Source organism: Spodoptera frugiperda, chromosome 8 (genome assembly GCF_023101765.2).
Source record: "Spodoptera frugiperda isolate SF20-4 chromosome 8, AGI-APGP_CSIRO_Sfru_2.0, whole genome shotgun sequence".
Classification (NCBI taxonomy): Eukaryota; Metazoa; Arthropoda; class Insecta; order Lepidoptera; family Noctuidae; genus Spodoptera; species Spodoptera frugiperda.
Window position 1 is genome coordinate 8428593 of NC_064219.1, and position 226181 is coordinate 8654773.

Below are 226181 nucleotides of genomic sequence, written 5' to 3' on the forward strand. Positions count from 1 at the left end.
AATATTATTGCTATGCTTACTGGCTTTCTGTATTAACAATAATTGTGTTACAAGCTCTACCACTGTTAATAGATATGTTAACAAATAATGTCATCTTTAAAATAAAATAAGAAAACAATATGTCTGAAATAGTACTAGTAAAATAGAAAGAAAAAGTATTTATTCGAAAAGACCTTTCAATGGCTAGAAAAAATTATGAACTATAAAATTGAAACATATTTTAAGAAATATAGAGGTAAAACTTAATGGCATCTAATGTTCTTTTTTTGCTCTAATGACCAGTGCTAAATTTCTTTTTGTTACTTAAAAATAAGCTTTACTTGTATTTAGGTACTGATTAAAAGTTTTAATCTTTGTCTAGTTAAGTAAATAATAATGTTGTATCAAATACACATTATTTTTTAAATATTTTCACTCACATTAAAACCTGTCCATTTTTTGTCCAAGAAAATATTGTGAGATGACATATAATTTTATTTAATTTTTTAAGAATAAACAGTGTTTATGTCATTGTCATTTTATATAGGCCAGAGGTTTATGATTTTATAAAATATAACCTTCTTTTTAATCCTAAAAACTTATAATTATTTGTATACCAATATTTTTAGGTTTTTTTTTATTCGGTGCCTTACTATATCACGTCTTAAACTTATAAAATATTACATTACATAAATTGTTTTCTTACCTATTATGAATATCAAAACAATCAATGTACCCTTTTTAGGTTAGTTCCTAAAAACGTAGGTACCTACTTACCTAAAAAGAGTACATTATCCCCTAAAAACCCTTTACCCTAATAGTAACGTACTAATACAAAAACTGACTGCTTCCAAGCATAAAACATTTATTTTATGAAAGTAATTACTTTACCAGTTCTCAACTAGTATATTACTGTCGTTTCAGCATATTACATTATATTTCATACTTAAATTCAAGTGTGGTGAAGTAAATAGAGGTCGTGGATGAAAGGATTGCATAATAAAGTCCAAGTTACATGAGAAACTGTATTGAAATGAATAGTCAACTGGTTTAAGTAGAACAGCTTTGTAGATATAATGTTCTATTATTTTTATTTCTAACATTTATGTACTTACTGACTACAGTACTGAGTATGAGTTTGCTTTACGTTGAATGAAAACGAAATGACACCGCGTTCGACGCTTTAATTGGTCGACGCGAATGAACCAACCAATCAAAGCGCCGAACGCTTACACCCACTTTTCACCATTTTTATAAGTCCCATGTAATGTGTGCTGAGCCTATAACCAAATACTGAGCACAATTCTAGACTCCATGCTACTACTGAGATATTTTTCGAAAAAAGCCCAGTAATACTTCGCCCGACCCGGAAATCGAACCCGAGACCCCTTGTCCGGCACTCGCACTTGCGACCACTCGACCAACGAGGCAGTCATTATACCATAATATTCATCAGCATATCTTAACGCTTTCACAAAATGAGGTCATTCAAATCCGCATAGTTTTGTATAGTAACAACATCAAAAGAAGACTTGAATACATAGGAACTGAACTACTTACGTAAGTAACTTTTAACAAGGAAAGTTTCCTCCGTGGATGTAGAAATAACATACTATATTTAATAATGATATGAAGATAAAGTTACGGCATTATATATAACTTTATATAGCATTAACTTCTAGAAGGAAGAATCCGAATTAGCTACCTTTAATAAGGTTAGGTTGTCGTGTGAACACAATTGTAGTTTTTTTAAGGGAAAATCATCTAATGACTTCTTTCGCTTTGGGCGAGGCGAAAGGGAGTGACAGACTTTGACTGACTAAAAACCACCCCGTTCCTACTCCTGCTTTTCGAGCCGGAGCCCCGGTAAACCCGCTAGGTAGTCCGCAGCTCCGGATTAGTCATTTCGACCCTTGGCCTACAAAAGGTGCTAGAATTGTACAAAAAAAAAAGATATTTTCTTTGGACACACAATTTTGTAATTGTATTTAGTTCGTACAAGATGATTTCGAAGTAAAGAGGTTTTAGTTTACAACAATAAAATTGCAACCTCTTTTTGGTACAGATAAAATGCTGGCTATTTCATTTTAAAAAATATCAAGATGCCATTAAGTTTTCTTTTTTATTTACTTTGTTTCTTTTTTGTGTATATGGCTATTGTGTTATTTTTCGCTGAAATGTGCCAGTTTTTAGTATTATTAAACTTCATGAAGGTTTTATAAGTTGTATAGTATAGATAAATATTTTTTTTTATGAATTACTTTTAAGCATTGTAGTAAACGTTTTAAGTTAAACGTATTTACGTACTGGCCACCATTTATTAAACATCAGCAAGATGCCATTAAAGTTTACTTTTTCTTTGTAATTTTTACTTCATTGTAATGGCTTTATCGTAATTCTTCCATTACATTTTGTCACTGTTTATCGTGTATTAGAAATACCTACGATTAGGTTATTACGATTCAAAAAAACATGAAATAATTACGCTTCGATTATAGTTATAAAATATATATTCTTTGCTTCTTTACCTGACATAAATCTTAAATTTCGAAAAAATGGCTAAATAAATCGTCAGCTAAGCAAGCAAGTAATGAATTCAGAATTCCGGACTAATGCCTCCATACTGCAAGAACTTGGCATAAAACAGCGTCTGTCAGCTTTAGTGCAAAGTCGCATTCTCAAACTGTTTGGGCACATTTCAAGGCGAGACAACGACTCCTTGGATCGCCTTGTTGTCCAAGGCAAAGTGGAGGGCTCTAGACCGCGTGGACGATCTCCAATGCGATGGACCGATCAAGTCAAGGCAATGGTTGGTAACCCCGTGCACGAGTGCACCAGATTGACCACCAACAGGGAGCGATGGCGGGACATCGTGAGGCGAGCAATATCTGCCACACAACCCACAGACACTACATGTTGACCACGACCACTCTGTCAAGAGTGATACGAATGAGAAGAAGAAGCAAGCTAGTGAATGATTGAGTACATCTACATGTCTGTCACGAGGCATCGCGAGTGCTAGAGCTGATTGTATAAAACTGTAGTTTGGCTAGACGCCAGCCGAGTGCACTGTCGTCGGCGGAAAATAATAAAAAATAAATCAACCAAATCTCCCTTCGTAGTTTATTAGGGCAAATAAAGTTGCAGTTTTGTAAATGAGGAATAAAAAGAATTAAAGCATTGTCATGCTTTTATCAAAAGTTTGGTAATGAATTAATATAAACTAATAACATCTTCAGAATGATCTTACCTATCTGAGATGTTTAATTAATTAATCATGTTTAATTATTAAGACGTTTTATTAATTTAATTTCACCAAAAAATGTCATTGACAAAAATTACCTTTTTCTACATAAATTACAAATAAATATTTAGCCAGCACTCAACACAAGTAATATTCAGTCTTACTAGAAAAGTAGACTAACTACTACAGAGCTGCGGACTGCCTAGCACCAACTAGTTCTACAGGGGCTCCGGCTCGAAAAGCTGGAGTAAGAACGAGGTGGTTTTTAGTCAGTAAGTGTTATAAAAAGTTATTAAGGTGCTATGTAATATGGTCTAGGTGTGAATGAGACAGACATATAGCTCTCTCTCTCTCTCTCTCTCTCTCTCTCTCTCTAACTGTCATCGCATTTTTCTGTATTAGGTTACGAGTTGCTCAAAGTTAATAAATATGTTCTTGAAGTATAAGTCCATTTTTCATTTATATTTTATCTGTAAGATTCTGACACTCTCTCTCACCTCGCCCAAGGTGGGTCAAGTCATTGAATGATTTTCGCCCCTCAAAAAAAAAGACTAGTAATAAAAAATAGTTTTCTATTCAGCAAAGAGATAAAAAATATCATTCACACAGTTCTTAGTAATAAACAAAAACCGATTAAAACATTGATACAGACGTTATTCTTAGAATACACGTCGGTTTAATTCCAAAAATAGGTCTAATTACTTGTTCAGTTACAGATCTAGGTTTCTCGTAAAAGAAAAGGCCTTAGTCTTACCTTTTTCTTGTAATTCTAATCCCAGACTATGTTTTCTTTGGAAAACATTTGGAGCAAAGGTCGCAATGAAATAAAGGCCAGAACTATTCGTTTGTAAATAATAGGTAAGCTCACAGCTTCGAGAGATTTGCTGATACTAAATACTAGGTCATGTATGTATATAGATAGGTGCCTACTTGTACGTCATATGTGTGTAGAGATGTTAGACGTATTAGTGTGCTTTTCCACCAGAGATGTGCTATGCTACGTTGCTGTTGATACGTTTGGCTTCCACCAATCATATTCATTGGTACACATAGCTTAGCACTGGTGGAAACAGACTCAGCTAAGCTATATTTTTTTATATGGAAAGATGCGTGCTATGGTATGTGTGTTTTGATGCTGTGATGGTTAGCTTTCCTACATAGCTTAGATATCAGTGAAAATGGTTTCATAGTTTCATAGCTTAGCTATTATATCTTCGTAGTAAAGTTACATAGTACATTTCTGATGGAGAAAGCACCCTTAAGCTACCGAACCTTACTATTTACTTGACGTTGCTAGTAGCTAATTAAATACCAAACAGTTATTTCTTAATATATTGTATGTTACCTATTTTTATAATAATGTACTTACACTGTGTTTTTATTGGCACTTTCTTAATTATTGTCATGTTTTAGTTCCTTTCAGATTGCTATCTAACTGTTACGGTTGTTCATGGGAATTGTGAGGCACTAATCGCTTACTATCAGGCAATACACGTGCTCCTTCGCTCATAAAAAAGTCTTTACAACTTATACTCAAGTGTCTTCAACTAAATTGAAATTAAATTAATTCAACTATGGATGCACTAAAGTGATCTGTTTTGATTTAAAATGTTCAGTACATATATTATTATCATTAGTTACGAAGGACCGCCTACCACAAGCTTACTTTTGACTTGTTCTTATTATTAACTATAATTGTTTTTTTTTTATGTAGATAGTAGGTAACTAGCAGTAGCTAGTATCTACCAAGGAGCCACATGCACGAAAATTCAAGAAAATTTTCAAAATACAATGATTATTTATTGCTTTTAAAAACGTTACCGAGCATTATATTTATATTTCTGGTCTCATATATTTCCATTCGTGATAGCGTTCGCTCTGGGGGCGCTAGAACGGTATACAATAACGTACGCGGCACAGCGGCTGACTGCGCGATTTGAATATTATATGAATCTACGAAATATCGCCTTGTACGAAACGTTGGAATAGCAGTAATGTATTTCTATAAATATTTTAAATGTACTGTGTGGAGACGAACCTTTATAAAATAAGTTTTCAGTCTAGTGGTCCATTTTCGCGCGTCTGCTGATGACAATGTCCGTCTGGGTCCAATTTAATTAATTCCTGCTGATGTAAGGGTTTCGGAGATTTAATTCTTATTACTTAACAATAATTATTATATTATTATGCTTTAGTCACGTAACTATTCAAATAGGAACTCGACTAGTTTCAAGCCATGCTAGAGGCTCATATTCATGACCAGCATGTTCAAACAGTAACGTGAGTAACATTATCTAAATTTCTAGTTTTTATCGAATCAGTTCGAATAGGCTGGTAAAATAACATTAGCGAAGTTTTTAGTTTCTATTAACCATTGTACGGGTAGGCAGACGCGCAGTAATGTCAATGGCGACCAGTAGTGTATGTTATGTAAATTGTAGAGAACGTGCCTAATAACGTACACTGGAACCATCCGCGATTCGACCCAAAAATGAGAATCAATATTGGGAATATACCAAGATCCTTTGCTGAGCACTCGACTGGCGAGACAGGTTGCCTAAAATCATAAAAGAAATTTGCAAAAACTGAGCTCTCTCTCTCTTCCCTTGGCAGAAGCACAGATGATGGTAATTTATGATGTAGCCGCGGTATCTTAAGATCTCCGGCCAGTATTAACATTTTGCGCGCAAGCAACGTTTGAGGTCACGTTGCGGCAACCTCGAGAATTCTAGACGCTGACTCAGTCAACTGACGGTATTTAAACAATATGCAAATTAGACCTTTAAGTTGAACACGATAGTGCTTTTAGTCGCTACATCTTACGGCAGAGGTAACCGGCTGTGATATTATGCTAATACGCGTAGACGCAACGCCTTCTTTCAATGTTCGCATGAACAGTTTGTCGGAGTGAATTTTCGTCTTTATAATATGTAAAATTCTATATTATTCTTGTCTAGACTTTTGGAGACTTCTATCTATACATATACGTATTTTATTTTTTATTTTTTTGTTCTCGCTCTAATAATATCTTCTGATTTATTTCGTTGCGAGATCCAAGACAGACGGAGAAGTTGCTCGTGTCCTTGAAACGCGGTCTTCAGTATTTCAGTATTTTCATGGTTGTATCTATTGTAGATCCTGGCTAACAAAAGTTACAGCGGATTTAGGAGTTGTGACGGGCTTGTCGCAATTATTATCAGATACAAATTATTTCTTCTAACCTGTACTGATGATGAAGTAGACCAATCTTTGAAATCGCCCTGCTCCCCGATGCTCCTGTGGACACAAAGATTTTGACATTCACAAACCCATATTCATCATCCAAAAAAACTTCGTCTTGAGGATGTTTTGCTCAGCATGAAATAATATGAACAAATTGAGCAGCAAACAAATTTACTTGGAAATCACTTTTACTTTATGCTGAGTTTGTGGAAAGTTGTAGATGCTATTTAGATTATGTCAGATTTCATATAAATGGATGTGGATGTTCGTAAGTTTTCTTCGAAATTGTACTATGTTTTACATGCCACAGTGATGAACGTCGCAACGTCACGCCTTTTATCCTAGAAGGGGTAGGCAGAGGTGCACTGTACAATGTACACCCACTTTTCACCATTTATGTTACGTCTCACGTATTAGGGAGTGATTATTATTGCCATATACTAGGCACAATTCTAAACTCCGTGCTACTACTGAGAAATTTTTGAAAAACTGAAACAAGCCCAAGACTACTTTGCCCAATCCGGGAATCGAACCCGAGACCACTAGCCCGGCAGTCGCACTTGCGAACAAACTCATATTTTATAGTCTCTACATATCCACAAAATTAGGTTTTATAACTTCAAAATGTTTTTGTCTCGTGTAGGTACACAAAATGTCACTTTAACACTAACATATAATGTTATATATCAGAAATGCCTAAGATAAGATAAGATAAGATAGGAAAGCTAACCTGAAAATGACTGAGCATGACCAAGGAGAGTTTATGAGTCTCGGAACCAAAAGGTACAGTGACGGTGCTAATCTCAGACCCTCGAGAGGGCCAGAGTAATAAAATGTGAGGGCCTGTGGAGGGTCTGAAGTTACTTTATGAGGGAAAATAGACCTTCAAGTGTTACGAGAACGCTTTTGGAATTGCTGACTTGAGGCTAGATGCTTTTGGTTTATATATAAATATTTTTAAACTAAAATTATCATTTCGGACTTCATTTAAAGAGATGCATAATAAATAACAATTTAAACAGGATTTATATGTGTAGCAATTAGACAAACAGGTAGCGCTAACATTATCTTATTGAATATGTTCCATCTCTAAAAAGAATTAAGTACTTATAACCATACAGATTACCTCATTCATTCAACTAACACACAAATCAATATTCTTTTACAAAGCAATCAAAGTTCCAATTTGTATGACAGACTTTCAGTAAACCTTTTTCAATTTTGAAAGAGAAGAGTGTACCTGTAAACTGGCAATACAGATTATTCAAAGTACTCGGGCAAACAATATATCGGATCTAGAGCTCTCTGCAGGGATGTCCACAGGAAAGGCATTTTAGTCCACAGAAAATACTCGATGCATTTTGTATTCTATCTGTAGTGAAACCTTCTGGTTTTAGCTCATATTGAGTGGATAGACTTTTTGTTTTGTTATTCATGAGACAGCTTTGAAAGCCTAAAAGCGGAATAGGATTGGCTTTTTTAGTTTAAGTCTTTTTAAAGGCAAATTTTTTTGTAAAGGCTTACAAAGCTTGCTTAGTTTACAATTGAATAACTGAACAAGCTTATTTTTAGTGATACGTGTAGATATGTATTTGTCTACTTTTCAATATTATTCTTTGAGAAAGACAAACATAATAGAACATAATAATCAACATTAAAAAAACTTCAATTTATTTTCAAATTATTTAAAAACGCCCTATTACTTTGATGGCCTTGAAAATCTTCATGAAATAACAAAAAAGAAATTATTATGAACTCTAAATGCTAGCGACATTTAAAGCCTGTGTATAATCATAATGGACTCGCCCACATAATGGACTCGCCAACGTCGAGGCCTTAATGACTCACGATGGTACAGCAGATTAGATACAGCGACAAACCTCTCGTCTGTAATTAAGATAAGCTGAGTGCTATTGCCGAGTGCACATGACTACACAGATTTTTTTTTTTTGAAAAAGATACTCTGTAGCTATATCTCGTAGAGTTTGGTTTTGAGTGAATTATTTTATAATGAATGTTTCAGGCCCCTAGATGAACTTGAAGTCTTGAATAAAGTAGTATTAGGTACTCAATAACCGACTAGAGAAGTAAATGCCTACTGGCAAGAGTAGGCTAGTAGGTATCCCCAGTAGGGTTGATGCCCGATCCGGAGCTGCGGACTGCGTAACGGGTTACTGGGGCTCCGGCTCAAAAGCAAGGGTAAGAAAGGGCCATTTTTAAACAGTAAGAGTCTTAGGCAAGGAAGGCTTTATCCGTTGAAAATAGGTATAGAATATCATAAATAAAATTGTTTTTAATATCATTAAGCTTTTGTAATAATGAAAACAAAAACCCTGTTTAATATCAGATTTCAAACTACTGCATTTCAAAATTAAGAAATCTTAAATAATATTTTTATCTAACTTCGAGACAGGATCCGCCTCGTGCTCGGAAGTCTCATTAGCAAATCGATCAATGTACCTTCAAACAATATTCTCATTTGAATTTTTCATTATAATATCTTTCAACAAAGACTATAATTTCCATTAGCATTCCACCTCGCGATCCTATTTCCTTTGCAACAAGTACCAAATTACATTACAGATAGATAATCACAGCTTTTAAGGGTATTTAATTACGTTAAAGGTGACCCGAATCTTATTGAATTAATTCCGAGGTTGTTCGGGAAGAGAATTTCCATTTACTCGTCTTCTGTTTATTACTGAAGCGTCGACTGTCATGGCCGACGATCAATGAGTATTCATTTACAAATACCGATGTGTTTTGGCTACAGAGATAAATTAAATACTGTGTCTTGTAAAAACCATGTACTAAGTTCGATTTTTGGATAAGTTAAGTGAATAAATATCGTTCTCAAGTTAACTCGAAAGAACGAGAAAAAATTACACAAGGATTTAAACTCTATTATAACTTTCTGAAATTCATTATTATGTTATCGGCATCAGTTGCGTGAGTAAGCCGATAACATAATAATTAATTTAGGATTTAAATTCGTTTAAAGAATGTTTTTCTTTTTGTAATTGTACACAGTAGTACAATAAAATCTGTAATTTCTTAATAATATGCTTAAACTACTATCATTATTATTTGTCGTACTTATACGCATAAATACTTTTATTAATTGCAACCTATTTCGAAAGACAAGTAGCATATCTAACAGAAAATAACACCAAAATGTAAGAAACTTCTCGTTCCGTAGCAAAGTGACATTCAATTTTAAACACACGCAGTGCAGTATTCTAAAGTGGATATAAACCGTTGTCTTCTTAGATTACACACACGAACGTAAGGACAGAAGACAGAAGATATCAAAGTATGATATTTATATCGATGTCACAAGTTGGAGCCAAGCCAGACACATCGGGTTATCGCTGGGATCGAACCGAAAAGTTGACCACAATAAGATTTAGTTTTTAGTGACGACATTTCAAACAGAAATGGAGTGGGATATGAAACGGGAAATTTATAGCGAGGGTCATTGAACTGGACGCTTCGTAGAGCTCTCGTATTGTAATGTCAACTTGTCTATACTAATATTATAAAGTTGAACGGTTTATTTGTTTGTATCCCTGGAACTATTGGTTCGAATTGAATATCTATTTTTTTTAAATGGATGTGTGCGATGTATGGCTTTCCTACTATCGATACATCGCATATTCGAGCTACGCATTCTCGTAGCACAGCTACATAGCTTAGTATCGGTGAAAACGGTCACATAGTTTCACAGCTTAGCTACTACATCTTCATAGCATAGTACATATCTGGTGGAAAAGCACCATAAGTGGTTATTAATTTCATAGTACTACACATTTGTAACTTTTACATAACAACATTTTTGCGAACTTAATTCCGAGAAAAATCGTTGGTTTCTACGTGTGTTGTGTTACTTTTATATGTAGTATGGTACTTGTAAACATACCAGTGACATTGAAAAACATCTTAATGATTCAATTTCTTTACATAATGTGTGTTAACGATTTTCTTTCTATTTGCTAATTTATTTCCAATTAAATACATGCCCTAATGAAAAACTTACGAGATAATTGTGCTATCAAAAAATCCATTACGCTTAATTACAACAATCATTTCTAGAAGTTACTTTCAGATTTACGTTATTGCAAGTCATCTTATATCAATATGAGGTCTTATTTTCTCTTATAAATCGAAATAACAATTTTCTGACATAATTACGACTGATCTGAGAAAATATTATACGTTGAATATATTTCATTCTTTATCATAAACGCTACGTGATGAAATAATTTCTGAAACGTTTTTTTTTTTTTTTATATCGTTACGCCTTTTATAGGTATGATAGACAGAAGTGTACATTATGGCACGTAATACAATGTACACCGACTTTTCACAATTTACGTTGTAAGTCCCATATAATTATATACGAGTATTTTGGTGATAGAATATATAGGGTGACTGACAATTAGTATCGCATATTTAAGCCTCTGATTCACCCATGATTACAAACTTAACTTTCCCAAGGGTCCAATTATTTTTTTTATTTACTAATTAAATTTAATTTTTATCGTGGTGGCGGGCGTGGTGATGGAATTTTGTATATACTAAAACCCTGGTTTCTGAACCAGTGGATTCACCGTGCGTTCCCGTGACATAAAGTAGCCTATGTTTCATCCTAGACCATAATCCAACCCCTGTTTCAAGTTTCATCTCGATCCGTTCAGCCGTATTTGCGTGAAAGAGTAACAAATAAACAAACATACAACCTTTCACATTTATAATATTAGTATGATATCAGCAAAAATGATCACGCACCCGGTAATTACATGCAAAAATTGTTCGTGTTGGGCCATTCATTATATGTTTAATGACACTTTCTAAACTTTTTATTGCCATGCTACGGTAATAATAAAGTAAAACAAGTTTTGAAATAAATATTTTAAATTTATGGCAAATACATTTACGTATTACTTATTAATTACTTATCAATTATTTATTAATGATATAATATCTCAGAGTATTTTTATTCCTCTCCTAAATCAGTAAGTATCAAATATAGTCGTATTTATTTATTACTATTTTAGATTGCCATTTTATTTTAGTACTAGCTTCTGCCAGCGGCTTCCCTCGTTCCCTAGATTCCTCTTACTCGAGTCAGCTCATACCTATATATTGTTTGTATACCTAATTTTATGAAAATCCGTTTAGTAGTTTCAGCGTGATAGACTAACAAACATCCAAACAACAAGTGTTCACGTTAAAATATGAGTTCTATTTATGTGCTATTTGTACGTGGAAAACTCGAAAACATGCTCTTTTCATTCCCCTAAACCCCCACCTGCAATCTTAATACACACATATTATTTTAAAATGCTGAACCAATTTCATACATTACCATATTCCTTTTTCTTTCTTATGAAGCAAACAAACGCGATCAGTTTGCTATCAACACCTCAAAGAAAGAATATTTATTCAGTAAAGTATGTATGAGGGATAGTCGTCGCTTTTATACCAAATACGTGTGTAGTGAGAAAGCAATTCTTATGTATGAGTACGTACGAATTGTGATTGGTTGATATTGTGCCTTAAGAGGATTGATGATTTATGTAGATGATATGATATCTCAGTTACATGTGGGTTGAGTAGTTGAAAGTGTGGCTTTCAAGGAGCAAGGAGTCTGTTTTCAAGTTTGGGTTAGGTTAGATTATCAAAGAATCTAAATAATGTTAGTAAAATACAAAATCTTATTATCTAGTGTTAGTACCTATCATCCATTGTCTCAATTGTTTGAAAATAGGAGAGCTGCAAATCTCTCGTCATAAATTACTCAGTAAACGAAGCCCGAGTTTCATCAACAGCCTATAAGTGGCCAATGTTGACCAAAAGCCTCACACGAAGAAGGTTAGAGTATGAATCACCACGCTTGCTCAATACGGGTTGGCGATTTCAAATTTATAATTATAAATTGGAAATCCAGATACCTTCACGATGTTCCCTTACCGTTTGTCAGAAGCGTCTAAATAATCTTAAAGCTTAAGCCTGAATTTACACTCGATATTTTAATAAGCCAATAGTTACACCCCCAATTACACGGAAATTGTAACATACATAGGTTATTGGTGAAACGGAGAGGTTATTATACTAATACTACATACACCTATTTATACCTTGCGGGAATACATATAGGGCATAACGTCATGTTATTTGAAAAATGATGTCCAAAAAATCTAAACAAAGGTATTCACATAATCCTTACAAAGATAAAATAAGACATTGTGACGTAAAAATGTAATAAAAGAAACAAAAGGAATAGAAGAATACGAGTCAGTGTGTCAAGTTATAAAGACATTATTCATATGAACGCCTTGCTATGATTTCATTTAAATAAAGGTACAATAAAGGAGACATGTTATTGTTAATTTAAACATGAAACCAGAATGTATAACGTCACGCCTTTAATCCCTGAAGAGGTAGACAGAGAGTGTGTATTTTCAACCACTTTTGGAGTCGTTGCAAAAGCACTTTTAACTTTTACGATTAAATAATTTCTCAAAACCTACATATTTTGTATTTTCGATTATCATAAATTCGGTAATGTATTGCATCTGTCATCGAACCCTATATTATTTATACATAATTTATTAGGCGTGCTGCTTACTAATGGACAAAAGTAAAGTCAAAGTCAAAGCATTTATTTCAATTAATCCTAAATTAGAAACTTTTGAAACGTCAAATTGAATCGTCCGACTGTCAGTCAGTGAAGCTAGGTGCTCGTTTCAAAGTTAAGGTTCGAATAAAAAAAAACGAGAAAGAAACTCCATCGTTACTCTTTTCAAAAATAAATATTTAATAAATTTTTATCCAAAATTGGTTTGTTCTTAACAGAAATTCCTTACAACTTATTAGTGTTATAAATCAATACTTTAGTTTGAAATCAGTTACTAATTTCAGCGATGTACGGATATCTTTTGGAAGAAACAACAAAGTTACGTAGTCTCGAAAATTTTATAGAAGTTTTAATATAAATATGCTTTAGGTACCAATGACCGAAACTTTCCGTATATTCGAACCGGGTGCGTTAGCTTTCTTGCTTTCAACTTTGTTCAAATTGTGTTGTAACTTGTTACATGTAATGTGACAGATATTATTTTACTAGAAATAAATATGGCGTTTTACAACGAAAGGCACTAACTTGTAGAATGTTTTGACCATTTGATTTTAAAGATTGGACTTTTTTTGTTTAGCTAAATGATGTTATTACGTAACTTTTGTATTTTTTGGGCCAAATGTGTTAATTTTTGTCAATAATATTTTCTGTTTTGTATTTTGTATATAGTGCGGACGTACGTACGAATCACCTATGGAAAATAATTTAAAAATTTAGATACTTCTTTACTTTATTGTTATTCAGCGAAGCTACATAATCCTAAATTGTATATAGAGATGTTGATCTTTCCACATTTTGCACGGTGGCTGGGCAGCAACCGGCTGTCGCGTAGCTTGTAGTGGGTTGAATTCCCGCACGGAGTACTCTAACTCTTTGTGTGATCCACAAATTGTTGTTTCGGGTCTGGATGGTACGACATAGAAGAAAAACATAGAAGGGTAAAATATACTTAAAAAAAAATCCACGATTTTGTATAATTTTAAAGTATAACTGAACTTAAAGTTACACAAACACACGCCAAGATTTACATAATCCCATTCAATCTAAACTCATAGCAAACACTTACTTTTGAAATGAATTCAAATTTTTTACGTCTCGTTCTAATGCACCTATTTTTGTAATATTAGAAAGGGACAACGAATCCCAATTTTCAGCATGCGTGCCCGAATAACATACTTATGTAAATAAAAGGTACAATGCTGATGCATATTACAATAATTTAAGATATTGTATGTTTTTTCCTTAAAGGGGCTGGTAGATGCTTTATTTTTGACAATTGTGATACTGCTGATCCTATGGATAAAGAAGTGAACCTCGTCTACTTAATCTTAAATCCAATTCCGATCGATCGACATTGATATTGCAAAATCGGAACACTGGGCGCTAGTGTTGCATCAAACTCTTGTGATGCAACACTAGCGCCGAGTGACTTCTCCCGCTTTAGGCGAGGTGAGAGGGAGCTTGAGACTCTTACTGACTAAGAACCACCCCGTTCCTACTCCTGCTTTCTCCGACTGCCTAGCGGTAGCCCGCTACGCAGGCTGCAGTCTGCTCGTTGCATTCGTATTTCGTGGATATTGAATGAAATAGCATTGACGTTAAGATTGATCTGGTGAACTGAACCGCTATATCTAAACCGTCTGCTGATCGTGGAGACTGACCAGTTCCTATGTAAAAACCCATAGTCCAACAGTGGACAGTCATGGCATGGAGCTCGTTAGAAAAAAACCCATGTAACATTATTAGTATTATCTTACTGGTGAAAAGTGGATCTCACAATAACATAAAGTAAATTTCGACCTACTTCTTTAAGACATAAAGGCGATAATAGTATGTTATACCAGTAATATATTCAAAAATATTTCCTGTTCCAAATATTGTTCAGTGATCCATACTATGTTAGTTTACATTTTCACGGTATTGGGTGTTGCGTGGGAGATGAAATATCATAGCAATTGAAATGTAAGAAACAGCAACGTCGTATAATTTCGCGGTTCGTTTGGTGTGTAAAAGAAGAAGGGACGTTGATCTTTAAAATGAAACGTCACGATATTTAGTTTTAAATTTATGTAGTAGAAAAGTGAATATAAAAATGATAAATACCTACAAACCTACCAACAGTTTTAAAACTTAAAACAAGTTGTTCGTACTGTAGTATTTAGCTAGTACTAAATAAATTACTGCAGGGTCTGGGTGTCATGTGTATGTATGTTTTAAACGCACCCACGACACTTGAAAATAGTGTGGGGCAATTTTAAAAAAATACTTATTTACTAAATAGTTGATCTTGATAATGACATGTATTTTGGATTCTTCTTCTCAATCGATACAATTGTTATTCGATTGTGCATACAAAAATGAAAACAATATATCTAAAGTTAGTGTCAAGTTCTTTTTTATCGCATTAAAAATATTGTCTGCATTAAAAACTCGAGTTAAAATTTTTTGATCAAAATTCTACCCTACAAATTATAGCTACGTAAATCAAATATTTGGAACTTATCCAAAAACTTATCTATGTAAATTTCACGATAATATCGACGTAAAATTCCAGCGCTGATATCGTTTGGTTTTCGACAAACTGTCCCTACCATAGTATACAATTCTGTTTGTTAAAATTGCATAAATGTATTAGCAGTTGTATTTGTAATTGATAAATAAATTGCTGATGACATACATGGAACAAGAAGTCCAAAAACACTGAATAACATGTAAAACTAAAATACTAGTCTTACCTTATTTAATAGGTATAATGACAGGGTATCAAAAATTAAAAATCTATTTAGTTTATCAGTTTGGTAATGAAAATATACGTACGTACACGTATTTTTTATTTTGCCATATAAGAAAACAATACTTAGATAAAACGAATCAAATCGTTGCATGATATTTCAAACCAATTTATCTTCGAAAATAGTTGTATCCGTAGGAAAATAAAAAAATACATGTCTAATGTTTTAAAGTAATCTACAAGCATTCCAAAGTCATCTACCCTATTGATATTATTTTAGAATCTGTGGTAGGTATTACAAACAATACCATTCTTTTCTCTCAATTCGTACATACAACCAGCACAATGTTCGCAAGACCGTGTGTTATCTAATTAGCATTACACAAGCGATTTAAGCAAATGCTTTGAGCATTAAGCGCGGAAATTATGCTCGTGCATAATGCTCATCAAACGTACTAATTATTCATTGCGCTAGTGATCCGGGGTTTGTGGTTACTTTACTTATACAGTGCGGGAAATGGAAGTGTTTAAAGTTAGACTTCGTTTACTGAAGTGAATTTAATTACGGTAGTCAGGAAGCTACTTAAATTAACGATGAATCACACTAATATTATAAACTAGCTTTTGCCCGCGACTTCGTTCGCGTGGAATAGTGACTTCCGGCAAATTTTTGGTTTTAACCACATAGTTCCCGATCTCGCGGGATCTCTTCAAAAATGAGATGTGGAAGATATTCCAGGGAACTCTTCAAAAATCAACATAATGAGCTCTGCGTTTGAATTTAATAGATGTATACTCACTTAGGGCATTGAAAAAATAGTTTAAAAACGGACTTAAACTAAAGAAATATTATAATCTTTCCGAACTTAAGATGAAAACTAACTTAAAACTAAAGAAAGCTACGAATTACGAATTTATAACAATTAAAGAAATTATATTACAACCTATCCTCTATGCTATAATAACCAAGCTTAAACTAAATAATTTAAAAGAAACGACGAAATCTAATCTAATTAATTTATAAATTAGACTTACAATTTTATTAAACAAACTAACTACCGTACAGTAACTACTAATAATCGATATCAAACTAAACCTACGTTAAATAGTTTAACCAGAAAACCAGGAAAACCCAACTAATAAAATTATTAATTGACAAATACAACGAAACCAATTTAGAATATACGAAACAGCAGGACCACTATTGTTCAATTTCGTATAGTACGGAATTGAACATGCGCTGTATGTCCGGAATAAATTTATTTTTTATTTTTTGATTTTTGAAATACAAATCCTATGTCTTTTCTAAGGTTCTAAACTATATCTGTACCAAATTTCAACCAAATCCGTCAAATAGTTGCGGAGATTATTGGTATAAGCATAGAATAGTGTTCGACGTGATTCTTTAATTTGACATAACTTTTTTATTTATGAACCGATTGACATGAAACAAACACTAAATGAAAATTAAAGCATACCACAATATATTCGTGAAAACCGCATCCAACTCGGATCAGCCGTTTCTGAGATTAGCGCGCATAGACAAACAGACAAACAGACAAACAGACAAACAGACAAACAGACAAACAGACAAACAGACAAACAGACAAACAGACAAACAGACAAACAGACAAACAGACAAACAGACAAACAGACAAACAGACAAACAGACAAACAGACAAACAGACAAACAGACAAACAGACAAACAGACAAACAGACAAACAGACAAACAGACAAACAGACAAACAGACAAACAGACAAACAGACAAACAGACAAACAGACAAACAGACAAACAGACAAACAGACAAACAGACAAACAGACAAACAGACAAACAGACAAACAGACAAACAGACAAACAGACAAACAGACAAACAGACAAACAGACAAACAGACAAACAGACAAACAGACAAACAGACAAACAGACAAACAGACAAACAGACAAACAGACAAACAGACAAACAGACAAACAGACAAACAGACAAACAGACAAACAGACAAACAGACAAACAGATAAACAGACAAAAAAAAGTTAATTACATTTTTGGGTTCGACATCGACATAACAATAACCCCGGCTATTTTTTTTATTTTTATTTTCAATGTACAGACAGCACTTTTCTACGATTTTATTATATGTATAGATGTGAAAGTTTTTTTGTTTGGTGTGTGGATGTTTGTCCGACAATCACGCTAAACTAGTGTACGGGTTTTGATAAAATTTGGTTTAGCAACTGTTTTCGATACAAAATCGTTACTAAGGATTAGTTTAAGTAAACATTAAATGTCTGATTGCGGCAGTTAGTGTTTGTAGTCCTGAAATTTTACTTCTACTAATACGAGGAGCCAGACTATGTTATGACGATCCCAGTCTTAGTTCCACATAGTAGAAGTTTTCTCTTCATGTCTTGTCTACAAACTTTTAATAAAATTGCTTCACTTTACAAGCCATACAAATACTAAAGTTTAGTATTGTGTTGGAACTTAATAGATTAGATGGAAGTAAAGAACTAACAAACAAAGTTATTTTATATACCTACTAGCGGACCCGACAGACGTTGTCCTGTCTACACGTTAATTTGAAAATTTTATTCTTTTTTTAATAAGCTAAAACATTCTGGACCTTTTTGATGAAAATTATTATTCAAATGTTATGACAATATCTAACGTCATTCATATTTGACACTGCGATGGTAGCGCCGTCCGTCGGATCCAATGTAAAACATTCCAAAATCAACAACTACTAATAAATTAAAAATTAATAAAAAAAACATTGTCCAGCGGACAAAATTGTGAATCTAAACCATTCTCAGATCCTCTTGAACACACACAAAAAGTTTCATCAAAATCCGTCTAGTCGTTTAAGAGGAGTTCAGTGACATACACACGTACAGAAGAATTATATATATAAAGATGTGGTGACACCTGACAGCTGACAGATGACAGAAGTCGCACATATACTATCGACGAGCAAATCAACGGATGACTTGCACATGCGAATAAACAAGGATAGAAAATCCCAACGAACAACAGTTGAGCAGAAAACCCGCTAGTTATGATCACCTCGCCTGGTCGGAGGATCCTCCTTTTCTTAGGGGACGTTATACATATGTCACTGTTAAGAACTAAAAATACGCATCTAATGTTTTAAAATAATCTACCAGACGTATATTATAAATGACGTAGAGTACTTTTACGCGTATAGGTAAATACAGGACACAACTTGGCGTAATTAATTTTTGTAGATAAACATATCCAAGTCAAACATTTTAATATGACATCCTGTACCTGACATGAAATCTAAATTTAGTATTTACTCTCGACCTCATATTAAAATTCATATCCAAAACTAGATTAGCTAAATACGAAATTACATCATTTGACGAATTTAGATCCTAACAAAGTATAAATAAAGTTTAAAATAGCTCATTGTTCAACTGGCTTTCAACCAAATACATTTTCTGTTACTAAATAGTCTAAAATGAACTGAATCGGAATGGTTGCTATAAATTTAAGTTGTCATAGAACAGTTATATTCGAGTATAGAAACTTTTGGACCGTGTTTGTAGAAACTGAATAATGTTGGAAGTACCTAGTGATTGTATAATTTATGTGTTTAAACATGTCTAATAATATGAATGCCATAACATTTATTTTTACAGTAATTATAGAAAATATTTTTATAATAACTATCATGAGTCATACTAAAAATCGCGGTTTACTCACATACATTCATGGAGAAAAGTTCTACTAGTTTGAGCCTACTCAAGTAGGCTGTGCGACATTTCTACGTCCGCGCACACTGCTTATGATGCAGAGTCGCTCTGTGACTGTGAAACTAGTAAAGCTTTTCTCTATAAATGTACTCGCAGCTACAAACATACAAATTCACTTACACATAACACCCAGAAACAACAGTTTGTCAGAATCGAAACCTGCTACACGTTGTATGGCAGCCAGTTGCCCAGCCACCACACCAACTGACTGATTACTTAATTAATATGCTTTACTTGTCCTGAACTCATTTAAAATACTAGAATTGGAACTTAAAACGGGATGTTTACCATATTTTTCTAGATTCTTTTATGAGTTAGAAAAAAAAACTTACATCATTTAAAATACTACAACATAATAAAAATTTATACACAAATAAACCATTATATTGAATTATTCGTTGCTACAATTCACAGTCTACTGAATTATTCGTCAGACCTCAGGATACCTCGACGAATAACAATATTGTGTGGCTGCATTATGCTCCCTACACTTTGAATCACATATCCTGCAGGGTTGCAGAGAATTCATCCGAAATACGGATGAATGAGCCCACAAAAGCCGTCTGATGCTATGTCCGAACAAATTTGCAAGAGGAAGCAGGATATTGGTTTTATCAAAGGGCTGAAGTACATAGATTCAAATGTTCAATAGCTATACAAATACATTAGTAGAGTTTTATCGTGGATTTTATGGATAATGATGTATCTCGTGGTTTGAGTGAGTTGAGTTTTTTAGGCAATGACCACACTACATAGTATAAAATTAATCAGCGGTCGATACACCCAAAGGTTACCTGGTAAATATTTACTTAGCGGTAAAGCCACCTTAGTAAATTCCTATACTTTTTTTTCTGATATTATAAAGGTTTATTACATTTGTTATAATATAAAATTAAATTAAACATAATACTTACTTAAATAATAAATATGTACATCCTAAACTAAACTTTAAAACAGAAAAAAATGCCATCCATTAGGCGTCTCGTCTTCATCCGCATCACTGTCACTGGGGAACGTTCCAAGAAAACAGGCCGCATTGCCACGTTGAATGGCAATGCTTATTTTCTAACCTAAGAAATAGCCAACCTTTTGGTCACGTGTAGAGTCGATAGGCCTTCCAGGAATTTCTTTAAAAACAGAATGCGCAATGGGATTTCATGGCCCAAGTGTTTCGACCCCAAAAGGTACCAAACAGTAGGTAGTTACCAACTAGAATGGAATATTTACGCCGTCTGAGGGTCTCTGCTAGTGAAGCGGCCGCACCAGCGAGTAAAAGATGAGATGGCACAAGGGTCTATACACGTTGCATTCCAGAAGAGAAGCCCGCCCGTCTTCAAAAGCAGCAACGAGACCAAATGATATGCCATTTGGTCTCTTACCGTCATCACCTACCAAACCATTCGGTTCTAATACGACTGGTAAACCGACTGAAAAATAACAAAAATAATAAGCATTTATCGAACCCCAAGGAAGCATCAAATTGGTTACCGCAATTTTTCTGTCAATATGTCTGTCCATCCCTCGTTCCCAATAAAGAGATGATAAATTATGTTTATTGCCGTTACACAAAAAGGGAAAAACAGGAAAATTGTTATTTAAACTGTTTACTTCGTTGGTCGAGTGGCCGCTAGTACAACTATTAAGTATATGATCCCGAGTACAATTATCTAGCCTGACAATGTATTAGTGTTTCAATTTTGCAGTTATCAAATAGCTCTAGTTTTGAGATTCAAGAATTTGCGACTGAATTCGAATTCTATAAGTTTTTTATAAGAAAAGCATTAGGTATAGTTTCACTTTTCTTCTAAGAGTAGTCCGATAGGAAATGCCGGACTCATCTAGTTATTTGAAAGATTGACGTGTAAAAGAGTTACATTGTAACCTATTTGCAAAAAATAAATGTCTTTTATCATTTATCACTATTTGTAAATGGGAGTTCGTAGTCAAATACCGAGATTTTAAATGTGTATATGGTACAACCATACATATTGCGGCACGTAACGGTTACTGACACTACCGTTTACCGGCCGAAAAGCAGGAATAGAAACAGGGTGATTTTTAGTCAGTAACTAAAAGTCTGACACTCTCTCGCCTCGCCCAAGGTGGAAGAAGTCGTTGAATAACTTTCCTTCCTCAAATAAAAACTAGATGTATAATATATGAAGATTGAACAAATTTTCAATCTCTACATTAGTAACAAATTTTAACCAAGTAAATAAATCCACACTCCTACACACGTATTTAAGCAATAAATAATAGAAGTAAGTTCCAGCGCAGCGGTGTTTGTGAATAAATATCACATTTGTTGTGACGCGACCTCGAGCCGACACTCGCGCCCGCAAACTGCGACTCACGGTTTGATTCATTGTCGAGACCTCACAGTGGAGTAGTGCTGACGTGATGATGACTTGCTACAGTTAAGAACATCGTTTGGTCAGAATAAATCTGAAAATTCGCCTCCTATTGTGTGATCTACAAATTGTTGTTCCGGGTCTGGGTGTTATGTATGTGTATTGAACTTGTATGTTTAAAAAAATATACCAACTCACAAGTTTTCATTTATTAAAAAAATCATCCGGATTATCAGCAACATCCTATAAATGGCAACTGCTAACCAAAAGCCTCTTCTCACACAGAAAAGGTTTGAGCATTAAGCACCAAGCTTGCTCAATGCAAAGTGACGATTTCAAACTTATAATTAGAAATTATAAGCTTGGATTTCCTCACGACGTCTTCCTTCACCGTTCTGATCAGAAAAATAAAAAAATCCTCATTATATATTTCTCACTTCTCGATATGTTACAGAAATCAAGACCTTATTACCTACATCAGATGATCAAATCTCTAGCATTACTCCAACTATCATTAGCATGAATCTTTACCCCCTATCTCCCTAGTACATACCTCTAGGCATATCAACGTCATTGCACCATAAAGTAGGTACAGGTTACACGTGGCACCCAAAGCATGTTAGTTTAGGCCCATCAACTACGTACGTAAACATGCACGCTATAATTAACTACATCACAAAGGCTCCTTATAAGGCTCTCCATCAAAGTACGTAACATCTAGGACACCTCTTGACCTGAATACAGGTGAAATATGAAATTGTTATATGTATTTCGAAGCTGTAAATGTTAAGAACTTAGTATATCACATACAAAATGTTAGGAACTTAGTAAAAACTTATGATATTGTGGTGGCCTACAGATTTAAGACGCTTCTCATGCATGAGGGTTCGAAACCTACCAACTGCAAGTACCAATGTGACTTTTTCCAAGTTATATGTACTTTCTAAGATTATTTAGACACCACTGACAAACGGTGAAGGAATACAACAGCCTATTAGTGACTGGTTATGTTAGGAATTCCTTACAATGCACGCACACAAGCAGATGATCATACGGGCTGGTACTGAAAATCAGCGTCGCGGAATCGAGACTTCATGGCCGGGCATTGACATTAAGCTGAGCACCGGTCCTTGCGCTGCAACGCATCTCTCATTTAATTTTATTGTGTACCTGTGTGTTGTGGCATAATAAGCAGTTTTTCTTTCCTTCTTTCTTTCTATAACGTCAGCCAAATTGAAGCCTTCGTGTGTATTATAAATACACAGATTTCGGAAATACTCTTAACCTAATCTCAACTCTTCAGTCACCCTAGAGGACAAGACTTAGTTAACAAAATCTCTTTTTGAACTCACTTGATAACCAAAACTAGCTGTATAATGGACAACAAACCATAATGAACCCTAACCACAGCAGAATTAAGTCCACATTAAGTATTTATACATCTATCTTTATTGCCGGCCAGCAAAGCTAATTACATTTATCAAGTGTGGAAACTCCAATTTATTTCCACTATTGAATCTGTTAGTCACACAATGGCGGGCTGTCTGCTCAATTATACCATAAATAAAGCGGCTGTAGCTTCCATGACGAGGGTACATGTTGTGTGGTATATGCTGTATGTATATATGTGCCAGTTTTATCTCATTGCATTGCACAAATAGATTAAAAAAAGATGTCGCCCTCACTAGGATTGTCTCCTGTGTCGAGGGTGTGTTTACAAACATGTAAGTTCACCCAAAACTGGTGGCTGGGCAAGAGGCTGCCATGCAACGTGTAGCAGATTCGATTCCCGCACGGAGCAACTCTTTGTGTGATCCACAAATTTATGTTTCGGGTCTGGGTGACATGTGTATAGATGCAACATACATGCACACTTTTACTAGTATAAAATTGTATTTGATTTGTTTGTTTAAGTCTAAGCAATAGGCACTCAAAGTATTTCACTCGAAACTTGACTATTTCCGACATCCATCAATACTAGGAAATCGTTTGAAACGTTTTACCAATTCACCAATTCGAGTGGGGGATAAATATTCAAGGGCCGGGGCGAGCTCTCGGCACAGTCAACTGTTTGAATAAAACACTTTGACGGCAAACACTAAAAATCACTACAATACAAACTGATCTTTAATAAACTAACTTTAGAATTTGAATTCAAAATTGAACTACTTCATGGTGTTCTATTCAACTTTGTTCAATGTTTTTTTTTATTTGAGTTTCCATTTATGAATCAGAGCACTTTAGAATTAGTCACCTATTTGTTTTTGGCTCGGCATAGAAATATTAACATTCAATTTCCATAATATCATCCATGTTTTAAAGTTCATTTGTAATTAAATTCTCAGAACAGACATATTATTTAATATTTTATCCAAAAAAAATAGTAATATTCAAATCGACCTGTCAACTTCATCGAGGAAACAATGTTTTAAGATTTATCTTATGAATACCTATAATACAAAATTAAATACCATCATCAGATTTGTACATAAACAGTAAATACATACATAGGTACATAGCCTCAGACCTGTCACCAATGGGGGTAGGCAGAAGAAATGGAACGTCAATTGCTACGATTCTTTCACACCTCTTTCACTTCATCAATAAACATATAATATCTTATGAATGCATCTCAATACCACAATAATGAGAACTATCAAATATTCTAGAACTGTAGTGGCGTCGCGTCGCTAGACTTATTGATCAGCAAGGTGGAAATACTGACCTGGATATGAGATGACACGATCCAATTTTAGATCGGGATCCTCCATCAGCTTATATAATAACTATTTCTAGTTTTAGAAATAAATATCTAGTAGTTGTTTGTATTAAGATCTTGAGGCTACTTAACAAAACTGTAAGGTCTAAATAATTAGGCTTTTGTGAGCGGATTTAGTATCCCCCTATATATCTGTTTCGTTGATTTCCGAAAGGCTTTCGATACAGTTAAATGGAACAAACTATGGCTGGTGCTAAGAGTTATGGGAGTACCTCAACATCTAATATACCTTGTACAGAGACTATACGTAGATGGTACAGCGGCTATTCGGATAGATGAAGTCGACTCAGAAAATTTTCAGACTGAAGCTGGCGTCCGACAGGGGTGTATTTTGTCGCCACTGTTATTCAATATATACACTGAATACATAATGCGAATTGTTCTGGAAGACTGGGAAAAAGGCGTGTCTATTGGAGGTCGGCTGATAAATAACTTGCGATATGCTGATGACACTACTCTTCTTGCACAGTCAAAAGAAGATATTGAGGACTTGTTGTCGCGGTTGGAAGTCAAAAGTCTTGAATTTGGCTTAGCCATCAACAGGGACAAGACCAAAATGATGATTGTGGATCGAGCTGGACAAAATCAAATGGACATTTCCAGTATTGCCAACTGTGATGTTGTACAAAACTATATATACCTCGGATCCAACATATCCAACTTAGGCGGCTGCGAACAAGAAATCAAGCGAAGATGCGCTATTACTCGATCTGCGGTTGAGAAGCTCAACAAAATTTGGAAAGATAGGAGGATAACCAAAAATACAAAGGTTCGACTTATGAAATGTCTTGTCTTTCCAATTTTTCTATATGGAGCTGAAACTTGGTCCCTGCGTATACAGGACCGCCGGAAAATCGACGCTTTGGAGATGTGGTGCTGGAGGCGTATGCTGAATATCCCTTGGACCGCTTTCCGCACAAACAACTCCATCCTCAAGGAGCTCAAGGTCAAGGAACGGCTTTCGTCAACTGTCCAACTGCGAATACTGAAGTTCTTTGGCCACATCACTAGAAACGAGCGCTCGATCGAGAGGCTGGTGGTTCAGGGCCGCGTGGAAGGCAGGAGACCCAGAGGTCGATCACCAACCCGATGGACGGACAGTATAAAGAAAATCACGCAAAACTCAATGGCTGAATGTTCTCGCAACGCAATGAACCGCCAGAAATGGAAAACCATTGCCAGGAAGGCAATTGATGCTGAGAAGACCGACGACGTAACCTCCTAATATCATCAATGCAACCACGACCACTCTGCCAAGAGTGTACGATTGAGAAGAAGAAGAGCGGATTTAAGCGGAACAAACAGCTCATACAGTTATTTTTTTATAATTTTAATAGTTTTTGTTTTCGTGTTATTCATGCAACATCAGCCTATACGAGTACAAAGGAAATATAACAAAAACATCCTCAAACAGCGCTGATTTAAAAAAACAAATAATCAGAAGCACCCGTATTAAAATATTGTTAGAAAGCATCTTGTAAATGCTCAGTTTTCTGCTATCTACATTATAAAAGAATATTCGTTTTCGTGGAAAAGTTCAGACCATGAAAAAAGATACATAATTAAAATTAACTTATAATTTATTAAAGGAAATGAAAGCTACAGTCTAGAGAGCGAAGAAACCACGCTTCAGGAATGAATTAGGTAGCTGAAGTCTTCATTTTACTTTAAAAATACAAATTACTTTTCCACTAAAAGCAATTCTATGAATTTTTAATGAGAAACCTGACCAACAGCAAAAAATCTGGAACAGTTGGATGAATGTGAGTGAAATTATTTCGACGTAAAGTAGCGTTGCTTTTGTTATTACCCTGACGTAGGGAAATTAGTACATCGCATCGCGTCGTTGTCATAAATTGCGAGCATATACATACATATATTCGGACGGAGCAACTCTTTGTGTGATTCACAAATTGTTGTTCCGGGTCTGGGTGTCATGTATATGTGGAAACGCACCCACGACGCAGAAGTAAACCCTAGTGTAGGGTTACATTTATTTTTCTTTTAATAAAAAAATTATAACATATTCCGGTATGCATTAATTGATCTGAGGTACGAAATTTCTTCACTTTTGTAATCTTCAGACACAACACTACCACCATAATATTTATAAAGCCGTGGCATATACTTTTAAAGCTCCTTATATATCATTCTGCTAATAAACATTTTCTCATATAGATTAAAGTCATAACAGCTTACAGTAAATTAGAAAGCACTATCACATAATTCGTTTCTCACTGAATTAATGGCACAATTGCAGCTCGTTTTTCTGTCTCACTAATTAAAATTCTGCTTTCGTGTTCACTAGATAATCGCTTGTGACTCGATCCCTGTTTTCAACTACTCTAGTCTAGTTTTCTCGATTATACCGAATTTGATATTCAGATTAAATAATCTGTTTAACTGAGCACTTGAGATAAAATGTTTTTTGTTCGTAACTAGAGCTCAGTTTACTAAACGTACTTATTTACCTTATTTGATTTCTAGTTATCTTGTAATTGATTCTGGTAAAGGAAAAGGGTAAGAAAACTCAATTGGACCAGTGAACTCACCGTTTTATTAATAAATATCAGTTTGATGTTTTTGAAATGACTGAATTATATAGCTAACTTCATGTTGCCTGGAGACTTAAGACGCCTTCTTCTCATGCATGAGCGGGTTTGAAACTCGCCAACGACAAGTACCAATATGACTTTTTCCGAGATATATGTACTTTCTAAGATTATTTAAACGTACTGACAAACGATGAAAGTAAACATCGTGAGGAAATCGGGGCTTATAATTTCTAATTATATACGTTAGTCTGAAATCACCAACCTGCATGTAGCGAGTGCGGTGATTATTGTGCAAATCTTCTATGAGCGAGAAGAGGTGCTTTAGTCAGCAGTCATACACGAAATAACATTCTACTTCTTTGAAGAAAATATATCATTGAACATATAATTTGTAAACATTTTGTACACATGAATGAATTCGTAGCCACCGTAGCCGTCGTAGCCATTACGTAGCAAATCACGGCGTAGTAGTTCGTAGCACGTAGTACTAAGCTCTATCGTATTAGGTGGTCTAAGACGTATGTAAGCGTCGACGCTGTTATGTTCTGTTGCGTAACTCTAGTAAAGTCAGCTTAAGGCTTAAGGTAAAATACCTTACAATTCTCAGAGAACAATTTGGTGCCTCTATTCCAGATGTATTTCAGGAATAGAGGTACAATTTTAGAAGGTAGATTCTACGTAGTGACTGTTTTATGGTCCAATATAAATTATTACGTTTTTATGACCGGCTGGCTGACTAACCTGACAGACAGACCGACGCCGAGCTGAGAATTGTCTAATTCGGATGGTTTAAGGTGTATTTGTAATTATTGTTCTCTAATAATAATATTTTTAGACACAATAATCTCACATAATATTTGTGTTATTTTTATTATAACTTATTTGATTATGTTATCGGCTTATCACGTAACTGTTTGAGGAGGAACTCGTCTAATTTCAAACCATGCTAGAGACTCATATTAATGAGCAGCATTCTGCGACACGCGATGCGGCGATTGCCAGTATCAGTGCAATAATCGCCGTGTAGTGTGCCGCCAACGTGAGTAAGCCGATAATATAATAATGAACATTTGTATTTATAAACAACTCCATATATGCATATAAGCCAAAAAGTATTTTGATATTAGAGCGGATTTTTACTAAATTCTATTCACTACCTATTTCCTTCTCAATCCAACATCAGTATAGGCAAAGACGGTCATTGACCCGCGTCACACCCACGCAACATCACTAAAAAGACGGTTCTATTACAAATCATCTCATTCAGAACAAAAAAATCTGAAAGAAAATTTCTCCTTGTATTTCAGGTCAATTCAATTTGTAAGTGATTGTAACCGTCTGTTCTCAAGGGCCCTTGTTTGAGACAAGAGAAATAAATCGCTTCAGGGAATGTATAATAGGTTTCGTGAATTGAAATATTTTTTTTTTGTTTTCACATCTGCTAATAAAATTGTTCTATTTAGATATCGTATATTTTTTATGCTAAGTAAATAGTATAAAGCTATATTGATGTCTTAACTAAAAATTACGGTTTACTCACATGTATATTTAATGGAGAAAACGTGATGTCCGCGTCTGCGCACGCTGCTCATGATGAAGAGTCCCTCTGTGACTCAAAACTAGTAGAGCTATTCTCTATTAATGTAAGTGAGTAAACCGTGATTTTTAGTTAATTTAGTATGTGTCACGACAGTTATTATAAAAAATTTGACGGGGAAACGTTGGGAATGAGGCTTTAAATATCTGAGATAGATATACTGTAACTTTAGCTCTTAATAGCTCTTTTACGATTTATTTGTATTTATATGATTTAACTGTTTGTTACACTTAGATCGAACATCGATTGTTACAAGAAATCATATAATAATGAGTTTGCTTTACGTTGAATGAAAGCTCTGATTGGCCGGCACGAATGAACCAACCAATCAGAAAACCGAACGTTATCTTGTTTCGATCTCGTCAAACGTAAAACAAACTCGTACTAAAACTCCTTTAAAATCTGGAAAAAATATAGAAACATTGAAAGGATATCTACTAGTTAATGAATCGAATTCACCATTGTATAAACGTAAATAACTTTTCTTACATCCGGAAAAAAACAAAAGAATTCTTAAGAAGAAAATACAAAGCTACGAGTACTATTTCATTCAAATGGTTGACAAAAGAATACAATTCCAAAAAAAAAACAAATACAGCTGAGGAGGACCTTTTTGTTATCAGGTCACTTGACTATATCATCAAACTTCAATATGGACTCAGGGTAAGCATATGGGTATGGGATGAGGGATCAAAACGCGATTATATAACTGAAACAAATACTATGGTGATCCAAAAGAGATATGGTACTTCCAAGCGGGTAAATGAACCCGTGCGTGTGGCGTGTCGCGTTCCGCGCACGCCTCAAAGAGCCATCAGACCACCATAGATGGAGCCCAGTAGGGCAGATGCCTGATCCGGAGCTGCGGACTACCTAGCGGGTTTACCGGGGCTCCGGCTCGAACAGCAGGAGTAGAAACGGGGTGGTTTTTGGTCATTCAGAGTCTGACACTCCCTCCCGTCTCGCCCAAGGGAGAAACCATTGGATGATTTTCACCCCTCAAAAAAAAAGAACAGGTAAATGAAACAAAAAAACATATTATAATGTGTTCAAAAAATTATTATCCTATATCTACGTACGTATAGGCAAACAAACAATATTATTATGTTAAGTACAGATAATCTGGCGTAGCGTACTGTACACGTGACAAACATACCGATGACGTCATAATACAGTCGGTACACACAACGTCAATGTGTGGAAACAATACTAAACAACATGTTTCAGTAAGCAAAGGAAAGACGGAAAAAATGTTGGCTCTTAAGATTTTTCTTAAAGATTTGTTTTATCTTTGAAACTTCATGTACAAAACGTAGTAATGTACCTAGTCGATCCAATTCAGAGGGACAAAAAATAAATAAATAGTATTATACTTAAATATTTTTTTTATAGGGCGGTAAATGAAGAGACTAATCACCTGATGGTAAGCAATAGGCATCCCTCATGGACACTTGCAACAACTAAAAAGGTTACCAGTATTTTAGTGATTAGGGGGTTTGAGGATTGATAATGGAGAGAGGAGGATTCGGCCTCCGGTAACCGAATCACTGCGAAACACAACGCAAGCGTTTATTCAAGCCGCTTTTCTGTAAGGCTGTGGTAGATAAGGAAAATGCAAGACCATCAAACCTCCGAAGTGAGAGGCAAGCCGCCGTATCTCACAGCTTCACACGTCTCCGTACATATCTCCACCGGTAAGAATGTGAGTGAATATGTAAATGTCTCGCGACGCCCACGGAACGCGACGAGCGACACTTAACTGTGACGTCATAGCTTATATATTACAGTTAAATTATATGTGACAGAACCATTTATTGTTCTGAAGGCGTAGTGTAGGTTTGTTTTACGTTAACGCGATGGACACGATGATATTCCGCGCTCCGATTGGCTAGCTCCAATTAACTAACTAAGCGTTGTTTCACGTCGGTTTTCGGTGAGGCCGTGGTATCACTCCGGTCGAGCCGGCCCATTCGTGCCAAAACATGGCTCTCCCACACTTAAATTAATGTACCTACCATAAGACGAATTAATGATAATTTACTCTTAATGCCCAATTTCTTGCTTACTTGTTGATATGTAATCTATTTATATTGTGTATCTTAAGTAAGAAATTCAGATCTGAAAATAAATAAAATGTTGAAAAACATTTTCAAAATGTTTTTCTAGTAAATACCTAAACATAATTTACGTTTTCAGTAAGTAAATAACTATTCAAAATTGGTATTTACTCTACGAACAAAAATAACTAATGAGACCTTATACTCAGCAACCATAATCGGTATACATATTATGATACACAAACTATCAAACATATTGTCTACAGTACCAGGATTACCCAAAGTTAGGAAAACAAAAGACTATTCTGTCTTTCAATAAAGGAGACATGGAAAGGCCAATCTCTAGGGACGCACAGGATCTGTTACCTCGGACGGTCGAGTTTACGAAGGTAAACATTTGTTAGCGAACACATACAAACGTATTGATGGATATAGAGGCTTTTCATGCTAATAGTAGCTTTACATGTCTTCTGATGAATTTGTTTAACATTATCTTAAAATAACTGCACATTTCTTTTTACGCCATTAACCACAAGATACAGCGAAATATAGCAAAAAATTTTCGCTTTTTTGAGGGGTAAATCATCCAATGACTTCTCCCGGCTTAGGCGAGGCGAGAGGAAGTGTCAGATAACAGACACTGACTAAAAACTGCACCGTTCCTACTCCTGCTTTTCGAGCCGGAGCCCCAATAGACCCACCATTTGTCATTAGGATATTAAAATAAACACATTGCAAATTCACCTTGGACATTAAATAAATCTGGAGATCTGTTACAATTGTGCCTTTAATTAATTCACAACACGTGTTTGCTTCAATACATTTCTTTACAGGTCGAAAATTTCAAGGTCAATAAAAATATCCTTTAGTTCAATGGCCAGTACAGTAAGTATTTACTACTAAGTTTTACTGTATCTGTCATCCATTCAACCTAGTTTACTGTCGAAACTTTACCAGACACAATACATTTGTTTTGTTTTGAAGTTTATGGGCAATTCTTCACTGTATTATAGGATTTACTGAACTGTTTGAGTAAAGTTTGATACTATGCGATAATATTGAGTTAGGATATTTTCACAACCGACCTTTCGTAGTGGTTTCTAGTGATTCTAAAATGTATATGAGTTGTAAAACATAATTTGTGTAAACAATAATGTTAAGGTAAGAACGATTAAGTGTGGGTGAGCCATGCTTCGGCACGAATGGGCCAGCTCAGATGGAGTTACACCAAGGTCTCACAGGAAACCGACGTGAAACAACGCTTGCGTTGTATTTTCCCCGATTCCCCAACAACCCTTAAATTCCTAACCCCCAATAGGCCAGTAACGCACTAGTAAAGCCTCTGCGATTGCTTACCATCAAGCCCGCCACAACCTCCGCTATACCGCTGCAACTCCTGTAAGCCAGGATCTACAGTAGATACAAACATGAAAACACCGGAACACTGAAGTCCGGCGCGTCCCAGGGAAATGAATGACTGTCTTGGATCCCGCAACGAAACAAATCAGAAGATGTTATTAGAGGAGAAGAAAAGAAAACGATAGTTTCCACTTCCCTCGGTGAATTTTATGCAGGAGACAGGATGACTTAAGCCTTAAGGCACAAAAGAGACTGCACAACTGGGAGAAGCCCAGTCGCCAAGCACCACGGAATTTTTACTTAAAACTAAAATATTAAATGCTAATACTAAATGGGTCCTATGCGTGAGCTGTTATACTTGCTTCCAATAATAGGTATGGCAAAAACGCCTAAACGTTGCCTTGCTTACCATCAGGTGATCGTAAAAACCAAAAACGTTGGTCTAATGTTTGATCGACATTCAAGGTCAGCATTTATTAAATCAATCAACTTACAAAAGCCATATGTTGAAAATTTCATTATTAAGTTATTTAAGAGATTGACGTGTAAAAGAGTTACATTGTAACTTATTCGCAAAATAAATATAAAAAAGAAGGTTGTGCAGTTTGTTTAGATACAAACTTTCACATTATTACTCCCAATTGTTTGGTATCTTGGAGTACGAGTATGTGTAGATGACTTCGTTGCACGGGATGTGCCACAATGAGCATCCGCAAGGTTAGGTCGCAAGGATTTTCACGACACAAAAGAAAAAAAATGTTTCACTACGAACGAGCAGCGATGCGGTGAAAAGAGACCGGTTTCATTCAGTTTTTCTTTTTCCAACATTTAAAGTTTTCATATTTTTAACCGAGTTAAAAAGGATCTCATTGGACCTGTATATGTATGTGTATATGTGTGTATATCACGTGTTTGCCTTATACGATTTTGATGCGGTTTTCAGCATAGTATTTTTTGACTGTTTTTCTTATTTGAGAGGGGTAATCAACTCTTCTCCCGCCATAATGACTTCTCTCGCCAGTATTTTTCAGCCTTAAGAGAAGGTTTTTGGTATATTACCTGACTTAATTTTTTCCGATTTATTTCGTTGCGGGATCCAAGATGTCTCAGCCAAGTCACTTAGGATATAATGAACATTTTTTTAATTCATTGCTTTTTTATTCTCTTATTTTAGACTTCACCGAAGCCCGAAGAAGATATTTAAAAACGTGCATGTATATGAACCTATATTTTCTGAATATTGTTTTCTATTTATTTGTGTCTTTTTTCCTATTCAATACATGTCCCATGATAAAAAGCTCGAGTGATCCTCTCTAATTAGATAAGAGGACTGGCTAGCTAGTGGTGATGACGTGCAATGATTTATGTGAACTTAATGTTTGTTGGTTTGATTCCGGCGTTTTCAACGTCCGACAAAAAATGGGACGGTTTGTTTTGACTACTTGTATAAGTTCAGTAGTATTCGATCCTGATTTTCATATAAAAGATATAATAACATTCACACATGAGCTACTCTTTATCCGAATACGGGTACTTTTCCTATGCTACGTTAGATATTAGATTCCAACAATCAAATTCATTGGCACATAGCTTGGCACTGGTGGAAACGAATTCAACTAAGATATGTTTCGATATGGAAAGATACGTGCTATGGATGCGTGCTATGGATGGTTTACCCCTCGCATGCTCGAGCTGCGCATCTTCATCACACAGCTACTTGGCGGCAGCACATCTTCATAGCACAATTTTTCTTTGAAACTTTTTAACCTCTATAGATACATTTAAGCACTTAATAACAAACGTTTTAACCTGAGACCACTTGACTAGCAGCCCATGTTAAAACCACTGAACCAAATGCCACTACAACTACCTACTCGTTAAAACTATCTACATAACATAAAAGTTAGCATACATTTGCTCAACTTAGTGAATAAACTAACGATTTTAATGGAGTTTACTAAGTTTTAATGCATTGTCAAGTTGCTGGGTTTGGATAAATATTCCTGTTGCCGAGTAAAATGCATTTCAGTGTTAAATATAAGTTTATGAAAACTAGGTTAGCTGCAGTGGAGTATACAGTAACAAGTTGGGTACAATATAAGATCTACATAATTAAAATTATAACGTGTACACGGCTAAAATAGACCAGCAACTGCAATATGAATTGTGGTAAGCCCAATAGAATTACTCCCCGAAATTATGGCAAAATCCACAGAATTAGGCCTTTTATCGGTATCGAGGAGAATATCTCCGCTAAATTCATCAAAAAATATAGTATGTAGTAGGATAATAGTGAAACAATAACTGGAGAGTAAAATCCGGCCTATTTTAAAAATGCATTCAATCGAAATGGATGTCAAATGAAAATTAAGCGTCTATGAAGATTTTAAGTTTTTAAAATTCAATCTAAAAGTATTAATATTTATTTTTAGCTTAAGCGGACTCTCGAGATTAAACCTTATATCTAGTTGATTTAAAAAATAATTTTGCATAATCCCTTTTTTGTATGAAATTATTCTATTCTAACTTCAAATGTTCACTAAAATTTAATTATTCATCTATCCTTGGTTTCGTTGAGATTACATTTTAAGCCAGATTTTAAGCCGAAATATTGAATTGAGAAACTTAAATTCTATGCAGATAAGGATTTTTAAATATTTCGATTAAAACCTGATTCTTTGAACCACATACAAGATACTAGGTATAAGTATAAATCTTGCGACGTCGCGTCGTAGAAAATTAAATTACCTAATTTAATAAGTAATTTAGTTTTCCATGCAAAAATGTTGTTATCAAATAGAGAGGATCAAAGAAAGAACAAGATGAAATTACACATCTTACTTCTAACTTAAAAGTTTGTGTTTGGGTGTATGTTTGTTACTCAATCACGTCAAAATGGCTGAAAGGATCGGAATGAAATTTGGAACAGGGTTAGATTATCGTCAGGACACTGTTTATTGAGACCGCATGTGAAGCCGCTACCAATAGCTTAGATATGAAAAATTTCATAGATGAAGAGTAACAAAAGCATAAAATGAATTGTTAAGAAATATTCTAGAACGCATAACTCTTAAACCGAGCAAATACAAAAAGTGAGACCATACGTACTCGTACAGTACAAATGGAAATACCATTAAGGAATCCACATATTCTGCGGAATAAGGATATAAATCAGAGTGGGAACACCACAAGTTATGCACGAGCTCAGGCCGAAACTCTTTTATTTTCTTTTTCTGCCCCATGAAATATATTTTACGACCTCTTCACAATACCACATAATGACGTCTACCGTTTTTCTTTTAAAATACATTGCGTTGCGTGGTTCGATATATTACAATTTCTTGTTCAAGTTTTTATTTTAAATTAATGTTTTATGTTATTGTGCTATATGAATTTTCAATATAAACTACATAGATCTCAGTATATATATATTGGAGTTTCTTGCTCGTTCTTCTCCATTTGGAACGAGCTCCTAGCTTCACTGACGAACAGGGCGGACAATTAAATTTGACGTTTCAAAAGTCCCTAATTAAGGATTAATTGAAATAAATGCTTTGACTTGGACTTTACAGCTGCAGATTAAATAGACATTTTTCAGAAAAAGAAACGAGTGGAGTTACTGCCATTAAATTTTCTAGTTTTTCAATTTTCTAATCTTACTAATGTTTAACCGCATAGCAACTAATCTGTCAAAACCCGCGATTCAGTCAAAACATAGTTCCAAATTTAGCTAATAGATGGAGCTTTTTATTTGAGTCCGTTTTCTGAATCGCGGTGTTAAGATTCTCAGGCTATAGTATAAGTATCCTGAGAATCTATTGGAAGGTTGGTATCAGGTATCACATCAACTGTCAGTACTATATCATTAGGTTGGTATAGTAATTCGGAATTAAAAAGAGTTTGGTAATCACTATCTACCTCCTTTTATTTCAAATCAAACCCCAGCTTAACCCTCAAGATACCCAGGGTTAAACATGGTCCTTCGAGCCGGATGCTCTTAGAGTTTTTGGGGTATCTGCAGCACGGACAACAGTGGTGGGTTGCCACTGAAGTGCTCCCAGTGTCGCCGACAGAGGGCGCCACTGCAGTACAAGCAAGTACTGCAGCCGGAGCTGAACATCATCGGAAGAGGTATCCCAGGAGCTGAGCTGAGCATCGAAGCGGCGCTACTACTCATCAGCAGCAGCAAGCAAGCTGCAGACGACGGACGACGTCGTAAGGAAAGGAAGTGAGTGATAGTGCGCGAAAAACGTGAGTACTCTGTGAATTTATTCAAGCGAAAGTGAACTTTAAAACCTAGAAGAGTTTCACTTTGAAAAAATCTTGGACTTGTAGAATTTCAAGAAATCTTGGACTTAGAATAATTTAGGTAATTTTAGATGTAGACTTAGTTAGTTTTAAGCAAAATTCTGTTCAGACGGGGAACCTATGCCCGATTTTTAGTAGATTCCCCAAAATTCCAAAACACTTGTAAAAATTCTTCAAATTCTCAAACACTTAGAAAATATTTGTTACATTGACTTATTAAATACTTTTTCGGAAATATTTCAACCTCTTTAGTTACAGAATTTTTCTTAAAAAATGTCTTTGCAATCGCATGTCAAACTTCAAGATGACATTCATGTCAGATTGTCAAGAGCGAAAATTAATTTTAAAAAATCGCCCAAAGATAGGATTACTATACAATATTTAGAAACTAGATTAGAAATGATTGAAGAATTATGGGCACAATTCACTGTAACACATACACAGATTATTAGAGATATTGAGTATGAGCAGTTAACATCTTCACCATACATTGTAAATGAGGTCTATTTCAACACGGAAGAATTATACTTAGATTTAAAATGCGAGTTAAAAACCGCATTATGTAGATTACAGAAAAGCGATGTTTCTCCAGCTATAGGGTCTTCAGATAATAGTTCACCGGGTAAAAGCATGACTATTAAGTTACCCAGAATAACAATTCCAACTTTTTCCGGGAAATACACTGAATGGCCCACGTTTCGCGATTTGTTTGTGTCAGCAATCCACAATAATAACACTATTGATAATGTGCAAAAATTGCATTACTTAAAAAGTTATTTAACTGGGGAAGCCGAACAGCTCCTTCGTCATATACCAACTTCGGAATCTAACTATGAAAGGTGCTGGGCTCAGTTGGAGACCAGGTATAACAATAGGAAATATTTATCTCATTGCATTTTAGTAAGATTGCTTAGTCAGAAAAACATTGTACAAGAGTCAGCTAGTGCTTTAAAGGAATTAATGGATACAACATCTGATTGTTTAAATGCTTTAACTAATTTGGATATTGATGTAACTTCATGGGATATCATAATAGTTCACATTGTAACATCAAAACTAGATCCTGATAGCAGAAAGGATTGGGAACTGAAGGTGACTAGCAATGTAGATTCAGATGAGCTGCCTACATTTGAACAGCTTAAAGAATTTTTAACAGCAAGGTACAGGGCACTTGAATTCTTAGGTACTAAGTCAAGTAAAAACATTGTTTGTAAGGAAAGGGTATTTCACACAGCGACCAATACAACCAAGGTATGTCCGGTGTGTAACAGTAGCGAGCACAAAATAAGAAATTGCAAACAATTTGTTGATAAGGATGTGGATGTACGACGTAAGTTTGTTCAGGATCACAATTTATGTTTTAATTGTTTGGGATACAACCACTCTGCTAGGTTGTGTAAATGTACAGCATCGTGTCAAATATGTAAGCGTAGACACCACTCTTTGCTGCACCCTAAATGTGAGCAGGAGTCGGCTAGTGTTAAGGGAAATTTATCAACGCAAGCATATTCAACTACAGTCGGAGTGGAATCTCAGAACAATGTCGTAGCTTGTTTCTCTAAAGGTGGAGTGAGTAGTCAAGTCTTGCTACCCACAGCGCAAGTGAGGGCTGTATCCAAAAACGGAGGTTTGTATACGATCAGAGCACTGTTAGATCAAGGCTCACAAGCGTCTTTTATTACGGAGCGTACTGTGCAGAGTTTAGGGTTACGTAAACAAGCAGTTAAGGGTTCAGCTACTGGCATAAATGGTCATAACAAATTAGGCTTAAATTCGGTTGTTGAGGTTAAAATCCAATCTAGGATAGATCCGTCAGTTGAACTTGTAGTCAAAGCATACGTTCTCAAATCTATAACATCTTATTTACCGGGTAGAGAAACGTCATATTTAGATTGGGCTCAAGTCAGTGACATCGAACTAGCGGATCCTAGATATCACAAACCAGATAAGATAGATATGTTGTTAGGGGCAGAAATATATAGCCAGAATTTGCAGAACGGGTTCAAAAAAGGGCTTGATGGCAGCACAGTAGCTCAAGCTACCACGTTAGGATGGATTATATCGGGTACAGTAGCATCTGCTTCTCAGAATATATCAAATATTACGGTGATGCATACTCACCTCAGTGAGAACGAAATCCTGAAGAAGAAACTAGGAAAAGAACCTGTGCGGGAAAAACTTAAAACTAAAAGAAAAGAGGAGCTTACCTTACCTTAATTCCGTTTATATCGTCAGGGTGGGCGGTAGACAGCAGCATTCTAATCTTGTAATTAAAGAAAATAATTTACCTACCTGTCGGTGGCTTCTTGGCAGGGTGGTTGCAAAGCATTCGGGGTTAGACAATCTTACATGAGTAATTACAATTCTTCTTACATCCAAGCTGTGTGTATTGCCTATTACCTAGGGATATTCATAAGTTAGGATAGTTTTAAGTACTGTTGTAGAATTGTAATTTTGGTTTTTTAGCATTGTAAGTATTGTTATGTTAAGTTCGGGTTTTTTATCATTTTAAGCATTCTTATGTTAAGTTCGGGTTTTTATCATTATAAGTTAGTTATGTAAGTCACATTGTAAGGGTTTTTTATCTATATATTTTGGTGTTTAACTTAAGAAGGACATAATGTTGCACATAATGTCCTTGGTGGGCGGAATGTTTAACCGCATAGCAACTAATCTGTCAAAACCCGCGATTCAGTCAAAACATAGTTCCAAATTTAGCTAATAGATGGAGCTTTTTATTTGAGTCCGTTTTCTGAATCGCGGTGTTAAGATTCTCAGGCTATAGTATAAGTATCCTGAGAATCTATTGGAAGGTTGGTATCAGGTATCACATCAACTGTCAGTACTATATCATTAGGTTGGTATAGTAATTCGGAATTAAAAAGAGTTTGGTAATCACTATCTACCTCCTTTTATTTCAAATCAAACCCCAGCTTAACCCTCAAGATACCCAGGGTTAAACAACTAATATTATTAATGCGAAAGTTTGTAAGTTAAGACGTTTCTCCGTCAACTACGCTGAAACTAGTAAACGGATTTTGATGAAATTTTATATACAGAGATAAGAAGATATGAGCTGACTTAGGTCATAAGATACTTTTTATCTCACAGAAAACCGACGTGAAACAACGCTTGCATTGTGTTTCGTTGTGTGACTGAGGTTACCGGAGGCCCAATATCACCTCCCTCCCACTCCCCGATTCTTAAACAAACTTAAATTCCTATTCTCCAAAAGGCCGGCAACACAAACAAACAACACACAAAACACTTGTACCAAATAAACAGAAATGGATAAACGAAAGAAAATCTAATTTTAGTAGGTATCGATTTTCCGATGAAACGTACGGTAACAGAATACATGAAATATATTGTCAGTAGCACTTGTGATCCCGTCTGATTAGCTGCGCTATATTTAGATGACAGCCTTCGATCGAGAGCTATTTCTGTAACTGTAGATTTTATGCCGTAACTTGCTGATGCGCGTGGCTTCGCTCGCGTGGATTTAGTGGCTTTGTAACTAAACTATGAAGTAAAATATAATTTCTGAAATAAAAGCATAAGTAAGTTCTTAGTACATCAGCTACATGCCATTAAAAGTCCTGTCAAAATTGGTCCAGCCGTTTCAGAGATTAGCAGGAACAAACAGACAAAATAAAAAAAAATAATAATGAAGTAGAAATCAGTGTTTTGTGTGTAATTTCAATATTACAAACAGACACTCCAATTTTATTTATTTGTATGTATAGATCCTTGATATTGGTAATATTTCTGAAATCATTTGTTCATTTACTATTGTGAGTATTATTGACAATAATACCGTTGACCGAGTAATAGAGTGTTGAGCAAGGATCTAAAGTTTGACATGTGGAGTCAAGCAGTTACATTAATTATAGGTTTTACGAAAATTTCCCTGCAATACCACTCAGTTCAAAATTGTGTAGTAGGCTCGCCACACAACCAAAACCAGACCAGATCGTACGGTGCGTCACATTCCGCGCGCGCTTTAAAGAGCCATCACACCACCACAGATAGTGCCCAAAAGGGTTGATCGGATCGGGCGACCCGGAGCTGCGGACTTCTTAGCGGGTTTACCGGGGCTCCGGCTCAAAGAGCAAAATTTGGAATGGGGTGGTGTTTAGTCAGTAAGAGACTGACACTTTCTTTCTCAAGGCGGGAGAAATAATTGGATGATTCTCTCCCATAAAAAAAATGCTATAGGCAGTGTAAAGTATTCAGTTTACCTCTTTTTTATTTAACGTTACAAAGAACATATTACTGGTGAAAAGTAGATGTTACGTTATACACTCTATCTACGCCTCTGGGGATTAAAAGACGATACAAAATGTTATCTCACGATTTCGTAAATTGAATAACAAAGAACACTGTCTAAAAATAGCTCCACTCAGAATATTCCCGAATTGCAGATGTCAGTTTAAAATCAATTAACCGTTGTTGAAGCGCTGCTCTTTAAACGTTTACTGACAAACTTTACTTTACACCCGAAGGTTTCAATTGACTTGGAGTTTGTAATGAGTTTAATTAATGATGGCTCCCACCCGTTACGTTACGATGTTGCTTAGTTATTGGGAAACGGAATAGAAAATGTCTCGCTTCTTTGCAGGTTGGAATTTAAATTTGAATTCAAAGAAGTTAAAGTATTGTGAATTTAAATTATTTTTGTATGATAAGTGTCGTGACACTTTTTTAAATTAATTATGTTATTCAGCTTACTCTCAAAACTATTCGTTGAACACCTAATTGAAAGGCCGGCCACACACTTGTAACGCTTCTGTTGTTTCGGATATCTATTGCGGGTGGGCGGCGCCGATTGCTTACCATCAGATGATCCATCTGCTCGTTTACTGGCTTATACCATAAAAAACATGACTGTATTGCAAGATGGTATAGCAAATTATTATTATGTAGAAACTTAAAGATTCAACGACGCCACAGTCAAACCATTACAACGGTTTTGTGGGGCTTAGTCTATAATAATGTTACCTGTGTGGAAATGAAATAAATAAGTGAAATAACTGGTGCATGTTCTTACCCCTGACTACAGTATTATAAAAAAAAATTATTACCAATAGAAGATTACAATTCTTTTAAAAAACAATGGATACATTATCCATTGTCTTTAAAAACAAAAGGATTAAAAACCTGATCCCACTCGACAAATAGGAGAGAACAACGCTTCTTTTATCTTATTTAGTATTCTTCTACAACTGTTTACGAATTGTCAACACCATTGGGACAAGAAAGTATTTCCCTTACTTTGTTTTCGCGTAAACAAACAAACGAACGTTTGGAAACGATGCAATAAGAACTGTTTGAAATTCATTAAGTTTTGTTCGAACTTACATTTCTAGAAGTTTCTCTACGTCTTGTAAAATTGTTATTGTTTGCGAAGGCAACCATTTTTAAGTTAAACTAGCTTGAAATGGAATTAAAATATTTTTTAAATTATGGAATTTGAAAGTTACTTGACTATTTCTATAATCAGGTGACTATCAAGGGCCCGGTTTGATCATACTGATAACACGTACGCTTGCATTGCCAGTGTGACTTCAGTTTGTTTTATATAGGATGGATTAGCAAATAAACAGAAAGATCAACTGAAGATTTTTTAAGGAAATTAAAAAAAAAAGGAATTCTCTTTATATTCTTTACATTTAAATGCTGCGGCCCACAAATATCGCATAAATATAAACCTTTTAAACTAAACACAGAGATATTTTACAAAACGATACATCTAAAACGGTTGTGGAGGAGTTTATGACCAAAATAAACACTGAAAAGGTTTAAATTGGGGTAGCCATTGTGTAAATTAAGGTTCCAAAGAAAAATCTTTTGAAAGTGGACCTTTTTTTGTCATAACCTCATTACCATCATTGGTCTCAAGTGTGTGGGCTGTAAGAATATTTGTAAAGATTATTCCTTGGGGTAGATCAAATAAACAATGATAATATTATTCTTAAACATAGTGTGTCTAGCTAGTTTCTATGCTTACGTAGTAACACCACCATTGGCTGGCGTGCAGAGGTATAATGGGACCTATTTCCATAAGCACATAAACCTAGTGCTTTATGTGATCTGGGCGAGTAGAAATCAGAGCGAAACCAACTATTATGACCTAGGGATATACTCTTGAATACAATTCCGATCGATAGACATTGATATTGTGTAATTTCGTACTCTTGAGTTGCAACACTAGCGCCCATTGCAACCCTATTGCGTGGATATTGAATGAAGTAAATAGTATTGAGTTTGGCTTTATATTCCGTACTCTGAATGCTATTTTAACAGCTACGATTGGGATTGTATAGTTTTGACATTGAATGATTATTGAGATTTTATTGGATTGAAATTGCATTGACATTGAGATTAGTTTCAAGAGTAAGCGTTATTTTGCTTATCTTGGTACGTTTAACTTGTCACATACACCTCAGTCAATCACATGTTCAGTCAAATATTTCCGAAGCAAACAAAAATTTTCAAAAATAAAAATCTTACACAAATCTATAAAACTATCAGTGAATTATACAATCATAGATAGACATTTAAAATTTAAAGGAAGTATCAAAAAAGTTCTTAGTGAAAGACAATTAGGGTCTCAATTACCATAACTTTGTGTTGGACCCCCATAATGCGTACTACTAATTGGACCCCAGACGAAAACAATCCTTTTTTTCAGCAAACTTGATTTATGAAACGACAGAACTTCGAAACAAAGATAAAACTGTTTTTGTAACATAATTTTTCAGGAACATTTTTTCAGGAAGAGATTAAACGGCTCTTAAAGGACTTGGCCAAATGAAAGTTGGTGTACACTCATTTTCAGTAAATGGAGTTTCTGTATAAAAGTTACAAAAAGAGATAAAAGTATAATATTGCGATAAACATATCAAGTTGACATTTTCTGGACGTTATCTTTCTACTTTTTTTTATAATGAAATAGCATCTAAGAAGTTTGTTACTTAATCACACCAAAATTATGACAAGGATCAAGAAAACACTCAAATACCTAGTTTAGTGAATCAAGTTACTTCCAAACGAACGAAATCGCGAGCTTAACCTAGTAAATAAGTTATTTGGATACTCTAGTCGTTTACAAACCTAAACCTAAAGTATCAAGTCATGTATAATATTACTAGTAGACCAGCCCAAAAACGTAATAATGAAATTGTATAATACATTTTTTTTTTTCGTTTCCACTCTGTTTCTCCTTAAAAATGATATTTATAGAACACACAATTACGCAGACATCGACAAAAGATATCACAATAGAAATAGTACCTTCATACTGTAGCTAAACAATTTATAAAAGTCTATTTATTGGAACTGAAGAAAACAGGGGCTCTCTTATTTTATGTGCTTATTCTATGGCACCTTTGGGTAACATTCTGGGATAAGGAAACCCCTAACAGGCCGCTTATCTAAATACAGTTTATGATACGTTACGAACATTGAACAACGAAGAGATAGGAAAACCTCGTCATAATTTCTCTTAAATATCTTTTGAGACGCTTTTTTCTAAGTGAAGTATTTTTATGGAACTTATTATATTATAACTCTCACGTTTACTCATCTGAAGGACAGATAGAAGTAAATCTAAAGAATATTATGTTATTTTCCATGTGTCAAATGAGAATGAAATAATTATTAGTAGTTATCAAAACTGCGGCTAAATAAGTGCATATAATTATCAGTAACTGCAGTCACACTGCTACCTGTCAGTTATGAAGAACCAATAAAAAGAACAATTAATTTAAATCATGTCATTTTAGCTGTAAACCATAAAATTACCACATTCAAGGTAAACTTCGCAACATTTACGATATTACGATCTACATACTGTCCATAAACAGCTCACTTCACAGTATATTCCTTTTTATGAAGACGCATAAAGCGCCCTCTGTACGCACGCTCCGGCGACACTTGACAAATGCGCGCGGCACTATATCACACGCACTCGTTTACAACTACTGAACATTATTTATGGGCAACTGTTACGGTGTGAGGAAGAGAATAGATTCAATGTGTCCTTGAAACCTTTTTGATGAATAGTGACTGATAGAGATATATTTGGTTTTCATACTTCCTGGTCTTTTGGTAAGAATTCATCAGGATACGAACACATTTTTAGTCTGATGTGTAGTACAAAGTATAAGTAATTTAGTTTTGTTAGACATGTTACCCCACATCTCAGTCGTCGACAAATATTCTCTTCGCCTTTTTGATGTGCTTGTCTTCAAGGCTTCATTTCCAAGTTTCATTAACGTAAAAATTCAAAATTATCCTGATGTTTCAGAAAGACTCTATCAAATTAGAAAGCATTACACTATTATTCAGTTTTGTTGTTTTGGTCCCAATGTACTATCTCCGTGCATCCCAGCTCTAGTCATCATTACTTTTGGAAGATGTAGTCAAATTTTTAAAACATATACTTTCAGTAATTCTGAAAGTGTCTCTCGCTTCTAAGCTTTTGATGTCCATCTAAATTAAGGAACAAAGCTGTTAACAACTAAGTAGTTCTTTTAGCCATACTAAGAAAATATTTAATAAATTAGTAAGATGATCTTTAAATCCACTCAAGTGAATTGCTTTTGATAATAATACTGGTAGCTGGTAACAGTTTCCACGACTTTGGATCTCTGCCAATAGTTAAAGTCGGTCACTAGGAGTACCATTTCAATTTTTATTGTCTAGTCGACACCAATCGCCTGAAAGGTTCTTTGAGAGACAAAAATCTTGAAAGAAATGATTGTTATCTTTCACTATGAAAGCAGCGATTTGTTGAGAATCTCCTTCTATCTTGAGTTTTCTTGGAATCTTTTGGAATGAGCGCTCGTGGAATTTTCCATTATCCTCATTGGATTTTTTTTTACATCTTCGATTTCTGATCGTATCTAATTAACAAGGGTTTTTATGTAGCATTTTTCCTTCCTTTGTTTTTTTTTATAAGTCTGTAAACAAGCCGACGGATCTCCTGATGGTAAGCATACGCCGCCGCCCATGGACACCCGAAACACCAGAGGCGTGAGAAGTGCGTCCGGCTTTTGGGCGTTTCTAATTTAAGAGAAACAGGTATTAGAAAGATCCGGAACCTCACTCAAACAACGAAATAAATCGCAAGCGTTGTTTTCTGTAAGCTCGTGGTATAATTTCAGTAATAAATAATAAATAAAATAAATAATAATTAATTCTACACTACATTTCAAAATTAGTTACTTACTCCACGTTACTTACTTACTCCACGTTTGTTTTGTCAAAAATATATATTTTATTTTAATATACATATAATTTAATAATACACTTATAATTTTATTTTAATTGTTAAAAACTTTATCAATGTCTAAAAATTATTTATGCGTTAAAATCAAAACTCAGAAAGAAACTGAATAATCAGCTCAACACATGTTTGTTCACCACCTCAATAGCTCGAGAAACACTGGGACTATAATACTCATATAATATGATCAAGTCTACGCTATATACTCGAAAAATCACAGAACTACAATTCAAATCCTGCCGGTACATAGATATATATTCTTTGTATAATCCGTACTGTTTATGTGGGTCAGATGGACCCTCACAGAACACATAAAGTTTACGATTCTTGGAGTGGGTCCAGATGACTTGCTTGCCAAAGTCCACATGTTTCGGTCTTCATAAAATTGTCGGATCAAAGCAAAAATGTTTGAATACGAGAGTAATTTAGAGTGCCATTAAGTGGGTAAGCAGAGATGCTGTATTCAAGTGCTAATGACGTGCAAAAACAATTGAAGAAAACTAATAAGTAACAAAGCATTTTGTGAGAGACTTTTAAATTGTTGGTTTTGTCACATCTTAATGTTTCCTTTTCAAACTTGACTTGAAAAAGGTTTTTACTACAGGGATAGCTTATTTTGGTACTTTTTTATTATTATTGCCAATTTCATCGTCAAGAAAATCATGTAAAAAAGGTCTACATATTTACATCTAGTTTAGTCTAGGCTAATAAATAAAAATGGAGGGTCTGGTATTATATTGAAATAGTCGCTTTTACTACATAATGCCTATTTTTTTTTTCATTTTTTGTCTATCTGTCTGGTTATTGGTTTGGCTGTCTACCTGTCTGTTTGTTCCAGCTAATTTCTGAAATGGCTGAACTGATTTGATACTGATACTAAAGAGTAACTAATAGATAAGGTATCATCTTTAAAAAAAAATAAGACACGATCTAAACTTACTTATTCAGTTGTTCCATATGGATAAAAAACACTATAAAAATATAAAATTCTACATACCTACAATTTTAAAATGGTCAATAATTTAATGTCTTCTCTAGAATTCAATTTCTATTCGCAGAATACACAATACTTCTCCTCGTATATAAAAGGAATACAACAAATCACAACTCGTACACAGCCCTCACGTACCGGCCATTGTAGGAACAAATGAATTGCCCACCGGGTACTATCGTATATCGGTATATTTCTAACCACCAATGCGTTCCACTGGGTTTTATACCTGATTTCGTATTTATAAGAAACTAGCTGAAACTTACGGTTTCGTCCACGTGGTGAAAGAAAGAAAAGTAGCCCGTGTCAGTCTCCAACCTTTTAACTACACATGAATATGAATATAATGACTGCACGGTTGGCGCTGTGGCTGGGCAACTGGCTGCCGTGCAACGTGTCGCGGGTTCGACAGCCTGCACGGAGCAACTCTTTGTGTGACACACAAATCGTTGTTTTGGGTCGGGGCGTGATGTGTATTTGAACTTGTTTCTTTGTAAACGCACCCACGACACAAGCGAACATTTTAATGTGGGGTAACGTTTATTTAACAAAAATGAAAAAAATATCCCGATACAAAAATCATACAGACTAACAACTACCACCACTATTCTAGTTACTAACAACACTTTTCTATAACAATATTAAGTGTAGATTAAGTAGGTATTTTCAATAACACAAGTTATAATACGGTACCTATTTCAACATCGTAGCACTCGTAGCAATGACGTCATCTCGTTGGCTACGCCGTAGCACCGTAGCCCCGTAGTCGTCAATCCTTCATACTTTACGGACGACAGGGTCATATTTATTCTCGTAAAGGGGCATTAACTTTCAGTTCAAGTGAAGGGTCGTAACAATATTGTATCAATTTATCCAAACAAAGGGTATTTCAGGAGCCTCAAGCCAGAAATTAAACTGTCATAGTTCGCTACTTCAGTCAGTTTTCATGACAAACGAGATTTGTACAAGAGTCCCTTTGATTTATTCAACAGATTAATAAATCTCTTATAACTATTTTCAGTTTGAAAAGGTTTTATTTTTGCACGATTACATTTGATAAAATAAAAAACTATTTCAACAAATGTATTTAACGATAATTTTCGATTTCAAACTTGTTGCAAAAGTTTTATAATTGCTTTAATTCATTCAGAAATTAATATCAGAGGATAATCGTCTGACCTAATATCGATGTAATAAATCAAAAGACGATCATATTTTACTAACGATTAGCCATTTTCTCTATAGTGATGAAATGACACATTTTGAAGAAAGAACTATCAATCAAACGAAGCTTCTAATATCTGCTCATCATATAATTTTGTCTATCGTTGTCATACTCTGTTCTCCGTTGCTTGTTTTTCATCAACAGTTTACTAGTGAACTACACCACTGCTATACCTCTTCTACACATGAGGCTTTGTCATAAACACACTAAAACATTGTGAGCAAAACCTGGGCTTATAATGTCTAATTATACGTTTGAAATCGCGATCTCGCATGAGCAAGCGTGGTGATTAATGCTCAAACCTTTGCCGTGTGAGAAGAGGCTTTTGGTCAGCAGTGGCCACTTATAGGCTGTTGATGATGATGAATGAAAAATATCCTTGTTAATTGATTTGATCAAAATGAGTCACTGTACTGGTTTATTTATTAGCAAAAATATTCTACATTGCTTTATAATTTAACTGAAAATCAACAGTTCAGTTACAATGGAATGCTAAACCTCACATAATCCGATAAAGTCCTGTGTTACAGAATTATGGTGCAACATATATGGGATTAACCAGATTATGGTTTGGAATAAATATTATCCAGGTAATAATATTTATAAATCAAAATACAGGCAATATCACAATGAAAGAAATAACTACATATCATAACTAGTATTATATAGAAATCACTAATTATACACTATTTTATCATCGTCGTGGTGGCCCAGAAAAAATAAGATATACATGATATATAAGATAACATATGTATAAAATAAACATATTGACATATAAAAAAAATCAATACTGTATATTAAACTTAACAAAATTTTGTCTATTGCCACTTTTTGTTTTATTTGTAGTCTTTTGTTTTGTGTATGGTCTGTTTTCTGTACGCATACCATCAGGCTAGATAGTAGCCAGAGATCGACCAAACAAATAAAAAAACCGTATAAACTTATTGTTAAATTTTATTCTCTTAATAATTATTTTACATAGCAACATACATGGTATATACAATTGTACCAATTATATACAGTAAACAAAAAAAAACAAGAATGCTTCTCCGAATGTTAAATTAACCCATTCCTTCCTATTGTACAATTTGCCAATTATTTCTGTCTCGGTGTCGACATGGAATGACAACTGAAACATACAATTATAATATGTTAACAATTCGGTTCGTTACACCAATCAGTGTACAATACAATGATACAAATATGCAGTCAATACAATGTTTTAATTGATTAACAAATTCGCAGTAAAAAAGCCGAGCAATGGTTGATAAATTATATAAGTACAAAAGTAACTGACGACTCTGTCGTTTCATCTAAACCACTGTGCTGATTTGAATAACAATTTTTGTGTTGGATAGTGAATTTATCGAAGAAATCTATAAGGTATATGACATCACGCTATGGCCAATAGGAGCAGAGCAGTGAATGAAAAACATATATAAATGCGAAAGGAACCCACGTTTCAGTCTTTTCTTTACACCTTAACCACTGAACCAATTTGAATGATATTTTTTTTTGTATATATAGTCCATTTATTAAAAAAGGGAATAGACATATATAACATCATCGATATTTTTAAAAGGAGCCGAGCAGAGTAGAGGAAACCGCGTGGAAGTAGCTAGTTTGTTATTGAATACAGAATATTATTATAATACATTTATTTGCGACAACACCAACAGCTTTGCTTTACATTTGCACAAATTGCACAATGACTGACATATTCCCGCGTATTCCAGTAATAATATATGTCAACCGCTTCATACCTTTTTGAGCTCGTTGACGTAAATAGAAGGTTTCATTACCTGCTGTTATTTGTATGTTCCGCTTTTCAGTAGTGCGACCTGAATAAAACGAGGCTCCGTGGTATGTAGCGAAAGTGCAAATGACTAATAAATGGATAGTCTGGTTTTAGTAGTGGCTAGATTAGCTTTATTTGTCGGTGAAGTAATTTTGAGTCGATTTTTTTATGGAATAAGCCGGTAAACGAGTAGACGGATCACTTGATGATAAGAAATCACCGTCGGCGTTACAAGTGCGTTGCCGGCTTTTTGGGGCTAGAGATTTAAGGGTTGTTGAGGAATCGGGGATTGAGAATATTAGGAAGGGAAGCCTTCCTTTGAGCCTTCGGTAACCTCACTCACACAACGCAAGCGTTGTTTCACGTCGGTTTTCTGTGAGGTCGTGGTAACACTCCGGTCGAGCCGGCCCATTCGTGCCGAAGCATGGCTCTCCCACCCTTAAAATTCGATCATTATAAAATATATTCGGTCTCGTTCTTTGGGTCGGTTAAAGTAGAATTACCGTTTTAAAATACAAAGTAATATTTTGAAATGAAGGCCACCATTAAGGCTCAATTTAGCAAAGCAAAAAGGACAATACTCAGGATATAAATATGTAAATGGTCATGACCCGTAAACCCTGTAGACCTAAAATACAGAATTCTTTTTATTTTTTGCAAGAAGCTGTGACCTTTCGCTTCATTTGACAAGTTTTACAGAAACCTTTGGCTTGTAACTAGCCTATCCCTTGAGAAATAAACACTGAAAGTACAAATACTAAAGCGTAGCAGTTTTCAACACCGTTACGTTTAACAAAAGTTTTGTTTTTTCTTGCTGAAATAAGTTTTTAAGGCCTACATACCGAGGCTCGACTCAAAAAGCAGGAGTAGGAACGGGGTGGTTTTTAGTCAATAAAAATTACCCGGAGCTACGGACTGCCTAGCGAGTTACCGGCCTGAAAAGCAGGAGTAGGAACAGGGGAAATCTTTAGTCAGTAAGAGTCTGGCACTCCCTCTCGCCTCACCCAAAGCGATAGAAGCCATTGGATGATTTCTATTTTGCCATTCCATTTTTTTAATGTGCCAAAATTGATTGAAATAGTTTTTGCATCCAAACTTTTTGTTACTACGACAACTCGAAAGGCAAAGAGTACAACATTTTGGATCAGGGAAATTGGCAATTCAGCCACACAAGGTAGGCTATCCATTTGGATTTTCTATGGATTTGTGCCTTGTTCCCGAACTAGATAAACTGCCCAATATTCAAGGGGTCTTTTTTCAAAGTCCCTGTGATCAATAAAAGAGGTACAGGCCATTCTTTTCTATTTCGAGTTTTGTTACGAGTTATGTATGGCCTTCACGATTTATTATGGTTCTTGTTGCGTTTGGTTTACAAAAATTGATGTGAGACTGAAATTTTCAATTGAATCAATATTCAATTGAATTTTAGAAAAATTAACACTTTTTATAATAGCATATTAAATTCTACATAACGAACTGAATTCTATAAAGACAATGAAATATATGTGTATTGAATTATCACTAACATAAAACCACTTTTGGATGTCTCTTCTAGCAGATATATGACACAACCATTCAACACTGCACTACAACTCAAGAACTGCAACACGTTTGCACCTACACAGCTTTTATACATATTCCACACCATTTAAAAAATAAATCCTTTTTTAAAAAGAAATGACAGAGCAATTTCAATAGGTACATTCACTTAATTATCACCTCGTTCCCACTCCACATTCTTACCGCCAGTATTTTAATTAGTGAAGCGTTCCTTCAGTAAAACCTCTTCCGTGGTACCGCATATTTTATGATACTCATGAGAGACTGGCTGAATAGAACGAGCGAGCGATGGTAGAAAAGATCATACAATTTTGTCAGATTCAAACTTGGAACGTAAATTAATTTATAAGTTGTTGCGGTTGCCTCGTTGTCTGTCTTGTGGGTTACGTTGCTTGGTGCAAATGTAACTGGTGAGAACAAAGGTTTGACTTTAATATTTTTTATTATTAAGAAATAAATAAATAGAGATACATGTATAGTAAATTATTAACAAGTGCTTGCTTCGGCACGAATAGGCCTGCTCGACCAGAGTAATAGTGTCTTTGCAGAAAATCGACGTAAAACAACGCTTTCGTTGTGTTTCGTCGTGTGAGTGCCATTATTCCTTACAACAAACCTTAAATTCCTTACCCTTAAGAGGCCGGCAACGCAATAGTAACACCTCTGGTGTTTCGGGTGTCCATGGGTGAGGGTGATGACTTACCATCAGGTGATCCGTATGCTCGTTTACCGTCTTATACCCCAAAAATGTCTTCTAATCTTTTCACTCCTATTACACTCTTCTTTTATTTTATATACGACTTATGGCCAAACACATTCGATGTAGATATCACAGGCTAGCTTTCAAGAAAATCAGGCGCAAACTCACACATCCGTATTTCATTATTAATTTTCAGGATATGAATGTGTGGAATTTATGAGATGACAACCGCTGTGAGTGCAATGAAGACAAATTACTACGTCCCATACTCTTATCAAGTATAACGAGTTAGAACCTTCTCACATTACGTTTATGAAAAACAAGAAAGAATACAAAACGAAAATTTCTTCGAAATAATGTGCTCTATGTACTTGTAAATAAGGGTGTCGGTGTTAAAATTCTTTGTACAAAGATCAATGTGGTTTTTCTAGGAATTTTTAAATTGAGATAGCTCTGTACATCAAACGCTTTAACTGTGTTGGTACTGAGAATAATGATACTCATACTAAAGTAAATACTGTGACTGACTTTGATATTACTTTATTCGTCGTCGATCGACTAGCTTCTGCCAGCGGCTTCGCCCGCGGTTCCTTGGAATAAAACGTGTCCTATGTGTTTTTTTTTATTCCAGACTATAATATAGCCCTGTTCCAAATTTTACAATGATTTCTTTAGAAATTTTGACGTGATTGAGTAACAAACATACAAACATTCGCATTTATTAACTAAGGTGACTCTACAATTTTTGTCAGTATGTCTGAAGATATGTTTGTTCTAGCTAATCTCTGAAATAGCTGAACCGATTTTAACAAGGCTTTAATTGGTAGGTAACTAATATACTAAGGAGTAACTTTGACTACTTTTACTTAGTCCATAATCCAAGCAAGCGAAGCCGCGGGCATCAGCTAGTTGTATACTAATGATGTCATTCTAGACTATAGAATTTCTAAAATCAAATTAATTGCTGAACAGTTTTACCTTAATTTGTATTAGTTAGAAATTAATAGAAATATACCAACCAATTGGATTTGGGTCGTAATAAATTGGATTCATATTCAATTTAGTTATAATTTCTATTTCAGTATTTTGAGGCAAATCTGAAATTCAAGTCTTTGGTAAAAGTAGTAATTCTAGTATCGATTTGCACGTATTAACTAAGACTTACCTACGCAATATTCTGTTTTTATGTAATTGCTTTACCGTGCTGCCCTGTACACCACCCTTAACTGTGTGATTAGGTCTGTACTGTAAATTGTGACCAAGATTTGTTACTTTATCAATTTCGTTCTTTTTCATTGTGCTAGAGGAGTGTTATACTTTTTTAATCGGTTAAAAACGAACAATATGTAGTCAATCATTCTTAAAGTAGAGTCAATAGTAGTGTCGAGTGTTGTAAATTATCACACGTGGGGATACCTTGCTTTTAATTTCTGATTATAAGTTTGAAATTGCTAACCCGCATTAAGCAAGCGTGGTGATTAATGCTCATATCTGATTAGTGTAAGAAAAGGCCTTTGGATAGCTGTAGCCACTTATAGGCTTTTGATTTATTTATTCATTTATTCATAATTTAACAACAATATAGACTTACAGTTACAGTACCAAATCGTCTACATGTTTTTTTATTTCCTTAAATTAAAATAAAATCTCATATAATCAAAACAAAATACAATCTTATCTTAAATAATGATTGATGTTAATTCTTAAAATTAATTAATAATTTACTTTAAAACTAAAATCTTCATGCATTTATACCTACAACGTATCCAAAATCCACCATAACTCGGTAATATAATACTTTATTAGAAACTCAATTATCACTCGACCTAATTTATTCAGTTAGCAGTTACCAGCGGGAACCGAGTCGCACTTTACAATTTAATTCAGAGCAGAGCGTAATCCGTCCTTTAGATAATAATGACGGGGTGGGAGCAAAAAAAGATATTCGTCCGAAAGAACCTTCATTTATTAAATTCAATCACATTCCAGTCGTGACATTTTTGAATTCTTTTACATTGTTAAGACGATTAACCCGTTTTGTAATGGCAGAATTAAATGTAACATATCACTTTTTTGTTCAAGTAAGTTTATTCGACTGTGTTGCAATCGTTTTTGAAGAGCTGACACATAAGTGCCAAAACGAATTTTAGATGATAAGCGACATTAGTCATCATGCGAAGAATATAATAAGTATAGGGGAAGTCATGATAAGGAATAGGACGGTCGTCGAGTCAAGAATCAGCAAAACCATTTAGTTCTACGTTGCTACTTTTTAATTATCTTTGTAATTAAATGGGAAATCATCCAATGACTTCTCCTGCCTTGGGCGAGGCGAGAGGGAGTGTCAGACTCTTACTTACTAAAAACTACCCCGTTCCTACTCCTGCTTTTTAAGCCGGAGCCCCGGTAAACCCACTAGGCAGTCCGCAGCTCCGGATCAATTCAATAAACGCTACAGTGTATTTTTAGTGATGCTCCGAACGTCCATATGAATTGCCTATTTTATAAAAAATATTAGTCATTAGCTGAATAAAATACACACGCCATTCAGCCTCGCCGATATACTAGCTACCTACTCTTCCCGCGTGTATAGTAAAAGCTTGGTAAGAGCCGATTATCGACTATGAGCCTGCGCAGTTACCAGAAACCAGTCAATACTCTTTAATAAAGCTTTAACCAGGACAAAATAGACTTTAAGCAATTTATTATTCACAAACACTTCCAAAGCATTAACTTACCACATTATGTATTATGTAGGTACGTGAAGGAGCTCTAAACTACACGCTGCAATGGAGGTGAAGAACAAATATCCCCCTTTGTGTACGTTGAGTAATGTTGTGGGAACTCGTCGCAGTTCACACCTCTCGAAGTGTAAATGCATTTAAAGTGACACGAGCATTCTCGCTGAAGCTGCAAGGAACATTCTAATGGGTTAGTTTATTGATTGCTAATGTCTATAAGTAGTTTCTTGTGTTCAAACTGGTGCATGACTTGCGTAACGAGCGAATAGCTTCACTAGAAGACTAACCGACAGACAGACATTTTTTTATGTATTTCCTTTGTCGTTCAAAAGTGCCAAGGCTCATAGTCGAGAGCAGCATGGCGCAACAAACGATCGAAACTAGTTATTTGAGTGAGCCGTAACATAATAACAATACAATTTTGTATCAAAAAATAAACAAGTTGTTCTCAATTTTATATGTTTCACACTTTCAACACGTCACTACTTACCCGGTAACAATGAGTTAAGAGATATCTTATGCATAGGATGCGTGTAAGCATCAATAGGGTTAAAAAAGTTTTCACAATATCCTTAGTAAAATCCATAATACTTATAATCAAACACTCCCAAACAAACACAGAGGATAATTTCTAAAAATCCTATAAATATGAATACCAACATTTACAAAAAAACGTATTAACCAAATCGAATATCCATTTTAATACCTGCTTGCTACTGCTATTCCCATATCTAAATGGATCTGGATTGCTTAAGCTCAGCACTAAACTTGTAGATAGACCAACGAATGCGAGATCAGCAGTAATGTCCGTGAGCGATTAACGTTCTTCTCACAGAAAGTTGCCAAACGATCTCCATTCGTGTTAACTTCAAGTAAGCAGTTTCAACTAATATGATCAATGAAAATTAAATATTCAATGGGTTATTTGCTCATTGAGTGGTTATTTTTAATTGCCTTCTAGTAATGACAAATGATTTTATTTATATTGATGGTAAACTATGAAGCAAATAAAAAAGAGATGTCATAACTGGATTCGCCTTTAACATACTGCGTGACACTTTACAGGGAGTGTGAGTAAGATATGATATGAAGATGCACCGCCGAAAAGTAGCTGTGCGAAGAAGATGCGCTGCTCGAGTATGGATAATAGGGAAGCCATCAACCATCAACACGCATCTTCCCATATAAAAAACGTAGCTTAGCTGAGTCCATTTCCACGAGTGCTAAGCTAGCAGTAGACGCCAAATGCATCCACATCAACATAGCATAGCACACTAGTATTTTCCATGGAATATACACTAAAAATAGCCCTCTTCATTAAATATTAAGCTAAGTTAAAACTATAATACTTAAAACAATAATAAAGTAGGAAACAAGTGGCTTTAACAGAGTACCAAGAAATTAATATTTCATTTACAACGTGTCAAAGAATTATGCAAATGCCCACGCTTGTTGTCGCATAGTACGAACCGAGTTTGCACAAACTAATTATGTTAAATAGCTTGAATGTTCCAAGAACATTATGCAATAATGTGCCTTGAGTTAAGCATGAAGTTCCCAATAATGCCTGGCAAGTTTGACTACCAATACTAATTTAAGAAGCCTAGTGCCTCCCCGTGGTTTTAACTATGTGTTCGAGTTTTAAGTATCTTATGAATTGTGCTGCCATATAAGCGCATTCGACAATATGTAGTTACATTGAAGTACATAGCTATGTATGTATTTCTTTATAAAAGGCCGGCAACGAGCCTATTTCTCCTCTGGTGTTGCGGGTATCCATGGGCAGCGCTGATCGCTTACTATCAGGTAACCGTCTATCCGTTTGCCATCTATAAAAAAAAGCTTATCTAAGTCAAATTCATCTCAATTTCCATTTACCTCAGCTATAGTAACAACAAAACTATCCTAAAAACATCACAACCTTACACAAAACGTCGACCAATAAAACGAAATTACAGTCGAACACTTAGCCCACCATTAAACCTTAACCCTTCTCCTAACTCTAGGTACGTACATAGGCACATACTTACCTGAAGGGGTGTCACCTAACTAAAGTGCTCCTTTTGATGTCCCATTACTACAAGGGCTTTCACCTGATGTGGACACGTGAGACGCGTTTGAAATGCACGTTATAACTTATAGGTCTCAAGTGGGTAGGTAATAATGTTGGACATTGGTTCACGCGCGTGTCCCCGGGGCAGACGTGATCGGCTTGCGTGACGATACTCGCTGTCTCACTGTTATAGTAACGACAATTTGTTGAATCAAATTGTTGACTGTCAATAGATGTAGATCTATGTATTAATATGCTGTGTTTTGTTTAGTTACCTATGTTATATAACATTACGACACTCCTACTTGGAAAAGAAGCACAGTACTATCCCCCTACCCAGTTAAATAAATAGCTTTTTAAAAAGTGTCTGCTAACTTTCCAGTCATAATTTTGCGAAGGGGAACAATAGACTGAGTGAGCTTTTCTGTAAATACCCATTTGAATATAAAAAGATGAAAATAATTATAGGTAAACCAAAGAGTCCTCTTTTAAACTCTGAAGAAAATTACTTTACCAAATTAAAATTAGAAACATTCAAAGACTGAAAATAAGGCTACTTTTCCACCAAAAATGTGCTACGTTGCTGTAGATGTGTTTGACTTCCACCAATCATATTCATCGGTACACATAGCTTAGCTCTGCTGAAAATGGACTCAACTAAGCTTTGTTTTATATATGAAAAGATGCGTGGTATGGATGTGTGCTATGGATGGTTTCCCTACTATCGATACATAGCAGACTTGAGCTGCGCTTCTTCCTCGCACAGCTACATAGCTTAATATCAGTGGAAACGATCACATAACTTCACAGCTTAGCTATTACATCTTCACAACAAAGCTACATAGCACAACTCTATGGAAAAGCCCCCTTAAAAGAACAAACACGTTGTAGTTTAAAATCCAATGAAGCGACCCCTCAAAACATATTCCATTTACACCCCACATCTCCAAATCTAATCTGCTACCATTGTTCTACCATAATAATCTGAATGGCTGGCTATCCCAACAAACCCGTGTACGTACTGTACAACGATATTTACGTGTATCACACGCGTCTAGGGAGCTCCCTAACTGCCGGACATTGTCCCGCCGAACCCCGCAAATATAGGCCTTAGATTGACATTGTTTTCTATTGTTTGTTTGGTCAACAAATAGCTTTACTCGTACATGACGTTGATGGTGTTATATTTAGGTAGTACTGGTTGCTTGTTTGTTTTTGTTTATTTTAGTGCATAGCTAATACCTTTTTTGAGGGAGGAAAATCATCTAATGACTTCTCCCGCCTTGGGCGAGGCGAGAGGGAGTGTCAGACTTATAATTACCTGACTAAAAACCAGCCCGTTCCTACTTCTGCTATTTCGACACCAGCAATTTATACTACGCTAACTCGAAATTTGGAAAAAACTTTTTTATGCCAAGTCGCTTAAAATGTGTGTTTACATACGTCATAAAAAAATTAAGAAGAAATATGCAAAAATAAGAAAGTTACAAATCTTATAAAACGCTAAGTAAAGGTACTTTTTAAAATCACTCGATTTATATTACGCCAACTATTGTTAGCGGAGTGTGCGCGCGGATCACTTTGGTCAAAGTCCGTGCAACACTGCACTAACTCATAGTTAGCGTAGTTTAGTGCGTTCGTGTGTATACTAGTTCGTTTGTAAAATGAACGACTTAGCGACTTTTACATAGTAAATACTTATGTGTTAACGTATTAATTAGTTTATTAATGGTACGTTGACTATTCTTTTTGTAAGTAAGTACATGTTCTTTATAAAATATTGAAATATGCATCAGATGATTGATCATGCACTACGACGTCTCGTACTACACTACGCTAACATAAGTTAGACGTGTATAAGATGTAATTTTTTTTTTGATGAATTACGTTTATACAGGGTGTCCCTGAAGTCGACGTCCAACGGGCACTAGATGATCAGCAAGGTTCCAACTGTTATCAGAAAAATATAAAAAAAATTCTAAGTCCTGCAGTTTTTAAATTACAGTGATTTATGTGTTATTCACGAAAAAGTACACCCTGTGCCAGTCTTTTGACTCTTGTTGCTACAAATCTTTATTTTTTCGTCTGCAGTCTTCCTTACATTATCCTGAATAGTGCTCCAGTAATATGGAATCATAAATTCTTAGCCAACTGCTTTAGATTGGAAAACATTGTTAGTTTTAGAGGAACCAAATACTCTGAATAAAATTTTCACCTTACTTTAAGTGACTGTACTGAATAAATTATGTATGGCACTAGTAGTGGCAAATTTCACCAAAGTTGGCGCATTTAGTAAGGATTATAAAATGGTATAGCACTTTGCAAATTATTTCTTAAATTCGACACAAAAAAAGATTTTTCAACGAAACTCCGTTTCGATGAATTTATTTAAACTTACTAATATTTCTTCTAGTGTACTCAAATCATACGTTACAACTTCGTATGCGCTAGACAACACTTTGCACGTGATTTGTTATCATCATGTTGAAAATCAGCGAGGATCTCCTGTCAAACAACATTGTCTGTCTACTCATGATTTCGCTTGCAGCTTTCGTCGGCAATATTACTAGACTTACTAGAAGAACTCATGTTGTGTATCATCTTTCACTAAATAATATTGAATGATTGCAATATGATGTTCATAGTGCATCAAACACATTATCAAATGTGTAGTAAAATAAAAAGGAACGGACGCAGCAGATTCATGTACACAGCATATCGACGCGGTAGTAGTATGGTGTACATGAGCCCTTACGCACAATTACTCGTCATATCCAAATAAAAAAAAAAAAGGAAATGGGTGAATCCTCCGAGTAAGTTACGTGTTCATGCCTTGTGATCAAATGCGGGTTGAAGCATCAAATATTCTTTAGTTTGTCGAGAAAGAGTTATTTGCACCGTTACAAGGAATTGCAGAGCAAAAAATTATTTAAAATAAATAATCAACACGGCGCAAAAAAGCCAGTGCTCAGCTAAAATGCCGAAGCCCGGGTACGATGGTTCGAGATGCACAACACCAGTTCGTCTAGCGATAATACTCGTATTGCCGACGAATGCTGCAAGCGAATCACGGGTAAACAGACAATGTTGTTTGACAAGACATCCTCGCTGATTTTCAACATGATGATAACAAATCACGTGCAAAGTGTTGTCTAGTGCATACGAGTTTGTAACGTATGATTTGAGTACACTAGAAGAAATATTAGTAAGTTCAAATAAATTCATCGAAACGGAGTTTCGTTGAAAAATATTTTTTTGTGTCGAATTTAAGAAATAATTTGCAAAGTGCTATACCATTTTATAATCCTTACTAAATGCGCCAACTTTGGTGAAATTTGCCACTACTAGTGCCATACATAATTTATTCAGTACAGTCACTTAAAGTAAGGTGAAAATTTTATTTAGAGTATTTGGTTCCTCTAAATCTAACAATGTTTTCCAATCTAAAGCAGTTGCCTAAGAATTTATGATTCCATATTACTGGAGCACTATTCAGGATAATGTAAGGAAGACTGCAGACGAAAAAATAAAGATTTGTAGCAACAAGAGTCAAAAGACTGGCACAGGGTGTACTTTTTCGTGGATAACACATAAGTCACTGTAATTTAAAAACTGTAGGACTTTTTTTTTTATATTTTTCTGATAACATTTGGAACCTTGCCGATCATCTGGTGCCTGTTGGACGTCGATTTCAGGGACACCCTGTATACGGCTAACTTGCGCTAAATCAAAAAATAGAAATAATTAAGGAAATATAAATATGAGATATTACAATGAATAAATTAAATATTAAGCATACCAAATTTCAAAAAAGTATCTTAATTAATGTAAAAGTTATCACATTTTTCCCTTTAAACGCCTCTACTGTAAAGTACGCTTTTTGAGTTAGCGCAGTATAAATTGCTGGTGTCGATTTGATCCGGAGCCTCAGGAGCCTACTAGGCAATCCGCAGCTCCGAGTTGGCATCAGCCCTGAATGAGTCTTTTCTTTTTTTATGGTATTTGGAATGTTTTCGTTTCCTACATGAAATCAGCGGTGACGAGCAAAAAAATTTAAATGCATTATTATGTAGTATAATTAACTCAACTATGTAAGTAGGCAAAATTATGCATTAAGTTATACGTTAGGAGATAATGAGAGTCGCCAATTAGGAGTTCAAATTCAAATTCATATACTTATTCCACTTTCTAAACTATTTAATCCAAAAAGACACATTATAAATCTAAAGCCTTGACTAAACACACCACAACACAATACAAGTACACAGATTACATTTTGTACAATGGTAACATTTATTTGTCAAACCGTAATTACTTGGGATTATTTCATAGCGCCGTCTGACCGTCTCTCTACGAACGTGATGTGAAATTGAATTATATCTAGTTTCACCGCCCTGGGCTAGTTTCAGCCATTTTATTCGTTTGTTAGTACTTTCATTTCATAGTGATATTTTCAAACAACTATTTTGGTAGATATGTTTTGTTTTGTTCAGTTGTTTTGTAGTGGTGATTTATGAATGATACACTTTATTTCAGACATAACACATAAAATAGGAAGACCATAGAAATAGTATACCGCTTGTTTTAGTATCAGACCCAGCGTGGCAAGCACAGAGACATAAAATAAAAATAATGAGTTGTTAGTGTCATCGCACACATAAATAGCACGGACACAGCACGGCTGTGGTATTTACTTTGGAAATAATCTGGAAATGCTGTAAGCGCGCTGTCAACGCGCGGCCTGCACACTTATATCCTTTTTGTATTTGTTCAAAATTAAATGACATAAGTTTATGTCTTGAGTTGTAGCGTGGCGTTAAAGAGTAGATTACGTTTACAGTTCATTTAGTAATTGATCAGACCACGTACAGTTCAATTGGCAAATTGTATTGGATTGTTTTTGTATGTGGCAATAGACCCCTATTACATAAAAGTAATAAAATAACTAATAAAAGTAAATGTAACATTGTACAAATACATCTCTGCTTACCCGTTCAGATTAAACGTGATATTACGTAACAGAGGAAAGTTTAAGATCTATGTTAGCTCACGAATAGTTCGATCTTCAGCTTCGACTTCCTTACATAACATGAATCAACAAGATACAAAGCCGGGGCAATGGAAACTAGTTTATTATATAAACATCAATAGCTGGTTCATTGTTACGAGCTGGTAGTAATAGGAAATCTACCAGAGGGCTTAGTACGAATTTCTTTTACATTGAACAGGATCGAAAAGAGACCACGTTCGGCGCTGTAGTTGGCCGGCTACAATGAATCCACCAATCAGAGAGCTTGGTACGAGTTTGTATGACGTTTAACGAGATCGAAACAAGAGTGCGTTCAACGCTCCATTTTTTTAAGCCCGGTAATATGCCTAAAACCTTCTCCTAAGTCTGAAAAATACTATGCTGAAAACCGCATCAAAATTCAGCCAAACGCAAGATAAACATACATACATACAAGTCAAACTGAGGACCTCTTTTATTGAAGTCGGTTAATAAATAAGCGATTATACCAAAAATAAAGTAATATTCTGGAAACAGAAGATTTTCGTGGAAGAGAAAGGTTTTTCAATTAAGACTTAGTTTCTGAAAACGACATTTTAATAAAAAAATATTCCTGAAAAACATAACAAAATATTCTAGTAAAAAGTAGCCAAGAAAGTAAGTAGTTACTGTTCTGGAAAAATCTGTTTCCTAGAAAAGCGAAAAATACATTAATAATGAAATATTTTCAAGGAAAAAAAATAATTTCCAGAAAATAGGTCTAAACAAAGTAGCTTTCATGTACACAATAATGATTTCTTGAATTCTTCCAGTGAAGTGAGCTCTTCTACAATATGGCTGACAGAAGTTGAATGAAAAACAGTGAAGATCAAACTCCAAAGTCTGTTATTGGAATAGCCTATTTTTACGTCAATAACAAAACTATAAGTTCACAATATAATGCGCCACGTTTTTCCTATATTATGAGAAAATTTACAAACACTAAAGCCTCATAAATGAAACCCAATGATGAAAGCCTTGACGCCTTGGATGAGGGAGAAAGTATCAGACTCTTACTGACTAAAAACCACCCCGTTCCTACTCCTGCTCTTCGAGCCGGAGCTACGGTAACCCGCTAGATAGCCCGCAGCTCCGGGTCGACATAAAACAACCCTACATTGGATCATATAGAAATTGTGGCGACACATGACACGTGACAGAAGACAGAAGTCACACATAGACGATCAACGAACAAATCAACGGATGACGTCATAAGTCCTACATCGCACATAATATGAAGTTTATATGCGAATAAACATGGACAGAAAATCTCAACGAACAACAGTTGGATAGAAAGCCCGCCAGGCACGATCACCTCGCCTGTTCGGTGGATCCTCCTTTTATTAGGGAACTTAAATTAATGTTTCCAAAAAAATATAGAAAGTAAAAACTATCAAGACTATAAAATCTCTCCACATTTAGTTAACCAGACTATATTATAACAGTAGTACTCAATTGTATTACATATTGCACCGTATGTACTATATATACTAAGTACAATATACAACAACATGGTTCCCCGTTTAGCAAGGCAAATGATGTCCAGTATAAGCAAACTGTTTGCCCAGTTCATGGTCGATGAGCGCACGTGCGTTGTAAGGACACAATATACAGTGCTGTTTGACTATGTGTAGTGTAAATATGAAAACTTTGTATGTGTGAATGTGTAACTGTAATTACACTATTGGGTAATTAACTGAAATTACAGATTGAAATCTGTTCAATTTATGGATAGATAAAATTGAAAAAAAGCTCTAATTATCTATTAAATCTTTTGAGTATGAATAGAAAATTGTCATCGACATTAATTTCCTAACCGATTCGACCTTTAAACCACCAAGAAAAGAGCGTACATATTCTTTTTAAAAGGCCGGTATCGCACTTTACACTCCTTTAGTATAGCGAGTTTCCATGGGCGGCACTCATCTCTTACCATCAGGTGACCCATCTGCTCTCATCTCTTACCATCAGGTGACCCGTTTGCCCTCGAATCCATAAAAAACATACACTTAATAAGATTTATTTCTGCTGTATATGCTAATAGATAACATCTCAACTATACATTCTCATCTAGATTCCTATGCTAAAAGAGCAACAACTGACCCCTCCTTCCTAACTAGGTCGTAGACGACACTAAATCTTCTCCAGATTGTCTCAGCTCTCCAAAATTTAGATCTAGACTAAGGCTAGATGTTGTCAAAGTTCCTAACTGCCGGCCCTCAACGAGTTGTAGATGTATCTACGACAACTGAAGACTTTATCTATGTTCTGGACCTCGATTAAGATTTCAAATGTCTATGTATCTATTTTCAATAGAACTTTTGTATTAAGTACATATTAAGTTTATTTGTTGAAGACTTAGGTAAGTATAGAAAGCCCTAGAGCCCCAACATACCTACTTTCTACTTACTAATGTAGGTAATGACTGCATGGTTGGAGCGGTGGCTGAGCAACCGGCTGCCGCGTAACGTGTAGCGGGTTCGATTCCCGCACGAAGCAATTCTTTGTGTGATCCACAAATTGTTGTTTTGGGTCTCGGTGTCATGTGTATGTGAACTTGTATGTTTTTAAACTCACCCACGACACACGAGAAAATCCTAGAATGGGGAAACGTTTTTATAAAAAAAAGAGTGTATTAGTATTAAAAAAATATTACCAACAACTCTTGCCCTGCAGGAGTATTATTGCTCAAAATTCTGAATAACCAAACATTTTATTTGATTTGATTGAAATCTGAAACAACGCAGTAAACGAATATACCGAATATGTTAAAACAATGTCGTCATTATTTATTTTATTCAGTTAAAAGCTTCTACTTTAATTTTCACAACCAACCCGTAATAATGTTAAGTCTTCTCGTCCAGTATTGTGTTACATTTACATTTTGTAAAATAGTTTCATGTTCAATAAAATAAAATGTGTGTGTATATAATTATTTTTCCACTATAATAATTATGTAATGTAAAATAATACAATTTATGATATGTCTGCTACTTCCACTTTAATAATTTTATTATGAATTTTTTTTTAAATGTCTGCAACGTTACGCCGTCCACCCCAAAGGGGTAGGCAGAGGTGCACCTGCACATCACGCCACGTAATCCCACTGTTCAATTTACAACCACTTTTCAAGTATTTATTATTGCAAGTACCTGTACTTAGGTGTTGGAAAATCCAGTATTTACTTTTCACCATGTATGTTATAAGTCCCATGTAATAGGGGGTGAGCCTATTGCCATATAATGGGCACAATTCTAGACTACTGAGAAATTTTCGAAGAACCGAAAAAGCCCAGTAATAAATTACGACCACTCTACCATTGAAGTAGTTTAAAAAAAGTATTAGGCATATTATAAACTAAAAATATTTTTTCTTTAAACTTAGGTAAAGTCAAACATATTTTTACAAAGGTAAACAGATTTTTCATTCAATTACATCAGACGTCACAAAAATCCATTTTTCTAGTCCTCAGAAAAGGTCGTTTGTATGTCACAATTTTTAATATAAAATTTTCTCGACCTTTGCCCACTTGTCTACGTAATATTTAAATGCACATATTGTACAATACGATACGATACGATATAATAAATTAGATTTGAATTGAAAGTCATGGTGACTTTCTTCACCTCGAGACTTTTAAGACTACTTCAATATATCTAATATTATACTAATATTATTATATTTTTCTTTTCACTTTTAACTTATTTCGATAATGTACTTGTAGATAATTCTTTCAGTCGTTGATCTTGTAAGTACTTAATAATATTAGTTTTTTTTATAATATTCGTTTTGTTTCGTAAATAGAGTCTATAGATAGATTAATATATATAGAAGAGGTCAACGATCCGAGACCTTTGTCGTCGAGTGATCGAAAATATGACAAATTGACAAATTATAGGGCTTGGATTCTGTGGGTCGAACAAATTCTACTAGGTATTGCTTATAATAATAAAAAAGCCTTTGGAGTGTAATTTTGTTTTATTTTCTTTTTAAACCACAGGAATGAAAAACTTACATAGTATTGAATGGAAATTGGTATTCATTAGATTAACATGTAACGCCTAATTAACCAAAAATGGGTGTCACATTTCTTAACCCCACATCTTTTTCTTCTCCTCTAATAATATCTTCTGATTAATTTCGTTGCGGGATCCAAGACAGTTATTCATGTCCCTGAAACACGACTTCAGTAATCCAGTTGTTTTCATAGTTGTATCTACTGTAGATCCTTTTTTTTTTTTTTTTTTGAGGGGCGAAATCATCCTATGTATCTACTGTAGATCCTGACTTACAGGAGCTGCAGTGGCTCCGGATCAGGGCCCTACTAGGCTGTGGCGAGCTTGTCCCAATAAAAAAAGGAACTTCACATGTACCTATATAGGTACTTAGTACGGTAAAGGAAAGGAAATTTTCCCCTACGTTGTATACAAGTTATACATTTCAAAACCAAGAGCACATACATATACATAACCCGAAATCTTCACGGTCAAGTTTACATTTCTAAGCACAAAATAGGTAACAGATACAGCGATTGTTAAGCGCAAGAGATAAAAAGGACATAAACCGCTTCAGCTGTCAGCGCGTTAAGCTGCGACCGAATGTACACACCACATCGAACTATACAAAACCAGTATAAACTGACCTTTAAATGTGTGGAAAGATCATACAAAGCGAGGCCATGATAAACTGGTTTTGTATAGCTTGATGTGCAGTCTTAGTACGCATGGGGTGGGAAATTCGCCCTGATTTCCACTTCCTAGCATCAAAAGCCTCAGTACTCCGGCGATCGCCGAGGCGTAAAGACGTGTCCTCTGTGTCGATTGTTCTCAGAATCGCGAACGTAAATACGATGTCGTGTGTAATGTGGTTGTGAAAGTGTGTGTAATGGTGTGTTGTGGTGCTCTGGAATGGTGTTTGTTGATCAGGAGACCCCACCATAGTTGCTGGTGACAAAATGTGAGTTATTTTAGTTTTTTTTATTATTACATAGAAATCTTCAGACTTGATGTTCGATGAATCGATCAGTTTCTTGATTATAATAAGAATTTCGGAATAACCTATGTATATTCTGAGAAAAATAATCAAGATGAAATATTGCTGTTATTTTTTTACAACAGCTTCCAAAATCAAATTTGGATGATTGATTTGAATGACAAAAATAGAATGGAGCGATTGATTAATAAAATTTTATGATAATACTATTTAAGCGTAAGTATTCACAAAATAACATAATAACCTTGCCCTTGGACGGAATAGGCATTACATATGTACAACTCGAGTCACAAGAGACTTACATTTTTCACACTATATTTAGATTCCCACTCGTTATCAGAAATACTGAAAACGATTCCAAAATTGATAATATTTTCTAAATTAATTAATATTAAAAAGATCTCGTGTTTAGCATGAGCATCTTCATGCGACCATTTGACCAACGATCCCATCTGCAAGCTAATAATCATCTACACTTCATCGACTTTATTACAAAAACAATTAAGTCAAAAATCCATTACAGAAATACAATTAGGAGTATTTTGACGTATTAGTTATAATGTATTTATGTATGCAACCTTTATCAAGGTGAGCCATGTGGTTCACACAAACAGAATTATTGTGAACTGTTTACATCTACATGTATTACATTTACATAAGTACTTATATATACGTTCATTTATGATATACCTACCTAAGTGTAAGTATTAACATAGGACGTCGCGGACCTAGGTATAATATATATTAATATAGCTATATACCTATAGCTAGGTACCACAGACGGAAGCTACACTATCCATCTAATTTTATAAATGCAAAAGTTTGTATGTTTGTTTGTTACTCCTTCACTTCAAAACGGCTGAAGAGATCGAGATGAAATTTGGAACAAGGGTAGATTATAGTCTGGAATAATACTATAAATTGTGATAATCTAAATACAGATACAAGACGTCGATCTTCAATTGTTTCTGCTATCATCAACACAAAATTCCGTTTCTTTTGATCCTAATCGATAATAAGGTGCCACAATACAATCAAAAACCCATAACCTATTTCTGACTTCATTTAAGACTACTTGACCAACACATCTAACGAATATTACAAGCTCCAATTACCCTTATCACATTCTCACAGCCTACACGATACATCAACCAGCCGTCCTCATAGACCTAATACATAACAGCACTAGATACAATTTGAACGGCTGTGTCAATATTTTTGGAAAGCAAACAACGACTGGGCCCTCGGGATGCTTAGTAGAAACCAGTAAACAACCAACAAGTTGGCAACTCCCTGAGGTGTGCTCCATTATTGGGAAAAGGGTGTTAGATTAACGGCTTAGCCTTGTCGTGAATATTAATCCCTCTGAAACAATTTTGTCTCAGTATGTCTAAGGTCTAGGTTAGAGATAACTTTTGGTCTCCGATGATGTCACTTTTACTGACCTTGTTTAAAGTTACTGTTACAATATGGTAGGTGAGTAATTTATCGGAATTAGGGTGCTTTTACCCCAGATATGTTTTAGGTATGCTACGTTGCTGTGGATGCGTTATAGCTTAGCACTGGTGGAAACGGACTCAGCTAAGCTATGTTTTATATATGAAAAGATGCGTGCTTTGGATATGTGCTAAGAATGGCTTCGATAGTAGGGAAACTATCGATATGCGCATCTTCCTCACATAAGTAGATACTTTTTTTTAAACGTGACATTTTCTGCAGCATCGTAAAGGTTTTTTTTGTAAAGTCTAATGTAATGAAATCAATAATCTATTTACCTTTTAGACACAAATCTAGTCTTTGTAAATAATATTCTACTCATTTCCAGTGATTCACTGCAATATCGGGGTTAATTAATCTGATACCTAACATTACATGTTGTCAATCAAGTTTGTCAAAATTATGTAACACATATATGATACCATACAGTTCCGTTAAATACAAGTAAATTATTATGTACTGGTATAATGAGACAAGACATTACGTTGGAGGAGTTATTATGATAGTAGGTAAATCTATTATTGGCCAATCAATTATATATAATACATATATTTTGTTTTATCAGTATATTTATTTTATGCGGACCATCGTTTTAAAATGACTTAACAGATTTGAATGTAATTTTCTCAATGAAACTTAAAATCATTAAACACTAGCGGACCCCGTGAACTTTGGAAAAAAAAATCTGTGGTATTTCCTAAATGAAAAAAAGTTAAAAATGTGTATCTGGTTATAAATATTTCATAAGTATTTAATTATTTATATGGCTATACTATTTAGTAAAATGTTGACTTAAAATACCATGTTAATGTTCTGATTCTAATAGGTATTTTGACTTTGGTATTATTTATCATTGCTATTAAATATATACCCGGGAGTAGCATGAAACAACAAAAATGTAATGTATTATTCATGTCAAAACAATTACAGTGTAAACGAAATTAATTGAAGTAATATACTATTAGGAGTCATAAACATAACTAAGTACCAATTTGAATTATTATTCTCGTAATTATTCAAATAGTAAATATTTTATATGTGTGTAATTTTAATGATACAACTTTACTTTTCGCAAATAGCTAATGGTTATGTAAAACATTTTTGAATTTACCTATGTATGTATTTTTTTAACAACTTTATTTTTTTTGTTTTGAAAAAAAATATGTTGACGAACGGGTGCTTTCACCAACATATAAGTTCACATACATATGACACCCAGACCCGAAACAACAATTTATGGTTCACACAAAGAGTTGCTCCATACGGGAATCGAACCCGCTACACGTTGCACGTCAGCCAGTTGCCCTGCCACTGCGTCAACCGTGCAGTCAAAAATCATGAAATCAATTCAAAAGTCAAACCGTGCAGTCAATTTATTTTTGAAACCGCGAACCCGCACTCTCGTGCATGAGAAGAGGACGTCTTCCATTAAACCTTCGGGCCAACACGACATTCATAATTGCTATGGAACAATTACTAGACTTCCACTGCACATCCCTAATTTCCACCAACCGTCATCAGTATAAAAACACATATTACCATCTGTGTAATTGTCTAGAATATCACCCCTGGTAATATAGCGAGCTCAGGGAGGAAGCGCTAACGTAGGCAAGTCGGCAGCAAACTTTCCTACTACAAACTGCCTAATGAGGTAGACGGCACTGCAAAGATAATGTAATTGTTGTAGTTCGCACAAACACTGAGTTTTAGAGTTTTTGGTGCAGAGAACAAAGGCAGTTTGTGATCTTGTATTATACATCTGCTACTAATTTTGGGTATTAAGGCATCTGCCTTTAGCCAGATAATTTGGACTATGTACTAAGTAAATGCTTTAAATGAATCATACTATAAAAGTATGATAGTCAAAACTTGTTTGTTTGGATATTTGGATGTTTGTCCGTTAATCACGCTGAAACTGTTCAACGGACTTTGATGAAATTTGGTACACAAACTATTTTGTATTATCTTCCTTTTTAAAAGGCTGACAATACACCTGCGTCTTGTCTGGTGTATATGGGCGGCACTGATTACTAACCATCAGGTGATCGGTCTTGCTCATTTGCCTCCAATTCAGTATAAATAATATCTTCAACCTGAAAGATACACCAACAATAAATTACCAGCAAACATTATGAACATAATATGAACAAGCCGAACCCCTCTAACTCATTACTGGTCTCCTTAGCATAACTAATAACTGCTTCCACAGTTCACAAGTCTTAGTACTAATTCAAATTAATTTCCCAGGTGTAATGAACATCGTTGCAGTTAGGTAGTGCCTAGACCCAAACTAGAACGGTAGCGGGGCAAATATCAACGCAATTTCCTTTACCTCTGCAGCTTCATCGGCTCATTGCACTTTATATAATTAGAATGTGGGTGTAAGATGAGCCTGCTGGGTGCAATTCCTGACTCCATCTATACTTATCTAGAGTAATAAATCAAATTGGAGTGTCTGTCTGTATAAATGGCGTGACGATATAAAAAATGTTTTAATTGCTATTGCAATTACCAGTAAGGGGTATCGCATCGGTATCCATACTTAGGAAAAAAATGTTTTATTTTGTCAAATCCGCATTTGATAATTTATTAGTTACTACATGGAGTCTAGAATTGTACACCTGTGGCAACAGCCTCGTCTCTTGTTATATGGGATTTATAACACAACTAGTGTAAAATGCGTGTGTCATATCAAGGTATAGTATATAGAAAATTCTTTGTAACTCATTCTGAAAATAATAATCATGATGTCGCATTATGTATGTAGTGAGAAGTATAATTTTATATCTATCTTAATTTTCCCACCATATCCTTTACGTCACTGTCTTCACTGAGGCAAACTCACACAACATTAGCTAAGAAACTTGTATGACCGCTAACTACTGAACTTGTGTCGTTACCAGAACACAATTGACAAACAAAAACATGTAGGGAAAACATTACTAGACTACGAAACTTGTTAGAATACTTTTGTAATTTTTATAGCACTTACTAGAAGGTTAATGTCTTTGGAATGAAGATTTATTAGCTTACTGTCACTTCGTATCACAAAAACAATGCTTTATGATGTAGTTGTATGTTGAGAATTTCTACATTTCAAACGTATTTACTTCCAAAAAAGTAGGACTTTTTGTGTCATTGTCAAAATGTCCTCTCGATATTTGCCACTGAAAGAGTTTATTTAAAAACCATTCCGTTCCTACTCTTGCTTTTCGAACCGGAGCCCCGGTAACCCGTTAAGCAGTCAGCAGCTCCGTTTCGTCATTAGCCCTATTAGACCCCATCTTTAGTGGTACTATACGTCACGGAACGCGACGCGCCCTGGTCCGGGTTTGGTTCTGGTCGGACAGCGAGCTACCATTGCTCCAAATCCGCAGACTCGCAACTGAAAGAGGGTAAACCTTTTAGTTAAATAACTGGGATGAGGGAGGCATTTGTTTAGTAGTAGATAATTTCTATCTGATGATGTTCAATATTCCATTTACGATATCTAAGACACACGACGAGTACTCAAAACCGTACAAACAAACTAATTGTTTCAAAACGAAGCTTAATTACCATTTTGCTTCCCTAATTATGTAAACACGGAAATAGGGGTAAGTCCTGAGAGAAATTCGGTGGAAACACTTCCATCATTTTTGATGAAAGGGGCGAAAGATAATGTCGTTAAACAAGAGTTTTTCTGGACTGAGCAGGTTAGGGAAATAGTCGCATTTTCCTTGTCGCGAAATTTATTAAGGAGCTGTGCAAAAAGTTGCGGCGGCTCGGATATAATGTAGGACCTTGTTGTATTACCTTGCTTGTTTATCTTTCTTTTGGAAAATAAATGTTTCTTAAGACTGTGGGGTTTTGGTGACTACAATTTGGTGAGCCCTAGAACATAATGCGGTAGTGGCAGGTTGTTCATTTCCGTGAAAAAATAAAAAAAGATCACTGTACCTCTACGTTTTATGATTTCGATCAACTCCTATGGTACAAATGCATGACTATTTATGTAAGAATTATATTCAAAGTATGTTTAACATCATCCGGGGCATCAACTCCATCTAATACAGTAGTTTGCAACTAGTCAAATTCAATACTTAGTTTCAACACTTACTTAATTTATCGAAATAGTATAATAGAATGCTATGAATAATTTTGTAGGAGATCGCAACTTATGATGTCTTAAAATTTTAGCGTCAAAAAGCATACTTAAGTATTTCTTAAAAAAATAGCTAGAAAAAAAAGTATTTCGTGTTTATTAATGAACGTACGATTAGTTTGGAACATTTTATTCTATTGAAAAGTAAAAATAATTAATTTTTGACTTAGGAAACCACTCAATCGCCGATTACCGTACGTCCCATTGAATCAAAAGACGAAAAACATATTTTTATATTATCATAATGTTATTTATCTTCTGACCAATCACCCAACCAACTACCCCGATGCCTAGACGTTTCACCATCCTATATTAAGATGTCCAATCCACTTTATTAGCATGTATGTAATGTAAATAGCTGGAAGGAGCTCCTTCCTTAGTGCGGAGGCACTCGGACCAAAGCCTTCAGGCGGCGAGTAAATTATGCATTGAACATTAAGTGGTGCTTCGTAGTTGTAAACATTATTTAGGTCGCTACTGTGCTTACATTGAGACTGGTTCAAGTTTATAATAACAAATATTATCGTGGAAATTTTGCTCCTTAATATGTATTGTGGATAGGAACAAAAGTTTTCGATTTATTTATTTGTTATCACAAAATGTTACCTAACTTTTATAAAAGGAACACTTATAACTGTAAATATAGATAAGCCTAAGGTATTTTTATTACTGTTTTCATTGTGCAATATTACTGTATGTTACTAAAACAACAAAAAATAAACTAATGCAACCAGAGTATTGTCAATTTTTATGGTTAGACCTAATTACACTAAAATAAATTGGACTAAGTCAGTTAAAAATATTCGTATCTTTTCTAATAAGTAAATATTACAATATAATACATGTAGCGCCATATAGTGTCAAGTCAGCCGGCTCTCTTGTTTATACCCATCAATGCACTCCATGCGTAATTTTACTAAAAACTTTATTTTTGTATTTATTTAACAAATACAAAAATAAAGTAATATCAGTCCCCATATATTTCTTTTATCATTAAATTTATTTTAACATTATCAAAATAAGATCAAAATCAATAGTTTTGCGACTGGTAATTATGTATGATTCTGTATCACGTATCAATATTGAATATCCTTATTCATACATATTATCACAATCATAATAAATGTTACCAGATCCAAAATTTCATCAATCCAGTATTGGGTTATACTATAATGGGTTTTGTTTGTGCTCTCGTAAGAGTAAACAAACTACTTGAGTGATCGAAATTCTAGAAAATATTTTTGTTTAGCCGTGGGCTGCTATGTGTTTTCAATATACTTTAGGTACCTGTAGATTGTATACATATATAATAAATATTTTATGTTTCTTATAAACTAAAATAATAGTAAGACACCCACTTTGTTCTTTAGAATTTGAGACGGGATATTTACCATATTTATGTCTATGAGTTTCCGATATTTCGGCACTATTGCAAGCGCCATGATCACGGATGAACTGAAGTTCTAATGATAGTGTTAGTGACCATGTCAGTTTAAAAACTTATATCAGTTTGTTCTTGTTGTTTTAAGCAAGTTAGTTTAATGGGTCTATGTTCTATTGAGTATTGTGATTCTTAGGCATAAGATACTGCGTATTATTTATTACAAACACGAAATTATCTATGCTATTATAAACGTGAAAGTTTGTTTGTCCGTCAATCACGCTGAAACTTTTGATGAAATTTAGTATACAGGCCGGGTATGAGCTGACTTGGGTGATAGGATACTTTTTATCCCACGGAAACGCGGGTGTAGCTGCTGGCAGAAATTAGTTATAAATATTTTAATTTTAATGTAAGCTTTTATCCTCGTTCACTATTCACTCATAAAAATTATCTCAATTCTATATAAACATCTAAAAATATAAAAAAGGTTTAAATCTAAATCAAATGAAATACCTAAATATAGAAACTTAACGAACATTATCAAAGAACAATACTTAACCCCGAAATCGAACCAGAGACGCAATATTATACGCAAACATGAGCTTCAAAAGGCAGCCTCCCAAATCACGTGTCATTACCATATCTACCCGCAGTCGGACATCGAGATAACAGCGGCTACGGCCCCAGCAGAATTTGCAATTTTCGTCCCATGCTTACAAATGAAATAACACTCAATTGCTTTCGGAAAATGGTTGAAATTGCTTTGTGTATTTGAGACGATAGTTGTTATAAAAAATGAGTTTGCCGTCCCTTTACGATACAATTTGAGTTTAGCTGGACAATTACATTTGTGTTTTTTGTTTAGAAGCACTTTTCTCTCTTTGACTGTATTGTTACACATTAAATAGTCGCATGTTTTTATTCGCCAATCTTTTGGCACAGGATTTTGCTTATTCGTTTTATTTTTACTTTTTGTTAGTCGAGTGTCCTTAAAAAGGCACGTAGGTACATACTTGCTACCAGGTACAATTCTAAGGTGAGAAACTTTCACGAATCATCAAAAATAGGTACAAATCCAAACTTCATAGAAAATATCAATCAACCTTTGACCAACCTAGGAACTGAATCCAAGACTGTACCTAAAAAGGCGAATACATATACAATTATACACTACTAGGTACAATTATAAGGTTTGAAAGTTTCCAACGTCATCATAAAAGGTACAATTCCAAACTCCTTAGACAAAATCAATCAATCTATGGCCGTCCCAGGAACCCGAGACCCTTTGCCAAGCAGACACACTTGTAACACCAGAGGCACGACCCGGTTATTTTTATAGAACTCAGTTCACAGAATAGTTCCCAAAACTTTCATTTCATACATTTCTTCCTCTTTCGAGAATTTAATTCAAAACTACGAGGTGTCAGCCATTTTGGAATTCGAACAAAGTTTTCGCGGCAAAAGTTTTTGTAATATTAAACTTTTAATGATTGATATTCGAAAATGTTTTGTGCCAGTTTCAATAACTAGGTTTTTGAGACACTGTGAAATTATAGTTTGTAGTTTATTTTGTATTAAATTTAATTTTCTTGTTTGGCATAGTTTCGCTCTGTTGAAACTTTGTTCGATGTGTTGTTTCATGATTGAAAAACTTGTTCGCAATTTTTCATTACTATAATTTGATTTTTGTAAACTGTAAGCATAAATACAGAGTTTGAAAGTTCAATGATGTGTGTTATAGAAATGCAGATTTTTAAGATAAGTACTTAAAAGACACAGTTATATTTTTACCAACAAACTAGTAGCCACGGTGTATATTCATGTTTTTTTTTATGGAATAAGCCGGTAAACGAGTAGACGGATCACCTGATGGTAAGCAATCGCCGCCGCCCATGGACACTAGAAACACCAAAAGCGTTACAAGTGCGTTGCCGGCCTTCTGGGATTTAGGAATATACGGGTTGTTGGACAATCGAGAGTAGTGAAGATTACGAAGGGGGTTAATTGGGCCTCCGGTAACCTCACTCACACTACGAAACACAACACAAGCGTTTCACGTCGGTTTCCTGTGAGGCCGTGGTATCACTCCAGTCGAGCCGGTCCATTCGTGCCAAAGCATGGTTCTCCACTTCCAATTCCGATTCTTTTGTATTTCCTTTATTCCATATTTAGGTCCATCCATTTTTAATTCTCACACTTTTACAGCACCTCAATTGACGTAATCCAAATCATACCTCCCATTAAATCCTCTTTACACTGTAATGCATTCGCTTCTCATTGAATGCTGTTCCGTGAACAATAGTAAGCCAAAATGGCGACCACTGTCATCACAGTGGTGCATCTCATCGTGGTCACTGGGCCGTGGTGACGTCACATTGCAGATTGGACACACGCCAAGCCCCTAATATTTATAGGCTAGTAGATGTTACTGATGAACTCGATTTCTATTGTTTGTATATATTGTTAAGCTTTTTGCAAACTTGATTTAATTAGCTAAAAATGGGAAATTGGATTTAAAAAAGCGTTGTTTTGCGTTTACAAACATACAAGTTCACATGCACATGACACCCAGACCCGAAAACAACTATTTGTGGATCACACAGGAGTTGCTTCGTGCGGGAATCGAACCCGCTAAACGTTGCGAGGCAACCAGTTGCCCAGCCATCGCGATGTGCAGTAAATTTTTATAAAAATAAATAGTTAAAATTATAAGAGTAAAACGGACTAGTGATATTTGAGTGGCTAACATCCCTGTCATAATTTTTGTAAAGTAGCAATATTTTACACTAGGTTAAGTGTTAATCCATTCGTCAATTGTTATGAATAGTATCTGTACTTATCAGTACATTGCAGCGGCAATATTTAATATTTTTTTCACACAAACAAGCGAGTTAGGCTACAAATTTGTTTAAAGCAATTACTATTCAGCTCCCGAAACCCCGCAAAAAATTTAGAGGTGGATAAATATGGAAAAATAAATCCGACATTGTCTACCGCGGTGATGGGACACGGTACACACACGGCTACTCATGAAGCTAGACAAAACCAGTATAAACTGACCGTGGAATGTGCGAGTAGGTCGTTGAAAGCGAGACCAGAATAAACTGGTTCTGTATAACTTGATGTTTGTAGACCATTACACGCTATCAATAAAATTCAAATTGTCCTGCTTTTGAACGATATGCAAATTGTTAGTCGTTCGCGTGACCATTACGCCGGCCACCGGCTGGGGGTAAGCTGGACAGTCGCTGTTTATTACACGTTACTGGCAAGTGTCGCCCATAAATAGAACCTGTACAATGTCAACTTTGACTTTTTAAATCCATGTGTAAAAGCAACCCTATATAGATATGTATAGGGTTGCTTTTTTTGTTTTTTAAATGTAAATATTGTGTGGTTGAATTGTTTACATGTGAATGCTAATTACGTAATGTAACATATTGTATAAGGTCACGCTTTTTAATGTCTAAAAGGGTAGACTGCACACATCAGTGTGTGTACAATAAAAAATCCATGTTAAACCAGTTATGTCATTAATCTAATGTAATTTTGATATGATATTAAACTATTTCTAAAAACCCTTCCTCTTCTACTAATTTTATAATTAACTGTCCAAATGGTTGAAAGGATCCGGATGAAATTTGCAACAGGGGTAGTTTATGGTCTTATATAACACATAGAAAATTTTATCATTTTATCCCAAAAGGCGCGAGCGAACCCGCTGACAAGAGCTAGTATATCGATACTTTTTTAATATAATCGATATAATATTCGATTCGATTATTAAAAAAGTTTAGTTGCCTTTCATAGAACTTTGAAAGATGTAGACGAATATTCAAGTTCAAGAAATAATATAACTTTGAGTTATTATAAGTTTTGTGGCTCATTAGAAGCTGGGTCGTCTTATGTAGCAGATTATTACTTAATTGTCTAATAACTACCACGTCTGCTCAATGCGGGTTGACGATTTCAAACTTATAAATTATTTGTCGTTGGTAGGCGCTGATCGAACAAATGTCAATGTCGAGTGAAGTGAAAAAATAAATTATGTCATTTTTGTGTCAATGTCAGTCACATATTTTACAACAGTCGACAACCATTTAACGTATAATTTAGCCAAACATTAGAACACTACTTCGAAAATTACTTCATCCTACCAGTAACGAGTGATCTAATAAAACAAATAAAAGAGCGATTTCCAGCTTCAAAAACCTTCCAGAAACTTTTCTTTTACCAAGAAAATCTTTTGATTAGGTGCCAAATGGTTGGTTGTATAACAGCGGTGCTAATCAGAGCACCCAAAGGTGATTCCAGGCAGGCTACTGCCTATGCTGACCTCTTTTTTGCCGACTTTTCGTTTCACGGCCCAGAAAATTGGCCAGTCCTTATTTTCGTTCCTAACCGCTTAGGTAAATGGGAGTAAAACTTATTTCTTTTCGTGGTTCTGCTAAATCAACTGTGTCGGAAACTGGGTCATGAAATTAGTTACATTCCCAGAAGATAATAATACAAGACCTTGCTGAATTTGACTGTCTAGCCTAAGCATTTATTATTGGGCCACCAAGATACAGGCTTACTTCGATCGCATTTTATACTTATATTAACATTCCTTAATTCCATGTAACTTGGGTGTCAAATTAATAAAGTCCATATTTAATATTTAAAATTTATTCTTAACAGTAAGGTGGGTAATGAAATAGAAAACGAAGATAGAGCTATTCTTTTAACAGCTCACTGAATTGGTGGCACCTTACCTTATCTGATACTCCTGATAGTTATTGATGTTCATCATTTAATCAGCAGCATGATAGCTAAATATTTATAATTTAGTAAGTGCTATTATAGTGCGTGTAGTATGAGGCTGGTTAATGGGATGGGGAATAGCCTGTTATATTTCTTTCCTAAAAGTAATATAGCCTACACATTTAATTGACAAAAAATACCACATCTCTCAACTTGCAATTGCACACAATTCTATAGGATCACATACATATACGACTCGCCCGTTCCATTCAGTGCAACTCTTATGAGTTTTATAGAATAAAATATGCGGTACCACGGAAGAGGTTTTACTGAAGGAACGCTTCACTAATTAAAATGCTGGCGGTAAGAATGTGAACGTCCTTTCTGTCGTGAGCTCGGGTAATGAAGCGGATGTACGCACTGCGTTATTGTTGCTCAGATATCTTTGTTTCTCCTTTTCAAACGTAGAAAATAAAATGTATCTATAGAGAAAATTGTGAGGTATTTTCTTTTTATTTGTTTAAAGAGAACTTGAATTGCAGGGTATATCTGTTGTTCTTTGAAAGTATTGTAGTGGTAGGGAATGCTTTAACCAACTTTATATTGAACAAGAAAAATCGACGCGTCGTGTGTCGCGGAATGCTGATCATGAATATGAGCCTCTAGCATGGCTTGAAACTAGTTGAGTTCCTCCTCAAACAGTTACGTGAGTAAGCCGATAACATAATAATCTCTTTACCTTTAGAATGCTCACTTTTGTATCAAAGATTATCTTTTGTGACTTTGAAGACTAGATGTTATGAAGCCATTCAAATTGAACTGTAAGATAACTAAGGAATTTCAGCAACAATAAAATATGCAATCCGGGTCCCAAATAGCATGTTCTGGAAACAACAAGAATCCAATTTCAATGTCAGTAGGAAATTGTAGAAATTCAATGTTCATCGAAATTAAAGCTGAGGTTGTCGCAGGTTTCCAATTTCCCGCCATTTCCTTGCAAGATGGCGGCGGTGCTCAGTGCTGCCACCTCACGGTGTGAACTCTACACGAGAAATGGTTTCATTTGCATTTTATTTTTTCTTAAAGGCACTTTTGAACATACTATTAAATTTTGAACTGTTGCACCAACATTTATTTTTTTCATAAAACGTAAACTAATGCTACTCATATTATGTACCATGAATCATTCAGCTATTTAATTTTATTATTTTAAATATATTTTAATACCTTTCTCCTTTTCATCATCTACACTTTTCTAAATAATATTTTAGCAAAACATAAATAAAACAAACTAGACCTTTGGGTAAGAATTTAAAACCTGAACGAAAACATTCGTAAGCACAAGAAGCCTCAGTGCAAAAATAAACTTTATGTTAAAGGGATTAAGTTTTTATTTACTCTAATTTAAAATTAGTTATTTTACAAGATAGGCCGCGATCTGTCCCAGTATTCATTTGGCATCGTTCCAATTCGCTACCCTAATTGAAAATGTCTAACTTTAAGCCTGGCTAAGTTGGCCCAATATTTAATTAGGTTAAATATGTTTTCTTTAATATTTTGGATGCTTCTCATAATATATTTTTTTTATACACCATTCTATAAGGTAGATGACTAATTTTTATTTTAATGTCCGTGTTGTAAATTATTTTAAAATATTAGACACGTATTTTACTTTCTTACCGAAACAAATATTTTCGAAGATAATATATTAATTTGAAATATCGCATGACGTCACTTCTAGGTACGTTTTATACGTAGATATGACGTATTTGTGGAATATCTTATATGACAAAATAAAAAATACGTGTCTAATATTTTTTCATTACATTGACGGATTAAATAAATTTTCATACCCAGTCATCATCCCTATTTCTAAAACATGTGGTCTTGTACTTTCAAAGGTTCTACACGACTGCACGGTTAGCGCGGTGGCTGGGCAACTGGCTGCCGTGTAACGTGTAGCGGATTCGATTCCCGCACGGAGCAACTTTGTGTGATCCACAAATTGTTGTTTCGGGTCTGGGTGTCATGTGCATGTGAACTTGTATGTTTGTAAACTCACCCACGACACAGGAGAAAATCCTAATGTGGGGCAACATTTAAAAAAAAAAGAAAAAAAGACTGAGACATTAAAATCATTGACTCATTAACTCATAAAAAAAGACTCGTCCCCTACATATGAAATTGTACACTTCTACCTATATTAATGTGAAATAAAATGTGAGATAAACAATATTGACACGCACTTCGCTTGATGACAGCTACCCGACCTAGTAAATGTTAATTGCATTCATATACCAGCAATATATTCCGCCACTTAGCCAAAAGTAATTGGATCTGTGGTAACACTGGAATGAAATAATCCAATATTTTATATGTGGCAATACTTTGAGGCTTTTGACAGTTTCGATAGCGTGAACAGTGAAGAGTTAAGCTATAAAATGTAGAAATAATTTTTGTTTTTTATAAGATTTTTTGACTCTTAGTTTTATACCAATGCAGTTATTAAAATCGGGTTTCATGATGAAACAAATGTTTTAATTATGTAATATCTACGTGTACACATGAATGCAATAAATAATATGAATTTCTTTTCAAGTGTCTTTCCTTAAATCACACATTTGTTACTCGTAAATTCCATGCGAACCAATTTATCTACAATATTTGTTAAGATCAATCCAATTCAAACTCCTGGCAAAGAATACCTAAAACTTAAAAACTTTGACTCATAAACGGGACAATTCCTGCTAAACTAAACTTCACTTTTTAGACTGACAGGGAAGGCAACACGCCAAATGGAGCAAAAGCGACATCTGGTGTCAACGACAGATACAAACCATTCATTTTTAGCGGGAGAACTGAAAGGAACGTTGACATTGTGCTTTTTATTATCTGTGGTATTCTCCAGAGACCATTAAAAACAGACAGAGTGGCCAATATTTGATCCTTTGTGCATGTCTGTCAAAGCTTCGTGTAGTATCTGGAAAGATTCAGGACGTTGCTAGATGTAATAATGCGTTTTGTCTCTTCTATTATCGGACAAAGCAAGAAAGTTATGTACTAGCAAAAGATACATTCTTAATAGACATTAAGTTATTTTATGTTAATGTTAATGTGTGATTAAACCCTCTAATTAATTTAATTAACATTAAAAAAGAAAGATTCAGGACTTGTTTCACAATGTCTGGATAACCGCTATGTATCAGAATATTTTGAATTGAGAATGTAGTTTGTATGAACTACAGCTGTCACATATTTATAGAGAACTTAATTAACTTGGTGGTGAAACAGATGCTCAATATGTAGTTTAACGAATGAATTATGCTAATATTAAGCAAGACAGTACTCTATGTAGATTAAAGCCTACGTTAACTATAAAATCGATTTAGGGTCTTAAAAGTGTTTCCAATAACCAAGATTTTTATTATTCGGGTCTTAATATGGGCCTCTGCTAACCCATTTGACTTCAACAACTTTCAATTAAAATAAAATTTAGTTATTAGATACCTGTACCCTTAGAACGGGTTAGTTTAACGTTTAAAATAATCGAAACGAGATCGCGTTCACTCTAATTGACCGGCTCGAATAAACCAACCAAGCAGAGCGCCCACCGCGGTCTCCTTTCGATTACTTTTAACGTAACATAAAGCAAACTCATACTAAGAGTACTCGAGAAAGGTACAAACACCGACCCACTACCAATAAAAAAACAAGGAATTTTAGTTCTCCTACGAGAAAAACTATATAAATCCTTCTAAAAATATACCAAAGTACTAAAACACAGTGGAAAGTTATTTTCGTAACAAGTTTTTGGGCCAAGAATGGGCGGTACGTGAGGGTTACTCTTTACTGTTTGTGATTCCTTTCTGTTCACAAATTTCTTTTCCTTTGAACTATTTTTAGACTTTTTGTATAGAACATTCTATTAGTGAATAACTTGGTAGTAGTGCCTTTGATCGTTAGCAATTATTAGTTGTATTTGGACGTGAAACCGATTAAAATATGTAATGATATTTTTAATGATGAATAATGATATTTTAATCGGTGATTTTTTAAATAATATGCACACACGAGGAAAAGAAAATTAGGACGTTTTCTCCAGAATTCTTGGTTATAAAGATGTAATAGCGAACCTCTGATACTATGTGACCGTTTCCACTGGTACTAAGCTATGCAGCTGGGTGAGGAAAATACGCAGCTCAAGTATGCGATGTATCGATAGTAGGGACGCATTCTTAGCACACATTTTTCCTTATAAAAAATATACCTTAGCTGAGTCCGTTTCCACAATTGCTGCTATGCTATGTTATGTGTACCAATGAATATGATTAGTGGAAGCGAAACACAAATTCACGGTAACGCAGCATATCACATCTCTAGTAGCAAAACACCCTAATGGCTATCATAGATGATAAATATATATAATGTATGACTGAACAATCAATAAAGAACAACAATTTGAATGTCATAGATGATATACATAATGTATAACTGGACAATCAATAATAGGGAACAAGATATATTTCGAATTCGAAATAGTAAAATACTCAGCATAATTTCTTTTCTTTCCTATCAATTGATGATTTAGAACATTAAATATCGAAGAACTCAATAACAATTCCAGAAAAAACACATTACATACCAATTTCTGTCCACTCAATATAACCTTCCTTAACAAAAAGCAAACTCATCCTATTTTAGAAAGCAAAATGTCTTCCATAAATCGGACGTTATGTCCCTTTGATGTAAGTGGAGCTATTAGGTCTACTTCAACACGAAACGATATAAAAACAATGTACATTTTATACAGATCCGATGTCCCTACATTTGTACAGTTTCCCCTTATTCGATACTTGACTTTTACTTGAGTGTATTGTTCGATAAAACGTAAGCCGTTGTAATGCTACTTAAATAGAATTATGGTTATTTTTTTTACGAAGACTTACTTATGTAGAGAGGAACATTCGTAAAGGGGCACGGTATTTACTTCTAAGATTATTTAAGACATCACTGACAAACGGTGAATTGATATTGGAGCAAAATTTTCTGAAGTTAGTTAGTTATCACGTTTTGCAACAGAATATCTCAGGTCAATTATTTATATTTTTTTAAATTATTTACAATACACTGATAATCATTTGTATTTTTGTTTCAGGTAAGAGCATCATCATATCAAATAAAGTGTTCACAAAACGACTAACGGCTATCACGGTAACATAAATTATCTACCTACTCAAAATAAAAAAGTTTACAAATAATTATCCAAATATTCACTCAGACTCTAACACAAACATTTTAGAACCTTATCACCTCTGTACATAAAATTGTTTTTACAATAACAACCAGTTTGACGTATAAATTAGTCTCACACTTAGCAATTTTTGCTTCTTTTGGCAGTTTTATGAAGACCGAAACATGTAAGCTTTGGCAGCGAGGCTTCTGGACTCACTCCAAGAATCGTAAACTTTATGTATTTTGTGAGGAGTCCATCTGACCCATATACAAGGGAATGGGAAGTATTATATCTATTTATTTGTATTATGAAACCCATTAAACTACTGCGTTGATTTAGAAAAAAATTGAAGAAAATACTTATTCATGATGTTCGTTTATGGTTTACGGAAATCTCGGAAAAATAGTGAAAAACATACTTCCAAATATCGGGCGATTTCCCGGTGCGGACTGCTTAGCGGGTTATCGGGGCTCCGGCTTAAAAGCAGGGGTTGGAAATGGGTGATTTTTCGTCAGTACGAGTCTGACACTCCCTCTAGCTTCGCCCAAGGCGAAAGAAGCGGGGCTCCTAAAAAATATATCGAACTTCTCAACAAACAAACAGTCTTTTGTAACAGACAAAGCAGGAAAAACAATTTAAAACTATAAAAAATAACGGATACAATAATTTATTATATATATCATTCATTAAAATATTCATTCATTTTTCCAGCCCCATAAAAATAACCTCAAAATAAGTACACCTACAAAATAAACTTTATTCCAAACGTAGAAAGTATTCATCATTCCTTTTCGAAACGACGAACCAAGCCAGGCACAAAAAAAGTATAACTATAACACTTTCTATTAATGAGGGTCTTTTAAATTCAGAAAGCGTTCGTTTTACTTGTAAAAAATAAAATAAGAGTAAAGTTTTTTTCCTGCCCTTGAAGAATACGGAAGATTTAAGGTTGGCACATGGTTTAAAAACTCTTTGGTGTTTATGAAATCAGACCAGGAGAAAGAGGTCATATTAGTTGAAGAGCTATGACAATAATACGGTGATTATATGCATATGAAGCTATTAATTATGTAAAACATTTTTTTTATTAATTTAACTTAAGATTATTTTATATATTATTTTCTTTTATTGACTTTTATTTATTTTTTTTAATTATCCCACATTATGATTTTCTCCAGTGTCGTAGGTGCGTTTACCAACATACAATTTCACATATACATGACATCCAGACCCGCAACAACAATCTGTGGATCACACAGAGTCGCTCGAATCGAACCCGCTACCCGTTGCACGGCAGTCAGTTGTCCAGCTACCGCACCAACCGTACAACCGAGATGACAATATATATTTTGTTTAATTGCATTTCTTTTTTGACTATATTAATATGTAAATGTAACCCACGTACACACAAACACAAAAAAAGAAATTGATTTCCCTTTGTGACCAAATCATTAAAAATAATAAGACTGGTTGAATAATTTACACGGCTTCCTGATTCCAACAATGATGCAATCAAATCTGGTGTTTATCTTAGACAATACACGGTCGTTATTTGAATGAACCTTCTGGTACGCGATCAGGGTGACAAAATGCGAAATTAGAGGTTGATTCATTTTTATTCTGACACTCGAGCGTTTGGATTGTAGACACGCTGATTTGGATGGGAAAAGAAATGGAAATGAACTGAACGAAGCCTATTTTTTAAGAGAAAATTGGACGCTGTCAATTCCGTGTTTGATGTTCATTAATAAAGTGCGAAGAACTTTTGTTGATATTAATTTTTTGCTATGCGAATTTGGTCTGTATTTACCTTGATTTTGACGTAATTTTTGGTTGATGAATGATTGTAGCATACATACATACATAAGCTCACGCCAGTCTCCCACGAGTGTACGTAGACAATGGAACGCCAATTGCTACGAATCTTAGATACTTCTTTCGCTTCATCTAAAGTTATCAGTTTTTTCATGCATGTTCGTCGGTTAAGGGTACTTTTAATTTGGCCCTTCTTTAATTGGACCCTTGTTAAATTTGGCCCTTTTTTAATAAACTGCACGGTTGGAGCGGTGGCTGTGCAACTGGCTACCACGCAACGTGTAGCGGGTTTAATTCCCGCATGGAGTAACTCTTTTTGTGATCCACAAATTGTTGTCTCGGGTCTGGGTGTGATGTGTACCTACTGTAAAGAAACAAGAGAAATTATGACCCATTTTCGATAAACCTTGTCTGGTTTTAATTATCACTGTAACGAAATAATGATTCTTTACAACTTAAAATTATATTTATACAATTAAATATCATTATTAATTACGTAAAATTTTGCTTTCGAAATTTGCTGTTTCTCTATTAAATTGACTGAATAAAAACGTTTTTCCCACGAAACGTTTTTGTATGACGTCCGCTTATTGTGACTATACTATATTTTAATTATTAAGATTTATAAGCCGGTAAACAAGCAGACGGATCACCTGATGACAAGCAATCGCCGCCGCACATGGACACCCAAAACACCAAAGGCGTTACAAGTGCGTTGTCGGCCTTTTGGGGTTAGGAATTAAAGTATTGGGAAGATTGGGGATATTGGTAATTAGCCCTCCGGTAACCTCACCCACACAATGAAACACAACGCAAGCGTTGTTTCACGTCGTTTTTCTGTGAGGCCGTGTTATCACTCCGGCCCATTCGTGCCGAAGCATGGCTCTCTCAAACTTACTTATAAAGCCATAAAGCCGTAAAAATACTTTAAATAATGTCAATCAATATCGAAATTAAATTCAGTCATAAACTTTACACATGGTACTTGACACCCAATCAGTTGAAGGTTGAAGTCCATTTTTCATTGACACATTTGTAATTAAACGTTGTTCCTGTGAAGCTGGTGAAGCTATAAATCCTGATACGTGACAATTTTCTTTAAACTTATATTAGTGTCGTGTGCAGCAGCACATATTGATGCGGTAAGGGTTGTCACCAGTCTTTCTTTTTACTTTTATTTTATTTTTTCTTTCTCCAAAATCAAATCGCTTCTTCGCCTAAGGCGAGAGAAGTCATTGGTTGATTTTCCTTCCTTAAGAAAAGGTTGTCTCCACTTAAATATTTAAGCATATGTAGAAAATACAGCCTAAGAAAGCATCACATCACATGAACAGCCTATAGGTGGTCACTGCTGACCGAAGGCCTCTTTTCACACGGAGAAGGTTTACCACCACGCTTACTCAATGCGGGTTGGCGGTTACAAATTAGAAAAGGTTGCTCCTCACAATGTTTTCTTTCACTTTTTTTCAATGGTGTCTAAATAAAATAAGAAAGTACATACATATAACTCTGAAAAAGTCAGCTGATGGCAGGTTTCTTACTCGCACCGTCATACATGAGAAGCATTTTAGACCTCTGGGCCACCACCATGACTGGGAAAGCGTAAACCTAGACATATACCTATATAGATATTTATTCCACACTGCCGGCTTAGAACATTAATATAGTCGTTACCAACTCCGTTACTTTGATCTAGATCGTCTTATATACAAACATACCGAATGGTTTCAGGTTCCTGGAACGACCACCATAATATTGGAATTCTCGAAAACCTATTATCCGATATTCGTCTAGTATTATATGGATGTTGTAGTAGAACAGGCATAAATGGACGTAGATACCTTATATACAGCTACATAATGATTGTTTGCATACACTGTACTGAGTACTTCAGGTAAAATATATTACAAAATGGAGTTTCTTGCTCGTTCTTCTCCATTCGAAGCTACACTTTGGAATGAGCATCTTGCTTCTCTGACAGACAGATTGACGGAAAATTCAACTTGACGTTTCAAAAGTGCCTAATTTAGGATTAATTGAAATAAATTCTTTGACTTTGAAAAAAGTTGCTTGTACGATTTTCTATTTGCTTGCATGGCAACCCTAGTAGGTGTGCTCACGGTCGACTGATCTAAAATCTTTAGTTATATGTATTGCGGCGCTCGCTTTTCGCCGCCAGTGATCCGTGAAACTCGTCTAAATGGATTTTACAGTAATACTCGCCATGTGCCGATTCAATTCATTAAGTAGAAGCATAATTAATTGGCTTGTAATTGTAATTGAGGTTCATTTACTAATTGATTACATTACCAATATTCATGTTAAAAGGTTTTGTTTAATTTTCAATGAGTATTATTACTTTTTAATGTAAGCGGCCACAGGCCCGCATCGTACGCATCGGACGTATCGCACGCAACGGATTTTAGTTTGTACTCATACAACTGCGTTCGCATCGTACGGACCACTCATCGGCAATGTCTACATGCAATGCATACCGATGACGTTATACGGAATGCCGATGCCAAAAATCCAAGGAATAGTGGACGCAGTCTGAAAAATTTATCCGTGCGATGCGTACGATGCAGGCCTGTGAACGCTTCCCTTAAATGAGGAATTGTTCATTTCGCACTTACCTCTCACACGAGGTATTTGACACAAAAAAGGGTATTTTGTAGAGAAAAACCTTTTCAAAACATACCGTATTAGACACGTAACATTCATTTATTTGCTGGGTTTTCGAGTAACGATCAATTTACAAAGTCGATTCTCTAAGCATTCTTACGATGGGTGTTAAAAACTCGTAACACGGTAATATCTCGCGGCAGGCGACGCGACGCGAATACTTTACGAGATTTATGCATATTATACGGGATTTATGCGTATTGGCCGCTCCTTAGAAAATTGGAAATTTGGAGGTAGCATTAAGAGATGAAGGTATGACGCTTTTGATAACTTTTGTCGTATTTAACAGATTTTTAATTCGTATTTACGGGTTTGGTAGCTGAGCCTGAGAACTTATAGAGTTTTTGCATGGGGCAGGATTCAAAACAGTTGCGTTATTTGTCCTATTGCAATATCTGGGATCTTGTTGCTACTATATAATTTCAACCACCAAAATATTTAATCACTTTTTCTCAATTTCAAAATTGAGATCTTGAGGACTTCAAATTATATATAATTATAATATATAATTGAGATTAAGTATATTATATTATACTTAATGTCTTATAGGCTTATCAAAAAGACTCATAAAATAAATCTTTTCTAAAAAAATCTTGTAAGTACTGTTTTCACAGCAATTAATATTACGATTTCATGATAATGGGTCATCAAGCGATGTGTTTTTTCGGAAAGACCTTCTCCCGTGGGTCCTATAGACACGGTTAATTGCTCAGATTATGGCAATTGTATGTTAATATTTAACTAAATGGTCAATGTTATTATTTTTTATGAATACCTTGGCATTTTGTTCAATATCGATAAAATTGTTATATATAAGATACGTAGTCAACCAATGAATTTTCTGGAACTGAATTCTGAGGATCCTTGACTAGGACGGTAGATTCAGTTGAAAATTACATTTAAGGAATCAGAGACTAAAGTTTCGGAAAAGGAGGATCCACCAACCAGGCGAGGTGATGATGGCTGACGATGACGGCTTCCTACCCAACAACTGTTCGTTGGGATTCTATCCTATCCATGTTCATTCACATGTGCAATAATTCGAGATAATCGCGCACAAACATACATATACAGGTCAAACTGAAAATCTTCTGTTTTTTTTAAGTCGGTTAAAAAGACACCTTTATAAGAAAAATAAGTGTGATATCACATTACCCAGCTTTCCCAACTTATTATCAAAATGTAATATTATCTTTCTGTTGTAACAACGGGTAGCATTTCCTTGTAATATATTCAAATAGGCAAACAAATGAAGGTATTCTTCATGCCAAATCTTTCCCGGAAGCGTCATACAGTTTCACATAAAATTCCTAAAGCCTCTGTTTTGTTTTTCTCTATTACCATAATAGAACGTTGCTATACTAGGCCAGTGCAGATAGGTTTTGAAACAAAAGAAATTTATAGTAGAATGAAACCTATTGGAAATGGAAGAGAATATGCTAAAAATGGAAAAAAATAAAAATTTCACTCCATCCGAGTTCGGGAAGTGGGGAGAGGGAGGTTTTAAGAGGAAAAATCGGTTTATCGCAATTTTCGGCAAACCTACAAGTCCTATAAAAAAAAGTTCAACGGCAAAGTTGTAGGTAATAAAAAGATCTACAACTTTTGTATTTACACTTTTTTTGTATTACCTCAAAATTTTGTGAAAAATTCAAAAAACTACGATTTCGGTTTTTTATTGTTATCTTCGACAAAAATATTTATTTTTTAACGAAATTTTGTGAAAACGTGCCTTTATATATACCAAATACATTGTATTTTTTTGGAATTGAAAAATTAATTTTTTTACCAATTATTGATTAAATACCGAAAAATTATCCTAATTTTCAATCGAAAATTCACGCGTCAAAATATCAGATTTTTTATAAAGTTCGGTGGGCTTTTTATTCGTTGAAATCTCTACTTTTCGATAGTGTAAAAAAATAAACGTTACTATGGAAAATGTTCTGAAAAAACAGGTGATAGTTAACGGTGGCTGGAGATCGTCGCGTAATTCCCGACGCCCGGAGTGTCTCTGGAGGAGCGAGCGAGACTGGGATGACGTCTCCTCCTTCTGCGAAGCAGTCATGCTAGCAAAGAAGGAGGCGGAGCACGTGAGGGAACGAACCTCCTCACCCCCCAGCCTTCGCGAGAGATACTCCGGGCGTCGGGGATCGCGCAAAGTACTCTGGCCTCCGTAAGTACGGGTCTGTAGACGGCGAGCAAGGGTAGCTTCCGCCCGAACAGAACTAGACCCGTGCATGCCGCGCGTCGCGTTCCGCGCGCGCTTCAAAGAGCCATCAGAATACCTCAGATGGTGTCTAGTATGGCTGATGCCTGATCCGGATCTGCGGACTACCTAGCGGGTTTACCGGGGCTCCAGCTCGAAAAGCAGGACTAGGAACAGGGTAGTTTTTAGTCAGTAAGAGTCTGACACTCCCTCTCGCCTCACCTAAGGCGAGAGAGGTCATTGGATTGGATTGGATGATTTTGCCACCTTAAAAAATAAAAAAGGTTTATAAATTATCTTCAAATAAGAATATATAAGTATCTACGTATTTAATTAAAACAAAATTCTACATTTTTCTTATAACATTGTAGATGTCTTATCAAATATATACATTATTAACTTATTTGATTGTTAATCATAGTAGAATGTTTTACTTTATATATTTTTTTTTTAATTTTCAATGTACCATTAAATCTTACGCTACATGAGTTAATTGTAATAAATAGCTAAAAATTGTGCATTATGATGAAAAAAATTTTTTTCGATTCGAGTTTTTTTAGGATATTGCGTTTTTTCAGAACATTTTCCATAGTAACGTTTATTTTTTTTACACTATCGAAAAGTAGAGATATCAACGAACAAAAAGCCCACCGAACTTTATAAAAAATCTGATATTTTGACGCGTGAATTTTCGATTGAAAATTAGGATAATTTTTCGGTATTTAATCAATTATTGGTAAAAAAATTAATAATTCAATTCCAAAAAAATACAATGTATTTGGTACATATAAAGACACGTTTTCACAAAATTTCGTTAAAAAATAAATATTTTTGTCGAAGATAACAATAAAAAACCGAAATCGTAGTTTTTTTAATTTTTCACAAAATTTTTGAGGTAATACATAAAAAGTGTAAATACAAAAGTTGTAGATCTTTTTATTACCTACAACTTTGCCGTTGAACTTTTTTTTATAGGACTTGTAGTTTCGCCGAAAATTGCGATAAACCGATTTTTCCTCTTAAAACCTCCCTCCCCCCCACTTCCCGAACTCGGATGGAGTGGAATTTTATTTTTTTTCCATTTTTAGCATATTCTCTTCCATTTCCAATAGGTTTCATTCTACTATAAATTTCTTTTACTTTTTACCTTTATTAGAGGTATCTGCACTGGCCTATACATAGATATTTTCGAAGCTCTGACCTTGAATGTGAAGTGTAGGCATATTACTGATATTTTTAGGCCTGGAAATAAAACTTCTTTTTTTATATTTTCTAAAACTATAAACTAATAGGTACACGAACTTTCATCCACTAATCATCATTTAAATTGTGTTTCTTCTCAAAAAAAAAACAACACGACAGCTTCGGCATTTTAATTTAAAAAATTCCAATAACCTCGATTCCAGTAAGATCGGACCCAAATTCCTTCATCAGCTGTCGACCAATAACTTGTATAAGTCTCTTATGATGTCCTCTAATTTCTAAATTTAACGAATACGAATTTTCCATTTTCGACATAAACGCCATCTACTGATAGCAAAAATCACATTGCAATAACAGAATTGAAATTATGATAGCAAATCATCATAAGAGTTCTCAATTTATGGCGTTCCCATCGATATGTGAGAAATACGTGCAATATCAGCTTAGCTCGTGATAAATTGAACGTGTTAATGCTTAACGCGCATGTGCTGCCATCTATCACAATATTTCCGCGTTTTATAGTTGAGAATATATTACGATGGAAATTTATATTGATGTTGTGTATGTGTGAGTTTGGAAAAATGCTAGTGGTTATCAATTTTAATGGTGTTTTTTCTCCGTAAAAATCTACCAGGAATTGACAATTTTGAAGAACTAATTTATTTAGGGATTGTGATTTTTACTTTTCAAAAACATGCTTTATAATTTTAAATTACTGCTTGATTTGTGTACCTGCTGAAAACTATACTTATAAAAAATTTTAACCCAAAAATATAAAGGACATTAATTATTAGAATTTACACCTACTTTTACTTCATTCCGCGTACGTTTTGCTACTGACCATTCTCTAAAATTATGAATCCTAAAACATAGTATTTTCCACTTAGAGCGACTAGAAAGTGTGCTATTTATTCATGCCAGAAGGCCATCCGAATTAGTCTAACAGCGAGGAAAACAAAGAAAAATGTTAGTGTACGGTACTAACAATAATATGTTTTGCAAACAGGGAAAGCCATTATAGTGAAGGGTGAAAAAGTGAAACGCGTTCTTACCCCACTTGATTTACGACTCACAATAAATCCGAGACCATGTTACTACCTACTGCCTAGGCAACATGTTCTAACACTAGAAAATATTGGTGTATTGTAAATAATGAATTGGGGCTAGAAATGTGAGGTTTCTATCGTCGGTGTTTTGGGAACAGTGAGAAAAGTTCCCTAAGAATGGGAGAGCCATGTAACCTAATTCACTTATGATGTTTTATTGTATGTTTTGTGAAATGCCTGAGACAAATAAAATTTTCAATATTGACACTAAAACACTATAATCTTGATGCTGAATTAAAAGGTGAGGAGTCCAAATGAAAAGGTGATGCGGTGTTATAAACCGTAGCACATAAATGCATAACATATACTTTTATGAGCTATGATGATGAAGTCACATCTTCCATGCTATCACTTATACGAAGAAACCTATTTCCTTAGAACTGAAATATTCTACCAAATTAGTTAAATTTATAACGAAAACAACAAAAACCTTAGTTTCAGTCTTAAGAACCTAAAAATAGCGTCTAAATTCAAACAAAATAAAGTAAACCTCATAATTTGAGACAACACAGAGGAGAATTTACAGCTTTCCTTGAAGCAGATATCCACGCAGCACCTCTAAACATTTCTTTATTATCTTCCCGCTTTATTCTAGTAAATATTATTCCTCTGAAGAAGCCATAAAACCTCATTATCTGCTAACTCAAAAAGGAATCTTATGTCTATCATAATAACTCGAGTATTTGCTTGTCTTGTTTAAGAGCCTCTTGATTTTGTTTAAGCTAACACGACCTTGGTAATGGAAAATGTACTTTATGATAATAATAATTTCACGACTTGTTTTACTCAAATAGTAAAAATGACCAAATTTGCTTGTTACATATTGTAGAAAGAAAAAGTCTACTACTTAATGTTAAAAACAATCAAAATACAACATTAAGATCAAGTAATCTGAAAGTTATATACTGCAATTTAGATTTGTTTGCGTAGTTTCATTTGCATTTACAAACATACAAGTTCACATACACATGACGCTCAGACCCAAAACCCAAAGCAACAATTTGTGAATCACACAAAGAATTGCTCCGAGCGGGAATCGAACCCGCTACCCGTTACACGGCAGCTAGTTGCTCAGCCATCGTATCAACTGTGCAGTCGAAATACATTATGTATGAAAAATTCCGTAAATAAAATAAAAAAAAGTCAAGTTATACCGTTATCTTGCATAACGGCACATTTTAATAGCATCTACTGAACTATCATACCAGTCTGGAAAAACAGTAGGAGTTTAGGGCACTTGGAAGAGGGTCATACATCAAATGACGCGTCCACCAGACTAGACACGACCTTCAGGAATGAAGAGAACTACTGAGAAGACGCAAGAGTTTGGTATCATTGGAATTCCAATAATTATTAATTAACAGTAGGTCTGTACTTTTAGGATTACTATATTTAAACAGCTTTGAACTCATCCAATTCCTGCAAATGGTTTTTGTGACAAAAAGTTTGTTCATTATAATATGATGTTATAGATGCTTATCTCTTGAAACAATGCTTTAAAACTGAGCCCTTTTCTACGTAATTTGAATAAAGTGAATAGTCCCAAAGTCGGGGAACCCTTACAAAATACTGCTGAAATATACCTAATTAAATTTTCTAAACAATTTCGTTTTATATTTTGGTTCATTTCGGGCCGCTACGCTTTCGTAGCGCCGATTTTAATATGATATTTTTGGGAACCCATTTATACTTTTTGTGTATAATTATTTTGTGTTGTGAAAACTTAAAAATTTAAAAAAAGAAGTTTTAAATATTTATTGACAATATTATTTTACAAATAAACACTTTTATCTGAGGGAGCTTTTTCACCACAGATGTGCTATGTGACTATGTTACGAAGATGTAATAGCTAAGCTGTGAAACTATGTCACCATTTATGCGAAGAATAAAAGCTCGAGTATGCGAGGTATCGATAGTAGGAAGACATCAGAAGACTCTTATAAAAATATCATAGCTGAGTCCGTTTCCACCAGTGCTAAGCTATGTGTAGCAATGAATATAACATTAACTGGCTAGACAAGGGCGATCACGCTGACCCATGCTTAAATTCTACTTTATTCAATTCAACCAACAGGCTCTTGCTTAATTTTTTATCCGTATGTAATGGCACTCAATATAACACACTTAAAAATACCTTAGGTCGCACACTTGACTTGTTTATTTCGAATGTCGAGTCCGAGCTAGTAGCGGAGTGTGCGTTATTAAACTCGGACCCTCACCATCCTCCTTTTTCTGTTGTAACTACCCTCAACACACAATTTATACCCATGAAACGTCATTCAAAAGTCGGTTTCAATTACCGTAAAGCCAACTATGACGACATTAATAACGAACTTGGCAAAATCGACTGGTGTGAGGCAATCTCTCACCTACCTTCTGAACTGGCCGTTAATGTTTTCTATGATATATTATACGGCGTCATAAAATCGCATGCTCCCTTAACTTGTCAGAGAAGTACACGATTTCCCTTATGGTTCTCACCTAATTTAATACGCATTTTTAAAAATAAAGAGCGTGCTTGGCACAAGTGGCGTACCTACAGAAATTACTCTGATTACGAACACTTTTCTAGGTACCGCAAGTTGTTACATAGGGAGATGGCCGCATGCTTCCGCAGTTACATTAACTTAGTGGAGGATAGTATTCCTAAAAATATTAAATACTTTTGGTCTTACGTGTCGAGCCGTAAAACCTCTTCTAATTACCCAAGCCAAATGTATTATAAAGATAGTTCATCTGAAAACCCCACGGTGATAAGTAACTTATTCTCTGATTTTTTCTGCTCTGTGTTTGAACCTTCTAGTCATAATCCACAATCGTGGCAACCCACAAATAAGTACTCGGATCATCCGAACTGCATATCCGATCTTTACCTTTCGGATGATTCTATTTATAAAGCTCTTAAATCATTAGATACCTCGAAGGGAGCGGGTCCGGACGGCATACCACCTTACTTTTTTGTAAATACAGCCAAGTCGTTACATACTGCATTATATATTTTGTTTAACAAGTGTCTGCAGGAGTGTGTTTTTCCATCGGAATGGAAAAAAGCTTTTATTACACCCATTTATAAGCATGGAGATAAAAACAATATCGAAAACTACCGTCCCATCTCGATCCTATCTACCTTGTCGAAGTTATTTGAACGACTTGTGCACGGCACACTTTACAGTCACTTCCATCAGATTATTATACCCGAACAACATGGCTTTGTAAAAAAACGGTCCACCAACACCAATCTTATGATTTTCGTTGACCATTTGTTCAAGAACATGGATCAAAGGGTGCAAGTGGATACAGTGTACACCGATTTTCAGAAGGCCTTTGACAAGGTTGACCACGCGCTTTTATTGGACAAAATTGCCTTCAATGGTATACGCGGTAACTTGCTTCGGTGGTTTGCATCCTATATTTTCAATAGGACTCAACGAGTGGTTATTAATGGTTTTTAGTCGAGCTCTATAGTGGTCAGCTCAGGGGTGCCACAAGGATCTATACTGGGGCCACTTCTGTTTATCATATACATCAATGACATAAAACTTTGCTTCAAACAAACTTTTTACTATATGCAGATGATTTAAAAATTTACAAAACTTGCAGAAATATTCATGACTGCCATCTCTTACAGGAAGATCTCGACAGGTTCCACGCTTACTGCATACAAAATAAATTGTTTATAAGCTTCCCCAAATGTCACACAGTATCATTCACAAAAAACAGATACAAAGTTAGCTTCAATTACGCAATTAATGGGACTACACTTAAAAAAGTTAGCGTAACTCGTGATCTAGGTGTGATATTGGACTCCTGTTTACACTTTGACCAACACGTAGACAGTATAGTTAACAAGGCCTACAAAATGTATGGTTTTGTACTCAGAGCGTCACGTGACTTTGTGCGACCTACCACTTACCTGCTTTTATATAAGACTTTAGTACGGTCACAATTGGAATATGCTGTCCCGGTTTGGAATCCTATTTATGCCAAATATGTTTACATGCTAGAGATTGTTCAAAAGAAATTTCTGCGATCAGTAAATTATAAATGCAACAAGCCGCGTGCCACCTACGAGCAGTTGTTGAAACAATTCAACATGATTAGTTTAGAGTCACGCCGTTTGTTGCTTGAAGTCATGACACTTCACGGTTTGTGTAACAACAAGTTTGATTGCACAAGTCTAACGAATCAACTATGTTATGTTGTACCTAGAACTGTCTGTAGGCGAGAGGTGCGGTTACCCCGTCTGTTTCACACTGGAACCTCCAGAACCAACGCTGGGATACGTGCACCTCTTCGGCGTCTCGTGGATACTTATAATTCCCATTTCATGGACATTGACATATTTGCTCTTTCTAATATGCAATTTAAAAGGCAAGTTGTTAAGTCACTAACTGTAACTGAAACTGTGTAATCTACGTATTAACAACAATTGGACAAATCTTACATCCATGTCCTACATCTGACCGAATTTTAATTTCAATTTTTAATAGTTAATCCGCGAACAATGGTGTGGATCATATGTTTGTTAAGTGTTATTTATTACTTTTACTGTACTAATGTAACATATGATTGTTAATTGTTCCTAAATAAATAAATAAATAAAATATAAAACTCCCCAATAGATCTAGATAGACTGTCAACACTAAGGGTCTATTAAGCGTTGACACCCATGTTTTAAGCTTTACTTGGTATTCGGGATTCCCTTACTCCGTCCAACTGTTACAATGCTCTCTTCAATATGTTGGACCCACAATTCGGGTTTTAATGGGAACCCGCGGTCAACCTTTAGAAGTTAATGGATTAATCATGCCCCTTCATGCAGAATAGTTACACGATAAAATTGTTTAACTGTAATTAATTTAAACATAGTTTTAAACGGAACTTGGGTTACGGTAAGCGCTTTTGTTTTAATATGTATTTTTGGTTAATTGCATGCTGTTAGAGTTTTGTAGTTAAATTGCATGGTACGAACGACCTTGCGAATTACCGGAGTTTCGACTCGAAGTAGTTAGTAGGAACATGGCGGATTTTAATCTGACGATTAGATAGAATACATCAAATTACTGTTAAAATCTAGGTATTTTATTTTATTTAACTTATACCTACCTACATTAGGTTACTTCTTCAAAAGGTCATCTTGTGTTAGTATGTGGTCATCCAGAACTGCGGACTAACCAGCGGGTTACCAGGGCCCCGGTTCGAAGAGCAGGAGTAGGAACGGTTTGGTTTTTAGTCTGAAAGGATCCGACTCTCTCTCGCCTCGCCCAAGACGGGGGAAGTAAAAAAAAAGTATGTGGCCATCGTAAGAACAACATTCCTTTTATACATGTACAATGTTCCTAAAACATTCATATAGGTGATTGTCAATACCTAATATCTTCTGAATGTCTCCCAGAATGTAAGATATAGCACTAATGACGTACTTTGCCGTATTATTTTCACGTTTCTTGAGCGATTTTGCCGTAATGTTCACGATTGTTACAATGCACATACATAAAGGAAAATTTATTAGAAACGACGAATATATTTTTTTCTTTGGTTGATAAACACTTACATACATACATACGTACATAACCTCACGCCTGTCTCCCATGGAGGGGGGGGGGGGGGTAGGCAGAGACAATGGAACGCCAATTGCTACGATTCTTACACTTCTATCTAAACAATTCTACCGATATTTAGTGTCATATTCGAGATAATCCATATATGTATTATAAGAAAATTCATGTACAAAAAAAACTACGTACACCAAATTTTATCAAAATCAGTCATTCGATCATAATAATACTGTGTATGTGAACTTGTATGTTTGTAAACGCACCCACGACACAGGAGAAAATCAATCTATCACAGGTGTAAAAACAAACACTAGAACTTACTACACCGACTCAACCTTCCCTAAGCAAGTAGCTTTTTAGTGAAGTGAAAATATTTCTAAACAAATTCTCCACTAATATCATCACAGCGGTCGGTCGCTCCCTGATAGTGTTACCAGCCCATTATTTACTGGATAATTGGATTCTTACACGTCACACGCTGTCATCGGCGTCCTGTGTTGCCAGTAATTAACTGCACAGCTTTATAGTGAGTCAACAGGGTCTTTTTATGATGAACAAATAAAACATACGGAAGTAAGTTGTCTTTTTAATCAGTCTTTTATTACATTAAGCTGATAATACAATGTATGGGCTAAATTTTTAATTTAAAGCTACAAAATGTATGCCAGAAATCCACATTTGGCTGTATAATTTAGAATTTTGTGGTAACATTACAAAATTCAGCTACAACAGCTCAGCGCCTGCCAACTGGGACGAGACCACTAACTAGCTGTACAAGCTATAAATTACTAAACGCAAACATCGCTTGCAGCTTCACTTTCCGGAATGTTCCATAAAACAGTCGGCGGTCGTCACACGGAACGTTTTCCTCTCAAGTGACGAGGGGCTTGAAGCTTGATAAATATTGCTTTGCTTAAAATGTTACTCCCGACCTCAGCACCCGGCGCGGCGCCGTGAGCAAGAGTTTTACAAAAATTCGTCCGCAATTTGTCCTAGCGACGTAATTTCTGAATTTTTCACAAGATTTCCTTGGCTTTTGGGAGTAAATAAAGATGTTTATTTACTTCGGGCCGGCTACGATGGAGCTGCTTAGAATGTTTTACGAATTTATAGTCACTGAAGGCATTTTCGATTAGGTGCCCATTTTATTTATTCATTGTATAAATTTTACATTACACCAACTCAATCCGACTGAGTTTTTGATAATGTTCTATCAATATTAAACATTTCTAACCTATTTAAATACGACCACGCTTTTCACTGAATAAAATGTTGACTCTTAATTTTCGTCAGTACTTGCCGCTCGTCAAATACTAACTCAATTTGATTTATAAATCACTGAGCAAAAATTATGAAAGCAAAACAAGTACTCTTTACTTAATATTTCGACCCAGAAACCCATCGTGATTAATACCACTTCATTAGATCAATAGAACGTTCGTGTGAGAGAACCATGCTTCGGTACGAATGGGTCGGCTCTAGCGGAGTAATAAACCAACGTGAAACAACACTTGCGTTATGTGAATGAGGTTACCAGAGGGACAATTGTCCCCTTTCCCAACCTTCCCAATCCCATTTCCCAACAACTCTTAAATTGCTAACCCCCAATAGGCGGGCAACACACTTGTAACGCCTCTGGTGTTTCGGGTGTCCACTGGTGGCGGCGATTGCTTACCATCAGGTGATACGTCTGCTCGTTTACCGACTTATAGTTTAAAAAAGTTACAAAAGCAATTTTTTACTCGAAAAATACTAGAATATATCCTTATTTTGTCTACTATCATATCATAGATATCTTTTTATAGTTTTCCAATGGTGTTTATATCACCTGTACTCGTTTATTGTGTTTATCCTTTCAACTCTTCTGTGCCATTTAACAGCAAACGTGCAATAGTTGCATTTACATTCAATTTGGACTCTATAGCGTTATAAATAGATAGACTTTTCGTTGGGAAATAAATGGAACTGTTATGACCAGTGCAGATATATTTATTGTGTTATGTTCGCAGCTTAACATATTTATCGCAGCTATGTATGTCGTGGTGGCCTGGATGTTTAAGACGCCCGCCACTCATGCATGAGGGTGCATTAGCTTCAAGTACCAATGTGACTTCTTCCGCCTTCATTGTACTTTCCAAGATTATTTCTACGCCACTGACAAACGGTGAAGGAAACATTTTAAGAAAATCTGGGTTTGTAATATCTGAGTACATATAAGTTTGAAATGGGCGATTTCAAACTTATACTCAGATATTATACTCAGATTTTCAGACCCGCATTGAGTAAGCGTGGTGATTAATGTTTAAACCTTATCCGTGAGAGAAGAGGCTTTGGTCAGCAGTGGCCACTTACAAGCTGTTGGTGTGATGTGATACGTTTTGACGAGAGAAGCAGCTATACTTAGGTAATTACTACCTTTCTGGCTCTAGAAGATTTCATTCAAGTAGCTAGTAACTGATCCTTTACAAACATGAGGATAAAAAGTAAACTATATTATTTTCAGATAAATAAGCTTTCCAATAGTAAAACATTTTATTTAATCTTCTTTACAATACGTAAAATCCCCACCCAACTCTTTGAGATACGAATCACAAACACAATATTATATCCCTTTTACCATACCCAATACAAAAGAAAAAAACTTTAATGTATTTAATGCCATTACATGAATTTTCAGTAATAATTCCATTAACAGATAATGAGTCTGCATAAACTTTTCATTGTTTCAGACTTTTAATGCTCTTTAATCTGTTCCTGAAAAATTTCGCCTGAAAACAGTTTTATCTTTGTTTCGAAGTTGTGTCGTTTTCATAAATCTGCTTTGCTGAAAAGGTATTATGTTTTCCTTTCAGCCTCAATTAGTGATGAATATTTTAAGGATATATTATGAAAATGAGAATCGTTACTGTTTTTGGTATAGCAAGCTGTTATATTATTAGCACATTATAATTTCAAACGAAGCTCTAGACGGACATATAGCGACCAAGTTGACGATATATTAAAGAAGGGATAAATTGAAAACACCCTAAACCAACGAGCATGGATGAAAATACTGATGACTGTTGATTAAGCGAAAGAGCTATGTAAGATTCGTAGTAATTGGCGTTCCATTGTTTCTGCCTGCATGGAAGACAGGCGTGATGTCATATATGAATACATGGAAACAGTCAAACCATTACAACGGTTTTGTGGGGTTTAGTCTATAAAAATGTAATCTGTGTGGAAATGGAATAAATAAATAAAAATAATGTCTACGTACTAAAGTTAGTTAATAAATCGCAATTTCTTTTTATTATTTAACTCATTTCAATGAACAACCATATTTATGTATGTCGATACCTATATCGTTTTACTAACTTACTAATATGAGAGGTCAGTTTCAATTCATATCGCTATCAACACGTATTCTAATGATCAAAGACAGAATCTAAATACAAATATAATAAAACTATGAACTAACTAGAAGATTGAACAAAACACCCCATAAGCTTTGAACACCAATAACCTCACCACATTGAAACAAACACACGATTAAACTCGAAACACATATTCGACACCACTGCCACGCCATTTAACTAACCAAACAGTTATATCGTTATAATAACTGTTGTATATAACTGTTATTGCTATATCTCTATAACCAAGCTCTAGTGTTGTCGTGAAGACAGTGGAGCGTGCGAGCAGATAGTGACATGTTGCCAGTGTATGTCTTATTCGATCGGAAACAGTGTGTGTTGCCATGTGTAAAAATATTGCTATTTTGCTCTTAAGTTGTATGAATCTGAGACTACGGACACGGCAGACCTGAAACAACTATTTGTAGATCACACAAAATATTGCTCTGTGCGGGCAACGAACCCGCTACACGTAGCACGGCAACCACCGCGCCAATAGGCAGTCAATTTTAAACAAATAAACTTTAGTCTTACAAGATTTATCTCAATTATCGTGATAAGTCTACAAAAGGAAAAATTGCTCATTAAAAAGGGATCTTTGGAATCTAGAAACTATATAGTTTGATTCTAGGAATTCTTTATTTATAAAACTTTAACAATTTACTTTTCTTATTTACTTATTGTAAAACTAAAATCCTGTCTCGACCTAAATTCAGTTTTGTATGTTTTTATATCAATATTTTGTTATTACAATTTAATACTGACCGATTTTATACAAGTCAGTGTTTTCCATCCATACTATCATGTCATCAAATAACTCAAACTCAAATTCTTTATTTGTATTACAGGTCTTAATTTAAATATTATGTACAGCTTAACGGCCTTTTTCAGACGTTGCAAATTTGAGGTCCAGGAAATATTAGAATACCTAACATCTGGAGAGAGATCTGCGTTCTGGCAACCAGCACTCTGATAATTCTTTACCTCTTCTACCAGCCTGCCAGATGAGGAATCTATGGCAAACCCTGCTTAAAAGAGAAAGCTCATTAATTATTATGTTATCGGTTTACGCACGTAATGTTTTGACGAGGAACTCGACTAGTTTCAAGCCATGCTAGAGGCTCATTTCATGAGCAGCATTACGCGACACACGACGCGGCGATTGTCGCACTGCTACTGGTGACTCTATTTTTGCGCCCATCGCGCCCTCTGCCTGGAATCACGCGCACTTTCCAACGCGCGCTTCGATGTTGGCACGTTAGACTCGTTCGGCGGCGGCTGCGTAAGTGTTGGGTTCGAATCCCGGGTCGACGCAAAAACGGTGTTACATGAGAAATCTCATTATATATAATCTAGCAGTGGACTAATAACTACTATTGATGTTGACACTAATAAATTCAATACTGAGAGCTTAGTACGAATTTGCTTTAGATTTAACAAGATCAAAATGAGACCGCGTTCGGCGCTCCGATTGGTTGATTCATTGGAGCTGGCCAATCAGAGCACCGAACGCGGTCTCGTTAAACGTAAAACAAACCCGCACTAAGCGCTCTGATTCAGGTATCCACGAAACGTCCATCAGCACCTTAACCCAATTTTAGATGAAAACCAATCAAATCGAAACCTATTACTGAATATAATTAGTTCTGGTATTCGATCCAATCCTGGTAGATTAGGTTGTATAATTACGTTAGTAAACAGCAATCAGAACCTAGAACATATAGGCTAATTTAAAGGTTCACACAACATTAAACATTAATGCAGACCGCTTGACCATCATTAAAAAAAATCTAATACCTCCAGAGCCAAATAGCAAATACAGCCAAGGTTGAAATCTGCAGTTTATTAAAAATATAAATTCATACATATTATATAAAATTTGAGACTGATATTCATTTCTAGTGAGATTAAAAATGGCGTATGGATAACAAGGAATTCACCAGTAAGCTATCCAAATTTTTCCCAAAATTTTTCCTAAAAATACGAGTAGGGAGGTTTCCCTCACGAGCCTCAGTGGGCCACAGAAACCGCAGAGTCCCCAAAATATCCGCCTTTAAACAAAATTGTTTGAGTGACTTCCAACCTAAAATGTTTTGGTTTCCTTTATAAAATGGAATGTCGTGGCTAAGTGTGAGTTCATGTATTTTATAGAGTTCTAGCTAAGACAAATTCTTATGAGAAACTCACGCTAAAGTATAGACTGAAGAAGAAAACAACTAGACTAAGAGTGTTCTGAAATATTTGTAAACAAACCATAATAAGGTATAAAATAAACATAGTAACACTTCTGGTTTTTCAGATATATCTTTACAATCTTTTTTTAAGCGTTGCCTCACACTAGGATTTTCTCCTGTGTCATAGGTGCGTTTACAAACATACACATGACACCCAGACCCGAAACAACAGTTTGTGTTCACACAAAGAGTTTCTCCGTACGGGAATCGAACCCTGCATCTAATATGACAGACAGTCCCAGCCCAGACACCGCGCCAATAGTGCAGTCATGAAATGAATTGAAATTATCCCATAAATAATGCTTAGTCCAGGATACAGAGCTTGATGTAATTTGGATGTTAGTATAGAAATAAAGAATTACTTCTTAGTTATGACAAAAAGATCTCTCTCTCTCTCTCTCTCTCTCTCTCTCTCTCTCTCTCTCTCTCTCTCTCATCCTATGCATAGCCATGTACCCAGTACTAAACATCGACCGCTGAACCATTATTTTAATTATGTTTTTGGGCTTATTCACTCACGTAGATATTTGACGAGGAACTCGACTAGTTTCAAGCCATGCTAGCGGCGCAAATTCATGAGCAGCATTCCGCAACACAAAACTGTCGCGCTGCTACATGCCCTGTCTGCTCCTCGTCAAATACTTACGTGAGTAAGCTGAAAAACATAATATATTTAGTATGTCTCGCATAACAATATAAATAGAACTATTTTTGTCAAATACAAAATAAATACACTACATGTATTATAAATATTAAAACTGAGAATTCGACCATTCGACTGCCGCGTTGGTCGAGTGATCGCAAGTGCGAACTACCGGGCAAGTGGTCTCGTTTTTCTTTAGAATAGATCAAAGCACTACTGGGTTTTTTTGGCTTTATGAAAATTTCTAGTAGTAGCACGGTGTCTGGAATTATGCCCAGTATATGGCAATAGGCTCACACCCTACTACATGGGACTTATAACACAAATGGTGAAAAGTGGGTGTACATTGTACAGTGGCATTACGTGCCATTATGTGCACCTCTGCCTACCTCTTTGGGGATAAAAGGCGAGACGATATGACGAGAATTCGACAATTAAAATGATATTACCCAGAAATGTAGGTAAATAAGTAACTCGTAGGAAATAAGTCAATATTCACATGTGTGGTGTTCCACATTTTCCTATATTCAGCTTCGACCGTATTTGACTGCCCTAATGGAGTAGGGGTGACCCTTATTTGAATAATTTCCATTAACCAACAGTTTAGTTTTACATCTTTCTGATTTACTTCGAATTTTGTGTGTATAGGATGGATTGGGGAGAGCGGGACTCTATTTTTTTTATTATTTTCCACTCTATTTTTGATTACTTTAAAATATTTCGCTATAACTAGAAACATAGTTTCAAATAAAATACTTTTGTTACGGGATTATAATAATATACGTATAGAGGTCAATAGATTGGGTATCATGTTCTACTAGATGGATTCAGAGGTGTAATTACTTAGGAGTTAATGGACCTCGACAACTACAAACAAAAAAGTTTGTAATAATTTTAAGTTAAGGCTCAATTACCAGTTGTCGCGTAGCTTATAGTGATCCACAAATTGTGGTTTCCCATTTGAGTTCGTTTGTATGTAAACTTGGACGTTTGCAAATGAACTCACGACACAAGAAAAATACTAGTGTTGAACGTTTCATTTTAAAATTAAATAAAAAGACATATACAACCCATAACATGGTCACTAGTAATATCATTAGAACTTAAAACAGGATATTTACCATGTTTATTAATCTATGTGAGTTTCCGATATTTCGGCACTGTTGCAAGCGCCATGATCACGGATGACCTTGTTCTAAGTTCTAATGATATTACATATTCGATTTCTTCGTGGAAAACGATCCCTTTTCCGATCTGAGGATTAAACCTAGAACGTGCTCCAATAAAATTAAGTACTTCGAAGAAAATTGTATTCGCACCCTCTTCGGTATTTATAAAGGTGAGCAGCTTAATGATGGTGGCTCTTAATAAACAATTAAGCTTCCCCGTAATTGTAGCCATTTATTATAATTTATACTTAAGACCCCAAGACTCAAATTGATAATTTTAATTGAGTGATAATTATTCCATTGAATTTTACATTATGGTTTTATCGCTAATATATTTTGATTGTAATTTTAATACAAATAGTAGCTTCTGTCTGCTGTTTCGCCTGCTTTACTAGTACGGCTACTTTAGTCTTACATATGTGTGTAAATATAAATTTCCTTATCGTTTTCGATCACGATGGCTAGTCTATCTAACTAGACTAGCCTACCATGCAGGAGATATTACTTCCTGATAATGGTGATTTTACTTTTTTGGCTGGCGCGGGAATGAATCCGCGACACGTTGCACAGTAGCTGGTCACCTAACCACTGCGCCAACCGTGCAGTCAGTTCATATGTATGAATGTATTGTATAAGTAATTTGTCACCCTACCAATTAATCGAATTGTTTTGACGCCATTCTTCAAAACGGCTGGACCGATCTGAAAAACTGAAGGAACAAAGATTCTACCAAACTTTCACTATTAAACTAGGACCCCTCCTATTAGTTTTTTGCAATCAAGAAAAGCAATAAGGTTTTCCATTTCCGACAGAACTGACAATTACATTACAAAACACACACCCCGTCTACCTGCCTTGTTAGCTTTACATATCAATACCATAATATAGCTTCAATAATATCGGAAATGTACCACCATTAGCCTCGATGTGGCCTGGCTTCGCAATCACAGGCGTGGAGCCACGTGATACGATATCTATTACCAATTGAAGTCTTATCGTTTGTGGTTCCGTACACAGAAGCACCGCATTTCACCGGAATTTCGGTCCAAAATTACCTGGCGGAATTGTGGAGTTAAATTAAATGTTTGTTTAATGATAAACTCTAATTACACATAAGTATATGTAATTGCCGTTTGTTGGGTGAAATGTAATTGACATTTTCTAGAATATATTCTGTTATTAATAATAATCATACCGATAGTTGGTTAAAAATAATTAAACGACAGACAATGCCATCTGCTAGGAAAAAATAAATTAGCTGCTAATTGATTATGTTTTTCCTAAAAAAATCATTAATACTATAATTGAGATAGATCGATTTGAGGAATAGAAATTTTGGGAGGACTATATAAGCCTACGGTGATCTCACGTACACGATGAAACACAACGCAAACGGTATTTTACATCGGTTAGTAGTGTCACGCTAATTTTGCCTCCTGTAGGCTTTACGTTTAATGTAATCAAAACGAGAGCGCATTCGGCGCTCTGATTAGTTGATTTATTCGAGCCGGCTTAGCTATACTACTGTTCATGCCAAAGAATGTCTCTACCACTGACTCCTCTACTCATCACTTTAAAGAAAAACCTAGTGTGATGATATTATATATTATATTAGGTACGTTCTCAGTCACATACCTTTTCCTCTTTATAACACAGGCATTCTTGTATATCGTTATTATGAAAACTGAAAGGAAAGGAAAATGAAGACTATAAACATTTTCAGGGTATAAACCTGTCATAAGGGTCCGTATGAAAAACGCTGTAAAACTACGTTTTCAGTGTAGCGTGGAGTTTTTCTCGTGAATTTTTTTGTCAGACAGATGACAAGTATTGATGGGAAGAAGTTGTGGAGAGTTTTCACTTCGAAACAAATTATTGCTATTATTTTACATACACGATGCAAAATGTATGTTAACTTAATATGTGTTCGCTTTAATTTAATTAATTTTTTTTCATGTTTAAAGTTGGGTTTAAATTAATAACTTAAAGTTTTTATGACTTCAACCACTTATTATGTCAGTTTAATTCTGGAATACTTTAAAAAATACCTTGCCCCACTCTAGGATTTTCTCTTGTGCCGTAGACGGTGAGTTTACAAACACACAATTCCACATACATATGACTCCAAACAACAATTTGCGCATCACACAAAGAGTAAAGTTGCTCCGAGCGGAAATCGAATCCGCTACAGCTTGCTTTAACCACCGCTCCAGCCATGCAGTCATACTTAACCTTTCAAGTTGATTTACATCTAAAAACTATAAAGGTTTAATCAAAGCTATTAACGATCTGAGGCAGTTAAAGTAAAACAAATTACCTAATCCACCACATTACCTCCGTGCATTACCAATCCTCACTACTGCAAGGAAACTTAGCACCAATAAAGAGATTCCAGCGCTTGCTAGATTACCATATCAAAAGCCGCATTGCTCTCTAACACAAAGTCAAAGTCAAAGTCAAAGTCAAAGCATTTATTTCAATTAATCCTAAATTAGGCACTTTTGAAACGTCAAATTGAATTGTCCGTCAGTCTGTCTGTCAGTGAAGCTAGGCGCTCGTTCCAAAGTGTTGCTTCGAATGGAGAAGAACGAGCAAGAAACTCCATCGTTACTCTTTTCAAAAAATGTTTTTTACAATATCTCTGATACATTATTTGATCATTTACCTATTGTATATATATGTAGGAACAATGTAACGACAATACGACGTCAAAACTATGGGACAATAAAACCAATTTGTAAAGAATATAAATTAAAAAAGCGGGTTGTTTCAAACATAGTGCCCACATATGTACACTTACAATTTTGAAATAATGCTTCTATACAAATAAAAAATAATCTTTAATTTAATTTTTCAAATAAAAAATAAATAAATAACTGCTTGATGCCACAGGATCCCTAGACTACATTGGAATAAATTAGTACTTTAATTTAACGTGTAACTAGTGATCGTATTAGAGCATTGTCTAGTGTGAGCGAGTGTCCAGTGGAGCCGGACCAACATGCTGCCACACATTTTTATCTTCAATATAATCTGACAGTTTATAATATGCCTGTTTACACAGTTCACGCTTTATACAAGATTTAAATTTTTTCTCGTTCAGATTCAGTATGGTGGTTGGTAGTTTATTGTAACACTTAACACAAAATCCCATGAAGGATTTCTGCACTTTGGACAATCGGAATTGCGGTATAGCTAACTTATTTTTACCTCTCGTATTAAAATTGTGTCTGTCGCTTCTTTTTTCAAACAATTGTTGATTTTTTCTCACGTACATAATATTTTCGTAAATGAATTGAGAAGGCACTGTAAGAATATTTATAGTTTTAAATAGTTCTCTCAAAGATTCGCGACGGGGCAAGTTATATATTGCTCGAATAGCTCGCTTTTGCAAAATAAAAATTGATTCTACATCCGCAGCTCGCCCCCACAGCAAAATGCCGTAAGACATTATGCTGTGAAAATAACTAAAATAAACAAGCCTTGCCGTACCTACGTCCGTTAGCTGCCTAATCTGTCTAACTGCATAAGCAGCTGAGCTTAGTCTCCCCGAAAGTGCTTTTATATGGGGCCCCCATTGTAATCTGTCATCTAATGTGATACCCAAAAATACAGTCTCCTTAACAAATTCCAACTTTTGTCCGTTCAAAGCAACATAACATTCGTTATTTTGTACGTTTGGCAAGCAAAATTTAATACATTTGGTTTTTTTCTCATTAAGCGCCAAGTTATTAATAGTAAACCACTCATAGACTCGAAGAATGGAGCTGTTCACGTCGTCAAAATTATTCGTACGTCGACCTATTTTAAAAATCAGTGATGTATCATCTGCAAACAGAACCATTTTTGGTTCATTTTCGAATATGAGTGGCAAATCGTTTATGTACACTAAAAAGAGGAAAGGACCCAATATTGAACCTTGAGGAACGCCCATTTTTATCTCAGACCCTTGTGAATTAACACCGTTAATATGAACTTTTAGCTGCCTATCTCCTAGATATGATTTCAATAGACGGAGCGCAGTGTTTCTAATCCCGTAATGATTTAATTTCAGCAAAAGTGTCTCGTGGTCAACGCAATCAAATGCTTTTGAGAGGTCACAAAAAACACCTATGGCATCCTGTGCTTCCTCCCAGGCACCAAATATTTCTTTCATTAAAGTAACACCGGCGTCAGTTGTACAACGACCTTTAGTGAAACCATACTGCTGATGGTGGAAGATGGAGTTTTTATTAAAATGATGAAGCATCTGAGACAGTATCAACTTTTCAAACACTTTGCTAAGGACCGGCAAAATAGATACAGGCCTATAATTATTAGGTTCTGTGGTTTCGCCGCTTTTAAATAGTGGGATAACCTTGCTATATTTCATAAGGTCAGGAAAAACACCGTCATCTATACTTTTATTAAAAATCATAGCCAGACAGGGCGCTATAGTTTGAATAATTGTTTTGCAGACTTTCACTGATAGTCCCCAAAGATCTTCAGTTGATTTTATTTTAATTTCTTTAAAGACCTTTACGATCTCTAGAGGATTCGTATATTGAAAAATAAAGTCATGTTGACATGATTTTACATTTTTTTTAAGCAAACTAGCTGAGAGTGTAGCTGAAGAATTTAAATCTCTAGTTATTTTAATAGGAATATTAGTAAAAAAATTTTCAAACTCCTGTGCTACATCACATTTTGAAGAAATTTGTCCAATTTCAGATTTTAATTTAATTTCTGAATTATGTATTTTTTTCCTACCAGTCTCGTTTTGTATAATTTTCCAAGTTGTCTTTATTTTGTCATCAGCTGATTTTATTTTATTGCTGATATAAAGACGTTTTGCGGCTTTGCACACTAATCTAAAAGTCTTTGAGTACGATGTTACATATTGTTGAAAATGGGGGTCGTTATTATATGGTTTCATGCCATAAAGATCAAAAAGTTTATTTCTACTCTTTCGAATACCTACAGTAGCCCAATCGCTAAATACAAATTTGGTATGAATATCTTTATTTTTGAGTGGCAAAATATTGTTAAATTCCTTGTTTAATAATTCAAAGAAATCGTTGTACAACTTATTCACATTACTAATATCAAATGTTTTTATACTTAATTTACTAGCTAAAGAATTGTTTAATTTCTCCAAATTTCTAAGTGTAGTTTGTCTAAATCTTATTTGAGTTTTTAGCAGAGGTAAATAAGAGCTATACGCAACCATCAGTCCACAGTGGTCGGATGGCAAGCTATTTATAATATGTTTTTCTTTGTAATCACAATTACAAAAAACATTATCAATGCAGGTGGCAGTCGAGGATGTTATTCTAGTTGGTTCTAAAAAAACATTTTTTAAATTAAATGATCCAAACAAATTTAACAATTCCATACTGCTTGTACTATTTTCTAATAAATTAATATTGAAATCGCCACAAACAATTATTGACTTGTGACTAGTAGAAACCTTTCTTAAAACATCCTCCATGACAGAATCAAATAAAGGAAGATTCTGATAATTAGGTGGTCTATAAACACAAACTACAACATGTCTATCCAGCTCAACACAGGACAACTCAATGGTGTGTTCAACTGACAGTGCTACAATGTCTTTCCTTTCTTTAGATTTAATACTATTTTTAACTAATATTAGGGACCCACCATGTAATATTTGTTTTCTACTGAAATTACTAATTACATTGTAGTTTTCTAGATTTAAAGATGTTAGTTGGTCCTCCTTTAACCAATGCTCTGATAGACAAATTAAATCAAACTTAGTTTTTTCTAAAAACAGCTCTAATTCTAAGATTTTTGAGGAACAGCCTTGAATGTTAATATAAAATAATTTAAGGTTGTGCTGCTCCTGTGTATAATTATTTTGAAATAGTTTTATACTGCCAGAATTTACCTTATCATTCATATGATTTATAAAGGTACCTTCTGTTGTCTTATAATCTAGTTTAAACCTAGTGTCTCTGTGCTGTTAGACACTCTAGACAGCACAGATTTGTCACTACAACTACTATCTGTTATATTACTTATAACAGTGTTAATATTATTTGCTATAAGTATAGCAATTTTCTGTCTACATTTTTTTGAAAGGTGTATACCTTTCTTGTGAAATATAAGATTACTAATAAATTTATTAGTATCAAAAAATAAAAGTCTGTCATTTTGACATGTCATTTTGTGTAGTATGTTATTGAGTACACCTATGTACTTATTCTTTGAAGAAGAAAGTGTATTTGAATATGGGAAAGCACACACAATTATTTTCCCACTATTTGATTTTAATAAGGTGTCCACACCATTCACAACATCCCCCTTGTTAAACCTAAACTGTTGCCTACCATTAAAACTAAAACTGATTTTTCATCCAAGTCAGTATGAGTTATTTGTTTTATAATTTTGTTATAACTCATATTGTGGTAACTATTGTTTATATAACTATGATCAAGATGATCATACATCATTTGGCCAAGTCCGGAACCTAGCTCATCACTATAAACATATGTTTTATAGTTATGTTTACTATTTAACTGACTTTTAATTGATTTTATTAGAGTTGGTCCCGGTGTAATTGAAGTCTCAGGAGGCTGAGGTTGGTTCACACAACTGCATTGTAGGTCATTTGCCAATGACTCATACCTCTCTGCGTTGTACTTCACCATATCCATCAGCTCCGAGGCCTCCAGTAAGCGTTCACTTAACTGTTGTTGGGATTGCTTATATTTATCAAAGATGTCTTGCAACATACCTTCCTTATTATATAAATCTTTGTGCAGGCTCTGAATGTCAGTATCGTACATCCTTCTACAGTGATCCAGTTCACTGTTGCAAGATTGAAGATCTTTTATTAAATTACTTCTATCTTTTCTTAAACTCAGAATCACTTTTTTTAATTTTTGTTTTTTCAGTGAATTCTGAGTACGTTTAATTAATTTATTAATTTTAATATACTTTTTTAACTTGTTGTGACTTCTAAAAGGGGAGATGTGTACGGTATCCTCACCAGTCAAGTCTATAGTAACTGGCTCCCTACACTGGAGTCCACTACCAATTAACTCGTCATACAGTGTGTTCGTGTCAATGTGTTGTGTATCGACTTGAGTTGACTGTGAGCAAGATATGATCCTATGGGCATCGCACAATTCAGACTCTAGTTCTGTAATTCTTTGAAGAGCAGCTTCATGTGTGTTACTGCAATCTTGAAATGTCGAGATTGTGTACTGCAGCTGGCTGTGTTGGTCGAGCACGTCCATATACTGGACATGCAATTCAGCCAGTTCGTTCTTCAGTGAAGCATTCTTGTCCACAATGGTCTTGACCTCCACTTCACTGTCCTCTCGCTCCTGCAGTAGTTGGCTGCATAGATGTTTTGACCCCTCCAGTTCCTTGAGAGTAAGCCGCAACTTCTCTTCTAGGTCTCTTACTGTGGTAGCCCTGCGAGCCATATAAAGAACGAGGAGAAATGGTGACGCAGCACTGTGACGTCACACTTTTGCTCAAGTACTCCTTTGAAGGGAGAAGTCGGTGGGACACGACATTTAAACGTCTTAACACAAATTAGATTGTAAAGATTTAACGCTTTCCCAAGAACTATTGTCGCTTTTGTTTTCTCAGTCCGTTGTTTAATAGTTTCTTTGAGTTCGTTTAAGAAAAACGTTTGGTTTGTTTTATAAAGAAACGATTGGGTAAGTGCGGCCTGTTTCAATGTTGAAGTAAGTTTTCTTTTATGTAACCCATATAACTGTTTTGAATAATATCGGTAATTAAAAAAGCTAAGACATAATATTTATAGTAAGTTATAACCGGTATACGAGCAGACAGATCAGCAATCGTCGCCACCTATAGACACCCGAAAGACCAGAGGCGTTACAAGTGCGTTGCTGGCCTTTTGGTGATTAGGGATTTAAGGGTTTTTGGGGAATTGGAATGATTGGGAAGTGGGGTACTTGAGCTTCCAGTAACCTTACTCACACAACGCAAGCGTTGTTTAACTGCTGTTTTCTGTGAGGCAGTGGTATCATGCCGGTCGAACCGGACAATTGGTGCCGAAGCATGGCTCTCCCACACTTAAAAATCTTCACGCCTTTTGATCTCCATCGAGAGAGACAAACAAATTGAATTGAAATCCTTTTATAATAAGATTAGCAACTGTTTATCGTTTTATCCCCAAGATCTTGTTTGTAAAATTGTTCACCACTTATCACTTCGGCTAAATCGTTTCAAAACTTTTAATTCCTTCGAAACTTTTATCGTGATGAATTTTCCAAGAATTGTTTATCAAACCCATTGTATTAAATAAATAATTTATGGTCGGTACATTAAATTAAAGAAGGATTTTTATCTGTTTGACTTCACAAACCTCCAATAATACCTACATTCTGTACGATGCGACTTTTTTAAACCACGACTGTGGCAAGAAATCACACAGATGGTAAGTGGTTTCCGTGGCCTATGAACGCTTGTATTACATGGGGCATGCGCTTTGCCGACACTTAAAAATCAAGAGAAGGGAGTAAATAGATAACAATCAATCTACTCCCTTCTTGAAATACCCGACTATCGACTCGACTTCAACTATTTCAGATATAGCTGCAACTACATCAAAGCATATAAAATCAATCATAGAAGGTTTTCAAGTGATTGCTTGTTTACAGGTGAAGAAAAATAAAATCACCTTTCGAAAATATTGAGCTCTGGGGAAATAAAAATGTATTTTTTCGTCGGCTGCCGTTGGCGCGGGCGTAGCTTTGTGCATAGCAAAATAGTTGAAACGCGCCCGATTGATTGACTCTTGGAATATTTATCACGCCGTGTTTGAATTGCCGGCGTTTTTATTTTCTGTCTACGAGTAGTGAGTCTACTCTACTGATTGGTGCAGCCTCTTATCAGCAGACATATATTTGCATCTTGAAATACATATGTTTCAAAACCGATTAATTCCATAACAATTGGCTGTTAAGTGTGGAAGAGATTACTTGCCATGCATCGGCACCAATGGGCCGGCTCGACCGGAGTGATACCACGGCTTCATAGAAAATCGACGTGAAATAACGCTTGCGTTGTGTTTCGTTGTGTGAGTGAGGTTACCGGAGGCCCAATTACCCCCTTCCTAATCTTCCCAATCCTCGATTCCCCAACAATCCTTGAAATTCTAACCCCCAAAAGACTGGCAACGCACTTCTAAAGCCTGTGGTGTTTCATGTATCCGTGATTGCTTACCATCAAATGACCTATCTACTCGTTTACCGGCTTATTCCATAAAAAAGCTAAGGTTAAGAGTTTTAAAATCGAAATACCAAAATAGGACGCCTAGAATCTGACCCTACTCAAAGACCTTAGTCAACAACCACTAGTACAATTACGTCCTCACTACTTCTGGAAAAAGTAACAATATCAAGTAATTCGAAGTGCGAGCTTCCCAGCAAATTAATAAAAATATAATGCTGAAAATATCTAAGGAAACTGTCTCAAGAAAACTTAATTAAATCAGAATGAAAGCACTAGTACTGCTTCAGTGTCTAAACAAAAAGGTTACTTTAGATGATTGGGGAGCTGAGGTTTCTAAGTAAATTATTAATACATTTTCTATACCTATTCATAAATAGGTTACATAGAATGTTTTGAAATTACATTTATAAATCATGTACAAAGAAGGAATCTTTAAGGTAATTGTTATGTTAAGACCTGCCTTCAACAGAATTTTGTGGGCAGTCAAAGTCAACAAAAATCCTACGCTAGTGCCGGTCACTTTTGCCCCCATGGCGTTTACTATGTCGGAGAAAGTAAACTAAAAATATTAATGAAGTGATATCACTATACTATATAGCACATAATAAATACGTATTTTTTCTACGACGGGAATAAATAAAATTATCTTTAAGAACATATGAACTTATTAATACAGATCTATTATTACGACGCGTCGTCTTGAGAATATCAGAAAAGCCAATCAAACGAAACGGTCACGAAGAGGTTTGAATAAAATGAATAAACGAAGCAACTAGACGAAGTAATCATGTAGAAGAACTATAAATTTATCTCACAGCTCCACCTAATATTCACCACCACGTGTCTTCGTGATTAATTGGACCCTGTTTTCCTCGACATTCATATATTTTCCTCAATTATATGGTCCTCTGCTGACCTCAGTGCACGTCCGTGTCTCAGTCACGTCAGGAGCTAATCAAATTGTCGGCGGCGGAGTAATCAGGAGCCGGTAAAGATAACCGGGACTGCGACGCAAACATTACGTGCTGTTAAGGCCGTACATTATATTATCGCGAGGGTAACACACAAATACGATGATACCATAATTTAGTAGATTATGTCACAAACTCAGCTATTAATCTAGATATTTTTCGTATAATAATTTTGGTACGGTTTTATTACCAAAACTAATGGGATTCTCTAGTTCGGTTTATGAAGTAAGGATTTATTTTCATTCCATTATTTTTATCTGGTAGTAAAATTAGACTAATCATAGAAAACTGACTTGCTCATATATTATGTTTATTAAAGTACAAACTCGGACTTATCCACCTGATCAGTTTAAATTATTGCTTAAACCTGACAAGGCCGTCAAGCCACGCCCCCTTAAACATTTATTTACAAAACACCATATCGTAAATCTTATTATAACTTTCGTGAGACATACTAAATTAATTATTATGTTATCGGCTTACTCACGTAACTGTTTGACGAGGAACTCGACTAGTTTCAAACCATTTCAAGCCTCTAGCATGGCATGAAATAGCCGATAACATAATAATTTATCGTAAATCTTTTCCTACTTTATTGAAGATTGTGTCTACATCAATAATTTTCGATGTTAAAGGCCTTTCAACCCTCTGTTCTCAGCTTCGAATAGAACGTAATATCTACGAATATTTGTATTTCGCTTCGACCTTGAACGTTGCAAGGGTCAATACCTTCAAAGATTCATGAAGCCTTTGTATCGCAATCTAGATGAGGGTTTGTCTTCTATATTTTATGTGGGACTTCCATTTTATCTGATTTTATATCTTTCGGTTGGCACTCGATGAAAATAGTGTTGTGGCTAGTTTTATCTTTGAATGTGTGAAATGCGTGACTGTAAATAAACGTTTTATATTCGGTTAGATTAAGTACTTATTATAATAATATTTGATAGAATCAAAATAAGGTTGTGTATTCAGAATATGATTATGTCTATAAGAATACGACCTTCTAAGAAATGAGCCTATTCTTGTATACGCTCTGGTGTTGTGGGTGTCCAAGGGCAGCGTTGATCGCTTACCATCAGATGACCCGTCTGCTCGTTTGCCCCTATTCCATAAAAAAAGAATATTGAGTTTTCGTTCAGATTGCGTATGTAAGTGAGTATGTATATGAGTCTCTACATTAGTTTTGTTGAGTAAAATAAAAATCTATCTCCCTTCGTATTTAATCTATAATATGAATATACAAATAAGGAAACAACTGCAATTTGGTGTATATTTTAAGAATATTAAACTCAAACCTAAGATGCAACAATAAGGGTCACGTTGCACACCTATTTACAAATGCCGCCAGCATCTGCCGGTCAGTCGGTCACGTAGCGACGCTCCGGACTTGCATTCCCACTGCATTCACAGTTTCTTGGACCGAGATAGATTATAAGGTGTTAAGTTATTCCATAAGTCAGGATTGTAACTAAATTAAAAATTACAACTACAAATAACAAACCGATAGTTTTATTGTAACTTTCGTGAGACATACTAAATTAATTATTATGTTATCGGCTTACTCACGTAATGTTTTGACGAGGAACTCGACTAGTTTCATAGAGTAGCAGCGCGACAATCGCCACGTCGTGTGTCGCGAAATGCTGCTCATGAATATGAGCCTCTAGCATGGCTTGAAACTAGTCGAGTTCCTCATCAAAACGTCACGTGAGTAAGCCGATAACATAATAATAAACCGATAGTTTATAGTCCAAACTTTCTCCTGGAATTTAGTTAATTCGTTTTTGTAGTTGCTGCTGTGTCCAAAGTCGATTTGATTGATTGGTAGTATTTTACGTATAAGCGACTGCGAGGTAAAAGGGGCAATTGGGCCTCCGGTAACTTCACTCACACAACGCAACACAACGCCAGCGTTATTTCACGTCGGTTTTATGTGAGGCCGTGGTATCACTCCGTTGCTGGAGTTTCTTGCTCGTTCTTCTCCATTCGAAGCAACACTTTGGAACGAGCACCTAGCTTCACTGACGGACAGACTGACTGACAATTCAATTTGACGTTTCAAAAGTGCCTAATTTAGGATTAATTGAAATAAATGCTTTAACTTTGACTTTGACTTTGTTGAGCCGGTCCATTCGTGCCGAAGCATGGCTCTCCCACACTTAAGCAGTCAACAATCGAAGCAACAAGAATATTAAATAAAATAATCCAATAAAGCCCGATATTAACCAAGTTTCGTCGACATGCGACTCAAATTGCCTCCGAAACATCTGTCACATATGATACAAAATTTAATCTTCACATGATTTATGAAATAATTTTTCATATTTTCAGTGTATTTTAAACTTTATACTGGGGTTTTAAGACCTTATATTGCATGTCGCAATTCTCATTAATTATAACGGGGGAAAATTTGAGTGACTAATTGTAATTAAGGTAAATCAGTGCTTTTCACTTTGGATACTGAATTATGGTCTCTGAGCTATAAATAATATAATACGAAAGTTTAAATTAAAATATTGACGGACAAATAGAAATAAGTATACTTTTTCACCAGAGATGTGTTTTGCGTTTGGTATCCATTCTACCAATCATATTCATTGGTACACATAGCTTAGCACTGGTGGGAACGACTCAGCTAAGCTATGTTTTTATATGGAAAGATGCGTGCTATGGATGTATTACTTAATAAAATGTTCTTAAAAATTATTGACCAAGTCGTAAACTCAACGTGATTCAAAAACCATCTCAGCATCTCAAGATTCGTCTGCAATGTACTAGACCAAAATTTCAGACAGATACGTGTAGAACACCTTCATATTGTATTTACCAGTAAACCGCAGTACTCAGCGCCCTCTCTCAGTACATTCTCATTGTCGGCGCAGATACCGAGTCCCAGTAAGGGGCTGAGCTCACAAGGTTACCGACCACAGTGTAAATTATTCCACAGCGCTCGTTATCCGCCGAGGATTACGGAGATCAGGGGAACTGCTGTTATGTGGCCAAATGCTCAAATTACACTACAATGGTAAGAAACTTTCGTAATTATAAGTTTGGATAATATATTTAGTGATTAGGATATTAAGGCTGAATTTTGTTTAGGTTTTATACTGGAGGTAGCTTCTTTAACATCCCTATTGTATGTGGTGTCAAATAAATTGCTTGCTGGTGAGCAACTCCATGGACATCCATTCTTTCAACATGACTCGCATTTTGTATTCAACGAATTCTGCATTTCTGAGTGATTAAAATGGGCTATCACCCAAGCCAGCTCATACCTTGTCTGTATACCAATTTTCATCAAAATCCGTTCAGTAGTTCAGCGTGATTGACGGACAAACATGAAAACAAACAAACTTTCACATTTATAATAGGAGTATAAGTGTGATCATGCCATTGCCTTATATCAAACACGTTTAAGACCCTATTTCATTTGTGAATTAAATTAAAGTAAAACAGTACTGCATCCACCGCTAAAAATCTTTACTGTGTCAAGTAACAAAGGAAGCTTAAATTACTATTGGCACTAATATAAAAAAAAAACTGCGTAACCTGATTAAACACCCTACGCTCAATATTGTAATAATATCTCCGAACATTACGAAAGACAGGAACATGACGCTTCATTAATTAGTCTCAATCAGATTTTCTTAATTAACAATTATAATGAACATATTGGCAACTGACGGATTTCATGAATACAGAAATATTAATAATAATACTACAGAGATAATCTTGTAGTCAGGATTATTCATCAACAACTTGCTTTGAAGTACAAACTTGTTGAATCTGAAGTGCCGTATTAAGGTAAGTGTCTGCCAGGCCCAGTTCTTAAAATGGAGATGTCACACTAGTGTGACATCTCCACCGCTTGCTTTTACTTGGGATCGACATACCATCATAGACAGGACAATTGTTACTAAACAAACCTAATATTGTGGTGTAGATCGATCAAGCTGTCGCACAATGACAATTGATATAAATAAGACGACATATCACAAGTGAATATCACAAAACAAGAATTGCTCCAAACCCATGACACATGATTAGCTTTATTCAAAATTCGAATAGTGTTTACCAGATTACATCAACTGACAAAGTTTTAACTATGTAGGGCCAACAGATTCGGTAATAAATGGCTGTGACATACGGACGGACGGACAGACAGACATGACGAATCTACGTTCCGTTTTTTACCATTTGGATACGGAACCCTAAAAAGCCTTACTACAAACGACAAATTATCATAGTCAAGTGACTATGTAAAAAGTCTAATAATATTATCGACGGTCTATTTAATATTAATGAGAAGAAAATGCTTTGAAAAAATATGTTTACGTCTTCTAGACAAAGTGAATACATAACTATTACATTTTTTTAACATTACATTATTTACATTCAAAATCACTAATATGCCTCATTATTTTTTGCTATGCGTTAATAAGTCTGCGTTTGGTTCACCTGAATCACCTGATGGTAAGCAATCGCTGCCGCCCATAGATAACCGAAAGACCAGAGACGTTACAAGTGCGTTGCCGAACTTTTGGGTGTTAGGAATTTAAGAATTGTTGGAGAATCCGGGGTTGAGAAGTTTGGGAAAGGGAGTACGTCGGTTTTCTGTGAAACCGTGGTATAACTTCGATCGAGCCGGCCCATTCGTGCCGAAGCATGGTTCTCCTAAATTACCCTTGTGTATGTTGATCAGAAACACTTAAAGACAATATGGTTCTACGTGCATATCCACAAAAAATCTATTATCCCTAAAACCTCTTCCAAGGGTACCGTAATTAGTAAGACTTATTCATCATTATTTTTCATTATCATGAAGTTACATTGTCTCTTAAATGTGTTAGATATTTTGAAGTACGACCTATACCTAAAAATATACAATCCGGCCTATCCTAACATCCCGGCCTATTTTTGTTTTCAATTTGGCCGGGTTGTTTCAACAAACACTTCAGCTTTATTCCTTTTATATGATAAATAAGCACACCCTAAAAAATTATACTGATGCAGCACTTTTTGCGAAAAATAAAAAACATTTTTTCCACATGTCGCAGCATATTTTTTTCTTTTATGCGATATAAAAACGTTGTATAAATGCAGCGTACGGTTGGTACGGGGTGACGTCATCAACCCCGCCCACATTACATATAACAATAGCCATATTTCTGTCCGTGTATGCTTTATCGTAAAAAAACGTTAAATATGCGGATTTTATTCACAAAAAATATAATAAAAATGCTGAACAACGGGATTTTTTGACACTGAATTTCCAATAAAACATGATTTTTGAGCTGTGCTCCGGTAAGGCTCGAAAAGCGGTACTGGGAACGGGGTGGTTTTTAGTCAGTAAGAGTCTGACACTCCTTCTCACCTCGCCCAAGGCGGGAGAACTCACAGGGTGATTTTCCCCCATTATGAAAAACAGCTCATATTTTATTTACACTCTGAACACTAGTTCTTAGAAAAAGTCATGGAAAAATCTATTAAAACTAATTCTTTCTATCTTTTGTTTATTATGAAAAAGAAGAAATCTCTATATTCTTATATAAAGGGTTAGATTTTGAAAAAAAAACTCGCTACAATCTCAAGAGACACCTTTGTATGGTAGAGGAATGAATCACTTTATATCTCAAGGGAGGCTGCGAGACGTGAGCACAGAAGCAGGTGATCGGGTTAAGTGTGATATACGAACAACAAAACAAACTTTAAGAGAAAAAACAAATACATAAGGCTTCAAGGTCATCGCAATATTTCAAATTTGTTTTTTTATTACTTTGTCTCACTTGGATTTTCTTCTGTGTCTTGGAAGCGCGTGTGAACCTATAAATTCACATATATGTACATCTCAGCTGGACACAGATCAACAATCTGTGACCACACAAAAAGTTGTATTATGCGGTGATGGAATCCGTAACACGTTACGCCGACAACAGTTCTGTTGTCCAACCACTACATCAAACGTTCATTAAAAACAGATACTGAAGTGGCTAGGGATAGACTTTTTGTACTACAATTCATATAGCAACATACCATTGTTCCCAAATATCGTAGACAAAATGTACATTACTGGTCCTCATTGTAATTGGGGCAAGCTAATGTTAAAATATCATAGGTTAGTATGAGTTTGTTTTACGTTTAATGAGATCGAAATGGGAGCGCGTTCGGCGCTCTGATTGGTTAGTTAATTCGCGCTGGCCAATCAGAACGCCGTGCGCGCTCTCGTTTCGTTTTCGTTCAACGTAAAGCAAACTCATACTAAGGGTACTGGTATTTAGGTAAAATTTTAGATTCAATACAAAAACGATGCTTTGCTTATGGTATCTTAATTAACCAATGTCTGATCGGATCTCTACAAATATACTCAATACACGTATTCGTTTAAAAAAAAAACGTCGCGTCGCTCTAAATAAGAAGGTATTTGTTTTCGTTCTCCTTGTATTTACCAAAAGATGTCAAATGAATCCTCAAATCAATCAACTTCTGTTATAACTTATTGATTCTTTGATTCAATTTGCTGATCATCACGTTTTATGTCCAATAAACAATTCGAGGGGATGCGTATATTTTTATTGGTTAAGGAAAATCGTTGCCGCCATCACTTGACTTGAGTTTGGACGAAGAAGAACGTTGATGTTGTATTTTAGTTTATTACCCAAAAAATTTTTGCAACGTTTAATAAGGTTACAAAAAGGTCTCGATATATCGAGAGGTTATATTGGGTAGGCAGAAGTCCAACTGCCTGACAAAGGATGTTTAGAGAAGGAACATTAAGACCAGTTCCAGTTATTTGGATTGGATACTTGCCAAAAGATCGACACACGGACAAGAAGTGGGTACACCTGTAATAAAGACAATTTTCTTGTCAATTTCAGGCGTCTATTTCTATACTTTGGCTACCACTTCAGCATACATACACATATACATATATTAAGAGTTGTAAGATAAGCAAGTGCGACTGCCGGACAAGTGCTCACGGTTCGATTTCCGAGTCGGCTAAAGTATTACTGGGCTTTTTCGAAAATTTCTGTAATAGGTATATGGCAATCGACTCACCTCTATTACATGGGAAGACTTATAACACAAATGGTGAAAAGTAGGATTACCTTGTATAGCGGCATCACGCGCAAAGTTGTGCGTGTGCGTGCGTTTAAAAATACTAGAATATTTTTGGTAAACCTTATCTCAATCACAGAGAGCAATAGTAACAGAGAGCAGCCTTTGGTACATAAGTAAGTAAAAAACAAAACTATACCTAACAATTCCCACCGAACATTACCTACAAAACGATATTATTACTTCTAACAGCATTAGAGTCTAACGGAATTAATTCGACACCAAATAAGAGGTATCTAATGTATAATTTGAGGGATGACGTCACTGTTAAGTGGTTCGCCTCGCCTCACTTGGCGTACGTCGCGAGACATTTACATATTCACTCACATTCTTACCGGCGGAGATATGTACGGAGACGTGTGAAGCTGTGAGATATGGACGTCTCACGTTAGAGCTTTGACGATCGCTTAGGTATAACTATCATTTTATTTACTATTATTATTTATTTATTTTATTTATTTATTATTTATCATATACTATTTTTGTTTCTTTGAAGTTTTACAGTAAATGAATAGTTTTGCTCTTTCGATTCACCTATAACTTAGAGGAAAAATAAATAGGAAGACGGATATGAAAATTAAAAATCTATTTAGTCCGTCAGTTAGCTAATGAAAAAATATGAGACACGTATTTTTTTTTATTTTGTTATATGTATAAGAAAACAATACGTAGATAAAACGAATCAAACTTTAGGAACGAGAGCAAATACGTCATATGTACGTATAAAATGTACCTGATATATCAAATCGATATATCTTCGAAAGTATTAGTTTCGGTAATAAAATAAAAAATATGTGTCTAATATTGTAAAATAATCTACGTCTGAATACAAATTAGTCATCCACCTTATTCCTTTTAATCTCTCAGCAAACAAAAAGAACGAATTGAAGCCAACAAGATATTAAACATCAAAGTTGTACAATAAAAACGAAATCGTTTGGATTATTTCTTAAAGGTCACGTTCTTAGTACAGAAATGGTAATAACATAAACTTTAGTAACATTTTCAAGTTATACAAAGAAATATGTTCAGTACTTTTTTTCTTTTTATTTTATATTACGTTTTATACTTTATAAAAGTATGACATATTAGTCTCGATATACGTTATTGGGAAGAATAATTTTAAAGTTGACCTTTGAAATAATTTTTCGACCGTTTTTTTTTTTTTTGTATTCTAAGATTTTTTTATCAAAGAGTAGTAGGTGTATTTAAATATTTCGTGTACAGGTTTATCGTTTACATTCGAACTAGACTATTTAAGAAATTGAAGCATATTAAATCAACCTGACTATTTTTTTAAAATACATATATTGAACTAACCACCTAAAGGCTTCGCACTTCTAACGCCTCTGGTGTTTCGGATGTCCATGGGCGGCGAAGATTATTTACCATCAGGTGATCTGCTAGCTCGTTTACCGGCTTATACCATAAAAATAAATACATTTTATACATCAACCTACACAAAAATATACGCCCAAGTTAGTTGCTATAACATTTGCAAACATAGTGTGATGGTCTGTCAGGTACCCCTAAAATATAAACAAAGGCATCCCAATACTTTGAAGTGTCAACTTTCTAATGAGCCACATGTTAGGCCATTTATCTTATATTTTATGAGAACCAGACTTGGGATAACTGATGGGCAATTGAGTTGTAACTTGTTAAATGATCTTAAGTGTAAAGTGGGACCATTGGGCGCACAACACAATACGAAACGCCACATCTGGTTGCAATAATGCTGACCTACGAAAGGTCCCTGGAAACAATTAGGATATTGCACAAAAAGTGTCATAAAACAAGGGTTGCATTGGCCTGGGAAAGGGGCTCTGGCGAGGAGATGTAACAAATGTGATGAACACGATAGGGCACTTACTCTTGAACTGCGGAGACGGACGGTTGTCTAGGATAGACTAGAATTGGGTCCTTAGAACCCAGTTGTACGAAGTAAATTCAGTGTGTAGTGTGGAAGTTTGGTGAGTAGCAGTGTGAAAGCAGCGAACGGGTATGTGAATGTGGTTCTATTATAGGCTAGGGTTTTATCCCATCTCTGCCTCTACTCCTTTTAACTGAGTCGGAACAATACTTTCCACTGTACCTACTTGTTGTACGTGCACTTCTGGGGTTTGCTTGAAATAAGCAATGCTTAGGCCAGTCCGAGAAGGACGGTAGGATGGATTCACGTGCCTCGTCTCGACCTATCGACGCCATTGCGGCCATACCTATCTATACTCTTCGACGACATATACTATGGTGAGCGACGCACACGTTTTAGACATGGGGTTCGGGTTGAGGAGGTACTTACGCAAGACCAACAGTTGTTTGTATTATTCCTTTGCATATCCGGAGTGTACTCCTGCGAGTGCACTGCCTTCCCTTTCCCTTTGCTGTCATCTTTATTGTATAAGTAAATATAAATAATTTAGAATACATCCTTTAGAATATATCCTTTTCCTCATGAATTCCCATTTTATCCTTTGTGCTTGCTTTTGATAAAATCATATTTAAATAACATAATGAACAAGTTAATAAAATAAGTTATGTTATTTAATCCTTTGTATTTACTTTTGATGAAATATATATAAATAACATGATGAACAAGACAATAAAATAAGTTATGTTATTTATTGGGAATTCATTAAATATCCCGTGAAATATCGGAAACGGTGGGAGAGTGACCAGTATCTGGACGAACTCTACAGAACAGAGCGGATGGCGGGGCTCTGTTCCTTGCCCATTTCCCACGAAGGGGTAAGCCGAATAACATCCCTCCTTGATTTAGGAAAAACGGAAAATTTATCCACCCTAGGACAGACTAGAAACAGTCACATGTGGTGCCGTGACCAGGATCCTCGTCATTAAATGTACTGATTCACTTCAGTGCAACGAGGAAGAATTATTTTTAGGTTACTACGATAAAACACAACGTAATTACGACTAGACGGCTTTATTAAAACCTGTGGGTTCAATTCCCACTTACATATTATTTTATCATGAGTAATGTTTAATTTGTAGTTTGTCTCCGCAGATTATGGGTTCAATTCCCAATCCTTTATTTAGTTAAAAATGAGAGTAAGTCATGGGTTCGATTCCCACATTCATTAATTATTAGAAGTAACTACTGTTAAACATCATTTCGATCTGTCTATGTGTACGGTGTGGGTTCAATCCCCACGTATGTATCTTTTGTATCCAGTAGCTTTCGCTAATTACTACGTACGGCGTGTGTTAAGAAGAAAAACACACAAGTCTGTCTCCGCAGATTGTGTTGGGTTCAATTCCCGCATAATTATTATTCATTATTTCTTGCGTGTCATACGGACACAAATGGATTATCTCTGCAAATAGTGGGTTCAATTCCCGCATGGTTATTTTGATGATAAGTTTAAATTTTATTTCTACATTTGTCGACTAATAAGTAGCGGATTTATTATTACATAGATGGTGACTTTTGTATTAGTTGGACCGGTCTAATTCCTATTCTACGGCCATATTAAAGAAAGAAGTTAATTAATTATTTGCAAGTGTGCCTGATTGCAGGAAGAGTTGTGTGTGTGGATTATATACGAGTGAAGGGCGTTTGAGATGTGGACATTTTGGGACAAACTGTTCAAAAGGATTTATACATTGTACAATATATTTTTTAATTAAGTGAACTTAACATGTTGCACTTCATTTGTCACTATGGTTATCTTCTTGCATCAGATACTCGTGTGCTCTTGTTTAAAATTCCAGGATAGATATTCAATATGTTTTATGACTCATACTCGGCTACATATTCGGCTGAGGAAGGTGGCAGCAGACGTGGCGATAGTATCCTGAACGAAGCTAAGTGTTCTTTTATTAATCAAGATTATAAAGACTGGCCCATTATATTAATGTGATGTTGCCAGCTTCTAAAATTGATAATAATTTTGAATATTTAACACGTTTCTAGCTTGGTTCCAACAATTACTATTGACAAGCACATGTCTCTATATGAATTTGACATTGTGTGATATTTACGATTGATTCTATGTTGCCAGAGTCTGAGGGGGCATTCATATTTGAGACTAACCCCTGACAAAATATTTAATAACAGGGGCTATTGCTATATACCCAATGTATTGCCCTGATAAATCACAGTTTAGAAAGGTGGCTTGAAGTTAATCAAACCTAAACTGAAATATTTTGAATTTGCCCTAGCCTCTTATACTCGGAGGGGGGCTCATGTATTGGGATGTATGACTTATATGTTTATGTGCGGACCATTTCAGCTATTACTCTTCGTGCCGATCGTGCTTCGATGCCGGAGGCAGTAGACGCAGTAGGAGGCTTCTGTCCAGCGGTAACGAGTACGGTGGCGTATTAGAGAGAGCTCAGGTAGCGTGACTAGCGTCACCTAACAGAAAAGTCCTGGTATGTACAAATTATTTTATAAGCATGCACAGGATTGCTGTACTCGACCAATGGACAGAGACAGCCAAAGCAGAAGCATTCAGTTTAATTAGGATTTTACGACTATGAAATGTACCTAACGCGAATTAAAAACTATAAGACGCTGAATGAGTACATCTACGCGATCGGGCATCTATTAAGCTATGGACCACATTTCACTCTTTTACAAGTTTTTCGATATTAACAGAAGCTACTCGCTTCTGTTGGTAAAACAAGAATGACGTGGCACTGTTACTATGTATCCTGGTGTGGTGATGATGGTAGGCAGTTGCGCTACATTCCGTAGGGATAGTAATTATTCATCTAGAGTTAGATTATTGACCGAGAAAGTGGTTTGCATCTACTAATTTGTAGGGATATTATAGAAATAACGGAAATTGAAGAGTGTTATGAAAGAAACCACAATTGTAACATAAACTTTTCAAATGAAAGGAATCAATATTTGTTTCCGTAAATTCTAGGCACATATGATGTTCAGTGATATGACTTAAATGAGGGAGACATTCTCTGTCTGAACGCCCTGAGAAGAAAAACAACGACAAACTCAGAGGCCACGGTATCTTTAAACATCTAGGTAAAGGCATCGGCAGTCGTGTGTAACAGATGGATGTCAAATGAGTGCAGGTAGAATGACACATGTCGTATGTGTATTGTACACGGATTCGACTCCCGATAGAGCCAGTTAGTGGAAGTAGAATGACAGATGTACGTACATGGTAGAAGTGTGAGGAGAGATTATTGTACACGGGTTCGATTCCCAATAGTATCAGGCATTATTTGTGAGACCTACGAGTTGTTGTGATCAAGTTTAAAATAATTTACATATGTAATAGAAACTCTAACAAGCATTACCAAACTTGACAATAAGTTACCGATATGCAAGTTCAAGTGGAATAAAGCACAAACATAATTAAACTCCAGTGCTTCAAATAGTACTCAGTTGTGACCTGATCGAAAATAGCACAAACATAAATAAACTCCAGTGCTTCAAATAGTACTCAGTTGTGACCTGATCGAAAATAGCACAAACATAAATAAACTCCAGTGCTTCAAATAGTACTCAGTTGTGACCTGATCGTAAAATAATTCGGATTACTATTTAATGTAGCAGCTGCTTATCAGAGCTAGATTTTCCCGTGCACATCTAAAGATGAGAATGTGCTAGGTTGTACTGTTACTTGATAAACAACAAAAAGTGTTAGGACGCGGATGGAATAGCAGAAGGAGCTATAGAAGCGAATTATTAAACGTATTCGTCAAACGCAGGTCAATGTCAGTCCCGTTATAGTATCGAGCCTTATATCCTTCGTAAGGGTGAAGGAGAAGACAGTTATGTTATGGGGTTTCCCATGCCTATTATTATGTAGAAAGGGCAGTCGAAGTATATAGTGCTGGTTGTTGAGAGTTTCGAAAGTCGAAATTAAAATTGATTAAATCCCTCATGCTCTACAGCGAGAGCCATATGGAGTTAGTGCCGAGCGATATGCAACAACTAAACTGTTGTTTGAATGGAAGAGACACTGTTAAGTTTCGACTGTACGAATCATCATTAAATATCATTAAGGCTTAAGCGTTAAATGTTCTGGATAGCTTATGTGGCTAACTTTAGGGACGTTACGTTATTATAACTACTTTGCGTGAGAGAAATGACCAATTATGACTTATGCCAGCAGTCATTCACTAATTTATAGTTGAAAACCAAATTACCATATGCACGAGACTTAAATTTATATTAGTGCAACTTGTACTTTATGGTATAGACGCGTAACTGCAAGGATTCTTATACGTATAAGCGAGTAAATACTTGGTCTCAACCGCGTGTTTTAACATGGCGAGACGCCTTCATGTCCACTAGGAGATCGGGCTAGTTTGCCAGTTTTGTTATTATACCCTGGGACAGGTCGGCTGCAGCCACGCAGAATTGTTAAATTTATCCATTATCCTCCAACAAAAATAACTAGCCCACAAATCAGATGTTTGTTGCTGTCTGCTCCTAATGAAGCAGGAGGTGCTGTTTTGCACTCTGAACTACAAGTTCATAGCTTAGTAATTCGGAAGCTTATGAATTGGAACATGACTGGTTCCATAATGACGATAAGTAATCTGCATGCAATAAATATGAATAAAATATGCACACACTTTAATTCAATAACAGAAGCAGGGGAAACATGCTTAGGCACAATACCTAAGTCGATACTTATTGGGCTCAAATACCGATTGGATTGTAGGGGACATGGTCTTGTGAACCACTACGAATATTTGATGTTGCCCTATATTATGAAAACTCATACGCTGAAATGCGTAGATACGTAATTTCAAGCACCTATACCTAAACTAGTGAATGTCGTGTTTGGTTACAACCGAGAGTTTTAACGTATCGAGTCGCTTTATCATTCACTGGAGGCCAGGCTAGTTTGCCAGTTGTGCTACTGCATCCCGGAACACGTAGGCTGCCTATGCAGTGGACATACTATACTAGGTTTACTCATCATTGACCAAAGGATACACTAGCTTACAAACTAGATGTTTGTATAATCAAGCGGTAGAACGCTGTTTTGGACTTCCAACTCTGTTACATACAGTTACAACAATTGTTTGAAAAATGTCAAGATTTATGTTTTGGAATATGACTAGTTCCGTGATAAATTAATCGGCGTGCGATGAATCTGAATATATATTCACATTATTTAACTGAATCGCTGAAGCAGGAAAGATGATGCTTGTATAATGTGCCTAGGTTAAATCCTAATGGATTCTAATTGGACACAAATACCTATGTGGATGTATATGGTGGAGGACATGATTTTGTAAACCACTATGGTTATTTGCTATTGCCCTATTATGAAAGCTCATACGCTGAACTGCGTCACGCGTCTGATTTTCAGAGGGGGAATGTGATGGTCTGTCAGGTACCCCTAAAATATAAACAAAGGCATCCCAATACTTTGAAGTGTCAACTTTCTAATGAGCCACATGTTAGGCCATTTATCTTATATTTTATGAGAACCAGACTTGGGATAACTGATGGGCAATTGAGTTGTAACTTGTTAAATGATCTTAAGGGTAAAGTGGGACCATTGGGCGCACAACACAATACGAAACGCCACATCTGGTTGCAATAATGCTGACCTACGAAAGGTCCCTGGAAACAATTAGGATATTGCACAAAAAGTGTCATAAAACAAGGGTTGCATTGGCCTGGGAAAGGGGCTCTGGCGAGGAGATGTAACAAATGTGATGAACACGATAGGGCACTTACTCTTGGACTGCGGAGACGGACGGTTGTCTAGGATAGACTAGAATTGGTTCCTTAGAACCCAGTTGTACTAAGTAAATTCAGTGTGTAGTGTGGAAGTTTGGTGAGTAGCAGTGTGAAAGCAGCGAACGGGTATGTGAATGTGGTTCTATTATAGGCTAGGGTTTTATCCCATCTCTGCCTCTACTCCTTTTAACTGAGTCGGAACAATACTTTCCACTGTACCTACTTGTTGTACGTGCACTTCTGGGGTTTGCTTGAAATAAGCAATGCTTAGGCCAGTCCGAGAAGGACGGTAGGATGGATTCACGTGCCTCGTCTCGACCTATCGACGCCATTGCGGCCATACCTATCTATACTCTTCGACGACATATACTATGGTGAGCGACGCACACGTTTTAGACATGGGGTTTGGGTTGAGGAGGTACTTACGCAAGACCAACAGTTGTTTGTATTATTCCTTTGCATATCCGGAGTGTACTCCTGCGAGTGCACTGCCTTCCCTTTCCCTTTGCTGTCATCTTTATTGTATAAGTAAATATAAATAATTTAGAATACATCCTTTAGAATATATCCTTTTCCTCATGAATTCCCATTTTATCCTTTGTGCTTGCTTTTGATAAAATCATATTTAAATAACATAATGAACAAGTTAATAAAATAAGTTATGTTATTTAATCCTTTGTATTTACTTTTGAAGAAATATATAAATAACATGATGAACAATCTAATAAAATAAGTTATGTTATTTGTTGGGAATTCATTAAATATCCCGTGAAACATCGGAAACGGTGGGAGAGTGACCAGTATCTGGACGAACTCTACAGAACAGGGCGGATGGCGGAGCTCTGTTCCTTGCCCATTTCCCACGAAAGGGTAAGCCGAATAACATCCCTCCTTGATTTAGGAAAAACGGAAAATTTATCCACCCTAGGATAGGCTAGAAACAGTCACAATAGGATTGTAAAATTAGTAACTACTTTCACAACTTCTCCGTATAAAATCGTTATCGTTAAAACTTTTATAAAATAAAACGGTTTAACTTCTAGTGCTCGCTAAAATTATATTCTATCTCCCAAGCAGATTTCCTGAACCAATTTAAGTCTGAATTTATTTGTTCAACGTCCCTGGAAAAGGAATAAAATTGTGAAGTTTTCACTACAAGCTCCCGTATAACAAACATAATTTACATTGGCATTGTGTTTTTACGATTCTTAAGAATATTGACACAATTTTCTTTCTGTGTTGTTAAAAGGGTTTGCAATTTACGGACAAGGACGTGTAATGCGTTTATCTTAGCTTATTTACAAATAAATAAAATTGGAGTGTCTGTTTGTAGTATTGAAACAATCGCTTTTCACTATACGCATATAAATATACATACGATATAACGGTACATACAACCAAAACAATATTTATTACAAATTTTGTCAATCTGTCTATTTGTTCAGGCTATAATGAAATGCTATAATATCGACGCTGGAAAGGCAAAATGTATTAACCGCCATTATGTGAATTGTTCAGTAGAGCGATTTGAAGTTTCAAATTTTGCAAAAAAAATCATAACTAATTAATTACTGGAGCTTTTTCATTGAAACTCAAAATAGTTATTACGAATAACGTTTACTATGAAATGTAATAATAGAAAATAATGTAAGTGTCTTCGTGTCCAAGATTTTGGAGTTAATACAATGCAGGCCATAATCTTGGTTAGGTAAAATTGACTTAAGTCAGTTGACCGTACTCACCGTGTCCAGGTAAAACATGTTTTAACGAACAAAAAGCTGCATAAATGAGCTAGATAAAATGTGTTATATTCTGTACAGCATACTAACACGTCTAAGTAAAATGTTTTATCAGGCCCGGTCAAGTCAGACCATGAAAACTAAAATGTCTTATCTTGCATTAAGCTAAAGTTTTCGCTGGGCTTTAAGTATTATCTCACAATATTAATGAATAATGGAAGTTACGGGTAAAACTAAATAACGCAAAAAAAATTTTTAAAAGGACTTTTCATCGCAAAATGAAGAAAAAATATAAAGCACTTACTTCTGAGATCAATCAGTCTTAAAAAAACCGGCCAAGTGCGAGTCAGACTCGCCCATGAGGGGTTCCGTAGCAGCAAGTAGATGGCATAATATAAAAGTCATAAAATAGCTTCGTTATACATAGTGTTTGTATGAACGACAAAGTTATATTTGCGTTTTTTGAAAATGCACTTTTTTATTACGTTTGATGGGTCGACGTTTAGCCGCTATCTTGCCTGGTGGTAAGTGATGACGCGGCCTACGATGGAGCACGTCTGCCCATAACCAACCTATTCACTCGGGCCTTGAAAACACCCAGGTTATACCCATCAGGAAACAGACTCCGGCAAAGAATCCCACTCTCTAACAGTTCGCACATGGAAGCTTGGAGTGAAGCGCTTCGTGCGAGTGGGTGGGATATCTACCATGAAACGGTGACGCCTCGCCGATTGTCTTGTGGTTCGATGATGAAAAGGACTCGGGGGAATCAAGTTGTGCAATTCCCCCACACACTCTCCGAAATGTATCCGGTAAAAAACGGAAAGGCTTGCAACCTTGCGCCTGTGTTCAAGGCTTTGAAGCCGGGCCTCTACAAGCGCATCATCATTGATGAGCTTCTTGGCACGCTTTTCGATGTTTTCTAGCGCTTTGATCTGGCATTTAGCCGAGCCGTCCCAAAGGTGAGAACAGTAATCCATACAAGACCAAACCTGCGCTTGGTACAGGCTCAGCAGTTGTTTCGGTGTGAAGTACCGTCTCACCCACCAGAGAATACCCAACTTTCTACCAGCCAGATGCGCCTTCGACTCTATATAAGAGCCGAAGTTTAGTGTAAGCGATAAAGTTACGCCCAGAAGCTCAAGATGATCCGATCCGCACGCACGGGTCTGGTTCTGGTCGAGCGGCGAGCTACCCTTGCTCGCCACCCGCAGACCCGCACTTACGGTGGTCGGACATCGTCCCGCGATCTCCGACGCTCGGAGTATCTCTCGCGTTGGCTGGAGCGTGAGGAGGTTCGTTCCCTCACGCGACCCGCCTCCTCCTTAGCTAGCATGACTGCTTCGCAGAAGGGGGAGACGGCATCCCAGTCCCCTTCGCTCCGCACCATGGCCTGAACCAGTGCCGGGCGCGAGAGGTCACCGTCGCCGACCACATCCCTGAGGACTTGGCGGTGCTCAGCCCATACAGGACACACCGCCACCGTTCACGGACGAGTTCTATTAGTATTATTTCTGAAAAAGTAATAATGATATCTCGTTCAAACCAATTTTCTTTGAAAGTTTCAAATGAAATTTACAGCATATATTTTTTTTTTTTTAGTTTTGTCCCTCCCATATTTTAAATGTTAGAGAGGGGGACACTCATTTTTCCACTTTGGAAACGTCTATCTTTCAAACAATTGATTTTAACGAAAAATGGTTTTAGGAACCTTAATGTCTTTTTTAAAGTATTATCGATAGACACCCATCACGAATAGGTTAAAACTTTTTGAATCAGTTCCATGTATGGGGTGCCCCTTTTAATTTATTAATTGTTATTCGAAATCCAAATAGCGGTTACCAGAATACATCAACCTACAAAGTTTCAACTATGTAGGCCCAACAGTTTTGCCATTTTGGTACGGAACATGGAAAGGCAATACTTTTAAGTATACCTAGTAGAGATCAGATATCACAAGTTAATAGGTACACTTGTACTTAGACTTATACTAATCAAATACAAAATGAAAAACAATCAGACTTTGGAAACATATTCAAGACATAGATAACATGAAACTTCATCAACATCTTTTGTATCAGTATTAATCTTATAAGTGTAAAATATAATCTCACTTAATCTTATATTGAAATAATGACTGGCTCCTTAGCCGAGTGGTTGCAAGTGCGATTACTGGGCAAGGGCAATACCCGGGTTGGGCGAATTATTGCTGGGCTTTTTCCGGTTTTTCGAAAATTTCTCAACAATAGCATGAAATGAAATGTGTCCGATGTATGGCAATAGGCTCACCTATTACATGGAACTTAAAACATAAATTGTGAAAAGTGGGTGTACAGTGGCGTTACGTGTCATAATGTGCCTACCCCTTCGGGGATAAAGGGCGTGACGATATAATATTAAAAAATAATCACATTTTGGAAAATTAAAAATCTTCTTCTATATCAACATCTTCTATATCAGTATCTGGTAAATTCTTTTTGGCATTACACGTTTGCAAACTAAGGTACTCCTCATATTTACGAACAGTGTATTGCGACAGCGAGCGTGAACTCCCTCGTCGACAGCGCATGGGTGACTGAAGCGCCCGCGCAACGCTCTCGGCCCTGATTAACAGCCGCGGTCTCGGTGAATGACAGTATTGAACTACCGTCTAACCACCATAGTTTGGTATTTATCAATCTTTTTTGGGAGGGTTAACTCACAAATGCAATTAATTTTACATTAGGTAAATTAATTTAAGTGCTACAAACACATTAGAATAGCTTCAGGTAAAATTGTATTATCAACCATTTTAGTAATAAAATGTTTTGGATAAAATTGTTTTAACGTCCAAATAATTGTAACATGCAGAAAAGTAAAATGTTTTAAACGCAAAAAACATATATTTTATTTACAAGTAAATTGACTTATGTTTAGATTTTATAATAATTGCCAATCTGTAAAATGTTTTATTGCGTTACTTTTTAGAAAAATGGAAAGGTAAAGAGATTTAAAACCAATCTATTGTAAACTTAAGCAGGTATAAATGACTTATCAATAGTTTGTTACTATCATGTACGCTTTATGAGCCAAAGTAAAAAAATGAATGGATTTAAAACAAAAAAATATACGAAAAAGTCTAAAATCACCGATGTATTAACCGCCATCAAAGTGCTCAAATTAAGGCGAGACATAGACCATTCGAAAGAGAAAAATCAGGCGATTCCAACGGTATATATAACTCATTTTCGACCAAAGTGGCGCTTAATACATTTTGCCTTTCCAGCGTCGATATGCTGAAATGGCTGGACCGATGTGTATTGGTAGGTAGCTGATATACTAACTAGGATTAACTGACTTTTATTAGTCACAAAATTTGTATCCACGCTAGCGAAGTTGCGGGTATCAACTAGTATTAAATAGTTCAAAGAGATTCTCCCTTTCTTTCGAGTTGTTCGTTTTTTTTTGGATCAGGGTTTGAATTTGAGGTTTGAGTCGCAACCGCTACACGTTGCGCACCAGCTGGTTGCCCAGCCACCGCGCCAACCGTGCAGTCAAATTTTGAGATTTCAAAAACCGGCATAGAACTCATGGACCTACATAAGTAAAGAAAATTCACCAAATTCTTCGTTAGTAACGAAAGCCACTCACTGCTCACAAAACTCCAAAAACATCAGTTCATAACATCTGCATCACCGGCATCGTCGATTCAGAGACCTGCAATCAAATTGTGAAGCTGTCAGGTTGTACAGTTGAAAATATTTCACAGACACACACTTACATATCGTTGCACATCAAGCTATATATAATAACCAGTGTATCATGGACTCGCTTTGTACGATCTTTGTGCACACTCGACGGTCAGTTTATATTGGATTTGTATAACTTGATGTGAACTGGTGTGTACACCGCAGTGACGGTCTCTGCAACATATATCAGAGACGTGCTTCAGAAACTCACTCGTTTTTATACATTAGGTAGTCTGTTGAAATTATTTCTATTGTTCAGAAATGGGACGTCGCTTTAATACCGCTTTGGAGTAATATTTTATTGTTTTTTGGAATAGAAATGTGGCAAATAATGTGTTTATTCAATGAAACAATACATGAATAAACCCTTATTTATAATTATGTAGTTTGTACCTACCTTAATAATGCAATAGATTTACCTCATTACAATCTTAATGATTCGTATTGTTCAGCTATGCTATTGACCGCTCTTTTAACAAAAGATGAAATAAAGATCGAAAGCAAAAATACACAATAAAATAATAAAAAGAAAGTAAATATTGGCACAACATTGTACAAAAAATAATAAAGTTATAAAGGTAAAGAAAAACTCCCGTAAAAAACTTTTAATATTTTGACTCCCAGCCAATCTAATATCGCTCCGCGGACCTCCAAACTTCGTCACGCCACTGCCAAATTAATTTTATACAAAAAGCCGCTTTGTAATCTAATCTTATACCGTTGAGCTTAAAAAGTTTCAAATATTAAGTAATTGAGTACGATAAAATCTACAAATTAGAGCTAGAGTAGACAAAAAACTTAATGGTTCTTACTCACACATTTTTACGATAAATATTCATCATTAACAAATTGGCGAACCAAAAAAGGTGTTCCCAAAAAGTCTCTCAACCAAATTCTAGCAAATTGTTCGCGCAGTACTTAACCGGAATCATCTTTTAAAATTCTCAAGGAGCACTGACGAGGGTCAATGAGATGGATCGGAGGATTTTAAAAAGACAAACGACTCTGACATTAATCACCGAGTGGACAGCCAAAGTAACGCTAGGGACGTTTTATAAATGACTTAATTTTACTCCCTTAACTTTTTCCACAAAAGTAATCATTGCCTTTTTATTGGAACCGTTCAACTTACAATTTCAAATACAGACAGAACCATTCTCCCGAATAAAAAAGGGTACAGTCGCGGTCAACTGGAAAAAGGCCCGATAGGAATTCACTTAAAATAAATATTCTGATTTAGCTTTGTCAGATTCGTTTTGTAACAACAATGTTATTCTTCGGGTACATTCTAGTTTATTCTGTAGGGTAAAATAAATTACGCAAAAATGTATGTGACCTATAGAAGAATTTTCTATCATTTAAGTCAAAAAAGCTGTTTCGAAAATAAATTAACCACGATTACTCTTTGTTGCAGGCCCACGATGCTCAGTCTCCTCAGCATCACACTCTTGACCATCGCAGCTGAACAAGTGTACGCACACGACACCACCAAGGAGCACCAGGGGCTTCAACCCTGCGGCGGACACTTGAAGGGTCCCGTGGGCACGATCACCACCCCAAACTTCCCCAACCCTTTCCCCGTCCCGATAAAGTGTAAATGGATAATAGAGCATGACATAGTGAATGGGACCATCTCGGTATACTTCACGCAGCAGTACACCACCACTGGACTCACCTTCACCGAGTACTTGTACTACGATGAGTCGTACAAGCTCGGGGAGCGAAGGGCACTCACCCTCACTGACGAGAATATTACAAAAATCAAATGGCTTCAGGTAAGCGTCTTTCAAAGACACTAACGTTTTTATTACGTTTTCTTGATTTCCCGGTTCCCAGAATTCTTGTCACTTTATGAAACGTTTCTTGTCTTTTATTACATAAAGATAAGTGTAATTATATTTTAGTCTAAGAAATTTTCAGAAATAGGGATTCTTTTATAAGTTAAAAAACATACATATTATATCACTTTATTTACATAAAACATATTGAATACCAAGAATAAATACCTAAGAATAAACATTTTCATATTAGATATAATAATAGGGCACTAGTTCACGTCCCATACTAATATAACTCAGCATCATAAAATGCATAGCGTATCACATTTATTTCTTTAAAATTTCATACGACGACGGTGTAGGTAAGTTGAAATAAATGCTGGCAGATTTTTATTATGACGGGTGAAATTGTGTGTGTACCTTGTTCAGCCTCATTCCTCGTTCCGTAGAAAAGGTTAATAATGTACCGCATTAAAGTAATTATTCAACGTAACAAGGTTGTCGGCGACTGTACCGCGTTTGAGAAAATAATTCTGTTGACTTTTTAAGCGAGTAAACACGCTAACACAAGTGTTTATTTATTTTATCAAGTGTTGCATTTTGAAATGAATTTTTAATTCGTTGCTTTTTTAAAGTGATGTTTTTTTTCGTGTGTTGGTCTTGGTATATGGCGTAATGGCGTAGTTATATGTTTAGTATAGTTGACTATGTAACTTTTTGTATGTTCTATTGTTTGTTTAGCCTAACTGGGAGACAAGCGGGACGACACGTGTCGTTTTCGTAATTATTTTTTGATGGATAGATGATGTTCTCATTTTGATACTAGTATCATGTCGAGACATGGATAAAATAAAATCAGTCAAAGTCCTTCTTGAAAACTAGATCATATATAAGCACATTTTGAGTCTTATAAATATGTAAGAACTCATACTACGCATATCTATCTAATATATTAGGGGAATATACAGACAATAGCAATTTCCTGTAGAAAAGCGCTGGACAAGGAGAGAGGGGGACAGAAAGAGCCGGACAGAGGGAGAGGTCATAGGGAGGAATGTCGGACGCGAGCCCTCGGACGACGGAGGACGATAACAATTTAATTCCGCTTTATCTTTCAAATTCCTTACATGCAAAGGGAATTATTTTTCTTTGACGTCGTATGCAAGGGATTTTTTCTCAGCAAATATATCGACACGTGTTTTCATAACTATATGGACGTGTCTTTTCATTCCCGAAGGCAGATATGCACGTATACATTGTACTTAATACCTACTTTTTGCCAGTTAGATTTTTTTACATTTGATGGGTCGACGTTTGGCCGCTATCTCGCCTGATAGTAAGTGATGATGCGGCCTACGATAGAGCACGTCTGTCCATAAGCAACCTATTCACTCGGGCTTTGAAGATACCCAGGTTATACCCATCAGGAAACACAGACTTATGTACTAGATACTTATGTTATGAGTCATAAACCGGGCACAATACCGAACTCATTTACCCTGTGTATGTGAACTTGTATGTTTGTAAATGCACCCACGACTGAAGTGAAAATGATAGGGCGACGTTTAAAAAAAATATAAGTCCATTAAAATTTTACATGGGCTTGGCATTTTTAAGAGGATTTAATTTTATTTTTGGTACTTGACCATGTACGAATATAAGAAGAATAATAGAACCTTAAGGGTCGCCACCCTTGTCCCCCGGACGCTATCAGTGACCAGCATATCATAGCCTCCCTTAGTATGATATTTTCGTAGATTTATAAAATTCATCTGCGAAAGTTTGTGAGTTTATGTATTTTTGTGTACCTTTGTTACTGAATCAAAACGGCTGAAAGGATCTGGATGAAATGAAAACATATAGGATACTTTTTATCCCACAAGAACACGAGTGAAGCCATTGGCAGAAACTAGTATTAAAATAAGAAGTATAATTTACGTTCGTGGTTGTTCGCGTGGTTGCAAGGACTACCGGGCAAGGGGTTTCGAGTTCGATTCCCGGGTTGGGCAAACTATTTCAGGGCTTTTTTCGGTTTTTCCAAAATTTCTCAGTAGTAGCACCGAGTCTAGAATTGTGCCCAGTATATGGCAATAGGCTCACCCCATTTTACACGGGACTTATAACAAAACCTGTAAAAATTAGGTGTACATTGTACAGTGGCATTACGTGCCATAATGTGCACCTCTGCCTACCCGTTCAGGAATAAAAGGCGTGACGAAACAACGAAGTATCATTTACCACGGCATCAACGTGTTAACAACACTCAGAGTAATTTTGTCTGTAAAACAATTTGTTAGAAAATTCACCTGTACGCAATTTTCTCTGTTACCAATAAGTATTCCAATGTACCTGTACTTCACTGTACCTACATGAGCAACAGAATGTGTAAAGTTATTAACTCTGCGGACCGGCTTGCTCTCACAAAGTAAATACGTTGAAACTAAACTAGCACACGGGAAATATTTGTACAAACATTGTTCTTTAGTAACTGCCAAACATTGGGCTCGAATTTGTTTCGAAAACTTTAAGTTGGAAAAACTAATCGTGTTTTGTTTAAAATCTGACCGCTTCAGGGGAATATTGTAATTGTTATGTTATTTTGGGAGCATTATGTCTGTATCGCATCGTTGATCATCGTTGGTAGTTATTATGTTACTAACTGACCTGGCAAATTTCATACAGTCTCAAATAGTTTGTTCTCACCTTTTAAACCTTCCCTGGACTTCTACAAATAATTCAAGACCAAAATTAGCCAAATCGGTCCAGTCGTTCTCGAGTTTTATGGCGCATTTACATTAGTCGGTTAGACCGTATTCGGCTGCAGGCCGTATTCGGTCACCAACTAATATAAACAGGTATTCGTTTGGCCGTATTCGGTTTGGCCGTATTAATTCGGTTTCTATTAAACCGAATGCGGCCGCCGCCTTCGGTGACCGACCTACGACCGACCTAATGTAAACGCGCCATTAGGGAGACCAAGTTTAGGGTTTTGTTCAGGCATCAGTTTGCGTATTTGATCGCTTGATATAAGAATTCTGGTATTCGATATACTTAATTATTTATATGGAACTCATCATACTAGAGCTTTCTGATTCTTTCTAGTATCCACACATTTATTTATTTAGTAAGAAACAGTTTGACGTCAAACGTAGTTCCCGTACTCAATTGATTCCTAAAAAAACTTCATACCACGAGTAGTATCGATTGATGTTATTATTAACTTTGTTTGTCGTAAACTGAACATACATAGCTGTAATCTGGACGCCATTTGTAACTAATAAAGGAAAACGGTAAGCTATAACCTAAACACCCACAAAATATATGTATGTCTATTATATAATTATGTACATTTCTTTAGTACTAATAGAAATTGACTGCACGATTGGCGTGGTGGTTTCGATTCCCGCGCGGAATAACTCTTTGTGTGATCCACAGATTGTTTTTCCGGGTCTGGGTGTCATGTGTATGTGAAATTGTATGTTTGCAAACGCGCTCACAGCTAAGGAGATAATCCTTGTGTGGGGCAACGTTTTGGAAATAATAAAAAGTTTACCAAGAGGTCAGTTTACGATCACTTGTAACAAGAGAGGTAAAAATACGTTGCGGACCATGCTGGCAACTGATAAAATAAACATCTCTACTTACCCCTCCTCCTACCAACAAAAGTGTCATTCTACCGAGAACAATAAAAGCAAACTTTCAAATTATCTCAAAAACAATCCAAATCCTGATTCAATTTCTATATTAAACAATCGACAATAGAAAACGATATTATAATTTCAAAGACCTAATAACTAGAGATTATATGGATCGCTTTATTTCTCTTGTCTCAAACAAGGGCCCTTGAGAACAGACGGCTACAATCACTTACAAATTGAATTGACCTGAAATACAAGGAGAAATTTTCCTTTACTTTTTCTTCCTTCCAAATGTTCTATTACTTAGATTTTTTTTGTCTTGTCGTGTGTGCGACAGGGGTTCGGCTGCAATGTCGGGACATTGGGACCTTTTGTCAGTATGCTGAGGTAAGCGTACCAAACGGGGGATAAAAGTGGATCCAAGGTAGATAATATGTTTAAAAAAATAACAATTCTATTTTAACATGATAAATGCTAATATTTGTATACTTGCTGGTTACACTTTGACACTTAAGAATATGTGTCCACTCTCCCATATAAGTTGTATATTGATTAATCTATGCTAAATATATTAACTACTTCATAAGCCCCCTGATAAAAGGTGGCTGATAAAAGTGTAGCAAGAAGAGTATCTCGCTACACATCTTTAATACTTTGGCTGCCTACAAAATTCTGTTGAAGACAAATCCTCTGCTAGCGCCGGTCATTTTTGCCCCCCATGGCGTTAAATGTGTTGGGTTAAAAGTCAAGTAAAATATATATTTTTTAAAACGTTGCCTCACACTGGGATATTCTCCTGTGTCGTAAGTGCGTTTAGAAACATACAATTTGACATGCACAAGACACTACACACACACACATAAATGCTTTGGCTTTGACACCCAGACCGGAATCCACAATTTTGGCACGGCAGCCAGTTGCCCAGCTACACTGTCAAGCATGCGCGACAGTTGGTAAGCCGGCCAATCACCGGGCCGGGAGCAGAATCTGCTCCCCTCCTGCCAAAACCAGGGGTAAGGCTAGGCCCTCCGCCACCGCCGTCGTTCCCGCCGCCGCCACTGCAGTAGCAACCGCTTCCCCTACTGCTGCTGTCGCCGCGGCCGCTGCCGGCTGTAATGCCGCCGAGGAGGTCGTGATGGATTGTCAATAGTGACTCCATTACGCCTCCTCCAGGCGAACATCAACCACTGCGCTGCCGCTCAGGACCTACTACTCCAGAGCATGGCGCAGTGGTCGATTAATATCGCCGTGGTCTCCGAGCCCTATTTCGTCCCGCCCAGGGATCACTGGGTGGCGGACTTGGATGGCTCGGTGACCATCATCTCGTCGGCCGCCGCCGGTACCCCGACTCTTGAGGGTGCTCAAAGAGGCCGGGGTTGTGTCGCAGCACGGTTTGGAGAGATCGCTGTGGTGGGCGTGTATTTCTCTCCGAACCGAACTCTCGCCGAGTTCCACAACTCCCTGAGGGAGTTGGTTGCCGTCGTCGTCGGATTCCGTTCCCTCCCCGTGCTTGTCCTCGGGGACTTCAATGCCAAGAATCTGGCTTGGGGTTCCCGGATCACTGACACGCGGGGTAGGATGGTGGAAGACTGGGCTCTGGAGACAGGCCTAGTCGTCCTGAACCGGGGTTCTGTCCCCACGTGTGTGCGGATGCAGGGTGTATCGGTTGTGGATATTTCGTTCGCGAGCCCCGCTCTGTCACCGCGTGTCGTCGACTGGTGTGTCATGGAGGAGGTGGAGACATATTCCGATCACCGGTACATCCGGTTCGATGTTTCCGCTGAGTCCGCGGACCCACCGGTCAGACAGGCCCCATGTGGCCCGCGTTGGGCGCTGAGGCAACTGGACCGGGAGCTATTCCTGGAAGCCGCCATCGTGCAGGCCTGGGTGATACCACCGGACAGGCCTGCCGACATTAACGAGGAGGCACGGTGGCTCCAGGACGCCATGTACAGGATTTGTGACGTGGCGATGCCCCGGGTCCGTCCAGGAAAGCAGCCCCAATCACAGAGGGGCTACATCCCTCCGTGCATGACTCCGCTCCCTGCGGTGCCCGATGCGGGCCACAGCGACGACGACGATGACACAGCACCAGAAGTGACCGAGGCAGAGCTGAGAGTGGCGGTGCGCCGGATGGGCGCCAAGAACACCGCCCCGGGACCCGACGGATTGCCTGGCAAGGCGTGGGTCCTGGCTTCGGAGACTCTCAGGCCTCGACTAATTGGTCTCTTCAGCGCATGTTTGAAGAGGGGCCAGTTCCCGCTATCATGGAAGGCGGGTAAACTGGTCCTTGTGAAGAAGCCGGGGCGCCCTGTGGACTCTCCGTCCGCGTACTGGCCCATCGTGCTACTCGACGAGGTGGGAAAACTGTTTGAAAGAATAATTTCAAACCGCCTCGTCGCGCACCTGACGGGAACAGGGCCGGACCTCGCGGACGGCCAGTTCGGCTTCCGCAGAGGGCGCTCCACGGTGGACGCCATCATGCGCGTGAGGGACCTTACGACGGGGTCTGCAGTGTCCAGGGGTAAGGTCGTCGTGGCGGTGTCTTTGGACATCGCCAACGCCTTCAACTCTCTGCCCTGGAGCTGCATTTTGGAGGCACTACGGTATCATCGGGTGCCTACCTATCTCCGTCGTATAGTCGAGGCTTATCTGACGGACAGATCCGTCATCTACCCCGGTCACCGAGGTGAGTGGAACCGGCGAGAGATGTCGCGCGGTGTTCCACAGGGATCGGTCCTGGGACCGCTCCTGTGGAACATAGGCTACGACTGGGTGCTGCGCACCGACCTCCCGAGCGGCGTCAGCGTGGTTTGCTACGCTGACGATACGCTAGTACTAGCACACGGGAGGTCGCACCAGGTGGCGGCCGACTTGATGACGAGAGCGGTTGCGATAGTCGTTGCAAGGATCCGGCAGCTGGGACTCGAGGTGGCACTTCATAAGTCCGAGGCCATGTGTTTTTATGGCCGCGGGAATGCGCCACCTCCGGGTGGGTTCCAGATCATGGCAGGAGGGGTTTCCAGCGGCATCGAGGTGACGATGAAGTACCTGGGACTCGTCCTCGACAGTCGGTGGAAATTCGAGGAACATTTCCGACGTTTGGCTCCCAAGTTGGAACGAACGGGGGCTGCTCTAAAGCGGCTCCTACCCAACCTCGGGGGACCAAACGCCTCCTGCCGGAGGTTGTACGCGGGGATTGTGCGGTCCATGGCCCTCTATGGGGCCCCGGTGTGGGCACCAAATTTAAGGCGACGACCAGCTCGCGCGCTGGTTTCATCCCAGAGGGTCATGGCCATTCGGATGATCCGTGGGTACCGCACGATCTCCGGGGAGGCGGCTAACCTCCTTGCCGGATTACCGCCGTGGGATCTGGAGGCGAAAGTTCTCGCGGACGTATATAGGTTACGTGCGGAGGCGCATCGCCGGGGCGAAACTCCGCTGCCGCGTCAGATCAGTGCGTGGCGGGATGAGCTCCGGCGGGATCTCATGGCGGAATGGAAGCAACGACTGTCGCAACCGAGGGCTGGGCTCGCTGTTATAGCAGCGGTAAGTCCCCTCTTTGAGGAGTGGCTAGAGAGGCGTCACGGCGTCCTCACCTACCGCCTGACGCAGGTGCTTACCGGACACGGAAGTTTCGGTAGGTACCTGTTTCGGATTCGGCGGGAGGAAACGCCCGGGTGTCGGCATTGCGTGGATCACCCGGAGGACACGGTGGAGCATACAGTAGCGGTGTGCCCTGCATGGGCTGAGCACCGCCGTGTCCTCAGGGATGTGATCAGCGACGGTGACCTCTCGCGTCCGGCTTTGGTTCAGGCCATGGTGCGGAGCGAGAGGGAATGGGACGCCGTCTCCTCCTTCTGCAAAGCAGTCATGCTAGCTAAGGAGGAGGCGGAGCGCGTGAGGGAACGATCCTCCTCACGCCCCAGCCGCCGCAGAAGACACTCCGGGCGTCGGGGATCGCGTGACGATCTCCGGCCACCGTAAGTGCGGGTCTGCGGACGGCGAGTAAGGGTAGCTCGCCGCCCGACCACAACCAGACCCGTGCGTACGGCGCGTCGCGTTCCGCGCGCGCCTCAAAGAGCCAGACCACCACAGATGGGGCCCAGTTGGGCTGATGCCTGATCCGGAGCTGCGGACAACGTAAAAGGTTACCGGGGCTCCGGCTCAAAGCAAGAGAAGGAACGGGGTGGTTTTTAGTCAGTAAGAGTCTGACACTCCCTCCCGCCTCACCCAAGGCGGGAGAAGTCATTGGATGATTTTCCCCCCTCAAAAAAAAAAAAAAAAAAGCCAGTTGCCCAGCTTTCATGCAGTCAATGTAGTACCAAACCATCCCAGTTTAAAAGCCCAAAAATCACAAATCACGTTATGAAAAAATGAAAAATAGAACTGCTAAAAATCATACGGTTTACTTTGAAAACTCACGCTCCATTAATTGTGAGCGGAATAGTAGATAAATCGTCATTTGTTCTTTATTCAATCGTCCCATTTAGCTGTGTGGAGATCGAAATGGACAATTTGTGCGCACATAACATTTTACAACCGCTCTCGTCGACAATTCTCGAACATTCTATGGTGGAATATCCGAATAGAAACGGGATTTTTATTTCAAAATTGATATATTAAAAGTATTCGGTTTAAAGTATTGATTTATTGAAATCGGATACAGATGTGCTGTTTCGGTGTATTTTTCGTTCTGTTTGGATTTTTCCACTTGTTTTTGTAACTTATAAAATATTTATTATTTTTGTTATTTCTGACGTTTTGAACTTTTAGGTTTCATACTCGGGGATTAGCAAAGTCATATAAAATAACATTTAACCTGCAAATACCTAATGAAAGCATTATTTACATATATGATAGGCTTTATGTGCTCAATTGTTTGCTCAATTTAATAACAGCTACGCCTTTTTTGAGCGGGGAAAATCATCCAATGACTTCTCCCGCCTTGGGTGAGGCAAGTGGGAGTGTCATACTCTTACTGACTAAAAAGCACCGGTCCGTTCCCTACTGAGCCCTAAATGTGGTGGCCCATTGGAACGTGCCGTACGCATGGGTCTGATTCAGTTCGAGCGGCGAGCTACCCTTGCTATTCGCGCACCCGGTGGGTAACCAGAAATCATCGTGCGATCCCTAATGCCTAGAATATCTCTCGCGACAGCTGGGGCGTGAGGAGGTTCATTCCCTCACGCGCCCCGCCTTAGTTCCCGTCGCGTTCTTAGTTAGTAAGATTGCTTCACAGAATCACAGAAGGAAGATACGGCATCCTAGTCCCCCTCGCTCCACACCATCGCCTGGACCAATACCGGTCGCAAGAGGTCACAGTACCCCTTTTTAACCCAATTCACATTGTTTCACCCGTCCAGTAACACTTTTTGCTGTCATTTATGAAGCGTGATATATCATTCCAAAGTACATATATATATTTGTCAGTATACCAGCGTCAGTATTTTTGACTGACAGCAGAAATTATACTTCATAACGGTGCTCCCTCGTACGAGAGAAAAATGTAAATATTCATATATATTTTATTAAATGTTTCTGTTTATTCATCAAAAATTAAATTCCGCCCACTTTTTTGATACGAAAATGTATAATTTAGTCCGTCTGTCAGTTTGTTGAACTGACAATTGAATATCCAATGAAATACGTCGCGGATTCACGACTGTGCCTCAACTGTTTTTTATTATTTTATGAAAGAGTTTTGTTACAAAAATGATTAATTTCATTTTTATTTGGCATCGTAAATCATACCATCATGCCTTGTATCCGCGAAAGGATTGGCAGAGGCTTTTCGGATTTTAGAAAATTTATCAGTAATAAGACGGAGTCTGGAATTGTACCCGGCTAGGGTATTATATCGTAATAGGCTTGTCCCCTATTACAAAGGACGTATAACACAATTGGTGGAAAGTGGGTGTACTATATTCCACAAATTATTATCATGTTTATTATTTTCACTGACACAGTTTAAGATTAGTTGTTTATGGTTGAGGAATGTAAATAAAATAAAAGAAATATGTTAGGGTTGGAGTAATCATTCGTGTACTGTATAAGCCTCCTTAGTGTACGTGTTAGTATATTTCGTCACCTAACCTATATCAAGTAAACAGTGGTAGGACGCAATTCATATTACAACAATAAGTGACGTCTTTAACTGAACCATTAAGCTTTTAAAATCCTCTTATGGCCACACGTTCATGGCTATACCCGAAACAAATTTCAATTATTGGAACATGGTTACAAAATAACACAACAGGAAAAAGAACACCGAATTTCCACAAGTAAATCCGCGTGCAAAGCGCTTCACAGCAATAAAGATTTATCATCAAACATCTAAAACACTTAATTAGAACATTTAAACCACGTGGAACATTTGGACCTTCCATATTTCCACGTAAAAAGGGGTCCTAATTATGTTATCATTTCATTGAAAAATTAAATGAGCTAAAATGGTCCTTAATAAATTGTAATAAAGGTGGGAGTTCATAAACCGGCGTAATCTTTAGCCGACTCATGCTGATATTGTTTTTAATAAAATTGAAGCGGGTTTGTGTTTAATTGGCTGCCTTTTCTCTTGTATGTAATCGATTTCAGGGAATTTATTGGTTTTATTCCTTTTATCTATTTTGGCCGGTCGTAACTGTTTTGTTTGTCGGTTTGTTTTTAAATCGGTTTTGTTATTGATACAAAATTAAGGTCATTTATTATAGCAGTTAGAGCAGAAGTAATGGGACCTACTTCTTTCTATGAAGCTTGGACTTCTCTATGTGTTATTTAATTCTTTGTCACTTTAAGCTTAAGACTTAAAATTAAATGGCAAGATAATAGTTGTTGTATATAAAGAGCTTTAAAAGTATCTGCCACAGCTTTAATGCGAGGTAGTGTTGTGTTTAAAGATTACAATAGTAAAATAAATATAATTTTTTGTACAAAAATATCTACGTATGAGTTTGGTATGAAAGAGCTATGTGTAAATTTACGAAAATGTGGACGTAAAATATTACAATTTATCTCCCGTTTAGAATCCTACGAAAGTTTTATATACTTCCTAGTAAATTGATAAACTTATGGATCTTGTTATTTTCCGGTGACATATATACGATGCGATGCATCGTGCGTATGTGAACGAATTTATGCAGAATAGAGTCAATAACAAAATTTCTTCACTATTGTATACTTCGACCACAACACTATCTCCCATTAAAGCCATGGCAGATCATTTTGAAACACCTTATATATGAAAAACATTCAGTGCAAGGAGCTAACACTTTCAAGAACCTTCCCAAGTTCTATATAGACTATTTGGAATAAAAAATTTATACATTCAATCTCTGAAAGGGTGTGAAAAAGCCTGTCAATATGAGAACCCTTTTTACCTTACGAAAGATCAGGTTAAGTGCGGTGCCTTTGAACGAAACTAAATATTTTACTATGGAAAAACGTAATCCAACTTCCTATATTAAAAAGTGATGTTTGCTCACACGGAAACGTAACTTTTCATGAATTTTATTACAGGGGTGATAGAGAAAGTCGATTCCTAGTTTAAATCTCAATACTTATTGCAAAAAAAAACTTTAAAACAAAGAGAACTGCCTCCAAAAACAAAAGTGCGATACTCTATTTTTTAAAATCGAGTACTTTATCTAAATCTCTCTCCTAAGTCTGAAAACACATCTAAAAAACACATTTTTGTATTTATTTTTTACAATTTTATGCAAAAATCGGACTGTAATATTTTACATCAACACCTTCCACGTTATGTCATTTCATCGTCAAGGGACATACATGTCGCATGATAAGGGTATGCTTATACAAATATGTTTGTTATTGTTTGACACTTGGAAATAAAACGTATTGCTGTTTCCTACTACGCTGCTCACTTATACCTACTTCAGTAGGATTTTGTTTGTGCTCAGGAAATAGAAAGTTATTTAAAGCACACCTATATGAAGAACTGTATTTTTAATATAATGTTAAAAAAAATTATCATACAATATAGCCAAATTGATGAGGGAGTAGTTTTTAGACAGATAAAGTGCCTACCTCACCCAAGGCGGGAGAAGTCAAAAATTTTCCCTCTCAAAAAACAAATACATTTTTTTAAGACTGCTTTGTTAGTTTAATTGCTGTGCATACAAATACTGTGTATAAGTTACCTTCATTTACAACAAGATTAACAACATAACTAACCAAGAATTAGTATCCAGTAACAGATGCACATCTGCGCGTACCCTCTAACAAATAGGCCTTCGACTCAATAAAGGATTTCCCAACCATCAAACAAAACAACTCGAAAGATTTATTAACATAATTGGACTAAGTTTGTCTTGAAAGCAATTAACTAAAACTGTAAACTTAGAAAATTACATTTGACAAATTTATATGTGTGTGTGGGGGGAACTCATTGAAGTTTACTTCACAAATGTCATTGGGTCCCACATTCCCGCCATTACATTACGAGCCTAAACTATTGTAATGTTAAAACTTAGTGATATTTCGACTCGAAGTAATTGTGTTTCAAAACTTTTGTTATTATACTAACGAATTGTTCTTACTATTTAAAGCGGGCTTCCTTCTAGTAAAGTTGTAGAGTTGAATGGATTTGGTGATATGATGTCAAATTGTGAATAGATGTGAATGATGATTGAGATGATTGATGGTTTGAAACACGATACATGTCGTAGCTTTGTCGGTTATAAAGTAAAACAAAACAGAGGACTACAATTAAATACTATATTCCTCAAACCACAATCAAGATCGATATTAAATATTGCTTATTCAAAGAATTGCCTTAAGCCTAGCGCGTTGGTAGGCGCCGCGGTGGCGCGTGCGTACTCAAACTAATTTAATGCTTACTTAACCCAATCCTTAGCAATTGTTTTCAAAACAAAATCGTTAATAAGGAATACTTCAGTAATCATTAAATGTCTCTGAGTATGACAGTTAGTTATTAATTTCAGGAAGGGACGAAATGATGATTAAATACTTGATAGATCTATTGTAGTCGTTTCCATCTACTTGTCTTATCTTACCTCTGTTTTGATAACAAGAGTTTGAGTGTCGGTTAAGATTTCAACAATACTAGTTTACTAACATCAATTTAATCTAATTCCAGTAATATGTACTGCAAAGAGTGATTTGTCTAGCTGAAGTAAGTCGTCAAACTATAACGTCAGACTTAATTGCAGATCTGTTGGTGACTATGCTATGGTTTCGGTCGTATGAACTGTTCTGGATAAATGAAGAAATGAATTTTGGATAAGTTCTTATCAATACGAATAGCAAGGAGTCCGATATTGCTATGTTCACATAGTCAAATGTTATTCGCAAATTGGTTTAAAATGGTAGATTTACAATATTTTAAAAATGTCATAACTATCATTAGGTCATTAGACGAACTTTTTTAATAGGACATACCCGCCAAAGCCTTCCTAAACTACTACAACTCCTATAAGCCGGGATCACCAGTAAATACAATCATGAAAACACCAGAACACATGAACGACTGTCTTGGATCCCGCAACGAAATAAATCAGAACATATTATTAGAGGAGAAGAAAAAGAGATATCATTAGACGAACTATGTTCTACCATTACATCAGCGTCGACTACATATTTCCGTTGGTAATTTGACTGGAACACTTGAATTTCCAATCGACAATCCGACTGATTGATTGCACGGACACTCTGTCAATAACTGGCGTACACCATTCATCTCTTCACTCCATGCGGGACCGATACACATCCGTAGTGTATTTGTGTGCTGTCACAATCACAACACTTAAATTCACCTACATACATCGATACGCTTTATAATTGTCTAACTCATTAAAGGATTGGAAACAGAAAGTTCTACGAAGAGACCTATAGAAGGTAGGTAGGGAGGCTTTTGTTCTGCACTAAGACGATCATGGCTGAAAAAAAAACTCAAACTAAGGAAATAATAGTACTACAATACTTACAGTAGGTACTACCTCAATTATGTATTACTTCAGAGTAAGCCTAATAAATAAAACATATTTACTTACGTACTTATGTAAGTACGTTTGAAATGCTAATGTTAGAATTTCAAGAGTATTTCTCTGATTCCTATACATAAGGTGTTCTAAAATTCTCTACCACGGCTTTAATGGGAGGTAGTGTTGTGTTTGAAGATTACAATAGTGAAGAAAATTTGTACCCAGGATGGTTTAATTCAGTTTGAGAACATAAAGAAGTTAAATAAACATTGGTCCACAAATACGCATTATGCGTCACAGAGGCAGTGAAAGAGATAGCTCTTTCATAACAAACTCATACGTAGATATTTTGTATGAAAAAAATAATTACTCATAATCAATAATTTATATTTACTATTGTAATCTTCAAACACAACACTACCTCCAATTAAAGCTGTAGCAGATAATTTCAGAACACCTTATACAATACATAGCTACATAATATAGACACTGAATACACATCAAGACATACCATCAATACTATATCAGCCTGAGACACGCGTCATTGTATCACAAACGCTTCAATATGCATTACACTATTCAAGACTGAATGGAATTAATACACGAATGTGATTCACACGACGGGACCTCCTGACAACCATGCAATCAGAGCTCAGATCAATCTGACGATATTGCCATTCCATCGACATAAGGTGACATAAATAGCTTGTGTGTGGATAGTGATTGGCTTATTATTGAGCTGTGTAGTGATAGCACGGTACATTTGTCACAACTGACAAGAGACGACATGTTTGGCAGAGATATACAGGATAGAAGGGGTATATGATAAACCTGAACCGTAAACTACGATCTTTAACCAACTTACTAATCCTAGAAATATAGCCTTTATATAATGTGTTTAGAAAAAAATATGATACTGGCTAAATAACGCTGTGAAAACCTCTAAACATTTTGAAATTCAGCCAAACAAAACAGAACGTTATAATAAGTGGTACAAAATAAAAATTCCAACAATAACAGTAAATAAACTGTTCCACCATCTCCCAGTACTATATTATTATGAGATACGTTACTCTACACACTAAGTAAGATTTGATGTGAAAATATAAAACCTCACACAGCGTGAGGCGGTGGCGTGGCGAGTGTGATAGCAGGTTTTATTCAGCTCATAACTTCATACAGCTAATCATACAATAATCAACTTTATTTCCAAGTGCACAGAGTTATATAACGGTTAAACAACAATAAGAAACTGTAAACTGAGTTGTTTATATGAGAATATGGTGGGTATAATAACTTTACTACATGTGCTACGAAATGCTACGCCGTTGTGCTACTAACTACTACGATTTGCTACGCGCTACGTGTGAATGTTTTTAGTTTAACATTGTACCTTGGTTTTAATACATACTTACTTATGATATTATCTCATGAATTCATTTTTATTTAGTAAACCACGAAAACAATAGTCACATAGTAGGCAAAATCATCCAATAACTTCTCCCGCATAGGGCGAGGCGAGAGGGAGTGTCAGACACTTACTGACTAAAATCCACCCCTTTCCTACACTTGGTTCGATCCGGAACCCCTAGAGAATACTGAACATTTAAAAATACATTAATTTACCAAAAAAAATCTATTACATACAATATATTAAAACCTAATTTCTAATAACAACTTTTCTATAAATATTACTTCTAATAATTTAATCATCGCAATCCCCAAACGGCAGTTGGTTTCCTTCAGCACAAACAAATTTGTGTCAAATAAACACAACTTTATTGGAGGCCATATTGGTTTAGCGGTCATTCGACGATCATCTTCTAGTCGACTTGACCCTTTAATAGCCAAAGGCTCTTTACTTATTACCTCAATATTATAAATGGCACAAATTCCGGGAACATTTCTCCTGAACCCATGTTTCATGTTTCATCAAATAGATAAGGAAAAATAAATCGGTTTCCGTTTGTATTTCCTGTGTGGTGAATTGAGAATTCGGTCTTACATTCGATTATGTGGGGTGAAGTTTTTTGGTACGATGGAGCTACATATATTAGATTTATTTCATTCTATAATGTTGCATTTTAAGTGTCTATCGTTCGTTGGGAGGTTAAGCAAAATCTATACATATAATAAAACTGTAGAAGTGTTAATTCTGTACATTAAAAATATATAAAATAGTGTTACTAGAAAGACACTAAAGCCAAAAATGTGAGTAAAAAACTTTTCTTCTGTCTATCTGTCTGTATACTCACGCATCACGCAAACACAATCGGTCCGATTACAATGAAACTTGGTATAATTATAATATTTAAACATCCTGGGCATAACACTGGGTACTTTATACTACACAATATAATCTTAACCAAATTACACTATTTGGCATAACTTTCATTAAATAAGAAGTAAGTCACACGCTACAACGATTACCTAAACTCCACAATTTTTCCTAAATCCTTATCGCATTGAAGAACTTATCAACACTACACAACAGAAAGTTCAACCCCATGACCTTGAACAGTCAATACAATTGCGTAACCAAATTGTTTTGTTTCTCTCTCGAAATACGTCACACGTTTACCGTCAACTGACATCTGTATCAGTCCCTGAATCCTATATACAGATATACAGAATACATGTGACTACTGCGCATTTATTTTCAAGATTTGGGCGTCGGAAATGTGAAAACTTTTATACGGAAGCGAAGTTTTCTTCAAAGCAGTGTTCCGAGTGAAATGAATTGTTTTGTTCAGCGGAAAACAATTTAAGACTCATAAGGTTTTCCATTAAATACATATTATGAAGGAATTACTTCCAATTGTTTTTGTGATCCTGCGTTATATGACAAGATATTAAGGATATTGGCATCCTTACTGTACTATATGCTTACTTATTTGTAATGGTTCATGTAAAAACTGAAGTACATAGGCGACTTTAGTGCGTTAAGCATTTTCTCCCAGAGAAAGGATATAGTTGATGCTGTTTGATGTAGTTTACAAGACACTCGGTAACTCGTGGAAATGGTGTATTTTACTGTAAACGTAATTTAGTTTTAAATTTAGTTATAACTAGATTATGCCAGCGGCTTTTCCCGCATTTCCGTGGGATGAAAAGTATTCTATCACGAAAGTCAACTTACAGCCTGTCTTTATACCAAATTTTAATCAAAATCTGTTCAGTAGTTTCAGCGTGATTGACGGACAAACATCCAAACTAAAAAAATGGCCGTTTGTCAAACATTGGACACATTTCAAAACTGTAAGCATTCCAAAATAACAATTTCGTCACCAAAGAACTCTAAATTCGTTTTCTAACATAGGTAGTTAGTTGCGTTCAGTATGACTGAAGTCTGAAACACAGTATAAAACAACCAATTCAAAATAAAAGGGTGTATCGGAAAACAGACGCTTCTAAATAAAATCGGTAATACGTACACAAAACACAGGCGCGGCCGGAATAAGAATGGCTACTTTACCAGCTGCCAAGGAGAAATGGAAACAAATGAAGAATGTTTGAAGAAACGATTCGTAGAGGGCGCTGTCAGCGATACAGCGTGTGTACGAGTGATGTTTTTCGATGATTTTTGTTTGAAAAAAAATCTTTTGAAAGCCGTAATTCGATGGTAAAGTTGAATGTATTTAATTTCAGTTAAACGTTTCAAAAACATTTTCTTTTTTACTGGATATCAATTTTTTATCGTCCTATTTTATTTCTTGTGAATTGTGAATATCAGTAACTAACTTATTCCAATTATTATAGTAATCCAATTAATAGGATATTCTAAACAGTTTTAATAAGAACTTGCTAATGACAGTCGTATAGATTTCAAAGCTTATTATTCAGTAACTAAATAATTAATTACTCCTCTTTGTTACAGGTATGTAGAACAGTTATACAGTAAATTAAAGACGATTCCGTAAGTAACCCAGATTTTTATTCCTATTTTAATTTTAAACTAGTTAGTTATTTATCGTATCGTCATGCCTTTTATCCCGGAAGGGATAGGAAAAAATGCACGTAATGGCACTGTACAAAAGTAGATCCAGTTTTCACCATTTGTGTTATAAGTCCCATGGAATAGGCGGTGAGTCTATTGCCATATATACCGGAACAGAGCCCTAATACTTTGCCTAACCCGAGAATCGAGCCCAAGACCCCTTGCCCGGTAACGAGCAACCTCGACCAACGAGGCAATAGTTATAGTTATAGCTCATTACTTACTACTACTATAATTTGGTTTTTATGTCAAAATCCCTTATACTTCTTACTTGACATACTGGTACAATTATTATTCATTTCATTATCACCATTAAGGTAAGTAACACAAACAAACAAAATTTATATGTATCTACGTCATGCAAAAGCCGCTAAAGGCATTATGAATTTCATTAGAAACTTAGGAGTTAGGAAGTTGAAGTGTAGGCACCGCATTTAATTAAGAAAACAAATGTAATAAATCAAGCGTATTACGTTCACGTTTAGGCGTCTACGGAAACGAAGTCAGACGGAGAGAAGACCGCAGGGTAAGGAAAACGCTATATTACGCAGAAATTTCTTAAATGTTATGTAACATCATGACTTTATCTTACCTTGCCTTGACCTTTTTTACATGGTGATTTGTTATAAGAGTTATATCTCGTATGGGGTTATAGAACAGGTAATTTTTATCTTACTTTATTTGATTATTTTCTAGTTCTAATCATCAAATAAACAAAAATATTGTTATTTTAGACAAAGTAATCCCATATACGGAACATAGAATATTTTTTAAGTTTGGCTAAAAAATATGCTTCTCTTACATAAAAATTTACCATGAGACATGTCATTATTTTGAAATTACTCTTAATAACCTTAAATTAAATACTTTCTTAACTTTTATCCCTGTTCGACAAAAATACTTCAATCAACACCTATTTCTTCCAAACAAAAGCAAAACGCGCAACGCAATAAACTGGCCTTTCTCCTACCTATGTTGTCAACAGGCAAAATATAGACCATTTAAAAAGAAAATAGGTACATTTTATCCCTACCTTACGGTGACGTCCCTATTTTAATTAAAGGCCGAAGGAGCCCAACATTGACTGGTGTCCACCGTACCGTGTCACGGTTCGCCTTACGAGGCACAATTTTGTCATAATGAAATAACTTTTACATAGCATCTTGCCTTGTTTTTTTTTTCTCGAAGTGAAGTTATTTAGTCCACAGTCTCTGTCAGTCAGTTGTTGTGTTGTTTCGTGTAATAGGGAGTTCTGTCCGGGTTAAAATGAGATTTTTGTCACCATCGAAATTTATCAAAATTACTTCTTTTACGTTGTTGGTTGAGGGATCGACTGATTGTACTGCGCGTGGAACTAGTAAGTATCATCACTGCGTGGTTCCGGCACTGGGCAGGAACAAAGTAGTTTTGTGTCTGATTGTGATGCTCGTCAAAACTACTCTTACTCACGGAGATAAAGTTTATTTGATATATGATAATTTTCTATTGTTAAAAAAATGTTATACACACATCATTTCAACAGCCTATAAGTGGCCACTACTGAGAGGTATCTTATCGCACGGACAAGGGTTGAGCAGTAATCACCAGTTCACCACGCTTACTCAATGCGGGTTGGCTATTTCTGCCCAGTTATTATTATTAGAAGCAGTTATTATAAGCCCAGTTTTCCTCGCGATCCTTTTCTTCATCGTTAATCAGTTTATAAAAAATAAATATCAATCAGTTTTTCCATCGGACTACAATGTGGGTGTCTTCAAGTCTAGAGTGAATAGGCTCTTAAGAAACTAGTGCGTCTCACCATCAACGATTACATCACTACTTACCATCAGGTGGGATGTAGCCAAGCATTAGTTTTTGTCGAATAAAAAAATAAAAAAATAAATAATCAGTGGTGTCTAAATAATTTAAAAAAGTAGTTGCCAGATTTCGAACTGAGCATCTTAAACCTCCGGGCCACAACGAAAAGAAAAAAAAAGTGTAGTAACATAATAACATTAACCATTTGAAATGTACATCTCTAACAAAATAGATCAACTTCACACAATTTCCTACACATATATATCTCTCCTTTCATTCGTACCTACGTAACTAATCACATTTATCACGTGTGGAAGTTCTCATTTATTTCCACTATTGAATCTGTTAGTCACACAATGGCGGGCTGTCTGCTCAATTATACCATAAATAAAGCGGCTGTAGCTTCCATGACGAGGGTGCGTCATGTCATTCTACTCCTCTACTTATTATATTAAGAGATAGGCAGAGACGTACCTTCTATACACCTTTTTTAAGTTACTGTACGTGCGAGTAGTTTCATAACGACATACATTTTAAGCCTATTTTTCACAAATGGGAATGATGACGGGTATGAAAATAAAAATCTATTTAATCCGTCAATTAGGCAATGAAAAAATAGTAATTACAGATTTTTTTATTGTGTCATATAAAATAAAAATACTTAGATAAAACGAATCAAAGTATAGAATTGGGACCAAATACGTCATTTCTTCGTATATAAATGTACATCGCGATATTTCAATAAAAAAATGTATGTCGCAACAAAATTCTGTCTAGTGACAATTTACTAAACGCCCTTTCCAATTATTCTTAAAAACGAAGCAGTTGAATAAAATTAAACCTTTTTTAAAGGTTATAAGATTTAATTTCGTTTTTTAACTAAAATTGTAGGTCGATAGGTACCAGATCCCTAAGGGCTTCTTATCTTAGAAAACTATCTCATTCGTTGGTCTAATTAGACAGATATTATTTTGTCTAGTCTATTTAGGTGAAAAGGTTCATTACTAAGGCTTACCTTTCTTGAAATAAGCATAGAATTTAGTTGGTCTTATATACATTTACATTTTTATTCTAGACGGGGAGATAGAAATAGAAAAACTAAACACACAACTGATTTTTTAATATTATGTTTTCTTTTTTTCCAACCTTTTTGTCCCACACTAGGATTTTCTCCTGTATCTTGGATGCGTTTACAAACATACAAGTTCACATACACATGTCACCCAGACACGAATGTGCGGGAATCGAACCCGCTACACGTTGCGCGGCAGCGGGTTGCAATCTACCACGTGAAGCGGGCAGTCATCATTATGTATATTACGTATCATACGAGTATAATTGGGATAGTCCAGACATAACGGTATTACTAATTTGGTTATCTCGTCTAAATCTAGTCTAATACATATATCTATCTAAGTCTGCCTGTGAAACAAACTCAAAGCATTTTGGGTTAAAGCGCCTGGTTACACTCGTCCGAAGAGTAAACTTTCTATTTTTTTACACTTGGATTTTTTCTGTATCGTGCAGAGCGAGTGGCGTAAGTAAATAATGAACACACTTTTTCCTTAAAAAACAAAACATAATTTGATTTTGAACCTTCGGGGAACTAACCTTAATGTAATTTCTATTGTTGCTCGTACCACGTGACATTACGCTAGAAAACTATTAGCATTACTAGCACGTACTTTCCTAGACAACACTAGCTTGCATCGGTAACTTTTAGGTCCCGACCACCCCGAAACACGAAACCCAATTAATTTTCATTAAGTTATTCGCAATAATAATTTTGTTCATACTAATTGCTGAAGAAGTTAATTTGGAACTATTTGGACGGAGCGACTGAACTTTTGAAACGCTCGCTAATGGTATTTTCATGTTTGCAAAACATTGTATTTTATTGAATATTGTTTGGTGTTTTCTTATTCTCAAACTTGGGTGAAGACACGTATTTCGATTTCGGTGGTGCTGTAGCTACCGCTACAGGTCTCATTTTTAGTAAAGATAGAAAACAAAAGTAATTGTCGTACTCAGAGTTATTTGATGGTTACATTAACCCAGTCCTGAGCAATTGTTTTCGATACAAAATCATTTCTAAGGAATAGTTTAAGTAAAAATTAAATTGATATTATTAGAGAAAAAGAGAGTGGAAGTAGCTAGAATTATATAAAGTGCGTGTTATTTAAAAGTACAACAATAATACCATCTTAATGTTGGTTCGTTTAGTAGTTGTAATTTATTCAGGCAGTCTGAACAATGTTCTTCGCATTTATGGTCACAGAACAAAATGGAAAGGTTTTATGATACTCAAGTAGCGCTTTATTCTCGGCAACGGTTTATTATCATACAAAAACGATTAAAATAATGAAAGTGGTTATAAAGGTTCTTCAAATCCTGTGTTTTAATATAAGTTCATATTTTTTTAATCTTCTATCTCGAAGATATTATTATGGATTAGGGTTATGTCTTTTTTTTGTTATAATTTCAAGGTAGTGTTTTTTAAGTAACATATTCTGTTCATAACGGGTCATTTGACGAATGCATGCAACCTATAAATGAAGCTTCTGTACAGGTTGCATAATGACCGAAAAGATGCATGAATAGACTAATAACTGTTGATAAAGCGAAAGAAATATGTAAGATTCGTAGCAATTGGCGTTATATTGTCTCTGCCTACCTCCATGGGAGACAGGCGTGAGATTATGTATGTATGTTAGTATAACTGTCGCATCACGGGTAAACCTAATGTAACTGAAAATTTAAAAATATCAAACTTGAATTAATAACATTGCTTGACGACTCAACCTACCAGCCAGCCTCTATGACATGACGAAAAGACACTCTTTGTTTTCTAAAGAAAAAAAAAGTGAAGGACACCAATCTTTCTTCCCCGATCCTTCATTGTGATGTAAAGGCAACAAGCCAACGACTGTAAACAGATAACAAACACTTTATTTCACAGGCTTCGCAGAAAAATCGAGAAAAAATGTGAATGCTCTTATCTAGAATTAACAAAAATCTTCGTTCTTTCGCTTTTTTTTCTTAATTTTGTAAGAAGAAAAACCTTTTCATATTTTTCTCTCTCAGACTCTCTAAGAGACGTTTTGCTTTATTTTATACGAAGTGCTTTTCTTTTTAAAATGGCAGAAAGGTGTAGTGGTAAGCAATTTTATGTCATAACTAAAAATAAATTTGGTTTAAAATTAAATACTGCACATCAATTTTATAGCACTTCTATCTTCACACATAAATGTAAAAATTTGTTTATTTTGTCTGGATGTTGTTGCGTCAATCACGCTGAAGTTACTGAACGGATTTGGATGAAGTATGTTATACAGACAGGGTATAAGCTGAATTGTGTGATAGGAAAGGAAATTTTATTCCACGGAAATGCGAGCAAAGCCGCTGGCAGAAGCTAGCATAGACATATTTAAGAAAATCGATGTACACGATCACCCATCCGCAAAATGACCTTCAAAAGTGTAGCTTAACCATAATCATAAACTCCTTACATAAATATACTTAGCACATTAAATTGAACTTTAAATGAAATCTCTCCGGTTAAGATGTTAATTATTAATACGTATGTTAACTCGTAAATTTCGGCACATATTAACAAACGTTAAACAACTCTCGTTAATTTAACAAACATTAACATTCCTTTGTTAATTAACATAAGTGTAATTGGAATTAGCGTTTAATTCGCTTTTATTATTTACAATGTTTATAATACAATTACTTTATGGAATTCCTTTTTGGATAAAATGTTCTTAGCTAGCGGGTCTGGTAAACATGGGGTGCTTCTCTACAAGAGATGTGCTATGTAGCTATGCTACGAAGATGTAATAGCTAAACTATCTGCAAGAACGATACGCAGTTGGAGTGTACGATGTATCGATAGTTAGTAAGTAGGGAAGCCATCCGTAGCACATATCCATACAATGTACGCTACTTAGCACGCTACTTTCCAAATAAAAAAATTAGCTTAACTGAGTCCGTTTCCACCAGTGCCAAGCTATATGTGTACCAATGAATATGATTACGTAGCATAGCACATCTCTGGTGGAAAAGCCCACTTAGGCTCTCTGTCCTCTGGAACGGAGCAGAGAAATGCAGCCTTGAGGTAGCATTTCCGGATATTTTAAGTTTTTCAACGATTTAGTGATTACTGAAACATATCAGGAATAACAACTGTTAAATTAAACAACTCTGCGATACATTTACCAACGTTTGAAAATTTTAACAGTCGAAACGTTTTGAACAAAATAAAATACCAGTGACAGCCAATTACGTGGAACCAGATAACTTACGCCACGGAAACTGTTCCCGAAACCAAAACTCGTTACAACCGAACACAATACACAACACTTTCTAACGACAAAACGTCACAAAAATATAAACCGACAAATTACAAAATAACATCATGGCCGCCGCGTCTGCGGGTAAGTTATGACATCGTAAATTCGTCGGATGTCCACGTTATCCTAGTGTTCCGTCAGAGTAATCCTACTGGTGCATTGTAAGCCATTATGGTGTACAATTAAACGGGAAGGGAGACTAGAGGCGAGAGCTTGATGAATGACCCTGTATTGGCGAAACAATTGATGAGGTGGCAATGAGTCAGGATATATTGGTTAGTATGGATTGACGGCGAAGATATATGGAAGCCAGGTTTTACATACATGGCGCATCATGGGTTTCATTGAGCTAGAATTAGAGGTGAATCTGATCTCTGTTTATAGCGATAATTTTGATAACACCCGCTTTATTCAATATACATTTCCATTTCCAACATTACAATGCTATTCATTTTGATATGGCCCCAATAAATAATTTATCCAATCTAGGCATCCGAAATCGTTTTAGAGTCTACCCCATAATCATCTACTTTCTTCATTCTTCTTCTACTTTCTGCTCTTACCTAAAGTTATTGAAGACATTTTATAATCTATCTCCTGAAGACATCTTCTTTAGATAACAAAACAAAAACTACCCAACTGTTGTTCGTTAGGATTTTCTATCCATGTTTATTCGCATGTAAACTTATATGTGATACCTATAGAATTTATAAAATCATCCGTTGATTTGCTTGTCGGTCATCTATATGCGACATCTATCATCTGTCCACTTGTCATGTGTCGCCACAAAACTACAAAACTGACCTCATTAAGAAATTTTCCAAAAAAAAAAATCCAAACTATACACACACAACACAAAGATGTCTCGAACACGAACGTACGTACAACAATAAATTACTAGATATGGCCGGAAAGTTTTCACATTGCGAAAATGTTGTGAAAGGGCGTCGAACAATATGCGTTGTATATTAGTGGGGAGCACAATGGCCGCTGTATCGGAAGTGTGGATCGAGTGCAGTGTGCACGGACACACTGACAATGGAACGAGGACTTTTTTTATTTAAAGTTTTTTCTTTTTTGGACGTAAAGTGTGCCAGCAGGGTCATTTGGGATTTTAGTTTCAAGATCTACGAATGAATATGCTTGTTTTTGAAGTTTTCTTAGTTTCATTATCAGTACTGTAGGTTTATTAATTTCTTCGTGTACGGTACTTTATTTTAATAATTATTAGTCAAAAGGGAAGGTTTATTTAAAAAATCTGAATCAATAATAAAAAGTAATCGATTGCACAGTTTACACAGATTGCGGCTGGGCAACCGGCTGCCGAGCAACGTGTAGCGGGTTCGATTCCTGCACAGAACAACTCCTTGTGTGATCCACAAATTGTTGTTTCGGGTCTGAGTGTCATGTGTATGTGAACTTGTATGTTTGTAAATTAACAAAAAAGTTAATAGAGGGGGCAACCCTCTACTATTTTCTCCTGCATCCTGGGTTTTTTTTTATAAATCTTGAGATTCAGTTTATTTTATCTGATGGGTTTATTATGTTTTTTTTTACATAACCACATTTTTATCCTGATAAAACAAGTCCTTTGATAACTTTATATACATTAACTCAAGATAGAATGTAATGGGGCATAAATAACAGTGATTATCTGCTGTGTGACACATGGCCAACCTTTCCACTCAACCAACTCCCACGGGGCGCGCGGCCGATGTCCGCGTTGAAGCAAGCGGTGCCCACACACACTTCCAATTAATTATCTCATTTACCGGGGCGTGAAAGAAAGTAAATAAGGAATACTTACTTGGTCTGAAATAAAATTAAGACAGTTTAAGTATTAAAACGAGTCTCAAAAACACCAGGATAACTCAATGTTTCGACTCACACCGTGCACACATGTGAAATTTTGATCCTGATTTAATTATGTACGATAAAGACACGACCTTCTAAGATACCACTGACAAACGGTGAAGGAAAACATCGTGAGGAAATCTGAGCTTATAATTTCTAATTATACGTTTCAAAACACCAACCCACATGGAGCAAGCGTGGTGATTAATGCGCCACGTAGGCAGAGGCCTTTGGTCAGCAATGGCCACTTTTATGCTGTTGATGTGATATGATGTGAAACCACAACCACACGAGACCAGACTCTGCAAAATTATTGAAGGTTTAGCCAAAATTGGATTAAAAAAAAACATTACTTGACGAACCCGTCTAATATTTTTCCACACAACCAACTTCTCGATTAACAAGGCAATTCAATCAGCAAAGCTTCCACAACAGTTTGTAAAATATAATTCTGAATAAGTTGTATCGGCATCATAACTTGAGGCATCCTCCATCAAAAGTTGACTAAGTGACGACTAAGTTACACCCACTAATGGCCAAGTCGAAGTAATTTTCTTTCTCCACCGCTCAAACAGATGCGTCTCCAGTCTCCACAAATTGAGATGCATTCTTACTTTTTTCAAATAAAAGTATTTCGTTTCCCTGTTACAATTAAAGTTTTGTTTTGTTTTGTTTTGTAAGTATTTTTCGGTGTATTTGTTTTTACTTTGTTTCTTTTGGAAATATGGTTTGTTTAAATTAAGTTTCACTTTTTTAACGGCAGACTTTGGTACGCATATGACTTGATTCAGGTTATATGAAAGCGCTTCATAGCGATGTGAATGGAAGACAAACAAACAATACAATTTAAGTATATTCTTATGAGGATACCAGACGGTAGATTTTACTTTCAGATGCCCTCTGAGGTGGTGTACCTTAAAATTACCGTAGAATCGAGCTACTTCCAATTTTTGTAGTCAGAATACCTCTAGATACCAGAGTCACAAGCGACATAAACATCTCATACCTAATTACCTATGTCTAAACACTAAGTAAAGCCTAAGATGAGTTTAAGCTGCAAATATCTAACTAGTTCCTAAGTTAACAAGCTTAGTTCAACAAACTAATAAACATTGGCTTCAACTCGAGCTGATAATGAAAGCCAATATTGGCTGATCAGGTCGTCAGTTTATCAGCCGATACTGAGCCTAAACTTGTTTTAAAGTTATTATTATTGGTCCTACTAAGTCTTGGGTAATCGCGGTTACATCAATTTTCGATGACTTACTCAGCTACATAATTTTGTTGGCGTGATCAAATACTAAGTTTCTTAACTTGTAACGTGATGATAGATCGTGCCATCATGCTCTTTTTTTGAGGGTGGAAAACCACACAACGACTTTTCTCGCCTTGGGCGCGGTAAGAGGGAGTGTCAGACTCACTGACTAAAAACCACGCCGTTCCTACTCCTGCTTTACGATCCGAAGTCCAGATAAACCCGCTAGGCAGTCAGCAGATCAGGTATGACCCCTACTGGGCCCCATCTGTGGTGATCTGGTGTGCGCGGAACGCGATGCGCCGTACGCAGGCATAAACTGGCTACACCATGGATTTGCATCTTTTCGCAAAATAACAGGCGTGATATAAACGTTTATCACTGCACACAGCGTACACTCTGCTCGTTAATTTACTGTAACGCGCATTGTGCCTCGTGCTGAGTAACGATGAGTGCGTGGTTTATTGAAGTGGGTCCACGTATTGTAAAGGGATTTGGACATTTTTTATAATGTTAAAAAGGGACATGGGGGCGAGGCATTAGTGTAGCTTCAGGTATTTTTCCTAACTAACAAAAAAAAATTGTTTTTGTCTTTGCCCCACACTAGGGTTTTCTCCTGTGTCGTGGGTACGTTTATAAACATACTTAAGTTCACATAACACCCAACACCCGAAACAACAATTTGTGGATCATACAAAGAGTTGCTCCGTGCGGGAATCCAACCCATACCCGTTGCACGGCAGCCATAGACCCAGCCCTTGCGTCAACCGTGCATTCAAAAAACTGATTGATATAACAATACCATATTCCTTAAAACCATCCTATCAGTGCAAAATTGGAATTGCTTATCGATTCTAAAACAAGTACATGAAGAAATTAAACTATCTAGAGTAATTAGTGGAAATCGAATCTCTTCAAACCGATTGACACACTTGTCTAAGTACACATGCAGAAAGCAACTACACATCTTTGAATGCCAGTACTAAAATGAACTCTAAGTTCTAGCTCAGTCGGTTAGTTATTCAATCAGCACGGATCTGAAGATTGAACAGTTAAGTTGAAATTAATCGACTAACCTCCTCCGAGCGCTTGCAAATTATAACGAAATTGTCGCATAGGGTTGTCAAACGAGAAGATTTATGTCGAATCGTAGACTATAAATTGTAAGGAATATCATATCTGATTTCCTTCTTTTCTTTTTAGATGTTTCATGGTACAAATTGCAACGATAACTAGTATACACCAACACATCGGCACAACTATCCCTACACAATATCCCTGTGTGGGTATTCCGTAGTAATGTGCATAAAAACGTTTGACCATTACGCACACATTGGTATATATTATAAATTTTGTGTCGGTATATGTATTTTTATAATTTAATAGATGGGTAAGGTTAAAAATATTTACAATTGATGATATGGTTCAACATTTTCACTGAAATAGACGTAGTGCTCGTAGACGAGTGGTTCAACGAGCTTACTCAAATCGTCTCCATCTACGCCGATGTGGGTTCGAAACCAGCAAAACGTATTTTTTAGATGTATTTTATTTCGTTGTTTGTCTTTGTTAAGTTTATTTTTGTTTTCTGTATAATAAAATCAGACTATAAAAGAAGCATTTAAGTCGGTAAATAAAACGATATCTATTTTATTACATATAATTTATTTTTATAGAAATAAAGTATAAATATTGGATATAAATCAAATAAAAAATGTTATTAATTGTTTTCATAAACAATTTTTTATTAATTAATGATTATTACAAAAAAAAATATTATTAAATATTATTTTTTATTATTAATTAAACAATAATAAATTAAATTTTAATATAGTATATTACTTATTATTAAACAATAAGAAACATTATATATATATTTTTTTTAATATTAAAATTTAAAATTAAAAAAGTATTAAAAAATAAAATTATTGTAAAAATTTAATTAAAACATTTTTTTCCAAATTTTCGCTTCACAGTAAAAATTGTTATTTCTTGAAATTAGCAAATTTTTGTTATTAGAATTCTCCATTTTGTGTTTTAAGGCGGTTGCTATAAGATTCAATATTGAGTGGGCAATATGTTAGCAAAAAATGTGACGATTAATACAAATAAGTTTTTAACATTATAACATTTCGAATCATATTCTAAGTTGGTTAAGGATGAGCGTAAATATAATGTTTCAAATTAGTTGAACAGCAGTTACATAAGTTATTAAAATGAGAAGTGAAGTGAATCAACATGTTGAATAGAAAGAAATTATGACAAATTCTAACCGCATAACAATAACATCACTTCACCGTATTTTCTAGACTGCATTATAATATTATGTTAAAAATATAAACATTGTAGTTAATTTGGACTATAAATAATTTGGCTGATGGCTCAGTGACTGATTTAGAAATCGATATAAGTCAGCGCTAACCCAAAAAAAAATTCAATACAAATAAATTTCAACTTTATGCTGCTAGCATGAAATTAATTCTTTACATCGGTAAATATAACCACATTATTAGCCCTATTAAAATTTATAAAACTTCTGGCAAAATTTACCGCTGTTCCTGGTGCATTGTGGGCAGTAATATCTTTTTGGGTGGCTTCCTGCACCTTAAACCAGAATGCAGGTGCCTCCTTATTGTTTGCGTGAAGACATCGAGTGCCGTTGCTGTAGTGCGCGTTGAAAAAGGGATCAACCTTATGCCTGGCTACGATGTCGTAGTGCCGAGCTGACGAATTTGCCGTCGGCTTCGGCCCAACTTGGCAATTTTCAATATCACCAGTCTCCGCATATCTGCGCACCCATAACTGCATGGACTTACACTATTAAACAAAAATATATTATTTAAAATACCACGAAACACTATAAAGTTATTTATCAATAGGAATAAAATATAACTACAAGTAGCTTTAGTTGTAAACACAATAATTATACAATATTTTATAATCAACATATATATACACAGTAATAAAATGCTACTAAAATCCTTTAAGTTAGAACAGGATTAATAAAAAATTTAAGAAAATATTATTATTAGTATCCTATTAATATAAATTAAAATAGATTAAGTTTTAAATTTATTAAACAATAATTAAATAATTATTTATTCTTAATAATAAATTTATCAATAATAATAAAAAAGTATTCATTATTCAAATATTAATATTCATTAATTTTTTTATGTTATTATTTTATTATATTTATAAAACATAAAATAATAACATTATTTTATTATATTTAAAAATATAGAGAACTTAAATAAATAAGTGAAAATAATTAATTCAATCAATTACCCAGAATATCAACATAATAATTATCTTATTTACTCACCGATATCGTTAAGCGCCTTTCTATTTCACTAAAGAAAAGATCTATCTAAAACAAAAGATCTATCTTTTGTTCGTGCAAAATAATTACTTCTGCCTTTTTCAAATTTGTGAAGTGTTGAGACATGTTGAGCTTTACACACGAATTATGTAGCAATAAACTATGAAAATGAAATGCTCATAAATTGACAACTAAGAATATAATTTTATTTTGTAAGTTGGGTGATTTGGAAAATATTTAAAGAATTGACGGTAGTTACTTTATAAACGGGCTAAATAAAATGACTCGAGAGTTCCGTGGTCGCCACAAACATTACAAATTTAATACTCAAGTATCGAATGATTAGAAATTTAGAATTAGATGTTGTTTAAAAATATTTGGTAAACACTACAAAAAGAACTCGTTGTTGCTGGGTTCGATCCTGCGACACTTTGCCTGAAGACTCAAAGCGTTAACCATTACGCCAAACGTGCAATTAATAAGTGTTTCGAAATATTGTAATGCATTCAATAACATAAATATACGACGAGAAGATTCCTTTAGATATATTTGTATAGGTATAATTATAGTAGCTCGATCGTTCGTTGTTCGATTTATTAAATGTTTGTTAAGTATTATTTTTATCTCTACCCTTGTTTTTATTCATAAAATCTTTTACGAAATTCTTACATATACCGACACAATAATTTATAGTATATACCAATGTGTGCGTAATTAACAAACGTTTTTATGCACATTACTACGGAATACCCACACAGGGATATTGTGTAGCGATAGTTGTGTCGATGTGTTGGTGTATACTAGTTATCGTTGCAATTTGTACAATGTTCCGTCGAATTATTATTTTACTGGTAGTTAGTATTTTATAAACTGTAAACTGTAAATCAAGCCAGGTCAACTGTGTCGTTAGTCGAGTAGTTGCAAGTCCTGTGTTCGATTCCCGGGTTAGTTAATTGGATTTTGGTTTTCTGAAAACTTCTCGGTAATAACACGGAATCTAGAATGTGTATTCGGAGCTGCGGACGACCTAACTGGTTGCCGGGGGTCAAAGCAGAAAATTAAATAGGGTGGTTTTAGATCAGTAAGAGTCTGACACTCCCTCTTGCCTCACTCAAGGCGGGAGAAGTCATTAGATGACTTTCCTCCATAAATAAATAACTAACTAACAACTAACAAGCAATATATAACTTGCCCCGTCGCAAATCTTTGAGAGAACTGTTTAAATCTATAAATATTCTTACAGTGCCTTCTCAATTCATTTACGAAAATATTATGTACGTGAGAAAAAATCAACAATTGAAGAGGTAAAAATAAGTTAGCTATACCGCAAATTCAGATTGTCCAAAGTGCAGAAATCCTTCATGGGTTTTTGTGTTAAATGTTCTAATAAACTACCATCTACCATACTGAATCTGAACGAGAAAAAATTTAAATCTTGTATAAAGCGTGAACTGTGTAAACAGGCATATTATAAACTGTCAGATTATATTGAGGATAAAAATGCCTGGCAGCATGTTGGTCCGGCTCCACTGGACACTCGCTCACACTAGACAATGCTCAAATACGATCACTAGTTACACGTTAACTTAAAGTATTAATTTATTCCAATGCAGTCTAGGGATCCTGTGGCATCAAGCAGATTTTTTTTTTTATGTGAAAGATTAAATTATATATTATTATTATTTGTATAGAAGCATTATTTCAAAATTGTAAGTGTACATATGTGGGCACTATGTTTGAAATAACCCGCTATTTTATTTTCTTTACAAATTGGTTTGATTGTCCCGTTAGTTTTGACGTATTGTAGTTACATTGTTCCTACATATATATACAATAGATAAATAGTGTATCAGAGAAATTGTAAAAAACTTCTTTTTAAAAGAGTAACGATGGAGTTTCTTGCTCGTTCTTCTCCATTCGAAGCTACACTTTGGAACGAGCGCCTAGCTTCACTGACAGACAGACTGACGGACAATTCAATTTGACGTTTCAAAAGTGCCTTATTTAGGATTAATTGAAATAAATGCCTTTGTCTTTGACTTTAACTTTGACTTTGAAATAAATTGTACCCACTCCCCTATTTCATGGAATTATATGCAGTGCTTACTCTCTACCCTATTGGTGATTAAAAATGTGTCATTATGTGTATTGGTGATTATAAAAAAATATATGTATGTATATACGATTTAAGAAAATAATACTACGGCACATCTTATATATATCACACATACTAGTACACAACTTTTATTGCGGTGAGGAAATAGTAATTTATATAAAGGAACAACCGGACATAGGAGCCATTGACAAAGGCTATTCCCAGTGACGATTATGGCCGACCGTTACGGCTGTGTTCAGCCCGTCCTCGAACCCCGTACTGTCCGGAAAAGGGAATTAACATAAACCATCCTAAGTGTTACGGTCAAGGGAACCGCTGAGAGTTCAATATACGGAGAATTGATTTCTCTTTAGATATTTGGATTGGATATAGAGAATTTGATATTGCTTAACTGTGCATCTTCACTGAGACTTCTAATATACGAGTAAATATAAACTAGGGCACCTGCATACTTTGTTTCACCGCGGTTTTTTTTATTCTGTTGTTTACGGTATAAGCCAGTTAACGAGCATATGGATCACCTTATGGTAAGCCGCCGCCCATGGACACCCGAAACACCAAAGGTAACATGTGCGTTGCCGGCCTTTAGGGTTAGGTTAGGTACATAAGTCCTATTTCCTGGTCCTAATAAAATGCAACAAAGAAAGAATTAGCGAAATCGATAGAGCTGGACTCGAGATATGGGCTTTGCAACACATTTACGTTAGGATTTTAGGACATTTTTTTATTTTCAACTTTTAGTAAACAAACTCAGAGAAGCTAATTCGGGTACTTTTTACATGACTTTTATCATTATTATCTAACAGTTATTCGATTTTTTTTATAATAAGTCGAATCGACGCACAACGACTAAACAGCTCTAAAAACATTCACCAATAAAATCCGTTTACGCAATCCTCGGTCTAAAATTTCAATACTTTGACCACAACGTTATCACGGACCCAGAACAATAAACACGTTATTGCAAAACTTACACAATAACCGTTATTCCGAACGAAACGAAACAATTCACATCAATAAGATACCGTTGTTACAACAGTTATAACTATAAAACGTTATTGCCAATTATTCTGGAAATATCTTAGACTAAATTTTACCAGTGACTCTGCCTGTCAGGATTTGCCTACACCTCTACCTTGTCATCGATCTATCATAGAGATGCACAATATTTAAGTTGGTCATGTTCTTATTAATAAGTTTAGGGAAGTGAGAGTAAAGTTCCCTAAGAAAAAGAGGATCCTCCGACCAGGCGAGGTGATCGTGGCTGGCGGGCTTTCTGCCCAACTGTTGTTTGTTGGGATTTTGTATCCTTACAAACTTCATATGTATGATTTTACGATGTCATCCGTCAACTTTGTCCCGTATACCTATTCCTTTTTCTTACTCTCAATTTAATGTAAACAAAGTTTCAAGAAGATTAGTTAACTAGATCAAACGTAACTTTATTTATAAAATTCATCTTACTTGCCATCAGTTCTGTCTACTAGTTTGATGACTTATCCAATAAAAAATATAAGTTGTAATATTCTCGTCTTTAGAACGTTGCATCGTAGCGTTTGTAGAACAGACTCAAGGAAGCAGATAAAGAGGTTTAGCTTCACCGCTTGTACCGACTGTCAGATGTCACAAGTTTCGCAGACACAATTTATCGGAGAATTCTCTATCGAAATGTCATCGTTGGTAAGGGAAGGGTGCTTTTCCACCAGAAATGTGCTATGCTACGTTGCTGTGGATACGTTTGATTTCCACCAATCATTTTAATTAGTACTGGTGGAAACGGACTTAACTAAGTTATGGTTTTTTATATGGAAAGTGCATGCTTTTGATGCGTGTTTTAGATGAATTTATGGGTTGTTTAGGATTCGGGGATCGGAAAGATTAGACCTTGGGGCTCCAGGAAGGTTACCGGATTTAATTTATTCAATTACTCTCCTCCCCAATTACTCACACAACAAACCACATCGCAAGCGTTGTTTCCCATCATTTTTCTGTGAGGCCGTGGTATCGTGGTCGAGCCTGCCCATTCGTGTCGAAGCATGATTCTCCCACATTCAAACTTAAAATTAAAGTATGTAAGCTATCTCCATAATTATCAGTCAAACAAGACCCGGTAAGAAAAGGTCTACTAACCAATAAACACTAGTCCATAACTCTTTGAAAAGGTATTTGATAGCATTCATCAATAGTGTCCCAGTGTAAAGCCAACCCTTTCAATAGCTGTCACCAGAGCAATCGATTGTTCAACTGTCACACGCTCCAATAACAACGAGAAATGAACTCTACCCCCTTACGCGTAAAGTATGAATTCCAATATATCTTGCAAAGCATCTAGAAGTAGACTCAAAGATGTTATCTACAATGATGTCTTTAGGAGTCAGTTTTCCGTATGTGTGTTGAATTGAGAATAACGTTTTGATGTATTACAGTACTGTGAATATCGATTTTAAAGATAAAACGAGTGGGATTTGAATCAAAGATTTTTTTTCGATAGATAATGACGGGATATAAAGATGTATCGGGACCAATTTTGTTTTATAATTTCACATCCCTGAAATGCGCTCTCAGCTTTTTCAGATCTTTTTTATGGTATAAGCCGGTAAACGAGCAAACGTATCACCTAACGGTAAACAATCGCCGCCGCCCATGGACACCTGAAGCACCAGAGGCATTACAAGTGTGTTGCCCGCCTTTTTGGGGTTAGGAATCTAAAACTAAAATACCAGGCGCCTCAATTTGCATGTAGTCAAAAATATCAAAAATTCTAATATTCCACTCGTTGTATATACTATGGCTCTACTAATGCAAAACCGAAGAAAATAGTGTATCTAGGGTTCACAAATAAAGAGCATAATCCAAAATTCTCTCTTATTGCCATCAAGCACCCTCAAACAATTCCCATGAAATGCTTTGTTTCGGCAAATAACACCGATATAAAAAGCTCTTTTAAACCAAATTCACTGAACAACAAAATTTCGCATTCAAATATGAATTTCCTTGAAATCGTTCCCGTTGTTCCACTTATCTCTTTAATCCAACATTTATTGATTAACCAATAAATTGCATTGCTTTCATTTCTCAATTCTGTTCTTTCAACCTCGTTGTTAAAACAATAAAATTTTTTTTGGTGTTTTATCAATTGGTGTCTCTCAATTGGATGAGCTCTTGGAATAAAAATGTAAATAATTTGTTTAAATTCTCCACATTTATTTATTGATCGACTTTAAAAAAGGGAAGTTCTATGTTTGACCTGTATGATTGTATGCATGTATGTAGGTTGGTGCGCAATTATCACGCGTTTGGCTAAAGTGATTTTGATGCTGTTTTCAGCATAATATTTTTCAGACTTAGGAGAATGTTTTCGGGATATTACCTAAATAAAAGAACGGGTAAAGAAAGATTTCCTGATTCATTTGAATTAACAATATAACATGCATTACAGAGACCGCATCAAAGCATTCGTCGACATCAGACATCTATTTGAAAATCTTTTGAAATTATATGTATCAATATAAATATCATTTTCTAGCCTATAGTATTAGTCACAATGTTATTCCACACATTTTTTACTTCTAATACAGCTAAAGAGCACACAGGTAAAAATACACAATTCATCGAAACAATCAAAAATACCTACACACGGAAAAAATACCCAAAACATATTGGCTCATCTAATTCTAACCAAAGCAAGCACTCATGATTATTTTATTTACTCGTATCAAAAATATTAACATATCAAATCCAATCTCGAGAATCAGGAAGGGTGTACCCCCAAAATTATTTATTACGTACCAGAAAAAGTTAACAAAGAAAAACCGAAGGCAAATTACATCCTTGATTTCCATAACAAGCATGGTATCAACCTATTTACTTACCACGATTCGGATCTCTCTTTCCTACACACAAAGACAGATGTGTTGAAAAAGGACGCTATGATTCCATGTTAGAAACTTTTGTGATTTGGTGGAAAAACTGAATAAGTTTAGGATTTTTTGTGTATTTCGTGGTGAAATGGACAAGGAGTTTCTCATTGTGTTGATAGAGGGGCAGAATGGAGAAGAATGATTACATTTCATGGTATCAAACATCGTTACAAAGATTTTAAGTATGACAGAAAAGTTACAATTGGCCGTCTTTTGTAATTGGAATTTTGCATAATGTACTTGGCTGAAATAATGTAAACACTGCCCTATATTTTACTCAAGCTTCTGCCAGCGGCTTTCCCTGTTCCTTATATCCCGACCCATTCAGCCGTTTTGAAGTGATTGAGTAAATATACACACAAACATTCAAACTTTTGTATGTGTAATATAAGTAAGATAATTATTATAGCCTCGGAAACATAGAAATACGTATAATACTGGTGAACGCAAGGTCTACAATAAATCGTTAAAAAAAGTACATAAAACAATACGTATAAGGGATTCTGTATAGTGATATCAGAGTAGAATACATTTTGCGATCTCCAATCCGAAAGCAAAAGGCCATAACTACAGAGTTTTATGCATAGTCCAGCAATGAATTGTTGATGTTGTAACAAAAATATCATAATACTTAATATTTAAAGACAACCGAGATCCCTAATACCAAAGCGTTGTAACAAAAACATCCAGTTTATTTATTTATTAAGTATTGTATTGTACCATATAATCTCAATCTTATTATCCTTTTCTCAAGTAAAATGTGGGAGTAATCGCGTTGTTTCATTTATTTTTAGATAGCTCTTTTTCCCGGATCATTCGCTTGTGAATTTTTGTTACAAAATAAACGGGTGTTTCGATGAAATCCGAAGCGGTATTCTACCTTTCATATTGGATTCACTATTTGCGGCTATCGAGTCTGATATTAATAAAAACTTGTTCTCTTTTACTATTTTTATTTTATTTTCGCTTTTAACATTTCATTGCGTCGCCGTTTTTTATTTGTGTGTGACTTTTAAAGTTTTGTTGTTGATTCTCTAGTTGCATTTTTGTGGATTGGAAAAGTAATTTGCAATACTGGAATGTACATTTTTTTTTCTGAGTTGGGAAAATTGGGCCACCTTGGGCAAGGCGAGAAAGAGTGTCAGACTTTTACTGATTAAAAAACACCCGTTCCTTATGCTGCTTTTCGAGCTAGTACTCCAGTAAGTCGCTAGGTTATCCGCAGCTCCGTAGTTACTAGATAAGGGAACATTTTCCAAAGATGCAAGCATAAATATTAGATTAATGACGAGAGACTTAAAACAAAAGTGTCTGAATTAGAAAATCCTTTTTATCATAATCGCTACCCTTCCATTATTTTTATGTGAGAATAATTTTGCACATTCACTGGAGAGTAAAAGCAGTAACAATGCCCATAACAAAATTAGCACATCCCAGTGTTTCGCCTTTACGGTCGAATAAAAACAAAGTCATATAAAATAAACTTCACAATTCCTCAGCCTGTGATCATTTCATAATTTTTATGATTGAAATAAAACTGACTAATATTATAAATGTAATAGTTTATTTGTTTGGATGTTTGGTTTGTCCGTCAATCACGCTGAAACTACTCAAAGGATTTTGATGAAATGTGGTGTAGCTACAGACTGGGTATGAGCCGACTCGGGTGATGGAATACTTTTTATCCCTTACCGTATGTTAATGGTATCTCAATAATCTTAGAAAGTAAGTATAACTTGAAAAAAGTCACATTGGTACTTAGCAATCATTGGTTTCGAATTTGCACCCTCATGCATGAGAATCAGACATTTTACACCTCAGGATCACCACGGTATACCATTACCAACTATAAATTCATTCCTATGACTTAGAATTAAGACAAACTACTCCATTGTACTGACACTACTTCTAGCCTGAAGATCAAAAACATCATACTCCACAATCTATCTACTACTCGTAGTAAATGAGACAGCTATAGCAGAGCTAATAAAGCTACAACAGTAAATTTCTTTCCATTCCGTTCTGTTTAAAAAGTTTCACAAGTAGCGATGGCTGGGCTCGACATTCCCAAGTTGGAGCTAGTTCCCTATAGCCTGAGCTAAGATAAATGATATTGACTCCAAGTTCGGCGCCCCAGGACTTTATTAAACTAGTTTCAAAGAGAAAAAACTGCTCGTTTTTGTTTTAACTGAACTCAAAATTGTTAATTTGTTGATCAAGTTGAGTTGTGTCGCTGAAACAGTGGAGGTAATTAGGGTTAACGAGCATAATAGCCCTCCAGTTCCTTTTTACTTTATTTTTGAAGGATTTTCAGAGTTAAACTACAAAAAAACAACAAAAAAACAAGAGATGTACTATGCTACTTTGCTATGGATTTGATTGGCTTCCACCAATCATAATATATTCATTGGTACACATAGTTTAGCACTTGTTGGAAACAGACCCATCTAAGCTATAATTTTATTTGGAAAGATGCTACGAATGTGGGCTATAGATGGCTTCCCTATTATCGATACATCGCATACTTGAGCTGCGCATCTTCCTCGCATAACTACATTGCTTAGTGGAAACTGTTACATAGTTTCACAGCTTAGTTATTACATTCTCGCAGCATTGCTACAGAGCATATCTGGTGGAAAAACATTTACCAACGCCAAACATGATGCTCTAAAAAAGGTAACCTTTGATCGTCTCGGATATCAAACGCAGAACCAACCTTCGTTCAGTGACGCCTGCAACCACAAAACCAACATCGCATTGTTTTTAATGTTCCATAATAAAAACAAACTTCCTCGCTCCGTATTTTTTTATATCTTCATCCCTACTTATCATAAAACAAACATAAAAAGGCCGCCATTTCGTCACTTCATTAACACCTCGGTGTGAATAAATTTGCTTCGTTCAGGTACATAAATTGTTTTCAGGAAGACATAAATTACAAGACAAGAGTCCCAGTTGTGAGCCTCCTAGTTTCAATTCCCTACGAATTTATTTCTTTGTCACTTTTCTTCAGTGGTTCTATTGGTACATTCAACTATTTCTATTTGGGTACAAAAGCGTGCCGTATGCTGCAGGGGCAAACGTTGGCGCTGATTGTTTATAATATTAACTAGTCTTAAGTCCTGAGCCCGCTACAAAAGTCTAGTATATGCTTTTCATAAATTTTCTGTATTCCGTAGTCCAAAAAATTATTACTGAGCTGTTAGTTGCTTGGCCAGTGATTTTAATAAGAATTAATTACGTAATAACAGAATTTAACAATATATATCAAGCGTAAAATAAAATGTATCATTTACAAGCTACTTCAAAAGATCGCAATTTATTACGTTCGCTAGTCTAATTCATAGCGCATTACGCGGAAAAATTAACACAGAAGTAAATCTCAAAATAAATAAATAATGAATTCAAGGAAAGTGATTTTAAAATCCTCGTTAAAAATCGCTCACAAATGGAATTAGTTCCGGTGCAGGAACTTCCGTCCGGAGCGGACTTTTTAAAAGATTTTCAAAGGAAAAGACCTTCCTTTCGATGTAATTCTGCTGAGCTAGCAAATTGCTTTGCAATTTCTATTTTGAACAACATAACATTACGGCAGTTAACCCCACGGGTGGTCAGAGGAAGGTTGTAGATATTTGATTTGTAGATCAATATTCTCGTAAATACAGACTATAAATAAAGGAAGCTTTTTATGGTATAAGCCGGTAAACGAGCTGACGGATCACCTGATGGTAAGCAATTGCCGCTGACATCTAAAACTCCAGAACCGTTACAAGTACGGCGAAATCGGTAATTAGGAAGATTAGGAAAGGCCTAATTAGGCCTCCAATTACTTCACTCACACAACGCAATTGTTGTTTCACGTCGGTTTTCTGTGAAGCCGTGGTATCACTCCGGTCGAGCCGGCCCATTCGTGCCAAAGCATAGCTTTTCCACACTTGAAGTTATGTTAAGTGTATTCTTTTTTTTCGTACAAAACACACTCATGGTGTTACTTACAATTTTATTTGGAATCTATCGAAACAATCATGACTACTTCTGAAATATTTAAAACCAAAATTACTCATTTAATAATCCTTAAATTATGTTTTAAATAAACAGATAAAAAACATGAGTTGCTTCCACGAAAACAAAACTTTAAATAACCTTTAAAATAATTTCAACAAGAATACTGTAGAACATGAAAGCGAAGACCAAGCTTATATTAAACAAGAGGGTGTTTAAATAAACGAAGCTGTTTATTTATTACAACAACGCTGTTACTACATAATGCATACCTCGGGACTTAGAGACTTTTATCCGGATTTTCAAACGGGACACTGCTTTGGGAATTATAAAACGGTTGCACTGAACTGAACGTTGAAACTACGGAAGTGTTTGTATAGTTTTATGCATAGTATACATAATATTGACTCTGTATTGTAATCCCATGTGAGCTTACTCCGTTGTTGGTTGCAGTACTATCAGGCTAGATCTCAAAATCTGGAATAAGAAAACTGATCTATAATATTTTTCATTAGTAAAGACATTTTGTGTAATTTTGCACTGTCATAAACTTTAAAATCTTTATCTAACTTTATCTAAAAGTTGAACTAAAATACCTTACTCAAAAAACCGATAATGCTACGACTTCGTAGCCGACGTAGCACCCACGTAGCACTGCTACGCCGTAGCAAAGAAGAAAAAAACAAAGTTAAAAATATAAGCTCTTGTTCACCTGTATATTCATGACATTATCATGTACACTAAGTAAACACAGGAGCCTATTAAGTCGTCATGTGAGCCCGTCGGCTCGTTACTTAATGTTTCAAATGTTCATCCTTTAATTATGTAAGTCGTTCTGTTTGTACTCTCCGGAGGGCGCCCTGTTATTAAACATGTTCCACAATTTTGATAGTGTGCGTGTATACATTATTTAAACTGCTAAAAGCATTGGCCGCTTACAAAATTCTTTATGTTAGTGAGACGTGAGAACAATACGTAAGAGAGAATGTTAAAGTTTTTGTAGAAAGCTGTTATGTACCCTGTGCGTAAAGGTTAGGTAGAGTTGTTGGTTGAAAAAGAGGAGGCACTAGTTATTCAACTGTATATTGCTTGGGTAAACTATTTTATTATTATGTATTAAGTAAATACATAAACAATGCTTTATTAATGTTTAGTTTAAATTCTGTACGGAATGTGAAGACTGTACGGTTCGATTCCACACGGAGCAACTATTTGTGTGATCTACAAATTGTTGTTTTGGGTTTGGGTGTCATGTATATGTGAAATTGTATGTTTGTAAACGCACCCACGACACAGGACAAAAACCTGATGTAAAGCAACGATGTATTTTTTTTTTTATATTTACCGTTTTATTATTATATGCTCAACAATTTGATAATATAACCAAGCGTATCAAATTCAGTATATCTCTGACATCTTTTAAAATTGAATCAATTAGTACATTCTTAATACTTATACTATCAACATCAAAAGATTAAAACAAAGGAATAACAACCCTCCTACCTAAAACCTAAAGTTTAATTCACCTTACTGGACCAATATTCTATAAAACGTAAGGAAACCTCTACTACTAGTTTTCAGTAACAAAATAGTTTACTAACCCCAACCACAGGCAGTTGGTAGTTTAAACACGTGTAGTTATGAAAGCTATTTCATGGCGAGTCCTGTCGCTTTGATCTCAAGTCGCCTGGAGCAACTCACTTACACTGCTGGGCTTCAAACCAGGACAAACAACGGGTGCGGTTTTAAAGATTTATGGACACAATGGTATTCGATAAGTAAGTCTGCCTCCTCAAGCCAACGGTCATGAGTGTAAGCAAATCGTTTAAAATTATCATTAGTATTGAGATGGAAACGAGACTACATTCGGCGCTCTGATTGGTTAGTTCATTGGATCCAGCCAATCAGAGCGCCGAACGCGGTTTCGTTTCGATGTTGTTAAGCGTAAAGCAAACTCATACTAAGCGCTCAGGTCAGTTATTTTACATAACTAAAACTCATCATGCTTTCAACTCCCAAAAGGACTATTATTATGTACTCAACATATACAAATGTAACACCAACCCAGTATAAAGTACTTAAAGGCATTGTGAATTTGTAAAACTTTTCTCGATCCTCACACTAACACCGACTTACCGAGCCAGTCAAAGGCAACAAAGATCAAAAGGCGATATTCAAAATACAAATCTCCGTAAGTCTCTATGAATAAAACAGTCTCCGTGTCCATACTGTGACAGTAGCAACACTGGAGTTTATCCAGCGTCCAGCAGTGGGGCTGCAGCATGCATTATTCACTGCGTCCCGCTCCAGTCACATCTGTGCGCGCTTATCTCACATCTAAACCCTCTTAGCCGCTACAAAGTAGGAATGCGATACATTCCTTATTCCACCTCCTCGCACGCTATTTACTTACAATTCCATCAGATTCACAATCGTATCGGATTTGAACGTATCGGCTTTTGTCTTTTATAGTAGCTTATAGGCATGGATATAAAAGTTGTCGAGAAAATATTTTTTGTTTAATGTTCGAAAATTTTGGGGACTACTTTGAGTAAAATTGTAATTTGTTCTTAGACAGTTAAGATTCAATTTCAACTTGAGCTATAAATGATATAAATCTTAATTTGAATGACCTATATAATCTTGTACGGAAATTTTACATTTTGTGCCATAAAACGCACGGAACCACTAAAGCCAGTTTTTATTCCAATTTCCTGCTTCAGTACGAGACCTCACTGCTCCGATATTTTTGGAAAAAATTAAATCCATTTCTGTCTATACCGAGCGTCGGCACCAAACCATGTGTTTGGCAGAACTCCAGCTGTGTCTGTGTGACACAGACATACATATGTATAATATATTGCATACTATTACTTTGTTCTGAGAAGTAAGTATAGCTTAAATACTTCCACGGAAGCGATAGTGTCAGGTATGTAGATTTAATCTGACAGAGATTCTGCGTATTTATTTTAAATTTTTATAAAAATATTTGAGAAATTGTGATATCGGTAGTTGAAAATGTGACGAGGAGTATCGGTGTCTATATTTCCCCTGTAACATTTTCAAAAATGTTTTTTTTTCCTTATGCTTTCCAGAGCCGTCATAAGAAAGCCTATCACTGAGTTAAATTATATCGTTGAGTTTTGGGACAATCTGTATACGCCTGTATCAAATGCCATCAATAATTAATTAATATTTACAACGAGACGCAAGCAAATCACTCAATTTTCAATTAACAAGAGAGGAGGTCCTCTCAAAATATATTCAAGCAATTAATTGCAGCCGTGTTAGGCGGAACAGATCGGTATTTGTAAATGAATACTCATTGATCGTCGGCCATGACAGTCGACGCTTCAGTAATAAACAGAAGACGAGTAAATGGAAATTCTCTTCCCGAACAACCTCGGAATTAATTCAATAAGATTCGGGTCACCTTTAACGTAATTAAATGCCCTTAAAGCATTTCTTTGTGATGCGATTAAGTGTTTATAATTTGATTTGGTCCTGTAACTGATAGAATACTAAGCACCCTGGTGTAAAGGGTCTTTGGTATTCGAAGCCGTAATTAAATTAATGTAAAGATTATTAAATCTAGTAGCTAAGTCATTATAGTATTACGAAATCGTGTTATTATTGGTTTAAATAATTGTCGTCGTTGTATTATCATGTCTTTTATCCCCAAAGGGGTAGGCAGAGGTGCACATTATGGCACGTAATGCAACAATGTACACCCATTTTTACCACTTGTTGCTATAAATACTAGGCACAATTTCAGACTCCGTGCTCCCACTGAGAAATTTTCGTAAATTCGTTTAGTAAAACTTTTCGATCCAGGAATCGAACCTGAGACCCCGTGCCCGGCAATCGCACTTGCGACTACTCGACCAACGAGGCAGTCACACTTGTCTTGACGATCAAAATATGGTGACTGACATTTACGCTAACTTTGTGAGATTTGTAGATAAAATGCGATAGAACATGTGCCGTAACTAGGTCACATCATCTCAAATTCTCAACCTACAACTACACTATTTGATAAATTGAATTCAATTAAACACAAGTTTAAATATTTCACATAAAGTAGTAAGTCCTATATTAGAAAGTCAGCTGATTCTTAGTACATTATAATCGTGTGTAAAGGTAATGAATATTTCCCGATCTTCACACCGCGAGCATAATTAGATCACGTCTCTCATGAAATGTGATACTGACATTGGTGATCAAGTTTACACGTTGAATGAAGAGCACCTTAATAGGTAGTAATTCAGGTAGACAAGTACATTAATTGTTTAGAAATTATCATCGTTTAAAGACTGGAAACACGCTTTTATTTGTTGGTCGTCGTCATCAGGAGAAACGACATACGAAAACATAGGACATTTTTGTTGATAATTGGATCTATTGCAACAAAGAAATCTGCCTTAAGTCAATATTTTACGCGAACGAAGTTGCGAGATGATGATAGTATAACATAATTTTATTATTTTAAAACCAAATCTTGAAATAAGTAACAAATGACGCCAGACCCAAAATGACAAGGCCAAATAGATCGGGTTCTCTTTCTAAATCTAAACTATTACCTCTTTTCAAACAATTCTAAATAAAGAAAAATGACACGTCAATGACGTCAGACCCAAAATGACGAAGCCAGAAATATATTGTGTTCTCATCTTAAATCCAAAACTATTGCTGTCTTTCGAACAATTGTAAATAAAAACAAACTCGTGTGCCTATTCACGTGAGTGTATCCTAAATGACATGACGTACACATTGACACAAAAAAAACACTGAAAGATATACGTTACATAGTTTTTACCTAAAGCCTTTTTAACAAGAAAAAAATATATAAAGGTAGAAGTAATTCTGATTCGAAAACATCGTAAACTTTGATAGTAAAGTTCCAACGCTTTGAAGCTTTCGTTCGACGTCTCATGAATACAAATTTTGGGAACGTCTGCTTACGGCATCAGCTGGAAACTGTTGATAAAAATGAATAATATATCGTAACATAACATCACATCACACATTTTCACGAAATAGTCCTAGACTATATATTATGATAGAACCTTTTTTTGTGAATTTTGTTATTGACTCTATGTAATAGGAAGAATAGGAACGCCTGAATATTCTCCGGTTATATGAATCAAGAGTAACTTAAATTCACAAAAATCAAATTTAGCTCAACACGAAAATCGAATTTCAAAGAAGTGTACATTACTGCACGTATTGCCACTGTACAATGTAAACCCACTTTTCACCATGTGTGTTATAAGTTCCATGTATCAGGCGTGACCCTATTGCCATATACTGGGCACAATTCTAGAACTCCGTGCAAAACTACCTTCTACGAAACCGAGACTCACTTGCGACCACTTGACCAACGATTCAGTAGTTTTCGAATTTTCGTGCTCAAAAATTGAGCGCCCACCACAAAATCTAGTGAATCAAATAAAAATAATATTTATCCGTATATTCACTAACTGGCTGACCTATCCTAAACGAAATGGTTTACCATTGGAATAGAAATACAAAACTACGTCCGTTTTGAACCAAATTGCCAATTTATATGTAATCCTATCTAGAACAGAATAGAATATAAAATTGCAGTACATGGACATGAATAGAGGTAACATAGAATATAATGTATCAATATTTTTGCGTCAGTTCAGAATTACATCCTACTTATCTTTGCAGCAGCTGGGATATGCATAGACGATATCTATTAACTGAAAAAAGTACTCCTGCTTTAGGATGTTTGCCAAAATCATTGTACTTCTAGGTGATTTAGGGCACATTTTTCAATTAATAGATATCGTCTATGCATAGAAATACACCTGCAAGACCAGCCTGTTTTTGTACCTATTCGATAAAGAATAATCGAATTTGACTGCATGGTTGATGCGGTTGCTTGGCAATCGGGTGCCAGAGAAAAATCCATAGGTAAGGTAACAAAGTCTTAATAATTATCTGGCGTTTTAAAAATTACCCCTAAAGCATAAAATAATGAAACGGTTTAATTAAATTCCCCAATTTTTAGATCAAATCAAACAAGTCTAAATTATTTTAAAAATAGAAAGCTTCACTCTATTCGCTCATCGTAATCAGAAAGTATCTCTATCCGCAGAAAGCATAATAAGTATATAGAACAGCAAAATAAAACCGCGCTAGCTTCACTAGTTAATAATAAATAAGGCACCTGCCTTTATCTTTAACCCCACATAAAGTGTTATGGCGGATCTAAAGAGGTAATAAACGTTGAATCGCCAAAGAAACTAAAGCCTCGTTCCGCTTCAGAGCAATGTCTATAAAGACGAGAATCGTTAGCAACATACTTTTAGAAAAAAATACTATTTTAATTATTTAAATACTTTCAAAGAATGTATTAAAATTTTATTTGCTAGGTCAGACACTGTTTTATTGGATTTTTCCAAATAAAATAGAATAGTTTTTGGTAATCGTTTCAAGAACCATCGACGTAAAAAAAGTATCACCATCACACTTATCACCATTTTTAGTACTTCTGTCTACAGCGGAGAATAAAAAACATAATTACATATTATTTAAGTAACAGAGAGTAAAGTTCCCTAAGAAAAGGAGAATCCTCCGAACAGGCGAGGTGGTTGTGTCTGGTGGGCACTCTGTTGTTCGTTGGAATTTTCTATCCATTTTTATTCACATGTAAACTTCAAATGATGTCATCCGTTGATTTTATTCCGTCGCGTCGATCTTCTATGTGCGACTTCTGTGTCGCCACAATTCTACCTAAAATCAACACAGTTAAATAACGTTTTAAAAGAAAGGACTTTTAATAAAACCTTTAGTCACTTGATTGACTGCACGGTTGGCGCGTTGGCTGGGCAACTGGCTGCCGTGCAACGTGTCGCGGGTTCGATTCCCGCACGGAACAACTCTTTGTGTGATCCACAGATTGTTGTTCCGGGTCTGGGCGTGATGTGTATGTGAACTTGTATGTTTGTAAACGCACCCACGACACAGGAGAAAAACCTAATGTGGGGCAACGTTCTAAAAAAAAAAACTTATCTCATTCACACAAATGTTGGCACCAACACCACTGTTTTTCTACCAATCATTGGCCAATGTTATAATACAATTTATTTTCTAATTTCTTACATAGTGGCATTGGTGCCAATGTTCTAACCAACGTGTGGAGTCAGCATAAAAGTGCTGAACAACAAAGCTCCCCAGGTAAATATGCAGAAAACGGTGCCACTGTGCAACTGTAGCGGAGAAGCAATTTTCAAGTATTCCTACATTCGTCCCTAAGGCGACATTCTTGTTTAAAACTGTATTCCCACCTAATCTTCACTTCTCCACACAAAGAACCTTAAAGCAAGTAGTATTAAGTCGATTTTAGAACAACAGTTCCAGCTTACGGGAACGTCTTTTTTAAAGGCACGTTTAGCGTAATATCTTGGCGATTGACTACTCTATGACGCAGAGTCAATTTCCTTGCAGTTGATTTATTTGTATGGCCTGTCTTCCGTCGTATATTTTTTAAAGAGTTTGGCAGTATAAACATATTACTGCTAACAATATTTGAACAGTTAAGTACGGGCGTTCTTACAATATACTTTTCAATGGTCGCGAAAAATTACATCTGAGACAATGAGATGTAATTTTTAGACAGTTGCAACTCTATTCAAACTGCAGCTGTTGTGTCGGTTGTCATTCATATTGCACACGATTATGGTCCACAGCATAGCTTGAAACTAGTCGAGTAACCTCTTTTTTCTATCGCGATGTGAATCCTTATGGACTTCCCACGTCTTGTGGACGACTGGGAGGCGTGCCGGATTCTTTCCAGCTAAAACCACCGCTGTGCTCCTACACTGCCTGTGGCCATGATCCGGATAACTCCTATGACTGCACGGTTGGTGCGGTGGCTGGGCAACCTGCTACCGTGCAACGGGTAGCGGGTTCGATTTCCGCACAGAGCAACTCTTTGTGTGAGCCACAAATTGTTATTTCGGGTCTGGGTGTCATGTGTATGTGAACTTGTATGTTTGTAAACGCACCCACGACACAGGAGAAAATCCTAGTGTGGGGCAACGTTTTTTAAAAATAATAAAATCACCACTACGTTAATGACTACGGGTGGCTACTCGAGTGGCGCGCGAGGAACACGACGACTGACGCCTACTCCCGCCCCAGCCAATCTCTCTTTGACTTCTTTACTTATGCTAATTAGTATAATAACTGTTATTGGACCCAATTTACTTTTTCAAGACTTTACAATAATCTGATCAAAGACCCCCGGTAAGTAGCAACAAATTCACTGACAGATGAGACACATATGTAAACTAAGAGCCTAACCCTTACCTATCCTTTTGAGATCTCTACCTATAAAGAGTCAAGAGTATAGGTACTCTTGACTCTGTGCTTATCCTCACGGAAAGTTCATTCATGTTATCATTGATATTGTTATATTGAAAATCGTTGTCATGTGTAACAAAGCGAAATATGACGGAAATTGTATTTCTCCTTTTGTTAATATGTAACAAAAGGAAAAATGCTACAAGATGTATTGTTACGGCTTCTCAGTAAAGCTTCTCAGACATCATTTGCTTTGATTATTTTACGACTGTCTTACTGGTAGAGTAGTCGCAATTACGGATGCTCAACGTTCCCGGGAAATGGATACCGGGTTCAATTTTCAAGTCGAACTAAGTATTATTGGGGAAATATTGGTTTTTCTAATAAATGTCATAGTGATAGATCGAGGTCAAAATGGGATGTACGATTTTTATTAAAGCATTAATTGCTGAAAGAAAACTGTTGAAGCCAAATCCTGTCAATCACCAGTGGACACAGGTAACTTAGTCTCTCAGAGATAACATCGCCCAGTGCCGTTTAAATTACAATAACTTAAGAACTAAATAGCTACTAATAACTAAATAGTTTAAACAGTATAAGTCTACAGGAATGTATTTAATGGTTACAACGTTTGCCTTAAAATATAAAAATGGCGTTGCATATCAACCCTCAGGAATTCAATTTGGAAAATTCTGTCAGTTCATAAATCTTGTCGGCCTGTGTGCGGTCACTGTAAGGACTTGTTGCGGTTGGCCTCAGCCTCGGGTCCACAGCGTCACCGCAACATCCGCAGTACTGCGCCTACAATCTATACCGTATCGTATCAGCCTACACTGAGGTTTAGGTTAGGTTCCTGTTTAAAGTACATTGGAGCACATTAAAACCTTCCTTGATGATAAACATTTACGGTTAGACGGACATGTAATACACTTTTCCCCGGTTTTGTTATGACTCATGTTATGAAGTATGACTCATTATGTTATGACTCAAACTCAACTAATGGAGCCTCATGTAATAGAGTGATCTGTTATCATTTATCTGACTCTATTCCAGCCACGTTGAAACTACGAAATTTTCTGAAGAACTAAATTATTCTAAACCTAGTACTTTATCCACATTGGGAAACGAACCCAAAAGTGGAGTCCCACTTGCGACCTCTTTATCAACAAAACAGTCGAAAGTAAGTAAATTATAAAGAAGTCGTTTTGTTCTAACTTCAGTATCACACTAATATTATAAATGTAAAAGTTTGTTTGTTTGTTCGTTCGTTTGTTTGTTTGGATGTTTATCCGTCGACCACACTGAAACTACCGAATAGATTTTAATGAAATTGGGTATACAGACAGGGTATGAGTTGATTTGGATAATTTTTATTCCACGAGTACGCGGGCGAAGCAGCGGGCAGAAGCTAGTAATTTTAATAAAATCTTAAGACAAAGTGAGTTCTTCACAGAAGTACTAATTACATGAATAAATTAATTATACTTTATCTGTGTCTCTAGCGGATCGAGACGATTGTGTATAAATTATGGAAGGATTGCTACTCCCCGGTGCACTCTCTGTCTTGAATGAAAAAGGGCGGAGATTAAATAATTTAATCTTGTTTATGCAGATACTTTGTAATCAAAACTGATATTGTGTTATTAAAGGATGTATTTTTATCGTCTACTAACCTATTTGTTGTAATTCTATTATTGATTAAATTGCAGTTTACCAGCTACATTACAAATTCTTTTAATAATAAACATTACTAAAATAAGAATATTTTTCTGTAATCTTACTTATATTATAAATGCGAATATTTATGAGTTTGTGTGTTTATGTGTATGTTTGTTACTCAATCACGTCAAAATGGCTGAAGGGATCGCTATGAAATTTGAAAAGGGATGAAATATGTTTTGGAATGACACATAGGACACTTTCTATCCCACGGGACTGAAGCGAAACTGCTGGCAAAAGCTAGTTAAATATAAACTATATAGGTACTGAGTTTCAGAATGCCCTCAGTACGAGTTTGCTTTACGTTCAACGAAAACGAAACGAGAGTGCGTTCAAATTTCTTATTGGTCGACGCGAATGAACCAACCAATCAAAGCGCCGAGTGTAAAGTAAACTCGTACTAAGGGCTCACTACTCAGTGTACTCAGCCACAAGACAAATAAATACAGAGCCAGTACCCTGTCAATACATGAACATTTTTAACACTCGATTTTCTTTAATTAGTAAATGACACACTTAATTCCCAAGCTCTTACCTTAAGCCGAGAAACTTGTATTTTTCTTTCATAATGGCTTCTCTCTCCGCGTTTATTACAAAGTCAAACGAAACTATATAAATCACGACACTTCCACCGAAAACGACTTTAATGGGGATTTAAAAGTTTCCTACTAATTACTGAAGTACCATGTCGGGAGCATTTGTTTTACCTCTCCCTCCTAATCGAGCAATTAACAGAATAAATTGGTGGGTACTAAATTCTGTTAAGAGATTACAGATTATCTGAGTAGCTAATCACTTTATTTTTATGAACTTTAATTTTTTAACCCAGATACATAAGTTATACATACACACCTATCTAAGATAATACAACTAAATTAACAAAAAACAACAGTCTACTCGTAAATATATTGAGAAATGTTCTATTAGTTTCGATTCATAGAGGGACTCTTCCTCACAACCAGTGTACGGGGACGCAGCGAGGTCGCGCAGTCTATTACAGAGAAACTAGTAGTGCTTTTCTCAGTATATTCACGTGAGTAAACCGTTATTTTTTTAGGTAATCTAGTATGTCTCACAATAGTTACTATAAAAATAATACAACCACTTATGTAATCAGACCCATGTAATAAAAGATAAGCATATTGTCATACACGAACCTAGGATTTGAATCAACCAACGAGACTCAAAGTTTCAATTACATATTCATCTGGCACTAAAACATTTTTCCGCATCGCAAAGAACATTTTAATATCAAAGCCAGAATAGTTGAGCCTAGCATAAAATTCGTATTACCATCAGCATTTTGGCTACTCCGAAATTATATTCATATACAGCATGGGACTTTTTCTCTTTGCACACTCAGTTGTGTGCATATTACCTGGCCTTTGCTCCAAGCCCCGCTAACGAGGTCTGTGAACTTTAAAAAGAACATTTTCATTTATTTAAACTAACAAATTAAATTATTATACCTTACGGGTTGGTGTATTTAATTTCAGGGGGTAACTTGGAAACATTAGGGGAAAGAGAGTATTATTCGTATTTATTAAAAACTTTTTGTAAGTATGATTGTCTCACTCTTACTTATTACATTACATGGGACTGAGAAAAATTGGTATGAGATTTATGAGCACCGCTTTTTTTGAGGGGGAAAATCATCCAATGACATTTCCCGCCTTGGGCGAGGCGAGAGAGTGTGTCAGACTCTTACTGACTAAAAACCAACCCGTTTCTACTCCTGCTTTTCGAGCTGGAGCCCCGGTAAACCCGCTAGGTAGTCCGTAGCTCCAGTTAATGAGCACCTCTGCCTACCTCTTCATAGATTAAAACCCGCAACGTTATGTTACGTTTATTACTTTAATCGTTTTCAATTTACAAAATCCTGAAAGCTCGCTAAAGAGATATGAAAGGTGACGTCATAAGCATACATTAGGTACAAACATAAATAGATCTGACGAATATGAAACGCTTGCAGTCGTGTTTATACGGTTTAAATGATATTTGCTACGTTATGAGATTCGTGTTTATTTTCTCGAATTACATAGAAATATATATTAGTGTATATTAATATGTGCCTGTGCAGTTGGCGCTGTAGCTGGCCTGTCAGGTGTCATGTCATACAACGTGTAGCAGGTTCGATTCCCAACACACAAATTGTGATCCACAAATTTTTTGGTCTGACTGTTGTGTGTATGTGAAATTGTATGTTTGTAACCGCACACACAACAGGTAAAAAAAATCCCAGTGTGGAGCAACGGTTTTTTAAAGAAATATTATCATGCGTTGAAGTACTTTAGCACTCATCAATTTAATATGGAAGGTTAAGAGAGTATTTCATAATTATGCACCACGCTTGAGTTGAGTTTAAATTTTGAGAGACTTGACTTGAGTTAAAATTTTAATGGTTTATAAGAAATCACTGCTACAATTTTCAATATATCGTCTTTTGGTTTATACTGAATATTCTGACCATATCTTCTATCCTTGTTGCAGGTCCAAAGTCCAATACTAGTGGTGGAGCTGAACCTGAACCGGATAGAAGGCACGCAGCTGCGCGCGCTGGGGCTGCTGGCCGTGTACGGGTTCAACGTGACGTACGAGGTGCGGCCGGCCACGCAGGCGCCGGGGCCCAGCTCCTGCAGCGCCATCGAGTGCCGCCTGCTGGGACACTGCTATGCTAGGCACGATTATCAGTGAGTATTATATACATACATACTGGGGCTGCTGGCCGTGTACGGGTTCAACGTGACGTACGAGGTGCGGCCGGCCACGCAGGCGCCGGGGCCCAGCTCCTGCAGCGCCATCGAGTGCCGCCTGCTGGGACACTGCTATGCTAGGCACGATTATCAGTGAGTATTATATACATACATACTGGGGCTGCTGGCCGTGTACGGGTTCAACGTGACGTACGAGGTGCGGCCGGCCACGCAGGCGCCGGGGCCCAGCTCCTGCAGCGCCATCGAGTGCCGCCTGCTGGGACACTGCTATGCTAGGCACGATTATCAGTGAGTATTATATACATACATACTGGGGCTGCTGGCCGTGTACGGGTTCAACGTGACGTACGAGGTGCGGCCGGCCACGCAGGCGCCGGGGCCCAGCTCCTGCAGCGCCATCGAGTGCCGCCTGCTGGGACACTGCTATGCTAGGCACGATTATCAGTGAGTATTATATACATACATACTGGGGCTGCTGGCCGTGTACGGGTTCAACGTGACGTACGAGGTGCGGCCGGCCACGCAGGCGCCGGGGCCCAGCTCCTGCAGCGCCATCGAGTGCCGCCTGCTGGGACACTGCTACGCTAGGCACGATTATCAGTGAGTACTAGTTTTTTTTTTATTTAACCATCTACAATATTGAAATACTCACCTTCTAGAGGTCGGCAGGACTGTGACTCATGTGTTGTTATTTGTATTGTCACACAGGTGATCCGTGTGCTTGTTTATCTGCTGACTAATTAAAGAAAAGCAGTAGATCTTGCGTTTTTTCATCAAATAGATTTCACTTACAAAAAACTACACTTACTACTACTATATATTCAGAAAAAATATTACATGAAACTATGAAGTTCTTATAAAAGATATGGATATCTTTAAGTAATAGCCGGCTACTTACAAGATTTAGTGCCCATTTCACAACGACTAAAGGAATTTTAATGTAAATTTTATAGGCATTTTTGAACAAATGGACAGTAAAATTAATGGTATTGAAGTTTCAAAAATCATTTTATTGAAAATCCCATCAGCGGAGGCAATAGAGCGTGAATTATATTTATGAGAACATAAATTCGAATCTGATGACAGTTTTGATCACTGATTGTACAGTGAGTTGTGCACTGGTTACTGATAATGAGTATCATTCAGAAATGTGGTCATTGTAAACCTGAATACTGCATACGAAGAACAGCAAAATAGTTTTATACTGAAAGCAAGCCGATGATTTCATTAACCAAATTCGTTGATATACTCGTAGTTCCCACAGTCAAAATTGAATTGTGTCAATATTTAATAACATAAAAAAATATAACCGACTTAAAAATTGAGGTTCTCTGTTTGACCTGTATGTATGTATATTTGTGCGCGATTATCTTGCGCTTGACTGAACAGATTTTGATGCAATTTTCAGCATAGTATTTTCCTGACTTAGGAAAAGTTTAAGGAACATTAACTATTTTAAAAAAAGGACGGTTAGTTAAATCACTTTAAAAAAAATTGGGTGTTCTTTAAAATGAAAAAACGGCACTAGCTCCGTTTCTTTGCTCCCATGTCTACTCGTAGTTGATATTTTTTTATACTATTTACTATTTTGTATAGTCACTACAAATATAATATATGTAGTCCCAACTATAGCCCCGTATTAATTTAACTAACTACTTCAATACTACTAACTTCATCAATACTAGAGCGGAGTCTTCAAACACAGGCATTCTTATGTCTAACTGGAGACTCTTCGACATGCAATGTATGACAAAATGATATGAAATAAACTTATTTTTATTTAATTATTTTATTAATTAACCCTCAACATTTTCCATATCACAGGGAGTTTTACTGTTCGTGTTTCGAGAATTACTCCGGCGTGGACTGCGGAGTCGGTCCGTTGTGTCCCACCACCTCCAACATGTGTAAAAATGGCGGCACCTGCAGGTAAGAAAACTTTTACTTTAGGATTAAGAAATCGTGTAAAATAAGTCCTTTTATAACTAGGTGTATGAATGTGATGGAAGCTATAGAAGTGTGTGAGGATCGTATTCGGTGGTGTTCTGTATCCTTAGTACAAGTTTGCTTTACGTTCAACGAAAACGGAATGAGAGCGCGTTCGTTGCACTCATTGGTCGCCGAGAATGAACCAACCAATCAGAGTGCTGAAAAAGTAAACTCACTCACGGGTGCGAATGAACCAATCAATTAGAACGAACGAACGCGCTCTCGTGTCGATTACTTTCAACGTATAGCAAACTTATACTAAGGAGACACTGTATGTAAAAATTATCATATAAAAAGTGATAAAATGGTACAGTCATGAATATTTTCATTTTGCTGAAGAAAAAAGTGTTAGTTCGTTTGCTTAGTTGTTTATATCACTCTTACTTCTAAACGGCTTCACCGATTTATATGAGTTTTGGCGTAAATGTAAAATGAGTCCTTGTAAATGATTACGATAAGATATTTTACATTAAGACTACGACTATAACAGTCTCTTTAATAATAGAAAATACTTATTAAATGCTCTTTGTATTCGGTTGTAAAAATAAACCAGGTTTCCTTTTGAATGAAACCTTGAAAGTATTCTATGCTAAATATTCTATTCTATTCGTCGCGAAGCCACATCTGCATCGCAACGATCTTATTTAACCTTTTTGTGCTCTTAATTCTGTTTGTATGTTGATTTTAAACACAAAAAGACGGGAAAAGGTAGTACCTTTTGTGTAAGTAATTGTGGGTACAATGTTTACTGGGAACATTTAAGATAAATATTTATCAAATCTTATTTTTTTATATTTTAAATATATATTATTGTTCAAATAATTTAACATGTAATTTAAACAAACTGTCAGAAGCTCACTGAATATATTTCATAAACAAGAGAAGATCATAAAATAGTTTCCAGTTTCCCACTCTTATAAACGGCCAGCTTGCCATAGATAATATAAAATATGTAACAGTTTTCATAGATTTGTCAATTATAAAAACTGTTATAGTGTGTGCCAGTTATCGATTTTGACTAGTCAGTATCACAAAACGTCTAAATATTATAGTCTAACTAATATCTCCTGCCTATAAATTACCGACATTAAGTCGAATCTCGTTTAATCTCAGTTTCACTTCGACCCTAAATTAATTAAGAAAAGGTTTAGGTAAAGTAAATAAGTAGTGTATGGTCGTAATGAATGGTCAGAGTTACTATGGATCTTAGTTACTAGGAGTTGCAGCGATTGTAGGAATTCAAAAGCATTATGGAATCAAAGAAGTGATAAAGCCAATTAATTATAACTACTTTGTCGTCTTAAAATACCTTAATACGTTGAGTTTGCTTTACGCAGAACGAAAACGAAACGAGAGCGCATTCGGCGCTCTGATTGGTCGGCGCGAATAAACCAACCAATCAGAGCGCTGAACGCGCTCTCGTTTCGTTTTCGTTCAAAGTAAAGCAAACTCATACTAAGTATGGTAAGATTTATAATCTTATAAGATATAACAACGATCTATCCACAGACAGATGGGCCCGGCCGCCGTCAGCTGTATCTGCGCGCCCGGCTACACGGGGGACCTGTGCGAGGCCCAGGTAGCAGCGCCTGGTGAGATATTTGTATTTCTTTTAATATCATAATCCAATCACTATCGTGCACGCGGGATTGAACCTTACACTGCACGGTTGGTACGGTGGCTGGGCGACCGGCTGCCGCGCAACGCGCAGCGAATTCGAGCCCACACGGAGCAACTCTTTGTGTGATCTAAAAGTTATTGTTTCGTGTTTGAGTGTCATGTGCATGTGAACTTGTATGTTCGTAAACGCACCCACGACACAGAAGAAAATCCTAATGTGGGGCAAAGTTTAAATAGAAATCCAATGCATGCCACGTTATGCAGCAGCCAGTTGCTCAGCCACTGCACCAGTACAGTCATACTATTAGGCTTAGATTATTTTCACAAGCTTTATTTCTCGTGTACACAAAATATACTCGGCATAATATATAATCGGCTTTACATTTTCTTTACCCATTTACATAAAGAAAAATATAACAGTGCCAACAAAGTAAAAAGCTTCCAAAGGGCTGTTTACTTTTTGTATGAGCACACAATGAACCCATATTCTTTTACCCGACTGTAGACTTTAGTAGTAAAAGCATTCGCATTATTCTGTTTTACCAAGAAGTCTTTTTAATAAGCAGTTTCTTTCCTCTGCCAAAACAAACTCGTATTAAGCCCCTCAGGTCAAATTGTGGACCTCCTTTTTTTGAAGTTGGTTAAGAACTGAACAGTCTTTAAATGCGTCTAGTGTTTGCAAATAAGACTGATGCCTGATGTGAAAAAACAACGACATAAACGGCTTTTCTCAGCCCAGGGCTTACCTAGCTAAAACGAAGGTCTTTTCGGGGAATTACATTTACGTAATATTATTAATTTTCATAACAAAAATACGAGAGCTTCTATAAACAAGTTCCTATAAAAACACACAAAATATATACAAAATATTAATTCCTCTAACCTTAGTCTTATTCCAATATTTAGGTAGAAGAACCTCGAATAAATAGAAGCAATTCATCATGATTATGGAATGGTTTTACAAAGATAACAAACGCTTCCAAGTAATGAGCAAAGATCACAAAGCAATCATCCTTTCTTCCAAAGGAAAGCTTTTAACGAAAATAATACTTATATATAAGTCAAGAGGCTTCTAAATCGCTTAAAAACACAGGACTGTATCTACTGCTTTGTTATTGCTGGCCATAGTGTTATTGAATGTAAATTATTCTTTAATGTTTTGTAGTAAATTATTACAATTACACATTATTTACAACTTAAAAACCCAAAAAAAAGGAATAAAAACTAACTTAAAACTAAAATGAAGAAAATAAAAATCTCGTTAGGCGTCGAAGTACCCGTCCAATGTTTTATTACACTTTTCTTGAAACTCAAAAAGATACAACTTGTTAAAAATACGTCTTCTATAAGAGGTAGATTCCTTTGGGCCATAACATGTGTGATAACTGATAATGTTGTGTTTTCCTTTCAGAATGCGGTGTAGAAGAATGTAAAGAAGTCTGCAAAGAAGGAAACTGTCATTGTAAACCCAAAGACACGGACTTCAGTGAGTATTTATTTTTATCATAACTTAAACTAAGATATTATTGTGAAATACTCTACTACCTCATTGATCTAATGCTTTGTTCGCACTACGCTAGCATTTTAGTCGAGTAGCGAGTATTTAGTAGCTCTCTCTCGCTTCGATTTTGGGACAGAAGTGAGAAAGAGCTACTAAGTACTCGCTACTCGACTAAAATGCTAGCATTAGGCAGTTGTCCCACCAACGGCGAGTGAACGACTAACTATCGGCTATTTTCTCGCTCAAGAAACGTACAATAGATATACTTTCCGTGTAAACAAAAGAGATGCATATACAAATAGTTGATCGCTGACTGTTCACACTGCCGGCGAGTGCTCGCTTCACTTGTTTGTTTTTGTTTTCACTCGTTTTCACTCGTTTCTAGTTCTAGCTCTACTCGTTACTCGTTCATCGTTGCCGGTGGGACAACTGCCTAATGGTAAATAGTCATTAGATCAGTGAAGGCATAATACTCGTAGGTAGTACCTTTGCATTCTAAATTCAAGCACAATTCGAAATCTGAATGTTCTTAGTTATTTAAAAACTTACTAAATTGTGAACGATAACTGATTTGAATCTACCTTCATTTTCACACAGCTTCAGCGCGATACGAAACAAGACTGCAAATAGTGGACCTACCCAATGAAAACATATCAGAAGAAATTGTGAAACAGGTAATTTGAGGTCATCTACATAATCATAAATATGTGAAAATTAATATTAATAAATACTAACTTTTCAACACTTTTAGTTGACAAGCTACTTGAGGTTATCAAATATAACATTGGAAGATGACATCGAAGTTTTAAATGTAAGGTAAGTCTAAATGTATCGTAGTATCTGTCTTTTACTTATTTGAATACAGTAACCCATAGTACGAGTTTGCTTTACGGTTTAAAGTAAGCGAAACGAGTCCGGCGCTCTGATTGGCCGGCTCCAATAAACTAACCAATGAGAGTTCTGTAGTGTAAGAAACATATAGCAAACTCGTACTAGGGGTACTGTTAAACGTTTACTTTTTGAGCAACTATATAGGGACATATTATTTTGGCTGTAATGACACTATTGACTTTTTGTTTAAATGCCTTTTGAATACCTTCTTCAATGTTACTTAGTAGTTTTATGATTCCGGCTATAGGTACTATGTCATTGTGATCGTTCCACTATATGTCTCAGTTCAGTGGCAGTGGGTGGCGTACGAGAGGCGTGGGTGCGTGTGTGGGGTGCAAGACGAGAGGCCGCCGCCGTACGCGGAGCTCTGGCGCGCCTCGCCGCCGCACGCGCACGATCCCCGACGTTACGCCTGTTGCCAACCGCGCTACACGTCGATATGCACCCTGCACTAACATTGCAAGTAAGTTTAATATTATTATCTATACATATAATAAAATCGTAGAAAAGTGCTGTCTGTACATTGAAAATAAAAATAAAAAAAATAGCAGGGGTTATTGTTATGTCGATGTCGAACCCAAAAATGTAATTAACTTTATTTTTGTCTGTTTGTCTGTTTGTCTGTTTGTCTGTTCGTCTGTGCGCGCTAATCTCAGAAACGGCTGATCCGAGTTGGATGCGGTTTTCACGAATATATTGTGGGATGCTTAAATTTACATTTAGTGTTTGTTTCATGTCAATCGGTTCATAAATAAAAAAGTTATGTCAAATTAAAGAATCACGTCGAACATTCTATGCTTATACCATTAATCTCCGCAACTATTTGACGGATTTGGTTGAAATTTGGTACAGATATAGTTTAGAACCTTAGAAAGGACATAGATATATTTTTATTTCAAAAATCAAAAAATAAAAATAAGAAATAAATTATTTATAAATAATTCTATGTCGATCGTTACACGACTTCGGTTCATGTTATTGTTTTAATTTATCGAAAAAAAGTAAATAAATAGTAAAAAGGTATGAAAAAAATAATATCAATATAATAAAACATTTAGTACAAAGAAAATGCTCTAACGGAGTATAGATAATTCTATGTCGATCGTTACACGACTTCGGTTCATGTTATTGTTTTAATTCATCGAAAAAAAGTAAATAAATAGTAAAAAGGTATGAAAAAAATAATATCAATATAATTAAACTTTTAGTACAAAGAAAATGCCCGAACGGAGTATAAATAAATAATCCAAGTTGTCTTTATCCTCGATAGATGGCGTTGGGATCGAAATAGATCGCGCTATGGTTTCGTTACATTCATTTGGTTGGGTATCGGCCGAGCGCTTCGGTACTATCGTAGAAAAAATGTATATCAGTCGTATGATTATTTGTCTGTAGTGGTCCTGCTGTTTCGTATATTCTAAATTGGTTTCGTTGTATTTGTCAATTAATAAGTTTATTTGTTGGGTTTTCCTGGTTTTTTGGTTAAACTATTTAACGTAGGTTTAGTTTGATATCGATTATTAGTAGTTACTGTAGTTAGTTTTTTTAATAAAATTGTAAGTCAAATTTTTTTTTAATTAGATTAGATTTAAGTCGTTTCTTTTAAATTATTTAGTTTAAGCTTGGTTATTATAGCATAGAGGATAGGTTGTAATATAGTTTCTTTTTTAATTGTTATAAATTCGTATTTCGTAGCTTTCTTTAGTTTTAAGTTAGTTTAAGTCCGTTTTTAAACTATTTTTTCAATGCTAGGGCATTGAAAAAATGAGTATACATCTATTAAATTCAAACGCAGAGCTCATTATGTTGATTTTTGAAGAGTTCCCTGGAATATCTTCCACATCTCATTTTTGAAGAGATCCCGCGAGATCGGGAACTATGTGGTTAAAACCAAAAATTTGCCGGAAGTCACTATTCCACGCGAACGAAGTCGCGGGCAAAAGCTATATCTTTAATACTTTACAGCCAATCATGATCTTAGGTATTAGAAGTCCTCTTAAGGTACGCGTCAACAGACCCGCATGGTACGCATCGCACGCACCGCACGCATTCCGTATGACGCCATCAGTACGCATCGCATGTAGGTATTGCTGATAACCTCATACGGAATGGGTACGGTGCAGATATGTGGACGGTTAGTGCTTTAGTTAAATATAGAAAACTATTAGGGAAAAATATCATTTTGTACCTACCTCTACCATCCCCTTTGAGAATTTAAAGGCGTGACCTTGTGTAATATAACGTAGGTCCGTAGAAAAATCTATAGGTAACTCCATCAGATTATCGAAAAATACAAAGCTAGTAGTCAACCATAACGACACTATCAATCTCCAACACTATGGAATGAACTAAAGAAAAAACATAAGCCCTTAAGAGGATTAGGAAAACTGTGCCTCGATTAATTTCTATCCTATCCACCCACAATTTATACAAAAGTACCCTAATGAACTTGATTGAGATTCCCGAAACTAAAATCCGCCCCTAAGATGACCTACTGACCAAATCGAAGCGAATTGTGGTTAGTTCCATTGTAGGTAGGTAGGTAGAAAAACATAAAAAGAACGTCATGCCTTTTAGGGTGCTTTTCCACCAGAGATGTGCTATGCTACGTGGCTGTGGATGCGTTTGGCTTCCACCAAATACGTTATTTCTACCCACAAAAGCTACCTAGAAATTACGTCAAGCGATATTTTTTATATAGCGATAAATCGAAATATCTAAAAGTATTTGTTTCCCAAATTAAATAAAAAATACCGGTTTAATATTTTTGAATATCTACCTATCACAAAAAGGGAAAAAAGATACCATTTTCTTTGGATTTTCTTCATAGAATAACACCACAGCTCTTTTCTCGAATTTAGTTCGTACCTAATATTAAACGCCAAATACTTTCGGCCTTCTATAACGAAGATAAGAATGTGCCAAATACCGGAGTACGGTGTCACCTCGAAATATGGCATATTAACATTCTTCATGCAGCGTGGTAAGCTTAATTGAAAAAGTTTGCGAAGATGTCAACAGTTGCGTCTGCAAAGTTACTCTGAAGTCGATAAGTAGTTTACTACATAGGTGTATCAAGTAAGTACTATGTACAATGGTGGTCACATGCGCCTGACCACCACGAAATTAATGTTTGCTGATGAGATCCGCTCTCTAGCCCCGTCCTGTGACCTTGAAATGACGAATAAAGCGGGGCGTAGCTGAACAACATCAAACGCACCACTGACTAAGGGTTTACACGTGTTACATCGCTAAGCTGCGACGTTATCGCGTTACTATTTGATGAAACATTTATAGGGTAGGTATGGTTTAATGTTTTTGCTGGGTTCAAGTAAAAAGTGATCAGGCGGATCTGTCCTCCACTGTACCTACATAAACAGCCTTGTTGGTCATAGTCGTCAAGTATGACTACCGAGGAGGTTTCAAGTTCCATTCTCATGTTTGGTAAAGTGTTATAAAGCACCGCACTTGATAATAGTATCGAGTCTGATAAGTGCGACGTGTATACCAATAAGCCCACACCAATTACGTGGAAGAAATGGAAATCTTGGCATAGTTAGCATATCTTGAAAATTAGGTCTCTGCTCTTTGCCTTAGCCTTTCGGGAATTGCAAAGGAATTGAAATCATAATTTATGTTAGTGTGCTATTTAAACTTTTTCACAATACTGTCACTATGCTCAATAACTTAATCACAATATTTTTTCAGGCTTTACTTATAAACCAACGACCAGAAGTATGGGAGGGATCAGAATTCATATTAACTTGTATGGCGTACGGATCCCCTTACATTGCGTTCACATGGTACAAAGACGGTGTCAAAATAAACTTCAATGGAACTACAAGGTAAGTTTGTAACAAATATGGCCAGGACTTTCGTTATTATCATTATAATCATCAAAAGTCAGTAGACTTGAGAACAAAAAGCGCAGACAAAATTTTGCCGAAAAAGATTTTGCTTTTAGTTGACCAAAAATATTAAATCTTGGTTCAAAAATCATATATGAGTTGCCAATTTGGCTGCACGTTACGTTAACCCCTTTTATTGAATAACATGACAGTAAAAAAAGCAATAAAATTTACAATGTAAACACTTAACAGTCCCAAAATCCAATCTCCTCAATCCAGTCATAAAATTCGTCACTACAATAGTCAAATGCAACCTCGACGAGTTAACGACGCTTTTCAGTCCCAACAGAGAATGGGCACCCATCCAATTACCGGTGACTGTTATTTAACCGCACCGATTAATTGTCCAACTCCCAAAGCGTTCCCGTTCTGATGGCTTCATTCTGTACAGTCGAAAATGAGACCGTTCTGTCACGTTTTAATAAGCTGCCATTTTTTGTGATTTACTTTTGGTTTTGCCTACTTATTTACTTTTGATTGACGCATTTTTCTTCCAGAGACATTTGGACACGCACGGTGGCAGAAGATGCACTGGGTCGTCGCTTGTCAGTGCTAGGTGTATCAGAAGCGGAGAAATTGGACAGTGGCAAGTGGTCGTGTGCAGCAGACGATGCTGGCAGGAGACGCTGCAGAGCGTTGAGACTGACAGTGCTGCGACCACCTGAGATACGCCTGGTGCCATCTACATTGACTGTTAATAAAGTAAGTCCAATAACAATTAGAACTATTTCTCCTCTTCAAAAATGTATCTCGCATTACATTTATGCCTTATTCCAGGGTGATAATGTAAGTATAACGTGTCTGGCGGGAGCTGGGCGAGTGCATGGTGCTCTTGGATTTAGTTGGGCAAGAGAGAGGACTCTGCTACCTATGGCACCAGGTAGAGAGGTCTGGGAGGATCTGTATCCAGCAGGAAGTGTGCTAAAGCTTTATAATGTACAGGTACAGTCTGATCACTACTTCGGTATTTACTTATTATTATTTTCTTTTCAGTTATATTTATAGATAAAACTGTTTTTGTTTAGAAATCCAGTGAGTTCCGATGTCAAGTATCATCAGTGGCTGGCACCAACGCCAAAGCGGTAACCATGTGGGCTTTGGGAACTGATGACGCGGCGTGTGAGAGTGACACCTCCCACGGCTTGCGCTGGCCGAAGACCGCTCCTGGAGCACATGCTACTGCTTCCTGTCCTCCCGGACATAGTGGGGAAACTACAAGGTTACTATACAATGTACAAAGACATAGGCTTATTTTCAACGATAAAATACCAATAATAAATGTAAATTACAGATTTTGTGAGCCGAAGACGGGGCAGCATGGCGTCAAATGGAAGCAACCCGATTTTTCCGGTTGTGTTGCAGACTCATTGAGGGATATTTATGAACAGGTATATTAATATTAATTTCTTTGACAAATGATTTTGTGTACATATATCTGACATTGAAATATTTTTATCAGTTCACATTGATATCGATGGGGTACTCGTGGGGCTCAGTGTCGCACGTGTCGCGTCAGTACGGCGCCGTGCTGCGCTCCCTGCCCACACACCCGGGCGAGGGCGAGCCTCCCCTCACTCACGCAGTACACATGCTCAACTACCTCATGTCTCCTGCCGGCCAGCCAACTGACAGATACCACAGCGCGGAACATCTGCTCAATATTTACGACAATCTGCTCAAACACCCTGATGCCTTTTTGGATGAAGAGGTCAGTAGCAATAGAAAAATAGATACAGTGAAGAAACTTTCTTCAATCAACTATTTAATGCATCTGTTTTTTTAATAGAAAGTCGTTGATCTTCAAAACGCTGTGGTGGACACAGCTGGTCTGAGGAGTAACCTGGACAAGCGCTTCCACGAGTTTACAGTAAAAACGAAAGGCGTACACAATGACATTGCAGCACATTTCGATCTTCAACCATATTTGGTGAATGAGGAGTGGATTGTGACTTCAGTAGGGGTCGAATTGGCTGCCAAAGCGAGCAACACTACTGTAGTGACTGTACTGTACCATAATTTGGGAGCACGGTTGCCATCGTTGAGAAGATACGTCGAGTACAAGTAAGGATTTCTTTGTTATTTTTGTCTCGTGCAACGTCACACCTTTTATCCCTGAAGAAGAAGGCAGACGTGCACCTTACGGCACGTAATGCCGCTATACAATGTACACTTTTCATCATTTGTGTTATACGTCCCATGTAATAGAGGGTGAGCCTATTGCCCTGTACTGGGCACAAATCCAGACTCAGTACTACTACTGAGACATTTTCGAAAAAAAAAAACAATAATACTTTGCCCAACCCGGAAATCGAACCCTTGTGTGACAGTCGCAATTGCGACTACTCGACCAACGAGGCAGGATTTTTTGTGTTTGGTTTTTTTTTTGTTGATTTAAGTAAAATCATCAATTTCGTTCCTGTTTTCATCGAGATAGTTCTAGCAGCAATTCTTCCAGGTCTGGTTGCGCGACGCAGTACACAGCAGCATCGCAGCAAGTACAAGTATCCGTCAGCGGTGCAGGAGTGGACTCTACGCTGCCTCATACTGTTACACTGTTGTTCGCACATTCCAAGAATTACAGCGCTAATGGTAAGTTATCATTTTCGTCGATGGGATGGCCTGGTGATCTGTAAGACAGGTTTTACCTACAACAGACACCAGTCTCAAGTTTATTGTATCCAAATTGTTTGCTGTACATTGTTAAGTGAGTTATACTTACTTCTACAATATAAAGGAGAATTAAAAATATACTAACACCAGTTCTTTTAATAGCTCCTCAGCTTTCATGTGGGAGTCGATCGCGTTCCTCGCCTCGTGTATGGAGCTCCCACACTTGTGAGCTGCGCGTACAAGAGCATACTCTTGTCGCCTGCCGCTGCAGAGGTCTCGCCACCATTGCTCTGTTCACTGTCGACAGCTCTTCGCTCGTGAGTACTGCGTATATCCTATATCTAGTTAACATACTTATGAAGTTATTCCGTTGTCGAAGCTGCCCAGCGTCAGACTTGACCTTTAATACAAATATTGTGAGAGTGTAAAAGATTTCGTGGTTCTCAAGACTGAGACTGAGAGTGAGAGTGAGACTGAGAGGGAGAGAGTGAGAGTGAGAGTGAGAGTGAGGGATGAGAGTGAGAGTGAGAGTGAGGGAGGGAGAGAGTGAGAGTCAGAGTGAGAGAGTGAGAAAGAGAGTGAAAAGTGTGTGAGAAAGAAAGTGAGAAAGAAAGTGAAAAGAGAAAGAGAGTGAGAAAGAGAAAGATGCGAATTGGCGATTTATAGAGAGAGTGAGAGCAAGAATGGGAGTGAGATTGAGAGTGAGAGTGAGAGCTCCGTTTTGCCGTGAAAGACTGACAAATAAACAGACATACACCCTTCCATACTTATAATATTAGTATGGAAGGATGGATTTATTTGGATCCTATTTATTTGGACTTATATCCCAGTTACACGCTGCTTTTATCTTTGCTTCTACAGAAAATGACCAAGCATTACACTGATCCTGATGTAACACTTATTTATTTTTTCAGACAGACTCCGAAACGGACCTTCGAGGTATTGTTAAAATCACAGTGAGCCTGGGAAGTGCGATGTGTCTGGTGGCAGCGTTACTGCAGTTGCTGAGCTTGGTCGTAGGAAACGAAACCAAGCTACCAGTGATGCTGAAAGCTGCTACGGCTGCCACGCATTCAGCTTCTCTACTGGCTTTATTGGAATGCGATACAAGACATGTAAGTCTTACGCCCGAATACTGAAATACTACTCAATTTTAAGTTGTACTTAAATATCGTGCTATCTCTGTCATTTTATAAAGAAGTGATAAGGACAGAACTAGTTTTCGGAGCGTCTTAAAATTGAGCAGTGTTTGAGTATTCAGACATTAAGCTTCGTAAAATATTTTTGTGTGAATTTTTTCTGCACTTTATCCTATTAATTGACTGCACGGTTAGTGCGGTGGCTGGGCAACTGGCTGCCGCGCAACGGGTAGCGGGTTCGATTCCCGCACGGAGCAACTCTTTGTGTGATCCACAAATTGTTGTTTCGGGTCTGGGTGCCATGTGTATGTGAACTTGTATGTTTGTAAACGCACCCACGACACAGGAGAAAATCCTAGTGTGGGGCAACGTTGTTTTAAATAAAAAAAAAATTGCTGTCTATCCACAGCCGCCTGCATGTGTAGGACCATTGGGTTGGGCAGTGGCTGCGTGTTGGTGTGCTGGCTGTGCCGCATTGTGTGCTCAACCATTGCTGCTGCACACTGAGCTGGCTGCCACAGCCACTCGAGCACCTTCTGTCGGTCTACTGGCAGGTACGGGTCTTTCTGGTTCCTATCCATAGAAACCACTACTTTGGAACGAGTTTATAGCTTCACTAAATGACTCACACATTATTTTTACTTAACACATTGAACGCCGTGGTCACCGGTGACCGACGTAAGAGCAGGATTTGCCTTCAACAGTTTTCTATTGGTAGTCAAAGACTTAAATAAATTCCCTTTTTGGAATACTTATCTATGGCTTTGGAGGCGTAGGATTCCATCTGACGCTAGTTTTGGTGAACTGTTACAGGTGTGAGCACCATGTGCTGGCTGACAGCTCGACTGTGGGGTGGATCACCTCTTCAGCTGGGTGCAGCAGCTAATGCAGTCTGTGGAGCTGGTGCTGCGTTATTAGCAGCGCTCACACTTTGCCTTGCAGTCTGCGCTGCAAGGACGTTACGGACGGTAAGCATAGCTTATGTTTTTTGACCTTCAAGTACGTCAATTCTAGTATTGTAATGTATACTTATAGGCCGTTCCCACTATTCCAGTCCAGCATTACAGTCCAGCGCTGGAATGTCACTGGAATAATGTGAACCTGCACTGGAATCATACTGGAATGTTGCATTCCAGTGATCAATCCAGTCCAGTTGACTGGAAAGACGGTCTATTTTTCTTTCCAGCTCACCCATTCCAGCGCCACTGGAATAGTGTGAACGGCCTATCCAATGCTTTGTAGCATTGTCACAGTAGTGTTACCGATCCAACAGCTTCTGAATGACTGGAATAATGTGAACGATATGACCCAGTCCAGCACTGCACTGGATTAGCTCGCTGGATTACTGAACTGGAATAATGTGAACCGGGCATCTCAAATATTTTTCGCATACTTAGAGTTAGCATAACCTGCCCTGCTATTCGTTCATTCAACCTTGCTCCTTCTGCTACTGCTTGAAGTAAATCGACAGTCCTTCCTTACTTCCCAGGTGACCCACAAGCTGCCGCCCGACAGACGCGAGTACGTGCGGGATCGCGCGCGAGTGGTGCGCCATACATTAGTGCTTCTCTTCACCACTACAGCGACACAGGCAGCAGGAGTAGCCTACGCGCAGCCTGGCGAGAGGACCATGTCTCTCGTTGTATCATTGTCTATAGCTTCGTTAGCTAATGTGAGTGGAATATTGAATACTTTTAAGTGTGGGAGGGCCATGCTTCGGCACGAATGGGCCGGCTCGACCGAAGTGATACCACGGCCACACAAAAACAGCTTGCATAGTGTTTCGTTGTGTGATTCCCGAATAACCCTTAAATTCCTAACCCAAAAAGCCGGCAACGCACTTGTAACGCTTCGTGTTTCAAGTGTACATGGGTGGCGGCAATTGCTTACCATGGTTTTGTTTCTTAAATAAAAAACTTAAATTTGTACATAGTTTAAGGTGTGTGTGACTCAAACCATGTGTTACTTTTCAGGGTCTAGCTATGTTAATATGCTATCTAATCTGCGATGAGGAGTGTCTACGAGCAGCTCGGCGATTACTCACACTCTCCACAAATAACGAATGGCAGGGTACCACGGAGGGAGACACGTCACTTAGTTGTAAGTTTCCGAAAACCATACAGCAACTATCATGAGCTGATTATGGAACCATCATGAACTATTGTTGATGATGTTGTAGTGTACATAAGACAAGGTCGTGAGATGGAGTGTCGCGGCGCAGTGGGCTCGTTGGAGTGCTCCTCGTCCCACGTGTCGCCCGCCAACACGTACTGGCGCGCCACGCCGCTGCAGAGCCCCTTGCACCGGTGAGCTAGTGTGACGTCATAGTTTGGTATAATGGTACAATTGACAGACGATGTATAATGTAGTTGTGTGACCAGGCGCGGGTCGAGCGGCGCGTGTGTGGCGGACATAGTGCGCTGTGTGGAGTACAAGCAAGCACTGCCACCACCACGAGTCACGGAGACACGAGCACTCTGCGACCTCATACCCACAGGTAATGATTCTATTGTACTTAGAGTAACATAGGCTATAAGCACGTTATAATGCATGGATTATTTCTTCTGACTTTTTCCAGCCACTTACTTGGTTGGAACTTGTTGTATGGACATTTTCTTCGAAAATAAACTAAATAACTACTGTACCTATTTCAGCTGGTAGTGCGGGTGCGTGCACGGGCAACCAGTCCCACGTCTCGCACGTGTGTGTGGAGTTGCGTGTGTTGCCAACATCGCCGCCATTGACCACCGAGTCACTCACACAGCCGTACACTGGAGACTCTTCCGACACTCCTAAGGTAGCTCTTTGAATATAATTTAAAACATTTTCTAAGACGATGTTAAAAGAAGTATGTAGTAATATAATGTCATTGAAAATTTCCAGGAGAGCTGTAAAATCTGCACTCAATCAAACCCCGATGTGTCAGCAGTGAACACAATACCGCGTCCTATCAAGAGCTGTCTCAAGAAGCGTCCGCCCCAGCTATCGTGGAGCACCTCACTGCCGTCCATCCACCACGAGAGCAATGAGCAGAACAACTCCCATCTACAGCTGGTAGACACACAGTCCCAAACCCCCACCACACACAGCACATTCACGCAGACAGACAAAGTGCTGCACAAGATATCCCACGACCTGGACTTCCTGCTGAACAGGACGCCCAGCCGCGTCGCCAGCACCTGTCCGCAGGAGATAGAGGAGGCACCCACTTAGTGCACAGACATGTAACGTGTAGTTGTAAGTTACTTGGTAAAATGAAAACAGGGAACAAATATGACTATGTAAAATGTAGTAATTAATGTAAATATGTATGTATGTAATAACAAATTGTTATGATTGTATCAAATCAGGGTATACCAATGTTTTGTTCAGCGCAGACTTAAGTTCTATCTTTGAAGTTTGATTGGCCGTGGTCGTATTTTGTTAATGTAATCTGTTTTATGATAGTCATACAAAAATATAAAATGCATAATTATTGTAATAATAGGTAAGACATTAGTCACGTTTTGTTATGCGCAGAAAATGTGTATGTAAAGATAGCTCTGTATGTTCCGTGATATTACTTAAGTTTTCCAATGTCAAATTGAGGGCCGTTGGTTGGCTTATCCGTAACTCACTCTCACTGTGGGCCTTATAGAGAAGCTTAGGGTCGCTCAGCACGCTATGGAAAGGGCTATGCTCGGAGTTTCTTTGCGAGACCTTATAAAAAACGAGGATAACTGACCGCCGCTGGGGCAGAAAGGTTCTTGAGTGGAGACGGCGTACTGGCAAGCGCAGCGTAGGACGTCCACAAACAAGGTGGACAGACGACCTAACTAAGGTCGCAGAGAGCCCCCCCCCCCCTACGAACTTTGGTCTTGGCAACACACAACACAACACACATCTGTACACTGAAGACCGATGAGAAGATTGGTATCAAGTAATGTTAATATTGTTCAACAATTGTAAATAAAATTTTGAGTTGGTATAGGTACACAAGATGCCTCTTATTGATAATAGCTACCGAAATATTTTGTTTAAATGTAAATAATTCTGTAAATATGTAATTAAGATGACTAAACGTAATTGTTTATATCCAGAAAATAAAATTTACACAGTTGGTATTTTTAATTGTTTTTTATTTATTGATCCTATTTAAAAAATAACCAAATTATCGAACCCTCCAAAGAATCTACACCACCTGTAGAATATTTTTATTATTTGACAGATAGAGTAGAAAAAAATGGTGAAGTGGACTCATTTATAAAACTTCCAAACATAATATCCATCATCATCATCATCAGCCGAGAGACGTCCACTGCTGAACAAAGGCCTCCCCTAATATCCATCAATCAGGAAATATTTGTTTATAAGGAGTGTATGCCCAGGGAAGTTCGAAAAGGTTATGTTTTAGGAAGAACGTCTGGTTTTCGAGACATTTTGTATTTAAGTCTTTGACTGCCAATTGAAAACTGTTGAAGGCAAATTCTCTGCTAACATCGGTCACCGGTGACCACCGTTCGGTGTGTTAAATATACAAAGGATCTTACCAGACATCAATCTGGTGCGTTCAGTTTTAGTATTATGGTTTCCAAAAGATCTTTTTGGTCATGCCAGAAATAAAACAACCGTGAAACGAGTAATAAAATATGATTTATTAAAGCTTAACTAGCATAAATAAATAAAAAGAGGTTGATAATAAAAAGCATACACTAATCGGCAAATGAAAGGTTTAACAAATTGTTCGCTATTATACAATTTTGACACACTAAACAACGATTTTATACAAAAATTTACAATCGACTTATGCTAGACGTCCAAATTTTGCTATAATTATATCAATAAATTGGTATTTATTGGAAAATCACATTCATAACTCAATGGATTACATTATAACATGTTAAACTTTTTTTATAAGATATTTATTTATTCAGGGGTTCCTAAATTGTGCCATAGCTCTCTATTCCTTTATCTAAAAGATAAAGAAGATTTTCAACAGAGGGAGAAGTTATAAACCATCCTACATTTAAAATATAAAGTCAAGCATAAGCATATGTTCACACGGCAAGCGTTAAGCGCGCGTCTCGTTAACAACTACGCGCGCTTACAACTACCTAAATGCATTTTATCCAGGCGTTTGGGGCATGTGAACGAAATGTCACATGTATAGTAGTAGTATGTATGTATGTATGTAGTTGTCACGCGTTATCAATGCTTGCCATGTAAACATAGGCTAACTGGCTACATTTTAAGAACCCCAATAATATACACAAGACTAGAAACTCTTTATTACATATTTTAAAATATATATTACAAGGCCAGAAGGATATACACTTATTATATTAAATGTAACTTACATTCATTTGTTGTTCACATTTTAGAGAAGAAAGTTTTCAATTTTGAAGCGATCACTTACTGTTTATTTTATTGAATAAAAGTTGGATAATGACAACTTATATTAGCACCAGTAATTACAGTAAAACATAATATTCGTGTGTTGTGTAATCTACAAAATATTTTCCATCGTTTACTGAATTTAGAACCAAATAAATAACTTTACCTATTCAAAAGAACTAAAAAAAAACTTCTGAAAATAAAACTGTTTCGCTAAAATATTAACTGCGAAACATTTGAAAATTAATAAAGAAATAAAAAGTAGATACTTCAGAAATGTAGTTAGATAAAGTAAACATTTTTTTCTTTTTATTATGCAACAATATATAGCATGAATGAGACGGCATTCACAATATTTAAAAATATCTGCAACCTACTTTAGATTCGATATTGAATATATTTTAAAAGCTAGTTCCCCACGGTGCTCGTACGAATAATCACGCAAATTCGTCAAACAAGATTGAACTCTATTGCATTCTGCTTACAACAACTTATTAAATCTTGGTTGATTAGCAAATTTGATCTTTATACGCCTATAATTACAGTGTAAAATCATTATTAAAATATGCATACTCGTCTATATCTCACACCGTGGAAAATCATGTTAAGTTGCTATGTTTCTGGAACTACTGAGAACTTTCGTACTTAAACTAACCGCGGAGGGCGCTAGTGTAGAATAAGTCTACCATTAATTGAAAAAGCACTTCTATAAAAATATATGCAATCTTCACTTAAATGACCGAGAGGTGATATGATTAATTAAATAAAAAAAATGTCAGGTCAAATTGAAATACCTTTAAAAAATTGGCTTTAGGACTTTCAGGATTGAGGAGACTTTATTCGACAGTGGCGCCACCTCCTGAGTGCAAAAACGATAGATCCCATTAGTTCTATTGTCAAATATTCGTTAATAGGACGTCAATTCTTTAGTCAGAAGTTGAACATTATACTTTATAGCTGCTACCGCTAGTCTATTGGAAGTATCATTAGCTATCACAAGGCACTGATATCGTAAACTTTAACCGCAATAATTAAGATACACTATACTCGTATTTTCCAAATGTTTTTTTATGAAATGTTTATTCTAGATGCCAATTTGAAGTAGAACAGAACCTAAGATGCTATGCACATACAGTGTTTGGACTCTTTAGTATGAACGCAGCGTGCGCAGTCAGTAGGCTGCGCGACGTTGCCGCGTCTGCGCACGCTGCTCGTGATGAAGAGTCCCTCTGTGACTCGAAACTAGTAGAGATTTCTCCATTAATTTACGCTAGTAAACCGTTATGTTGAGTTAATCTAGTACGTCATATGTTAGCAAACATTCTGTAATGCTGTCCAAATTAAGCGTTAATGTAACAATCACAAGGTTAAAAAATGCAAACTAATAAAATGTCCATCTCTTACATAAGATTATAAAAATCAGCATTGTTTTCTTTAACATTGGCATCAAGAACAAAACTATCAATTCTATCGAACAACTCTATTTGGCATAACATACATAATGAAAGTCTGAACCACAGACTTTTAAATGGACCGCCATACTTAGTCTGCATATCATGATACAAGTATATTACAAACAGTCCTTAACTTTTTTAAATGTATAAACGACAACATACCAAACAAAACAATTTAAAACTCGTTGACTCATATTTATACGAAGTTAAAAATGTAGACTTTTATGAAATTTCCCAAAGTTATTTTCTCCTACCTGCCACCAACAGGCTGAATACATGAATTAGTGTTAATTATCTGTGCTCGATCTGTCACTTATGACATTGACAACGTCAATATGAAACGTTTTGGCGGCAATTTTGTAACACTCCTTTTTGCACGAAGAATCAAGAGAATTAATTGAAATGTAGAACTTTTTAAACCGATTTTGGATGCTACTAAACGATAATTACTTTATATTTTCATATTTAGGACTGTATAGTTATAATTTGTTCATATTTATTATATTTTGTGACAGAAATAACTAATATTTACATTATATAACATGATATAGTACATAGACTATAATATAACACTGTAGTCGATGGCAAAGGATAACAGTACTGAGTACCTCTACCATGAGTTTGAAGCAATAGTATTTGTCGATAGTCGCTAGCGACGACGTAAATTTTTTGTATGGCAAATTTTACAACGCCTCTACCGGTCACCTGTGGAACTAAAATTTGCCATACAAAAAAATGTACGTCGTCGCTAGCGACTATCGACAAATACTATTGCTTCAAACTCATGGTAGAGGTACAGATGGTCTTTACAACATTGTCACGACTAAATAGACATCAAATATAGACTATAAACAGGATATACATATAGAGTAGTTAACACGATACATGGATAGGACATTTTCATTACAAACTATCTATAAAATTTTCTATCAATTACTCTGATTATACACATTTACACATCAATAAAAGCAGTAACATACAAACGGTTTAAACATGTACACTCTTTAAACTATACAAATTATAACTTACACTATATTTACCGCTAAGTTATTTATGTTATTTATTTATTTTTACATACAAATTAAGCTCAACAACACGTACATATGTATTTAGTGCCTCACGAGTTATTTATATAGTTCATTTATACACTATGTATAACGGGTATAGGGACGTTTTATAGGTACTCGATAACATGTGGTCAAAAATCATCTGTAAATTAATGTAACTAAAGATCAGATTCGTTTGTCGTCTAGTGACTACAAAATAGAATACATTTATCTCCACCTTTATTATTCTTGCGGGTGTCATAAGAGTTTACTAATAAACTACACATTTAAGGTACGCGTCCACAGGCCCGCATCGTACGCAACGGACGCACCGCACACAACGGATTTTAGTTTGTCTTGTATAGAAACTCATACAACTGCGTCCACTGATCCGCATCGTACGGACTGCATCATCAGCAATGCCTACATGCGATGCGTACTGATGACGTCATACGGAATGCGTACGTTCCGTGCGATGTGTATGATGCGGCCCTTTTTTTGTTTTTATGGGACAAGCCCGCCACAACCTCCCACACCGCTGCAACTCCTGTAAGCCAGGATCTACAGTAGATACAACCATGAAAACACCGGAACATTGAAGTCCGGCGCGTCCCAGGGACATGAATGACTGTCTTGGATCCCGCAACGAAATAAATCAGAAGATATTATTAGAGGAGAAGAAAAGAAAACGATAGTTTCCATTTCCCTCGGTGAATTTAATGCAGGAGACAGAATGACTTAAGCCTAAAGACACAAATGATGATGCGGCCCTGCGAACGCTTACCTTTAATAGATATTTAAATCGCAAATTAAAATCTGTTAGACCTCTTTACAACATTGACCACATGTTTTCAAGCCCCAGTAGCTACAATATAATATTATCGATATACATAATTATTATTACAATAAAACGTTATATTATTATGTATCATAGTTATATATCACGTTGAGACGATGAGTCGCGTGAGGCTGAGATTTCTTATTCATATTTTTACTACAAGTATATTAAATTAACATATACTTTGTTTATTATGTGAAAGAAAGTTTAGATTTTTTATATGGAATAGGGCGAGAAATGAGCATACAGATCACCTGATGGTAACCAATCGGTGCTACCTATGGACACCCGCAACATCGGAGGAGTTACAAGTGCGTTGCCGACTTTTTGGGGCTTGTGGATATGGAGATTTTTGTATAATTACGACTTACAAGTGTAGCATTTCGTTTTCTTAATAATAATTACTAGTTTTTTTGTATACACTAGTGTTATGTATGACACCTGATGGGCTAGTGAAGAATAAATATTTTTATTTTTTCTTTTTCATACTTGATCTTTGATCCTTTGCTTCAATGTAATAAAATTATACATTTCGTGTATCATGATTACGTAGTTAAAATAACACTTGATTATAATGCATATCAGCATGAAAAATATAAAAAAAAACTTTAATTCTGGGATTCAAATTAAGTAGAGTAGCTCAATGTTACTAGGAGGGCAGACCCCAAATGAAATGGTATGTGTACAATTAAATGAAGAGAAAGATATTTAACTATTAACTAAAACTTGTATATAAATTTTCATATAATATAACCAATGTAACCGCAATGCGTCCCAAAATCTAGATCATTTGCTATCGACACTGATTTTCATATCAATTCTTATTTATGTAGGTTATATTATATTATCAGTTCGCGTATATAAACACTTTTACCTACATATTTCATTAATTACACTCATTGACGCGCATAATTAATATATGATAGTAAACAGGTCATCATATCAGATTACCCAACTACGTCAAAAGTGGTATATTATGAGTTTCCTAAAGTGCAATGAATATTGGATGATTATACTATAATGATTTTATAGTCAGGATTGAGAAGCCTACACTGCACTGCGATAGAAAAGCGTTTATTGTCAGTATTTTAAGAAATTGTAGATGGATTTTAAACCAATTTTCTGTAGGTATAACAAAACCGAAGCTATTTTACTCGCACTACGATGTAGGCCAAAGATAATAAAAAGTCTTTACAGATTCATAAAAATCCTGACTAAACCATATAGCTGTTTGGTTATTAAAGATTTTATTTAAATTATGCACAATAATATTAAGAATATAATAATCTAATATCACTTAGTGCCCTCACGACTCACCGACTGTACTTGAGTGTTCAGTGCGACTGCGATCTGCGACACGATCGCGCGACACGATCGCGCGACGCGACCGCTGCCGTGACCGTCGACGACCGACCGCTGTGGCGTCAGCACAGCGCAGGCTCATCGCGTTCATTGTAACCGCGCATACCTGGAACAGTTAACATTACCTAATAAACATACTGTAAATCAATGCCTAGCCTTCCTGTACTAAAGTCTAGTATCGCCTTGCAAAGCTATATAACTACCACTAGAGACTATTCCTTAGCCGAAAAATGGTGACAATTAATTTGGCTCTCTTTAAAAATTATATACAATTCAATTTACTACAACAATAACTACTGTCACTGTACTTCAGTACTTTATTTTCTTACTTGTATGTATACCAAATAATTTGGCTGACTGTACATAATAAGTTCTTTTAACTACATTATACCGTGGCATAGTAGAATTAACCATACGGTAACACCTAAGGATACAACTACACTGTCGACCTTTGGAGGAAGTGGAAAGCTAATGAATATGGAACCTGGTACGGGAATTATTCCCAAACGTTCCGATAAAATTAATCTCATTATTCATTCGCGAAAAAGAAAGAAAGAAATAAAAAAGAATTGTGCAGCCGATCTATAGGTAGCAACGCGCGTACAACTACAAACATTACTGATGCATTTAGATGACTATTTAATTGATATAACTAGACTGAGACATATTGTATAATATCGATTAAATCATTAGTCATTAATTAATGATAAGATAATTGCACTCAATATAGTATATGTGAGAGCTGATTAACGATAGAAGAAATATACAACTTATAGTTGGAACCGATATCTATATTATGATAATTAATTTACTATCTGTAAATATTTTCAGAGAAATTACTATCCAAAACTACAGGAAAAAATTGCAAAACAAATATTTTTAAGGGCGCAAACACCACAACGATCTGGTCATGAAGCGAAACGAAGCAAGTACAAAGAGGTCTGTCAAATACTATGCTGAAACCGCATCAAAATCGGTCAAACTGAGAACTTTTCTGAACTCGATAAATAAATCGAGAAGTTATATTACAACAATCAATTTACACCTAATAATTGACTGAACGATCACGATCACTAACCAGCTATCATTGACACTTATCTTTGACGCATCATCGAAATATATCTCAGTGTTATAAAGTGAGATAACAATATAACAGCCGAGCCATAAACGCGTCTTATGTCGTAATTAAAAATGTTATAACGGGTGTATGTCACGCGCAACTGACTCATACTAATTATATGGATACATATTGTTCTATGCCTCGTTGGTCGAGTGGTTCCCGGGCCGGACGAAGTATTATTGGGCTTTTTTCGGTTTTTCGAAAATTTCTCAGTGGTAGCACGGAGTCAGGAAATGTGTCCGGTACATGGCAATAGGCTCACCACCTAATATGGGACTTACAACAACTGAAATAGTGAAATATGGGTGTACATTGGCATTATGTGCCATACCATGAACCTCTGCCTACCCCTTCGGGGATTAAAGGCGTGAAGTTATGAGCAACATATTGTTCTATATAATTCTCGATATCGGCTTGTTTAGCAAGACTGTATCTGGATGATTCTTCAAAAAAAAACAATAGTTAACAGCGACAATATCCTCAACTAAAATTTAACAATTCAGCAGAGTGAAACACAAAATTTGATTTCAATACATTACGCTTTGACACTGTTCTCAACCAATCCAATAAAAATAAGGATGATAATAAGGTACCACGATGCTTAATAACGCGGGAGAATAATGATTTGTTAAATTAAAGTTAAAGTTTTTTGAAGAAACACCTAACTGGTGGTCGACTGGTCCACCGTAGGCCGCATCATCACTTACCATCAGGTGAGATAGCGGCCAAACGTCGACCCATTAAATGTAAAAAAAAAAACGACCGAAAATGAAACTACGTAGACAAGTAATTATTATTATCATCGCCTATCTCCTTTTGACCCCAAAGACTAAGATAATATACAACGCCAAAAATGACATGATGCTGGCATACTTAGACCTGGACAAGTCAGACAGTACGGGACCCATATTGGTTTGTTAGTGTCACACTGGTCGTGAATATGAGCCACGGTGTAACTTGAAACTAAGAGAGCTTTTCTAGAATAGTTCACGCCAATAAGCCTCAAAGGAAACAGCACTTTTCATGCCCTCTAATAGATTGAGGGTCCTTTAAATATAACTTTTAATACTAAGTAATATTAACACACAATTGGATCTTAGTATTCTTTATCAGTCAACGTCTTACATTCATATAACCAATTAGCACTCTAGTACGTAAACATGTAAACACACAACGGTAATGAGACCTATCATTTACAAGACAATTTATCACCTTAGAAGTCATTAACCTCAATGATATTGGAACTAGATACGAATCAAGTGAAAATATCGAAAACCGCAACGGCTACAGAAAGAATGGTACACTCAATAGAATTGGTACCATAAAAATATGCATTACCAATCTAGAAGTTTAGGATCTAAGAGCAACCGCAACTGACGTCATAGAGACTGGAATTGCAATAAAAACAACATACAGACAGACTATTCAACATAAATGTTAACACAACATTTGGAACGTAAAACTGATGGGCAGCGAATGAACTATGTCAATGGAAACATAACATTCAATATAACTTTTCTGAAACACCAGCTATTTTGAGAAGAACGAGAATTCAGCATTGATATTTGAGCTGTTTGCAATAAAATCTTGCATCTGAATGTTTGAAGAGATACATCATGGATGAGCTTTGAAGTCGGAGCTGTACCAGAACTGCGTGTTTGCACTATTCGGTTAGTATTTAAAGAAGTTTTATATGCAATGTTAGCTAAAAGTATGTAGGTATAATAGGTGGTACTATTAGCTTATTTGTTTAAATTGATGAGGTTTATGCACTCGTATTTATTAAAGAAAGAAAAGCCAAATAAAATTCGACAGCATCTACGTTTCAGTAACACATACCTGCGCTGCCTCGGCCGCTACAATTGGAAGAGGTCATCATGAGTGCGCTCCAGACGCCTGAGGGAGGTATCCACCCGCCTACCCTGGGTGAGACCCACCGGCGGCGGAGGCAACGGAGGCGGTATCACTTCATTGTACGAAGTAGACGCACCCATGGACGCAGACTGCCGGAGTCGCGCCGTCGGCCGGTGGCGGACGAAACCATCCTCCAGGTCTTTCACGAATCTGGAAATTAGCACGACGTAAATTAGACACGTAACAAATGACATGAAAATTGGTTACCAAATGGGAACCATTTAGCAGCTGCAATTGGCAAAAATACTTCCAATTTGAGACGTATTTACGAATTCGCTGTAACAACAGTCTCAAGATAATAGTCATTATTTAAAAAGAACAGCAACAATTAACAGCGTCCGCTGCCCACGTCTGTTATTTACACAAAACTTCTCAGTATCGCTTTGAGCTGAAAAATTAACTTTTATTGCTCTTTAATCCAAACATAACTGTCATCATCGTTCCAATTACTCATGATGTTAAAAGGGGAAAATATTTTTGCTCATAATCCGGAGCTGCAACAAAACAGGAATTCGGAAATGACGTAAAGTCGGCAGTTGCAGTCATGCCCCAGTATTTGTTATACGCGGACACTGGCAGCAGGCCAGGGCAAGGCTGCGCGATAAATCTGCGAACACCCTGAATCGATAGCGGCTTAGTATTCACATTACATTCCTTGAAATGGAAATTGTATTTCCCGGGGACAGCTTTTATCCCATTGTGTCCATTTCCCAATTGGAGGCGTTCTATGTTAGCTTCGGTAAATCGATACTACGTAACTCATTATCTGCACAAACCAAATATTTAATGCCTTTTTATTTTAATCTGAACTAAAACTTTAGTTATGCAAACACTAGAAGCATCGTGAGTCAGAAATTGGAATCCCAGTAACGTTAAAGTTAATATAGCATTATCACACCACTGACATAGGATACCACTTGCAAGATAACCAAGGCCCGGTCACGGGACTACCACTAAACAACCCACATAGGCACATACAAAGAATCTTATTTTTAGAACCACTCGGCGGAATAAACCCGACTGCACAATTGACACTCACGACTTCCTACTAAAGTTCAAAGCAAACTAAGTTCTATCACAGGCGAGAACGGTTCAGTTTTCCATGATGTGTTTGGTGCGAATGTGAAGGGCACGCCTGTTGGTTTTAGTTATTAGTTTTTGTTGTAAGAGCATTGATAGCGGTTGTAGTGTGTGAGCAATAACAGCTGAAAATGTATGGATTTCGCAATATAGCGTGTTAGTTCCCAAACTCCATAGTAGACAATGGCATGGCCCACTAATAGCAAAGGTTCTATAGAAACCATCGAACATGAAGGTCACAAATAATAATATGAGGTTACTATTGTCGTGACAAATCGTCCCACAATTTAGACAGTCCTTGACATTGTCACGCTTTACTAGAGCTGGTGTAACACAATTATCGGTTTAATTATATAATTATTATTTAAAAAAGAAAACCTTGAGACTGCAAAGTAATTAAATATCTAGACAATTGAAATATCTAATTTATTGTCAACTAGACAATATATTATTAGGAGCAGCATTTGGGTAATTTCAACGAACAAATGTGAAATAATAACCATAATTCCCACAGGAGAGGATTGCTATAACAATATTTCACATAGCGTGACTTTCAGAAGTCACCTACATACATTATCGTCTCATCGTTTCCCACCACTGCTCAAGGAGGGTGGTGAAGCGAAAGAATCTCCATAAAACATCCACAGAGTGATTGCAATCAACCAATAATGTCTAATAACGATTTTCTCGGAAATGCCTGATAGAAGCACACCGCTCTCGTAATTATCTTCATTATCATTATCAATTACTGTCTGTACATGATATTTAATAATTAACTATATTCTAATCTTATGATCAGATGTATAAATGTATATTAATCATACTAACTGGCTTTACCTTCATAAACCTACACAACGGAGTTTAATTTTAATATCTTGTAGGTGTGGAATACCATTCTAATATATAATATAAATAATAAAATAAAATGTGTAAATAGATTGCATATTATGGAACCTGAACTAGGTACAAGCGTGTGTTTCAGGTCTAGTCTACAAGGTGTGTTATGCGAGATCCTCTAGAAACTCAAAAATTGCATTAAGGTACAAAGTTCTCTTTTATCACTTTTAACTGACTAGACTAAACACTTCTCCTACAAAGTAACACCTATTTGCAAATATTCCATGAAGTTTTTTAAAAGAGGACTTCTCAGGAACAACGCAAATCCCTGCCCATAAACTGTAGCAGATACTTAGATAATTGTGTACCTAATTAGAAGAGAGTACATATACACATTAACGGCTAATAAAACAGCAACATGACCTTTACGATGACGCAATCCCCGAAGGGGTAGACAAAGGTACACAAAGAAATTATAGCTAACGCCCACATTTTCACTGAGCAAGCTTTAGGTATCTACTTTGTAGAGAGTCGAAACTTTTCCAATATAGTCTCGGTACGGTGGCGTGCCAATACTACTGAAAAGTACTATCTCCACATTTATTTTGTATGCAGGTAAAATTAAGGATTGATTCAGTACAGTGTTTCGCTACTGAACCGGCTAATGGCTATAAAAGATGTGGCATTTTTTTATGGAATAGGGGGCAAACGAGCAGACGGGTCATCTGATGGTAAGCGAGCAGCGCCGCCCATGGACACCCGCAACACCAGAGGAGCCATTAAAAAAATTAAAAATATTATGCTCAGGTCTTTTAAAAAGAGTAATTGGGCCTCCGGTAACCTCACTCACACAAATTAAGCGTTGTTTCACGGCAGTTTTCTGTGACGCCGTAATATCACTCCAATCGGGTCATGTGTCGAAGCATGGCTCTCCCACAATTAGTTAGCCTATATGTGATGTGATACAAAAGACTCCGCAATATCATCCGAATAACGTCAAGGACATCATGAAAGACGACAAATTAATCTCAATTGCGGCTAAGAAGATGGTAATAGCTATGGTATTAACAGACCATTAAACTAATGAGAGGTTTGGTTCCCCAAAAACAGTTGAGTAAAGTAAAAACAAAACATAATTGTGCATGTCGGTCAATGATCTAGTGAGTATCAACAGTCAGCCGGTGTTATGAAAATATTTGCTCCCCAAACTTTGCTTTTCGTTATCATAAGCTATAGCTTAGCTGCACATAATATAACTATCTCTCAGGGATTGTGTGATGCCACGTTTTTATTAGGACTAAGTGACTAGACCGAAATAAATTTGTCTAAACAAGATTAGTCTGTCTAGAACTTGCAATATCACCTCACATATATACAGCCCCGTAGATGGCTAGTAGTTATTAACAATTTTAGTGTAAAAAAGTAGACTATGACAACGTAAGTTCTTATAAAATAGCCATACACTCATACATTTACTTACAACTAATACTTAGTAACGATTTTGTATCGAAAACAATTGCTAATCGCATTGGGTTAAATAGTAATCATTAACCCTTTGTATGCGGAACGCAAATCCGCGTTTTTAGACAATGTGTTTTCTATTGTGTATTTGTGTAATTAAATAACAGGTGAAATGACTCTGAGTACGGCGATAAGACTCAATTCCAAAACTAACCTAATTGGTAAAATGCCAGAAGGACAAAGCGATATAAATATAAAATAATATACAAAGTAATCATACCTCCCTAAGGAGAAACATTTTAATAAATCCAGACGAGAAGATTCTCAAGATTAACTACATAACATTCCTAGTAACTGACATCGTATGACGTCATGAGATGAAATAAATTGGGTCAATTTTCTTCGAAACGCTACTACGTGGGTTCTGACATTCAGTAGCAGTCCTGTCAACTATAAGTCACATTGCCTGTAGCAGACGATTACGTTGACATAGTCTATCGATCTTCTATTCGCTGCTAATCTATGTAGCAACTTTCTAAGAAAGGACATCGGGCGTTTTTTACCCGATTTTTTAAAAGTCGCGAACATAAACCGAAACATTTTTACATGAAAGTGTTTGCAATCATATTTAATATTGTGTAGTTATTTTGATTCACAATAATGGGAAAATGGAAATAATTAGTAAAATGAAAATGATATTTTAAGTTGACTATTTTTCCTAATTACTAAACCGCTCAGTAAGTTAAAATATCACTCCGTGGTATTTTTGTAAACCCAATCAGACTAAATCCGTCAAGTTGATGTGCATGTTTCGTTCTCACTCTCGCCCATAGTCCTAAAACTGGTATACATATGTTGCGCTCGCGCAGGTAGCTAGCTTATCTTACTACATCGCAGTCCTTCGTCATCATCATCGCAGTCCTTCGCCAAAAGTTAAGAGAAAAATATGTTGTTTTAATTATTTTTGATTCCCTTTTTCCTCTTCAATTATTGCCCAAAAACATTTATAAATATTTTTTAAATGTCCAATTTCTCCTTATTGCCACGACCCACAGATATGGGAACTATACCATTGTGAACTAGATTTAATTGCCTATCCACCGTACCTAATTTTATTTTTGTTCGCCGTAGGTAAGTGTCCCATACAAAAATGCCCGATGTTCTTTGTCGACCGAAATCGAGGGTTTTTGATATCCCAAAAATTGTTTGCCTGGAAAACCTATTGACCTGTAGTAATTTGTATGAAGTTTATAATATTTTACTCATCATAAAATGTTCTAAAGACGTTTTCTTTTACAAATATTACATTTAGTTTGTACCAGATTCAGTCAGACGGTCAATATACCACAAGGACCAATTGCTATCTACCCTCCAATCTACATACAACATACTTAGTTACACATCATAAATACCTATATATTTTTATTTGAACTAAATACAGAGTCTATTTAAAAACGAAACGATAAAAATCCTATAACTCCAACGTGTTGAGAGTTAAAATATAATTTCATGTTTACGTTACAGCTCAGTTGAAATCACAAATCGTAAATTAGAGACTAATTAATCAAATTTTTATTGGAGTAAATGTCACAACATCCTTTGGTACTACAAATACCGCAATCTATTTGCAAGTTTCCCTCTTGAACATATTGAGAGAATATTTGTGGCCCAAATATCCAACATCATATTTATCAATAGTTAAGAATGTTTCTAGTGGTCTATTATCATTCATCATCATCAGCTCACACCCTGTCTATATACCAATTTTCATCAAAATCCGTTCGGTACTTTCAGTGTGATTGACGGACAAACATCCAAACAAATTTTCACATTTATAATATTATGTGAGGTGTGGTAGTGGACACAAATGGAGCATTCAGAAATGCAATTTTTGACATTGAATAACATGACATAAAAGAAACATAAGTATGTCTTCTTTTAGGTCTTTTCAAACAAAGTTAGATAAGGATTTGGCCGCACATACAATCTTTCCATATTAATACAAAGTCTGTCTGCAATTATATCACTTATGTACTTGAAACACTTGTAGATATTAACTACAAGTTATTACGACTTGATAACCCTATCACCTAGAACGACCTTTATAACTGAAAATACAATATTTTTGATACGCACAAAGTAAGGAGTAGTTCACACAAGCCGGCCCCGCTTTTCTACAATCCACATTCAGCCGATTATCGACTGTTGGTATTTACACTAAGTGGGTACATACATTAAAGATCGATAGCTACGTTCGCAGCTAATGTGAAATAGCTCTAAGACTAAGAATGAGTTTTCATTGAGACGCGGAAGAGGCGTGAAAACGACAGGCGTATTTACTTATAAAAAAAATGTATTTCCAAGAGTTTTGTTACCATTTTCACTTTTTACAATTCACCACATTCTCGATTTTCAGAACAGATATTAATTCGTACCGAAAGACCAGAATGGAAGCCTTTCGAAGTCTTCAAAATGACACTCACGTGACCTAATTGCCCTTTAAGTATAATCGTACACCAACTCCGCTCATCTCCCCAATATAAACTCAGCCTAATATTTAGCTACAAGGCGTGTCTCGAAGCTCATATCCCATGAGTCTCTACACAGTATATACTAATAATGATAGATAACAACACGACCGCTGCGCGATAAGGCCATTGACTCGGTAAACTACCAACAACTAATATCAACTCAATATTATTTATTCACTCACTGTTATTTAGCTGTTTAGTGACGACAGGGAACAGTGAGTAAAGTTGTCGAAGTTTTCTTCAGTCCTCTGAAGAAAACTAAACGAAAACGAGGATCCTTCCTCTGACCAGGCGAGCTGATCGTGTTTGGCGAGGTTTCTGCCCAAAAGTTGTTCATTAGGATTTTCTATTCCATGTTTATTTGCATGTAAATATTACACGTGTCGTATCGTATGAAAGACAATTTAATGAACTTTAAAATTAGTTAGTTAAATGTTTTTAAATGAGTTATAGAGGGTTCAATAAAATGAAAAAAAACGCTAGTGGTGCCGTTTCTTTTTTTGTAGTGTTGATAAATCTGGCCACAACTCACTTTCTGCCAGAACGGCAAAGCGAAGATGTGGCCGAAGATGGAGCACACAGACTTAGAAAGTACCTATTCACTCTGACCTTGAAAAGACTCGGATGATGACTTCTTTGCTCCCAGGTGTATATTTGAGACTTTAATAAACTGAATGCTTGAATAAAAATCTTCAATAACAATATCTGAAGCAATATCTTTGGAACGAGTCCGTGTTTTATGTTTCGACATAGAATTTTACAATAATATTCCGTGTATTGTATATGAAATCTGTAATGAGAGTACGATAGTTACAAAAGTAGATTCGTGTTAATGACGTCGTTATAAACTTTCATTTCTAAGGAAACAATATAAAAGTTTACATTGAAATATTAAAAGTATATGAATATTTTTCTTTCAGACTGACTACTAGAACTTTGCCCAATGCTTGTGAATAGCTAAATCCCTATAGGTTACTATAATATCAGCCAGAAGACGTCCATTACTGAACATAGATCTCCCACATTTTCCAAATCGGCCAATTGGAAGCAACCTGCATCCTACAACTAGGCTATTCTGTAATTATCAATTCGAAACATTCAAAGTGAACTCGATCGCATTCTCGCCCGTTATTGGTCGAAATTATTATCACAAGTTCACAACCAATGACATGGTGGACGGCGATCGAGTTGACTTCGAATGTTTCAAATTGACAATTACAGAATAGCCTAGCAGCTCCCGGCCTCCTTTATCAGGTCATCTGTTCAGCTTTTGGTTTAAATATAAGATCTAAATGTATATTATAATATTATAATCAAACCAACAGCATAACTAGATTAAAAGTAGGTAGGGAAGATAGGCCCAATAAAGTTTGTATGTACATAAAATTCCTTGAAGAAGGATATCCTAGGCAACTGTCTAAATAACTGAAGATATCACGTCATAACATTGATCCATCTACCATGCCTAGTTCAGTTTCTATTTGCGCAAATTCAAACACGTCAAACACTATATAAACAGTATTGAAAGCTATTGGAATCACACAAATACAAATATGTAGTTACATAGCAGTATTATTATAAGGATAAGGTTGCTTCTCCATACCTACATAAAAAATATTTTGTTTACCAGGTTATATTTTCCCATAAAAAATCGGATTAGTGATAATGCCGTCAGGTAAATAAAGTAACTCATAAAGGGTATGACCCTATTTATACCCTTTAATACGTATTTACTTATAAAATTGCTATAAAATATTCAATCTTTAAAAATAAATCACTGGTATGTTTATACATAAGCACATAACTTCGGAACGACTGCATTGAATTGGATTATTCTAACATGTATCAAATACATCGGAAATGTCTAAAATGTCTGCACACATGTGAAGTATTTACTTCATTATTAACTAGCAGTTATTTGCGATTTCGTCCGCGCAGATTTTGGTTTAGTATTTACCAAGGAATATTTTACGGCTGTAACAAATGTCATCAGAATCGATCCAGTACCTAAGTTACAATATTTATTGTTGTTGTGTATTTTACACAATTTGAATCAAATATTTAACTTTCGTCAAGTTCCCGCAGTACACCAATGTATCCCAACGTCTAGAGTACTACAGAATTATGTCCATTAATTTAGGTATGCTAGTTTTAATACTGCAATTAGCAACGGCGACTTATTACGTTGGCAATGGTCTAACTAATTTACCGTGACCATTTTAAATTCTGTATATGTAGTTATTTCTGGTAATTTCAAACG

General features: G+C 36.1%; 2 protein-coding genes across 6 annotated transcripts in view; one reads left to right on the forward strand and one right to left on the reverse strand.

Moving 5' to 3' along the window:
- The first annotated feature begins 66794 nt into the window (after nucleotides 1-66794).
- On the forward strand, nucleotides 66795-208316 carry LOC118275514 (uncharacterized). 4 transcript variants are annotated; one of them, XM_035593504.2, is made up of 27 exons: nucleotides 66795-66961; nucleotides 137899-138259; nucleotides 191024-191223; nucleotides 193072-193176; nucleotides 194746-194828; nucleotides 196268-196342; nucleotides 196955-197031; nucleotides 197109-197173; nucleotides 197534-197711; nucleotides 200957-201093; nucleotides 201654-201858; nucleotides 201934-202098; nucleotides 202182-202375; nucleotides 202448-202544; nucleotides 202616-202864; nucleotides 202943-203217; nucleotides 203612-203745; nucleotides 203929-204083; nucleotides 204681-204881; nucleotides 205315-205459; nucleotides 205719-205873; nucleotides 206395-206577; nucleotides 206879-207005; nucleotides 207085-207211; nucleotides 207287-207402; nucleotides 207560-207702; nucleotides 207789-208316. In XM_035593504.2, coding segments are annotated over exons 1-27 (4284 nt in total). In that variant the 5' UTR covers nucleotides 66795-66959; the 3' UTR covers nucleotides 208119-208316. The 4 variants fall into 4 exon arrangements, with proteins under 4 accessions (XP_035449397.2, XP_050551191.1, XP_050551192.1 ...); XM_050695234.1 differs by lacking the exons at nucleotides 66795-66961; nucleotides 137899-138259; nucleotides 191024-191223 and adding an exon at nucleotides 191235-191847; XM_050695235.1 differs by lacking the exons at nucleotides 66795-66961; nucleotides 137899-138259; nucleotides 191024-191223 and adding an exon at nucleotides 191235-191691.
- Nucleotides 208317-209517: 1201 nt separating this feature from the next.
- The window catches only part of LOC118275456 (lysM and putative peptidoglycan-binding domain-containing protein 2), a 28547-nt gene continuing 11883 nt past the window's right edge, over nucleotides 209518-226181 (reverse strand). Inside the window, exons 3-4 of one of the 2 annotated variants that reach the window (XM_035593422.2) lie at nucleotides 218089-218162; nucleotides 209518-215084 (exon numbers count right to left, since the gene is read on the reverse strand). In XM_035593422.2, the coding sequence (XP_035449315.1) occupies nucleotides 215041-215084; nucleotides 218089-218162 (118 nt within the window). In that variant the 3' untranslated portion in view covers nucleotides 209518-215040. Of the gene's footprint in view, nucleotides 215085-217937; nucleotides 218163-226181 lie in introns of both variants that reach the window. The other variant, XM_035593421.2, reaches the window with a different exon arrangement.

Bases quoted from the DNA above. Each gene is read 5' to 3' on its own strand.
- LOC118275514 (XM_035593504.2), top strand. The intron at 193,177-194,745 runs GTAAGAAAACTT...ATCTATCCACAG, and splicing joins AAAAATGGCGGCACCTGCAG to ACAGATGGGCCCGGCCGCCG. The intron at 196,343-196,954 runs GTGAGTATTTAT...ATTTTCACACAG, and splicing joins ACCCAAAGACACGGACTTCA to CTTCAGCGCGATACGAAACA.